This window comes from Rattus norvegicus, chromosome 12, assembly GCF_021556685.1.
Source record: "Rattus norvegicus strain SHRSP/BbbUtx chromosome 12, alternate assembly SHRSP_T2T, whole genome shotgun sequence".
Lineage (NCBI taxonomy): Eukaryota > Metazoa > Chordata > Mammalia > Rodentia > Muridae > Rattus > Rattus norvegicus.
Window position 1 is genome coordinate 47,314,893 of NC_141545.1, and position 288,358 is coordinate 47,603,250.

Below are 288,358 nucleotides of genomic sequence, written 5' to 3' on the forward strand. Positions count from 1 at the left end.
GAAATAGCTTCAGATGCCAAGTCTTCAGTTGTTTAAAGTACTCCCAGGATGACTGACAAAGAGGATAGTTGAAACTGGTTTCAGCCCAGCCCTAGCCTAAGCTTTTATTGTATTTAAGGGTCTAGGAGTGTTCAAGCTGAACTCGTGGCAAGGGAGGAGAAGAGGAGTTCTCACAGACCTGACAGCGTCTATCTCCAGCCCCAAGGGGTGGTGACAGGATAGGTACCACTCACTGATGCCTAGTGGTGGGCAGCTTTGAGGAGTGCTTGGAAAGGTTGATTTGTGCCTCTACAAACTGGAGAGGACTGTAGATTGGAAGTCACACTCCAGATGGAGAAACCAGGAACACACAGCTGGCTGAGGTAGGTTACCATCAACAAAGGCTGGTGTTCTCTGTGTAAGAGAAGAAGAGGTTCAGGAGAGGGGGGGGGGAGGGAGAGGGAGCATAAACAAGAAAGCCAAGCTAGAGGTATGTAAGATGATTTGCCTAACCTTCTGGAGGGGTAATGAAAACCCATGGACATGGGTTATGAAGAACCAGATGCATCGTGGGTAGATACAGTGAGAGGACATGGGTTATTGGCAGGAACACTTGTATAACAGGAACAGGGTACTGGACACAATGCCGAGCTCTGAAGATATGGAAAGAGGGAGAGAGAGGGGTGCAGAGAGGTGCTCTAGTACCAGTGAATTCCAGCTGGGACATTTATGCACCCCAATGCAATAGCAGGTGTGTTCTCCCTGCAATGACCAGGGACGTTGAAAGATACAGCCACATTCTGTTTGGGAGTGTGGATATCTGTGCGGGTTTGAAAAGTCCCAGAGGACTAAGCCACTACCTAAAGACTATACATGGACTGACCCTGGACTCTGACCTCATAGGTAGCAATGAATATCCTAGTAAGAGCACCAGTGGAAGGGGAAGCCCTTGGTCATGCTAAGACTGAACCCCCAGTGAACGTGATTGTTGGGGGGGAGGGCGGCAATGGGGGAAGGATGGGGAAGGGAACACCCATAAAGAAGGGGAGGGGGAGGGGTTAGGGGGATGTTAGCCCGGAAACCGAGAAAGGGAATAACACTCGAAATGTAAATAAGAAATACTCAAGTTAATAAAAAAATTAATAAAAAAAAGTCCCAGAGGAAAGCCTTCTCTAACATGCAAAAGGCAGCATCCACATGCCAACTTGAGTAGTCCTGAAGGTGAGGTGACCCACCCCACCCCTGTACCCAAAAAGGTTTTTATCATGTTTTCCAGACAGAGAAGGCATGGACATTCCCAAACATTCTCCAAGAGAGAGTAACAGACAGCCTGTAGCCCCCAGACCCCAAAGTCTCAGTGAACAGAGACACTGCCTCTCTCCCCATGCCTTTCTAAGTGCCCTCGACAGCATGGAGGAAATCTAAGGGTAAGCATCACTTGGGAGGAGCAAGACTCTGGCCACATCCACTCCCGCTGCAGTTTCTGAGCAAGTGAACACTGGAGTCGCTTCCGCCATTCTGAGGGCAGGACACGGTCTCCATTCAACAGCGGTTCTGCTGCGACACACAGGCACATCTGCATCAGCCGCCTAGAGCTGTGGAAAGACGCCTGTGATCAGCTAAAGAGAAAGAAGATTCACTTTGCCTCATGGTTTTAGAGCATTCATGCCCAGGCTTGACTGGCGCCATCGCTCTGTGGATCTGTTCAGGGCATAGACCACAGGACTGTTCACCTGTGGTAGCCAGGGAGCAGAAAACCGTAGTCCAAGATTAAGAGATCCCCTAGAAAACCACATTTCCACTACTGATGTCCTCCAAGCAGACCCATCCAGTAACAGTCTGTTCACCTATGAACCAACCACTGATGGGTCTGTTGATGAAGTTGGAGGCTAGAGCCCACATACCCAGTTGCCTCTCAAATGCTCATAAACTGGCAGGAGAGCCTTAACCCACGAGCCTTTCAGGGACATTTTTAGATTAAAACCATGATAGATGTCAAAGACATTTTTCTCACTAACACACAAGCGAGAGAAACCAAACCTTCCGACATTCACTTCGAGTCAGGAAGGACCCATCTGTTGGTTGTCCAGGATCTCTGTGGGTGGGAACAAAAGTAGCCGGTGCCACATATAAATTATTCAGAGAATGTGTAGTGCATGGACAGCGCCTGAAAGGCGGTGGGCAAATGCCAGGCTTTGCTTTGAACCGCTAGTCCAGAGGAATGAACACTAAAGTAGAATTTCAGAGGTAAATCCCAAAGGGGTCACGTGGTCCTCTCAGCGCGGGACAACGCCCAGCTCGGGGTGTGCGTGAAAGGCCAGGGGCAAGGAGGCAGCATCTTTGTCCTCAGACGAGAGGCTGCTGGGGACCGTCATCTCTAGGAAGGCCACATTTGCTGCCTTCAACTTGCTCGTTCAGGGTGGATGGCGATGGGCGAAGCGCCCCTGTTCCTCATTCTTCCTCAAGCTAAACCTCAGGGATGGGCGGAGAAGCCAGTGGGGCTGAGCACAGAGACTTTCTGCGGCTGCGCCAGCCTCGAAACACAGAGTTGTTCACCCGGGCTTAGGCCTCTGCCACGTTGCTGTCGTGGGTAGAATCACGTCACTGTCCCACAGCATTCGGGTGAGGGAGACTACACCCGGAGATCCCAGATGGATGCTGAGGAACTAAAGAGAGCTATCTAAGACACAGCGATGTCTACCCACAGACCTGTGTCTGTGCCTCCTCTCCTGAGTGGAGAGCACTGGGCGCGCACTGTTCTCTTGTGTCTGACCCACAGTTCAGTGGGAAGGTCCACGAGGGCAGAGCTTGCGCCTCCACTTCTATTTGGGTCTGGAGGAACGAGGCCAGGAACCCAAGGCTCTGATAAAGGGTGCGAGCTTCCCATTCCCACGCATTAGAATCTCAGCTCTGCCTTTTAGCAGCTTGTGGTGTGACATCAGGAAGGCCACCTTGCATCTCTGCAGTTTGGTTTCCTCATTTAAAATATGGAGCAAAAACGACCTGTATCTGGGTTTGGGTGAAGCAGAGCTAGAGTTTAACGCAATGACTACTAGAATGACTGTCCTCTGGGGGAAATGCGATGATCATAATCGCTACCACCATCACTACCACCATATCATTAACACCACCACCACCACCACCACCACTAACCATCACCATCACATCACCAGCATCACCAACATCTTCACCTTCACCATCACCATCATCATCACATCACCATCGCCATCCCACCACCATCATCATCGTCGTCGCCTTCATCATCACGCCCCTTCTTGGCATTGTCTCATTTCGTTGAGGTTGTATTCCAACAGTCTTGGTTCTCGCAGAGGACTTGCTGAGATGTGCCTATGTCATTTATCAACTGAAGACAGTTCTGGGATACAAAGCCAGAGTTATGCCATGTAGACCCTGTCAGACCTGGAAAAAGTGTGCCTTATCATCGTCATCGTCGTCGTCATCATCATCATCGATTCTTTCCTGTCCTCCCTGTCTCGTGCTCCCGGTGGGTCCTCTCACACGCAGCACTTGAAATGTATACCTAAAACCAAATATAACATCCGGGTCTCCAGCAGGGCAGGCGCAATGTCTTCCCAATTCCCACAAATGTCTGAGGCAGTGGCCGCACCCTTGGTTTCAAGCCAGTCTCCTCCAGATTGGTGTTCATCTCAGCCTGTCAGATGGAGATCTGTAAAGTGGGTCTGTAGACCCGTGTGTGTGCGGCTCTCTTCATCCATACGGCTGCTCTGGAGACCAAAGCAAAGCAGGGGCCTCGGTTCGACCACAGTTACCTGTGTGACCCCTGTTAGAGCAGCAGAGGGAACCTGTGACCCAATCCATGGCATGGACCCGGTCAGATGTCTGACCCTGTGTAACTGCGTTCAACATGATGTTCTCATTAGTGTAGATGGAGCAGCGGGGGCGGGGCCACCTCTATGTAAACGCAGGGGGCCGCGCAGCTGCAAGAGCATCTCCTGCAGGAGGACCTAATGGAAGGCTGCCTGAGAGACCAAGGATTGATGGCCCAGACAATGCCAGCCAATCAGGAACTGCTCTTTAGAAGCGATGCTTTCTTGGGACCAATGGGGCACGGGTGGAGAGTATGAAAGGCGGTTGCAGCAGTGTTCAGAAGAGCTTGCTACAGTGTTTCTCACCTGCTCCAGGAGTCTGTGTTGCTGACTCTGCACCACCTCACTCCCAACCCCCAAGGACAAGTAGGGTCAGGCGGGCAAGTAGTCCAGGGCACAGCTAACACAAGAGAAGCCTTTGGAGTGGGGGTGGGGTGGGGCGTGGCTAGGAGGAAATAGTCAAGGAGTACAGAGGGGAAGAGGGACTACAAGGTGTCTGCAACCCCCTCCCGACCCCGGGCATCAGAGAATGAGGGGATCAGGAGAAGAGAGGCCACGTTCTTGTCTGCCTTCAACAAATGACTGCCTGAAGGCTGCAGCTTTTCTATCAAGAAGTCTCCAAAGAAGGAGAGGTGAGAGGGGATCCTGGTGACAGCTGCCACTCACCAAGCAAGCACTGTGGTAGGTGTGCGATGTCAGTCACCTGTCAGTCACCGTTTAATCCTCACAGGGGCCTAAGCGGTCGGCCTTGTTCTTCCACAGAGCTAAGAATGGAACCCAGAGAAGGTACCTCTTGCTCCATTATGTATCCCTCCTCCCCGCCCCCAGTTAACCATCACCATCTCTTAGACCATCTCAGGCACAAAGGGGCTCAAACCCAGAACACAGGAAGAAGAGCGTCTCCGATGAGAAGCAGTTGCAGACAGAGCATAGAGCCAGAATCAGGAAGCTCCGAAAATCTAAAAGAGCGCTCAGAACACGGAGGAACCAAGGTACACCTGAACTTTGCCCCAAGAAAAACTTCCCCTTAATCTCATCTTCTTTTCAATCTGGTTGTCATAGCAACACTAGAGCCTGGGAGGTGAAGGAGCAAGTTCTGTGCTCGCCCAAGGATTCTGTGAACTGGTGCATCCACACACATGTACACGCTCACAGGCACACACGTATACACACACACTCACAAAAACACACAGGCACACTCATATATGCAGCACATTCATATATAATACACACATGTACATATACACAACCACTCACAGACACACCCAGGCATATACATAGATACAAGTATGCACATTCACACATATATACACACTCATGGACACATACATAGGGACACACATTTATACATGTGAGTTCATGTATACAACACGTACATGCACATACACACTCATGGAAACACACATATACACACATGCACAGACACAGATCTATATATTCATGCATATACTCCCCAACACATACACACACTTGGACACACACACACACACACACACACACACACACACACACACATGCAGACAACTCAAGGAAACATGGTAGCATGTTAGCAGTGTGACTCCTTAATCTCATGCCCAAGTTTGTTTTCCCAGCATATGAAGATGTGTTATTTGTGACACTAAGACTGGAAAACACACCCCACCACACCCCACACACTGTACATCATGCTGGAAAGGGAAGAAGTTATTGAGGAGGGGTCTTCTACATGCACCTAATCCCTAATTTTAAAAAAGGGACCAAGAAGGTGGAAGAACTTTTATGGGAAATCACAAAGGAAAGAAACAGCAGATGACAGAATACAGCAAGCATGGGGACAGAAGGGGTTAACTACGGGATGAAAGAAGGGACAAGAAAGAACATGTCGGAGGCCTGCACGGACAGCAGTGGGAATGGAGAGGCATGTGAACATGGAATGGAGACAAACAAGGAAAAAAATGTGTGCAAATGTCATTTAAAACATCCCGTTACTCTGTATGCAACCAAACATTAGTTTTAGAACGTAGTTTTAGAACACACACATCACTCTTATGTGCATTTTCTAACTTGGAGTAAAGAAAGAGCCAAAATGGGGTCTCATTCCGTAATCCGGACTCGCCTAGGACTCCCATGTCTCCTGCCTGAGCCTTCCAAGATCCGAGTTACAGGCATGAGTCACCATGCCTGACTATCTTATAACATTCCGTGGAAAGAAAAGCAAGCCATGGAGACACGAAGCAGAGAAATGAGTAATGTCTCTGGTCCTCTGTTTCATCACAAATGAAACGGAGATTGGAACGGCTCTCTGTACCGTGTGCTGTGCTGTAAGGATTAGGAATAACATATCCGGGGGCTGGGTAATAAGTCAGCCCCCAAACCCGTGTGAAACCCAGGTATGATGGTGGCAGGTCCTCAGTTTCAGCACACGGGGTGTACAGACAGGACAGTCCCTGCAGCTTGCCGGCAGCCGGTCTGTTCTGTAAGCCCCTCACTCATGGGACAGCATGTAATTTTTTTAACTAGGCTGTCAGTTAGCAAGCCTCAGCAGCCTCCAGTCGCTGCCCTCCTCAGAGATGGGATTGCACACCACAGCTTGTTGCATGGGTGCTGGGATCTAAACGCATGTCCTCAGGATTGTACAGGAAGCTCGCCCACTGAGCCACCTCTCCAGCAGCCTAGACGTCTATTTTTAGTTCAGATTTCCCTGAGACCCCATCTGAAGAAGGAATTAGACACTTAATGTCTGTCCTCTCTGGTCTCTGTGTGACGTGTGTCCATCCCAATCACCCCCACAAGACACATGTGCCTCCGCCCCACACACACACCACATATACATATGCACACAAACTAAACAAAAGAGAAAGAAGGTGGGAGGGGTAAAGAAAGAAGGGGGGCTTAGATAAATGTCCAGGGACCTCGTGAACAGCTGTGCAGTTAGTGTGCCGCACGCAGGCGTCACCCTGACAAAGTAAGGGATTAAAAACCCTGCTTGCATCTGCACACCAAGCCACAGACCGCAGCCCCAGATACATCTTTCAGAAAGAGCGATGGGGTTTTCAATTTTGCATGAAGGTATCCCACAGCAGTGTCAAGCAGAATCCATAGCTTCTGGGGACCTCTGCAGAGCCTAGGAAGTAAAGTGCTCCGGTTTTTCAAGATGTAAAAACAGGCTCCACAGGGATAGAGCACACAACCAACCATAGAGCCAGGATGTGAGCCCTGGTCCGCCTGACTGGAAACCCTGCCTTTGGTTAATAGCCTGCTCGCCCATCTGTGGGATGACCGAGGCTCACCGAGCTCATAGTAATGTGGAAGGTGAGACAAACAGATTCCTTGTGCCTCTCATCCCTGAAAGCCCAGTGAGCCTCATGGGGGCAGAGAGCCCAACTTCAGAAAACCAAGCAAAGACAAAACAACACACACACACACACACACACACACACACACACACACACACACACACAAACCCTGTGTTTGCAAACAGCTTGAGAGCCACGGCGTTTCACTTAAAAAGGTAATTTCTTGCTTGGGAGTGTGAGGAATTAGATCCAATCTGTTTTGATTTCTTCCCAATTTAGGACACGCTTTTGTGACCAATTTGAAGCCACTCCAGCCTCCTTCTGTCTGGGGGATGTGTTAGCTTGGTTTATGTCTCTGTTCATAAAGGAAGCCTAAATCACCCCACGGGAAGAACAGCCCGGAAGATGTCCGCAGCAGGCGTGGAGCTTGCCGAGGCTGCCTCTTCCTGGGGAGTATTGCTCACGGGGAGAATAATAACCACTGTTTCCTGGACACTGACTGCGGCAGACCTGGTGCTGGAGACATCCATAGCTGCTGTCCTGGAGGGAAGCGGGTGAAGGGCTGTCTCGGTCAGGGTTTCTGTTGCTGTGGTGAAACACCATGACCAAAGAGCGGGTTGGGAGGAAAGGGTTAATTCAGTTTACACTTCCACAGCACAGTTTATCACCATAGGAACTGAGGACTGGAACTCAAGCAGGGCAGGAACCTGGAGGCAGGAGCTGAGGCAGAGGCCATGGAAGGATGTTTCTTACTGGCTTGCTTCCCCTGGCTTGCTCAGCCTGCTTTCTTATAGAACCCAGGACCTCCAGCCCAGGATGGCTCCACCCACAATGGGCTGGCTCCACCCACAATGGGCTGGATCCTCCTCCATTGATCACTAATTGAGAAAATGCCTTACAACTGGATCTCATGGAGGCATTTCCTCAAGGGAAGCTCCTTTCTCTGTAGTAATTCCAGCTTGTGTCAAGTGGACACAAAACCAGCCAGTACAGAGTGTATTTTAGGTGCTAACCACTGGAACACTTGGGAAGACTCCTGCACTACACGGTTCCTAGTAAAAGCAGAAAAGGGAAAGGTGGGGAGATGACTTGGTCAGTGAAGTGCTGTCACACAGGTGTGAGAAGCTATTTAATCCCCAGCATGAGCACCTATGTAGGAAACCAGGCATGGTGGTGATGTACATGTGTAAGCCCAGCACTGGGGAGGTAGACAGTTGGATCCCTGGGGCTCACTTCCAGCCAGTTTGGCTGAAGTTCATGTTCAGTGAGAGACCCTGTCTCACACAATAAGGTGTCTGGTGCCTGAGGAGCAACATCTGAGGTTGACCTGTGGTCTCCACATGCACACACATGCATATCTCTCTCACACACACACACACACACACACACACACACACACACATGCATATGTCTGTCTGACTCTCCTCTCTCTCTCATGCATATGTCTGTATGACTCTCACACACATACACACACATGAATATATCTGTCTGACTCTCCTCTCTCTCTCATGCATATGTCTGTATGACCCTCACACACACATACACACAGATGAATATGTCTGCCTGACTCTCTCTCATGCATATATCTGTTCTGTCTGACTCTCTCACACACGCATGCATATGTCTGTCTGCCTGTCTGTCTCTCCCTCTCCCTCACAGGAAGTGTAAGCCAAATAAACCTTTTCCTCCCCAACTTGCTTCTTGGTCGTGTTTGGGTCGTGATGTTTGTGCAGGAACAGAAACCCTGATTAAGACAAAAAGGGTGAGCTTATTCATCAGCAAGTTTCAGAGGCTGAAAACATCCTAGGCCTAGATAAGACCTTGCAGAGACTGGAAGCTTCCAGGACTAGGTTAGCAGATGGAGGCAGAAAGCCTTGGAAATGACAATTACATCAGGTGGATAAGATTTCCTGTAACAGGAGGGTATAGTCCAGAGATGATGCATAGCTTTAGATCTGTTTCCACATACACAGAGCCTCTCCAGTTATCATGCACCCCAGATCCCTGATGGGGCGTTCCCCAGAACCAATGAACCCACACGGTACACTGTGGTCAGCTGTGCTTACAGGCCACAGTAGGGTTTGCCACTTTGATAGGACTTGTCAGCTTCATCGTTTGTGGACTGCTAGATTTCCTACAAATCCCTAAACCTCTCTGGGGACCCCCTGTCTCACCATATGTGCAATTCAGGTAGCCGTAACTACAATGTGAGCTTCCTGCAAACCCTATTTTTAATTATGTGTACATGTGAGTGCAGGTATCGAGAGGTCAGAAGAGGGCTTCAGGGAACCCAGAATTGGAGTTATAGGTGACAACTGTGACAACCAGACGGGTTGCTGGGAACGGAACTCCAACCTTTTTGCTTTAGCACTAAGCACTGGTATCCAGTCCTCTGAAAGACCAGTATGCACACTTAATGGCTGAGCCATATCCTCAGCCCTGGATTCTTGCAAGCTTTTAAAACAGTTGGTGGCTGGAGAGACAGCTCAGCAGTTAAGAGACCTTCCTGAGGCCGGGAGTTCAGTTCCTAGCACCCACGTCAAGCAGGTTACATAGCCTGTCCTGCAGCTCAGAGGGATCTGGCGCCCTCTTCTGGCTTTCATTAACACCTGCACTCACATGTGCACACACCCACACACAGACACACAGACATAAAAATTTAAAAAGACCTTTTACAAAACACTCATGTGGGGCTGGAGAGATGGCTCAGCGGTTAAGAGCACTGACTGCTTTTCCAGAGGTCCTGAGTTCAATTCCCAGCAACCACATGGTGGCTCACAACCATCTGTGAGGGGATCTGATGTCTTCTTCTGATGTGTCTGAAGACAGCGACGGTGTACTCATATACATTAAAAATAAATACTCTTTTTTAAAAGCACTCATGTGTGATTGCCCCCAGCGTAATCAGGTCCTGTAGGAAGTACTGGGCATGTGCAAGCTTCTGTTGTTTTTATTTGTGTGCACGAACCACTTTGTATAACATCTCCTCGGAAGTGAGGGTTGCATGGCCAGCGGCAGACCTGCCATATCCCCAACAACCAAAACCATGGTTGAAGGAACACGGTGAGTGAGTGTTCCCTGAATTTCTCCAGGGAATCCTTGATGAGGTCCTCCTGAAACCAGTCATCGATTCTGTTTCTTACCGTGTCCCAGGAAGACCTCACACAGCCTAGGAGGCCCCACTTGGCACTCATTGACCACAGTAATGACGATGTATTTCCTTCCTTTTGCCACTTGATCCTCGGCTGCCCATGGAGGAACAGGTTACCCTCCCCTGCCCTTTTCTTCTGACTGGGACTCACCCAGAACAGAACCAATGAGGGAACTCATTCATCTCTCCACTCCCCACCCCTTTAATTACGAACAGCGCTGAGAGTTGAACAATACCAAACAAAAGACAGATTTACTTACCCCCGGGACATAAATAAGATTATCAGAAATAAGCATTCAGAGGCCCTTCGCTCCTGGGAGAATTTTAATTCACTGACCCCTGCTTTTACAGAAATCGTAGGCCTTTCCACACCATTATTGGGTCTCCAGGCATTTTCCCTGCCTGAGTTATTTGTAGACACACATTCACCAGCCGGCCCCCCTCGCTCACACAGGCCAATTATAAACCTCTCCACTGAGGCTTTAAATGGGGCTCTTTTGTAAACAAGAAAGGAAACCCGAAAGAAATTCTCCAGTCCTAGTGAAGTTTTCCTACTGGGGGCTTCCCGGAACAACTGGGGAGCTACTGAGGCAGGGGTTGGAGCGGGTAGAATTGCATTGATTAATTAGAACAAATTGGGATGCTAAACACCCACCCGCCACACTGACGTTACTCCAAAAAGAAGTATATTGTAAGTGGAAGGGCTGCTGTCGATGTGAACTTCAAGCTCGTCTCCACGTAGATGAGACTTCACCCTAGCTAGCATCAGTTTCCCCTGGTGCTTCGCACCTGGTTTTCCCAGCGTGTAGGCTTCTCCCTGAGAGCATCAGTAGTCTCCCAGCTGGCTTCCCACTTACAAGTTCCTAAAGTCTTATTGGCTCAGCATTGGTCACGTGCCCAAACCTAGGCCAATCATTGTGAAGGATGGATGAAATGTACCCATTGGCTACACAGAAGTCACATGTGAAATCATGTGCTGGAGGCGGGGTGGAGCGAGTCCTACCTGTACCATAGGGACTGAGGGTGCCATGGGTGAGTATCTTAAAGGAAAAACGGGTTCTGTTCCCAGAGAAGAGAGACCCTTTTGAAAGACAAAACAGTAGTTTCCAGCACGGCAGGACAGTACAAAACTTAGTCCTAGTACTTAGAAGGCTGAGGCAGGAGGATTATGAGCCGAGGCCTGTTGTGCCAAGGTCCATGAAGCCCTCAGACTGTGACCACACCCTCCCTGCCGTAGTCCATGAAATCCTCAAACTGTGAACCAAAATAAACTCATCCTTGAGTTGCCTTTGTCAGTTGCTTGTCATAGCAGCAGAAAAGAGACCAAGACGGTGTTCCTATAGGACGCGCCACACACAGCCTTCCAGAGGCGGTCCAAAAACCAGCTCTTAGTATCTCAATGGTCATAGTAACTCAGTATGTGACCTTACCTAAAAAGATAACCTAGAAGTCTTCACAGAGGGAATCCAGTTAAGAGGGGGGAAGTATTATTTTTTGTCAGTTTGACACGAGCTATAGGCCCATCTGGGGAGAGGGAACCGCATGCCTCTGTCAGAGTAAGTATGTTGGGGTATTCTCATGGTTGATGATTGACGTGGGAGAGCCCAGCCCACTATGGGTGTCCCACCCCCGGGCAGGTGCTCCTGAGTTGTATTTAAAAAAAAAAATAAACTGAGTAAGCACTGAAGAGCAAGCCAACAAACAGCGCTCCTCCACGGCCTCTGCCTCCGCGTCTCTGTCTTGATTTTAAATCCGGCCAAGGAGATGTCAGGAAATTCCTCTTGGAGACTTCTTGCCAGGAGGAAAGAGAGTGGCTGAGAGGTACAGCCATGACAGCAACTGTCCAGATTTTAAACGAGAGCACTATGCTTAGCTTTATGGCTAACAGGTCTGGCCCTTGAGTTGCCCAGATAATTGGTTAAACGTTGTTTCTGGGTGTGTACGTAGGGAGTGTACAGAAGAGACTGAGGTGAACTTATGATCCAAAGAGAGTGCCTGCCAGACAAACATGACGGGTCTCATCTGCTGAAGGCCTGGGTTATTCCCCCCCCTTCTCTCTTTTATATTTTCTCTCCCCTTCCACCATCTCACCTTCTCTCCCTCCTCCCTCCTTCCTCCCTCCTCCCCTTCTTCATTCTTCCTCCTCCCCGCACACTCAGCCTCACATATAAACATTATCAGCCCTTCCTGCTTTTAAGTTTTGACTTAGCAAAACACTTAGAGTTTTTTCCTCTCTAATTTTTTTTTAAATGCTAGGGTATTGGCTGCCTTACAACAGTGCTGACAGGTGAGACCTTGGGGAGGAGATTAAGGCAGAATGGTGAATCCTCCTTCAGCCCCTCCCTTGCCTTTCCACCTTCCACCATGTGAAGGTTCAACATGAAGACCCTTGCCAGGGCTGGCACCATGATAGAATTCTTCAAACCCACCAGGACTGTAAGCAATGCCTTCCTCTGTGTTATAAATTATTCAGCATCAGGGTTTTCGGCTACAGTAGCACCAGATGGACCAAAACAGAGTCATAAAGGACCTGTGGTTATCAGTTCTTCTGGGTCTAAGCTCAGCTTGACAACCAAGTAAGCCAATCCACACCATACACAGACATGTATGTGTACATGTATGTACACACACTCACAAAACATACAATCATACACACATATATAATCATATACATACATGTACACACATATGTAAACACAATCATACACACACATATAATCATACACATTACATATATACATGTACACACATATACACAATCATCACATATATGCATGCACACACATATAATCATATACATACATACCTACACGCACACACATATGCACAATCATACACATACATGCATATACACATATAATCTACACATGCATACATACATGCACGCACACACACACACACACACACACACACACACGAGTTGGTCTATTTCTCTGACATACACCCTGGCTGATGTACAAGGCCATGAAGCAGCAAAGTCTTCCTGTTAGTAGGATTGGATCCTCTGAATAGACAGGGAATTTCCACTACCAGTTGCCCTGGAACAAGGCCAGACACTGTGGGTTCACAGAGGCCTTAGACTGGGTAATGGCAGGTTCATAGGAGCTCTAAAGCAAGACAGATGCTATCATGGTAGGGAAGCTCCACAGGAAGCCACACAGTGGGATCCAGCGACAGCTGGGCGTAGCTTTGGCATCTGCTTGCTTTCAACTCTCCTGTAACTTTCAGCCACTCGGGCATAGAGGACTCAGCCACCTTTTGGCTGCTGTCATGGGAGCCTGGGTAAGGCTCCATCCTGAGCGGTGAGGAGGGGTGAAGAGGCAGCCTGGCCAGAGCCCCAGCAGCTGGAGTAGATGGAGAGAAGGGGAGGCAGAGAGCACGAGAGAGTGGAGTCTGGTGGGAAACACGAGGCAGTGGCCCAGGGAACAGAGGCTGGCTGAGGTGACAGCTAAGATGAATCTGTGAAGCACACTGTGGTCCCCAGTGAGGTGAACCCCACTTCACGGAGAAAAGTGAAAGGGGAAAGCAGGAACCAGAGGGAGGAAGGGAAACAGGGAGATGGGTTTCTAGAGACTGGGGTGGGAGCTGGAACCTCACAAAGACTGCCTTGAAGTGCACGGCACCGTGGAAGGACAAAGTCTGGGGCTGACTCATAAATAAGTAAATAAAATGAATAAGTAAAATAAAAATTAAAATTGCATGCTTAGAGGTACCAGACTGAAAGTTTCTGCGGCTGCTTTAACTTCCGCATCGCGGCTGTACTGAGACCGGGAGACTCGTTTAATGTTATAGATGAGGTGTTATCCGCTCAGCGTTTAAATGCATTGCTTAAGATCCTGCAGCTAGGAGCTGGAAGAACCAAAAGTTAAACTTGGTTCATCGAGACTTAAAAAAGTAAGCGTGTGAGCCTTTAACGGGTGTTCTGCAGAACACCAGACCCCGAAAGGTCTCTCCTGCAAAGGGGGAAGGCAGCTAGGAAGATGACTCCATGATTAGAGTTATTCTACACAGTCAGGAGGACCAGAGTTTGGACCCAGCAAGTATGTGACAAGCTGTCCATCCGAGGAAGGCACAGCCCAGAGGAGGGCAGAAGCAGGAAGGTCCCAGGGAGGGCTGGCTTCCAGGTTGTTTGAGAAAATGTTAGCTCCAGGTTCAGGGGGGGAAGACTTTGCCTCGAAGAAGTGGTCAGAGGTGGTGATGGAGCATACCCAGTGCCCTCTTCTGGTCTCAAACCCACGTGCACACACATGTACATACCAATAAGTAAATAAATCCGTGTGAAAGGGTGGGAGGGAAGGTTTGATCCGTTAGAACATGTCACGTATTGTCACCCACTTAGAAGGTCCCAGCACAGATCAGCCAGCTGTGAGAGGCCCATGATTCAGCTCGAGAACAAGGCAGTCTGTTGTAGTTAGTGATAGATTTCCCCTAGACGAGGGCACAGTGCCCGGGTGTTTGAGCAGACACTCGTCAGAACACTACTGTGAGGTATGTCTTTAGGTAAGACTGACAAATCTGTAGGCCTTGCTTGCATAGGGCAGGTCCACCTCCCACACTATACTGAACCTAGAACTCACTGATTGGCCAGGCAATCAGCTAAGACCTCAGGCTGAACGGCTCCTACGTAAATATGGGGGAGATGGTTCTCAAGGGTAACTGGTCATTAGGCAATAGATAGCTGGTACAGGACATACATACATGCATACATACATACATGCATGCATGCATGCATACATACATACATGTATCCTATGGAAATTCAAGCATCTGATTAATTGGATGAGCTCCCTCTGATGATCTGAAGACCTCCCCAGATTTCAAAGGCAATGCCAGCTCTCCTCTGTGCCACCAGGCTCTAACCCTCCCTGCAGACTTTAGATTTTGCAGCTCCTGTGGTTCAACAAACCACTCCCATGAATTAAATCTGCCCATGCACAGTCAGACTCAAAACCCACAAGGGATCAGTTCAGAGACCTTTTATGGATACCAAGATCTATGATGCTCAAGTCCCTGTGTGCAATAGGGCATCGCATAGCCACACACTATCTTGTCACACCCTCTGGGGGCACTTTTATGCCATCTGTAGAATCCTGGGAATGCTGTGTAAATGGTTGTTCTACTGTATGTGTCATTTAGGGAATAGCAGCAAGAGAAAATGACTGTTCATGCCAGTATAGACAGATATGGAAGGCCGACTGTATCTACAATTACAACATATCCACACGGACACATATTATGACTCTAGGCAGGGTTTCTCACTGAACCAAAACTGGCTGATTGGCTAGGCAATCAGCTAAGATCTCAGGGTGAACTGCTTATACAAAACTGTGGAGGGGGAGCGGTTCTCAAGGGTAATTAGTCATTAGGCAATAGATGGATAGGTAAGGAGATACACACACACATACATACATACATACATACATATATGCATACATACATACATGCATACATGTATATTCTATGCACTGCATATCCTAGGGAAATTTCAAGCACCTGATTAATTCTCTGAAGAAGACAACCTAAACTCAGATGTAAGCACAAATCAAATAAATAAAGAATTTAAAAATTAAACTAAGGGGGCTGGAGAGATGGTTCAGTGGTTAAGAGCACTGACTGCTCTTCCAGAGGTCCTGAGCTCAATTCTCAGCAACCACATGGTGGCTCACAACCATCTGTAATGGGGTCCAATGCCCTCTTCTGGTGTGTCTGAAGACAGCTACAGTGTTCTTATATATAATAAATAAATATTTATGGGTGTTCCCCTCCCCATCCTCCCCCCATTGCCGCCCTCCCCCAAAAAATGTGTAGAAAAAATATAGAGCAATACAATTTTCTTAATTCATAGTAAAAGTTAAGCTCTATCATTTTCAAGAAAATGGATACTACTGAAAACAATCGTTAAATTAACCACATCTTAGAAAAATTAATATAAAATTTCACTCATTTTTTAATTCTGGATTACATAAAATAGTGTGTAAACATATGACATGAAAGTAGAAGGGAAACTGTCTAGAAGGAAAATAAACTACCTGGGTGGTTAAGCATAAGAAAAGTTTAGACAGAGGAGTGGTGATATACCTTATACAATTGCATGCAGCTGTAATTGTATAGGCAATTTGATAAAATACATACACACACAAGAAAAAAATAAAAAAATAAATAAATATTTTTAAAAAATTAAACTAAAAAGTAAGATGAAGAGTGGTTGTGGAAGACACCCAGTGTTGACCTCTGACCTGTGATGCATGAGCACACACATGTACACACACTCATGCAAGCACACATACACATCACACACATGTACACACATCCATGCAGACACACACAGTACACACATGTACACACACCTCCATACACACACATAGCACACACATGTACACACACCCATGCAAACACACATAAACACACAGCACAAACATGTACATACACCCATGAGGATACACACACAGCACACACATGTACACACACATGTACACACACATTCAGACACATACAACATACACATGTACATACACACATACAGATACACACATGTACCCACATGTGTACACATATCCATGCAGACACACATAGCATACACATATACATACACACATGTATTATACACACCCATGTAGACATACACATATGTATGTATACACACCCATGTAGAGACATACACAAGCACACATGTACCCAGACATATACATGCCTATGCAGACGCATACAAATACAGATGTACACACATGTACTCACATCCATGCAGACACACACAGCATACACATATACATACATACATGCAGACATACATATATGTATGTATACACACCCATGCAGAAACACACATAAACACACATGTACACACACCCATGCAGACATACCCACACAAACACACACACACCATCAAATTCTTTGCTGGGGTCTTGTAGCCTGTAGTTTAGATTGAGACAGGATGTTTATGGACTATATTCACCTGCCTGATATTCACGGTATCAGAGATTTCACCCCGGGGGCTTCTGGTGACTTCAGTTGAGGCTTTGTCACTTACCTGTCCTTAAGGTGATAACTGAGAAAATAGAACCAGAGGCAAAATGACACAGCCTTAGAAATCATGGACTGTCATTTGTACCATAACTGTTGGTCCGGATTCAAGGTAGTGGAGACTTCCAGCGCACCAGAAACCGCCTTAGAGGCTGCAGACACATGACATCTGCCAGAACCTCAGAATGTGACTTGCTGCTTTCCCTCAAACTGTAAGTTCTGTGTTGATTTAATAAGATAATATTCTGGGTTGGGGATTTAGCTCAGCGGTAGAGCGCTTGCCTAGGAAGCGCAAGGCCCTGGGTTCGGTCCCCAGCTCCGAAAAAAAGAACCAAAAAAAAAAAAAAAAAAGAATGCATGCATTTAGGGGCTGGAGAGATGGCTCAGCGGTTAAGAGCACCGACTGCTCTTCCAGAGGTCCTGAGTTCAAATCCCAGCAACCACATGGTGGCTCACAACCACCTGTAAAGAGATCCAATGCCCTCTTCTGGTGTGTCTAAGACAGCTACAGTGTATTCATATATAATAAATAAATAAATCTTTAAAAAAAAATACCAATCCAATTCTTCAAAGAGTTAGACAGAACAATTTGCAAATTCATCTGGAATAACAAAAAACCCAGGATAGCTAAAGCTATCCTCAACAATAAGAGGACTTCAGGGGGAATCACTATCCCTGAACTCAAGCAGTATTACAGAGCAATAGTGATAAAAAAACTGCATGGTATTGGTACAGAGACAGACAGATAGACCAATGGAATAGAATTGAAGACCCAGAAATGAACCCACACACCTATGGTCACTTGATTTTTGACAAAGGAGCCAAAACCATCCAATGGAAAAAAGATAGCATTTTCAGCAAATGGTGCTGGTTCAACTGGAGGGCAACATGTAGAAGAATGCAGATCGATCCATGCTTATCACCCTGTACAAAGCTTAAGTCCAAGTGGATCAAGGACCTCCACATCAAACCAGACACACTCAAACTAATAGAAGAAAAACTAGGGAAGCATCTGGAACACATGGGCACTGGAAAAAATTTCCTGAACAAAACACCAATGGCTTATGCTCTAAGATCAAGAATCGACAAATGGGATCTCATAAAACTGCAAAGCTTCTGTAAGGCAAAGGACACTGTGGTTAGGACAAAACGGCAACCAACAGATTGGGAAAAGATCTTTACCAATCCTATAACAGATAGAGGCCTTATATCCAAAATATACAAAGAACTCAAGAAGTTAGACCGCAGGGAAACAAATAACCCTATTAAAAAATGGGGTTCAGAGCTAAACAAAGAATTCACAGCTGAGGAATGCCGAATGGCTGAGAAACACCTAAAGAAATGTTCAACATCTTTAGTCATAAGGGAAATGCAAATCAAAACAACCCTGAGATTTCACCTCACACCAGTGAGAATGGCTAAGATCAAAAACTCAGGTGACAGCAGATGCTGGCGAGGATGTGGAGAAAGAGGAACACTCCTCCATTGTTGGTGGGATTGCAGACTGGTAAAACCATTCTGGAAATCAGTCTGGAGGTTCCTCAGAAAATTGGACATTGAACTGCCTGAGGATCCAGCCATACCTCTCTTGGGCATATACCCAAAAGATGCCTCAACATATAAAAGAGACACGTGCTCCACTATGTTCATCGCAGCCTTATTTATAATAGCCAGAAACTGGAAAGAACCCAGATGCCCTTCAACAGAGGAATGGATACAGAAAATGTGGTACATCTACACAATGGAATATTACTCAGCTATCAAAAACAACGAGTTTATGAAATTCGTAGGCAAATGGTTGGAACTGGAAAATATCATCCTGAGTGAGCTAACCCACTCACAGAAAGACATACATGGTATGCACTCATTGATAAGTGGCTATTAGCCCAAATGCTTGAATTACCCTAGATCCCTAGAACAAACGAAACTCAAGACGGATGATCAAAATGTGAATGCTTCACTCCTTCTTTAAATGAGGAAAAAGAATACCCTTGGCAGGGAAGGGAGAGGCAAAGATTAAAACAGAGACTGAAGGAACACCCATTCAGAGCCTGCCCCACAGGTGGCCCATACATATACAGCCACCCAATTAGACAAGATGGATGAAGCAAAGAAGTGCAGACCGACAGGAGCCGGATGTAGATCGCTCCTGAGAGACACAGCCAGAATACAGCAAATACAGAGGCGAATGCCAGCAGCAAACCACTGAACTGAGAATAGGTCCCCCGTTGAAGGAATCAGAGAAAGAACTGGAAGAGCTTGAAGGTGCTCGAGACCCCAAAAGTACAACAATGTCAAGCAACCAGAGCTTCCAGGGACTAAGCCACTACCTAAAGACTATACATGGACTGACCCTGGACTCTGTCCCCATAGGTAGCAATGAATATCCTAGTAAGAGCACCAGTGGAAGGGGAAGCCCTGGGTCCTGCTAAGACTGAACCCCCAGTGAACTAGACTATGCGGGGAGGGTGGCAATGGGGGGAGGTTTGGGAGGGGAACACCCATAAGGAAGGGGAGGGGGGAGGGTGATGTTTGTCCGGAAACCGGGAAAGGGAATAACACTTGAAATGTATATAAGAAATACTCAAGTTAATAAAAAAAAAAAAAAAAAAAAAAAAAAAAAAAAAAAAAAAACTGTAGAGACATCCAGCAAAAAAAAAAAAAAAAAAAAAAAAAAAAGATAATATTCACAAAGCCACAACAAATAGAGAACTAATAGTAGACTCCAAGGCCCTTCCCAGTGGTCTGTCTCTCCCATCCATGGTTCCTTCTTGTTCTTCAGACACCATCCTGTGGCTCCTTCTTTGGTTAACCCGAGCATTCTTCCAGACCCCTGAGTTTCTGGGCCTCTAAAAGAACAGAGAAAATGGCATGGAATGGATCTTCCTGTGAGCTCCTTCCCCTGGTTCCTCACAGAGTCCTCAGTCGGTCTTAGGGACTGGACAAAGAAGCATAAGGTCAGGTGCTGGGGCACGAGACATAGAGAGGTTTCCAGTTCATGTAGAAGAAACAGGAAGGGAGGGAGCTCGAGTGATGTAGAGGAAACATGGCTGAGCTGTGGACAGAGACTCTTTAGTCCTGACTGTAGTAAAAATTCAGCCGAATGACATTGAGGAAGCCTCTGAACCTCTCTGGGCCTCAGTTTCTCTATTTATATCCCAGACACCTTTAAAGACACTTTCTTCTTAAGACTTGACAAAATTAATAGATACCTTGTAATGGTTTGTATATGCTCAGCCCAAAGAGTGGCATGATTAGAAGGTGTGGCCTTGTTGGAGTAGGTGTGGCCCTGTTGGAGGAGGTGTGGCCCTGTTAGAGGAGGTGTGGCCCTGTTGGAGGAGGTGCGGCCCTGTTGGAGGAGGTGTGGCCCTGTTGGAGGAGGTGTGGCTTTGTTGGAGGAGGTGTGGCTTTGTTGGAATAGATATGTCATTGTGGGTATGGGCTCTAAGACCCTCATTCTGGCTGTATTTTCCAAGCAACCTTCAGATGAAGATGTACAGCTCTCAGCTGTACATGCCGGCCTGGATGCTGCCATGTTCCCACCTTGGTGATAATGGACTGAACCTCTGAACCTGTAAGCCAGCCCCCGTTAAGTGTTTTCCTTATAAGAGTTGTCTTGGTCATGGTGTCTGTTCACAGCGGAAAAACCCTAACTAAGACACACCTTTTAGACAATTTGTAAAAATTCTGATGCCTGGCTGCAGCCTCTGCAAGTGGTAAAGTGTGTTGCTGGTTTGTTCTTGGTTCCATTTAGACATCATCCTGTGACCTGATCTACACCAGTCAGGCAGACTCCTCCTTTGTTTTAATATCCACACACAGTATTCGTGTGCAATGGCCACGTGTTGAACCAGCTGCCCACCTCTGACTCTCCTCATGCCGAAGCAATCTGGGGAGAAATCACACTTTCTTGTCACTTTCTGTCCAAAAGGAAGTGCATGTGACCCCATCACTGGCTCCAAGGGTACACAGATGATCCTAGTCTTGACCAATTCAGAGCAATCCACCATTTCCCTGGCCACAGTGATCAGATCAAAGATGGTCGTAGGATCCAGGAAATCAGATGAGGGTTTGTTCAGGATCTTTGTGGGGGAGGGAAGCTACTGAGTGTAGTCACTTGAGAGCAAACCCAAACCAGAGAAAAGAGATATGAAGAGATGCCCAGGTCTGGATGGTATCATTAAAGGCCCAGGATCTAACACAGAATACACTGTGCCTAGGGTATTCAATTTCATAAGCACACAAATATTCCTGGCTTAATTTTACCTTATTCCAATTTCAGTCGGATTTATATTATTTGTTGAGAAGGAAACCTGGCTAAATTTAAACCTTCCTGAAATGGGAGTTGAGTTTACAACACAGAAAGTCAAGGCATGAACGCGGCGTGCACTGTCCTTGTTTCTAAAGCTTCCTGTAGGTTTCGTTCCCTCCAGGTCTGCCCACAACCCTGCTCCCTTCCGCTTCAGTATTCTCGGTCCCGCACAGCTGCCTATTCCTGTGTAGAGTGGCTCGACCACTCCCTGTCAGCTCCAACCTTCTCATAATCATTTATGACGGTATTTCCGTAAAAGTAAAACCCCTTTCCTGAGGGGAAATTACGTTCCAGCTGCCGAGAAAATAAAAATTTCACTCCTCGGTGTATAAAATGAGGAGGCTGGGCAAGCCCTTCACTGCGGTGCCATGCAATTTAAAAGCCGTGGCGTGCAAAAATATCGGAGCGCTATTAAAACCGTGGCATAGGAGAATGCCTTTCAAAATGCACTCCATAACCCATTAGAAGGGTCCTGGAAACAATTTACTGGGTCATAACCAATATTTTTTAAAAATGAAAGGGAACAAACTGGAAAATAATAGGGTGCATCGTACACAGTGGAGGCGACCCTGGGCTCAGGAAACTTCAATTATAAACATACATGCACTCAGTTCGGATCCACCTTTCACTGTGTGTCCTGGTATGAAAACATTGAAAGCCGGTGGTAAAAACAAGCGTGCAGCGAAGGGGACGTTTTCAGAAAGTTAGAGGCAATTTTAATTTTTGCTTAAAACGTAAGCGAAACATTCATTCACTTAGTTCGAAAGATATTAGACTTCCGAAGACCTAGGGAAAATACTCGCAATAAATAGGCCCAACAAGCACCAGTAGTAATCGTTCATTTTCTGTTGTTAAAGCAAAATACCCGTGGATGGGTACTTTGTAAAGGAAAGAGGTTTGTTGGGCTCGCAGAAATGGAAGCAGAAAGTCCAAACAGAATTAGGCCCTCTCTGGTGAGGGTCCTCCGTGGCGCTATAGCATCATGACGGATGAAAACGCCCGGAATACGGCCAGAGGGAGAGGCTGTGTGGCCAGACAGGAAGCTCGAAGAGATGCAATGGTGGGGCTCACTCTCCTCTAACAGCTTGCACTGGAAGAGACAAATTTGGAGTCTTAAGAGCTGCCGGGGGTGGGGGGGGTGGGGGGGTGGGGGGGTCGGGGGGTGGGGGGGTGTTGGGGATTTAGCTCAGCGGTAGAGCGCTTGCCTAGGAAGCGCAAGGCCCTGCCCTGGGTTCGGTCCCCAGCTCCGAAAAAAAGAACAAAAAAAAAAAAAAAAAAAAAAAAAGAGCTGCCCGGATGGATCTCTTCTGAGTGCAGCAGTGCCAATGGCCTAGCTGCCTCCCACTAGGTTTCTCCTCATAAGGCCCCTCCACCCTAACACCTCCACATGGAAGGCCCAGCCTCCAACTCCTGCAGACTCGTGTTACGAACCACATGCGGGGCAACTATGTTCCTTTATGAGGCAACTATGTTGCTTTATTTGACGTATTGCTTATTAACTCTTTTGCATCTGCTACTCCCATGGTAAACGAGCGTAGATGGAAGAGGGAAGATAATCTAATGTTTTCTGCCCTCTTCAAATAACGTGAATTACTTTCAACAGTTCCATGCATGTGTACGTAGTTTATCTCGCTCGCCCTTGCCTCCAGATGCCCCTTCCCACTCCTCCTCGACACCCTCTGACACCTCCCACATTCCAGTTTTCTCCCTTTTACATTTATAGCCCTCCAGTGATTGTTTACTGCTTGAATATTGGCCGCTCTTGTTGGCTTGATCTTGTACTAGCCACAGATGCAGGAAGTGCATGAGTGGGTTGGCTGTGTCTTGTCCGGAAACAGCATTTCGCAGTACTCCTCGCCATCCTTCTTTCCACCTGCTCTGAGCCTTGTGGGGAGAGTTTACATAGAGGGTATACCATTCAAGGCTGAAGGTTTATAGAGATGTCTCATCTGTAGTGGATTGAGTGTGCCTAGCCCAGGGGGTGGTGCTATTTGGAGGTGTGGCCTCGTTGGAGTGGGTGTGGCCTCGTTGGAGTGGGTGTGGCCTTGCTGGAATGGGTGTGGCCTTGTCGGAGGAGGTGTGATCTTGCTGGAGTAGGTGTGGCCTTGTTGGAGGAGGTGTGTCACTGTGGGTGTGGGCTTTAAGACCCTCAACCTGCCTGGAAGCCAGTTTTCCACAAGCAGCCTTCAGATGAAGATGTAGAACTCTCAGCTCCTCCTGCACCATGCCTGCCTGGATGCTGCCATGCTCCTGCCTTGATGATAATGACCTGAACCTCTGAACCTGTAAACCAGCCCCAATTGAATGTTGGCTATGAGTTGCCTTGGTCATGGCGTCTGTTCACAGCAGTAAAAGCCTAACTAAGATACATCTAAGGCTGAAGGGTTTATATAGGTGCCCCATTTAAGGCAGCATGCTCAATAGTCATATTTTCTCAGTTCCTGGGCTAATTATGAATCTCTTTATCAACTGATGCCCTTTGTGGAGAGATGTTTCTCTGCCCAAGGTTGGGAATTACAGTAATCCACAGGTATAAACACAAACATTTAGGAAAGAGTTCTACATGGCCATTTAGCAAACACCAGTAGTAAATTTCCTAATAGATCTAGGCTTTTGAATAGGTTTACACTACTAAACGTGAACCCCTCCTGTGAAACAGGCCTCACGTCCAATTAAAAAGCCTTTGGTTCCCCCACAACAGCCATGCCACTAATGGGACAGTGGACATGTCTTGCATGACAGGTCCACACTGTAGCATGCAGGGTCCAGCACTGGGTGAGTCCATCAATGACCCTTCCCCTCCAGCACCTTAGATAGCCCCTTTCAACATGATGAAACCTAGCCAGCAGGGAGGAACTCTCTGGATCCCTTCCAGATTGATTTTTCTACATCCTGGAACTAAAACGTGTGTGGTGACTTCAGCAGTAGGGTCTCACCCTCTAGCCCCACTGATCAACAAGAGCATTGGAAATAGCCTGCGTCTCTTTCTGGGCGGTTCCCTAACCAGTAACTCATAGGGAGGTATCCCATGCCTGTCACCCAAGGAGAAATACTTTATTAAGCCGGTGGATCTGTCCGTTGGGAGGAAGACGCCTACAAACAAAACTTGAATAAAATGGAGTTATGAGGAAGAATGGCAGGGCGAGGATGGGGCGGTCTGGCAGGACGGGCAAGTCTTTCTCATCTTTCGTCTCGCCGTGCTCACTTCCTTCCTACAGCTGCTGTCTGTGTGTCAGGGTACAGCTGTTTGTATTCCAGACATCACAGCCTTCAACATCTGCTCCAAAGGGGCGTAATCTGTTGAGGAAGAAGCGTCACTGGAGCTGAGGGAAACAGTGACAGTTCCCACCAAAGGTGCCGGAAGTCGGATGATGAAGGGTCAAAAGGTAGGGGTGTGTCTCAGAGACTGTCCTTGGATCTGATGCAACGGTGGTGGCATCGGACAAAACCAATAGACAGGGGAACAGGGAAAAGATAAAAATTTGAAAAAGATACTGATGGGGGGGGGGGGCGCGGAATCAGACTTTTCCGTCAAGCGCATCTGGAAAAAAAAAAAATGCCTGCAAAGGAGACAAACCCAGGGATGCATAGACACACCGTGGGTTCGAAAATCTAGGCTCTGAGAAAGGAACTATAAGAAAAGTAGGGAGAGATGAAGGACAGGAGGGGACTTGAACTCCTATCTCTAGCTTGTGTGTCTCCCCTCCCCCCAGAACAGTGGCGAGAAGAACTAACAGTCTAGCCTCATCTCGGTGCTGATGGATCCAGCAGCCTCCCCAGGGGTGCTCAGCCCTCCAGGGAATCTCTTTTGTATCCAGAAGCCATTTGTTTTTCTTTTCAGAGGATAACTTGTTTCCCCCCCTTGGCTTCTGCGTGCTACACGGAGGACAGAATTGAAACGTGCTTCCGGTGCTGTGTTATAAAAATCAAGCAAGCAGCTGGATGAGAAAGCTACGAAGCAGTAAAGACGACAGCCGAGAGTGTCAAGTTATCTGCATTCTAGACGTCTTCCTCGTGTCCTCAGAGTCACCTGTCACCTCCGGGGCACTAACGAGCTCCCGCGTTGTGTGCTGCCTTCCTTTGGAGAGACTCAACAAACCTCTATTCATCCCAGATGGGCAGAGATGGTAGAGTCGTGTTCTAAATACCCGAGTCACCTCGTAGAGCAATTCCCTTTGAATTGGAACATCCCCTCCCTGTAGACGTGGGAATGAGACTCGGGAGGTAAACAAACGTCACGCATCTGAGAAGACTGAGGTGTACAAGACTCCCATGGGTCCTTCCCCAGGGTTCCTGAAGCTGTAAACAGCTGCTGGGGGGGGAAGAAGCTCGAGCAGCCAACGAAGGCGCAGGAGGAAAGAAACCTCCTACAGAGAGACAGAGTGCGCCACCAGGGCTGCAGCTTTCGTGAGTCATCACCAGCGGCGAGCTGAGCTTTTGTGCCTGTGGTAATCTGTGCCTGTGGTATTTTGTGCCTGTGGTATTCTGTGCCTGGCTTTCCGGTAATACCACTGCTTCTGTTTCCGAAGTAACCCCTCACCCATATTCCTGCTAGTAACTCAACTCAGCTCGTGAAGCTAGACGTTGGAGTAATCGGAAATTTGTTCTGCCTTGAAGTCCCTGTCTAGGTTGAGTAGGCATGTGTGTGTGTCGCGTCTCCCCGAGGAAGTTTCACATAACAATCGCTGAAGAATCCCACCTCGGTATGAGAGAGTGAGAGATAACCCCCTCCTAATGAAAAGAGGAGGTATATATAGGTATGTGTGTGTGCGTGTATGCATATATTTATATATGTGTGTAGATAGATTGATTGATTGATCGATCGATAGATATAGATAGATCGATCCTAGCACCCCTAAAGATCACATGCTGCTGGATCAGATCACACGCAGCAGATCTAAGGATCCTCCCTGGTTCCCTCTACAAAGGAATGCTACAGGCAATATACTGTGAGGATATCTTAAGGATAATCCCGCTGTCTCAGGTTGCTTTGCATTACGGTTAAACACCACGACCAAAAGCAACGTGGCAAAGACAGTGTTTATTCAGCTTACAGTTGTACTCCATCATGAAGGAAATTCAGGGCAGGAACTCAATGCAGGAACCTGGAGGCGGGAGCTGATGCAGAGGCCATGGAGAGGTGCTGCTTACCGGCTTCCTCCTCATGGCTTGTTCAGCCTGCTCTCTTACACCACCCAGGACCACCACCCAGGACCGCCTGGTGGGATGGCACCGCCCCCAGTGGGCTGGGCCCTTTCTCATCAACCACCAATCATGACAGTGCTTCACTGGCCTGCCTACAGGCTGATCTGATGGGCACATTTCATCAAACGAGGTTCTCTCTTCTCAGATGATTAGCTTGTGTCAAATCGACAAAAAAACTAACCAACATACAGTCACAGATTCCCAGATGGTGATGGCCGTGTCGTGAACAGAGGGCAACATTCCGCAGCGTATGTGCAATGCCTTCTAAGTGTGTTCGGCCCTGGCAGGAGAAAGACGAGCAGGGAGAGTCTAGGTGTACATCCCCTGCCATCCTTCCCCGCAATGGAACCTCAGACTGAGTCTCTCTACAGTAGATCACTGCTTTCCTTTCAGCATGATCGTTCTTCTTCAAGTAATAGTGTCTACCTTCTCCTCTTGTCCCGAATCTCATAGGAATAGTCTGAAGTATTGCTGATTCTATTCCTTGGATACTTCCTGATTCACTCTACCACTATATAACCACGTGTTTGTATTTGTGTGTGTGTGTGCACACGCACACGTGCGCATTGTTTATGTGTGTACATATGTGTATGTGCACATGTGTGTGGTGTATGTGCATGTGTGTATACATATGTGTATATATATGTTACACATACATGTATATGTGTGGTGTATGTGCACATGTGTGTATGCCTGTGTATACATGTGTATATGTATGTGTGCATGCATGTATATCTGTGTACATACATGTACATGTGTGTACATGTGTATTGTGTGTATACATGTGTATGTGTGTATACATATGCCTGTACCTGTGCACATATGTGTGTATATATGTGTGTATATGTGTACATATGTGTATGTGATTGTGTGTGTATATGTGTGTATATTTGCACGTATGTGTGTGTATGTGTATACATTTGTGTATAAGTGGTGGTACGTGTGTGCATTGCAGATGTATAGGTGTGCTCATCCATGCACATGAGTGTGAAAACCCATCAGTCTATATCGGGTGTCTTCCTCTATTGGTCTCCATCTTTTTTCTTTTTTCTTTTCTTTTCTTTTCTTTTCTTTTCTTTTTGACACAGGGCCTTCCATTGAAGCTGGAGTTCACTGTTTCAGCTAGGCTCCCTAGCTGGCCCGTGAGCTCCTGGGGTCTTCCTGTCTCTATCCTTCTAATACCAGGATTACCATGGCATGTCGCCATGCCTGGCCTTTTATGTGCGTAGGTATGATGATCTGAGTTGGGGTCTTCATACTTGGATGTCAAGCATTTCACCCACTGAGGGATCTACCCAGTGCCTATGTCATTTTATTCAGGAGAGGCATGTAGTAACAAAGATCGTGCCTTGCTTTGCACAACTATTTCCTCAGCTGCTACCCAATCCATTGTCTCCCCTTCACTCTGCTCTAAGATCCATGACAGAGACCCCTGTGTGCAGGGTTGTGGGCTCCCATGTCCTGTGGAATTATAGCTGGGCTCAGACGCTTGGAGGCTGATTTCTCCTTGAGGAGGAAGTTAGGAAGAAAGTGCACCTGGAGCCTCCATCTTTCCTGCTCCTCCTTCCAGGTCGGGAAGGTTGGCTGATTTCACCATCTGGCCTCAATCTTACTGCGTCGCTTTCTTCTATAAAGTCTCATTCAGCTAATTTTTCCCTCCCTCCTTTCCCTTCAGGTCTGGGGTTACAATCTGAAAGGACTTCTGGATCTTGTCTCAGCCACATAAACAACACCATCTCATTCATATTTTGGAAGCTGAGTAGGATCCCATTGCAAGAATGTCACACAATGTGCTGGCCTAATTCCACAGTAATACATATGTAGCTTGAAGCATACTCACCCACAATCTACTCTGTACCGGGTATCTATCTACATAGTGTCTCTCCCATCCCTCCATCATCACAACCAGACTCTGAGGCAGTTGCTGCTATTACATCCATTTCTGAGAAGAGACCACAGGGAGATGATGAGGTGCAGAGAGATAAGGATCAGGCCCAAGGTTGTGTAGGAAGTAAATGTGGGTACAGCAATTCGAATCCAGCTCTGCTTCGCTCCAAATCTCAAGGTATATTGGGTCTGGGGAGAATCTAAGGATCAGCCCTTGGTAACAAAGGCTGAAATGTTTTACATTGTAACTTTAACATATCCAAAAATAAAAAGGTTGCCTACTGTGGTATACTCAAGTGTAACTTTTGCACAGAAAAAGACACAAACAATAATGTATAGTGTTTAACATTTGAACAGTTGGCATGCCCAGGCAACTGCTGGTTGGCTGGAGAGGTAGAATATCGCCAGCAGGGTAAGTTCCCTGGCCTCCTCCACTCACCATCCCCTGCTCTTACCCAAGAACATTCTCTCTTCATCTTTCCTTACATCTTTTGCAATGTTGTATTATTGAATCTGCCTCTTGTGAATGTTAATGGTTGCATTGTGTATTTACAGACCTTCTGGCTATGAGTTTTCCCCTGAAAAAAACATTTAAAAAAATCAAACAATATTATGAAACAAAGGTTTTTAAAACATGAGTTTGTAAAAGACCATGACCTCCAAGGGCCTGGAGACGAATTCTCAAAAGACTCAAAAAGAGAGCCCAGCTCATGTGGAATGCAGAGTTTCTTGAATGCAGGGGAGAAATGGATGTGTTGACCCCTGGGGTGGCATGATATGGACCCACAGAGGCAAAGGCGTCCAGAATTCCCAGAGAGAGTGCTAACAAAACTAGAGCCTCACCACAAAAGAACTCAGATATCTCTCAAAGGTTCCCCCAATGGCCTGCCAAAACTTCTGCATGTATGTGAGTCATTTTAGAAACCACCAGATATAAGGAGCAACATCTGAACGTCACTTCACAGAGAGACAATAATGGCATCAAAGAGGACTAATTAGGCTGGAAAAGCTCATTGGTTGTAGAACAACGAATAGAGTTCCCAGAAAGTTTTTGGGTTTTTTTGTTTTGTCTTGTTTGGTTTGGTCTTTTCAAACTGACTCCAACAGGTTGGAAAGTAAGCCCAGGAAAAGCTTAGATTCAACTACATCCCAGAACAAAGCCCATGAGCATCCACCAGAACACAAAATTACCCAGCATCCAGGAAGATAAAGGTGATCATGTTTGATAGCCCGTGGAAAATTATCATACGTGCAAAAGAACGTGGGGAAATATGACCCAAAATAATATGGAAACAAATGCATGGAAAGTGACTCATAAATTATAATTATTCACAAGTAAAGGCATAAAGCAGTTAGGGAAGATTAAACACGTTATTCAGCGATGCAGAGGATGGGGCAGGGGAAGGCTCAAATTGAACCAGAAAGGTAAAAACTACTCTGGATGAGATTAGCAGGCAGTGAAGGAGGTTAGACTTCAATGATAGGGAACTAGGGCAGCTTCTCAGATATATTTGTCTCCTCAGTCTTTTTTTTTTTTTTTTAAATGTATGTGAGTGCACTGTAGCTGTCCTCAGACACACCAGAAGAGGGTGTTGGATCCCATGACAGATGGTTGTGAGCCACCATGTGGGTTTACTGAGAATTGAACTCAGGACCTCTGGAAAAGCAGTCAGTGCTCTTAACCACTGAGCCATCTCTCCAGCCCTGTCACCTCTGCTGTTAAGTCTTCCTTTAGATTCATTTTATTGTTTGTTTATTTATTTATGTGTCTGTGTCCATGTATGTGAACCTGTGTGTGGGTACCCTCGGAGACCAGAAGATATCAGAAAGCCCAAAGCTGGAGTTTGAGGCAGTAAGTGTCAGCCTCCCAGTGTGGGTGCTGGGAGCTGACCTCAGGTTTCTCAACAAAAGCAGCAAGCGCTCGAGACTGCTGAGCTAATTCTCCGGCTCTGAGAGTCTTCCTTGGATGACTCTAATGTCTCAGCCTCTTTGTGGTTGTTTTTGCCGTTTCTGTTTTCCTTTTGGTTTTTCTGTTAACCTGCACCTATGTCCTGGCTGATCATAGTTTAATTTAATACGTAGGGAAACATTTTTTCCTCAAATCTTGAGTACTTGCAATTTCTGAACTCAACTACAGGCAAAAGACCATTGGCAAGTCAAGGATGAAATTGGTTTAACTCTGTGTTGCTGTATTTTTCCGTTTCTCATAACTCTCAGGGCATACTTTATAAGTGGATTCTAACAGGAAAGAAGAAAACTAGAAAGTAAAGGGGACAAGGAGGGAAAGGGAGTACAAATTTCCCAAAATCAAAGGACTTGGGAACTAATAATAATGGTTGAAACTTATTTTGTAACTATTTTCTACTATATTTTATACCCAGCTGTTCTGGTTAGCTCCAGTTTCAACTAGTCACAGCCTAGAGTCACCCGAGAAGAGAGTGTCAGAAAAGTGATTGTCAGGTCCAATTAGCCTGACTTTGAGGCATTGTCTGGAGTGTCAACTCATGCAGGAGGATTAAGCCCACTGTGGGCAGCATCAGCCCTAGGCAAGTGGTTCTGTCTATGAAAGAAAGCTAGCGATGCAGCAAGCCAGCAAGTTCCATGTTATCATAGTTTCTGCTTCCCTGCTCCTGCTTGAGTTCCTGCCCTCACTTCCCCCCACAATGAACTCTGACCTGGATGTGTCAGTCAGAAGGAACTGTGACCTAGAGGTATAAGTTGGAATGAACTGTGACCTGGATGTGTCAGTCAGAACGAACTGTGACCTAGATGTGTCAGTCAGACAAGCCTCTTTCCTCTTTTAAGCTGCTTTTCGTTGGGCTATTTTATCACAGCAACAGAACATATAACTGGAACACCAGCATATATATGTGCATATTTTAATCTGATAGATAGGATAGATGAGGACAGAATAAATACATAGGCAGATAGTTGTGCCATTTAACCTCACAGTGACTCTATCACCTTGATAGGCACAGGTTGGTAAGAGTCTCATGGTTGAACCTCACACAATGCTGACAGCTTGAATGGGAAGGAGATCATAGGGCAAGACAGGGAGCCAAAGAGCTACTCAGAGATCAGGTCTCAAACACAACTCAGGGGGAAGGGGGGGTCCTAAGAGGAATGAACACCTTACTATTCGGAGGGCAGCACCAATGACTAAGGGACCTCCCCTGGACCTCACCTCCTAAAGTCCCTCACTTCCTGCCACCTCAACTATTCCACACCCAGGGCATTTCCAGCCTGTGAACTCTTGGAGGAGAAACCCTAGCAGAGTGCTAACCCCTGATGCTGACATCTGACCCTGATGTCACGTGACACTGCTGTCACAAGGTTGGGGGGGTCCAGGCTTGAGTAATAAACTCTCTTTTGACCCCCGCTTACCCCCACACACAAAATCCTGAATGAAGTAGGATGGAGAAGGTTCCCCCATTGAAAGTCGCTACGATTTATTTAGAGAATGCTCCTCAACCCTATAGGTTCACGTTAAACACTGGTTACCAGCTATATGTGGCAGTAGGGCAGACTTCAGCAAGGTGGGATATTTGGAGGAAGATGATCATGAGAAATATGCCCTTGGAGTGGGTGTCTTCTCCCTGCCCCTTTCTGTCTTCCTCTCTGCTTCCTGCCTGCTCCATGGCATGCAGCCCCATCCTCCACATGTTCTATCCAAGTGCATAAAGCCATTGCCATGGTGATGCTCTACCCAAGTGCATGGGGCCAAGCCATGGTGATACTCTACCCAAGTGCATGAAACCATTACCATGGTGATTTCCATCCTTCTTGTAAGTTATTGCTAAACCACCTGGAACACTCATTCATTCATTCATTCATTCATTCATTCATTCAAAAGAAAAAAACAGTGATGTCTCACATTTGATTTTAAGTCACGGACTCCAGAAAGCTTCAGTCTTCTCCATGATCCTAAACCTCCAGTGAGGCCCTACTATGTGCAGCCTTCAGGAAACAGCATGCTGAGTGCTTTTTTGGCTCGAGGTAGAGAGAATCGAATGCACTGCCAAGATGGACAGGTGTGTTGTTTCTAGGATGTTCTGCGATAAATAACTATAAACTGTGGCTATTGTTGATTGTCTTGTCTCTGGAACTAGAAGTCCAGAACCAAGGCTTCGGAAAGACGAAGCCCCAGTCCTCCCTGTAGGACAGAAGGGAGCGTCTTTCCTTGCTCCATCTCAGCCATGAGCGTGCACTGACAAATTAGACGTGCTAGAAAGCAGGAAGGAAACAAACTGTCGTTCAGCTTTCTCCTCTTCTGTACCAAGATCCGAGTTGCCGCCCCTTTTGTTTGGAGAACAGGGTGGAAATGAGGTAGCACCAGCGAGCACCCAAGGGGCAAGGGAGCCCTCTGTAATCCTCCTTTAATCTAGTGAAGTTCCTGGATTCGTGGAAGTGGTCCCAATAGACATTAGCCACTGGTATTTATCCTGGAGGCCCTACATCAACAGATTGCCAGCTACCAGGTGTCAAGGGAGACCCAAGTTTTATTCTTGCCTTGGGCCCCATAATTTGTAATTCCAGTGCTGACATTTCAGTAAAAAAACACCCAGAGGGAGCTCCCAGTGGCACTAGACACAACGCAGTAAGGCATATTGGCGGTTCAACCCACCGAAACGATGACTTTTTTTCATTCGGTTTTTAATGCCAAACATATGTATTAGTCACGGACATCCAAGTGTTTGCCAGCTCTTGAGATTTCAATTCAGCTAACCCAGCTGGTGTCTGACACATTCTGAAATTTTTATTCTATTTGATACATCTATTTTTAATCCCCCGGACGCCTTTCCCTTTTGACGAATGGGAGGGAAGAAGATACCTGCCACTCCTCGCCCTTCGGTTCATATTTTGCATACATCAAAAGGAAGTTTAAGAATTAAACAGCCACCCCCATCACAGTCGTCAAATATTTCACTGTGAGGAGATGCGCTCAACTCTCTGGAAACCTGTTGGTCTCCCGGCGTTCAAGGCATGTGTGGAAAGGACTTCCTTCAAGTATCAGTGAGACACCCACGATGCAAAGGAGACTAGGGGGACAATTGATCAAAGGTTGGAGGAATCTCATGGCTCAGCGGTTAAGAGCACAGACCGCTCTTCCAGAGGTCCTGAGTTCAATTCCCAGCAACCACATGGTGACTCACAATCATCTGTAATGGTATCCAACACCCTCTTCTGGTGTGTCTGAAGACAGGGACAGCGTACTCATAGGCATAAAATAAATAAATAAACATTAAAAAAGAAAAGAGTGAGTGAGAGGAGACATATCAGGTGCCCAGACAGTGAGCTAAGGTTTGATGTCCAGGGTTGATGAAACTCTTGACTCTGTGACTCTACCATCAACACTGACCCAGTCAGTGTTTCTCAGGAGCTGAGAGACGGATTTGGAATTGTTTAGTTTATCTGAGAGGTCATCCAGAAAGTACCAGTAGGGGGGAAGGCAGCAGAATGAGAAAAGAGAATCAGTCTCTGGGTACCTCCATTGGTGAACAGGGGCTCTAGTAACTGAGGGGAAGAAGGTGGGCCCAGTAGCTCCCTTTGGTCCTTGCCTTGAAACTACTCTTAGTGGGTGCTCAATTCTTGCTCTCATAGTGGTGAGTATGTAAAAGTATACACTAATAATGTTATCACCAGTGCCATTTGTTGAGAGCTTTCGGTGCCACTTCTAGGAATTTGGCATTTGTCACTGGGCTTGGACTAGGAAGTAGGCTCAGATAATAATATCAGAAACAGTGACCATTGGGACTTTGTTTACCACTCTGCTGAATGACTACCTTGTGTGATCTCTTTGCTTTCTACTTATTCTCTTGTTTGATCCTTTCGCTTACTACTTTGCTTGATTACTTTGCCTTTGATCTAAGAACTGAACATGGGTTTTGGATGTACCTAGAATGATATAAAAGCAGGCAGGAATAAAGCTGCTTCCACCTCAGCGATGTCTGGAGTCATGTTATAATTTTAATTTTGTCTAATTGTTTTTCTTCCTTTCCAATCCTCACTCCCTCCTGTGAGACCCTGTTGACTGACTAAGCTGGCTCGGTCAGTCATAAGAAATGTGGACACAGACATGCCATGGAAGACTGTGTGAAGACGTACAAGAAAAGTGGTGGCCATTTTGCAAGTCAAGAGAGAGAGTCTTAAGAAGGAACAGAGTCTCTTGACTTCAGAGCTTAGTCTCTTCCAGTGACAAGGAAACAGGTCTCTTCTGTCTAGTCACCTGGTATGTAGCACCGTGTGTGGCATCCCTGGCTGACTAACATATTCACTTTCAACATCGGGTCATGTTCTACTCGAACTCTTGAAAAAGCTGGGTGTAAAGCAGGATCATGATGAAACGCAAGAGGCACAAAAGTCAATGTGACACAGAACTCGAAGTTGATGGAGTCCAGTCTGATGTCAGGGCTTGGTGAGTTAGGTGGTGTATATTATGTATACTAATGTCCCCTTGGTAAGAGACTGTACCCATTTAAGAGTCAAATACAAACATTATTTTTTAAAATAATTTTTATGTACCCCCATGCACACACAATGGCTAACCATATTATTTTTTAAAAAATACTAATTTATGTGGACCTACCTCTTTAATCAATGGGACTCTCAAGATATTACTTTTGTCTTAGAGGTCATAAAATGAATAAAAGAAATAAAATCGCAAGAAGAACTACTAGGAAGCAGAGATCGCCATTTCCCAAGGAAGTGCGGGTGTCTGGCACATTGGAAGCAAACATTTCTGCTTAGGGGCTGGGCGTGTGAGAAGACTCGGTACCGATTATGTCCGCTTCCAAACCATCATCTCCTGTTGTCTTCTATGGGAGCTCAGAGTACCCGGGAATATTCTTTCCGGGGCCACAGTATCCAGTCATAACCAACCATCGCACCATCCAAAAGAAGCTGGCCTCGGAGAGTTTTGGAATCATCTTTTAAAGTCGTGGCTGACAACAGAGACCAAGACTACATGGCATCATCGGAGCCCAATTCTCCCACCAAAGCAAACACGGAATATCCAAACACACCAGAAAAGCAAGATCTTGTTTCAAAATCATATTTGATCATGATGCTGGAGGACTTCAAGAAAGACATAAAGAACTCCCTTAGAGAACAAGTAGAAGCCTACAGAGAGGAATCGCAAAAATCCCTGAAAGAATTCCAGGAAAACACAACCAAACAGTTGAAGGAATTAAAAATGGAAATAGAAGCAATCAAGAAAGAACACATGGAAACAACCCTGGACATAGAAAATCAAAAGAAAAGACAAGGAGCTGTAGATACAAGCTTCACCAACAGAATACAAGAGATGGAAGAGAGAATCTCGGGAGCAGAAGATTCCATAGAAATCATTGACTCAACTGTCAAAGATAATGTAAAGCAGAAAAAGCTACTGGTCCAAAACATACAGGAAATCCAGGACTCAATGAGAAGATCAAACCTAAGGATAATAGGTATAGAAGAGAGTGAAGACTCCCAGCTCAAAGGACCAGTAAATATCTTCAACAAAATCATAGAAGAAAACTTCCCTTACCTAAAAAAAGAGATACCCATAAGCATACAAGAAGCCTACAGAACTCCAAATAGATTGGACCAGAAGAGAAACACCTCCCGTCACATAATAGTCAAAACACCAAACACACAAAATAAAGAAAGAATATTAAAAGCAGTAAGGGAAAAAGGTCAAGTAACATATAAAGGCAGACCTATCAGAATCACACCAGACTTTTCGCCAGAAACTATGAAGGCCAGAAGATCCTGGACAGATGTCATACAGACCCTAAGAGAACACAAATGCCAGCCCAGGTTACTGTATCCTGCAAAACTCTCAATTAACATAGATGGAGAAACCAAGATATTCCATGACAAAACCAAATTTACACAATATCTTTCTACAAATCCAGCACTACAAAGGATAATAAAGGGTAAAGCCCAACATAAGGAGGCAAGCTACACCCTAGAAGAAGCAAGAAACTAATCATCTTGGCAACAAAACAAAGAGAAGAAAAGCACACAAACATAACCTCACATCCAAATATGAATATAACAGGAAGCAATAATCACTATTCCTTAATATCTCTCAACATCAATGGCCTCAACTCCCCAATAAAAAGACATAGATTAACAAACTGGATACGCAATGAGGACCCTGCATTCTGCTGCCTACAGGAAACACACCTCAGAGACAAAGACAGATACTACCTCAGAGTGAAAGGCTGGAAAACAACTTTCCAAGCAAATGGTCAGAAGAAGCAAGCTGGAGTAGCCATTCTAATATCAAATAAAATCAATTTTCAATTAAAAGTCATCAAAAAAGATAAGGAAGGACACTTCATATTCATCAAAGGAAAAATCCACCAAGATGAACTCTCAATCCTCATCTTCGGTTGGTTTATACACATGTGTGCAATTTCTAGGCTTGAAAGTAAAATGATGCTATCTGGTGCTGGATAGAGGAGCCTTATTTTTTATTATGGCAGCTCGTTATTTTTGTAACATAGTGATTTGGTTGAACACAATAAAGTACAGTAGTAACTGAAAAAAAAAAATAAAGTCGTGGCTGAACTACCGGCTCTTAAGTATTGGGTTGCATTGGTCAAGACGTCCTCAGAACTGTTCCTCAGAGAGGCTCCGCCCACTCACCATTCCTTCCGCCCTCAAAATATCGTCTCCCTCCCTTGTGTTTGTTTATGCTTCAGGTCGTATTAGCTTGTCTCCATTTGTATTACAGAATGCCTGAGGCCACATGACTTATGAAGGAAAAAGGTTTACCTGGCTGACGGTTCTGGAGGCCGGAAGTCCAGACAGCACAGCGCTGGCTCTAGGGAGGGTCCGCCAGCTGAATTACATCGGGGCAGAGGGCATCATGGTGGAGAACACCAGAGCGAGAAAGATCACATGCAGAGACAGGACGGTAGAGAAATGGGGAGAGGCCAGCTTTGTTCTTTCGTAATAACTCTCTCATTGAACAGAAGCATCCCAGAACTGCATTAAATCCTTCCTGGGGAGGCACTCTCTAAAGACCCAATTACTACCCAGTAGACCTGCTCCTTAAAGCCCCACCTCCTCTACATCACCACACTGAGAACCAAGCTCCCCAAACAGGAAATGTTGGGAGACACACTTAAAATATATCAACACAATTATTGTACACATGGCACCTACTCTGAAATGTTCTTATTCATTAAAATAAAATATAAAATGAATTTCTATATTGTGTGTGTGTCCTTGTCTCTCTTCTTTGTCTCTGTGTGTATCTCTCTGTCTCTGTCTCTGTGTGTATTTCTGTCTGTCTGTCTGCCTGTCTCTCTCTCTCTTTCTCTCTCTCTCTCTCTCTCCCCCTCCCTCCCTCTCTCCCCCATCCCCCTGTGTGTACCCTCCAGATAAGTAGATTCAGAGGCACTCCAAAGATCAGAGAGCTTCTCCCCCCTTAAGTAGTTGATCCCCGAATGAACAGATTGTGCTTTGGTTCATATGGTTATAAAATAAGAGTAGGTAACATTTGCCAAGTGTTTATTACATGCCAGCCCGTGGACTAGATGTTTTCTGGACATTATATCATTCCACGGGTGTACAATTTCCACCCTATAAGGAGAAAATTAAGGCTCTAGGAGAAATTATTTAGGTAGTGTTGCACAGCTGGTAATTGTGGGGTGGGATTTAAACACTGGTTTAATTCGTGAACCACATGCCCATGAAGAAGCCAAATAACATTTGCTTGAAAGCGTCAAACACTGGGGAGCTCGCCCATTGCTTTAAGCTGTATAACCCTTGACCAGAGAATCGAGATGTTGCCAGCCATCTGGGACCAGAGCTCTGTGCACCTGTCCTGTCCTTTATTCTCAGTGACAGGAATAAAATGGCCTAACTGTGAGTGCCCATGACTTTCACAGGTGTGGTAAAAGCTGAAGCTGGGAGAAGGGGGAAAAGGTCTTATGATCAAGTGCACAACCAGGATTTGAACACAGGTCTTCTTGTTCCAAAACTCTTATTTGCCAGTTCTCACATGAGTCACACAGGTAAGTAATGTCAGAGACCCCCCCCCCCCCCGTGCTGGCTGCACTCAGCACTTCCTTTGTGCTGGACCCTGGGGTGTCCTGTGGGACTGGCCCCTTCAATTGTCAGCCTCAATGCAAACAATTATTATTACTGAGGCTGTTCAGTGAACAAGCTGCCTTGGGGGCAGAGACTAAGCCATTTTCACATCACTCTCCACCAGTACCCACGTCACTGAATCAACTAAGTGCCCCTCAGCATGGTCTCAAGGCTGGAGCAATGACTCCATGGTAAAGAGTGCCTACTGCTCTTTTAGTGGGCCCAGGTTTGGTTACCAGGGCCCACATAGGGGAGCTCACAAGTTCCTGCAACTCCAGCTCCAGGGGAGATCTGACGCCCTCTTCTGGCCTCCATGAGTATTGCACTCGTGTACACACACACACACACACACACACACACACACACACACAATCAGCACAGGCACATATAATCTTCAGAGCAAGCATCTGCACTCACAATAGAGGTTTTATTTCACCATGAAATTACTAAGTTTCAAGGAATCTGGATAGAAACGAAAACCATAATGTTAGGTGAAAGAAGGCAGACTCAAAAAGACAAGAATTGTGTGTTTTCTTTTATATTTCGGAATCCAGGGGGAGAAAGTGCAGGAGTGTGGGAGGGAGGGGAGGGAGGCATAAGGAGGAGTGGATTGTTTGAATGACATTACACACAGACATGGAAGTGCCTAGTGGAACCCAGGGCGCTCACCCAATCGCTAGTAAACAAGATGTTACGTTTGTGTGTAGATCTTAAACCGAGTACAAACCATCTTCCTGTTCCTCCAGATCATGCAGAGCTCGCTGGCTCCATCTCACCCCAGACCCACAAGGCCCCATAAACATGTTCTTCCTCTGTTTGGCCAGGCTGAACAGTTCCTATGCTGCCTGGCTTTCTCAGGCCCAGCCCGGTCCTCTAAACAGGGCTTTGTTTATCTGTAGCCTTCAGAAAACACTCCTGTGGTTGCTGAATGCTACCCACAGAGAAAGCAGGCAGACTCAGACTTCCTGTGGAGAGGAAGGTCAGATTCAGTCTGCAGACAATGGAAACAAAATAACAGTCGGAGTGAGACAGTGTCAATGCTGCAGAGAGGGAGAGCCAATCTGCAGTGGGAGGGAGCCCGAAGGAAGAGGGACCTACGGTGGGACCATAACCCTCACAGCTCAAGGTTTGGGGATGAAACATAAACGGGTTGAGGCAGAATAAAATACAGCCAAGGGGAAGGCATATGAATCAAAATATATGGGTTAAATTGCTGCAGCCTGGCACGGAGCAGGTGATCAATAAATATTATCAATAAATATTAACATCTGCTCTGCTGTGGGCCCAGAGCAAGGAGACCGCCTGATTCTTCCTAGAGTCAGGACCTACCCGCACCTCTGCACCTGGGCTACCGACATGTTATTTCTTCAATCCTTAGTAGCCAGTGGTAATCCTGCAGCCCCCATTTTAAAGACCCGGAAGCCCCAAACTCACAAAGTTAGGTTTCTTTTTTTCTTTTTTTTGGTTCTTTTTTTCGGAGCTGGGGACCGAACCCAGGGCCTTGCGCTCAAAGTTAGGTTTCTTACCTCGGTGGGAAAAACCTTGGGTTTTAGAATCAAGTCATTTTGGGACTGGAATGTCAGGCAGTTCAGTGATGTTGTATTGTGAAACGCACAAACAGCACATCGTATCTTGTAGGCTCCCGGATCAACGTCACGCCCACACGCGTGTACTTATACTCGTAAATACACATAAATGGGCATGTGCATAAAGCTGTATCTGTATGTGGGCTTTGACGGGCCTGTAGGGGCTTTTTCAGGAGGGAAGAATAGGCACCTATGGCTGATAATTGCAGAGCCCGCGGCACACATGGGAGGGTTTAATATAAAACCTGAGAAAAGGCTCTTGGAGACCAGCAACAGGTGAAACCGACTTTGAGAGGAAGAAACCTTATAGGCGAGTAGAGAGAGAAGACTGGAGTCCTCCAGCCTGAGCAGAAAAAGTTAAACACCTCCTCAACTGTGGCTCTCTGGCCAGCCACCAGCTCAGAGCCCCTTTCCAGCAACCAAGAACAGTTGGGGCCTAGGTCTCCACCAATCCCGGCCGCGGAGGAAGCGAAGGCGTTCCTTGGCGTCCGGTTGCCAGGTAACCGAGCGAGCGTGCCCTACCTGGCAGTTTTAAGCCCCAAGGCCGAGCCCCATGGTGGGGCCCGCCTTAGTCCCTGGTCTCGCTGGCCGAGGGTGGGACTTTTTTCTGTAGAGTTTTATTTTTTTTTCAATTTACATTTTATTTTGCGTATAGGAGAAACATATCTCCTCCTTTAAAATAGGGAAGACTTATAAAACTGATTTTGTGCGAGTTAAATAGTCTCAGGTTTGCCTGCTCGGGCCTAGTCGGACTTCTTTACCCAGATGCTCAGCTTTAAAACAAGTCCTCGGAGAGAAACCTCTTTGCAGTCCCTGAACTTGGGACTTGGGGACCTGGTAGAACTTTCTGGACTGTTTCACACCAGTGAGTGTTGAAGGCAAGATTCTGGGAAAAGCAACAAAAAGCCTTTCAGTGGAGGTACCGGCTTAAAGACTGAAGTTATTTTTTTCCTCAAGATGACCAAAGCGCCAGCCACCAAAAAGTTACAAAGAGTCCCCAGCAAGGCCATTTGGCTCTTTTCTGGCTCAGATCAGCTGACCCAGGTAAGCTACTATCTCTCTGCAAAACAAGAGCAATGGATTAGGTGCAGGCTCGCCCGGGAGAGGGGGGGGTGGGGGGGTGGATATGTACGAGGGCCTAGGTATAATTAACTTGTCCAGACATCCCTGTTGCTCTCAATGGTTGGCTTCGCACAGCGAATGAAAACATGGATCAGAGCTGCAAGCTGGGCCTATCCCATTAGGCAGTAATTCCAAACTGATGGACTAAATTGATAGAGACACTGTAGAAAGTCGGGGAGAAATGAAGATGAATTGTAGACTAGAATCACAGAACTTAGTTCCAGAGATCCACTGGGCTGGAGACACGAGCCCTTCCTATCACTTTGTGGAGGTTGGGGGCAAGGGTGTCCCATTTTGGGGGCGGGGACGGGGTTGCAGGGTAGGCTGGCTGTTTGCAAGCTGTCAGGCAAGTTTCTCCAGATCTCTGAGCCTCTCTTTCTCCCCCATGAGACCGAGATGGGCCAAAATAGTAGAAAGAGTAAGAGACTCAAATATGGAGACTATCATTGCGGCTGTGTATAAGTGGGTGTGAGGCACGTGATTATGTCCTTGGTACCGACTGGGGTCAAGGGTTTCTAGATGCAAATGTCTTAACTGGTGTAGATGATGGTTTAAGTACATTTAACATTGATGTCTTTGAAGTCTTACTCTGCCATGGTTAGCCAAGGGAGGGAGTGGGGGATACCAGCTGCTCTACCCCCAGGGATTCAGTAAAAGCTCATGGGGAAACTTTCAAGCTCGCCACTTTATACATGGCCCAGAATGTTCCAAGCGTCTTTAGCTTTTTAAGATTTTGTTGTTTTTGTGTTGTGCTTATGAATCTTTCTTTGCCTGCATGCTTAGATGTGCACTGTATGCGTACCTCATACCCGTGGAGAGCGCTGGATCCCCTGGGATTGGAGTTAAGGATGATTGTGAGCTGCCCTGTGTGTGTGTTCACAGAATGGAACCCTAGTCCCCTGGGGGGAAAAAATAGCAAGTGCTTTTAACCTCTGAGCCATCTCTCCGATCCCTAGACTGCTCCTCTTAAAATAGTTGTACATTGTTGGTTCACTCCTCCTCACTCTGCCCACTGGGGATGGTCCCTCTCCAGCATTCAGCCTCGGGCCTCTCCTGTCATCTCTAAATATTCCACTGAGTGGGTCTGCCCCAGAGCATCCCCTCTGGGACCAAACTTCCTGGCAGAGCAGGACCAGAGGGAGAGCGAGGCCTGAGTTGGTTGTGACCCAGAGCAGGTACAGAGGGCGTGTCTGGGCAGACTCCCCAGAAGTGTTCTCTGACTGTAGGAAGTGGGTCTGAAGAAAATGACCGCTCAGTCTGAAGTATTCCGCAAAGGTAAATAGCTTTACTTTTTCCAAAGAGTTTCGAGCTGTGCTTAAGGGCCTTATGAGACTCTGCACATTCTAGAAGGGTGGTGACCTTGGCTCCTGGTTCCTGGAGTTGCTGCCTTGCTGTCATCAACCCAAAGATAGAAAAGAACACCTTAAACTTGGCCAGATTCCCCCCCCCCAAAATACTCTGGGGGAAACCTCCTCCCACCTCAGTAATACAAACGTGAGTAGATTCTCCAACAACCCGCATGGATTTCAGCCCCACCCTAAGGGTCACCTCAGGCCAATCTGTTCCTCTCCATCCCTCCCTCTGCAATTTTTTTTTTTTGAAATACGTGTGCCACTTCTAAGTCTGCACTTACTGTTCTCAGGGTGCATGGCCTGGGGTGAGGTCTCTGAGTATGTGAGTATTCACAGGATTCACGGAAAGGAAATCCTGACCTACCATCTGTACCTGGGCTCTGGTAGAACTCGGGTAGCAGGCTTGAGCAGCAAGCCCCTCTACCCTACAGAGCCATCTCGCCGGTCCCCATTTCTTTAGAAAAAGTAGAACCTTCCAAGCTTCTGTTTTTTGATGGGTTTGGATTTTATTCGTTTATGTATTCATTCATTCATTCATTCATTCATCTTGCATCACTATGAAAGCAAGCTCCACCAGTTAGTGAGGTGACAGGATGAGCTGCTGCTCTCAGAGATTATGAAATGCAGAACATGGTGTGCCTCTCACTATAGATGAAGTTCCGTTGAAAGGCTCCCACCCTGACACCACTGCTTATGGAAGGGATGGGTTTGTGGGGGTAATGTCAGCGCCAGGATGGTGATATCTCATCTCATTAATGACTGGAGGGTTAAGGTCTTATCCATGGGGACTCTGGAGCCTGCAGAGCCCTGAGGTCTGGTCCTCTCCTAAGAACTGAGCAGGCAAACAGAGGGAATGAGGATCCAGGCAGGACTCTTGATACTAAGCAGACCTGAAGAGGCACTGGCCCCAGCTCACCCTGCACGAAGAGTGCCTATACCCCAAGAGGGAGGGGCAAGGCAGTTCAGAACCCCTCTCTCCCACCTGAGGGACCCCAGCTAGCAGGAGGACAGGCTCTGCTGTGGTTCTCCTCTCCCAACAGACAGGAGGAACTGTGGTAAAGGGCAGGTAGGAGCCAGGTGAGCCCCTCTAATCAAGGACGCCACACCCCTGCACAGAATCTCTGATTACCCTGAAAAAGCAGTAAATTACCTAATGACCATTTGTGATTTAATGCTGGGGGTTGGTGGGGTGGGGGAGGGAGGCAGCCCTTGTGTGCCAGGCAAGATGTAGGCTAGGAAAATAGCAGGGAGCCTTTTCTCTCTCCAAGGGGACCTATGGTGACTGAACAAAGCAATTGCAATTTCCCGGCTTGGTTTGTTTTTCTTTCTTCCTTCCTCCCTCCCTCCGTCCCTCCCACCCCTCTTTATCTCTCTTTCTTCATGGCCTAATGCTCCGGCCTGGTACCATCCACCATAGTGAACCTTCACCGTGTCTAATTGCCGACCCTGTGACAGCAACTCCTCTCGGTGATCAATCAGGAGGCAGGGAGGAGCTGGTCCAATTCCTCCTGATGAGGGATAGGCAAGCTCTGCAGTGGACTAGAATTAGGCTGCTTTTTGTCCCTCCTCAAAGCAGCTGTGCAGGAGGGGGAGGGGGCGGCTGTGGGAGGAAGGAGAGAGACAGAGCAGAAAGTCTTCCTCCTGCAGTGTAAGCTGTAGGGGGTGGGGGGTCACTCTGCCTTTGAAGTCCATCCCCCTTCAGACCTGTCCAGAGTGCGAATCTGTGATCCGGGTTGAATGGAATTGGGGTCCATGAGGGTGGGCATCTTAAAAAGTTAGACAGATACCTGAGAGGTGCTGTGACGTCTCAGGCCTGTAGGCTGTGCTCTCTCTCTTCTCTGGCTGGCCACGAATGCCACCACCAGTCTGACGCTCTACCCACCACCAGCGCAAGGTCTAGAAGCTCACAGTAGAGTGCGCCCCATGGAGAGCAAGGCCAGATTCCAGCTCCGGGAGAGGCAGAGAGTGCAGGTCTGGGCCCGTTTCCATTTTGCATGGGAGCTAAGACACCTTTGAGGAGTTCACCCTGGTGGCAGAAATTCTGACTCAGTTTGAACCTTTAGGTTGTAGGGAAGGGAACAGCCATGGAGGATGGCTCAGGCTTGTGATTCCAACTACTTGGAAAGCTCTGACTGGAGAGATCATGAATTTGAGACCAGCCTGGGCTGTAAAACCAGACTCTGTCTCAAAATAATTACTTTAATTAATTAGTTAATTAAAAAGAGGGTGCCCATGAGCATAGTTCAGGTCCCTTGGATTTAGCCCTGGGCCTGGTCCCATCGCTCACATTGAAGTCCCGTGGAGAGCCACACGTTATCCAGAAAAATCAAAGGAAACCACCATGTATTGATTAGGACCACTGCAGGCTACAAGCACAAAAAAAAAAAAAAAACCAAAACAAACAAAAAAAAAAAAAACCAAAAAAAAAAAAAAAAAAAACCACCAGGGTGACATAAACGACATAAACATGAATTTGCTTCTCTCATGGTAAGGAGTCTGGAGGCGGGCAGTTTCTGTATCAATTCAATAGCTCTGGAATGCCACAACCTCTTCCGCTGGTTACAAAATGACTACCCCAACTCCAGGTCTCAAAGCCAAGAGCCCTGTGTGTCCCTTGGATGAAACAAGTCAAGAAACATCCCGGCTTACCTCCGCCCTCTGTCTCATTTGCTGGGATAGTGTTGCCATTTTTTTTTTCTCAGTGTAAGAGTGACTAGGACGATTTCTCTAACCCTGATGCAGAAAGCCAGGCAGGAGGCAGATGGTTGTGTTGGAGATGGCGTTGGGTTGACAGATCATTAGTGACTGATACAAATGAGCTCATAAAACCTCCAACACCAGGACTCACTCCTTAGACACGCGCCGACGGGTGGATCTGAAAAAGAAAGGCATCCTTGTCCTAGCCTACTGGTTCTCAGCCTTCCTGCACTATGGCCCCTTTAATGCAGCTCCTCATGTTGTGGTGACCCCCACCCATAACATTGTTTTATTGCTACTTATTAACAGTTTTGCTACTGTGATGAGTTGTAATGTAAATGGTTTTAGAGACAGAGGTTTGTCAAGGGGGACTCGATGCACGGGTTGAAAATCCGTATCCCAGCCACACACCAGTGACTGCATTTGCCCACAGTGGTACCTAGGAAAGCCATATGAGGGCCTAGGGTGACCTTCAGCCTTGGTTGTCACAGCAGGTGTGAGCACACTTCCAGGGGATGAAGTGTGTGTGTGTGTGTGTGTGTGTGTGTGTGTGTATGTGTGTGTGTGTGTACGCGCTCGTGTGCATGTACATGCATGGGCTTCTCTCTGCTTCCTGGCCACCATGATGTGATCTGAGAACACGCCCTCCCTGCCATAAGCCACACTAAAGCTTCCTTTTCCAAGTCATCTCCAGCAGACACTACAGGGCAGGGAGACTGAGAAACAAGTGCAGCGGGGAGGAATAGCGTCTCCCTGTGGAGCAACTACCCACCTAGCTGACCTGGAACCCAAGTGCACACCAGACATGGTGAATGCTGGGTCATCAGGGACAGTGCAGGGACTGTTTAATCAGGCCATGGCATGGTTGTAGGACACACCATCTTTTTTTTTTTCTTTCTTTTTTTGGAGCTGGGCCCACTGAGCTAAATCCCCAACCCCAGGACACACCATCTTGACCTTCCTATGACTGCACATTCTCCACACCTCAGGCGGCACCACTGAATCCAAATGTTTCAATGAACCCACACAGGATTTCAGCATTGAGGGGCATTTACCATTTATGTAAAAATCCTACAGAACCGATTATACCTTTCTCAGACTGAACAAACCAACATAGTTTACCCCCTCTGAGACCTTTCTAAATTCAAACCCATCGTCGCTGGCGATGGGGTTACCTTCTATCATGAGACAGTGCCATTTTCCTGTTCTGAGTTCCTATGTTCAAACCCCACCGGGGACATCTTCTGGGGGAGAGGGGAAGCTACAGATCTCAAATGTTTCTGCCCAAACTGGGATGTATGCTGTCGAAAGTTTATGTAAGAACTTGAAAGCCATCCATGTCTAGTGACCTGCAGGTGGCCTGAGGCTTCTCAAAGACCATGGAGCTGGGATGGTTTGTGAGGCAAGTACAACAAATGTTTCCTATGCTGTAGCTCAGGGGCAAGAAGGATCCCACACTCCTGTTGGAGAGAATCCTCATAAGTGACTATCAATCAAAGAGGTTTGGTAATGCCACCAGGACCCCATTCACAATCCAAACCCACACACTCCCGACACAAAGTGACAGATGACAGTGTCTGCACCAAACCTGCACACACCCACTTGAATGGCTGCTATAACTTCACGGGACTTTACACATACCTGACCCAACCCAATGCAACCTCTGTGGGCACCACTGCCACGCTGGGCTGCATTGTTCAGGGACCATTACGTCCTCAGTAGAAACGGAGATGTTTCAAATGTTTCTGGAACTCCACAGTTGGGGGAATACATAGATGCAGAAGCCATAGCGTCCAAGAGCTGACTACATAAAGAAGCGTGTATCCTGATTTTTTCAAATTTATTTTTTGAGATTATAATTTAATTACAGCATTTCTCCCTTTCCCTCCCTTTCCTCATCCATATGGTAAGCCCTTCATGCTCTCCTTCAAGTTCATGGCCTCTTGTTATTTTCTACATATATATATATATACATGTGTACATATATACATATATGTATGTACACGTGTACGTGTGTATGTACACATGTGTGCATGTATATATGTATATACACGTGTGTGCATGTATATGTGTGTGTACATGTATACATACATATATACATATGTAAATATACATATATACAACAATTAGTAGAAAAATATATGTGTATTTGTATATATCTAAATACCCCTCCAGCTCCTATAATGCTACCTGAATTATGTTATGGGGCTGACAGTTTGGCCCTGGAGCACCAATTGGTGTGTCCTCCCCAGGAGGGGCCACCTCTCCCACTCCCAACCTTCCTTGGTTGCCTGTAGTTCTTTGTGCAGGGTTGAGGCCTCGCGCGCTTCCCTCCATCCGTTCTGCACATCCTTTGGAGCCCTCCTTGTTCCGTTCACGTTTCGGCGGCCATGTTGGTGACACCCAGTGGGCGTGGCTCCTGATGTTACCAGGAAACAGGATCCCACAGCAAACTCCCAGATCCTCTGGTTCTTACAGTCTTTCCGCACCCTCTTCTGCAATGATCCCTCCCCTCCCCAAGCCTTAGGTGCTGGGGTGTTTTGCAGGTGTCATATCCACCGAGACCGGGCTCTGTAACTCTGCGTTTCGATTGGTTGTGGTTTTCTGTAGTGGCCTCCATCTGTTGCAAAGAGAAGTTTCCGTGATGAGGGGTGAGGTCTACACTTCTCTGTGGGCGTGAGGATTGACGTTCATGGACGGTTGCTAGGGATGATGCTGAACTAATAAACTGGTTGCGGATTCTTCTCCAACAACCAACCATGAATTTGCCAGCACTGGGTAGTCAGCCAGGTTTCTAGCACCAGGCTTAGCCTCCCTCCTGTTGAATGGTTCTTAACTTCAGCTAAAGAGCTGTTGGCCGCTGCCGAGGTACATGTGCCACTACTGCAGCCATGCCACAATGCCTCACTGGTCACTGGTGTGGCCCAGAGGTGTCATAGCTGGGTCGGACTCCTGGCTGCCTTCCTCCTTTGAAAGCTTGCACGGTGCCTTCAGGGAGGGAGATTTGAGTGACCTGAACCTTGAACATTGGATAGACACAGACTGGGTACTGTGAGACATCAGGACAAAGCAAATACTAATTTCGTAGTACACGGGAGGCAATCAGGGGCATCCATTATTGCTATGTTCCAAGGAACAAGGTCCTTTATGGTTCTCTGCCTCATGGTCTCTTCTCCATAGAAGTGGCTCTCTTCCTCATCTTCCTCCTCCTTCCTCCACCCATAAACCCATGTGCATATATGTGTGAATACACACACATAATCCAAAAACAACCAGTTGTGCAGGAGGAGTAGCATCAGGGGGAGCAGCAGCCGCCTTCTTCAGAGTGCCTCCTGCCCCTTCGGTGCTCTGAAATGTATTCCCTCTTCAGAATCCCCCAAACTGCTGCTGATGGCCAAAATCACCCCCCTCCTAGAGTACCAGACAGTCACAGTCAGTAGCCATGGACAAACTGAAGCAATTTCCACATCATGGATTAAAACACAAATTCACATAACATAACTGGGTTGTTAAAAAAAAAAACCCGAAACTCTCACTACTACATAAATACAAATGCACATGCATACAGAGAGACAGTCATCACACACACACACACACACACACACACACACACACATAGATGCACACAAACACACACATACACATACAACACAAACACATACACACAAACACACATATATACACGCAAACATACACATACACATGTATATACATATATATACACATGCACACACATACACACACACACATATACTTATATACACACACACATACACACAGAGTCAGTCTCTCTCTCCCTCCCTCCCTCCTTCCCTCCCTTCCTCCTTCCCTTCAGGATGAGGGTCTAGCTTTGGTTGAAGCAGACCCCTCTCTCCAGGAGCTGCTTGGTTCACAAACAGCATCCATTAATATCAAAACCAAACCAATTCCGCTTGAGACAGAAAGAGGAGCCACAGGAACCCAGGAAGGAAACGAGTCAGAGCTACCTCTCAACACCATCACCAGAAGCCACCAAGCCCATGCCTTTCCATGTCCTGATGCTCCCAAAAGTCCACATGGTGGCGGAACAGCCCAGCCCTTTGCCTGGAAGGGCGAGCCCTGGCTCCCAGCTCTCCTGCTTGCCTGTCTGGATGACTCTGGGGGACCCGTGTGAACTCCTTCATCTTCACCTAAGCAGAGGGTCTGACCTGGACCTTCCTGGCCCCTGTTGCGGTGTCCTGACTGGGGAAAGCAGTGTAACGAGCTCCGACCTATTGGGCACCACTACCCCTCAGTCCCATGGAGCAGATGAGATCATGACTTCTGTGCAGAGATGAGGAACCTGAGCCCTAGAGTGGGCTCCTGCTCGCTCCTGCTCTAGCTACATCTCAGGGTGCTTTGACATAAATAGCCAGACAGCAGCAGCTTACGAGAGGACTGGTGACTGGTTTATTTCAGGTCACAGTTACAGGGTGGAAGGTGGAGGGTGGGTTAGAGACGCCATGATGACTGGAGCTCGAGGAGGCTGTTCACACTGGACCCTTAACCACAAAGTGGACAGTGATCCATTCTAGGGGTCATATCATTCTCTTGTCTAGTCGCCCAGGACCCCAGCCTGGGGACTGGTGCCGCCCACACTTGCCCGAGAGTCTTCCCACCTCGGATATCACCCCTCACAGATGTGCCCAGGGGTTTACCTCCTAGGTAATCCTTCATTCCAGCACACTGACAGTATTTCTCATAAGCACATGATGCAGTCGAGGTCTCAATCCCAAACCAAATAACTTCGGAGAACCTGCATTGCTGAGAGGAGCCTCGCGAGCTGTGGTAACACCAGAGCAGGAGGCGAGCCCACTCTCAGAGAGGCATCTGTTGGAGCAAGTTCCCAAGGAGTATATTCAGAAACGTCTCTGACAGGAAAAGGAGAATGCCAAGCTTAGCTTCAGGCACCGTGCATGAGAATCTGACTGTGCCCGTGACCACGGACAAGGACATTTGCATTTTCTTGAGATCCCGCTAAAATATGCTGTCAGGCTTCTGGCACGGGGAAGGAAGCAAGAAAACAAGCAGTCAACTTCCCAAACAGAGCCCTCTTGGTGCATGCCGTTTCTAATTAGAGCTTGTTCCTAAGAAAGGCCTGTTTTGATTCCAGGTCAATACACTGCCAAGGCCTGCTAGCTAAAGGAACGGAGCCGATCAGCCCAGCTAATGAGGGATGAGGAAGAGGAGGCCGAGTGGGGAGGCAGAGAGGCTGATCATTTAACAGCTTAATTGGGTTGGATAATCTAGGTATATCCAGTTAAATGAATTCCTTCTGAATCTAAGCTCTGACCTATAGGGTTTTTGTTTGTTTAAAAAAAATAAGCACTCAGCTTTGTAAATTTGATCACTTTTTCTCCCTGATACCTGGCCACGTGGCTTAGAGAACAGAACATTCAGAAAGTGCCCATGCACAGGGCAGAAGCCCCTGAGAGTCTGTCTGGGGTAACCTTCCACATCTGCATGCATATCCTCAGGCAGTTGTAGATCCCACCTGAGCAGGGACCCACGACATCCCATCCACCTGTCCCAGTCTACGCTGGCTGTTCCACAGGGATAGCAAACTGGCGAGTGGCAGGCTTCTCTAGAGGAACAGAACCAATTAGAATGTATGTGTATGCCAAGATGTACGCCAAGATGGTTGATAGCCATATTTATGTGCATGTGTGCCTGTACACATGTATGTGCATACACACGTGCGTGCAGGAACCCTTAGAGACCAGAAGAGGGCATTGAAGCCCCCTGGGAGTCACAGGCAGCTGTGAGCTGCCCAATGTGGGTACTGGGAACTGAGACCAGGCCCCCTCCAAGAGCAGTAAGCACTCTTAACAGCTGAGTCAACTCTTGGGGCCCAGGATGCACACCATAAAAGGATTTGTTACATAACAGGGTCTGGAGAGCCCAGAATGGCTAGCTGCACTCTGGAATGGGGAACACCCAGATCAGTCCCCTGCCTCAACAGTACTGATCTATCTATCCACGAAGGTCCGGAAGCTCCCTGTGGGGTAGAGGGGGCAGCTGTGGTATCCCTTCCATGTTAAAAGGCCAAAGAAACTGGAGCAAGATGCTCTCTAAGGAGAGGTATGTCCCTACTAGCAGGCAGGGGTCACTGTTGATTCTTTGGACGTCATTTGGAGGTGGGAAGAGTGGCCAGGATACTAGAGATGAAACCCAGGGCCTCATGTACATGAAGCAGACTCTACCCTACTCAGATTGCCCACTGTGAAGAAAGGTCTTCCCTCCTCACTCGCCCCTTCCTGGAAACACTCAACAGAAACCCCCCAGAGGTGTGGTGCGTCTCCCAGTCAGGACTAACCATCACCACCCCCATGGGCAAGTGACTCCCTGTGCCTCAGTCTCCTCCTCTCCCCCATTTGACTGGTTTGTTGGAAGGACTGTCAACGTCATGCTCAGAAATGTCCCTGGTGTACAGGAAGCGCTCACTGGGGGTAATCACCTCTCCCTCTCTTGCTGTGGAGGGATCAAAGCCAGTGGCCCACAAATACCAGGAATTAGAATGTTTAGACACTGACATTTCCAGAGACACGGCTCTCCAGCTGTTTGTTTCATATGCATGCAGGAGAAGGCGCCAAGAGGGTGATGCAGCCAGCAATGTTCCCTTCCCGAGAGCCCTTGAAGCAAATGCCCAAAAGGTAATTAGCACAGGGTTGTCACCTACGTCCCTCTTGCTTATTAGCAGAACTTGTCTGCTAATCAAGATGCTCTCAGATATTTTTAGACCTTTTAAAGGAGGTGTCTCAAGGCTCAGGGAAGGCATCAGGGAACCTGGGAGAACATGAACCCGGCGTCCTCACCATGGGATGGATGGAGGACCATGTGAGTTGGGGGCCAGCCCACAGAGTCTGTGGGAGCAGGCACAGGCAACCTTGATCCTTCCTTATATTTTTTAGTGTTTTATTAGCATATGTTAAATATACATCATAATGGGCCTCCTTGGGCTTTACTCATACGTGTGCCTGATGTATCTCAGCCATGTTCATCCCTGTCACCCTCTCTTGTTAGACCCCCTTCCTCTTGTTAAACTGCCTGTGGGATGCCTGAGTGTAGCCCAGCGAGCTGCGCATGACTGTCCTGGGACGGAGCCCATCATCACCCTGGGATGGGGAATCAGTCATCAGGTCCCACCCCACGGGGAGGACATAGACAGTTAATCACTGATGTAGATGGCAGAGACATTTTCCCCGGTGTAGCCATCAATAAGTCATACATTCCCATAGAAAAGCTCTCTGCCGAGAGGAGGCACGCTAGTACGCTCTCACTGACACACTGCTGAAGTGCCTCGACCAAACGGCTTCCACTCTTCATCCCCCAGAAGACTCTCTGGCCTGCCCCGGCGTATAGGCTCTCTAGGGAGGCACTGCCCACCGAGCCCCCAGCTGCAAGCCCCCCCCAATATGGTCCTTCATTCTGTAGTCTCAGCCCAGCATTGCAGAAGCTGGTGCAGAGGCAATCGCTTCTCAAATCCCTCCCTCCCTGCCCACTCTGCTTACCTCCTCATGGTAGCCAAGGAGTGAGCTCGGAGACTCCCACGAAGCTGTCTGTCTGTCTGTCTAGGTCTGTCTTGCTGTGCTTGGGCCTGCCACCTGTGGCACCTGACACTAGTCTGCAGCAACGCCTGTCCTTTTCCTTCCTGTGCACCAGGGCATCACAGCATCATACCACGGGAGCAGCAGACATTGCCTCAGGTCTCAGGACAACCCTATGAGGACGGCAATGTCGCTTCCATTTTGTAGGCAGGAAAACGGTCTCAGAAGAAAAAAGGGGGGGGGACTTGAATGGAGGCTGTGGTGGTTTGAATGAGAATGGCTGGCCCCCATTGGCTCATATAGTTGGACGCTTGGTCATCCGGGAGTGGCACTACTTGAGAAGGATTAGGATATATGGCCTTGGGTTGGGGATTTAGCTCAGTGGTAGAGCGCTTGCCTAGGAAGCGCGAGGCCCTGGGTTCGGTCCCCAGCTCCGAAAAAAAGGACCAAAAAAAAAAAAAAGATATATGGCCTTGCTGGAGGAAGCGTGTGTCATTGGGGGTGTGGCCTTGCTGGAGGAAGCGTGTGTCATTGGGGGTGTGGCCTTGCTGGAGGAAGGGTGTGTCATTGGGGGTGTGGCCTTGCTGGAGGAAGGGTGTGTCATTGGGGGTGTGGCCTTGCTGGAGGAAGGGTGTGTCATTGGGGGTGTGGCCTTGCTGGAGGAAGGGTGTGTCATTGGGGGTGTGGCCTTGCTGGAGGAAATGTGTGTCATTGGGGGTGTGGCCTTGCTGGAGGAAGGGTGTGTCATTGGGGGTGTGGCCTTGCTGGAGGAAATGTGTGTCATTGGGGGTGTGGCCTTGCTGGAGGAAGCGTGTGTCATTAGGGGTGGGCTTTGATGGTTCAAAAGTTCAAGCCAGGCCCAGTGGCTCTCTCTTCCTGCTGCCAGTGGATCCAGATGTACAACTCTCAGCTACTTCTCTTGCACTCACTCTGCCTGTGTGCTGCCATGTTCCCCAATCCTGCCACCATGATGACAATGGATTAAACCTCTGACACTGTTAGTCAGCCCCAGTTAAACACTGCCATTTATTAAGAGCTGCCTTGACCGTGGTGTCCCTTCACATCAATAGAACAGTGGCTAAGACAGAGGCCCACTGTTCAGGGAGAGATCAACCCTCAAAACCTGGTCTGTCCACCCTCAAAGGTCCACATGCCCCACCCCCACCCTTCCCCCACTCTCTAGATGCTCACTGGCAGTCCCTGGGACAGAAGCTTGGCTTCATTGTTTTGTTGAGTTTCTCCAAACTCAGCTTCCAACTTTGCTCTCCCAGCTTGTGTCACCCCCGTGAGAAGTGACAGGCATATGTAGAGAAACCACCCTGACCACAGAACTCTTAACCATGAGAGGCCAGGCTGTGGCTACTCACAGACTGCCCTCCTCCTTCCTTTTTGGATGTCATCTGGCCCTTGTCTGCTTAGGAAGAATAACAGCCTCTTCTGGGGCTTAAGAGGGCAGGAGTTAAATGACAGGCAGCAGGGGTCTGGATGGAGGGGATGCTGGGCTGAGGCCAAGTGCCACCTAAGCAGGCAGCCCTGAGTCCAAGGAAGGGGAAAGCGTTGCTTCTGAGAAAGCAAAGAGCTGTGTTTATTTCCCGGGAGTGAGGACTGAGCCTTCGATCTTAAATCAATCTCTCTCTCTCTCTCTCTCTCTCTCTCTCTCTCTCTCTCTCTCTCTCTGCCTCCCTCCTTCTCTCCCTCCCTCCCATCTCTATCTCTCCGTCTTCCTCCCTCCCCTCCCTTCCGTCCCCCTCTTCCTTTCTCTCCCATGTCATTGTAACAATGAAGACCAATACATAAAGTACCCTTTTTCTTCTTTTAGCTTAATTAGCTTAATTAATTGTTTCAACAATCTCACAGGTTTAAAAGGAGGAAAGACAGAGAAGCCAAGCTGGCCGTTTGGACAAAGGAACAAGTGTTCCAGACCCACTGCTAAGCACCCCACCCTACCCCGTCTCTCAGTTCTGTGAATACCTTTCCATCCGCCCGGGACTGTGGTGGGCATCTGTCTGTAACTGAGTACCTTGGGTAAACAGATCACTAGGCAAGATTGAGAGGCGTGTGTCACAATGATGAAGGACAGGGCCATAAGCCCAGTGGTCCTGGGGAAGAACCTGACCTCTGGGCTCCTAGGCATCAGTAGCCCTTTGCTGAAGGTTGCCTGTCTGCTTTTTACCAAGGAGAACGGAGATTTCCTTCAGAGTACCACACAGAATGCAGGGCTTCCCACAGTGCTGCCTGCTGAGGATGGGGGTTGTTCTGATAAAGAACTTGGTTACAAGGCTGGAAGCAGACCAGGCAGTGTTGCTGCAGATAATTTCTTGATTTTATCCAGCCTGGTTCCAGCGGAGCATAGCACTGACTTTGGGGTTGGGGATGGGAGTGGGTGCCACAGGCCAAGAGGATTCAAGCAGAGGTGGGATGGGGTGCAAGCTCACCCAGGGGCCTTGCGCTTCTCCTCAAAGTCAGGAAGACCCCCCCCCCGCCCCGGCACTGGCTCTGTGCTCAGATAGGTGCAAAATGGAAGCTGACAGGGACCGGAAGAAAGAATCCTCTCCCGGGTTGTGAAAGCAGGGCAGTCATTCTAAACAGACCAGTCATTCCGATTGGCTTTCCCCAGTTCTTCGAAGGGCCGATGCTGGGGAATGTGCATTTTATTGTGGCCAAAACCCTGGCAGAATCAGCTTAAAGGTAGAGAGAGATTTCTGCTCACAGTTTCAGAGAGATTTCCTCCACCGCAGCAGGGAGGGCGTGGTGGAAAGACAAACCAGAGGGTACCCTCAGAACTGGGTCTGTGGAACCACCTATGCCCACCCACAGGACGGGCTCCACCTCTGAAAGGCTCCACTGTTCTTAAAGCAGATGGGGTGGGGCTGTTAAGCACCCCAAACAGGAGCTGAGCCAGTGGGTGACAGTCAATCCCAACGCTACCAGAAAGCCAGAACGCAACCTTCAATGGCATCTGGCCCACTTCCTGTTTAACACAGGTGAAAGGAAGGGCCCTGTTTGGCACAGCAGGAGTCCTACCTGTGGAGTCTCCCAGATGAATAATCTCAGAATCTCAGTGTTCTTATCTGCAAAATGGGGCTAGAGTTAGTCCCTACTTGAGGTAGCCTTGGGTAACTAGGATATCCTGGTCCTGCTGAGTCTCCAGGGTGGGCACCCAGACTAAGTGTTGGTACTTATGTGTGTTCTGAGCTCCTAAGTATTTTGCTGGGTCCAGAGGCAAGATAGATCAGCAAGTTCTTTTCTTTCTCTTTCTTTCTTCCTTCCTTCCTTCCTTCCTTCCTTCCTTCCTTCCTTCCTTTCACTGTCTTTTCTGAGACAGTCTCACTGTGTAGCCTTGGCTGTCCTGGAACTTACTATAGAGACCAGGCTGGCCTTGAACTCAAATGAATCTGCCTGCCTCTGCCTCTGCCTCCTGAGTACCCAGAACTAAAGGTGCGTGTTACCACACCCACTGCAAGATCCGTTGAAGAAGCGATCTCTGACTCTCTCATGAACTTTCTTTCTCTCTCTCTCTAACCCTTTGGCCTGCTTGAGTCATGGCCCTCAGCGCACACCGCCTGCCTTAGAGCAGACAGAGGCTGCCTTAATGACACCTGTCCCACAGTCATCTCTCGGTCGCTCTGCATTACTTTTACGTTGTTGTAATCAAACACTCGACAGAAACAGTTTAGGGGACGAAAGGTTTGACTACGGAACATGCTGCTGATGGCTCGTTTGTTCACCCGTTGAAAGGCCTTGCATGGAGGAAGGATGGGTGGTCTGGCATCTGGCTTCTCAGAAGATTCACCCCTAGTCACCCCAGGTAGATGCTTCTGGTCATCCACAGTGGCCCTACCTCAGGTGCAGACCCATACCCCAGCACAGACCACCTGCTATCAGTGGCTGTGGCAGATGCAGTTTGGAGGGGAAGAGCCCATTTTAGCTTGCAGCCTCGCATAGTGTAGCATTTGCAGGAGCAGAGGGTGACAGCGGGAGTAGGAGGTGCTTACATCTGCCAGCCAATCATGAAGCAGAGAGGTCATCAGCCAGAACCCTGACCTGCTGGAACCCACCAGCCCTGCCTGCTCGGCTAATCAGCCCTGTGTCCCACAAGCGCAGTGTTGAGACAATCCTTCACTCTTTGTGCATGACTTAAAAAGTTTTTCCTTTGCTGTAAGGGGCATTTTCACTGGCTTTTGTCAGACTATAGTGAGCAGGGCTTTTTTTGTACGGTGTTTCTGTAAAAGTGCCATTTGGTTTTGTGCATTTGTTTTATAGTTCCTAAATACTCGTTGTTCTGGAATTTTCTCTCCTTTGCGCTTCTGCCTCCACATCTCTCCAGCAACTTTGAAATTACAAGCCTTTGCTATTTATCTTCCTCCCCATCTGTCTTGTGAGGAAAATAAGCCACACCCCTCACCCTCCTTTCTCAGAAAGCTCAGTGCTCAGCTGCCAGGACTTTCAGTGCCCGTTTCCTCACCCCAAGCTTCCCTGGTCCTTCTTACCTGTGTGTTCTATTAATCTGTTCTGTAGGGAGTGGGGGCAGTGTACATGTTTGTGTGTATGTGAATGTGTATGATGTGTATGTGTGAGTGTGTGTATGTGTGAGTGTGTGTATGTGTGAGTGTGTGTATGTGTGAGTATATGTGTGAGTGTGTTTATGTGTGTATGAGTATGTATATGTGTGTGTGTGTGTACATGTGTGCATGTGTGCATCTGTGTGCTTGGATGTGCACAGGTGCACGTACATGTGTAGGGGCCAGAAGTTAGCATCAGGTGTCTCTCCCTAGAACTTGCCACCTTTTTAAATTTTTGTGGGGAGCATGGGATCTCTCACTTGATGCAAGACTTCCAGTTTGTAGGGACCTTGACTGACTGGCAAGCCCAGAGGATCGCCCCATCTCTGCCCCGTCTCCACCCCATCACTCTAAGGTTATAGACCTGTGCTGCCTTGCCCAGGTTTTAAATGGCCGATGGGGATCTGAACTCAGGTCTTTATGCCTGTGCAGCCAGCATTTTACCCTGGGCCATCTCCCCAGCCCCAGTCTGCTCATTTGTAACCATCTTTTCAAACTATAAGTTCCACCACAATGTGCACACATATGTGGAATACCATACACATGCCTGGGTTCTGTGCCTTGATAAGGTATGGCAAAATACATGTGCCCGTGTAACTGCCACCCAACCCAATACTTGTAAACATAGAGGTCCCCTCCGTCTCCCACCCCAGCCAAACAACATCCACACTGTATGTCTGTAGGCCCATTTCTTCCAGTCATGTGATGGTTAGGGTTCATGCTCTTCTGTGGCTGCCTCTCTCATCCCACATGTGTTTGAATCTCACCCACATGACCAAGCATGTCAGACTGTGCTTGCTTTTATTTCTGAATTGTACTTGGGGATGCGAACATACCAGACTTTCTCCATTCACCTGCTGATTGAGCTGGAGCCCCTCCTCATGCCTTTCCTTTTTAAAATCTAAAAAAACAAACAAACAAAAAAGCTCTGAGCCATTTATTGGCACATCTTATGCAGGACGCTCACACCAGCGGGCAGAGCGGGATCTCAACCCTGATGTAAGCCAGAAGCCCAGAGGCAGAGGCTCCTGTCGGATAAGCCATTCCAAGCAGGGTGAGCGTGACAGAAAGAGCAGGCACAGGCTGCCTCTGGGAGACTCCAACCAGTGCTTCCAGAAGGACGGGCTCTGGAGGAAGCCTGGAGAAGAGGATCTGGGATGACCGGAAGAGAATGAGGTGAAGATTAAGGCATGCCCCAGGGTGTGCAGAAAGCTCTGTAGGAGTGGGAAACACACAGCACCTGACACTTCACCGCATGTCCACATGGAGGCGGCCATTGTGACAGGCAGATCTTAAGCCTATCACATCCCTGCAAGCTCAGAACAACTGTGTGCACTGCACTAAGCTTCATTTGATAATCGAGGAGTCAGACTCAGGAAGACGAGGGGACACATCTCCCTCAGACGGTGCCATGGGAGGTCATAGCAGGACCCAAACCTCCTGAGGACAATCCTGATTAAGCTGACTGGGGCTGGGCCGAGCGCTGGTGGGATTGTGGTAGCATAGAGGCAGAGTGACCTGCCTTGACCCATAATCTAACCGCCAAATGTACAAAGACAGCATTTGCTGGATTAGCCAGGAACCGCCAAGAAAACACTCCAGCAGAACTTCTGTCTGCCCTCACTTGCAGTTCAGTCATCAGAAGCAGAAATAAAGAGGCTCATCGCTTCCTGGCACTAACCAGGCTGCTCCCTACATCTGTAGCAGTAGCTTTTGGGGGTTTGGGTTTTGTTCCCTTTTGCTTTTGTTCTTGTTCATGGTCAAAGGCAAGGGTTCAAAGAAGGTGGGATCAAAGGACCGGGGAAATGGCTCAACCATTAACAAGCCTTAGGAACTGAGTTCAGGTCCCTGCACAGGCTCAGAATCTAGGCGCTGGGGAGGCAGAGACTGGAAGCTCCCTGGGGCTCACACATAGCCAGTTTAGTCAAGTCAAACAGCCCTCCTGTCCCAATGAGAGACCCTGCTTAAAGGAAGAAGTGGATGGCTATTGAGGAATGGCACCCAAGGGTTTGACTCTGGCCTGCACACAGGTGTGCACGTGTACACACACACACACACACACACACACACACACACACAAGCACTCACAGGAATGCACATGTGACTCCATGCAGTGTGCAGCTGGGATTCCTTCTCCTCACATGTTCCAGGAAACTGAGAGATGGCAGGAAGTGGGTGGTACCAAGTCAACAGCCCCACAGTCCTCTCCCCCGTCTTGCTCCAGCGAGGCTCAGATCACTGAGGCCCCGCAGCCCTCATGGGCATCCCCAGCCGCGTCAGTGTGCCAGTGTGCTTCCTGCTGCTGCGATGAACACTGGCCCAAAGTAACCAAGGGAGGGGATATCTCCATCACAGGAGGAGCGAGGGGAGGGGCTCGAGGTGGACAGCAGCAGGAAGTGAAGTGGGGGACTGGCGTGCCCCCTAGGTCTCCATCTTCCTGCTTTCATACATACCCTAGGAGGACCAGCTGCCCAGGGGCGGCACCACCTATGATAGACTGGACCCTTAGGCATCAGTACTTGCCCACTGGCCAATCTGATGTCGGCATCCTCTCAACTGAGGTGCCCCCTTTCCCAGGTGACTCCCAGGTTTGTGTCAACTTGACAAAAAAATAAATAAAATAACCAAGGACCTATATTCAGACTCGTGAGCCTGGCACAGGGTAGTGCTCGAGTGAAACTGTAGCATACACCTTCAGACTTTAAACCTTGGGCCTGCAACCCTGAAAATGCACCTGAAATTGAGTCTGTCCCTGTTAGCCAGGGAAGATGGCATCGGCCGCCTTGACTTTGAACTCCAGCAGAGCTAGCAGAGCCCAGTCCCTCCTGCCCCCTTTCAGCACGGGGGAGTTTTTCACATAATTACCAGGAGCTTATGAATGTCCAAACCTTGGGTTTCCATGGCGACTCCCCCATGTAAGGAACACGGCCCCAGGTAAAGAAGCCGAGCGTGGATTCCCTGCCATCTTACTTTTAATGCCTCAGATTTAATTGGCACTAATCACGCCCCCCCACTACCTGTGCCTCTCTCTTTCCTTCCGACCTCTCTTCCTCTTTGCTTCCTCTCATCCCAGAAAGATACTCTCTCAGAAGAACTAGGTGATGGGCTGCGGTAGCCCTCACACTAGGGTCCCTGGCAGCCTGGCCTGGAGGCTGCAGAGCGAGCACACCAGAGAGAAGACCCAGCCTGGCAGACTGGCATGTGATGAAAGCTACAAGCCTGACCTTATATGGGGCACTCTTCGCCCAGGCTGAGGGCTGAGAAGTCACCATATTTGGAGAGAAAGGACTTGAGGTAGAGACTTTCAGATTTACAAGGCAAGAAGGGCTGAGTTGTCTCCTGGCGAGTCCCCTGTTCCCGAGAAAGGTGAAAACTGCCAGCAAAGGTTTGGCAGCTGGAGTTGGGGCGGGGAGGGGGGAGGTTGTCTTCTAGTTCTGTTGCATTGAAAACACATACATACACATGCTCTCACAACATGTACTCACTCTCTCACACATATGTTCTCTGTCATACAGACTCACGCAATACACATGTAGTCATACACACTCACACTTGCTCACATAAGTTAAACATGCACACATGCTCTCTTGCACACACATGTTCACACATGCACACATGTTCATATACATGCTCACACACAAGATCACATATGCTCACATAAGCACACAGTATTCTCTCTAACAACATGTACTCACATTCTCTCACACATATGTGCTCCCTGTCATATACACTTGCTCACACACATGCTCACATACACATGCTCACACATGCTCCCTTACACATGCTTACCCATACACACATATGTTCACACACATGCTCACACGCTCATACACGCTCATACACATACATGCTCTCTCATAACATAACTCCATATACACTCTCACACATATATGCTTTCTCTCTCTCTCTCACACACACACACACACACACGCATGCACGCACACGCACACATGCACACTCACAGACCCCAGCACTCTTACACACATTCACACACTGGCCTTATTAAATGCTCACCTCATTTCTTACATCCACAGAGTAGGAGAGGCCCTAAGGCTGCAGGAACATAAAACTAGACCAACCCTTGTAAGCTGCCTCAAGTAAGTCACCCTTTCCAGACAAAGGCTGACAAGAGGTGTTAAGACCACAGGGGAGTGGGGTGGAAAGATAGCTCAGTGGTTAGCAGCACTTGTTCTTGTAGAGAGCCTGATGAAGTTCCCCGCACCCACATGGCAGCTCTCAAGCATCTGTAAGTCCAGTTCTGAGGGTGTGGTGCTCTCTTCTGACCTCGGTGGTGCGTATGGTGTATACAGGCTCATAACGGGCAGGCACTCACAAGACCACGGACACATTTCTCACCACTGTGCAGCCACAAACAGGTTACTCTGCCTCTCTGAGCCTTAGCATTCCCATCCATAAACCAAGAACAATGACAGAACACACCTTATAGGGTTGTTACAAAGATAAATGGAGCAATTGGGGACTGATTGGTGTTGTCTGCTGAGCCTGGCTTCCAGCACAGTGGTGGCACAGAGCAAGTACTACAAGTGGTTGTTGAATGAATAAGTGTGATTAAAGGGGAGTTCGGACATGTGTCAAGGGCATCAGGAAGTATGTGGGTCACCTAGAACCCAGTTTCTGAGCAAGAAGTTCAGATTTAAATGTCTTTAAGACTCAGGAAACACTGAATGAGCAAAGTCATTGAGGGGACAAGGACTCACATGTCCTGCTACCCCCAGGTGAGCTTGAAGCCCAGCTGGGAAAAGTAGCCATTTGACCCACTTCAACCTGCTGGAACCTGTCAGATATCCAGTACAGGCCCCTACTTCACCCTTGCTCTTAGATCATCACAAATAATACAATCAATTTTTCAAGTCCAATGCCTCTCCAAGCCACAGACTCCATAATGAGTTAAGGAAAGCATCTCAAATAAAATCCCCACACTGTTGTTAAATTCCTGGCCAAGTCTCCCAATGCCCATGATGCACCAGGCACCAGGGACAGAGGTTCAGGCTGTCACCATAATGAATTGCCTTGTTCACTCAGGCTTGGGCGAGGGCACGGAACACCACGTTTGCTTGAGAGAAGATGTACCTCACAGAGGTGACACCGCATACCTCATTTACAAGGCAACGATCCCCAAACGCACGTCACAGTTGGATGGCTGACAAAGAGTCCTTCTGTGGCTCCTTCAGACTATTCCGCAGGGTCGGTGGGGGCTCATCTCCTGCCTCAGCAGCCTCAGGCTCGCAGGGCGGCATGCACACATAAGTCAGAGCAACTGCAGCCTATAAGCACCAGGGACTTCTGTGAAAACCATTCTCTCTCAAAGTCTGGTTTGGGACATGCAAGTAGTTCCGTCCCTCTGAACCTTGAAACCCCTGGTTCTCAGCCACCAGACCTACTGGCTCTCCCTACAAGATTCTAGTTTTTGAGATGTAGACCCTCACCCTTGTTCATGGACAGCCATTGCGTCAGACTAGTTTCTTTCCATGTGGGAATAAGGTACTAAAAACAGTTCACACACACAAAACTGTGGAGGGCCTCTAGATGTTTTCTGCGCCTGTTGCTTGTGTGCAGAGGGTTTAAATGGTGGAGCCCCCTGAGCGTTTGCTTCTGGGGCCTAAATCTCAAACTTTGCTTCCAACCTGTTTCCAGAGCTAAGCTAGGGGAATGATTCACTGGACAGCCATGAGAGGGAGGGGTGGGTGGGTGGAGCATGGAAGGATGGAGGAAGGGAAGAAGGGAGGGGTAAGTAAGGGGAGTATAGACAGACAGGCTGCTCATCCACCCACATGTCAGCCATAGCAATTGTCCTTAAGATCAGAGCTGATTAGAATTCCAGGTTTACCAGGTTGTTGGTCCTCCTGAGCCTGAGGATTTCCCCACCTGGATCTCAGAAGCATTCCTAGCAATCATTCAGAGTCTGTGAGAAAAAAAAAAAAACAAAACAAAACAAAAACAAACAAACAAAACAAAAAAACAAAAAAACTCCACACGGACCGAGATCCTGAGCAGCTGAGCACTCCAGCCAGAGGGTCTATCCTTCCTTGAGGGTCTATCCTTCCTCGAGGGCCTATCCTTCCTCAAGGAGTAAGTTTCTGTGGAGAGAGGCCATGGTGTTGGAAGTGTTGGTGCATGCCCATAACTCCAGTCGTCAGGGAGCTGAGGCAGGAGGATTACGAGTTTATGGTCAACAGAAGGTTAGTGCTAGTGGAATGGCTCAGTCATTAAAATGTTTGCTTTGCAAAGCCTGAATGCTGATTCTCTGGCACCCAGTTAAAAGCTAGGTATGGTGGCATGTGCCAGTTAAACCAGCGCTGAGGAGGTAGAGACAGGCAGAATGCTTCAGGCTTGCTGGCCAGCAAGTTTAAACCAACAAGCTCCCAGTTCAGAGAAGGGGCTACGGGGGCCAGGGGCAGGGGGCTGCTTCAGAAAATACAGCTGTGTGTCTCCGAGTAAGTTCTTTAGGCCCTCTGAGCATCCTTTTTTTTTTTTTTTTTTTTTTTCTTTTTTTCGGAGCTGGGGACCGAACCCAGGGCCTTGCGCTTGCTAGGCAAGCGCTTTACCACTGAGCTAAATCCCCAACCCGAGCATCCTTTTCCTCAACTGAAGGTGTGACTTTTTACCTACTCAGTGCCACTTGCCACAGCTGAGATACTTCCCAAAGCAGCCTGGTTCCCAGAACAGTGTGGGGGGACTTTCTCTCGGTGATAGACAACGATGGTGCATTCGAAACCCCGCTGGTGAAATTTTAAACTCCAGTTCTACCATCAAAAACCTGAGCAAGTGGGGTGTGTATATCACCCCCTCTAAGGTTGGGGCCACAGGCTGAAGAGAGAGAGGGAAGAAAGTTAAAAACTGGGACCGGGGAAGAGTGTGGTGGAACTGTCGACAGGCACCCGTGAGCTCAGGAGCTGGGCACACAGGCACCTGTGACAAAACTGATCTACTTCCTGTCATGGAAGTGAGGGACGAGGCTCGTGAGGTCCACCCTGTCCCTGTGAGGGTCTCTAGGCAGCTAATGGTTGCCAGAGGGAGAGAGATTTTGTTCTGTGGTTGCCAGTGCTCCTGTAAACAACCCTTCACCCATACCCAACCCCAGTTAAACTCTTAGGGTCACACACACACACACACACACACACACACACACACACACACACAACATAACCTAATAATTATTTATAAAACTGTATAAAGCATTCTCAGTTCAGTCCAGTTAAATAAGGTACAGCTTCATCCCGGCTGTTCTCTCTCATTAACAACAACACCACAAATTGGTGTGGCCCATTTCTAAGCATCCAGATGTTTGCACAGGACCCTGGACACCTTGGTGACTGGCCGCCTGAACCACACTCAATTTCTTGTCCAGACAGGTTTTAGTGTAAGCTCACTGAGCTCGTAATGTCCCTTGAACCTGCTCCACCTCCTTCTCCTTCTCCGAAGCGGTAACACTTTCTGTGGCAAAGAGAATTTCACTCCAGATAGGAAGCCAGCTCGCACACACCTACAATCCCAGTGCTAGAGAGAGGGAGACAGGGAGCCTTGGGCCTTGCCCTCCAGACAGCATAGGCAAACTGCTGCATTCTGGATTCAGCGAAAAACCCTTTCTTAAAAAAATAAGGTAGGGGCAATTGTGGAAGACACCTGGCATGTACACCTCCATGCCTCCAGGTGTGCAAACACACACACACATACACACATACACATACACACACATACACACACATACACACACACATACACACACATACACACACATACACACATACACACACACATACACACATACACACACATACACACACACATACACACACACATACACACACATACATACACATACACACACACATACACACACATACACACACATACACACACATACACACACATACACACACATACACACATACACATACACACACATACACACACATACACACACACATACACACACATACACACACATACACACACATACACACATACACACACACATACACACATACACACACACACACACACATACACAAACACATACACACATACATACACACACATACACACACATACACACACATACACACACATACACACATACATACACACCTCACATAAATAATAACAAGATAGATATGGTTATATTGACCACCTAGCAAGGTCCCCTCGTTACCCCCGCTTTGATTCACAACAAGAGAGCCTGGAAGCAAACCCAGGGCAATTCAGCCCCAAAGCCTGTCCATTTTATCTCCGCCCATTTTCTCCCATGCTAGCGGGCTCCTGGGTTTATCGCCAGGAAGCATAATGAAGAGTCTGCCACACGCCAGCACTGTCCAAAGGCCTCCACTAATCTTACACCAAGCCTGTGTGGGAATTGTCATCCGTCCTGTCCTTCAGACACGCCCTGTGGCTCAGAACCATCCCATAACAGGTGATTAGGCCAATCAGCCTCCAAGAGGCTGGTTTATGCTCTTATTCAACATGGCGCCCACCTCCCAGGACAAAGCCCACCTTTACTCCCACTCCAATAAGTTGACAAGAGAATTGCTGGAATTGATTTCGTCTACCTATGTCCTCAAGACACAACACTAGATCACATGACATGCCAAGCCTTCTGCTCAGGTCAAAGCTCAACATAGGTTTGTAATAAGTACCCCTGCTGGACATGCACTGGGCGCCAAAACCATGCATGGGACCCTGGCTCTGCACACACCAGACAGGCCACAGACCCAAGAGGTTGGTGACAATAGCCCAGAGCCAACACATGGGGGTGGGTATGGGACCAGGGAGCAGGGTTACCTTAGGACCACCAGTTCCCTACTTTTCTAGAACACCTCCCACATAACTCCGCCTGGCTCAGGTGTACTGGACAGGGGCCCATCCCTGTATTGAGGAGAAGAATGGAAAAAGGATACCCATATATACAATGAGGGCTCGCTCATGCCAGACCTTCGCTAGCATGCTAAAAATATCTGACGCAGATGGCCACAGGCCAACATCACAGCCCTATATAAAATGACCCCACCGGGGGTGTCCTACAAGTCAGTCACGATCAAGCTTAAGTGAGGAGATACAAAATGAAAAAAGCATTGTGGTCCACAGGGAGTACCCCCAAATGCTCTGTCACAGGTACCCAGGAGGTGTGAGTAGGGCTGGGCTGGGTTGAAGAATAGCCAGGAGCTATTGGCCCAGAGTGGCAGGGTGGTTTCAAGTCTTACTTACCACTTAGGATCTGCACACAGTGTGGCAGGCTTATAGTGGGACCTCAGAAATCATATTCAGAGAGTTTTCTGGTAAGCATGTGGAATAAACTGTGCAAACAGCCCCGATGGCTGGAGATTGACCCACCACAGCCAGGCACAGAGACTCGTGCCCGCTGCCTTGTGGAGCCGGTCGAAGCTTGCAGGGTGATGGTTATTCTCAACCAACCCAGAGACTGGTATCTCGACTTTGAAGTTGGGCAGGCTCCTCTGGAGCAGATTGAAAAGTGAAGGTTTTGTCTCAAGTGATTGGCAACATGTACGAGGAGGGACGTCAACATTTCCACCTCTGAAATGGGCCCAGAGAGAACACGGTCCAGGGCCAGGAATGCCGGCGACCTAGGCCACTCCCTCGAGAATATCCATCCTCTAGAGACAGCTAGAGAGCTCAGAGCTTTCTAGAGATGTTTCATGTATTCCATCTCGATCTACAGATGCCAGTTTTATGCTCTGAAGAGAATAACCAGGGCTGTTGGGACAAACCAGTGCAGGAAATGGCTCCCACTGGCTCCTGAGAACCCAGTACAGCCATCCAGGTGGTACAGCCAGAGCAACCATGGAGAGACCAGGGGGGATTGGCAATCACTGTGAACTGGGCTTTCTCCTCCTCTTCTTCCTCTTCTTCCTCCTCTTCCTCTTCTTCCTCCTCTTCCCCCTCCTTCCTCCTCTTCTTCCTTCCCCTCCCCCTCCTCCCACCTTCTGCCTCCCACCTCTTTCTACCCTCCTCCCTCCTCTTCCTTCCTCCTTCCTTCTTTCTTCCTCCTCCTCTCCCTCCTCCTCCTCCTCCTCCTCCTCTTTTCTAGAAATCAGGTCATTAAACATTTACTAGCAATCATTGATTAACTCTTGGCAATAAAGTAAATCAAAAACCCAAGAAATGACAAGGAGGTCTTCCCTTGCGCAATCTAAAAATCTAAAATGGTTGTCGTGCTCTCAGATGGGAGTGGGGTCCCAGTACAGTTGATAGCTGCAGGCAATAGGCGTTTCAGGGTTACCCAGATTGACAACATGAGTCTCACAACTGATAAAGAACGCACTTTATCTTAAATTCCCTCCTGTCCCTTTCATGACGTAAAGCAGGGCACCTCTGCATGTGTTGAGTTGGATCTTCAGTTCCTCTTGCTCCCGTCTCTCTAACAGTGCACCAGAGGCCTTGAGCTCAGAGCCCGTGCAGACCAGGGCCTGGCTGTGAGCGAAGGGCACTGTTGGTCTCTTACGGTTACATCGTCTTTTATACCTACCTGTTCCTGCCCACAGTGGTTTTCTTCATAACCATACAGCATTGGCATTTCTCCTCCTCCTACCAGTCCTTAAAAACACTTAATAGTGTATGCTCAACGTACAAAGAGATAGGTTTCACAATGATGTAAAGTACACTCAACGTTTGGGCTGTGCTCAATCCCGGATCCCCTCTCCTGCTCTCTGTCCTTACCCCTGCTTGTCCTCTCTCATCCTAAAGAGCCCTCTTTATTTTCAGAGCAGTTCCTGTAAGTCATGTGTGCCCCTGTGTGCTGAGTATAGGCGTGTGCGTGCAGGAGCCCATGGTGGCCAGGAGAGGGCATCACATCCTCTGGACCTGGAATCACAGGCAGTTGTGGGCGGCCTGAAATGGGTGTTCTCCAACCACTTCTCTAACTTCTCTAGTCTCCTCAACTGTTAAAACAGTCCTCTTGTTTCATGAGGTGCATGGTGTGTGTGTGTGTGTGTGTGTGTGTGTGTGTGTGTGTGTGTGAGAGAGAGAGAGAGAGAGAGAGAGAGAGAGACAGACAGACAGACAGACAGACAGACACAGACAGAGAAAGATGCAATTCTGTTTTTCTGAGTCTGAGGATGGCACTGCGCAGTTGCGTCTTATTTTCCTGAAAATGATGAGATTTTGTTCTTTATGGTCTTAAATGAATCCACTTAAAGACAAACACAAAGCAATTAGTCACAGAAGGTAACGCAAGGCATGAGGAAGATCCCAAGGGCCGTTTGTGACTGATCAGCATGCGAGGAACACAGATGCGCCCTGGATCAAACAGACTTGGTCTGATTACACCCAGCAATGAGAGGCCACCCTTCCCCATTACTGCAATCAGCAAAGCTTCCCTTTCAAGTCAAAAGGACCTCTTTGTTTCCTCCGACCCACCTTCTCCATTTTTAAATAAAGCACACATCCTATTATAGTTCCACTGTTGGACTGAAAATATCCGGTCCTAAAGTCTTCTGTTTCTCTCAAGACCCCCATTCTCTGTCTTGAGCATCTGGCATTCATGAGGAACAGAGCCATAGTGGTCTTGAAGGACGGGCTCTTGTCCTGTTGACACCTCTCCTCGGGGAGTTGCCCTCATCATGCAGAAGGAGGAGGAGCTCGGAGGCAGCAAGCCAAACCAGCATGGCAATTTACTTCTTGGTGTCCCACATGAAAAATGCCCACCTAGCTCCCCACCTCAGGACAATCAGCACCAAAACCCACAGAGCTTGTATGTCTGATGTCCAGACTCAATAGTAGTTGATTTTACAGCTACCAGCCCTTGTGACTGTCCCTGCACCGGGCACCAAGACAAGAGCTTCCCGTGTGTGCTGGCTGTTTTTTGTCAAGGTATCACCTAAGAAGGAGCCTCAGTGGAGGAATTTTCCCCTCACATCGGCCTATGGCTATGTCTGTGGGCATCTTCTTGATTGAGTGCTTGATACGGATTAGTCCCATCCACTGAGGGTGCATCCTGCTCCATGCAGACGGTCCTGGTTATATAAGACAGAAAACCAAGCAAGCCCTCTGTAGCAAGCCAGTAAGCACTGTTCCTCTGAACTCCTGGCTTCAGTTCCTTCCTGCCTCCAGGTTCCTATTTGAGTTCTGTCCTTGGCTCCTCTCGATGACAGAGTGTAATCCGTAACCTGTCAGATGAGAGTTAAACCCCTTCTCTTCCCATGTTGCTTCTTGCCATGGTGTCTTATCACAGATGCAGAGAGAGCAACCAGCATAACATGTGTCCTCAAAGCCCCACCTGCACCCCATCCTAAAGAGAAGACCACAGGGGGAGGGGAAGAAGAACCTAGACCCCCAAGTCAGAACCCATGACAAGGACCTCTCATTCCAAACCTTCAGCTCCTCCAGGGGAAGGTTGATGCAGGTGGCAGGGAAGATGTCCTGACTCTCGGGGCCTCAGATAATTGGACCAGAGAGAAAGATCTGATGCCAGCTGACCAAAATCCAAGAATGTGGACTTTGGGTCTTAGAAGATTGACAGAGATAAAGAGAGTACGGGGCCCAATAAGTCTGCAGATCAGAGCTTGTATAAGAAAAAGGGGGGGCCAGGGAAGAAGAAAAATGCAAGATGCAGTGCTCAGAAGACAGCAGACTTAGCTGAGGTTTCCCACCATTGGATTCCATGAAGCATCCATTTCTTTGCAAACCTTAATGGGGTAAATACACCTCCTTTCCAATAGACCACAGAGTCCCCCAAAACAGAAGTCTGGAAAGCCCACAAGGCATCAGAGATGGGCAAGCATCGCAAAGATGGTGAAGGGATGTGGGGCGTCCGAGGGTCTGCCCCACCGCTTTAGAGACACTGTGCAGGTAGAGGAGGGGAGTGGCCGGGGAGGGGGCTGGGCTCAGGGTGAAGGATGATTCCATCTCGAGTTCAGCAGCCACTTAAGAAGTTACCACAACGCAGGCCTCCCCTCTTCCCACAGCATCACCACCAATAAAAGCAGCAAGGTGACAGGCTTCAGAATCCTGCACATCAACTTCATTTTTCGTCCCTCTGTCGACTGCAATGTGAGACAGCTTGAGGAGAAATTAATACTCGGAGTCAGTGTCAGCCCAGCTGACAGCAGATCAAGGCTGAGAGACAAATTGCTCATTACAGTTCAGGGAGCCAGAGCCGGGGAAGAGAGCATCGCAGTCCCTTGTAAGCTCCAAGCAGCTCCCACCAGTGACTGCACAGAGAATCCGCCCTGGCCTCTGCTTGCCTGCAAGCTTGTAGGGGCTGGTTCTACCAGAACAGCCTGTTCCTGTCTCCTCCTCAGGAGCCTGTTGTTGACTACCTCTGCCACCATGTCACTACTGTGATACCTAATGTCCCGGAAAGGCTGTGTATGTGTCACCTGTCACCTGCTTATTCTGGGTCTTGGTGGTGACCGTCTGTGAAAGCAGGACTGACAGGCAGAGGGTCCCCTAGAATGCAGAGAAATCAAATAGGGACGTGCACACACACACGCACGCACACACACACAGATATATATGCACACACTCACATATACTCATAAACATATCCATACTCACACACATACACATACATACACTCACACATACATACACATACTCACACTCACACACATACACATATACATACTCAAACACACATACACACAAACACATACATACATATACTCACACACTCATACACTTACACACTCACACACACATACATATTTGTAAACACACACTCACTCACACACACACACACACCCTGTTGCTTCTTTCCTGAGTTCTCCGTCATTCTCCAGTTTCCTCTCTACCTCATGATACCTCACCTAGGCAATGGTGCAGTGAGAGGTGTCACATTTTGTGATTTGAGCCCCTGACCCAAACATCAAGTGGACACACACACTCACGCACACACACATACACACTCACACATACACACTCACACATATACATACACACATGCACAGTCACACATATACACACTCACACATGCACACTCACACATACACACTCACACATATACACACTCACACATGCACACTCACACATACACACTCACACATATACACACTCACACACTCACACACACACACACACACACACACACACACACACACTGCTAATCCATGTATGTGTCCTGACTCCTTAGGCCAGAGCCAGTCCTTTTCTGATTTGCATGAAAGTGCTTGTTTGGTTTACAATACAAGCTCCAGTGGGATCGGAGGAGGTTCTAGGAGAATTCCATCTGCCCCTCCACCACCCCTTGCCATCCATCCCCCTGCTCAGCACCTCCGAGGGATGGGAATTTAAAGCCCCGCCCACTTGTTCTTCTGATTCCAGCTGGATTCAGTCAACAGGGAACACCACAGTGAAGTAAAAGGGTGGAAGAGAGAGAGAGAGAGAGAGACAGACAGACAGACAGACAGACAGACAGACAGACAGACAGACAGAAGAATTCCATATGCCTTGCCCACACCTTTGCAAACAATCGCCAGATCTGGTCTCCTCGAATCCCCATCTTGGGCCTGTTCTTGTTCAGTGTTGGTCTCCTCACAGGAAGCCTAGCAAGTGTAGCCACTAGTGCTGAACTCGTGAATGAATGAATGAATGAATGAATGAATGAGCGGGTGGATGGATGGATGGATGATGGGTGGATGGGTGGATGCATGGATGGATGGATGGATGATGGGTGGATGGATGCATGGATGGATGGATGGGTGGGTGGATGGGTGGATGGATGGATGGATGGATGGGTGGGTGGGTGGATGGATGGATGGATGGATAGATGCATGGATGGATGGATGGATGGATGGATAGATGCATGGATGGATGGATGGGTGGGTGGGTGGATGGATGGATGGATGGATGGATGGATGGATGGATGGATAGATGCATGGATGGATGGGTGGGTGGGTGGATGGATGGATGGGTGGATGGATGGGTGGGTGGATGGATGGGTGGGTGGATGGATGGGTGGATGGATGGATGATGGATGGATGGATGGATGGGTAGATGGGTAGATGAATGGATAGGTGGGTGGATGGATGGATGGATGGATGGGTGGGTGGATGGATGGGTGGGTGGATGGATGGGTGGGTGGATGGATGGATGGATGATGGATAGATGCATGGATGCATGGATGGATGCATGGATGGATGAATCGTTCGAAGGGACAGGCCCTGTGCTATGCTTCTTCCAGCAGTCCCACAACTGGGCTGTAGGACATCCACCCAGACCATTGACCCTCCCACCTCATCTCCCAGCTCTCAGCAAACTCCCAATTTCTCCCTTCTCTACCACCCTCTTCAGACTACAATTAGATGCTGTCTGAAGAATTGCCGCTTCCGTCTCTCACCAAGAAGGGAGCAGCCATTCTGAATTTGGGGGTAGTGGTGGTGGGGTATATTTTCCCTGCCTCCTTGTTTTCTTTTCACCCATCTGCCAGACATGGTCTCCTAAATCAGTACAAGTGATGCTCTCCCAGCCCGGATAATTCCACTTTGCAAGTGCACAGAGCACTGGTGGGCTCCGGGAGCTGTTTACCTGGGGGCCCTCATTCAGCTGCATCCAAGGAGCGCCTTCGAGGCAGCATCCGAGGGCTGCTGTGCGTGATGACCAAGTGGCAGCATTCCAGACCCAGAGACAGTGAGGCATGCTCCCTCTGGGGTGTTACAGGAATGACACTGTCAGAGCAAACGGTGATTTAATGGCCACACGACAGGAGCTCTGAAACAAATGGTACCCAACCCAGAAAAAAATGGAGGAGACGGGAGGAATGCAATTACACCACAGTCCATGCCCGCTGCTGTCGTTGCCTGTCAGGCATCTCACAGAAGCCTCTCTCCTCAGGAAGGTCAAGCCCGTATGGTGCCAAGTCTTTGAGGGAAAAGAATCAGTGGTTGATATTCCTCTGGAGAATTCTCCAGACTTCTGTGCAAGAGGCACCCACCCACCTCTCCTGCCCTCTGTCCCCTCCTTCCCCTCCCTCCCTCCCTCCCTCCCTCCTGCCCTCCCTCCTCCTCCCTCTCCTTTTCTCCTCCTCTCTCCCATTTTTTTTTTGACATGAGTCTGATAGAATTTTAACTGGCTCTGCAATGTGAGGCTAAGGGAACTAAGTGTCCAACACTCCCTCCATCAGGGCTGGTTGGTGGGAATACAGGCACATGCCACCAGGTGGCGTGTTACGTCATGCTGGGCAACTGCGCGACTGAGTGCACACTAGGCAAGCATTTTTACCAACTAGCTTTATCCTGGTCCAACTCCTCCCACTGTTTTGAGCATTTTGTGATTTTATTAGTGTGTATCGGTGTACTTTCCTGTGCACAGTGACTAAGTGACAGGTCCCCTAAGGTACTCACTAATTCACATTCATGACATTCCCCCCTTGTCCCCATCCACCCCCTCCAGTTGCTTCCCTTTTCTGAAATAAAAAAAAAAAAAAATAGACCTGCCCTGCATGGTTTGAACAAACCTTCCAACATTTGTTGTATTTTCAGTAATGAGCAGGTGGAAACTTGCTCTGCCTTTTTGGGGGACAGAATTCATAAATTCATCCATTTTCTGTCCAGAAAATAAAGCGCTACTTAAGAACAAAGAACAAAAGTTCTAAGCGTTTCTGTCTGTCTCCCCACAGGAAGTACATTTATGTGTGTAGGTGTATGCATGTGTATGTGTGTGTGTATATACATGCATGTGTATGTATGCCTGTGTATGCACGTGTGTGCATGTACATGTGTATGTGTGTGTCTGTGTGTGTGATATAGCTCCTCAGCACCTTTATTATAAAGGTAAGCATGCATGGGTGCATGGGTGCATGGGTGCATGGGTGCACAGGTGCATGGATGCACAGGGGCATGGGTGCCCAGGAGGTGCAGACCTCCACATGTCTTGTTTTTAGAACTGATTTCTTCTAAAACTAGGGAGGTGGTTCAGTGGGTAAAGTGTTTGTTGAGAAAACACCAGCCCCTGAGTTTGGACCCTCAGCATCCACAAAAGAGTCGAGCTCAGTGGTGCTTGCCTCTGACCCCAGTGCTGGCCATGGCAGGGCAGAGATGGGAGGTTCTCTGGGGCTCTCTGGCCAGCCAGCCTGACTGAAATGACACGTTTCAGGTCCCGTGAGAGACTCTGCCCTTAATAAATAAAGTAGGGGGTGATAGAAGTAACTCAAAGTTGACCTCTGACCTCTGTCCAGATGTGCACGGCACGTGTGACTGTTCAGGCAGGCGCATGCACGTGCACTCACACACGTATACACACACACTTACTCTCTCTCTTCAATAACAGAAATATGCTACATGCATTTATGTTCGAAAGATTTTAAATCTTAAGAATGTGCCTCAGGACTTTCCATGTTGGACCCAGTGTATAGCTACTTTTACTACTCAGTCAATCATGGTGGTCCAGACTCGGGAGGCTGAAGCTGGAGGAGCACAGGCTTCAGGCCATTATGGTCATGTATGGAGATCCCATCTCAAAAGAAACACAAGGGCTGAAGATACGGCTCAGCAGCCCTGGTAGCTCTTGCACAGGACCCGTGTTCAGTTTTCAGCATCAACACCAACACCTATAACTCCAGCTCCAGGGATCTGGTGTCCACTTGTGGCCTCTAGGGGCAGCTGTACCACACACACACACACACACACACACACACACACACATGCACACGCACACACACGCACACACACGCACACGCACACACACACACACGCACACGCACACACACACCCCTACCTAAATGAAGAATTAGAAATAAAAGAAAAAGACATTTAACCAGAGGAGTCCCCTCCCATCTCTTGTGCTGTCCCAGTGACTAACAGACCGGGGGGTCTTGATGTGTTTGTCATGGGTTTGAGTTTTCCCTTGTAAGAGCGACTGCGTCATACCTTTGTGTCTCGTTGGTGTTTTTAAAAGTTCTGTCTTGAAAACGTACAATCAGGAGAGGCTTAAGAAGATTCTTAAGAGTAAACAATCTTCTCTTGAGTCATCTCTTGGCTTTCACTCTGATCCTCTCACGTCCCGTAACTACGCAGGAAGCAAACACAAACACCCTTCGCTCGAAGGGTCGTGGTGACCCAGTTTTCAGACTCCATTCCCAGCTCCTTGCCAGATGTTCAAACTCGACAAAGGAAAGTCGTGTGAAACACCACAATGCCCAAGCAGCCTGGGGTCCAGCTCTCTCTCAATTGTGTGTGTGTGTGTGTGTGTGTGTGTGTGTGTGTGTGTGTGTGTGTACCAACTGCAAGATGGCTAATTGGGTGAAGGCCCAAATTCAAGCCCCAGGACCCACACTGTAAATAAGTACATGTTAATAAATTATTTAAGAGGCTGGAAAGATAGCTCAATGGTTGAGTCTTGCTGCTCCTGCAGAGGACCTGGGTTGGGTCCCCAGCACCCACATGAGGCAGCCCACAACCACCTGGAACTCCAGTTCCAGGGGAGCCAGCGCCCTCTTCTGCCCACTTCAGGCACCTACACTCGTATGGTGTGCATGCATACAGGCAGGCTCACATGCATACGCAAACGTTTCAAAACTCTTTAAACAAAACAGCTGAATGAACATGTGGATGAGCGAATGAACCGATAGACTCATCGGGGAAGCCAGCAACCACTCTCCAGGCATACAAACACCCACTGAAATCCTGTGATAGTCTCTAGCACGAACTGTCTAGAAATCTTGTCAAAATGCATGAACTGTCTGGAAATCTTGTCAAAATGCAAGTTCTGGCCCTGAAGCCAGACTGGGATTAGACTCAATGCTTCTGACGGGTGCTATCAGGCAATGCTTGACACCCTGGCCACTGAGCCACACCTATACCCTGACCACTGAGCCACACCCACACCCTGGCCACTGAGCCACACCCACACCCTGACCACTGAGCCACACCCACACCCTGGCCACTGAGCCACACCCATACCCTGGCCACTGGGCCACACCCACACCCTGACCACTGGGCCACACCCACACCCTGACCACGGGCCACACCCACACCCTGACCACTGAGCCACACCCACACCCTGACCACTGAGCCACACCCTGACCACTGAGCCACACCCACACCCTGACCACTGAGCCACACCCACCGAGGATATGGGTGGTCTCAACAGCTAGTGTTGGCTGGTAGATTTCTTTGCAGTGTGCTTACCCTTTGGACTTTCATCCACATTTGTTTCCATAAAGCTGCTCAAAGCAGCCATGCCTCCAGCTGAGCAGCCATAACCCCTCTACATCTCCTGGAGTTTAATCTCAGGGCGACCAGGCATGCCTTGTTAAATCCTGGCCGATTCGTTTTCCTGACAGGGCCAGGGCTCTTAACCATTTGCTTCACCGAGGTACCCAGCCCCACGTGGTTTGACTTTTCAAAGCCCGTGGAGGGAAGATGTTAGGTCACCAACAGGTTCAGGAAGCATCAGGAAATGCACTGTCACTTGGGTGTCTCAGCAGCTACCCTCAGCATCTCTAAGCCACTTGAGACTTAGCCGAAATACACACATGCAGATAGACAGCTACAGGGAATGTGTAGACGAATCTGTAAAACAGAACATTGGGAACCACAGAAAGATCACACGTCTCGATACATATATGCACATCGATGTGCTGTGTGCATAGACGTCTGTGAAAATGCCCCGTCTGAGTCTCATTTCCTTTCTTAAATGCCATCGACATCTTGGTGCTTTGGAGCCTTACAAAGGCAGATGGTAAGAGCTTCCAAAGGAACCATGGATTCATTTGGCTCCCAGACAGAGAACCGGTACCGTAGGTGTGGACGGAATGTGCAGGTTTGAGCCCCAGCCTCAGAAGGCAGTGACTCAGAATGCCGCCCACTGGGTGAACTTGAGCAGGGTCCCTAAACGCCACAGCCTCAGTCCCTGCTTTTGTTCTAGATGGTGGTAGTGAAAATCCAAGGTGAAAATGATTATTTGTTTTACTTGTTTATTTGTTGGGGGGGGGGGTCGGTTTGGTTTGGTTTGGTTTGGTTTGGTTGTTTGGTGTTAGCTTTTTTTAAAAGACAGGATCCCACATAGCCTAGGCTGCCCTCAAGCCCCTGATCCTCCTGCTTCTGCCTCCCAGACAAGAGGCTCACCGGCATGATTGTTGATAGCAGCATAGCATCCACAAAGGGCAGGCTTGAAGGGCCAGCACACGCGGGTCAGCAAACAGGACCCACTGTTAATGCTGCTGCCCTTGTCACTGTTGACACCTACAGAGAAAGGGAGGAGAGTTCCTGTGTCTTATACAAGTGTCTATTTGGAAAGGGAGTGTATGCCGTGGTGCATATGTGGAGATCAAAGACAACTTGCAGAAGACTGTTTTCTCCTTCCGCCATGTGGATTCTGGGCATCGAACTCAGGTCTTCCAGCTTAGCCGCAAGCTCCTTTATCTGCTGAGCCATCTCACTGTCCAGCTAAAAGATTTTTTTTCTTTTTTCCTCTTCTTGCATATGTACCCGTGTGCACGTGTGTGCGCGCGCGTGTGTGCCCATGTGTGTACCTATGTATGCAAGTGTGTGTGTATGTATGTGTATGTGTGTGCGTGTGTGTGCCCGTGTGTCCGTGTGTGTGCCAATGTATGCAAGTGTGTGTGTGTGCATTGTGTGTGCATTGTGTGTGCATGTGTGTGTGCGTGTGTGTGCGCGTGTGTGTGTGTGTGTGTGGTGTGTGTAGGGCTGAGGAGTGATGTCGAGCATCATCCCAGTCACAATTCCATCTTATTCAACAAGGCAGGGTCTCCCAGTCAAACTCCGAGCTCTCCGATATGGATGGTTTGTTAAACAGCTTGCTCTGGAGATTCCCATCTCCTGCTTCTGATGCTGGAAAAACACACAGGCTGCTATGCCCCACACAGGTGCCACGCCCACACAGGCTGCCACGCCCCACACAGGTGCCACGCCCCACGCAGGTGCCACGCCCACACAGGCGCCACGCCCTCACAGGCTGCCACGCCCACACAGGCGCCACGTCCCACACAGGCGCCACGCCCCACAAGACTGCCACGCCCACACAGGCGCCACGCCCTCACAGGCTGCCACGCCCATACAGGTGCCACGCCCACACGGCGCCACGCCCACACAGGCTGCCACGCCCCACACAGGTGCCACGCCCCACACAGGCGCCACGCCCCACACAGATGCCACGCCTCACAAGACTGCCACGCCCACACAGGCGCCACGCCCTCACAGGCTGCCACGCCCATACAGGTGCCACGCCCACACAGGCTGCTATGCCCCACACAGGTGCCACGCCCACACAGGTTGCTATGCCCCAACAGCCTGAGGTTTTTTTTTTTAATCAAATATGGTTTTAAACAATTACACATACACATACATACAGTATAAACACCACTCTCACCCCTAACCTCCCTTCTACCCGCCACTCCCCTACTGCTCCCCACAGATGTTTCATGTTCAGGACTATGCATTTGGAGTTGTGACCCACTGAGACTAACCAGAGCTGCCCGTGTGACCACAGGTTTGGAGCTTTCTGTTGGTGCCTGGTGTGTTCAGCCGTGGGCACACAGGTAAAAGCAGCAGGAGGATTTCTGTGTATAGGTTGAGAGAGATTTTCTATGTTAAGTCAGTAAAGGCCCCATGCCTTCGTTCTGAGTCCTGCAAAATTGCTGGCCTGGGGTTGCCACCTTCCGGTTGCCATGTGTGTTGTTGAAAGACCCCAGCTTAGCAGCAGTAACGCCATTTTGCAAGGCTGTACTTAAGATAACTGGTTCAGGGAAAGGTTAGAACACTGAGTACACAGCAGCTGCCAAGCAAGAGATGTTTGGTTGAAGGCCTGGCAACAGGACGACTGCGGTTGAGCACCTGACAATAAGAAAAGCCCCGGGAGAGGTCCCACACCCTGGTGGGGGGGCCGAGTCAGTTGTTATGTTTCAAGAAGGTAGCTAGGAAACTTGCCCCCGGGCTAAACCCTTGCCATATTAGAATCCACCAATTATATCCCTGTAACCATGCATCTGCTTCTGTATGCTTGCTTCTGCTCCCCAAAATCCTATAAAAGCCCATCCTTGGTTCCGTGGGGCGCGCCAGTCCCCTGAGTGACTGAAGCGCCCGCAGGTGCCTGTGCCTGTGTATCCCGACAATAAACCAAATCCTCTTGCTGATTGCATCCTGTGGTGTCTCGGTCTGGTCATTGAGTTGGAGGGTCTCCATCCCGAGGGAAAGTTCTCCCTGAGAGCTTTTCATTGTGTGTATGTGCGTGTGCACGAATGTGCAGCGGGGGCCTGCCTCCCACCAGTGCCATGCTGGGTGAGCGTGTGAATGCTCCGGGTCCCTGTGCACTCCATTCCTTCAGTCCTGTGCAGTTCTCTGCACCAAGGGCAGAGGCCAAGACTCAGGACAGAACCCTACCAGTGTTACCATCCCCAAACCCTGCAACTGTGAGAAGCATAAACCCTCTCAGAGACCAAAAGAAGGCTTTGTCCTAGCACACAGTATCCAAAGAGTATGTTAAAGGACAGAAACGGACTTCTCAAAGCAGTCGGAGGACAGGGGACATTGTTGTTTTCTGGTCATGTCTACCCCACACTTTTTTTAATTAATCATTTTATTTGTTTATATTTCAAATGATATCTCCCTTCCCACTTACCCCTCCACAAGCCCCCCCACCCCTTACACCCTCTTCCACCCACTCCCGCCTCAGGTCTCTAGCTTCCCCTACACTGGGGCATGGAACCTCCACAGGACTACGGGCCTCCTCTCCTTTCGATGTCAGACAAGGCCATCCTCGGCTACATATGTATCTGGAGCCATGAATCCCTCCATGAATACTCGTCGGTTGGTGGTTTAGTCCCTGGGAGCTCCAAGTGGTCCAGTTAGTTGATATGGTTCCTCTTATGGGGTTGCAAAGCCCTTCAGCTCCTTCAGTCCTTCCCATTGCTCTTTCATTGGCGTCCCTGGGCTCAGTCCGATGGTTGGCTGTGAGTATCTGCATCTGCATTGGCCAGGGGCTGGTAGGTCCTCTCAGGGGACAGCTATGCCCGGCTCCTGTCAACAAGCACTTCTTGGCATCAGCAGTATTGTTGGGGTTTGGTGTCTGCAAATGGGATGGATTCCTAGGTGGGGTGGTCTCTGGATGACCTTTCTTTTAGTCTCTGTTCTATTTTTGTCCCTCTTTCCTTTGGACAGGAACATTTCAGGGTTAAAATTTTTGAGATGGGTGGGTGGCCCCCATCGCTCATTTGGAGACCATGCCTATCTACTGGAAGTGGTCTCTATAGGGTCTTTCTCCACTTTGTTGTAAATTTTGGCTAAAATCATCCCTGTTGGGTCCTGGGAGCCTCTTGTTCCCCTGGCATCTAGAACTTTCTGGTGGCTACCCTAGTTCCCCATCCCCCACTGCTACACACCTCTGTTCAATTTCCTGACCCTCCCCATGTACTTCTCTCTTATCCCTTCCAATACCTGATCCTGCCCCTCCTTTTCTCTCTCCTTCCCAGGTCCTTCCCTCCCGCTACCTCCTGTCATCATTTAGTTCCCCTTCTGTGTAGGACTGAAGCATACATTCTTGGGTCTTCCTTCTTAAGCTTCATATGATTTGTGGGTTGTATCATGGGTGTTCTGAACTTTTGGGCTAATATGCACTTATCAGTGAGTGCATACCATGTGTGTTCTTTTGTGACTGGGTTATCTCACTCAGTATGATATTTTCTAGTTCCATCCATTTGCCTGCAAATTTCATGAAGTCGTTGTTTTGATACTGAGTAGTACTCCATTGTGTAGATGTATCACATTTTCTGTATCCATTCCTCTGTTGAGGGCATCTGGGTTCTTTCCAGCTTCTGGCTATTATAAATAAGGATACTATGAAGATAGTGGAGCACGTGTCCTTGTTATATGTTGGGGCATCTTTTGGGTATATGCCCAGGAGAGGTATAGCTGGGTCCTCAGGTAGTACTAGGTCCAATTTTTTGAGGAATCTCCAGAGTGGTTGTACCCACTTGTAATCCCACCAACAATGGAGGAGTGTTCCTCTTTTTCCACATTCTCACCAGCGTCTGTTGTCACCTGCATTTTTAGCCAGTCTGATTGCTATGAGATGGAATCTCAAGGTCGTTTTGATTTGCATTTCCCTTATGACTAAAGATGTTGAACATTTCTTTAAGTGCTTCTCAGCCATTTGAGATTTCTCAGTTGAGAATTCTTTGTTTAGCTTTATACCCCATTTCTAATAGGGTTAATTGGTTCTCTGGAGTCTAACTTCTTGAGTTCTTTGTATATTTTGGATATTAGCCCTCTATCTCATGTAGGGTTGGTAAAGATCTTTTCCCAATTTGTGGGTTGCCGTTTTGTCCTAATGAAAATGTCCTTTGCCTTACAGATCCTCCTTGATTTTATGAGGTCCCATTTGTCGATTGCTGATCGTAGAGCATAAGTCATTGGTGTTCAGGAACTTTTTCCCTATGCCCATTTGTTCCAGGCTCTTCCCCACTTTTTCTTCTGTTATTTTGAGTGTATCTGGTTTTATGTGGAGGGCCTTGATCCACTTGGACTTGAACTTTGTACAAGGAGATAAGAATGGATCAATCTGCATTCTTCTACATGCTGACCACCAGTTGAACCAGCACCATTTATTGAACATGACGTCTTTTTCTCACTGGATGGTTTTGGCTCGTTTGTCAAAGATCAAGTGACCATAGCTGTGTGGGTTCATTTCTGGGTCTCCAATTCTACCCCATTGATCTACCTGCCTCTCTCTGTACCAATACCATACAGTTTTTATCACTATTGCTCTGTAATACTGCTTGAGGTCAGGGATGGTGATTCCCCCGGAAGTCCTTTTATTGTTGAGGATAGTTTTCACTATCCTGGGTTTTTTGTTATTCCAAATGAATTTGAGAATTGCTATTTCTAACTCTATGAAGAATTGAGCTGGAATTTTGATGGGGATTGCATTGAATCTATAGATTGCTTTCAGCAAGGTAGCCATTTTTACTATATTAATCCTGCCAGTCCATGAGCATGGGAGATCTTTCCATCTTCTGAGGTCTTCTTCAGCTTCTTTCTTTAGGAATTTGAAGTTCTTGTCATGCAGATCTTTCACTTGCTTGGTTAGAGTCACACCAAGATATTTTATATTATTTGTGACTATTATGAAGAGCGTCGTTTCCCTAGGAAGGCTACTGACTTGCTAATTTTATATCCAGCCACTTTGCTGAAGTTGTTTGTCAGCTGTAGGAGCTCTCTGGTGTGATTTTTGGGGTTGGTTATGAATACTATTGTATCACCTGCAAGTAGTGATATCTTAACTTCTTCCTTTCCAATTTGTATCTCTTTGATCTCCTTTTTCATCTCTAGTTGCTCGGGCTAGAATTTCGGATACTATATTGAATAGATGGGAGAAAGTGGTCAACCTTGTCTTGTCCCTGATTTTAGTGGAATTGCTTCAAATTTCTCTCCATTTAGTTTTATGTTGGCTGTTGGTTTGCTGTATATTGCTTTTATTATGCTTAGGTATGGACTTTGAATTCCTGATCTCACCAATACTTTAACACAAAGGGGTGTTGTATTTTGTCGAAGGCTTTTTTTGGCATCTAATGAGATGATCATGTGGCTTTTCCCTTGAGTTTATTTACATATTCTATTACCTTGGTGGATTTTTCATATACTGAACCATCCCCGCATCCCTGGGATGAAGCCTACTTGATTATAGTGAATGATCATATTGATGTGTTCTTGGATTTTGTTTATGAGGATTTTATTGAGTATTTTTGTGTTGATATTCATAAGGGAATTTGGCCTGAAGTTCTTTGTTGGGTCTTTGTGTGGTTTAGGTAAGTGTAATTGTAGCTTCATAGAAGGAATTGGGTAGTGTTCCTTCTGTTTCTATTTTGTGGAATAGTTTGGAGAGTATTGGTATTAGGTCTTCTATGAAGGTCTGATAGAATTCTGAACTAAAACCATCTGACCCTGGGCTTTTCCTCCTTAGGGGTTAAGGGACTGTTTAGATGGTTTGCCTGGTCTTGATTTAGCTTTAGTATCTGATATCTGTCTAGAAAATCCTCCATTTCATCTAGATTTTTCAGTTCTGTTGAGTGTAGGCTTTTGTAATAAGATCTGATGAATTTTTTAAAAATTTCCTCAGTTTCTGTTATGTCTCCCTTTTCATTTCTGATTTTGTTAATTTGGATACTGTCTCTGTGACCTCTGGTTAGTCTTGTTGATTTTCTCGAAGAACCAGCTCCTGGTTTTGTTGATTCTTTGTATTGTTCTCTTCGTTCCTACTTGGTTGATTTCATCCCCGAGTTTGATTATTTCCTGCTGTCTACTCCTCCTGGGTGTATTTGCCTCATTTTGTTCTAGAGATTTCAGATGTGCTGTCAAGCTGCTGGTGTATGCTCTCTCCAGTTTCTTTATGAAGGCCCTCAGAGTTATGAGTTTTCCTCTTAGCGCTGCTTTCATTGTGTCCCACAAGTTTGGGTATGCTGTGCCTCCACTTTCATTAAATTCTAGAAAGTCTTTAATTTCTTTCTTTATTTCTTCCCTGACCAAGTTATTGAGTAAAGAATTGTTCAGCTTCCATGTGTATGTGGACTTTCTGTTGTTTTTGGTTTTTTGGTTTTTGGGGTTTTTTTTTGTTACTGAAGACCAGCCTTAGTCTGTGGTGGTCCAATACTTGGGACTAATTCAGCGTTCTTGTATCTGTTGAGGCCTGTTTTGTGTCCAATTATATGGTCAATTTTGGAGAAGGTACAATAAGGTGCTGAGAAGAAGATATATTCTTTCATTTTAGGGTGAAATGTTCTGTAGATATCTGTTAAGTCCATTTGGTTCATAGCTTATGTTGGTTTCACTGTGTCTCTGTTTAGTTTCTGTTTCCATGATCTGTCCATTGGTGAGAGTGGGGTGTTGGAGTCTCCCACTATTATTGTGTGAGGTACAATGTGAGCTTTGAGCATCAGTAATGTTTCTTTTACAATGCTCCCCATTCTTTGATGAGCAGAAGAGGCAGCTGCTTACAGGAGTCCTGCTTGTGTGAGAGCATCCTCTGACGAGACTATCCACAGCTTTGCAATATACAGCAGCTCAGTCTGCTTTGCCTTAAATGAGCAAAGGACCCTTACCCAGGATCAAGCCTGGTAGTGCAGCTCATACTAGGGTATATCCTCTGCCCTGTGCATGTGGATGAATGAGGAAGTTGAGGGGGGAGGGTGCGTATTCGTGGAGACCAGGGTACCACATCCAGGAAGCTGTACATCCCGTTTCCTTGAGTTGGGGTCCTCTCACTTATCCCAGAGCTCACCGATTAGGCAAGGCTAGCTAGCCAGTGAGTGCCAGCAATCTCTACATGCCCAACACTGGGATGACAAGAGCCTACCAACACAGTTAACATTTTTTTGTTGTTGTTCTTTTTGAGAGTTTCAAATTCAAGATCCCATGTTTGAAGGCAAGCACTCTACTGACTAAGCTGTCATCACAGCCCTCGTGAGGACACACTTTGTGTGCATGAGGACCTGGCTTCACTCCAAAACAGCACAAAAATTAAAAACAGCATCGATGTGGTGTGTGACAGACTCTTTTACACACACACACACACACACACACACACACACACACACACACACACACCTACCTACTCACATCAGAAAGGGAACACACGGCAGACCAAAGTAATGAGCACCTTGGGTCCAACTTGGTGAGCCACTGAGTTTTATTGGGGTTACTAACAGGAATATGGGTGAGGAGTTACTTACAGGAGCAGGGCTGCATCTCCAAAACAGCCCACCCCGACATGAGTGGCAAACCCCCAAAAGTCAGTTGTGGAGCTCTCTGCACACCTTGTACACAACTCAGCGAGTCTGAGAAGTCAGACTCATCCCCACCACCCTCAGCCCCACCTTCAGCCCCACCCACCCTCAGCCCCACCCTCAGCCCCACCCTCAGCCCCACCCTCAGCCCCACCCTCAGCCCCACCCTCAGCCCCACCCTCAGCCCCACCCTCATCCCATCCCACACTAATCCCCTCCATCCTTATCTCCACCCAACTCCCATACTCACCCCACCCTCAGCCCCACCATCCTCAACCCCGCCCCACCATTTTCCCTTACTTTCATCCCCACCCACAGCCCCACTCTTATCTCCACCCCACCCTCAGCCCCACCCCCAACCCATCAGCAGTTGTCAGCTCCTTCTGCACAGCTAGGAAGGGCCTTCCAGAACCTCTCATGAGTTTCCACTCTCCCAGACACTTGACATTTCATTTACCCCAGGGTCTCCTGAGCCTCCTTCCCACTCCCAGAGGGGAACATTTCAATCCAAAGGAAGCTGCTGTTCAACAGGGAGGGCCTTTAACTTGGAGGATTGTAGCCCGGATCAATTGAGAGCCTCCATTTTGGCGTCGCACCCAACAAAAGGTGCATGGTGCACGTCCAGGAAACCAGGCTGCCACGGTTCGTTTCCACAGCTCGAGCCTGGTGCATACCAATGCTCACTGAACACCTACGGGGTGGAGTCAGGAGCCCACGTGCGCTCCCATGTTCAGTTACAGCACAGGGACCAGAGCAATGCTTTTCCTCTGTGGGGCGAGGGGGCGGGGCTTTAAACTCTGCCCTCTAAACCAAGCCAAGTGCAACACCCCAAGCCCAGACCTAGAGTTTGCAAGGTACAAATGCTACACGTAAGGGTTCCCAGGAGCTCAGGGCACATTTTGCAGGTCATTAAATCTCTAGCTAGACAAACTCAATCTTGTGCACTCGTTAAAATGAGATGTGGGCCATTTCGGAAAAGAGGTTCCTACTGCTGCTGTAAAGACAGCTCAGAAGGGAGATGGAGAAAGGGGAGGGGGAGGAGGGAGGCACAGACGGTAGCGTGAAGAGTTCTTCCAGCAATGTCTCCCTTCATCCCTCCCAAAGCTTTTTACTCTGCCTGGGAACACTGTGTATTTTTCCTGCATCTCCACTTATACGCCAGATGTCCAACACTGGGCATCCCAGAGGCCTGCACCTTCAGTAAGCTGTGAGTTTATGTTGCATAACTATAGCCACCATAAACAACCCTTAGGATGTACAGTTAGTGCACACCAACTCAGCAAGTCATGGGGAGCCGTGTGCAAATGGAATTTCTCTCCACTGACTTAGAAAGAACCTCCACAGGGACACACCGTTCCTACAACTAGACAGGCTTCAGGAGGAAGAGAACTGCCAGTAGGCTGAGCTTCCCGCTCCTGTGTGACATTCTCAGCAGAGCAGGCATCGAGGAAGCTTGAATGCGTTTGATGGAGCTCACCTCAGCCACAGTCAGGTGATCTTCTGTGGCTCAACAGGGCTACACCAAAGCCATTAAAGAGCACTTTTTGAAAGCAAGTGTACACGTGTGCTTGCTACACCCACACCCACATGCACACACACATACACACACACATACACACACACATACACACACATACACCCACATACACACACACATACACACACACTCACACACACACATACACACACACTCACACACACACATACACACACACTCACACACACACATACACACACACATACACACACACTCACACACACATACACACACACTCACACACACACATACACACACACATACACACACTCACACACACATTCACACACACTCACACACACATACACACACATACACACACATACACACATACACACACATATACACACATACACATACACACACACATACACACACGCACACGCACACGCACACACACACATACACACACATACACACACACGCACACGCACACGCACACACACACACACACACACTGTTAAACACATGTTCCTTCAGTTCTTTCTTCAATAACTTCATTCTTCATGCCATCTGTATTCTCAAATCCTAAGATCCCTCACCAGTGGAGGTTCTTAATCCACCCTGTGAATGGTTGATGAACTAATCATACCCCTACTAGACTGTAAAGTATGAAAAAAACTGTTAGCCGATAGCTTGCTATGTGTCAGGCAGGCTACGTACAGCAGGTATAATTGTCACAGCCACACCATAAGGCAGATAGGACTCGGCATCTTCACCAGTATAGACACACACACACACACACACACACACACACACACATACACATACACATACACACATACACATACACACATACACACACATACACACACATACACACAGACACATACACACATACACACACACATACACACACACACACACACACACACACACACACACCATTAAGATTCAGAGAGACCAAAGGGCACACCAAAGGATCAAGGGAAAAGAGTCAAGTGTTCAAAACCAAAATCTGTTCAGAGCTAAAGTCTGTGCTCAATTCCCATCTGTGTTGCCCATCCCTTTAAGCCCAAACTATTTCCTGCAGTTCCTTTTAACTTCCATGGAGCAAATCCTTGGTAATTTCGTGCCACTTGGGATTGCATGATTATCATACAGGGGTCTTTCTCTGGTTCCTGTTAACTTTGGGGTCTCTAACTACTCCCGAGCATCCTCTCAAATCTCAGCTGTGCCTTCCAGTTCCTCCCAGAACGGGGGATGTGGTGATATAAGGAAGAGTGGACCCCAAAAGCTCATGTTTGAATACTTGGTCTACACTTGGTGGAACTGTTTGGGAAGGTTAAGAGGTGTGGCCGTGATGGAGGAGGTGTGCCACTGGGGATGAGTTTTGAGGTTTCAAAGCCAATGCTATTTGTAGTCTCTCTCCTTCTCCTCCATTTCTCCTCTTTTCCTCCTGGTCACGTCTCAAAACGTAAGTTCTCATGTACTGATCCAGCACCATCATGTCTCAAAACGTAAGTTCTCATGTACTGATCCAGCACCATGCCTGCCTCCCGGCTGCCATACTTCCCACCATGATGACCATGGGTCTGAAACTGTAAGCAAGCCCCAGTGAACTCTCTCTTCTGTGAGTTGCCTTGGTCGTATTGTCTCTTCACAGCCACAAAAGTCACTACCACAGGAGGTCTCACAGGAGTACAGAAAGCCGTAGTTCTCATGGGTGACAGAGGTATGGCATGAATAGCCGCATGGCTGATGGCTGTCCCCGAGGCATGGAAGTTGAGCATCTATCTCAGTAGATGAACCAGCCACCCCCAGCCGCCACATCTCCCATTCTATAATTTACCTCACCGCCATTTTCCTTTCACACGCCACAGTCATTCAGCTCCTAAAAGCATGTGCTGACCCCTTTAAAAAAAAAAATCAAGGCAAGTTCTGATCCCAGCAACTCACACCTGAAACATTCACCATGCAGTGACCGAACTTGGTCTCCCAAGAAGAGAGGCTTGGCCGGTTGCTGTGGGAGAAAGAACTAAAGGCATGGGAGGTTTCCTGGTGGTGGTTTTAAGTTGAGTGTTGAAGGGTGAGTAGAAGCTTTTTCCAGTGAGAGAGAGAGAGGGAGTAGATGGCAAAGAAAGAGAGAGCTATCACCCACAGGGAACCTAATGTGCTTCCAGGAGCTCAGCATGTTTGAAAATGACCCAGCAGAAGTCAGGACAGTGTGGGGATTTGGGAGGGGGGAGTAACAGATACTCCGCTGAGACTTCCTTCCGGGGCCAGCAGGGAGCCACTGAAGGGTTTTTAAGTGAGCTTAGTAAGGCCCATGCTGTGGAAAGATGACTCATTTTCTGTGGCTACAATGGCCGATCATCTACAATGAGGTCATTTCAAGCAACAGAAATTTTGTCTGTGACGGTTAAAGGCAGTGGTGCTAAGCCAGAGAGTCAGCAGGAGCCATTCTCTGTTGGAGGGAGACATAGCTACTCCTCTGCCTTCCTCCCAGCTTCAGCTTCTGGTGGCTCCACAGCCCCAGGTGCTGCTTGGCCCCACTGACTGCTTCCCTGTCCAAAAGGCTCGCTCACTGCCCACTGCATCGTCATCTTGCTTTGGTAGGGATTCCAGACTTGCCCTGATCCCCACTGCACTCATCTGCAGAGACCTGATTTCCGGATCAGGTCACTCTGATAATTAATCCTCATAGTCCGCTTGCCCAGGTTTGGGAATCACCACCAAAGCATAGCACCACGGCCGAGCATTTCCAGAGAGAACCCAGTCAGGTGGGAAGACTTGGGGACCTGGACTGAATAAAAATGAAAGGTGGGGCTGGGGGGCGGGGCCTGAGTACCAGCACCCATCTCTCTGCTTTCTCACTGCCAGCTGCCCCACGTGCTTGCCACCGTGATGGACTGTACCCCGCCCCTGACACACACACACCACCTGTCAGATAGAGTAAAATCTTCCTTCTTTCCCTGCTTTGTCAACAAGAAATGAGACATTCCACCCCACTCCTCCACAGTTGTGGGTGTGGGCATATGAATACCGAGGGGGACCTCCCTATTCAACACACGGCAGGCTGAAGAGACCAGGGTGTTGAGGGAACAGGGGAGACCAGCCTGGGAAGCCAGCCCTGTGCAGAAGGAAGGAATCATGGATGTTGCAGGAGAGTGTGGCACCCTACTGAGGACTTATCCTCGAGAAGAGGAAACTGGTAACCCAGGAAGGGGGTTAGAAGGGATTTTGGTCCCGACACTTGCTTTCCCATTTTCCGATGAGCATAGCCACAGAAAATGTTGTCCACCGAGGTAACCAGTACCTGACAAAACCAGCCTGCCCGCCTCAAGGATCCTTTTGAGTCTTAAACTTGTTGTAATGCATACTGACCTTTTCTAGGGAGGCTTCATTTAGGACGGGCCTTCCGGATCTGAGGGGCCCATTAGCAGAGCTCATAATTGTCTTAACAGCCAGCATTTATTAAGCACACACTAAATGCCAGGTGCCGTGCAAGGCGCCTCAAATTCATTATCTCCAATTCTGCCCGCACCTCCAAAGAGAAAGGAAGGATTGCTAATACCTGTTCTTCACGGATGAGAGAATTATAACCCGTGCAGGGTCACAGAAGGGTGAAGCTGAACTGGGACCCAGGGCTATGAGAGGCCAAAGGAAGCTCCCGAAGGAGAGAGCATGGGGTTAGGGAGGTGGCTGAGCCATTAAAGATCGTGGGACCTGACCTTGGATTCCCCAGCACCTAGCTCGAGAAGCCAGGTGTGGAAGAGGATGTGTGCCATCTCATCTCTGGGTAGATGGAGACAGGGGCTCCCTGGGGGCTCGCCAGCCAGCCTGCCTATCTTGCCAAATCCATGACTTCCTGCTTCGGTGACAGACTCCAGCTTCTCTTCTTTAATATTTGCATCACTAAAGTTACACCTCACGGGGAAATCTGAAATCGGGAGCAAAGAGCAGAACCAAGAGGGATTCTGTCCTCCCATCCTACCAGTGGGACTTCCTCTTCCTGTGTAGATGCCACAGAGTTCCCACTCAGCCAGCAGGCTCCCCGGTGTGGGTAGAACTGGAGGCTGCCGCTCCATGTAATCTGGGGAGGAGATGACACTGGTGCTTCATAGGCACTGCCTGAGCCACACTACATGCCAAGCCTCTGCGTGTGTTGAGCATTGCCAGTAAACATATGCACTCCACCTTCAAGGCTGAATAGCGCCTCCTCCCACCCCCATCTTACTATAAAGTAGCCCAGACAGCAGGGGGCGGTGTGACTCTCGGATGTCCTGATTAACAGAGAAAATGGTATCTTTAGAACATAACCAGGAAAGAAAACTAAAGGCCAACGGTCACTTAGCTGATAACCCAAGTAAGTCTGTCATTGTGGTGTCAAATGTCCTTCTGGGTAGTGACACTGCCTATTAAGCCTTCTTTTCCAATCCCCGTTGCGACTCTCCTCCTATCAGACCCTAAGTCTATGAGTTCAAATCCACCTGATCTCCAGGGACTTAAACATCCGGTCCATCCTTTCCTGTGTCCCTCCATCTATCTCTCCACCCATACATTTGTTCATCCCTCTGTCTGTCCATCCTCTCCTCAGCTCACACATCCATCCATCTGTCCATCCAACTACTCATGTCTCTACCCATTTGCCCATCCTACCACATGTTCAGCATTTCCTGTTCCCACCCTCCTTCCTATCTGTCCATCCAGCCTTCCTTCTGTTTATCCATCCTTCCACTCATTCATCTGGTTGTCCATCTGTTCCCCGTCCTTTCCTCTGTCTAGCCATAAATCCATCCGTCCACCCATTCAGCGTTTAGTTAGTAGTTGTTTGCGTGAGACACCAGGTCTTTTGGGTCCAGACTCTGTCTTTGAGAACCCGTCCTAAGATTGAACTCAAGTTAACTGACAGGCCAGTACCCAGCACCAGTGTCTAGTTACCCCCCCAACAAGACCTTCGTCTGGTGCCTGTTTCCAGGTTTTTCCCCCAACAAATCTGCACCTCTGGGTTCCAAACCCACCTCCGACACTTCACTTCCTAACAACCACCATCATGAAAACACAGGAGCTGAGCTTATGGCTTGGCTCCCGGCACCAGCCAACCATGTTAAAGGCCATAATGGCCCCCCAATCGGATGTGTTCCAGGCAGGATGCCCCCTTCCTGCCTCTATAAATGCCAGGGCTTTCCATTCTCCTGCATCAGAGAAGGCAGTGGCCCAAGCTCAAGCTTTTAAATAAAGACCCCAGTGCGACTGCATGGAGTCGGCTCCTTGGCGGTCCCTTGGGGTTCATGAATGCTTCCTGGCACAACACATGATGGGGTCTTAGCCTTGCGGGAGCTCAAATGCTCCCCAAATCTTAGAATCTCCTTCCATACCCCTTCCTTAGGACTGAGATCATCTGAAGGTGCCCAGACCCCCTGCCTGGGGGCTTCTAAACACCGAGTCCTCTTACACTTGACTCAAATCGATTTGCATTCCTCTGGAAGGTTGGGACTCCTTTCCCTTAAACCTGAGTAAAGCAGTTCAAGGTCCTCAGTAATGGGGATTATATAACTACCCCGCCACCACACGTCTCTGTTTATAGATCATCAAAGTGCGCAGCACATTATAAAACCTCTAATTAATCCTCATAAAGCTGTGGTGTCAGGAGCGGAGGGCACATAATAACCCTGCCTCACCGACGGGCCCCACAGCCCCACAGCCGCTGTAACTCCACGCCCAGCCTGAGGTCCTGTGGCAGTTCACGTGTGCTTCTCCTCTTCACTAACCCCACACCTTACTAAGGACAGCGATTTCATTACCCACCACACCCCTCCCCATAACCCAGGCCTGGCGTCCTGTGGCTGTCAGTCGGCTGAGTCTCCACCATGGCCCTGTGAAGCCATTTCTATTCCACACATGCGGGAACTGGAGCCCACAGCGCTGACTCACTCCTGTGCCGAAGACCCTGGGCAGTGAGCACACATCTGTGACATTCCCACCCCCTCTCAGATTCTTCGTGCCTACTGGCTGGCACGGGGGCAAGTGAGGTGCTGTGTGATCTTGTCTCCAGCTGTGTGTCCTTGGGAGCACTGTGCCGAAGAAGCAGAGAGTGCAGACTGCATCTCCAGGGCCCGGGTTGGGTTGACTTGGCCCTGCCCTGCAGGTTGTCTCCCAGATGTCAGTCCACAAAGTCCTGTGTTCGTGGAAGTAGAGGCAGGGCCTTTGGGGAACCATGAGAACTGGGTGACATTCCAAGTGTGTGACTTCTGGGAGGTCATTAGTTGCAGGGGGAGGAGGGAAGAGAAGGGAGGTGGAGGGGGAGGAGGGAGGAGGGGGAAGGAAGGGGACGGAGGAGGATGGAGAAGGGATGAAAAGGGAGAAGAAGGAAGAGGAAAGAGGAGGAGAGAGTAGGGTAAAGGAGGACAGAGGAGGAGGAGAAGAGGGAGGAGGAGGAAAATGAGGGAGGAGAATGGAGGAGGATAGAGGAGAAGGAGGGAGCAGGAGAAGAAGGAGGGGGAGGAGAAAAAAGAGGAGGGAGGAGGTGGCCACAGCGGACATCTGGCTGTCCCCCAGGAGAGGTCCCAAGCCACCCTTGCTCACCCCTCACTGCTCTCCCCTCCCCAACCCTGTTTGTGTGCTACGTCTGGAGCGGCTCCTCCAGCTCTGGCACACCTCTGCACAGGCTGAGGGCACACATCTTCTTCCCTTACTTACCTGTCTTCTGTTTCAGTCGACCAATGGAAACGGCACATATCTGTAGGGTGGTGTATGTTCCGTTGCTGTATGGCTCCAACCGCGCAGGGACTAATAATTAACAGATCCCCAGTCTCACATGCTCATCACCACCAGCCCCCCCTCCAGAGCCTGCTTAGACCGGAAGTCACTCCCTAGAATCCCGGCCACCCTCCCTCCTGCAGCAGCCTGCCTTGTCCACCTTCCATGAGTCCCTGTGAGGCGGCTTTAAGGAAGCGTTGTGTTGGGAGGGGGTGTGGTTGTGGGGTTTGGGTTGTTTTATTGGGGTCTCATTATACCTTGGCGGGGTTGAAGCTCACTATGTAGACCAGGCTGGCCACAAATTTGTAGCAATCCTCCTGCCTCTGCCTGCTGTGTTCTGGTATTGTAGCTGTCAGCCACCGCACCCAGCCAGAAGTCTTGTTATTGTTTTCTCTTTTGTTTGTTTGTTTGGCTGGTTGATTTTGTTGTTGTTGTTGTGTTAGTGGTGGTGTTTTTGCTTTTTGTTTATGAGTTGAATCCAGTGTCTTGAACAGTGAGTTTGATTTACCGAGTCCCAGGGTTTGGAGAGCACAGATGAGGATGCAGACTGAGGAAAGAAAACAAGGAGATTGGCCACTCATCAAGAGCCTCCAGCAGTATGAAGGTGCATGAGGTTAGACAAAGGAGTCAGCCTTGAATCAGCCCCAGATAGGACCTTAACCCAGAGCCCAAACCTAGAGAGAGCTAAGAAGTGTGCCCAGCAAGGCTCCTCTGAGCCCAGAAGCTCACCGCCCCTCCCTCTAGGTACATCCAAGATATGGCTAAAGACATCTTGACAGCTCAGTCTAGACGCCTCCTACTTCTGGGGCGGGGGGGGGCTGGGGCTTGCTCACCCCTCCCTAATTTGCATGGCAGACCTGCCTCTGTCCCCTATCTGCCCCAAGGAGGCATGAAAATGAGCGTCCAAATCATCAAAGGCACTGAGCCCACCTCTTTGACTGTGTCTTGATGAATTGTGCAGGTCACAGCTGGGAGCCTCTGCAGCCCCACCCTGCCCACCCTGAAGGGTGAATGCTGAGGGAGGAAAGGAAGAGGCTTTGCTTTTCAAACAAGTCGGAACCCCAGTTAGTTCCCGGGCAGCCTGATGCTCATTGGTGGCTACCATGGCTTCTCATCTGGCGTCGTTATTGATTTGGTCAGAAGTAATTAAGGAGATAATTCTTACTCAATTACGTTTCCCTGGATTTCCTGAGGTTGCTAACTCTGCTCCCTGGCTGTATTTCCCTTTCCAAATTAATTTCGTCTTGACTCTGAAATGCAGACGGATATGCCGGCGCTCTCCACGCTTGTTGAGTTTTGAGGTGACAAAGAGGGGCTCTGTATTTTAATTCCAATCGGTATTCTCAAACCCCTTTGTTTGTTTGTTTGTTTTAGAAAATTAATATACAGCATAAAGAGTTTGAACAACACTACAGAAAATGGACTGGAGAATAGAACCCCTCTCTCTTACGCCCACCCCACCCCCACCCCCCACTCCACCCCCCAACCCACCCCCACCTTTCATACCTTCACCCAGAGCAGCCTGTTTGGAACTTCCCGAGTGTCATGGGTTTGAATGTGAAAAAATTGTCCTGGCAGGTTCGTGTTCTGAAGATTTCTTTTTCCTCAGCTAACAGAGCTGTTTGGTTTTGGGGGAGGGGGTGAAAACCTCACAGCCTGGTGTGGAAGTCTAGGGATGCAAGACTGAGTCTATTTCCCCACCAGTTAAATAATCAAAAGGCAGGACAGAGTTTGAAGATCAAGCAGAGTTGGAGTTTATTCAAAGCAAAGAATCAGACCCCAAAAGACAGGAGGGACCCAGAGCTGGAACCTGCCTTCCTCTCTGAAGCTGCTGGGAATATTGGGTGAGGGGAATTCAGCCCATAGCAGGGTGTGCGGTGGAGAGGCTTAGCCATGGGGGCGGGGGTGAATCAGCCATAGCAAAGCATATCTTTTCAATCCCACCCCCAAGCCCCAGTTGTCCAGCCTGATCAGGTCACAGTTTGTACCAGACATGCTCCTGGAAGAGCCCACCTCACCTTCAGAAAAGCATTCTCCAGCACTGGGGAAGAATCAGAAAACAAATTACACTCTCTACCCTCTGGCCATGCCAATTAAAATGCACTCCTAGAGCTCCCTGCTTGACTGGAGAAACCATCTCCCTCACACTGCTCGTCGGTGGGGTGGGGACGAGTGGGCAAACAGGTCCCTGGGGCGAGCTTTGAAGGTTACCGCTGACCCCTAGTTCCCACTCTGCTCTTTGCAACCTGGTCTGCTGTGAGGTAAACAGCCCCCTGCCACAGGCTGCCACTGTGACAGACTGAAACCATAGGCCAAAGTGGCTTTCCCCTAACCTGTCTGTCAGGAAGTCCATCAGAGATGCATGGAGCAGTCAGTAGGCACGTGATCCCAAATCCTACCTGCACGTCTCAGCTTGAGTGCCCTGTTCTGAGAGACAAGTTCAAGCTCCTTTGTGTCCCCACACCACCTCCTGTCCCCTCAAAGGCAATGCTGCCCTTAGCTCCCCAGTGGATTCTATCATGTTTCAAAAGTTTTATTTTTATCTTGTGTGTATCCGTGTTTTGCCTGAGTATATGTATAAGCGCTGTGTGCCTGCAGTACCTAAGGAGACCAGAAGAGGGCATCTGCTCCCCTGAAACTGGAGTTAGAGACTTGTGAGCTGCCGTGGGGATGCTGGGAACGGAATCCAGGTCCTCTACAAGAACTGCCAGTGTTCTTAGCCAAGTCATCTCTCCAGTCTTGAGACCTATAATTTAAAAAGAAACCATGTTGCACACAAACATTCCCTTCTCCACCCACCATAAAGAGAGCATTGTTGGCCCCTTACCTTATGGAGGGCTTCTTACAGGCCCTCTGTGTACCCAGTGCTACCTCGTCATTGCCAGGTAAATGGCTTTCCAACTCTGTTCCACACCTGTGCCTTGGGTCCCCACGCTTTTGCCTCTGAGTTGAGTCCAAAAGTTAAAAAACCAGCAAATCAATGATCACATCCATCCACTAACTCACCAAACAACTGCCAGGAAACCACTCAGAGCTTGGCATCATGCCCGAGACCAAAGATGCTGTTGACAAGGTCACATTCTGCATACACCGTGTTGCACAAGACCAGAGGAGAGCAGGGAGACCCCATTTACAGCTTGAAAAAAAGGAACCACTTAAACCTGTGGTTTTAGGCATTGTGTTTAAAATATGAATGCAAGAGAGAAGAGCTAAACGGAATACAGTGAGGAGATTTTAAATCAGAGCTGTTTGCTTTTCCTTTTACCTCACAAGCATAAGCAGGGTCCATAGGCTGCAGCTCAGAGGGACAGGAAGCAGCGAAGCAGCTTACTGGGGGCTAAGCTCTTCCTTGTGGAGCTGGGGGTGGGGGGTTGCTGAGCTGCTGCTGGATTCCGTGTGTGCCCAGCCCCTTCGTGTAAAGCTTTTGTTCCCGTTGCTGTCCAGAACACACCAGCTCAAAATACAGCTTTGAGAACATCTGGGAACAAACATCTGGTCACTGTGAAAGGCCAGTCCTAAGATGCTAGCAACGCCAGCAACACCAGCACAGAACAGCACACAAGGGACGCCTGGAGCCATGGAAGGGAACATTCTGACTTGGGTTTGTCATGCCCGACAAAGACTCGGGCATGGAGCATGGCAAACCTAGACGCTGTGTGACCAAGTGCACTGAGAAATTAAATCAAGATGCAAAATCCAGCATGCATACCAATAAAGTCTCAACAACAAAATCCAGCATGCATACCAATAAAGTCTCAACAACAAAATTCAGCATGTATACCAATAAAGTCTCAACAACACAAACATCCTGATAAGAACGGGATGCGTGGGTAAACAGAACTTGTGTACGCCACTCGGGGGAGCTACTGTGGGAGTCAGGGTGGAGGCTCCTCACAAACCTAAGGCCAGAAGCACCACAGTCTCCAGTGCCTAATGTCTCGATATTCCATCCGGAGGAATGAACTCACCGCGCCACAAGGATGCCTTAGTACACCCTCTCGGAGGCATGGCTCCCAACGGCCAAGACACGGACTCAATAAGAGAGTACATTCGGGTCATCTGGAGGGAGAGGCCAGCACCTGAGAATACTGCGTTAAGTGAAATAAGCCAAAGGCAGAAGGACTAATCACAGTGGCTGGGGAGAAGGCCCTTGGGGCAAGAGTGCTTGCTGCACACCCGTCACACCCCGAGTTCAAATCCCCAGCACCCGTGCAGAAAGTTGGACAGTGCACCACACATACCTTTAACCCCGGCACTGCGTAGGAGTAGAGACCAGAGGATCCCTGAGCCTCGATGGCCACCTGGTTCATGACAGACCCTGCTTCTCGGAACAAGAGCATGTCATGCACATGTAAGACACATAACAAATCCGCCTTCAGGGTCACATAAAGCAAAATGTAATGACCTGATGGAAGATTATAGAACATTGAGGAAGTAAGGGGCTACACGCCAGGGACTCCCCATGGAGACCTCTGGCCCTGCTAGGAGCATGGGTTCAGGTAAAGGGGCGAGAACTCAGTCAAGGATGGGGGACGGCTTCTGCTTCCACTGCTGGTGCTTCTCTTTTCTGCCGCTTCCACTTCAGTTGCTCAGGCAAGGCTGAGCCAGGGAGAGACTGCTAACCAGTCAGGGGTGCTTCTGGCAGTGATTTCAGGAGAGCAGATCTCTTCCCCAAGAGGCGGTGCTACAGCTCTTATAACAGAAGTTCTCAGACAGTGGAGTAATTCCTGCACACGCCTTTACTCCTGAATAGGATTCTTACACACAGTTTTGGAAGGGTCAGTGTCTGACAGCAGGTGCTTCCTATCGGTTTGGTCTGAGAGCTTGGGAAGACCTCATCTACATATCCAGGGGTGTGGTCCTGTTTCAATGACTGATCTGTCTTGAGCCTACATGACCTGTGGTCACGCCCTCAGAGTGCCTCAATCCCTGGTAGAGGGACTTGGGGCATTGCCCTCTGTGACTGATCTGCCTCAAACCTTTCTACAAGAGTCTGTGGGGGCTGCAGGTACAGGAAAAGGTCCTGATCTCCTGGGAGATTGGGAATTTGCCTGCAGCCCCTTTTAGGGTCCCTGGGGATTCTACCTATCTCGACCTTTCACAATCTGCCACCCTACAAAGGAAGGGGATTTTGCAAGAGAGAAGAGAGCAAGTGAGGGTAGAAGCCAGGGTAGGCATGAGCAAGACATCATGCTTACAAGTGTGAGAGAGCCACGGTGAATCACATAAGTCTGTACCAGTAACACGTGTTCTAATTACAGTTAGGCGCTGTCGCCTGTCCCCTGTGGTAGGCCGGGCGTGGAACCACATTGCTAGTAAGGTCTGTCCAGGCTGGCACACACCTTGAATAGCATTGGGACCGCTATGGTCCGGAAAGTTCTTTTAAAGCCGTGATTAGACCCTGAAGAGAAATTAAATGAGTTTATATAACCCTGAGCTCTACCTGTTTCCCTGGGAGGGCTAGCCCCCATGGCTGCGTTTCTGTGATGTATTGCTGTGTCTTAGATTGCTCCAGAAGTGGGCTGCTTAAGACAACAAACATTCATCACCTCCAGCTGTGGAAGCCGGGAGTCCAGGTGTGGCTCAGCGGCTGTGGTAGCCTGGGAGTCCAGGTGTGGCTCAGCGGCTGTGGTAGCCTGGGAGTCCAGGTGTGGCTCAGCGGCTGTGGTAGCCTGGGAGTCCAGGTGTGGCTCAGTGGCTGTGGTAGCCTGGGAGTCCAGGTGTGGCTCAGCGGCTGTGGTAGCCTGGGAGTCCAGGTGTGGCTCAGCGGCTGTGGTAGCCTGGGAGTCCAGGTGTGGCTCAGCGGCAGTCCTCTGGCTTGGGGGACTCCACTGCAACCAAGATGGCCCCAGGCTCTGTGCGTGGAAAGGTGCCTGCTCCTGCGCACATCCAAATGGCTATGGGCAGAAGGCAGCTGCTCACTGGCTTCAGCAGAGATTTCAATTCCTTGTTACGCAGGTCTCTTTCAAAGGAGAGCCTCACAGGCAGGAAGCTGGATTCGCCAGGAGCAAGGGCCAATGGCCAAGGTGGAAGCCACATTCCCTCTGCCACCCAATCTCAGAAGCGACCGTTTCTGTCATTTTCTATATATTCCAAGGAAGTGACTGGAGATCAGCCCACCTCCCAGGGGAGAGGGTTCCACAGAGGTGGGAATAGGGGTTTCTGGAGCCATCTGAGAAACTGCATACTGTAAACAGATATAGGAAAAAATGAAACCTGGGCTGGTGTGTGTGTGTGTGTGTGTGTGTGTGTGTGTCTGTCTGTCTGTCTGTCTGCCTGCCTGCCTTCCTCTGTGTCTATGTATATAGAGGCTAGAGGTAAATGTTTGTTATCTCCCTCAATCATTTCCTACATTATTTCTTTGAGGCAGAGGCTCTCCCTCACTCTGGAGCTCACTGATTTAGGTAGGCTGACCATGGAGCCCCAGGTACCCCCTGCCGTCTTCACCTCTCAAGTGCTGGTGTTGCAGGCGTGTGCTGCACCCGTGTGCATGAGTGTGTGTACATGTGTGTGTGCATGTGTGCTACATGTATGTGTGCATTTATGTAAACTGTCTAGAAGGATCCACAGAACTTGGCAACTCCGGTCATCTCCAGGGAAGAATGTGAACAGCTCCCTGACAAGATGGGAGTGACTTGTTTTTAGCTTCCTCCCCTCTGTGTGTTTTGAGGCCACTTAGAAAAAACTATGTTGTTTGTTTTTTAATGAATTGGACTTCACTGCTGTACCCTCAGTCCTTGGCTGGGCTCCTCGCTCCTACGTTGATTTTGTTAGTTTGACCTCCCATGGCCTCCTCGCAGCATCGCCAGCTTCAGGCACATTCTGTCTTATGTTAGGTTATCAGAAGAACCCACGCACGCCCCACCTTCACCCCAGCCTCCAATCATAGGCTTATTCCAAGCCCTGGCTGCCCGCATCCTCCATCTAAATTGCCTACAGGGGAGGAGAAGTGACACCTTTCTCTCACCATCTCCATGCGTGGCCTGTAGCAAGGGAAGACCAACAGGAGAAAGACACAGCTTTTTCCCTGACTCTGGATTCTTCCAAATGATGGCTGAAGACCCAGGGGGAGTTGTGTGTTTCTATGCTAGATCTGATGGAAGAAACAGGTCAGGGGAGCAGGGGCAGGGGGGGATGACTGGAGAGAAAGAATGGCAGATGCTAAGAAATAGTGTTAAGGATTCAGCTAGGACTTCTCAGATCTCTCTCTCTCTCTCTCTCTCTCTCTCTCTCTCTCTGTGTGTGTGTGTAAGAGAGAGAGAGATCTGAGATCTCTTACACACATACACACACAGAGGGAGAGGGAAAGAGAGAGAGAGAGAGAGAGAGAGAGAGAGAGAGAGAGAGAGAGAGAACTCTTATCACATGAGGGAGGACCTTGCTAGAGCACGTGGAGGCACCTTTTCTGGATTTTATGGCTTGGAGATCAGAGTTCTAACTTCCATGGCCTACTTCAGGGAAGGGACAGGGAAGGATAAACTGCTGGCCTTGAGTTTGGTTTGAGCTCTGTGAGCTGTGTGTGGTGTCTGCGTGGCACCATCATGAGCTGTGTGTGGTGTCCGTGTGGCACCATCATGAGCTGTGTGTGGTGTCCGTGTGGCACCATCATGAACTGTGTGTGGTGTGTGTGTGGCACCATCATGAGCTGTGTGTGGTGTCTGTGTGGCACCATCATGAACTGTGTGTGGTGTGTGTGTGGCACCATCATGAGCTGTGTGTGGTGTCCGTGTGGCACCATCATGAACTGTGTGTGGTGTCCGTGTGGCACCATCATGAGCTGTGTGTGGTGTCCGTGTGGCACCATCATGAGCTGTGTGTGGTGTCCGTGTGGCACCATCATGAGCTGTGTGTGGTGTCTGTGTGGCACCATCATGAACTGTGTGTGGTGTGTGTGTGGCACCATCATGAGCTGTGTGTGGTGTCCGTGTGGCACCATCATGAGCTGTGTGTGGTGTCCGTGTGGCACCATCATGAGCTGTGTGTGGTGTGTGTGTGGCACCATCATGAGCTGTGTGTGGTGTCCGTGTGGCACCATCATGAGCTGTGTGTGGTGTCCGTGTGGCACCATCATGAACTGTGTGTGGTGTCCGTGTGGCACCATCATGAGCTGTGTGTGGTGTCTGTGTGGCACCATCATGAGCTGTGTGTGGTGTGTGTGTGGCACCATCATGAGCTGTGTGTGGTGTCCGTGTGGCACCATCATGAACTGTGTGTGGTGTCCGTGTGGCACCATCATGAGCTGTGTGTGGTGTCCGTGTGGCACCATCATGAGCTGTGTGTGGTGTGTGTGTGGCACCATCATGAGCTGTGTGTGGTGTCCGTGTGGCACCATCATGAGCTGTGTGTGGTGTCCGTGTGGCACCATCATGAGCTGTGTGTGGTGTGTGTGTGGCACCATCATGAGCTGTGTGTGGTGTCTGTGTGGCACCATCATGAGCTGTGTGTGGTGTCCGTGTGGCACCATCATGAGCTGTGTGTGGTGTCTGTGTGGCACCATCATGAGCTGTGTGTGGTGTCCGTGTGGCACCATCATGAACTGTGTGTGGTGTCTGTGTGGCACCATCATGAGCTGTGTGTGGTGTGTGTGTGGCACCATCATGAGCTGTGTGTGGTGTCTGTGTGGCACCATCATGAGCTGTGTGTGGTGTCCGTGTGGCACCATCATGAGCTGTGTGTGGTGTGTGTGTGGCACCATCATGAGCTGTGTGTGGTGTGTGTGTGGCACCATCATGAGCTGTGTGTGGTGTCCGTGTGGCACCATCATGAGCTGTGTGTGGTGTCCGTGTGGCACCATCATGAGCTGTGTGTGGTGTGTGTGTGGCACCATCATGAGCTGTGTGTGGTGTGTGTGTGGCACCATCATGAGCTGTGTGTGGTGTCCGTGTGGCACCATCATGAGCTGTGTGTGGTGTGTGTGTGGCACCATCATGAGCTGTGTGTGGTGTGTGTGTGGCACCATCATGAGCTGTGTGTGGTGTCCGTGTGGCACCATCATGAGCTGTGTGTGGTGTGTGTGTGGCACCATCGTGAGCTGTGTGTGGTGTGTGTGTGGTGTCCACGTGGCACCACCCCACTGAGGGAGAGACACCTACAGACACTAACACTGCTCAGCTCAGATTACAGCTTCCCGAGACCCCCGATGCCTGCGTCACAGCTGAGAACCCACACAGGATTCTCAATCGTGTGGCTGTAATCTCAGCATTCCATAGGCAGAGGAAGGATTGATTGCAGCCTAAACCCTGCAGCAGCAGCAGCAGACCAGGGCTATCCTCGGCCACCTCTGTGTCTCCTGAGGTCTGTGTAAACTGGCATCCTGAGGCACCCTAGACATCCCACCCCGGCAGCCCTACGGTCACCCCGAGACTCATGCTGACGGTCAGGAGAGTCATGCTCTAACCACCTCCAGCCAGCTCTTTCGTCCTTGGTTTCTTCTATTTCACCAGTGGCTTAGGCTCAGCTCCAGTGTGGATGACTACAAGCTCTCCATAGGAAAGTCACGGCTGAACAGAGGCTGGGCTAGCTCCTGGCTGAGGCAACTCAAGGATGGAAGGTGTTCTTTGGGCTCACAGTTTGAGGATGATCAGGCTGGCTATCATGTATCCTCCAGTGTGCTGGTTCCTCCAGGGGCTGTGGCAGACATTGCTAATCAATTACAGAAAATCTCCAGTGAGGCTGGACCTTGGGGTGCTCCAGCCAGTCTTTATGGCTGGCAGGAACCACCATATTTCTTCAGAATCTTGCTGCATTCCCTGACACATGGAATTTAAGTGCTATCGCAGAACATATTTTCCTTAAGCTCAACCAGGGTTATGAAGGACAGCCCTGAGCCCCTCACAGAGACTTGGGTTGGTTGGCAGCATCTGACAACTGTACTACGGATCCCTCATAGCTAGTCTTAACCCCTAAGCCGTCTTTCTGGCCCAGAGCTGGTCTTTTGGAAGGCCATGTGAGATGAGAGCATGGTTTGTTATCTTTTTAAACTGGCTCCTAGCAGTGGGCACGCCAGCTTAGTCCCTGGTTGGTGGGGGCTTGCGGCCGATTTCCATTTCAATCAAGCGCAAGCTGAGAGAGGCAGAGGCCAGTAGATCAAAAGAAACTGGAATTTGATAGAAAGCCATGGCTTCTAGCGCCACCTAGCGGTACATCTCCACATCGCCACCCTTGCCGACCTGGAGGCCCGTGATATTAACCCTGCTGTCAGAAAGAAGTTTGTTTGAAAACATTCTCGTGCTCTCTCGAACCCCTTTTGTTTTTTAACTCGTGGTGCGTGATTCAGTGGGTAAAAGCTACAAGTGCTCGTGACATAGTGGCAGGAATCTTTGCTTGGTAGGCCTGGTTAAGCTTCCTGTGTCAAGCCTAGAGTCGAGTTTCTCATGGTGTCGGATGAAGACCCGGCAGGTGCTGCTTTGGAACCCTGATAGCGTGCAGAGACAAGGAACAGGAGCACAGAGGCGGGAGGGCCCTGTGTGTTGTCTAAGGCTGTCAGTGATGGCGACTGACGCCGGGCAGCGGTAGAGGGAAGACAGCTTGAGGAAATCTTTAGGGAAGAAAGACACACACTAGAGGCAGCTGTAGGGAGCAGGAAACCACACAGGCAACAGTTCCACAAGGGTTTGGCCACATCCAGTACAGAAGGTCGCAGATTACTGGCCCCTGTGTCAGAGAAGGGTAACCAGAGCAGGAGGCTGCGAGTCACCCCGCCTCTGGGTCCCGTGGTTCCCTTTTGGCAAGATAGGAGTAAGTATGCCCGTAAGGACTTCTTGGGAGGTAAAACAAAGGATGTTCCACAGACACACAGAAGGTCTGTACATCAAGGGCACACGGAACATGTCTGTCCCGGCATGGCCAGAGAGATCCCGTGGCATCTGCAGACCTTACCGAATTAGCGGTACCATGTCCCCTTCATAATTAATAAGCACATAATGACCACAGTCTCTCTACTCAGTCTGAAATGGAGGGAGGGGAGCTCAGAACCCAGGCAGCAGGGCCTTCCCTTTCCTCCCCAGGTTTGTGGTCCTTCACCACCCTGAAAACTTCCCTGTGTTCTTAACGGGAACTCCCTTATAGCTCCCCCACCACACACTGAGAAGACAGCCCCCTGTCCCTCTGTCACTTCTCTCTCCTTCGATGTCCAGACCCAACTTCGTGTCCCCTGGGTTCATAAGAAGGCATGGGAAGAGGAGGACCACCAGCCCTTGGCAAAGAGGCTCTCGGTGAACTCAACAGAACACTGCATACTTTATTTAAAGTCTGTGCTGTGGCCAAGGCCCCCCACTGTGTGTCCTGGGTACCCGTGTCATATCTTCTCGTGGCTCTGATAGTTGGTTTTTGATTGTTTGTTTCTTGTCAACTCGATAAGAACCTAGACCCTGCCTAGGAAGAGGAAAAGGCCTCTACAAGATTAGCCTGTAGGCTTGACTAGGGGAACATTTTCTTGATTGATTAATGATTGATTTACAGAGTCCTTGCCCATTGTGGCCCTGAGTTCTGTAAGAAAGCAGGCTGAGCAAGCCAGTAAGCAGCACTCCATCATGGCCTCTGTATCAGCTCCTGCCTCCAGGTTCCTGCCCTGACCTCCCTCAGTGATGAACAGTGATGTGGAAGTGTAATCTGAATAAGTCCATTCTTCCCCAACAGCAACAGAAACCCAAAGACAATGATCTACATACATACATACATACACCCATTCTCCCAGAAGGAAACTGCCAGGCCCCACCATAAAGCCACCACCAAACGCTTACCTGTTAGCTGCATGATGTCACTGTTCATGATGCTTGCGGAGGAATGCCCTTTGGATAATGGGTCGCAAAGAGGTGAATGTTTCTACTGGGATTAACAGGAGCTCTGTTGAACAGATGGGGAAACTGAGGCTCTGGAAGTGAATGTGGCTCACTTAGCATCAGTCTGCTCTAAGTAACAGAGCCTCCTGCTGATGGCAAAGCCCTTTTCTCTCCAATGGAGTCACTTCCACAGGCAGCTGTCCCTAGGGGCCACATACTCTCCCTCCCTCCCTCCCTCCCTCCCTCCCTCCCTCCCTCCCCCCCTCCTCCTCCTCCTCCTCCTCCTCCTCCTCCTCCTCCTCACACTCACCAGCCTTCCAGCCGTGTCCATCACGGGACATCACAAGGCATCTTTCACAGTCCTCGTCTACACACCTCACACCATTGGTGGGACGCTTTCAACACCTGCTGAAGGAGAGAGATGCAGGCAGAAGCAATGCTATTGCCCGTATCCAAGAGCAACTGGAGAACCAGAGGCCCCAAAGGCCAACAACACACCCAAGGAGAGCAGGCACAGAGAGCCAAAGTGAACTGCACCAAAGGTATCAGGAATACACTCTTCCATGCGTAGTCATCTGGGAGTTGTGTCTGCTGGGTAAAGAGACCCAGTGTCAATGTTAATTTGGGCTATAAAGCAAGAAGGACCCTGGTCGGATGCATCAGATCTCATGGAAGAGGCGGAGCCTATAAAGACGCAGAACTTTCAGTGGTTTCCAGAGAAGGGCAGGACGCGTAAGAGGGTTACAGATAGCCTAGAATTGTGGTTCTGGAATGTTTCACAAAGGTTCGTGTGTTTCAGCACTATTTGACACTACTGGGAAACTAGAGAGCCTTGAAGGGGCAAGGACTCCCTAAGAAGTCTTGAGGGCTTTGGGGGTGCCTCTTAAGGGGACTGTGGGACCCAGGTGTACCCCTCGCATTCTCTTTTATGTAGCCTTCATGGACTCCACCATAATGTACCACCCACCTCCCTCAGCCTCAAAGTCATGGGCCAGTCCGTCACAACCTCATGGGGTCAGACAGAATAAACCTTTTCTCTTTATAAGTTGACCGTGTAGGGTATCTGTCATAGTGGTGGAAAACTGACTGCCACAACGGCTTTTGGTGAAGATTTTCAGAGGAAGTGACAGGAAAGATCCGGACTCTGGGTGTATCACAAAGCTATAGGAAATACCAGGGACGCTGTCATAGGACCAAAAGATAAGAACTATCTACAGTTACAGTCTGTGGCAAACTACTTAAATCAAAGCAAGAACCAGCCCTCTAGTCCAAAAGGACACTTAGGCCTTGCTAACCCAGTCTTAGCTAGGACCCAAATATTAAACCCCCACCACAACCCCCAAACCAGCTATCTCCTCTGGGCTATCATTTCTTGAATCCCGTATGGGGAGCACATCATTAAAAACTACATTTCCCAGGATCCCTAGCTTCAAACAATTGAAAGTTCCAGCAGGAAACCAGAGTGGTAGAAGAGAGGATCCAGGGTTTCCCTGTCTCTCTCAGAAGACCTGGACTTGTCTTCCCATGCCAGGCAGGCCAACTCCATGGCTTCTTCAGCCCCTTTCCCCTAGTCCTGCCTGATGGCTGACCCAGGCACCTTCCTTGGGCTAACATCCGGGGTCTCCTTTTGCTGCTCCTGCTTGACCTTCCAGGTCTTCCAACAGTTCTGTAACTGCTCTGCAAAGTTCTACTCTCCTTCCAGAACTACATGGCATGCGTCTTGCTTCCTCTCGAGAGCCGGCCTGATGCCATACATAAAAAACGGCCCGCCCGCATTATTCCAGGAGCTCAGACAACTCAATTCAAATCGACATTAAACATTTATATTTCCATGCGTCGAGAGAATTAGTCCAAAAAATTGCCCTGCAAACATGAAAGACACCATTATTTAATTAGAATTAATATATGTAAATTACAGAAAATTAGGAAAAGGAACAACCTGAGTCAAAATGATTGTTTAATTAACTGATAATTCCGACACCCTGATATGACGTCTCCATTGTTGATTTATTGTGTTTACTTCCATATCACTCTATCATGACATGGATTCTTTGCCAGCAGTTCTTTTTTTTTAAAAGAAAAGTCATCTGTACGAGATGATAGAAAATTGCGAGAAATTTCTAGACACAGGAAGCATGAGGACTCTGCATAATCTAATTTCTTTACACATATGCTGCATTTCCACGTAAAGGTAGATTCTGCTGCCGCTCTTTCACACCAGTAAACAAATGTCCAAGCAAACGGAACGTTAGCCACAGAACCAAACCACCTCCACCATCCAGGCCAACCGCAGCTTAGCCCCACAATGCCGGTTTGCTGGGCGTGGAGGGTTTGGCAGGAAGACTCAACCGCTGTGGTAGACATCCTTGTGGGGGAGCCACACAATGGGGACCACACTTGGGAAATGCAGTGTCCGGTCACGCCGTCACTGGACGAGCTCACACAAACCTAGGTGGTCCAGCCCGCCGCCCACCTGTGATTCAATCCATCAGAAAAGAGAGACAAGACCACCCAAGGCTGCCGCCCACACAACACAGCAGCCTGGCTCAGAGCAAATGAGGTATACAAAATAAGAGAACTGCACTCTCAACACCATAAAAACTAAGGACATCAAACACTGGAGCCAATAACACAGAGGGCCAGGACCACAGGCAAGCGCCCCATGCCCGCGTCGTTAACGTCCACCATAGTCTTTAATCTTATTTTTATTCTTTTGTGTATGCATGGTAAATACACCCAGGTAATGGTATGTGTGTGTGTGTGTGTGTGTGTGTGTGTGTGTGTGTGTGTGTGTGTATTCCTGTTTGCACCTGTGTAGTCACTTGTGTATTGGGAGCACACACACATGGGTGTGTGCGCATGTGGCAGCCCCAAGGCTGATGCTCCATGGGGCCTCCGCCTTATTCAATAAGACAGGGCCTCTCAGTCAGTCAAACCCAGAGCTCACTGAATATGGCTGACCTTGCCAGACAGCTTGCTCTGGTGATCCCGCACCTCCACCCTCCCTAGGCTGGAAATAAAGGTGGGTCACCGTGCCTATCTGACTATTATGTGGGTTCTGAGGGATCTGAACTCAGGTCCTAAGCTTGCACAGCAAGCCCTCGAACCACTGAGCCAGCCCCTAGTGCAGTCTTACATAGTGGCAGACCTCGTGTGTGCAGGCTCCAGCATCCCTGCGATGTCACCGTGTGGCTCCACTGCGGTCTCATTTGCTGCTCTTGACGGTATGGCTGCTGTTCCTGCAGCTGCCAGGCAAGCGCTCCGCCACAGAGCTACAACCCAGCCCGTGGCCACCTCACGGTGGCCATCCATGCTGCCCCGTGGGCTGGGACAGCATTTCTGAGGTTGTTCACACATATGCTACCTGATCTCTGTAAGAGTTTTAAAAGAAGTGATTTTGGAGCCCCCGGGGGTGGTGACTGCACCTGGGAGGTGGATACAAGAGAGTCTCGAGCTTGAGAGATGCAAGACTTCCCTTTAAAAGGGTAATTCTGTGATGCTTGGTGAGCTCATTCTGTTCATAGCAAACAAAACTCACGTGTGCCTCGAGAACCAGGACTCCCTCTTCCACCTGATCATCACTGCTGGCTTGTGACTGTCATGGGAAAAACAGTGGGAGTGGTTTCCTGAGGACCTGCTCCGAGGCCAACCGAGTTGCACAGCCAAAAGGCATATCTTGTCCCCTAGGTGTTTCAGGCTGATGACAGGGTCGTAAATCCTCTAACAGCAATACAGACGCTCTCCAGTGTGGTGACATAGAGCCCCGATACACAGGCATTTTCCTTTGTCACCCACGGAAATAATACAGGGCCAGATGGATGACTCTGCACGTGGCTAAGAGTGTTGTTTCTCTCCCACAGAACCCAGATTCAGCCGGCATCCACACCGCTTGGCTCACAACTCCTCCTGTAACTAACTCTAGAAGACCCAACACCCACTTCTTTCTGGCCTCCGTGGGCACCCACACTCACCTGCACAGATTGACACATGTGCACATAATTTAAGAATAAAGTAAAAATTTGAAGATATACTTGAAAGTTGGACACCATTATGGTTTGGTTCCTAGGGTCCCCCACACTCTGAAGGTTTACCTGTCAGAGCTGGGTTGACGGCTCACTGAGGTAAGCACTTAGCTTGCAGGCATGAGGACCGTGTTGGATCCCAGAACCTAAACAAAATACACACCACACACACACACACACACACACACACACCATATACATGCATACACATCATATATATTCACAAACACTCACACAGGCTACACACATCAGACACAAATACACATCCACAGACACATAAACACATCACACACAAACACACAGACATACATACTACACACACATGCACACACATAGAGACAACACACATACATACCACACACATCACACATACATACATAAACATCATAGTCACACAGTCATACACACATACAAACACACAGACATATATACCACATATACACATGCATGTACATAGATATATACAGAGACACATATACACACACATCACACACTGCATATACATGCTACCCACACTGCATACACACACACCACACACACAGTATATATATGTATATGTATGTGCGGTGTCATGGGTTAGTATGTCCCACCTGCATGCAGTGCCGGTAGAGACCAGAAGAGGGCACGCAACCACTGAGCGGTCGCTCCAGCACCCATGTGGCCATTTGTTTTTTAAAGCTTTTCTCGGAAGAGAGGGGAGGGAGGGGGAAAAAAAGCTTTTCTCTGTGTTGATGTTGTAGCTAACTCACACCTATGATATCCAAGCCACATCAGCTAAGAAAAAAAAAATACCCCACCACAGTCACAGCCATAGCCAGAGAGAATACTCTATAACAAGGGGCCCTGTCCTTCCCTATCTTTGAAAAGTATAATTTTATTTTTCTAAAACTGAAACCAAAAATCACATTATAATCAGTGCATCCTAACATAGCCTCCCCATTCATATATGCAAAATATCCCCCTATTTCAATAAAGGTATTTGTATCACTGTGTTGGACATTCGTCACTTTTCATGGCTATATACTATTCCTTCCACGGTCCAGATGCATCAAGATTGTTTAGTCTGTCTTCTCTTGTATCATAGGCAGGCATTTGTCCTCACAAGCAACTGAGCGGTCTTGCCAGGGAGCCTCAGCATCCCTGTCAGGGATATTCTCTTGCAGGATGCTTACCCACAGATGTTGGGTCTAAGGGCATGAACAGTCCTTCTGAAAGGTTTTCACCATGTGTTTCCCACAAGCTTTAGAAGAAGGCCATCCTGCTATACCACACACACACCCCAACCCTGGCACAGATCCAAAGCAAGACAGGGCCAAACAGCAACACCCCAGAGCCTCCCAAACCATGAACTGGAGCAGATCTTCACTCTGTGTCAATCGATTCTCGCCAGGTATGGGGGACTCTGTTAACCCAGCTTCACCTGTACTAATGTCCCCTTCCCTCTCCTCTCCTGTCTTCAGGCCTCAGACAAGACGGTGAAGAGCACCAAGTCTATGGACAAGGAGATAGTAAACCTCAAAAAGGATCTCATCCGAAGCCGGTGAGTGAGCCCTTGTGAGGGGATGACTCGTGAGCCGCAGACAATGCCAGTCGGGCTGGGGACAGGGGCAGGGGCAATTCTCTCCATAGACCTCCATTGGAAGATTTAGCATGAAACACACATGAGGCGGCATGCCAGGGAAAGAACACTGGGGATCAGAGCGTCCCTTAGACGCTTTCCCTCCAGGCCTCTGTCCAGTGCCACAGAATGATGGGCGAGAGCCTTTGTCAAGGATGAGAGCTAGGACAGGAGGATGGGTAACAGGGTTAAGCAAGGGGCCAAGATACAACCCCGAGAGCAATAGGCCCTCTCCGTGTGAGAGGTGGCCTGTCTACTCCCCTGGGGCCTGGCCATGATGTAACCTCTAAGTTGTGCCAAATCCATACTAGAGAGGGGACAGATGGAAGTGATTTCAATAAGGTTTTGTTTAACCCAAAATACTTAATATTGTTTGAATCGTATTCTTCCACCCTGATTAACCCTCTGAAGAAGAAACCCTTCATAGTCATGGCCACAGGCTGACCCAATTCAGACACTTCTTTGTTGAGACCCTCTTCCCGGGCCTCAATACACAGTGTTAGGTCGACAGTTGAAACTCTGTGTGCAGCATTACTCCCCGGTCAGGGCCCTGGGGCATTCATTTCTCTCTGCTCATGGCTGCGGATGTCATGTGATCAGCTACTTCAAACCCTTGCCTTGACTTCCCCAAAGGATGGTCTATGTCCTGGATGGAGGTGTAAACCAGAGAAACCCTTTTCTCCCCCAAGTTGCTTTTGATGAGTACTTCACTGCAGCCACAGAGCAAACTAGAACCTTCTACAAGAGAGACAGGGAAGAGCAATGAACAGCTTAGAGTCCATGGTTCCCAGCAGAATCACACATGCTTCATGCACTAACATGCACCAGCCAGATTTCCAGTGTCTCCTCACCCCTCCTGGCCATGCCTGGGAGGAAGTTCCAGTCCCAAAGCCCCACATGACTTTGTTTGTAACAAGAGCCACTAAACGGTAGCTGAGGGTAAATACAGTCAAATGTCTGGGTCCTTATAAGGAAAGGGAGAACGGTCAGAAACCCACGCACACAAGAGGCTTCGTGACACATCACAGCTTGCATAAGAAATGTTCAGGGTGGTCCCCAGTGGGTGGCGTCATTTCAGGGGTCGATGGGACCTCTAGAAGGCAGAGCCTCCCTGGAGAAGGCAGGGCATCAGGATCCAGCCTTGAGGTTCGTCCACCACACGTCCTGTTCTCTCTGAGTCCTGACAGCCAGGCTGGGCCTGTGCGTCTGCAGCCCCACCTCCCCCACCATGAACGACTGCATTCCTACTGCAGTGTCAGCCTCAATAAACCCTTCCCCTCCTAAGCTGGTTTTAGGTGAGGCATCCCATCACAGCCACAGAAAAACAATGAATACAAAGAGCGTTGAAGCAAATGCCCTCCCAGCTCTGAGTCTACTTGACGCCATATTACCCCGTCAGCCATGATGACATATTTATGGGATGGAAATCGGGAAGTGAATCAGGGCTTCTCTGCCTCCTTCCCTGCCCACGGCACCACTCACTGGCACACCTCTGAGGTAAACCTCGAGGAAGACACAGGGCTGGAGATGCCACCAGCTCAGGAGGCTGGGGAGGCCCCATGGACAGGAGATGCGGTGGCTTTCTGACATCCTTCAGGTGGCTGAGGGAGTCTGTCATTGGTCCCACTTCCCAGAGATCCGGAATAAGCTAGAATTTAACATCCTCATTGTACAGACAGGATCAGCCTGCCTGCCTGACAATGAACGTAAAAAGGACAGGAAGGCAGGGACACACAGACGGGCCACAAGCACGAAACTGAGACACAGCATGGAGATTCTCCACACAGCCACGATGGCAGGAGCCTGCTGACAGCTAAGGAATTCCCCCTTCAGAAGGAATCGCTCTGGCTTCCAGGGAAGGCTGCCCTGTAGAAAGTTAGAACACGGGAGTGCACACACAGAGGAACACACATGCACATCACACAGGAGTCCATCCATAGTACTAAGTGAGGTGAATTGTTCGCAGAAGAGACGCCGTCTCTTTCAATCCGTATCACCTCCCTCCAATGTCGCACTCCCCTGGATTTTTATCTAATGCTCCAGTCTTTTATAATTCAGTCACACCATCCCTGACTCCATGGCCAATTTAACATGATGCCAAAACAGAATAACCCAAATGCCTTCTCCTCGCCCGTTCCTCCAGATGTTTGGTGTGGAGGAGCAACCTGCGTTGCCAAGGTGCAGGCTCTCTGCTAGCACAGGTGACACGTGGAGCCTCCTTGTGGGCCCGACTCTTGAGCCATCCCGGGAACGATGGTGCATTTTCCTGCACTGACACTCGTTTGATGCATGAGCCTTGGAGAAAGCAAACATGCCCATTACAGAGACCTTCACCCGAAGCCATGATCTAACCAGAAGGCAGCTCAGGCACCTGTAAATGGTGTAAATGGTGTTGGGTTCCCAGCCCCGCTGCCCCATGGGAGACCCAGAGGGCAGAGAACACACACATATTTAGGAGATCTCACATGCTGTCTTTCCAAATGGCATTTGGTACACAGCAGAAGCAAGGCAGTTAGAAATAGCTAAGCCTAAGGTAGGTTTGAGACCAAATATATACACACATATACATTATACATATGCACCCACATATAATACAATATATGTATATATGTATAGTATATGTATGCATGTTACATATACATATATATGTATATACACACACACACATATATATACGTATACACACACACACACACACACACACAAGTATGTATGTATATAGTTGAGGGTAAATACTTCTGTGCTGTGGGTTGGGTCAAGGATCCTCCAGGGCCCATGTGCTCTTGGTGTCCTGTGTTGTGCTTTCTGGAATAGTGGAACCTTACAGAGGTGGGGACTGCACAGAGATACTCGGGTTGTTAGAGGTTTAGAACTGTGTCCTCGAAGGGCGTTTGGGACCCTGGACTCTTCCTCCTGCCCCTTTTTAGTGTCCTTGTTCATAAACTGAATAGTCCTGCTCACACTGTAGATCCATGTGACCGTGACCAGTCACCTCACGCAGCTGCTGCCCATTGTGTCAAGGTGGGCGTGCCAGCAGCTGTGCCAGGAGGTGGGGGGAGGGGACAGCGGGAGGGAGGGAGGCTGCTCCACCTCCAGCTCCATCCCTTCCTCCTTCCTGTTCAGTTCCAGACTCCGCCCCATGCAGTGGGAACAGCACCACCCACTGTGAAAGAAGTGTCCCCCTCAGTTAAACCGCCTCACAGACAAGGCCATCCTAAGTCCAGGCCATCCGACCATGAAAATGAACTCTCATGCTCTGAGTTCATTCGTTATTTTAAATACTGAGCATGAGGTCCCGCCGGGTGTACCGCAAGCAGTGACCTCTGTGCTAGAGATAAAGCAGATGCACAGACCTCGAGGTTAACGGGATGAAGTCACTCGTCAGCCAGCAAACAGAGCCTGAGGGCTGGAGATAAACAAACCAAGGTGGTGTGCCTAGCCTAGGAGATGGAGGGGAGGGGTGTGTGTGTGTGTGTGTGTGAGTGCATGTATGTGTGTGTATGTGAATGTGTGTCTCTGTGTGTCTGCATGTCTCCGTGACTGTGATTGTGTGTGTGTGTGCGTGCATGCGTGTGTGTGTGTGTGTAAGGTTTGTAATAATTTATACAGAGAGGTCCTAGGCCTGAAGCCTGAAGGAGAGAGCGAGTCGTTCACATGAAGGGGAGCAGCTGGGGTATTTCGGAGCATGGGTTGAGGGGGCGATGAAGTCAGGACATGCTGGGCACGCTGCAGTGTCAGAGAGGCCTGTGTGGAGCCGCAGGGTGAGATAGGCTGAGAGAGAGGAGAGATGGAGCAGAAATGTCAGTAAGCCTTGGGGGCCATACAGAAACAACCGGGAAAGCCGAGGGAGGGTTCTGAGCAAGAAGGGGTGGCCCAACTTTAACAAAACAATTACACCGCTCATGGTGATGCTTGAGAGGAAGAGGACAGACTCCCAGTCAAAGCCACCATACTGGGTGACAGTTTGGATGTGGGAGCCAAAGAGAAAGGCAGTACCTGTGTGCCTGAAGACCTATCTGTCTGTTACGATGTAGAGGCTCTGAGCCTGTCATGTCCGTGTTGTGGTCCCAAGCAAGGATTCATGGGATGGATTTTCTTATTCACCCTGATGACATAGTTAACACTAAGGAAGAAGATTAACATGCTAGTAAAATGATACACATATGCATACATACCAAACACACACCATATATATAATACACACAACATATATACCATACACACACCATATACACACAAGCATATACATACCATACACACACCACATATACACTGTACATACCATAAACACATACACCATATGCACAATACACACACCATAAACACATACACCATATACATAATACACATAAAATATACACAACACACACACCATATACACAATACACACACCATATGCACAATATACACACCATAAACACACCATTCACACTTACCATATATACAATACACATATCATATATACATACTATAAATACACAATGCACAGGCATACATATGCACATACAATTCACCATACACACATACATGCACATGTACATACATGCACACCATACATGTGTGTACCATACCCATATATGCACACACATGTATATGCAGATACAGACCATACACACCATAGATATTATACACATATATACATGTCATATACAGACATGTCATACACTCATGATACACACAGACACACCACACGATACAAACACAACATACACACACATCACAGACACACAGGTACACCCACACAATGGGTTCTTGATTGCCTGCACTTTGGGATTTCTCCTCTTTTATTACCTGGGTCCTCAGCCAAGAGGAGCTGGCCACATGAAGGGAGCCCTAGCTCTGATCTGATCCACTCTGGAAACGCCATCACATATAAACCCAAAGGTGTGATTTACTCATGTCCCAGGCACCCCTCAGTCCTGTCAGCAACCAAGATTCACCAGCACAATCTGTTTGACAGAACTGTGAGCCCATGGTTAGCCTGGTACCCTAGTTTCATTCTGTTGTCATGACGACATGTTCTGTCCAACAGAGCTTGGGAAGTGTCTTAGTTAGGGTTCCATGCTGTGAACAGACCATGACCGAGGCAACTCTTATAAAGGACAACATTTAATTGGGGCTGGCTTACAGGGTCAGAGGTTCTGTCCACTATCATTATGGTGGGAAGTATGCACTGTCCAGGCAAGCAGGCATGGCACTGGAGGAACTGAGAGTTCTTTCAACCTCTTGTTCCTAAGAGCACTAGAAGACTGGCTTCCAGGAAGCTAGAAGGGAGGTCTCAAAGCCTAAGCCCACAGTGCCACACTCCCTCCAATACGGCCACACCTCCTCCAACAAGGCCACACCTCCTCCAACTAGGTCACACCCACTCTAACAGGGCCACACCTACTAATAGTTCCATGCCCTAGGCAAGCACATTAAAACCACCGCAGGAGGGGAGAGTTTATCCGGCTCAGACCTCCAGGTCCCAGTACATCATTGCAGGAAATGAGAACTCCAGGGAGGAGCCATAGAACGCCCCTGCTTGTTCCCCCGTGAGTTCATGATTTCTCTTCTTTCTAATAATAAATAAAATAAATAATAAATTAGCTTTCTCTTCTTGCTAATAGTAATAATTAAATTTTTATGCAAACCAGGACTGCCTACTTAGGGATGGCGTCACCCACGGTGGGCTGGCCCTCATACCTCAATTAGCAATCAAGGCAACCTCTCACAGATAGGCCCACAGGCCAAGTGAGCTAGGCTATCCCTCCATCAAGGCTTTCCTCTCAGATAACTCTGTGTGTGTCAGGTTGGCAGTTAATGCAAACTGGATCACCTCTGATCTCCCTGGACTCCCTCGTGTGTCTGTAATTAGTGGAGGATTGGGTGGGTGGCTTTGCTGACCATGTTCAGAGGTCATGTAGATACAGGCAGGCCAAGGATGGCCTTGGTCAGATCACTGTGTGTCAGCCCGGGGTTTTCAGCTTGCACTCCAGTTCCCAAATAATGACTTGGAGACATAATCTTTATTTAAAAATGCCTAGGTCATAAGTTAGGTTTGTTCCCACCAGCTCGTAACTTACTTATTCTGTTTATACTATTTTATGTCTGTCACGTGGCTAGCTACCTCTCCTCAGGTGGACTTCCTCTGAGTCCAGGTGGTGAATCTCCCCACACTTGACTCTTTCCCAGAGTTCCTCTCCCTGCTGGATGTCCCACCTTCTAAGCCTGCCTCAGCTCACTGGCCATCAGAGTTTCACTGACAGTGATCCTTCCACACTGTGCCCTAGAGTTGTCTGTACAACTATGCTCTCTCATTCTCAAGGTTAACCTGGGCTCCTAGTGGTAAGGGAGGTCCTGAGAAAGACCCCGAGATTTGTTTTGTGGAAGTGGCAAAAACATCACTTTTTGCGATATCCTGTAGACAAAGCAAGCCCCAGCCTAGCCCAGATTAACAGGGAATAGTGACTGCACTCACCATGGGCAGTATCAGCAGAGGCTCACTGCAAAAGACTGGAAAAAAACCTTTTTTCTATCTATTGCAACTACACGCCTGACCCCCAAGAAGGCTTTGGAGCCGTGAACTAAGACCCAAGGATGATTGCACACATCAGTCTCGCCTGGGGAAGGTACAACAGAAAATGTGTCAACGATCAGGCAGCTAGCAGTGGGACAGGAAGGGGCCAGGCTATTAAATAAATAAAAGTGAGGAGGGGGAGGGGTGGGACGGGGTGGAGAGGGCAGAGGTACCATGGTGAAGCTGAAAGAGAACGCTTACTGCAGTGAGCAGACACCCAACACAGAGAAGAAACAGAGAGATGAATTAGGAAGAATTAGAGGGCAAAGAACACACAGAAGAGAAGAGGGAGGGGAGGGGGGGAGGGGCTGGGGAGGAGAGGCCAGTCCTTGCACCGTGGCAATGCTCAGCCAAGAGACCACACCCCCAGGGGCCACCTTCTAGAACCCTGCCCCCACCCTTTCTGAACTTTGCCACTTGGATTTCCATGAGGCTGCCACGGCCTTGGTTCCCTGTACGTGTGCTCTTAGAACACATCCTCCTTAGGAGGTCAGCTCACCTGAATGAAATGGTTTCCTACCTCATAAAGTCAAGAGGAAACGTGGCCCTTTTAGCATCCCAGCCGTTTCTCGGGCTATTTTATAAGTATAAGTTAATAGTGTTTGATAATGTTATTGATGTTCACTCGGGAGAGTATTATTTGTGTCTGGATCCATAGGTAGAGTGAGGTGACTCTCCCTTGCTCGAGCTCGTGAGTGTGTGTGTGTGTGTGTGTGTGTGTGTGTGTGTGTGTGTGTGTGCGCATGCGCGCGCGCGTGCATGTACTGTATATGCACATTTGTGAGTGGACACACCCAAACGCAGAGGCTAAAGGAAGGTGCCTGGTGTCCTGCTCTGCTGTTCCTCCCAGCCTTATTCTCCTGTGACAGGTTTTCTCAATGAACCCTCAGGGGTGTCCCTGTCTCTGCCTCCCATCCCCTGAGTCCCATGTGGGCCAAAGAGTCAACCCCGTCTTCATTTTACTCACTGGTTGATCTCTCCAACTGACCCACCTCCCCACCCCCACTCCCCAAATACGATATAAAATTCATCATCCAACTGAAAAAAAATTAAGCACCGATTACAGATGTGTGGCACACACACCCTTACCTCGAGCCCATGACAGACATCACTAATGGATCACGATGCTGTTTTCCTTTGAGCACAGACTTGGTTTCCAGCCATTCGCCACAGATGACATCACAGCACAGGTTTTAATTTAACATCTGTACCTAAACTGTGGCATCTACAATAACATCTTAGTGATTTGAATTGGGGTTTGGATGAGACTGGATCGCAGTCAGTGAATTTAAACAATTGGAAAATTATCGGCAGACTCGGGCATCTGCTTAGTGCTGCCTCTAGCTTCTGCATCCTACCATCCAACGCCTGGGACATAGCCCGTCCATCCGCAGCCCCCTTCCTCTGTTTCTTCTGCAACACTTGGGGTCTTATCTCAAAGCCCCAGAACTGTTTAAGACCCTGGATCTGTATACTGGTTGGTGTATGCGCTGGCCGTGGGCCTAGTTAAAATTTCTGGATCGTACCCCAAAAAAAGATGTCTGTCAATCACATCTCCCCCATGCTCCGAAGCCAGCAAAGTTGCTATTAATGAGTCCCTCGTACGTTCTGTGAGGACAAACATTTGGCCCACATTCTTGACTTGGAATTAATAAACCTGGCCACACACCCATGCTGGGGGAAACAGGCTCAAGCTAGTTCTTACCATCCTTGTTGTGCGACCCAGGCACCCTGCCTATTCCTCCTCTGTCTCTGTGTGTCCGTGTATCTGATGCCTCCAGTCAACCAGAGTCTGGGGTAAACTCCCCGCTCTTCCCCGCTATGCTCTTGGCTGAGAGTGAACATCTGTTTTTGTTCCTTTCCCAAGGCTAAGCCACCCTCACAGCATCTGCCATTTCAAACAGGCCGTGGCCAGAGGCACGTGTGCCTAAAACCCAAACACCAAAATCTCTGGAACCCTCGCATAAAGATTCCTATGGAAACTTTTGCATAAAGATTTGTAGGAAAAGCCGTTTCCATGTCATTCTTTCCCAGAGAAGGAGCAGTGTGGGTGGCCATTTTTAGGCTCGGAGGGTTCATTTGGTGTAGCAGAAAGTGAGCTGGCTTGGGAACTGGGTTCAAATCCTGCCACTGCTAGCCACTGGGGGTGGGGGGAGGTGAATCGACCTGATTCCCTGGATTGATCATCAAAGGAAGAATATGGAAGGCAGGTAAAGCCTGAGATTTACAGGAACGGGTATGGAGCAGCTAAAGGAAGCTTTGAGGTTTTTATGCTGAGCTTCCTGAGAACATGAAAGTATCCCCAGATTCAAAAAAAATAAAAAATAAAAAAACAACCCCACTGCGGGACCGTGGAAGGCACCCTGATTCCCGGTTGAGCAAAAGCTTGAAACCCCAGGGACCCTGAAAGGGACAGTAGACGTTTCACCGGATTCCTGGCAAGCCAGACCCTGTCACAAGCCACAGCACTCCATAGATTTGTGGCCATCAGCCACACCCAAGCCCCTCCACAGGTAGATGACATGACCACAGGTTGCATGGGCTCAAACAGAGGTCTCCATTATAATGAGTAACTAAAGGCCTGGAGGATGGATTAGCCAATGAATTTCTCTTCCCATACACTCCTCCCCCCCAAAAAAAACGGTATTTAATCTCAGGCCCACCCTGAGAAGTGGGCCCCTCCTGGCCAGGTGGGGGCATGGAGTAAGCATCGTCGACTTCCTGCATCCTGCCTCCCCAAGCGGCCATGACTTGTGGTGCGGGACCCCAACTAACCCTTCACTCCACCAGCTTAGAAACAAAGAGCAGTCTCTCTCCAATCTGCAATATGAACTTGGATCAGCCAGTCCACTTCTCTGATGTCCCCAGATCGAACCAGTGCCATCCCTCAGGGACTTCTGCAAAGGACAGGGCAAAAACCCAGCAAATCACCTGCTCCTCTTGGTCCTCCAAAGCTCTGGACGCCGGGAAGCCAGGAGGCCAGAGCCTGTGGTTCGACCCCTTTCTGGTCATCTGCAATGTGTCAGTCCACCCTTGTCTTCTCCCGGGCCAGGCAAAGACCTCCTCCTCCTCCTCACCAAAGATGGGGTCCCTCATGCTGCAGAACATAAGCACAAATGTCTTTCTCTTCGATAGACACACACACATACACACAAACACTTACACAAAACACATGTACATGATCACACACATGCTTGCACATGCACACACACAATGCTGAGGTAACCTTGGTCCCTGAACTTCCTACTAGGATTTTAGGGAAATGGGGTGGGGCTACCCAAAACTTAAAGAAGGGAAGCATACCAATGTGTGATTGAGCTCCTTTCCACTCCTCCTTTACCACAGGACTTTCCAGATCTGCTAGAATCAGCAGAGAAATCTGGAGATAAAATACTGACGATCTTAAATCTTCCGACATTTTCATCAGTATTATAATCTCATTTCTCTTTGGTCTCCAACTTAACACAAGGGACTTAAATAGACATATTTCACTCTGGCTATGTAAGAAAACAGGTCACAGGCTAGGACGATGCCTTTGTGTAAAGGCCTGTGACCTAGGCCTGGTCCCCAGGACCCACACGGCAAAAAGAGAGAACTGATTCCAGAAAGTTGTCCTCGCACCTCCACACACAGTGTTCCCCAACACGGGAATAGATAAATGAATGAATAAACACCATAAGGAAACAGATCATCTTGCCCAGAGTGTCCCCGTGTAGTTGAGCAGAGCTCCCACCCTACGAAATACACTGAGGAAGCAGGTTCTGTAGCTGAGGATGTTTGAGAAGCACTACCAACGCCGCCCCTGTCTAAGATGCCTAGGGCCCATCTGAGGGTTGCTTACTTGCTTTGTGGTACCGAGGTGTCAATCTCAGGACCCTCTATGCTAAGTAACTACCTCCAGATGACATCCCCAGCCTTTTCTTTCTTATTGGCAGATAGGGTTTCACTAAGTCACCTAGTCTGGCCCTGAACCTGCCACCCTCCGGCCTCAGACTCTGGAGTAGGTGGGATCACAGGCGAGCGTCTCCGTGTCCAGACAGCAGCATCTTAAAGCAACTGAGACATCCTGCAGTAGAAGAGTCTCTGCACGCGTCTGGACATCCCAGGGAGCTGAACTTAAGCTCCAGTTCTAGTGCCTGGGGAGGAACTCAGCCACGAGCCTTCAGCAGCCTCGATGGCGTGTCCGTCCAGTGGTCCATCTGGTGCCTCACACAGGAGGGAGCCACAGACCATGTACCACATCACAACCTCCAATCCAGCCATGCCTTCTGCTTCTGGTGCCCACCTGCAGAGCTCCCATCAGCCTGCCTAGCACAGGAGGGAGGACCATGGGGCACGTAGCACTCACCATGTGGTCCTCCATGGGGCAAACAGAACTTGATGTACAGCGCCGATGTCTCAGGTACAACACCATCCGTGTGGTGAGAGAGCAGGAAAGAGGTGGATACAGCTGCCTCCCATGGGCCAGTGTAGGGCTCTGTACACTTCTAGGCTACACACCCATCACTGTTTGGATGGCGGCTGCTCTGGCTCTAAACCCCCATTTCTGAGTACAGTTCCCACAGCAACTGCTGCAGCAGGGGTGCTTACTGGGAAATGTTCCCAGGGGAGGGTCTGTAAGGGGTGCTCATTAGGTAGTGCCCCCAAGAGCAGGGTCTGTAAGGGGTGTTCATTGGGAGGTGCTCCCAGGAGCAGGGTCTGTAAGGGGTGTTAATTAGGAAGTGCTCCCAGGGGAGGGTCTGTAAGGGGTGCTCATTAGGAAGTACCCCCAAGAGCAGGGTCTATAATGGGTGCTCATTGGGATGTGCTCCCAGGGGAGGGTCTATAAGGGGTGCTCATTGGGAAGTGCTCCTGGGAGGGGATCTATAAGGCAGTATGAGGGACACACTGAGCTGAGAAGCAATTTGGGGTACTTCAGGTGACCTCACAGGTTTCTCCAGAGCTGATGGCTCACAAATGCCTTGACCTCAAGCAAGACAACCAGGCCTTTATACCCCGTGGACCAGTTCTGACACGGAAGCTTCCCAGGAAGAGGTTTGAGGTGGCTCTGTGTTTCTGAGGGAAAGCGTAACTCACAAGCATGGGAAGAAATGACGTAGACACCTCGCTGCGGCCTTCCAAAACATACTCCCACAGAGAGCCAACCACGAGTCCTCTCACCTGGACTTTATAAAGTGAAACTAACTGTCCCCTTGGCCCTCAGTGTGGCCCTTGTTCCATCTCTGTTGTGACTCAGGCATTCACCCGCGACACTTGTGGGACACTCATTCTCCAGGGTTGTCCTCCATGCAAACGCAGTAGCATCTCTCTGCACATACAGACACCCCCATGGAGAAGTGAAGCCATGGGCTCACCCACTTGGGTTGTGCTTGGCATTAGCAGATAATGTGTTTCCCAAGCCCAGGTTTTTAAGATTGTTTCATGTAGGTGGCATGCATGCCACGGTGCACATGTGAAGGTCAGAGGACAGCTTTTGGGAGTCGGCACTCTCAGTCCACCATGTGGGTCCTGGGGATCGAACTCAGATTGCAGAGCTTGGCTGCAAACTCTTGTACCCACTGAGCCATATCACAAGCCCTCGGTGGGTTACTCCAAAGACCTGTTTGGACTATATAAACAGGAGGAAAGTTAACCGGGGTGTCTAAGAGTGCGGCGTGCAGTAACTCTCTGTGCAAACACAGAGATGTGGGTATCTTCATTAAAAGGAGTGTTCCGAATACACCGTTAGTAATGTGACTTTAATTTAGAAAATTATGTTAATAACATACATTATTTAAACAAACATCACATGTGGTTTTATTTTCTAAACTTTTTAGTATAAAGGCATTATCTATAAAGACAAACAAGAAAACACAGCAAACTCACATGGAGATGTCAGTCATATAAATAAACCCAGGGTGCTTCATTTATCCAAACCCACACATAGCCTTACCGTGACGCTCTGGGCTCAGCATTTCCTGCAATGGCCGCACGTCCATCACCTTACCACGTCTAAAACAAAATCCCCGCCATCCATCGCCTTGTTTGTTCTTTAAAATAAAGCTTATCTTGGCTCATGGTCTCAGACTCTCAATCCAAGGTCTTTTGTCCCCACTGCTTTGGAGCCTGGGAGAGCATGTGGTGGGGGATACTGCTCCCTGCAAAGCAGGAAGGGGGGTGGAGTGCATCCCTTAAGGACACGCCCCTGGAACTCTCCCTGGACAGCATTCCCATGGCATTGCCCTGGGAACTCAGCCTTAAAGTGTGATGGACACTGGGTATTTCAATCTGCAGCCACCACCATCTCCAGCTGCTTGATCAGTCCAGTCACAGCCCCCACCTCCACCCTGCTCGTCTTTGCCAACCCGGGCGATCTTCAAATATCCCTATTCCTCAGTCTCCTCTGTAATATTAACTGCCCTTTCCAGGTCAGCTACTATTCCACTTAGAAGCAAACTGAGGGCAGGGGGCTAGGCATGGCTCAGTCAGTAAAGTACAAGCTGCACAAAAGTACCTAAGTTCAAATCTCTCACCCATAAAAAGCCAGGCACAGCAGCACACAGCTGAGACCTCAGCACAACGCTCGGACATCTATATGCCAGGCACACACATTTCCATTCATTTAATCTGCATCCTTCCTGCAGGTCAGGTTTTATTATTGTTCCCATTTTATGGATGAAGACAGTGATGCCCAGAGCAATTGGGTGACCTGCCCACATTCAACCAACCAGTAAGTGGGTATGTAGAGCCAGGAGTCAGGCTGGCTCTAAGACTGTGGGCTTACACTGCCTGGCAATCGCACACAGTGATTGCAGTCAGTACTTCTGATCACTGCAGCCCATGCCTCTGCCACAGGGATCTATACATCCTCCAACCAAGACTTCCTTCTTGTTTTCCCAGTGGCCCTGAGCTGTCTCATCCCTGTCTGGTTGGAAAATGAGGAGCCGTAGCACAGAGCACACAGCTCAGGGTCCCCGGGTGCTGTGTCTTGTAGGACAATAGGCAGGCGCTCTGAGGACATCGATTTTATGACGCCAGCCAGCACTCAGAAGATGGTTAGAGCCTCCGCAGCACCTGCCGGATCTTGTCGTCATCGTTAACATTTTTGTTGCTATTACTTTGATCCAGTAGTATTACTGTTCCCAGAGATGATGGCTTGAATCAATGGGGTGGTAACCAGAGTATTTCCTGCCTCCTTACCCATGAGCCCACCATGCGGAGGAAAACACGGATCTGTAACCTAAGGGCCACTTCTTTCATAGCACAAACCACAAATACCAGTTCCCAGCTCTTTTATTTTTCCAGACAGCCCTATGAACCGTTCAAAGGATAACCAGTGTCTCCCCCTAGGAACTCCGTCTTCCCCTCCCGACTTTCCAATAAACACAATGCTGGTGCTCATGGGCAAACAATGCTGGTGCTACGCCGACATTGCTTCTCCCGGCCACAAGGTGTCACTGTAGAGAACACGCCACCTTGATCTTAAAGACCACTCTGGTCCTGCTTGGCCAACATCTTAATGGTCCATACCACCATAACTCTTAAAATCCAACGGTTACATACTTCCCTCCAAGACATTCAGGCAACCTGCATAAGGAAGGCAGCCTCAAGGATTTCCAGAAGGCTCGGCCCTGAGGTTTTCTGGCTTCGTTTTGCTGAAAAACTTGTACCGAGAGCACAGTTTCTCCCTTTCTTGAGGTGCCCACAAAGATCCCTAGCCCTGGATTAAGAGGACCCTTAGAAACTGCCATGAATTTGATTTTCCCCAAATTTTTCATGAAAACAAGAACAAAGCCAGAACGCTCAGAGAAGCATTTTTTTCCTGCTCTGTGTGTGTGTGTGTGTATGTGTGTGTGTGTATGTGTGTGTGTGTGTGTGTGTGTGTGTGTTTAAAGAAAAAAAGAAAACCAAAACAAACAAAATGAAAACACAAGCCAGAAAAGCCAGACAGTCCAAGTAGCCTGGAGACTGGTGATTCCTCCGGGTCCCCAAAGCTGTACCAGAGCCAAGCCTGAGAGCCGGAAATTCTGACTGCCAGGCTCAGGGGTCCAATTTACAGGAAGTGCACAGACAGCCCTGCAGCACACCCGACTGTCGTGGTTCGCTGCCAAAATAGCCTCGTAGTGAATGGGTGCGACGAAAAGAAACCAACTAGAAGGCGACTTACACAATAGTCTTCAAATAAGAAAGGCTTCCACAGGAGTATGTGAAACAAAGCCACATCGTAGCTATAAGTCGAGAAATCTGAATCTTCATCTTTGTCCCAAGACAGCAAATGTGCGCTTGCTGCCAAGCAGCCCTGGACCCATGAGCTCCGCTCGAAGGCTTTACCATCCCCTAAGCCCGAGGTCAGGGCAGGCGGGAAAGCAAGTGTGCTGGAATATCAGTCACAATGCCTGCTCCAACGTAAATGTCACCACAGGGCGAACAAAGCAGTGCCCCGGGCCCACAGTGCTGCACAGGTGAGCAGTGCTTTCCCGGAAGTTACAGAAAGACAAGAACAAGAGCTTACAAAGTCGGGGAATAAGGGTGTTCACCAGATACAGCTTTAGAGGGGACCTGGGAGATGGCCCAGTCTGCAGGTGGAAGTCCCAGCCACACAAACAAGAGGGCCTGGGTTCGGATCCCCAGAATTCCATGTTTGAAAGTAAAAATCAGAGCTGGGCACAGTGCTGCGTGCTTGTAACGTACAACTGCATCCAGGTTCATTGAGAGACTCCATACCAACAAACAGAGGGCCTGCCAGATGGGTGGAGGCACCTGCTGGCAGGAACCTGATGATCCCCAGGAGCCTCATGGTCAAAGGAGAGAACCTACTCCTACACGCTGTCTTCCCATCTCTACATATGGTCTATGGCACCCAGATGCAGGCAAACATACACACACACACACACACACACACACACACACACACACACAGTGCATGCATGCACGTGCACACAAACAGGCAAGTATATACATACAGGCATGTGCACACTTATATGCATACACACATACACAAGCACATTTACACATACACACATGCGAGCACACATACTTGTGCACACACACACATACACACGTATACAAGCACATGCACACATAGGCACACGCTTACGCACATGCATGTGTGTACACATGAGCATACACACCCTCATGCATATACACACTCACACATAGGCATGTACACACATGTACACATAAATACACAAACACATGCATACACAGGCATATACTTACACATATATGCATATACACACATGTGCACTGCGCACACATACACAGGTATCTGCACACACATATACACACACATACAGGCATGTACAAACATACACACAGGCACACACTTACATACACATGCATACACATGCATGCACACACAAACTGAACTGCAAACTGAAGAAGACACTCAATACTGATGACTAATGTCTGGCTTCCACACACATGTGAATCCACACACATACCCCAAGCACACACCAAAAAAGGCATGAGCATACATGTACACAGGTACAGGTCTGGCTCACTTTTACCTTTACCTCGATGCACCTGTAAGTTTTTCTTTTTCTTTTTTTTTTTTCCTTTTGGAATATTTAGAACTAGTTAATAATAGGCAGTGGCTGGAAAATGGGGGGCACCATGAAGTGGGAGACACACCCTAGGCCTTCTCAGGCTCCCAGGGAAAGGCCAGGTGACTTGACTACATTCCTGCACCATGCCAGAGCCCGAGGTAGCACTCGATAGGTGACCATCACCAAGGGAAGGGACAAGAAGTTGATGCTCCATCATCCAAGTCAGACAATTAAGGGACAGCAACCAGCAGGCTCTGGGTGACTAGGAAGAGCTAGCCTTGGTCCTGAAAAGAGGTGTAGCGTAGCCTAGGGTCCCTGGAATTCAGCTGTGGCAAGGACAAAGAGTGACAGGCAAAGTCAGGTTGTTGTGAGTTAAGTAGAGGAAGCCATTGGCTACACCCTTCTCAATCCCATCATGCCCCAGGCCTTCCCACCTCTCCCTCTATGATCAGTACTTAGAGAAAAGCCACCGCAGATCTGTAAGGACATGGATGCCTCCAGACAGCAGTCACACTGTCAGCCAGGAAGAACCCAGGCCAGTGGTCTCTGTGTCTTGTTCTGCTGTCTGTCCCGAAATTATAAACCAGCGATGCTTCAGAAATTGTCTGTATGCCCTGGGGAAAGCCACTCTCTTCCTGTTTAATGCATTTTTAAGTGCCCACCCTGGTGGGTCCTGGGAGAGCCATCCCTCCCATTTAGTCATTAAGCCCTTGTAGCACACCAGGAAAGGGTGGCCATTGTGGGGTGGGGTTTGCATCCGTATGCGTGTGGCTCACATGCAGCGCTAATCTGCTTCCACACACCGCACAGCTTTTCTCCCCACCAGCGGCCGGGACCTGACTGGAAGCTGACGATTAGCGGGATGTGCCGGGGTGAAGAAAGATTCTAAATTGAAGACCGCCAAATTCATAGAAGGGGAGAGATAGAGGGTAGCTGCCAGGGGCCAGGAGCCCAAGAGGATGCTAATGAAGGGGTCTATGTCTCAGCCTGGGCAGCCTGGCCTTGTCCTGTTTTGCAATATGGTGGTCCAGATCCTATGCTGTACTGAACACTTGAACAGTTAGATCCTAACTGTCCTCATCATCAAAGGGAGGGTGGGGTGCGAGATGAAGGGCGCACTAATGATCTTGGCGATGGGGATTATTCTGACTGTACAAATCATGAGTCATGAAGTTGCTGGTCTTAAATATATAAATATATAACAGGAGGAGGAGGTGGAAGAGGAGAGGGGGAAGAAAGGGGAGTTCAGGAAAGGAAGAGGAATGGGGCGAGGAGGAGCAAGAGGCTCTGGGATTCAGACAGGCAGAGTCAAAACCTCTGCATTGCCACCTTCCCGTCGTGAGAGGCTGGGCAAGTGGCTTCACTTCTGCAGTCTCCGAAATGACAGTTTCTGTATGACGAGCTCATTGTGGAAATCAAATGGATTAACACAAAAGGCATGAGTCCTGCGGATTAACGTGCCCCATCAGCGATGGCTCCCATCAGCGGTGGTTCCCATCAGGAGCATCTTGGGAGCCGGAGCCCTCCACCTTGGCCTCTGACCTCTGACCTCCAGGACACACAGCTTCATCAACACCCGCCTCCCAAAGCCAGCCCCTCTGCTTCTAAATGTGATGAGTTGTGATGGGTGGTAAAACCGACAAGAGCAGAGGTGGGGAGGGAGGGTGAGCCAGGAAGAGGTGCATCATGCTCGCTAACAAGGCAGGCCTGGTGATGTTCCATCTCCAATGAGGTTCAGAACTTCTAATGGCAGTTGCTTAGAAACCAGAGCCACGGTGGGGCTTCAGCTGCCTTCCAGCAGTCACCCTAATTGGGATGTGTACAGCACTGCTTGTTGACGCGCAGCCGGTTTTTTTCCTCCTTCAGAGGAGGCTCGGTCTTCTTGTACAAATGCTGACTCACAGTAATTAAAGAGTTACTGAACCAAGGCATCTGTTAACCTGATGGAGAGGGGAGGGAAAGGGAGGAGAGAGTGCAGCCATGGTGAGATCCTCCTCCAACAAGACAACCATCTAAAGTTTCTGCCACTAAAATCATTATGGAGTGTTTTCAGGGATGATGGTGTCTTTGTGGACTCTGTGTCTGTCTGTCTGTCTGTCTGTCTGTATCTGTGTATTATGTGTGTGTGTGTGTGTGTGTGTGTGTGTGTGTGTGTGTACATACACCCATGTGCTCAATGAGGTCACAAAGCTTTAAACACCCATGAGATCCTGTAGTCAAAGCATGACCCAGCGCCATGCACGCACACTGTGTGACCTGATGTTAAAGCCTGGATCTGCCTTCCCTTTGGGGGCTTGGGCACCACCACATGTACTCATGTAGCATGAGGGAGTCGGTCAGAGACTGCATCATTGCATAGAGAAGTAACTTCCCCTGAGCGGTGTGCAGAGGGCCACTCCATTTGATCATTTCTCCCAGTGACTGAAAAATTATGTATAAGTATACATTTGTTTATATGTTGATGTATTTGTTTTTATATCTTATATATTTGTGTGTATATGTAAATGTGACTCTGCACACAAACACCTATGTGTGTGCACACAGCCATTCATCTCCACACAGTTTTCAACATTCTGCACAAACAGTTCTACTGCCTGGTCCATCCAAAGCGAATGGGGACACACCCAGACATGCCCTCATTACCTGCCAGGCAAAGCGAGCGTAGGTCTAATTGGTATTATAAATTCAAGAACTCCAAGCAGCCTCCCCTGCCATTCAGCAGTGTCCTGAGGAGCACACCCCACATGCCTGCCGATCACCACCCCAGCTTCCGGTACACAGAGGAGTTTAGAAAGTTCCTGAGGCACCCATTTAGTGCTGGGTTGGAAGGAGGGAGCCTGTGGCCACACAAGCCAGCCAGCAGTTCACAAGTGCAGCTCACCCTACCTGGGTGACTTCCGGAGAGCCTGGGGGTGGGGCTTGTGCCTAAGCCAGGTCTGAGGGATGAGGACATTCAGAAGAGCATCCTAGGTGGTACCAGCAGAGCCCTAGTACAGAGTGGTGGGGCTGCGTATTGGCTGCACTTGGTAGTGCTAGGATAGTCAGAGGCAATGAAGAGGTTAAAAGGAGGGGGCAAGCCTGGTACCCGAGGGTCCCAGTGGGGTGGTCTGCAGTCTGTAAGGCAGCAAAGCACACTGGTCACCTCTCTAGCTGCTGTGACAAAGACACCTGACAGTGGGAAGGGATAGAGATCTGTGGTGACTCAGTTTCAGAGGCAACGAAGCCCATCGTGGTGGGATGGCACATGGTGAGAAGGTGAGGGAAAGGGTCACATGGCTATTGGATGGTCACCCTCCGCCCGTAGACCAGGGAGACACATGAGTGCTTACACTCACGCACGATTCCTCCTTTGCCTCTTTTTACTCAATCCTGGGTCCCAGAAGTTAAGCCTCTCTGGAATCAGCTTCACTCGCACGCGCGCGCACACACACACACACACACACACCACACACACACACACACACACACATACACACACACCACACACACACCACACACACACACATACACACACACCACACACACACCACACACACACACACACATACACACACACCACACACACACACCACACACACACATACACACACACACATACACACACACACACCACACACACACCACATACACATACACACACACCACACACACACCACACACACACGCACGCACGCACGCACGCACGCACGGAACTGTCTCCCAGGAGATTCCAAACCCAGTCCCAGGAAGACCAGACAGGGGGCAGAAGAGAGGGGCTGGGTCTGTTAGGAGGGAGGGTCTGTCCAAGGGAGAGGTTGTTACACAGAAGCCCGGATTAGGTGCTTTGGGGACAGACCCGAGATGGATCCAGCCAGCATGAGAGAAGGAAGTCACAGAAGCAACTGGAAAGCCACACAGTGTGTTTGTCACAGCACGCTGGGAGGTAACACTGTAAGACAGAAAGACAAAATACCAGGATTACTGAATAAAGGCCAAAGACCACTGTGGTTTCTCTGTTGCCATTTTAAGGCAGCCTGGGTTGTCTCTAGAAGAAGGCACAGGACACTGGAAACCCATGGACACTCCACTCCCTCACAGTGGTCCGGGTTCTGTCTCTAACTTTCCATGGGACACTTCTGTTGTGGTATATAGAAAAGGTGGAACGATGGGTTTCTGTGCGTACCCAGGCGTCACTCTCTCGATAGTTTCCAGCTCTGGCAGGCCATAGGAACCAGCGCTAATTTATCTCAGCGGCTCCACGCTGCCCCCAAGTACTCTCTGAAAGCTGTTCTTGCCACGCTGCTTTCCCTTCGCTCGCAGGTCCCTTGGTGGGTTGTACCAAGCCAGGCATGCACATCCCAATCCCGTGGCAGGCTTGGAGCATCCCAACACCACACACTCTCTTGAACTCAATGAAGTCATCACATGAAAGAACACACCACACAATAACCTCTGATCCAATTAATAAGAGATAATTGCCCGTCTAGACAGCACAAAATCCTGTACACACCCATCCCTTAGAAATATTCCTATCAACCTGTAACTATCCTCAGAGAAGAATCTTAACATCTGCCGCCGTGTTCTCCCCGCTCCTTCTCCTCACTCGGGCTCCTCCTTTCTAAAACTTTCCTCCCGCCATCCTTCCTTCTCGTCCAGTGACAGGCCTTGTTCTATCCTGTACCTGCCTTCCTGCATAAAGACGTCGACCTACACAATTCTCCCTGCACTTCTGAAAACCAGGGTCTTTCTCAGACTCAGTCCAGCTTCTGAGTTGGGTCAGGAGCAGCAATCCCCAGTGTTAAGCCAGGGGTGCCTGGAAAGGAGGGGATGGGAAAGAGAGGGAGAGGAAGGGGAGAGAAGAGAAGGGAGGGCTCCAGGCCCAGACACCATCTACCCGAGGTGAGCAGTTTTTGAAGGGAAAGCTCAGTCAGTGTCGGTTTTCACCTGTTCTCTGAGTTGTGCAAAGTACCTGGTAAGCAGTGTCTACTAAAGACACCTGGGAGGGAGGAGTAGAGGGAGGACGGAAGGGATGAATGCATTCAGCGCCGGGCAGGATGCGTGCAGATGCCAGGCCATTTGATCATGTTTACTTAGTGAAGGATTTGTAAAAATGGGGAAGATTTATGCGCCCTGCAGAGAAAGCAGGGTGTCTCGGGTGAACCAGTGAATCATGAGAAGCATGGCCAGAGGTGCTGGCCTCTCATTACAGCAACAGATAGTAACAGAGCTGTCGATACGCAGCCCTGGACTACAGCCGAACGAGAACTGAAAGAGGCCATCAGCGGGAGCTCAAACTGCATTGGGTCTGATCCTTCTGTTCTGTTTTCTCCACTTCAGGAACTGGTTGCTTTATTCACTGATGATGGATAATAGTGTGAGATCCCCACTGTGTGCAAAACAAAGGAGTCCGGCAACATGTCTGCCTCTAGGGTCCCTACTATGTGCCAAACAATGGTGGGGTGGGGGGAGTCCAACATGTGTCTGCCTCTAGGATCCCTACTATGTGCCAAACAAGGGTGCGGGGGGTGTCCAGCATGTGTCTGCCTCTAGGGTCCCTACTATGTGCCAAACAATGGTGGGATGGGGGGAGTCCAACATGTGTCTGCCTCTAGGATCCCTACTATGTGCCAAACAAGGGTGCGGGGGTTGTCCAGCATGTGTCTGCCTCTAGGGTTCCTTATGCACTGAATGGGGAGGGGGTAGTGGAGGGGGCAGTCCAGCTTGTATCTGAATCCAAGGATCAGATTTCCAGAGACCTGGGTGCTGTTTCTCGTGGACATTCAAATGTTTGCATCTTATCACACACAAACACACACACACATGCACACACACATATGTGCACACACACACACGAACACATGCACACACATGCACGCACACACACACACACACACACACACACACACACATGCACAGTGTTCCCCTCCTGCACAGGTGAGCAGACTTGCTGCGGACCTGTTGACTAGCAATAATGTGACTGGGTGGCAAGGACCAATCCCTCCTCTTCCCAAAGCTGCCTGAAAATTGAGCTGAGCATTCTGCACCGGGTCCACTTGGGATTTTGTTGTTGTTATTGGTTTTGAGTTTAAATCCTCCAGACAAGGTGCCTTACCCTCATTTCTCCTTGTTTACAAGTCAGATAAGATAGCCTGGTCTTGGGGCTGGGGATATAGCTCAGTTGATACTTGCCTCCTGTGTGTAAGGTCCCAGGTCCTAGCCTCAGTACTGGAAAAACAAAACGAGCAAAACCAAGATAACCTGGTCTTGCAAGATCACCAAAAGAAACCAGCTCAGCCTTGGGGCCCAGACAGGTGCGACACCACCCCAGCTGAGCCTCCTGCTGCAGTGTCTCCTTCCTGTGAAGTGAGACCTCACACGCCCACTGCTGCTCCAGCTGCCTTAGAGGCTGTTCTGAGAAACAGAGAGCTGGTAGCCTTTTCCTCACAGCTACTTCTGTACCACAGATACTCACAGCCGCAGGGGGTGGAGGTGATGGTGATGATGATGTTGGTGGTTGTGATGGTGATATTGATGGTGGTGGTAATGATATTGATGGTGGTGGTGATATTGATGATGGTGATATTGGTGGTGGTGATGATGGTGGTGATGGTGGTGGTGGTGGTGGTGGTGGTGGTGGTGGTGGTGGTGGTGGTGGTGGTGGTGATGGTGGTAGTGGTCGATGGTAGAGCAGTGCTGCTGCTGGTGGTGCTGGGTTCACCAGCGGTGTAAGTCGCACTGCTGAGGTGATGGCGTACAGATGCTAATGGGCGTGGTTCTACATCTCCAGTTGACAGAGCAGAGTGGCCGGCTCTGTTTCTATCACACATCCAGTTGTTAGCAGTTAGAATTAGAGCCCGGCCGCCCTGCCTTACCCTCCCCTGAGTATATGCTGCCTCTGCACACCCTTAGGGCTCAGCTGAGGTTCATGGGAGCTGGGGACCGCCCAGGGGTGAATGTGGGTTTTTGAGCTGTCAGAAAGCAGGGACAGAGGCTCCAATCCCCCCTCCTTTCGCTCTTGGGGGCTTTTGTTTTGGGAAGATTTGCTTTTGTTTTGAGTTTGTATGGGGATGGTGGAGTATGTGGGGTGTTTGGTGTGTGTATGTGTGTGTATTTGGTTTGTGTGTGTATGTGTGCCACAACTGTATGGGTACCTGTGGAGGTCAGAAGAGGGTGTCAGGTTCTCCACAGCTGGGGACCAGAGATGGGAGCTGAAAATTGAACCTGGTTCTCCTGCAAGAACAGCCAGTACTCTTAACCACTGAGAATCTCTCCAGCCTCTAAACTGCAGTTTTTATCTGGCTTTATTTAAAGGACATCTACAGAAACTTTTCTGATTTAAAGAGTACAAACAACACCGTCATTGGCCTCTTACACGGCACCCCCGTTCTGCCAGGAAAATTTCATCATTTTGACAGTTCTATGTGTGCATTGGGACCACAGTCACCCCCATTAGTCTTTAATCCCTGGATTCCTCCTCCCCAAGTAGCCACCATCCTTCTTTCTTTCTTGTTATGTGGATGCATGTATGTATGTATGTATGTATGTATGTATATATATATATATAGTGTGTGTGTGTGCATGTATACATATGTATTTATATGTATGTGTATATACATGTGTGCCCACATGTATGTGTATGTGTGTTTATGTATGTGTGTATGTGTATATGTATATATGTGTATGTGTGCAGATGTGTTATATATGAATATATGTATGTGTATAAGTATGTGTAAGTGTATATATGTATGTGTATGTATATGTATGTGTGCAGATTATTATATGTGTATATGTGTATATTTATGTGTATGTGTGATATATTATGTGCATATATGTACATGTGTGCATTGTATAAGTATGTGTACAGTGCATATATGTATGTGTATGTGGGTGTGTATATATGTATATGTGTATGTGTATGTGTATGTGTGTGTATGCATGAATGCATGCAGGTAGACACGTTTGTGTGTTCACAGTGCAGGGGTGTGTCAGATCCATAAGGCAGCATCATTGGACTCCTCTATCCTCCAGCTCCCCCTTCTTCCGCAGTGCTCCCCCTTCTCCCCCAGTGCTCCCTGGGCCTTGGATGTCTACACCACCACACTGAAGGCCCAAATACACACTCAGATATGATGCATGGCTGGCCACCAACATAAATAGAACTCTGGGTCTGACAGATTCCCTGACCTATGAACTCGTCTGCTCAGGGCAAACCAATAGGGCTTGACTGACATTCACTGGTCAACAGGGCCCCTGTGTGACTCCACCAGGCACCTGTCTGAGCTCTGTAGGCCCTGCCCTCCCACCCAGCCTTTCCCCAGTCCTCTCTTCACTTATTTTCTTCAGTGACAATCAGAGATAGCGATTAAATTAAAACCCAGAAAAGAAAACCCACTTAAAATAATTAGAAGGCACACGCGTGCAGCTCCTCCTCCAGCAGCATGGAGGTTAACTCCCCAGCCCTTTAGTTTAATAAATTTCATTACTGCTCAAGAGCCAGGCACTCATTCCCACCAACGCTGTGCACGGCAGATTCACCGGACCTTTGTGAATTGCTTCATAATGCAATTCACCAAATCCCGAAATAATTGCGGTCTAATTAGACTGTTCTTGCCATCACTCCTAGAAGACAAGCACCTAAGCTTGCCACTTAAAACAAGCACTGCTTCCCAGAAGCCTCATGGGGTCTTCAGCCAAACCAACACCCCAGCTGTGTGCAAGTCAGGGGAGTCAGAACAGCGCCGAGGGCACCAGTGATTGTGTTGGTGATAAATGGTGATGATAAAGAGAAACCAGAGCCGATGCCAGAAACCATCCCTCTGATGCGCTGGCACCCGCTTCTCACATATGACCAGCAACATCCTAGGACGGTGTGTTGACTGAATACTTGACCAAAATAGCTTAGAGGGTGTGTGTGTGTGTGTGTGTGTGTGTGTGTGTGTGTGTGTGTGTGTATAAATGTGCACGAGTGCATGCATGGATGCATGTGCTTGTGTGTGTGACTTGTAGGGTATTCCATGTACGTGCCCATCCATGATGAGGGCAGGAGTCAACCTTGGATGTCTTCCTTGGTCTCCAGCACCTAATTCTTTGTGATACAGGGTCTCTCACTGAACCCAGGGCTCACCAATTTGAATAGAGGGACTGAGCAGCAAGCCCCACAGGGATCCCACCTGTCTCTGCTTCCTCAGAGCTGGGGTTAAAGAGGTGCTTCACGGGCTTTTTACATGTCAGCCAGGGATCTGAACTCAGGTCCTCTTGCTTGTGTGGTAAACAGTTGGCTGTCATGTCCCCAGCTGGGGAAATACACTTAGTCTCTTGGCCTCAGAGGGCGATGCCTGTGGTTCTTGGCCTTGTGTCCTCAGGCAGAACACCATAGCTGCAGGGGTGGGGATGGGATGTTCTAGAGCCTGTCCCTCACTACTTGGCTGACATGAAGAGAGAGATGGGGGCTCTCTCTTGAAAGACTTTCCCAGTGACACACTTCTTTCAGCTAGCTCCCATCTCCCAAGTTTCCAAACCCTACCGAAATAGCTCAGACGTTGTAGGCTAAGCATTCCTTTGTGAGCCTGAGGCAGGGGCTGGGGGATTGGGGGCTGCAATTCTCATCCAAACTATAACAGGTCGGTAGCCATTAGTCCAGTGGATCTCAACCCTGTGACCCTTTCACAGAGGCCATATATCCAATATTTACATTATGATTCAGAACAGTAGCAAAATTACAGATACAAAGTAGCAAGGGAAATAATTTTATGGTTGGGGGCCACCACAATGTAAGAACTATATTAAAGGGTTGGAGTGTCCAGAGGGTTGAGAACTGCTGCTTTAACTAAGGAAGATGCACCTCAAAGGAGTGAGATACGAGTCACCCACGGTCACAGATACTGGATGGCAAGGGAATGACTGTGTGCAAAGCCACCACCACTTCCTTGTGCCTGTCTGCCGAGTCAGGCTGCCAGGATTTCAAGTCAGACTCCACTGGGCACTGACTTGAAGCTTCGTCTACTCAACCCCTCTGAGTTTTTGTTTCCTTATGAGCAGAACACGGATAACAGATGCATGACGGGGCACTGGGAGAGTTCACTGAGGTGATCACAGTGCCCAGATCAGGGTCTCACTTGTGCCTTCCTAAGGCATCCCCTACCACTGCTGCAGAAGGTGCCTGTTTATATCCAACAGCAGTCACCTTCCTGCAATAAGACCCCAGTCCCTAAAGGCTTGGGTCCTCCAGGTCTCACCCATCAACTGCTTGTTAAAAACTCTCCCAGATCTAACTCTCACTGCAGAGGTCCTGTGCTTCTGAGACTCTGTGTCTCTTTCCTTAGCCCAAGATGCTGGAGTTCAATGTTAGAATTGTGGCCATTTGGGGAAGAAAAAAGAAGTTGCTTGGGACTGTATTCTATAACAGAGTAGCAGAACCCCTGAAGTCGCCTGACTGAAACAAATGAAAAGTTACAGCCCTCAAGCCAGGTACACAGCTCATACCTGTAATTCCAGCACTTAAGGAAGCCAGCCTGGGTTACATAGTGAGACTGTGTCAAACAAACAAACAAACAAACAAACAAAAGCCAACAGACAATACAAAATCAATCACATTCCTTCCCGGGTGTGGGACACATGCCTGTAATCTGAGTCTTTGGGACACTATGAAGTTGAAGGATCACCAGTAATTGTAACACATAAAAGTTTGCCTTCTGGAGGAAGACAATCCAGTAACTACAGGGTGGTACGTTGGTCACCAGTATCTGGTTTCCTGCTCTGTTGTTAACATGCTACTCAAATGCATTTCAGCTGCAAGGATTCTCCCAGTAGCAAAATTGTTGGGCCTTGCCAGAGGCTACGTTGTTACATCCAACCTTCGAACAATAGAAAGAAAAGAGAATTCACACCATACAACCACACCAAAATCCATCAAAGAATTTCCCCAGGAGCCTCCCCAAGCACTACTTGTATCTCACTAGCCGGTTCAATCTAAAAGGTAGCCAGAAAATGGAGGACTGTTATTGGTGGTTTCTTTTCCCTCCCTTCCTTCCTTCCTTCCTTCCTTCCTTCCTTCCTTCCTTCCTTCCTGTCTGGGCACACCAAAGCCCAAGATCACTAAGGAAGCTGGGGGACAGGCATTAGGAACCAGGGATAAAGGTGGGGGAGACAGACAAGTGTCTTTGCAGACTCCGTCCTTTATGAAGCCCACAGCTTGGGCTGGAGAGATGGCTCAGAGGTTAAGGGCACTGGCTGCTCTTCAAAGGGCCCTGGGTTCAACTTCTAGCCCCAAATGGTGACTCCCAGTCATCTGTAACTCCAATTCCAAGGTGGGTCTGATGCCCTATCTTGTTTTCCCAAATGCCAAGCAAGCACTCGTGCGGTACACAGACAGAAGTACATGCAGGCAACACACACACACACACACACACACACACACACACACACACACACACACAAACTTTAAACTTTTTTATTAAAAATAAAACCAAATGACCCCACAGCTTGGGAAGAAGGGCCAACTAACAAATGGGCCACTGCCATCCAATATGACATGTGCTGGGCTGGAGAGGATGCTAAGCCAAGACCAGCCAAGTGAAGATGGAGGTGTGGTGTGTGTGTGTGTGTGTGTGTGTGTGTGTGTGTGTGTGTGTGTGTAAGAGAGAGAGAGAGACAGAGAGAGACAGAGTCAGAGAGACAGAGACAGAAAGACAGAGACAGAGGGAAAGACAGACAGATGGACAGAGACAGAGAGAGGCAAAGAGACAGACAAGGAGAGACAGACACACACACAAAGAGACAGAGGAAGAGACAGAGACAGAGGGAGAGACAGACGAGGAGAGACAGAGGGAGAGACAAGGAGAGACACACACATAGAGACAGACAAGGAGAGAGAGGAGAGAGAGAAAGAGAAAGAGAAACAGAGAGAGAGAAGAGAGGAGAGGAGGGGAAGGGAAGGGGAGGGGAGTGGAGGGGAGGGGAGGAGAGAAGAGGGAAGAGGAGCACATCATCTAGTTGCCAGGGAGAGGAAGATGCCGCAGACAGCATGTGGTTAGAGGCTAAGTTCTGGAGGGCTGCCCAGAAGAGGAAAGGATGTGACATTGTCCTGCCACTGGGCAAACTGGAGCTTGTTGGACACAGTAGCTTTAGAACGAGAACGAGCTTGTGCCAAGCATGGGGCACACACTCGGAATCCCAGCACTTGGGTGGCCAGGAAGATGAACTGTGAGTTTGAGGTCAACCTGAGGTACATAGTGACCCTGTCTCAAAAGGGGAAAAGCAACAAACAAACAAACAAATGAACAAACAAACAAAAAAGAGCCCTAAGCCCCATGGAGAGCAGACCAGGAAGAGAAGGAACACTTCAGACTTCAAGCAAGTGAGACTTCAAATGAAGTCCCTCCCTCCCTCCCTCCCTCCCTCCCTTCCTCTGCCCCTCTGCACCACTGTTAACTCTATACCAAAACCTTTTTATAAATAAATTCAGCTTTTCTTCCGAACTGACTACCCTGAAATTCTTTTCTACAGCAAAGTGGAGACAGACACCCAGCATTGCCTGAGTGGAGACCTCAGGCAGCAGCACGGAAGCCACCACAGCCCCCGCCCACATGGTCCCTGCCACTGGCATCTCCAACTGAGCGAGTCTGAGCCCCACCCCCCACCAAGAACCAGCCTTTCTGCAACCCCTTCACCCACAGCCCGCTATCCACACGCAGGGTTCTGCCCATCATTCAGAGTAACTCAGGAAGCAGGGCCATCTTGAATGTGGGGTCTGAGAGGTGAAGTCCTGAGGCTGGGGATCCCCCACCCTCACCCCACGGTTGGGTGTGACAGTCATCAAGTGACCCACATCCACTTTCCTCTAGTAAGTGGTTTGCGATCTGCACTCAGATCAGTCAATTCGCCGTTCACACAGTATGCCACCTTCGTCACCCTTTGTGTGTGTGTACTCGACCTCTGTCTGGGAAATCTTGTCCTCGCAAGAGGGGAAAATCCTTGCTCATTAGCATTCGGAAGAGAGAGCTTCAAACTCAGCACCAACAAAGATGTCAGCTTGGGAGGGGCTCAGTACACACCCTCCTTTTGTCTGAAAGGCAGTTCAAACTCTATTGTGATTCCCTTTGAATGAGGTTCAATTACTGTAATAAATATATCCCAAATTTCATCTCAACCGCATTTGCATTTTAATGAATGGGTCTCACCTTCTTGTCAATTTGGCAGCCAGACTAGATTTATTAAGTTACTGCATAAACAGAGCATTCTAGCGCAGGGAGTTTAAATGCAAAATAAATGCTGTGCTGTGTCGGGACCAGAGCCGCACTATTAACTTGCCTGTCCAGCTTGTCTGAATGGGCGAGAGACGGAGGATGGTGTTTTCCATCCTGTCCACTCTTGCTCGCGCGCCCTGCCCTCCTGAGAAATCAGTACCGCGTGGGCTGACGAAGCAAGGCGTGAGCACACGGGAAGTATGCTGTTGTGCCTGGTATTCTTTGAAAACGGTAGAATTTGTTAAGTGACATTTTCCCATGTAGGCAATAACCCCACTCCAGGAGCAGGGCACCCCTGAAATCCAGTTGTCTGTCCATCAGAACATCATCCAGCCTCCCCGCCGAAGCACTCTTGTCTTTAGAGGGCCATATCTCTTGTAGATAGAGACAGAAAATGTGAGTGAAAACCGGTGGGGCACAGAGCCATACACCATTACACCATTAACAGTTGGGTTCTTTCCTTTTGAGGTACATCTGGGCTGTCCATCCTCAGTGACATGGCAGCAGTTATTCCTCCTCCCTCCTTAATGGAGGTTGAAAACACACACACACACACACATACACACACACACACACACACACACGGTCTCATCTCACGCCGCCTCTCAACTCTCCAGTCTGCAACTTCTTTCAAGAACCACGGGCACGCATGTTGGGAGCTGCCCAGTTCTGGGTCCCTTTCAGTCCCGGGAGGCCTTTGTGTGACATGACTTAAGTCAGACACACACACACACACACACACACACACACACACACAATCACATCACACCACCTCCATGCAGAATCTAAAGGGAAATGTGGGGTGACAGGGTGTGGTAGGGGGCATTACAGGGAGCAAGGAGGGAGGGGAAACCCTTGGAGGTGTGTAAAAAGGCACACATCTGCGAGTCCAGAGATTTAACAGGCAGGATAATGACTGTAGCCAACTTACAAGAGCAAAGACATTCCACAGCAGGAAACAGAAGTCAGTGTTCCTAGAGGCTGGAGCGGATTACACACAGAGTACCCTCAGAGGGTGGGGCCCATAAAGAACTTCCGAAATGACCTGATGGCCAGCGTGTGTCAAAACCTTACTTTAAAACTCAAGCAAAGAAAGCAGTGTCTATTGCTTTCTGGAGAGTTCTGTGGTAAGAAGCAACAGAAGGAAGCTAGACCAGGATGCCAGTGGGCTCATTGTTCACCCAGACAGGTATCCAAAGTTCAAGATGGCTGTCCTGTTGCTGTGAGGAGATGCTGGACAGAGATCAGATAATGGGAACTTCAGTATAGTTCCTTGTCTGGGAATGTTCTAGTCTATAGTGGCCGGGAGGTCTCGGTGAATCGACTTGGTTCCTGGCTGTGGAAGTGTGTGGCACAGGCTGGTCCCATCACAGCTGATCAGGAAGCAGGGTTGTGTTTAACCCTCAAAGACCCATTTCTAGTGACCGAGAGCTAGCCCAGCTCGCCTCACAAGGTCTCAACCTCCCCAAATAGCTCCACCAGCTAGACAGGGATCACGCATTCAAAACATCCAAGGGAAACATTGGAGATTTGAACCATAACAAGAAGGTCTGCCCAAGTCACACTTTCAAATTAATATGCATAAGCGTGCCTCTTACTGCCGTGCCCTGCTGCCATGACGAAACGCTGGGACCAAAGCCACCTAAGGGAGAGAGGACTGATTTCAGCTCAGGGCTTCAGTTGTAGCCCATCATGGCAGGGACATTAACCAAGACCGGAGCTCAGCTGGACACTTCACAGGAAGAAGACAGTTTGACTCCATGAGTCATGCATGCTGGTCCTGAGCTAGCCTCCTCCACTTTATACATCGTACAGGACACAGCCCATGGACTGATCTCACCTGCCATCAACATGGTCTTCTCACATGGGTAACACAATCAAGATAATGCCCCCCAAGCATGCCCATGGGCCATCTGCCATGTCTCTACAATGTCAAGCTGGAGTCTAACACTAAGCACCACATTTACTATTCATAGTCCTTGAGGGAAGCTGGAGGGGAGCGTGTCAGGTAGAGCAGACCGGGCACAGAGCAGCAAACATGGCATGTCCTAAACTATGCAGGAGCTAAGCATGCTGATGACGCAAACTAGGAAGCAGAATGCCAGTTACCACAGGCCGTGAAGGTGAAAGGGAAGATGGAGAAAGGCTGACTCATGAACACAAGCCTACTGTGGGACTTCGGGTAGTCTATACCACTGATGGTTACAGGTGATTGACAGCCATGAACTGAGTACCAGGAAACAGCTAAGAGAGGGGGCTGGAATGTTCCCAGCACAAAAACCAACCAGCATCAGGGTGATGGTCATGCCACTTACCCTAAATGGCCATTAGGTGTTGGGAGAGAGCTCAGCAGGTCAGATTGCTTGTTGTCCAAGCATGTGGGCCTGAGTTAAAATCCCGGAACCCACCTCAGAAGTCAGGATAGTCTCCCGCCTGTGATGCTGTGGGTGGGCGGAGACAGGCAGATCGCTTGGGCTTCCTGGTTACCAGCCAAGCTCCAGGATCAGTGAGCAAATCCGTACCAAGAAAGTAAGATGAAGCGTGGTAGAGCAGGTCACCTGACATCCTCCTCTGGCCTCTGCACACAGGCACAGCACAGATGCATACACTGCAAATACACATGTGCATACACTACAAACACGTGTACAAATACAAGCATGCATGTGCATACTCTACACACATTCATGCATACATGAAGACATGCATACACACAATGTGCACACATTGAACACATTCATGCATGCATGTGTACATGTGCACACATGCATATGCATAAACTGCAAACACATGCACACATAGGCACACATACATGAAGACACTTGTATACACACAATGTGCACATTGCACATATGCATGCATACACGTGCGTACACATGTGCACACACACAATGCACATACATACATATATACACAAATAACACTTCCCCCCAAAAGTAACAAAGCAAAAATCCCATGTGAACCTGTCCCCTCCTCTGCCTTCACAGCACACTCGTTCCTCCACCCTAGCTAAGCCACACAGCGTCCTCTCATTTGCACAGCAAGCAATCCTCTCACCGGCTTGCAATGGACTCCCAGACTTCCATACAGAGAACCTATGTCCTTTAAAACTGAAGCACCTACCCCATGCAACAGTGAGGAAGTTGTGCCTAGCAGAGGAACCTGCATTGTATAACGTGCCTCATGCCCCTGCCTCTGCTCCCTGGCACTGATCACCTCCCTCCACATCAATTTCATATCAGCTAGGGGAGTTTTACACCCATGAAGCCATGAGCAAAAGAACCCCCTTGAGTGGATTAAAACCAAAAGCTGCGCCCATCCTACCAACAGCCTAGTAATCAGAACCCCGCAGTAATGAGGAGGAAGGTGTGGGGAGCAAGCAGGGACTGTGCAAGATAAAGTCAAACACCTTTCAAATGGGCTTCTGCTGTATCTGGGAACACCTCCGAGCTCTTTCCGTGGTCCCCACCATCTGAAGTTCCAGGAATAGGCTGGTATGTCTAGCCTCAGGGCTGGACTCTTCCCTCACCCTTCCAGAAGGTACAGCAGCTGGGATTCTAGCCTTTCGTGCCTCCTTCTCTCCTACAAGGCCATGAGCACCAAAGTCCCCCGTGTCCCGTCCACAGCCGTATCCCCAATAGTCACCGTACAAGGTTGCTTATCAAGAATGTGAAGAACAAATTAAATTAAATTTCAGACCCCAAACGTGTATATAGAGGAAATGTGGTTTGCTGTGTTGCCTGACAATACCTCAAGCAGAGAGGAGGACAAACAGACAGGTGGACAGACAGATGCACACACTCATGCATTCCTTCTTCCTCTGCAGCTCATTGCTATCAGACCCTACCTCGGGGTAAAGATGGGGAAGAGAAGGGAGGCGTGGCTGTGAGGGCACGGGCTCTCCTCCCAGCCTGCCAGCATCAGGGCTGATCAAGGATCCACAGTTGAGTTGGCAGAGAAAGTCAAGTCCCAACACGGGTCACTTGGTACTGCAGGCATCTGCACCTGACAACTCAGATGCCTAAGCCGAGCTCGTAGATGCATGTGAGCAAATGGAAGAGAGGGAAGCCTTAGCCAGACCCTGGACTCGGTGTGCCACCAGCTGTGTCATGGATGATCATGAACAAGTCCTTCTGATGCCCTGGCACTGTCCGGCTCTTCCTGTGTGTTAAAATCTCTAATCCTGTGGGCTGTGAATTGTGTGGCACACATGTGCATGTGTGTGTGGTTAGTACTCTGTCTGTGAGGTTGGCTGGTACTCTGTGTGTGTGTGTGTGTGTGTGTGTGTGTGTGTGTGGTTGGTACTGTGTGTATGTGGTTGGTACCGTGTGTGTGTGTATATGTGTGTGTGTGGTTAGTACTCTTTGTGTGTTTTTGTGATTGGTACTGTGCATATATATGTGTGTATACGCATGCGTGTGTGTGTGTGCAGTTGGAACTCTGTGTGTTTGGGTGTTGGTACTCTGTGTGTGAGGTTGGTTGGTACTCTGTGTGTGTGTGTGTGTGTGTGTGTGTGTGTGTGTGTGTGTGATTAGTACCATGTATGTGTGTGTGTATGTGTGTGTGTTTTTTGTGATTGGTATTATGTGTGTGTGTGTGTGCATGTGTGTGTTTGGAACTCTGTTGGGGCATTGGTACCATGTGTGTATATGTGTACGATTGGTACTGTGGTGTGTGCACACTTGCATGCTAGTGTGTATGCCTGTGAGTTCCATTCCTGTGGCGGCCTGAGGTCTTCTTTGGTCACTCTTCATCTGTATTTTTTGAGGCAGGTCTCTCATGTGGATCAGCTTGACTGGCTAGCCAGCAGGCTTCAGGGACGTGTCTGTCTTGCCAACCCCAGGAGCATGTACCACCTCTGGTCTTTCTGCATGGCTTCTGGGGTCCTGAACTCAGGTCTGCACACTTGAGTACAGGCACTCTACCTCCCTGGCCTGGGCTCGCAATCTTTGTCTCCTCACAACATCCTTTAGCAGGCCCGGGCCTGGGAGGTAGAGTGCCTGTACCATACTCCACGCACCAAGTCAGAGGCATAACTTGTCTTTCCAGGGGTTGAAATGACCTGTCCTGGGTCTTCAGTAAATGACAGATGCAGAAACAGAAGCTGGGGCCTGTCTGTCTGTCTGGAAATGCAAGAGGAAAGAGAATGTTCATTACCTCAGAAACAGCCTGCGGAAGGAAAGCTTTAGTACAGCTCACAGATTCAGTCCATCATGGCAGGGATGGCTAGACAGGGTGCAGCTTAGTCGCTGGTGCTGGGAGCAGGGGACAGAAGCCCCCTTACATCTCAGCTGACCAGGAGGAGGCAGTGGTTCGAACCAAAACCAAAGGCCCTCTGCCGTGGCCCTCTTCTTCTAGCTCCTCCCTCATCTCGGAATCCCCATAGCCTCCCAGAGTCACACCGGCACCTGGAGCCAAGCACTCAGAGGAGTAGCCGGTGGGGACATGTCACGCTCTGTCTATAAGGATCCTATTCTGTGTGGTCTTTGTGGTGCCATTTGATTGATCCAAAGACAGCAGGTTACTGTCCTAATATATTTAAGAATTTATCTTTGAAATTTCCTCCTCCCCACTCATCTCTTTCTCTCCCCTCCCCCCATCCGGCTCTTCCTCTAGCTTCCTGATCCAGTGTGTGAAGATAGGCCGTGGCTACTTCACCATGCTGCAAGAGGAAACTGCCTTTAAAAAGCATCAGCAGCATCTCAAGAAGCTGCAGGAAGAAGAGTTAAACAAGTTCCAGCCAGCCAAGAAGTACTCGGACATCCAATGCAGAGACACTCTGCTGACGTGAGTGCGCAGCGGCCTCAGGAGACACCGGGCGACTCCCCTACCCCAGGCTGGCACTCAACACTTTCCTCAGCCTAGCCCAGCCCTCCTGGCTGTCCCCACTGACTTCAGGTGCAGAATCTGGTGCTGCACACGCCCACTCTCCTTTCTGATGGGAGCAAGAGGGACAAAGGAAATCCTGCTGGTTCCCATATGCATCTTTCTCCCCGTCTTTTCCGCATCTTCTCCTACCCTGAGTCCTCCCCAAATCCTCTTCCAACCAGAGCTCTTCAGTGCTCCTTCCTCCTGGCTTTTCCTAGCTTTCAGCCAACCAAGGGCCATACCGTTTAGCCCCCACCCCCACCCCAGCCCCAGTCCTCAGAGCGCACGCCTGTGCTAGCTCATTTTACCTCACATCAGTGCATCTGTCCGCCAGCTGCAACCCATAGTTTGACACACTGCTGCGGGTCCAGAAAAAGGCCCGACTTCTGAGTAAAGGCATTTCTCTGCCAGGGAGCCTCTCAGCTGGGAGAGGACGCTCCACAGACTAGTTCTTTCTGAGATGCTCACACAGACAAAAACACAGAGAGGAACCATAGCACCAGGCATAGCAGTAGGGGTGAGGGTTTGCTCTTCAGTAGTCCTACAAAACAGGAATCTATTAGCCGCATTGGAGAGACGTAGAAACAGGGACTACAGTGTCCCCTGCTTTCCCCAACCCTGTTAGTTAGAAGCATCCCCGGTCGTAAACTCTACTAACAAAACCTATGAGCTTCAGCAGTCATCACAAAACAAAGTCCAAGGAGACTCAGCCTTGTGAAGACAGACCACAGCACACAAGGGTGAACAGAGATGGCTAAAGCAGACAGGAGAGACTTACAACAGAGACCTGCCGCAGCGATAACCAGTTAGCAGGTCTCACCCTAGCAACCCGTACAGTCGCCTGGAGTACATGTTGGTAATCTCAGCTACCAGAAAGCTACCCTGACAAATGTGTGTATGTATGTGTACATACATATATACATACACACAGACTCCAACCAATACATGTGTATACACACACATACATATACACATATACAGACCTCAACCTATATGTGTGCATACACATATGTATGTATGTGCATATATATGTATGTGTGTATGTGTATAGTATGTAGGTATGTGTATATATATACATATATACCCCCCAATCAATATATATGTGTGTGTATACACATATTTATACATATACACAGATCTCAACATATATATAGTGTATATATATATATACAGACAGACATATATGTGGGGGGTATATATATACATTTATATATATACATAGACTCCAAGAAATATATATGTATGTGTACATATACATACACACATATATGTGCATTTACAAACAGGCCCCCCAACCAATATAAATATAAATAAATATATATATGTGTGTGTGTATGTGTGTGTTATGTATGTATGTGTACATATGCATACACACATATATGTGTACACATATATGTGTACACACATATATATGTATACACACATGCACACACATAAAACAAGTATCACCTGGAGCGATTTTTAAGCCACCAGTGTCCAGACTACATCCAAGCCAGCTATAACAGGTTCTGTCAGGATATAGGTGGGGAAGTTACATATTCACAGCATTTTTTTTTTTTTTTTGGAGCCAGGGCCTTGCTAGGCAAGCGCTCTACCACTGAGCTAAATCCTCAACCCCACACACAGCATTTTTTTAAGTTTCCCTCAGTGATTCCAACGTGAAGCTACAGTTGAGCAAATTTCCCCTCCATCACTACTCAAATCTTGTCATCAGGGCGTTAATTTAAAGAGAGACGGATATGCACATCTTATATAGATGGGAGTTCCTGTGGGCAGATTCCTACCACGTGTGACCTCTGTGTGGCTTACTTCACTTAACACTGTAAGTTTTGTGCCCACTGTAAGTGAGCAGCAGCCAGGGGTCGGTCAGAGGACAGCAGGGCCCAACATTCAGGTGACAGTCAGACATCATGGAGGCCGAGACAGTTCCACCTACCTCTCACTGTGGAAATGCTGTAGTGTCCCAGCCTCCACTGAGCCTTCTCCTTAGTGCAGGCCCTGGGCTGTCATTTCTGTCCTCCTTGCCCTCTGAAGCCATTGGAGAGTGACTGACAAGCGTCCTCCGGTGAAAGCACCATTCATGCTGACTAGAGACTGATGAGGGCTCAGTGGCTTCTCTGCAATGTCAATGGCCACTTAGCAGCCTACGTTTCCCTCTTTAATTTTTCTTTTTCTTGTTTTCCATTTTGTCTAGCATTTTTTATCACTTTCATCCAGAAGGTTGTTCACTCACTCATCATTTATGAATCATTTATTCATTCTGAGATGAGAGAACAATATTTATGATTTACAGTCCCTCATCGACACTTCTACCGGGAGCCACCCCCACGTGAGAACTTCTAAATGACCTTGACACACTCAGCACAGAGTAGAGCAGGACAAAAATGACCAGGAAGCAGGCCACATGGAGTGACTTTGTTGGCACAGTGGTGAGCACAGCCGCCTTCCAGAAGCAGGCTGAGAGCAACCAAGAGGAGACTGAGGGAGCCCTCCTCGTGAGGAAAGGGAGCCAGAAGGCAGACGTCCAGGAGTTTTTGCCTCGTGGCATGAGATATGACCAGAAGATTTTCGAAAAACATGAACAGTTGCTTTATCAGGTCTTAGACCAAGTTCAAAGTAAACAGCAGAGTAGAAAGAGAATCTCTTGATCTCTGCTCTTCCCTGACTGAGAGAAAATACCATGACAAGAGCAAATGACAAGAGACTTTCTGGTTTGGTTTGGTTTAAAATTCCACAGGGATTCATTCCATCACAATGAGAAAATATGGAGGCAGGACCAGAAGGCTGCCTGGTCACACAGCACCTGCACTCAGGAAGTAAGGGGGTGAGCAGGAAGCGGATCTGGTCTCTGAAGGCTCTAGGCCCACCTGTAATGCCCTAGTTCCTCTGGCAAACCTTCTCCTCCTCCTCTTCCTCCTCTTCCTCCTCCTCTTCCTCCTCTTCCTCCTCCTCCTCCTCTTCCTCCTCCTCCTTCTCCTCCTCTTCCTCCTCCTCCTCCTCCTCTTCCTCCTCCTCCTTCTCCTCCTCTTCCTCCTCCTCCTCTTCCTCCTCCTCCTCCTCTCCCTCCTCCTCCTCTTCCTCCTCCTCCTTCTCCTCCTCCTCCTCTTCCTCCCCCTCCTCCTCCTCTCCCCTCCTCCTCCTCTCCCCCTCCTCCTCCTCTCCCCCTCCTCCTCCCCCCCTCCTTCTCCTCTCCCCCCTCCTTTTCCTCTTCCTCCTCCTCCTCTCCCCCCTCCTTCTCCTCTCCCCCTCCTTTTCCTCTTCCTCCTCCTCCTCTCCCCCCTCCTTTTCCTCCTCCTCCTTCTCCTCCTCCTCATTCTCCTCCCCCCTCCTCCTCTCCTCCTCCTCCTCTTCCTCCTCCTCCTCTTCTTCCTCATCCTCCTCTTCCTCCTCCTCTTCCTCCTCCTCCTCTTCCTCCTCCTCCTCCTCATTCTCCTCCTCCTCATTCTCCTCCCCCCCTCCTCCTCTCCCCCTCCTCCTCTTCCTCTTCCTCCCCCTCCTCCTCTTCTCCCCCTCCTCTTCCTTTTCCTCTTCCTCCTCCTCCTCTTCCTCCTCTTCCTCCTCTCCCCCTCCTCCTCCTCTTCCTCCTCTTCCTCCTCCCCCTCCTCCTCCTCTTCTTCCTTCTCTTCCTCCTCCTCCTCATTCTCCTCCTTCTCCAACAACAACAACAACAACAACAGCCATCCCCAAACAGCACCACCAGCTGGAGGCCAAGTGTTCAGACATGTGGGCCTGTGGGGATCCTTCACAGTCAAACTACCACAATCCAAGGACTCCTTATTACACACCTAACAGTGATGTATTGAACGATGTGGTCTCGCAGAGCCATGAACTCCACCATATCTATCCCTTTCAGTTGAAATAAACAATCTAGAAGGAAAATAAAAACAAAACAAAATACCGACAGAAAGTGATCATAATGCTGACAGATCGTGGCGAGTGATGCCAAGATGTACACCGATAACACAGCAGAATCCGTCCGTCAGGAAGCCCCAGTGTCGACCGCATATGATTAGGGTGGTACTGTGTTTTCTTTCTTAAAAGTGCCCTCATTTAGTTGTCACATGCAGGCTGTGTGTGTCCATAGTTCAGACAGTACGACATGTCAGTAGGCTCCTACAATCTGCAGTGGTTCGGTTGGGTTCGTTGCTAGGCCTCTCACCTCAAGCACATTTCGTAGAAAAGAGTCAGAGTCTGCTCCATCCACGCCATGGAAGCCTGCAGCCCACAGTCATCAACCAGTGCTGCTACTGAGGAAGGTTAAACATCATCCTCCCCAGAGGAGCGAGCCAGCCGCAGCCTTACCCCAGCAGAGAGAGGACTAAAGTTCTTCCTCCTTTTGGCAGAAACTGTCGTCTAATGAAGCAGCCACCTGTGGCGGTGTGAACAGGTATGGCCCTTTCGGACTCATGTGTTTGAATGCTTGGCCCCAAGGCAGTGGCACCGTTAGGAGGTGTGGCCTTGTTGGAGGAAGCGTGTCACTTTGGGGGTGGGCTTTGAGGTCTCCTATGCTCAAGCCCCATCCAGTGTGGAACACAGTCTCCTTCTGATGCCTGTGGATCAAAATGTAGAACTCTCAGCTCCTTCTCCAACAACACATTTGTGCTGCGTGCTACCACGCTTCTCGCCGTGATGATAATGGACTCAATTCTGAAAGTGTAAGCCAGCTCAGTTAAGCGTTTTCCTTTATAAGAGCTGCCTTAGTCAGGGTGTCTCTTCACCACAATGGAAACCCTAACTAAGACAGAAGTTGGTACCAGGGTATTGCTAGGGTATTGCTGTGATAGGCCAGACCATGTTTTTGTTTGAAGGAACATGGAGTGGAAAGCAGCTTTAAGAGGGGCTCAACGGACCATCATAATAGGAATACGGAACACATTGGTGCTGAGGGCGAGCTGAACTCTGCAGGCTCAAGAGGTTTCAGGGGAGAATTTTAGTATGTTGCCTAGAGATTGTTCTTGTGGTATTTTGGTAAAGACTGTGGCTGCTTTTTGCCCTTGTCTGAAGAGTCTGCCTGAGGCTAAGGTGAAGAGATTTAGATTAATTGCGTTGACAAAGGAAATCTCAAAATAGCCTAGCAAAGACTTTGTCCTGTGCAGCATTTTGATGAAATGTAGCAAGTTTAGAAATGGAAAATACAAAAATGTGTGGTTCAAGGATTAAAGGGGAATGGAGTTAAATCCTGTGTTCAAGGACATTAAAGGGATTAAGGGAGTAGCAACCTCAGGGCAAGATCCCACCCAGCTAAGCTCCCATCTTATGGAAAGGAATCAGGTCCAGATGTGGCAACTGAGGATGCTTTCACTAACGACATTGGGAAAACCAACAGACATCCCAGCACTCGGGAGACAAAGGCAGGCAGATCTCTGAAATCAAGGCCAGCCTGGTCTGCAGAGCAAGTTCCAGGACAGCCAAGCTTAACCTGTGGAGAAAACCATGAAAAGCAGAAAGCTGGTGAAGATGTAATCGAGCAAGGCAGCCATGTTCCAGCCCCAGCAAGCAGCAGAGCTTGGCAGCTTGGGCCACATAGTTAGGACTTTAAAATCAAGGATGGAATTTCCTCCTTTGACAAAGGAAAGCTACTGAGGCCAGAAACGCGGCATGGTGTTCCTGCATGGAGCCCTAGAGAGGTCATGTGTAAAAGGGGTTCTGCAGCTGAGGAGAGCTGTGGGGCCCGGGCACGTGGCAGAGGTGTGTCTGCATGAAGGCCCAGAGACGCCATCGTGTGACGCTGTGAAGGTGGACCCTGTATTGCTTTGGAAGCCCTACGACGCTAGAGAGGCCAGAGCCATAGGCTGTCCCCTGAGGAAGGCCGCTAACGGGGAGAGGAACCAGCCCAAGAGAACGAAGTGGGCTGCAGTCAACAAAGCTGAAAGGAGTTGGAGATCTGAAGAGCATTTTGACGTCACACAAGGAAGATCCAGAGTTTGCCCACCTGGTTTTCGACTTCGCTTTGGTCCAGCATTTCCTCACTATGTTCCCGTCCCTGAGTTTTGTAACGTATATCCTGTGATGTGGAAATACATGATCTGCTTCTTGACTTTGATTTTATGGGGTATTACAGTTAAGAGATCACATAAATCTCAGCAGAGGCTATGACACCGTTGAGCCTGCGGTAGACCGTGGGGCTGTGAAGTTGGACTAAATGTATTTGTATTATGTTATGGCTGTGAGCCTGTGGAAGCCGGGGAGTGTGATGTGAATAGGTGGGGCCCCCACAGACTCGTGTGTTTGAGTGCTTGGCCACAGCAAGTGGCACTATTAGAAGGTTTGGCCTTGTTGGAGTGTGTGTGGCCTTGGCAAAGTAGGTGTGACTTTGTCAGAGAAGTGTGTCACTGTGGGGAAGGCTTCGAGGTCTCCTACGCTTAAGCTCTACTCAGAGGAGAACAGTTTCCTCCTGATGCCTGCAGATCAAGATGTAGAACCCTCAGCTCCTCCTGCACCATGACTGTCTGCGTGTCCTACCTTGATGATAATGGACTGAACCTCTAAAACTGTAATCCACCCCCAATCAAATGTTGCTTTATAAATTGGCATAAGAGACTGTCCACAGCAGGGTGGCGTCATGGTCAAGAGCACAGTTAAGACTTGGAGTTGAGTCCTGACTCCACCTGCACAACTGAGCCTCCATTTACTTCACCCGCGTGGGTGACACCAAATACTCCTGCTTGCTATGAAGATTACATGAAGTGAAGCTTTAGCACAGATCACAGCTTGAAGAACACGCTCAGTGGCTGCCAGCGACTATAATACAACAAGTGATTTTGACCTCTCTGGACTTCCTTTAGCTAAACTCCTTATATTTTTTGGCATAAAAATCTTATTTTCCGTGGAGTCATCTCATATCAAAAAGCCTGCCTTCTACAAATATGGTTCTAATGTAGAGGTCTCAAGGATGCAAGTGTTCTTTTATAAATGCTTACTAACCAAGCTCACACATACACACATACACATACATACATACACACACTCACACACATACATACATACAAATTCATATGGACAGATACATACATACACACACTCATACACATATATACAGACACATATATACACATATACATACACAGACACATACATATATATGCACATATATATACACACATACATATACACAGACAAATACATACACACACATACATACCTATATATACATACACATACTACACCTATACATACATACACATACATATACCAATACACATACATATACACAACCATACACACACTCATACACATACAGACACATATACACACATACATACATACATAGAAATACATATAAACACACATACATACACACATACATACACATTCATACACATACATACAGACACATATACACACATACACATACATACATAGAAACACATATATACATATATGTACACTCACATACATATACATATATACACACATATACATACACACACAGACATACAGACATATATACACACATATGCATTCACGCACATAAACACACACACCTCAGGATCTAAGTGGTTACAGGCAAAGGCTTTAAGCCTGACAAACAAGGCAAAGAAGGGGAAAATCAAGCATGAACCACAGATTCTCGCCTGCAAGCCATCCTCCCCACTATGCTCAGTGACCTCGTTTTTTCAGCCACAGCTACAGATTCAGGCAAAAAGAGGTGGTCGGAGAATGGAACTTGTCATATTATTGGAGTCAAGAGAAGGCATCGAACCAGGGATAAGGAGTGTGAGGGCTGGGCTAACTTCTTTATGCTCTGGGAGTCACGGAAGTGTAGCCCTGTTTAGTAGGGCAGCACAGCAATGTATTTGCCAGTGAGGTTTTTTGTCCCTAGTTTGTTTGTTTTCCAGCTCCAGTGTCAAATAAGAGTCAATGCCCATGGAAACCGGGGCACCTAGATTCCGGGGCTATCTTTTAATTAGCTCTCTGACCCCAGGATTGTCCTCAGATTCCCCAGAGGATGGTGCCTGGTGCTCACATGCCAGCATGACCTCACAAGAAGCTAGGCTAGTCTTTTCAGAAGAGAAACTGCTCCCAACAGAACCCTCTCAAGGGCACCCTTTTCCCAGCGAAAGACAGAAGTCTGGGCAGAAGCTCACAGGCCCAGACAGCCTTGCTTGTGGCTTGCTGCTCCTGCCTCCTCCTTCCCCTCTGACCACATGCCCCACCCCCACCCCTGGCAGCTGCTTCCCAGTACCAGCCCATCCCCCCTCTATTTGTCTGGTTAGTCCCATTGGGCCTTCAGACTCCAGCTCATAATTCCTGTCCATCCGGTTCATCACTGCAGCTGTGGAGCGCCCACTCCAAAACGTACTAACTCAAGGCAACAAACACAACCTTCCCAGATCTGTGACAGAAGGGAGGGTGGTCATCCCTCCAGCCAGAGTGGGTCACAGTACATGGCTCCCTCACTTCCTCAAGGAAGTCCTGGTGCCTCCCTTGCCCTGTGGCACAGTCTTCGTAGGCTGAGGGACTCCTCATAGAGTAGATGCTGTACAGCGTCCCATGAGGCCAGGGGGAGAGGCTGCTCACTCTTGAATCCTGGTGCGATATCACTTTTGTCAAATTCTATTGAGTCAACCGACCCCAGAGGCAAGATCCAAGGATGGGAAAGTATGGGGACCCACCTCTCATTTGTGCTTTGTAACTGTCATGACTCCCTCAGGGATCCCAGCCAGCGTTAGGCTGTAAACTCTGCGCATTCTCCCTACACACACGTAGCCAACACCATGTGCTTGGTTGTACCCACACCCCACCCCCACGCTCACAAGACTCTAAGTCTCGGGAGGGGAAGAGGTGGGTCAGCCTCCTTCCTTGCTACATCTGCTGCCCCTGCACAGAGGTGTTCAGTCGCCACTGCTAGAAGTCAGTGAACCAGGAGCCCATGAGTGATCCTGTAAGGAAAATACTTAAATGGGGCTCCTGGGTAATCAGAGCTTCAAGGGAAGGGGGAGTGAGGAACCAGGGGTGCTGAAGCCTGGGGTACACGACCACAGAGAAGCAGGCAGTGACTCCCAAGCCTGGGGCACAAGACCCCAGCAAAGCAGGCAGTGACTCTCAATCCCCAGCTGCTACTGATACTCAGTGGAGATGTAGCCTGGAGTGACCACCCTTTTTAAGGTCTTAAGAACCAAATACTTACAAGAAGTGTCTAAAATATAAAACATGGGTAGTGTGTGTGTGTGTGTGTGTGTGTGTGTGTGTGTGTGTGTGTGTGTGTGTGTGTGTGTGAGAGAGAGAGAGAGAGAGAGAGAGAGAGAGACTGATTAAAACATGCCTGCAGGCCAAGTTCAGTTATAAAAGAAACCGCCTATGATGCAGGAATATTGGAAAGAAAGCCATTTTCTGTAGCTGGCATAACCCGCTCTGTGAGAGACACAGGGCAAAAGCCCACTGAAATGTGGTCTCAAAAATATCCTTTGTAGAGTGGAGTCAGAAAGCATGCGAGTCGGTCTTGGTTACCAACCTGACTGAATTGAAAAACCTACGAGGTGTGTAGTGCCCACCTCTGCCTGTGTCTGGGGGAGGGTTCACAGAGAGGACCCACTAATAAAGCGAGATTCGTCCTGCATGTGAGCCACAATCCCACAGGCTGGGAGCCTGACTGAGCAAGTTACCACATTTTCTTTCCCTTTCCCCATCCCCCTTTACCTTCCCCTCCCCCTCTCCCCTCTCCCCCTCCCTCTTTCCCTCCCTCTCCTCCTGGAGGAGTCATTCCAAAAACCTGGTGTCTCTGAAACAAGGAATTTACCTTCTTGTTTATTTTCTTGTCTCCTCTGGTGGGATGAGCCTTGCTTTTTTTTTTTTTTTTAATGTGTCGTGTTCACCGACTACCTCTAGGATTCTTACTTGGCATGCTGTCATGACTGCCAGGCACACACACTGCAGGTGTCCAGTACCCAGTGTCAAGCCCTGACATAGATGAGCCCCAACACTGCTTCCCCCAACTCACTCTGCTCCCCCCTTCTGCTCTCCCCTCAGCACCTACGAATACGAAAAGATGAAGAAGTTGGAGGCCGGCATCATCATCCGCCCGTTCACACCCATCCACAACTGTATCATGGCGCCCTCCCTGCCTGAGTCTCACGTGTAAGTAGACCCCACCTCCACTTCCATAGCCTTGCTGGGTCAGAAACGGAACGAAGCTGAAATGACCCGGAGAGCTAGCCCATCAGGAACTCCTAAGTTGCTCCTTTGTCCCCTTAAAAGGGACAAGAGTCCTGGAGTCAGCAAAACTGGCTCACAAAAAAAGAAAAATAACAGAGAATAGACAGAGTAGATGTGGTAGGTTAGATCCCAGCAGCAAATATGCTGGGGCCAGAGTCATTCCTTACCAAGCCAGACACTCAAACGTCAAATAATTTGCAAAGATAAACTCTCTCTTCTTGAACTCTCAATGCCGAGCTTGTACCCCCCCCACCAAAGAAAAAGTCTCAGCTGAGGTTCAGGGGTCACGACCCCACACCCACAGCGCCGTCCAAGACTCAGAGAGCTATTTCCCACAAGCCTCTGTGGTCCCATGCCTAAAGGGATGGCATGACCTCCTCCTCCTCATCCCATGGTACTCAGAGACCAACCAACCTTCCAGAGAGCGTGCTTGCTTTCTGAAACCTTGGCACGTGGTTCCTCTCATGTCTGCTCCGAGAGCCACAGGTCCGTAGCTCTTCACCAGGAAAGGTTCAGGCACAGACAAAAGCTCACCGCAGCACTGCTGCTGTCTGGAGACTGAGAGCCCCAAGTCTTGAAGGGCTCTCCTGTGCCCCGTGGGATATTTAAAAGCAGCATCCTGGGCCTCTGCCCAGAAGATGTCAACAGCACCCCTCTGCCCACAAGCCACAACCAGTGCGGATGTCTACAGACAGGCACACAGGTCCCCTCACTCCAAAACTGCACGTGCCCTCCAACCTCACTGCTGAAAACCTCTGCCTTGGCCTTTGCAGTAATAACTGCCACTCTGTAGATACCATATGCACTCAGCAACCCCCTCCCCATAGCCCTACCATGTAGGTGTCTCCTTGTCCCTCTCTGCAGAAGAGGAAGCAGAGGCTCGAAGATGTGGACCCAACTATTCTTGGTCACAGAGCACACAGGGCATGTCGCCCTCTCAGGCCTTTAGCCAAGTCAATCTGATATCACAGCCCAAATTCTCCTCATAGACACTGTAGAAAGCAGATCCCAAGGACTTGCCTCTGGGGAGTTCATGACAAATTTTGAAAGCCAATACTCTTGTATACAAAGAGTTACTGTCTTAGTTAGGGTTTTACTGCTGTAGACAGACCCCATGACCAAGGCAAGCTTATAAGGACCCATTTAATTGGGGCTGGCTTACAGGTTCAGAGGTTCAGTCCATTATCATCAAGGCAGGAACATGGCAGCATCCAGGCCAGCATGATACAGGAGGAGCTGAGAGTTCTACATCTTCATCTGAAGGCTGCTAGGGGAAGACTGACTTCCAGGCAGCTAGGATGAGGGTCTTAAAGTCCAAGCCCACAGTGACACGCCTCCTGCAATAAGACCACACCCACTCCAACAGGGCCACACCTCCCAATAGTGCCACTCCCTGGGCCCACATACACAAACTACCACAGTAACCCAGAAGTGAAATCACAGGTCAGGTCTAGATATTAGACATTATTAAAAGAGAATTAATAATTCATGGGTAGAAGATACAGACAACCACTACAAACTCTATCACCACCGGCACCACCACCATCATCACCATCACCGTTTTCCCTCACCACCGCCAGCAGCAGCACACACTGAACATGTCCTCATCCCTTATTGATAGCCAAAGCTAATCTCACCATATCACACCAGCCTCTGCCCACCTTTGATGAACATCCTCTGGGCCTCTTGGTAGAACTGCTCATCAGGAGCGGGCGTTCCACTGGCAGCCCAAGCTGGACGCCCTTAAAGCATGCCCTTAGGAAAACAGGCCCCGAGGTTCCTCACGGCATCTCCTGGAAGCATCCACACGCCTCCCTGCCATCCCCGTGGATAAGGCTCCTGGAAGCGTGAGGGTCACGTAGCTCTGGGCATGGGAAGAGAAGGGTCCTGTTTCCCACCCATACGATCTGAATGAGGCTTGACCACGAGGTTAAGTGTAGTGAGCAGAAACTGTTTTCCTCCATGCCAGATGGGGAAAGTGAACCCTGCCAGGGGTCTCCCAACAGGAATCATCACTCCCTGGCTCTCAGCTCAGGTGGATTAGACAGGCTGTCATTATGACTGTCAACCCACGGTGGGTGTTAGAGAAATGTGTTTACTGTTACTCCGAGATGTAGCTAGGACAGGTCTGGGGTGTCGCAGATCGCACGATCCCTCTCGAAACTACTTTACCGTCATAGTCTGAAAGAGACAAGGCCGGGCTGTATTGTCTGTGTCCCAATAAGGCTTCCCTTACAGAAACAAGTCACGCACACACTCATTGGCTGTAGCTTGCTAACCCTCTCCAAAGACTAAAGATGGCCGCTTCTTTTCCTTGGCTAGTGATAGGTTCTGGCCACGCTGAACAGCTGGAGTGTTGATGTATTGCTCAACTCGGGATGACTTAGAACCCTCCCAAGTCTGCAGACTGCTGGGCAAACCCACCTTGGCTGCATGTCTGTGTACGGGTGTGTGTGTTGGGGTGTATATGTGTGTGTATGTGTGTGTGTGTGTGTGTGTGTATGGGTGTGGGTGTACATGTATGTCTGTATGTATGTATCTGGCTAGGCCTGCCTTCTTGCTTGTATCCAGCTGATGGGTAAACCGGAGGTTGTCTGGTCCACACAGGGCCAGGGTTTGGTTTGGTTTGGTTGGTCGATTAGGAAGACAGCAGTATCTCTCAACATCTAGTGGGCTGACACGGGCTCGCTCACACTGTACCTAAGAAAAATTCTAAGAACAAGGGCCTGGGTACCCAAGGCTTCCTGAGGCAAAGGCTCACAGGAGGCTCGGTGGCCCCCCAGCAGCCTCTTGCCATTCCATGGACCGAGTTGGTCGAAAGAGCAGAACAGATACAGGGAGTGAGGGAAAGACCCAAACTCCAGATAAGACGAAGTAGCAAAGTCAAAGAATCAAAATGAAGAGGGAGGGAGAGTTGGGCATTTTAAAGATTTGTTTTTACTAGTTTTAAACTATGAGCATGTGTGCATCTGGTTTGTGGGAGGTGTGCATGCGTGTGTCTATGGGTGTATGGGGGCTATGTGTCTGTGTATATGAGTGTATATGTGTATGGGCATATGTGGGGGTATACGTGTGTATGCAGGTGTGTGTATGGGTATATGGATGTGTGAGTATATGTGTGTACATGGGGGGTGATGTGAGTGTGTGTATGTGTATAATATGTATGTATAAAGGTATACATGTGGGTGTGGGTGTCATGTATGTGTCTGTATGTGTGTGTGTATGGGTGTATGTGTCTGTTTGTGTATGCATATAGGTATGTATGTATAAAGGTATATGTGTGGTGGTGTATGTATGTGGGTATGGGTGTCACCTGTATGTATGTATGTATGTGCGTGCATGTGTGAGGGGGTGCATATCTGTGTGTATGGGTGTATGTGACTTTCTATGTATGTATAGGTGTATGTGTGTTAGGGTATAAATATGTGTGTTAGGGGGTATGTTTGGGTGTGGGTGTACCTGTGTGTGTATGTATGTATCTGTATGGTTATGTATGGACATCTCTCTCTCTCTCTCTCTCTCTCTCTCTCTCTCTCTCTCTGTGTGTGTGTGTGTGTGTGTGTGTGTGTGTGTGTGTGTGGCCCTCAGAGCTCAGAAGAGGGAAGCAGATCCCCTGGAGCTGGAGTTACAGGAAGTTGCAAGCCTCATGTGGTTGCTGGAAACTGAACTCAGTTCTCTGAAGAGCAGCCAGTGCTCTCAAGTGCTGGGCTGTCTCCTGGGAACAGGAACATCTTTACCATCAGTTATATCCACCATTTTCCTTCCCAATGTGAAGAATGCTTGAAGACAAGAAGCAACTTAAGGGGCTAGACCAGTAAAGGCACCCACTGCTGTGCCCAGTGACCTGAGTTTGAACCCACAAGGTAGGAGAGAACTGATTCTTACGGTCTGTCCCTCCGACCCCAACAAGTGCAGCATGACACATCCCCTCCCCACAACGCACACTCATTAACAATTATAAACAGACGACAGGCAAAGAAGCAAGTGAGAGAAGAGATTATTCTGGCTGGAATTTGAGGGATACAGCCCAGCCTGGAAGGAAGGCACAGCAGTGGGTGCAACAGGCAGCCTCCTGATACCTGAGCTGATCACAAAGCAAGAAACTCAGGCTAAACCAAGCCCAGTTCCAGCTCACAGAGCCTGCTCCCAGAGCCCTAACTCTGACATGTAGTGATCACGTGAGGCACAGGGTTCACAACCTCCCCTGAGGGCACCAACACAAAGGCAGAGCCTTGGGCACATTTCACAGTCCAGCCACAGTGTTAGTCTCTGTCCTTTCTTAAGCCCTCAGCCACTGCATCAGCCAGTGTAGATCAGAGCCTGGCTAGGCCCTCAACCCCAGTGTGATTGATCCCAAAGCCAACCAATAATCCTGAATCAGCCGAGTGGGGATCGATTCCATCACCTGGGGGTGTGGGAGATTTGGCTTCTACTTTTCAAAACGGGAGGGGCTATCTAGAGCACTGAGACACAGCTTCCTACCGTATCCTCTCAGTGAAAGCACGTCCGCACCCCATGTCCTGATCCGCCATTGAGCATGGGCCGGGACAACATTGTATACATGGACTGGCGGCCAGCGAGAGGAAAGGCCTGTCTGCCTGCCCCACCCCCACCCCCAGACTTACACAGAAATTGTACCGGTGAGTGGTGCTCACCAAGGTTCTGAGCCTGGGCACTGCAGACGGGAGCCTTGTACAAGCCCCTGTGGAGAGGCTACCGACTGTGCCTTGCATTCAAGCAGATAGGTGCTTTCTCTTTAAATCTGAGGTTTTTGTTCTGTGACTAGGAGAGAAAAGACAAACTGCCACCAGGCTCACTTCTGGGTTTTGTCATTAACTTTTTTTTCAGTCTGTTCCCTGCACATTAGGGGAATGAAGGTCAGGTTTGACACTTGTCACAAGCTAGAGCAAGTGGTCTAGACCCAGCAGACGAAGGCATTTCCTGATGAGAGAGGCAGGCTCCACCCCACGGCAGGAGACCAGCATCATCGGGTTTTTGTACAGCAGGGATTCAGGAGGCTGGACTCAGATTCCAGCTCTAACGTTTGCTGGCCTTTTGACCTTCGATGAGTTTCCGGGTCCTTTATGCCTCAGTTTTTTCATTGGGAAAATAGGGATGCTGGTGGAACCCTCCTCCCAGATTCACAAGGATGAGAGTAGCCCATGGTTAGTGAACGAGTAGCCCTGTGCTCCCGGGGTACTCATAGCTACTATTGGGGCTGGGTTGTCACCACACATCAGTGGCCCTGATGAACATGTGTGAGATGCGCACCCCAAGCTATCAGCTCCAAAGCAGCGAGTCCCACTGTCTTCATGCGGTAAGCAGCGAGTCCCACCATCTCCGTGCGGTAAGCAGCTGTACACAGGCTGAATGCTGGCCAAGACTGTGACTTGCAGGTCCTTGAGAGCAAGGACAGAAAATAAACAAGTGGCTGCGATAAACAGGGACCTGGGGTGTAGAGACTCAGGGGAAACATAGGGATATCCTTGGCTAGTGCCTAATCCAAACCCAGAGAGATCAAGGTAGGCTTCCCAATGACCTTAAAGAAATGGGGTTTACTGTCTCAGAGTTCTGGGAAAGGTGCTGCCAGGGTCGGTCCCATCTTGACTGCACACAGCAGTCCTCTCTCTGCTTCCTCACAGTGACCTTTGCTGTGAGTGCCCTACTCTTCCATGCAGAACCTTTATGTGTCCACATCCCCCCTTTCTACTAAGACTGGATTAGAGCCCTCCAAAATGGCTTCCTTATAAAGAGGTGCCTCTTCAAAGGCCGTATCACCAAATACATTGGAGGTACTGGGGTTATAGTTTTAACATACAAATTTCAAGGTCCACAATTAAGCCCATGTGTCTAAGTTAGGGTTTTACTGCTGTGAACAGACACCATGACCAAGGCAAGTCTTATAAAGGACAACATTTAATTGGGCCTGGCTTACAGGTTCAGAGGTTCAGTCCATTATCATCAAAGGCAGGAGCATGGCAGCATCCAGGCAGGCATGGTGCAGGAGCTGAGAGTTCTACATCTTCATCTGAAGGCTGCTAGTGGAAGACTGGCTTCCAGGCAGCTAGGGTTAGGATCTTAAAGCTCCCTCCCACAGTGACACATCTACTCCAACAAGGCCACACCCACTCCAACAAGGCCACGCCTCCTGATAGTGCCACTCCCTGGGCCAAGCATATCCAAACCATGATAGGCGGTTTCGGGTTGGGGAGTTTGGAGATGTTAAACAAGGGCAGAGTGGGTCCATTTTGACTCATTCTGGGCAGTTTCATAAATCACTTAGGATGTAAGAGAGAATGGATGTGCGTGATCCTAGGTATGAGGAAGAAAGGAAGGGGGAGGGAAGAAGAGGGAGGGAAGGAAGGGAGGGAGGGAATGAATGAGTCTGACATTCAGAGGCCCCATGTCTCCAGTACCACCCCCCCCACAACCAAGCAGACTCCATCCATCCACCACTACACACCATTTACCCCCACCCCCACCCCCACTACACACATCCCATAGCCGAAACCTGCAGGGGCCCCTGTCCCAGCCTCTCACAACTTGTTAGTGTTACAATTAGAAAGTAGCATGGTGCTTAAGGCCCAGTAACAGGCATATTGACTTCATTGCCTAAATGCTGGACACAGAGCTACCAAGCTGCGTTGTCCCCTGCAATGGCACCCAAGACAAAACAAAGGAGAGGTGAGTCACACTTAGTAAATTACTAGAAGAATCTTGTTCTTTATCCAGATGGATGTGTGTATCGAAGACACACACATACACACGCACACACACACACACATACACACACACACATACTCACACATGCACGCGCGCGTGCACACACACACACACACACACACACACACAGAGTAGAGAGGAAGAGTGGAGGGCTCCCTAGTTTTCCTTGGATGTAACAGTTAATGCCCTAGCAAGAGAGGCTGAGGGTGGGGAGAGGTGGGACAGCTCTGTTCCCTATTAGAGGACCAGAAAGATGGCTCTCAGAATACCCTGGGACAGCTCCCCACAGGGTATGAGGTGAGATCTTCCTGGAAACTGAAGCCATCCTTTCCTGGGCCTGGGAGAACTGGACCTAGGAACCCCTGGGAGCAGCGGTCTGGGCAAGATGCAGTTTCAGGAAAGAGCCGTCAGGAAGCTGGGTAATTGAAGGCTCTTTTCCATTAGTGAAGGATGAGAACTCCTGGGGGAGGAAGCATATTCCAGGACTACACCTTGGTTCCAAGAAAACCACAGGCATTGGGTTAACCCTTTCCTGACCTCACTAACAGAGTGCCCACTACACACTGACTCCATTGGTACCCAGTCAGCTCCCTAAGGCCACCGTCTGTGGGCCAGGTCACTCCCTGGTTCAAACTCTCACTGGTGTTAGCTGTGTGACCTCTCAGAGCCTCAGGTCTCCCGCCAGATGCTGCACCCTGTCGTGATGTCATAAGCATCAAATCGAAATTCAAACACCATCTCTGCTCACAACTGAGTCACGTGACCTTGAGCAACACTGGCTCTACCTCTCTGAGCCTCAGTTTCCCCCTTGTCTAAAATACAGGTAATAATCCATGCCCCGCCAGGTTATTGGGAACCTTAAATAATGTGGAGAAAGTACAACAGTCGATATATAGTCCACTGTTGATAGTACGGGGTCCCCAGTGATCACAACTGCCAATCAGACGTACTGTTAAGCAGTGTGTTTTCTTTCATTGTTGAATGATGTGCCCGGTGTACTTTTCTTCAATCGCCAGCTACACTTCAGTCCTTCTAATACTGCTTCCCATTTCCAGGCTTTCTTACACCCTCAGGCTATTTACTGTGTTTCTAAAAAATCAGAATAATTATCAGACATCAGTGTAATATTAATCGTCTTCAAATTCTCATTTTTATCTGCCTGGGTCATGACCTCTAGCTAGGAGAGACTCCACCCACAACACTCAAATTCAGAGGAACTGGAACAGGATTCTCACGCTTTCAGTCTTGCTAGCTCGGTGGCATGGTCGTCTGACCTCCTTAAGCCCCTTGACCTCCAGTGTCCTCATATGCACAGTGGGACCAATGGGCATGTCGCACACAATGGGTACAAACCACTTACCTGTTTGCCAGCACACCCACTGAAGCCAGAGCAGCTGCAGTCTCTGTGAATGGTGTTCTAAAAAGGTACTCCTCTGTCTCCACAGGGATCCCCTCTTCCGCCAGCTATGTGCTCTCCACTGGCTTCTAGAGGCCCTGACTATCGACCACACCCACCACACCATGAGGCCTGTGATTGCCTGTTGGAACCCCAAGTAAGCCCAGCAGCCCTGCACCCAGCTACAACCTGGCACTCGCCCTGGTGGTGGTAAGGGGCGGGGACCTTATCCTTCCCTCCCTCCCTTCGGTTTGTTTGATGGGTGGTCTGCCTTAGGAGTTGATGCTGTCTGAGGGTGTAAATCCAGGTGAGTTGGAGCCAGCTCCTCTCCTCTCCCGAGAGCCCACTCTACACACGTCTTTACAAGCATCCCTGCCTGGTGCCGTATCGCAACATGATAGAGCTCAGTGGGACCATTTACACCACAGAAATGGGCAAGCTATACCAGCATGCTGTGGACCCACAGCTTTCTCTCTGGGCCTCCTCATGCTCTCACTGTGTCTCCTCAGCATTGTTCCCGGTCACTCCTTCACCTTAGCCACCTCCCATGTCCTTTCGCTGTTCCTTCTCCCCTCATTCTCAGTTTTTTCTCCTTTAGTCCAAGGGAATTTTGTTTACTTGCTTACTTGCTGGCTTGGGTTGGTTCATTGGTTGGTTGGTGGGAGGATAAATTGGGTTGGTTTATTGGTTCATTGGTGAGTGAGTTGGCTGGTTGGGTTGGTTTGTTGATTGGTTGGTGGGTAAGTTGGTTGGTTCATCAGTTGGATGCGGGTAAATTAGTTGATTGGATTGGTTCATTGGTTGTGGTTGGTGGGTAAGTTGGTTGGCTGGGTTGGTTCATTGGTTTGGTGGCGGTTAAGTTGCCTGGTTGGGTTGGTTCATTGGTAAGTAAGTTGGTTGGTTGGGTTGGTTTGTTGTCTGGTTGGTGGGTAAGTTGGTTGGTTGGGTTGATTCATTGGTTGGTTGGTGGGTGAATTGGTTGGATGAGTTGGTTCATTGCTCGTTTGGTTGGTATATACTTGGGATGGTTTGTTGGTTTATTGGTTTATTAGTGGATGAGTTGGCTGGTTAAATTGGTTCATTAGTTGGTTGGTTAAGTTTGTTGGTTAGGTTGGTTCATTGGTTGGATGGTTGGTAAGTTAGTTGGTTGGGCTGGTTTATTGGTTCATTGCTGTATAAGTTGGTTAGTTGGATTGGTTCATTGGTTGGTTGGTTGGTGGGTTTGTTAGTTAATTGGATAATGTTTGGCTGGCTAGTTTAATTTTGCTCATTGGAGATATATATAGATATAGATATAGATATAGATATAGATATAGATATAGATATAGATATAGATATCTTAGACCTCTGGAAAAACTGGGTACACCCAGATGGAAACTCCAGAGAATCTTGACTAAGTCTTGAAAATGTAAGCCATGTCACTGCCAGAGGGATGACCCATACAAGAGCTTTGAGGTCACGGTTTCAGGAGCTGTAGAGACAGTTTTCAGCCTATAGGCAGTTTTCAGCTTATAGAGATGCTATCTTTGGGAGTCCCAGATATTAGACAGAGTGAAACAACAGCAACGACTTGAGGAACTGGGTGAGCACAGTGAAGACTCACACTGAGAGAGGCTGGCTCTCCATCTCCTCCCTTGTTAGCTTTCCTCACCTGCAGCCCCAGTGCACTGACACTGAGCCCTTCTCACAGCCCCACCTCTCGAGTGAATCCAACTCTCCCACTCTTCCAAAATTGCAAGTCTTAATTAAATCCTTCCTCCCAAGGACACTGACCACCTCAAGTCCCTCAAGTCCCATCCCCACCTCATAAGTTGTCCTTGTCCCAGGACTGTGACAAAATATGTGACAGAAACAATAAGGAAGAAAAGTTTGCTTCACTCAGCATCTAAGGTCTAAGTCCATCCTCACAGGAGGGCCTGGTAGAGCAGCCAACCTCATGGCTGGCAGGAGGCAGAGCTGAGATATAACAGGAAATGACCAAAAGGCAAGACACATGTCCCCAAGGTCCTGCCCCCCCCAAACTACCTCCTCCAGCCAGGCTCCACCTTCCACAGTTCTCTACACAATGCTACTGTCTCTCTGTAGTCGAGTTTGAACCCAGGGCTGGGGAGATGGCTTGTTGGTTAAGAATGCAGCTGCTCTTCCAGCCATCCAGGGTTTGGTTAGCAGCATCCACATGGCAGCTCATAAAAAGTCTGTGCCTCAAGACCAAGGGATCTGATGCCCTCTTCTGGCCTCCTCTTGTGTTAGCTGCATATGGTGCGTGTACGCAACGCATTCAAAAATTTGAATCCATCAAATAATGAAAGTCTTCATGTTCTGGAGACATCCCCACAGATACACCAAGTGGGTATAAAGTATTGATCTCCTAGGAAACTCCCAGTCCCCTCATGTTGGCGATCAATATTTATCAACCCAAGAACTGGTATAAACTCATCTCAAACACAGCCATGAGCATAAACCAGTCACCTACCCCAAAGCTAGTAATTCCAATGGGCTTTGTGTCTGAAATAAGTTTTGGTGTCTGGGAAGCACTCTCCCCTCCCACTGCTTTCTCCTAACCATGTCATCCCAGTCATTTCAAAATGTCTGTGTAGTTTCCAGAGTTTGCATAAGTACTGTGACCTTAACAATAACTTCCCAGGGGGCTGGAGAGATGGCTCAGTGGTTAAGAGCGCCGACTGCTCTTCCAGAGGTCATGAGTTCAATTCCCAGCAACCACATGGTGGTTCACAACCATCTGTAATGGGATCCGATGCCCTCCTCTGGTGTATCTGAAGACAGCTACAGTGTACTTGTATATGATAAATAAATAAATCTTTAAAAAAAAACAATAACTTCCCAGGGATGGGGCGATGGTCCTCCGTGTAAGGTACTTTCTGTATAAGCAAAGACCTAAGTTCAGATCCCCACAGTTGACTAAAAATCCAGGCATGTAGCCCCAGCTTGTTCATGCTTGTGACCCCAGCACTGAGGAGCAGATAGGTAGATTCCAGGACTAGCTGGCCATCCTGCCAAGACGAAATGGTGAGCTCCAAGTGCAGGATGATAGCAGTGGAGGAAGACGTCCACTGTTAGCCTCTGACCTCTGCATGCACCAACAGAGTTACATGTACCCCACACATGCCTACACATGCACATACACACAGGCATACATCACACACACCAAAAATCAATTCATTAAAAAAATACATTCATGAATCATCTATCTTCCTTTCAAATAAAACTGCCCAAGCTTAAGTTAATATGGTGTTCTCTTGCAAAAACTTGCCCCAAACCCCACATTGTAAATATATAAGGTGTGAAGGTTTTGCCACCATGTTGGAAATCCCTGCCTTGTGTGCAAACCCCTCCGTAAGGGTGTAAGGTGCTGTGTCCCACATCTTTGTGGCACATCCCTCTTGTGAATACGCACACAAGTACAGCATCATCCTCAGCAACGTGTGGTCATCTTTCCACAGCACTGCATGCTTAACGCAGAAAAGAATTCCCTGCAGGGAATTCTCCCGAGTAGATGAAGAAGCAGATCAAGTCTCTATGGACAGATACTGGCACTGCTCCCAAATTCTCCACATTAAAACCCATGCTTCACAGAAAGCCAGGTGCATCTCATTCATGGCCAATCGCAAAGGTTTCTTGGGGCTGGGTTCTGGGAATCACAACTTTAGGCCAAAGCAACATGGAGGTTTGTTTCCCACACTTGATTGCTTGTACTGTCTAAAGACACAAGCCTCTGAGCCCAAAGATACCCAACATCACTTCGCCCCTCAGCACATCACCTGCCCCAATAATTTTCTTTTGACACATGGACACCCCTTCTTCCACAAGGAAGGAAGCTGATCATGGAGGACTTGCGTCGGAATGATATGACAGTCAACCTGCACTGCCTTTGATTGCTCTCAGAAATGTGCTCAGGACAGGGGCACGAGTTGTCACCATCAATAAAAAGAAGTAAGGTCGGGCTGGGGATTTAGCTCAGTGGTAGAGCGCTTACCTAGGAAGCGCAAGGCCCTGGGTTCGGTCCCCAGCTCCGAAAAAAAGAACCAAAAAAAAAAAAAAAAAGAAGTAAGGTCACACTCAGAGGAGCCAGTATTTTAGCAGCATGCATCAGGGCAGAATCCACCAAAGATCTAAACATGTCTGGCTCTCTATAGACAGAACCAGGACCAGACCTGGGCACCAGAGGGAGATGACATCTGAAGGATCTGCCTGGCTTTGTCATCTGTGGACCCTTCCCTCTATGTAGGAAGTTTCAAGCTCAGAGCGGGAGACATGATTGCAGAGCTTTAAGTTACCTGTTCCCGGGACTGGAGAGATGGCTCAGCGGTTAGGAGCACTGACTGCTCTTCCAGAGGTCCTGAGTTCAATTCCCAGCAACCACATGGTGGCTCACAACCATCTGTAATGGGATTTGGCGCCCTCTTCAGGTGTGTCTGAAGACAGTGACAGTGTACTCATATACATTAAATAAATCTTTAAAAAACCAGAGCTCAGAGACCCATGATTTGAAAACCTCACCATGGCCGTTTCAAGATGGTGAATGTGGTGTGGTGTGGTTGAACTTGGAGTTGAGAGAGGCTGTGATATTCTTGTCAACTTGACTACTTCTGGAATTAACCTCAAAACTGGAGGGTCACTTCTATAAGGGACGTTTGCTTAATTTAAAGTAGGAAAATGTACTTCCTAGCCTGGATCTGTGAAGGAGGAAGCCAGCTTTAACCCAGATGTGGCCTGGGAAGCACATACCCCTCTGCCATGCCGTTGCTGTCAGCCTACACAAGGACACACAAGAAGGAAGCGTTTGCCCACTGCCTGCTTGCCCTTGCTCTCACTGGCAAGTCCAGCTCTTCATCGGCATGAGAGCCTGCTTCTTCAGGGTCCTGGTGCACACTGAAGACCAGCCGAGACATACAGCCTCATGGACTGAACTACTAGACTCTTCAACTTTCCGTTCATAGGCCGCCATTGTCAGATTAGCTGGACCACAGCCTGTCAGTCATCCTAATAAATCCCCTTTCTATATATCTAGAGAGAGGTTAACTTTGTAAGTCATGTTACTCTAGAGAACCCTGACTAACACAAAAGCAACATGCTTCAGCTCTTAATAGCCAGGGGAAACCATACAATCTGGCCCCAGCAACCACCATATAGATATGTTATTATTGTTGTTAATTATAGGGTTAAATTCTCTGGGAAGTACCTAAAAACATTTTAGTTACCCGGAAAACAGGACGCCTCCTCCTGGATGCTTACTCTGACTCTGGAAGGTCACGTGACAACGACCACAACTCATCACTCGAACTTCCCAACCTTGAGGGTGTGTTCCTAAAACCCAGGTGGACTTGAATGACTGCAGCCAAGGGTTTTGGCGTAATTGGTCCAGCATCCCCAACTCATTGCCATAGTTGAGAGAGAAGGACCTCAAGTTCAAGAACTCTCCTGGGCAATTTAGCATGAATACATCTCAAAACCAACGAAAAAGGGCCCTTGAGGTATACATCTTAGCCAGTTGATCACGTGCAAAGGCCCTAGCTGAGACCCCCAGTACTGAAGGAAGAGGTGGGAAGTTTAGGGCCAACACCTAGGTGAGTCCACACCTGCCACATGCTAACTGTGCGATCTTAGCAAGTCGGTTAAGGCCCCTGGGCTGTTTCATCACCTATCCCAGAGGAGTTATTCTTAAGATGAGGCAAGTCCACGTCTAATGTACTGACTAGTCTTACACCAGCTTTACACACAAGCTAGAGTTATCTAAAAGAAGGAACCTTCATTAAGAAAATACCCCCATAAGATGCAGCTGTAAGGCATTTTCTGAATTGGTGATTGATGGGAGGGCCCAGTCCACTGTGGGCGGGGCCATCCCTGGGCTGGTGCTCCTGGGTTCTATAAGAAAGCAGGCTGAGCGAGTCATGGGGAGCAAGCCAATAAGCAGCACCCTCCATGGCCTCTGCACCAGCTCCTGCCTCCAGGTTCCTGCCCTGTGTGAGTTCCTGTCCTGACTTCCCTCAGTGATGAACAGGGATATGGAAGTATAACCTGAATAAACCCTTTCCTCCCCAACTTGATGTTTGGTCATGATGTTTCTACACAGAAAAAGAATCCCCCTAAGAGATCTAGGAACACAGTGAACATTCTTTCTGTGACAGACTTTGAAGATAAAAATCTCTAATTAAAGCACAGTTGGAGCCAAGCCCATCAGCATCTCAGACACCTCAAGCTAGGAAAGAATTAGCATTGGAGGAGAATTCTACCACCAACAGATGAGATCCATGGTGACCGGACAGACACACAGACAGATATACAGATGCGGGGGGGGGATGGCTACACCGGTCCTCACCAGTGATGGCAAGTCCCATGGAACAGAGGGAGAAGGCAGCCACTGATCTACCGTGCAGGAAGAACATGGCACACGCACAATTAAGCCTTGTTACCTCAGGCTGTCCCAGAAAAAATGGTGTAAGCTTTGTCAGAAAACCAGCTGGGTGGGAGATTGGCTTTCATAAGCTAGTGGTCACATATATGCTGCTTGCTTTGTACTCTGTGGAAAACCCCATGACTGGAAAGTTTCTCAAGCTATGGGCGGGGCTAAGAATCTGCATTCTATCTAGCTCCCAGCAATCTAACTGTTATTAAGAGTCCAGACACTCAGTGCTAGTGACCCCTCGTCCCCAGGTAGGGCCTCCTCCTAAAGGTTCCTAAAGCCAAACAGCACCACCAGGTGGGGACAGGCTTCCAGAACATGATCCCGCAGGCTCCAATTCAACCTTAAACATACAGCAAGTTTTCTCTTATAAAATAGTTTCAGGAGCTGGAGAGATGGCTCGGGAGTTAAGAGCACTGGCTGCTCGTGAGTTCAATTCCCAGCAACCACATGGTGGCTCACAACCATCTGTAATGGGATCCGGTGCCCTCTTCTGGTGTGTCAGAGACAGTGTGCTCATACGTAAATAAATCTTTAAAAGAATTTCTGCAGGTGCAATTTTGCAACTAAATGCATGCCGTCTGACTTAACAGAAGACACACCCGTCCATATCCAGACCCTCCCTGCCTCGGAGGTTATCAATAACTAAACAGACTCAACATCCTTCCAAGTCTAAGTCGCTTCACCACTGTGAAAGACACAGCAGCATTCTGAGCAGCGCACCTGAGCAGCGGCTTCCTAATGTAACTGTTTTTATATTTAAACGGGGCTCTCTTCTCGCGTGGGTCTGCTCCCAACCACCGCTGGGAACATCACAGCAAAAGAAGCCCCCCCCCACTACCCACTGGAGCTCCTGTCCCAAGGAAGGGGCTGGATGATGCAAACCACAGAAAACTCGCAAAGGCCCAGGTGATGGCGAGGTGGAGAGGTAACCCAGAAGCCAAGAGTGCTTGTTGGTCCTGCAGAGGAGCAAAGTTTGGATCCCAGCACCCACCTACGACACTCTCCCCTGACCTCTCTGTGAGTCGCACAGACATGCGTGCAGGTAAAAACACTCATAAAATCATGAGGAACGATGGGTGCTCTGGCTGTGATGGGGTACAGGCTTGTTTCTCAGTTTGATCATCGAGGAAAACTCTCCTAGGATGGGCTTCCTGGAGAAATATCTGACTCACACACGCTCTCCTCTCCCAAGCCAATGCAACAATATCAGTTCCCACTGTGGTTCTCAAGCCAACGTCTCAGGAAAGAACACAGCAGGATCATCTGGTCACTTTATTTCTGAAGAAGCAGGACAGGGCTACCCAGCCTGAAACAGCCCAAGAGCTTGGACCACTGGACCCTCCCTGGTGTGTGTAATCTGCACCTCTTCCTCCTGCCTCCTCTTCCCCAAGCGTATCCTAACCTAACCCAGGAGATTCTCATCTTGAGAAGAGGGCGCTTCACCCAGAGTTAGAGGCGGGGGACTGAGAGAGAGCAAAGCATTGGAGAAAATTGCTCTGATTGCCCCGACAGATAGACATCGTCAAGTGACCTCCGAGAGCAAAATATGCTCAAAGGACGCAGCTTAAAGAGCTGAGCCTCTGCCGAATGCTCTCTTCCCTTGATTTCTGGGAAACAGGCGCCCCCAGACCGTGTCAGCAGGGGGAAATTATGGTCTGAAAATCACAGCTCTCTCCCCTTGAGAGCTGGCCACCCCACCTCGCTTTCCACTACTGTCAGCTCCCTCCGAGAAGAAAGGCTGTTATCCTTGCTAATAGCCAAGCTGAATTCGCCCGTTTGAGAGCCATTTTCTCTTCACATCCACTGCAATCTCATGGCCCAGCTAATATCCCCAGCCCCATCTTACAGATGGAGACCCTGGGGCTGGGGAAGCTAAGCAGCCCTGTGCAAAACCACGCTCGCGTAAAAAGTACTGGGTCAGGCAGACTCCAGCCCGACAACAGGTTCTGACATGCAGACAGCCGCCTGAGATCCCCAGTCAGTAAGCCGGTCAGATGTGACAACTGAACAACCATCACTTCCTCTTCCCGGCCACTGAAGCTGGCTTCTGGGTCTGCTTCTGTATCCAACACCAGCCATCACTCGCTATAGCCATGAGGGAGAGGTCTTGCCTAACCCAAGTCCCTACTCTCAGCCAAGCAGAACATGGAATCTGGCTAGCAGACCATTTGCCCAAGGAGGTCACTCTATGCTCATATATGTTTTAAACAAAGTAAGTCACAGAGAGACAAAGGACTTCGGGGACACAGGTGAGGGTAGTGGGTTCCATTTGGCGAACAGAGCTAGTAAAGAAGGTTCCCCAACTGGCTTTCGGCCTCATCAGCAAGATGAGCAGTGAACTTCCCCGCTCCAGCTGTGTTTGATCTCTCCTCCCCGCCCACTGATCTTCCTTTTGGGTTTATTTGCTACTGAGAGCGAAACATCAGAGAGCCCAAGCTTGTCTAACCTGGCCTCTCCTTTATCAATGGCTTTGCAGAGGCGGTGCCGAGGGCTGCAGCAGGTCTGCAGGGATCCGGCTGCTTCTCTAGTTCATTTAGCCTGCCGCTTGAAGTTGCAATAGACTTCAGGTCGCCTCGGAAGTCGTCGGCATTAGCGGAAGGCTTCTATCTCCCCGACTGGACCTGAATATTTAAGATTTCGAAAGCTTGGCTGGGCCCAGATTTAATTTTGAAAGGGAAAGGGTGTTGCTTTTGAACTTCAAGAAGGAGCTGGCAGCTCAGCGGGGGCTGCCTTAGCAAAGAAGAAAGCCAGAAGCCCTGGCTCATGAAAGACACCGTGGAACACCAAGGCCGCCTATTGGTTAGCTTGCAACCAGGCTTCAGAAGGGCCGCTGCTTAAACGCTGCATAAGGCTGGAGAGGGGCTCCCTCCTCCAGTTGGGTTTTAAACATTCCCTAATTTGATTACTCGAGGGAAAAGCAAGCAGAACGGACTCAAATGAGCTTCTCTGTTCATTATTCAGAACTCTTTACTGTGTTACTCAAATATAAAGTCTTACAAAAGGCTTGGAGGCATATCCTGCCCCCACCTCAGCCCCGTTCCCATTCTGAAATGTGTTCTTATATCATGGTTCTGACCTCCTAGACATCCAACAGATCCTGCCTCTGGGGCAAAAGAGCCCCTCTCCTTATTGGTGACAGCCTGTGGATCTGCTACTCATAAGAAGCCAGCCTTAAGTTCAGTTCATCTGACTATTCTCCTCCCCTGTGTCTGAATACTTTGATCCGCAGCCATCCTGCGGGCAGACTCTGACAAGCCTGGACACTGAATGACATCCCCCAACCCCAGCCATCAAAGTCGCTCTGATCACTTCATCCCCTCAAATCCCTGCTCCATACAGGCTGAGAGCCAGCCAAGTACATCACGGGTCTCCTGCACCCAAAACTATCCCGCAGAGAAAACAGGGCTTTAAAGGAATGGTTGAATGGATGATGAGATGTATGAATGAGTAGGAATGTGGATGGATGGATGGGCGTGTGAAGAGGTACGTGTAGGTGAGTGGGAGGCTGGATGGGTGTGTGGTTAGGTGGGTGGGTGGATGGATAATGGATAGATGGATAATGGATGGATGGGTGGGTGGCTGGGTGGGTGGATGGATGAGTGGATGGATGGATGGATGGATGGGTGGATGGATGGATGGATGGGTGGATGGATGGATGGATGGATGGGTGGGTGGATGGATGGATGGATGGATGGATAGATGGATGGATGGGTGGATGGATGGGTCGGTGGATGGGTGGATGGATGGATGGATGGATGGATGGGTGGATGGATGGATGGGTGGATGGATGGATGGATGGATGGATGGGTGGATGGATGGATGGATGGGTGGATGGATGGGTCGGTGGATGGGTGGATGGATGGGTGGGTGGCTGGGTGGGTGGATGGATGAGTGGATGGATGAGTGGATGGATGGATGGATGGATGGATGGATGGATGGATGGATGGATGGATGGGATGGATGGAAACATAGGTAGACAGTAAGTAGATGGATGGATAAGATAGATAATGAAAGAATAGGATAGAAAATTTGATAAGCCAATTGATTGTTTGTACGGGTAGTTAGATCATACAGTGAGATTACCCACTTGTGAACCAGTGAAGACTCAAGGTCCCATAACCATTAAATTCAGAATCTAAAGGCTCCCCTGATCTCAGCTTTTTCAGAACTCCTTTGGTCATGAAATCAGACCCAAATCCAAAATGAACCAAACTGAAGCTTAACGTGGAACTCCAATTTTAGAGTCTTAAATATCCACATACTATATTCAACACGTTAGTGTGTTTCACTATAAGAGCCTTCCCCGAATCCATTGGAAGGGTTATAGTTATACGGGTACGTGCAGCGTATCCCACTGAAGAGCCCCACTATAGTAAATTCGATGACATGGCTGTAAGGGAGCAATCACCCACAGAGCCCTTCGGGGATTTAGTCTCTTATCCAGAAAGTTCCCACCTGGGGAGGGCATGGTGTTGTAAGGCCTGAAACTCATTCTCAGGGAGGAGGAGGGCATTGTAATAATAATGATGATGGTGATGATAATAATAATAATAATTCAAGATCATGGTATAAGAGAGGCACAGAGCCCTGGGGCAAGGATCCCTGCGTCTGGTCTTCTCCTTGGCTGCATAGGGGGTGATAATGAATCTGGCTTACTGAGATAGTGACGATAGTGACGGAGATGACCCCGTGAGTGCCCGGGAGCATCTGACATGGAGCCTCTCACATAACTACTCACCAGTAAACCTCAGACCAGGGGCTTCATCTTGTAGCTCACCACACCCCTGCCTACTCTCCCCGCCCCCACCCCCCCATCCCCAGCTGTGCTGTGCTGTGCTGTGCTCCTGACATTGCTGCCCATGATCAACACACAAGGCACAGCCAGAAATAAGCTCACCTCCAGGTCCAGCCCTGGCATAACTGCAGTCAGACCCTGGACTCCATGATGTCCAAGTCCAGAACACAAATAGATACAGAATCCATGCAAATGTATCCCGTCTTCCTCAGTCCTCACTTCGGAAATGGTGGTCCCTCTCAGCCTTCAGTTTGTTCCCTTCAAAAGACCCATCTATGGAGAACTGCCCCACACACACTTCAAAAGCAGCAGGGGAGAAAACCATCCCAGAGACCAGCCACTAGTCAGCCCAAATCTATGTTTCCATAGGGGACAGGTGAGGGGCGGGGCCTTGTACTAAACCAAGACTCTGCAAATTGAAACTCATTCAGCTATTCCTCACACAGGGACCCCGGTGGCAGCAAGAGCACGATAAAGAAGATTAACAAGGACAAGTCCATGGGGCAGAGGTGGGATCACTTCGTCACGGCACCCAAGGTAACCAGAGTCCACACTCATATGAGAGCCCAGGCCTCAGGCAGGGGGAGAAGTGGGCGTCCCACAGTCTCTGAAGGGAAAGGCTTATTTATGTCTGTCTGTCTGGCTGGCTGGCTGGGTGGCTGTCCGGGTGGCTGTCTGTGAGACTGTCTTGGTGTCTGACTAGGTGTCTGACTAGGTGGCTGTGTAGGTGTCTGTCTGGGATGCTATCTAGCTGTCTGTCTAGGTGGCTGTCTGGATGGCTGTCTGGGTGGCTGTCTGAGTGGTTCTCCAAGCAAAGGAAATACCACATGCCAACGGTTGTTGGGGTCTTTTTGGTTTTGGTGTTGTTGTTTGGTTGGTTTGTTGGTTTTGTTGCTGTTGATAAATTTTAATTAAAATGGTTATCGGGGATTGTAGGAAAAATGACATTTGCCCAGACACACTGGAAGAAGAAAGGAAAGGGGAGGAGGGGTTCGATTGGCATCTGCTGCTTAGTTGAGATATCAAGAAGGAAACAAATTCATTTTATTCTTTCCTTTAACCAATAGGCTCTCTCTCCATCTCTGTCTCTCTCTGTGTATGTCTCTCTGTCTCTCCTTTCTCTGTCTCTCTTCCTCTGTCTCTGTCTCTCTGTCTCTCTGTCTCTCTTTGTCTCTCTTTGTCTCTGTCTTTCCCTCCCTCTCTCCCTCACCCCTCACTCCCCACTCCCCACTCCCCAGACAGTCTTCCAGGCCACACGCGTCTTCACTGTCAAGAGGTATTTCGAGGCCTGTTATCCTCAACCCAAAGTTCTGCCTTTCCCCCAAAGCTCATGAATCCCTCTACTCAACAAGCACAGGTGAAGCCACTATCAGCTGGGGTGCACAGCTGTGCAGCTGAGGTGCACACAGACCATGCCCCCTCACCCTCAGAACCAAACCAGCACCCACCTCCACCTACCCCATGCCAGTGAGCTCAGGGAAAGGATAAGTGCACTTTAAAGTGTGAAGACGGAAGCAGGCGAGATGGCTCAGAGGTAAGGGGGGCTTGCAGCCAAGGCTGATGTCCTGAGTTCGATCTCCAGATCCAGACCCAGCATGTTAGGAGGAGAGAGTACACACATACACACACACACATACACACACACACATACACACACACACACACACGCACACACATTGCTCCATGCTGCTCTTAATGTCCTCCAGGATACCATTCTTACGCAGTGATGGGAGTAGTAGCTGAAGCTCAGAGAGGCTGAGCGACGTGCATGGGGTCGCAGAGCTGGACCTTGGGCCTGTGTGTTCAACCTGGGGGTCTTCAGAGTCACGGTCCCCACTACAGGACCGTTTTACCACATCCTGCTCTTTTTGTCAGCACCCTCACAGACCCAAAAAGCAAGAGCCCATGTTTCCTCACACAAAGTTGCTATGGAGACACAGTGTACATCTATCTCTAGAGATACACAAAGCAGGAGAAACCATGAGCCTCAGTGGGGGAAAACGTGTCCTTCCAGAATGTTCGGTAAATGCTACTGTGGAATTCTTACAAGCAAATCTCCAGCAGACCCTGACAGTAGTGCAGTCCACGCCAGGGGTGGCAGAACACTGGAGCAGCCACTCTAGCTCCATCTACTTTGTGACCTTGGATGAACCCTTTCTTCTCACCTGACCTCAGTTTATCCCTCTGTAAAATGAAGATCTCGAAAGAGACCACAGCCAACAGTCCCCCAGTGGGTCTTTGGAAGGCACAGACATCATCAGTAGCATGCAGCATTCCTGGAGAGGGGAAATCTTGTCAATGGAAAAAAAAACAAAAAAAAAACAAAAAAACAAAACTCCTGTTGCCTAGAACACAGCAGGGAGTGGTGAGGTCGGTAGCAAAATGAAGCATGTGGAAAGGGTAGACTTGGGGAATCCCTATTACCCCCGTGCAAACGGGAGCCCAGGGCTCAAACATATAGGTTTTTCTCCAAGTTTATAATTAAAAACAAAAAGAAAAAGAGTGGCTAAACATGTCTCCCAGTGGGCATCCAACCCCTGCTTCTCAGAAAAGCATAAGGATTCACTCAAGGAAAGCTTCCCCTGTTACAGAAAAGGAAAAGAGAAAGATAGGGGGGAAAGCCAGGCCCTCCTGAGGCGGCAGAACATGGCAGCCGAGTCACATCACTGCTGAGCAAACTTAAATCAGGGAGAGTCGACAAAGGGCAAGGGTGGGCAGCACACTGGAGCGACCACACCTCTCCCAACAGTTTATCCCTGTCCCCCCACGGCTCTCAACAAATCAGAAGCGTCAGCCCTCCTCTAGGTCCCCAACTCCCCGCCCCGCTGGGGCAGCTAATTGAATGTCGATTAATGGACAACTTTAGGAACACAGATGAAATCCCAGCTCAGGGGAGGACTGCAGGCACAAAGGTCCTTTTGTGGCCACCTCGGTCCATTCCCCATTGTTTTATAAATGGGGAAACTGAGGCAGGGTGTTCTAGCCCCGCGGTGGGGAGTTCAAGGCTCCTTGCCAGACCCTTGATTGCCCCCAGAGACACGGGCCGTTAAGCCTTCAACAATGGCGTTGGTCTAAAGACTGTTCTCCAGTGCCAAGTGGCAGCTGAAGCAGGAAGGGGTGACCTCTACGTGCACAGGCGGCCCCTGAGCTCTGACATCCTCTCTCACCGGGTGGCAGGAGCTGTAGAGCTTCCTGTCAGGCTGACAACCACCCCACCCCACCCCCTCTCCAAGCTACAAAATCAGGGCAAGGGAAGCCTCCTGGCTGACGTAAGGTCTCACTGTTGATTGACTTTTCCCTCCCTCACTGTCCTCTCTGTGCGCTGCCTCTGAGAACTGCATAAACCAACCCAAACTCCAGCCCCCTCCGCCACCCCCCGCCCACCCACCCACCCACCCACACCCACACCCACACCCACCCATCCCATGCTGAAGCCTTTTTGTGCAAAATTTTGCCAAAAAAACAAAACAAACAAAGAAAAACCCCAAAAAATAAAACCTTGGGTAAGGGAACAAAGCAAAGAAAGAAATCTGAGGTAAGGAATCACCCCTCTCCTCCTTCCCCCCATCTTCTCCCTCTCCCTGTGCTTCTAGAGCAGAGAAGTTCTGCCTATAGTCAAGGCCCTGCAAGGCAGCTGAGCAAAGTATGACTAACACACTTGCACATCAACAGCAGTCAGTTCCAGCAGCAAACCTAGCATCATGGTGATAAATCTCAGTACAGCCTACAGGACCCTAGCTGTAGGGTCCCCACCGCCCCACCCCCCAGGACCTTAGAGGTTATGAGTTTCCTATAAAGAGGCTGTCAACCCAAGTCTCTCGAGCACTCTGATCTTAAAAGCTCTCAAGGGAAATTATTTCTGGGGCTGAGGAGATGGCTCAGTGAGTTGGAAGGCTTGCTGCACAGGCATAGAGGCTCAAGTTCAAATCCCCACCACCTCCATCAAAAGCCTGGCAGGTCAATGTGTGTGCTGTGTGCTTGTGACCCCAGCTCCACTGGGAGAGTGGTGGAGATTTCTGGCTGTCAGTGAGAGACTGTCTCTCAGGATTATTAGTAAGAAACAAGGGCACTTCCCGTGTCTTCTGATGGGCTTGGTTGCTTCAGGTCCAGCAGGCGCCCATGGTGTTCAGAAGGAGGCCAGGGAGGAATTAGCATCATTTGACCCTCACCTCAACCTCTGCAGCAACTCAAAATACCACTTTCTCCTCCCTTCCCTACTTCCTTCTTTACTTCCTCACTCCTTCCCTCCCTCCCTTCCTTCCTCCTCCCTTCCTTCTCCCCCTTCTGCCCCTCAACCTTCCTTCTCTCCCTTGCCCTTGTTCCCATCCCTATGGCTTCCTTTCCCTCCCTCCTCCCCCTTCCCATCTTCCTTCATCCTTTCTCACATCCTTCTTTCTTCTCTCTTTCCTTCAGACCAAGAAATTCAAAGCCCCTGCCATCCGCAGCTTAGCCACCCGCAAACCCAGCAGGCGAGGCTCCGCCCTCAGCCTGACTCGGACCAGTGGGGGCTCTTCTCCCCAGAGCAGCATGATGTCAGTGAACCCCAGCTCTGACGAGCCCACCGGCAGCAAAGACATCGAAGACAACGAGTCATCCTCCACTAAGCCGGAAGAGGAAGTTCTCCACTTCAGTAAGTCCCGCCTAAGAGCCGATGGAGGTTTGCCTTGATAACCCCAGGTTCTCGAGCCCCTCCTGCCCCACCTCTGATTCCTTTCAGCAGAGACACGGGGGTCAAAGGTCTCCATCATCTGGCTGTTTCAAAGCCTTTGGGTCCCTTCCCCTGACTCCCATCTCTGAGCCCAATGACCCATAAAGGCTGAAAATATCCCCTGTAAGTCATGCACCACTGTGAGCCATTTCCCCACGGCGATGCAGCCACAATCACCACTTAGCCCTATAACACATTAAAAATATTCTATTTACCTCAGTTTCTATAGAACACTTCACGAAGATAGAAGTTTTGACCAAGATATTTCTATCTTATTTCATTCTGCATTCTTCAAATCCAGTACCAGTTTCTATGCAGATTTACAGATGTGCCGTTTTTGCTTGTTTTAGAGGTGTGTGTGTGTGTGTGTGTGTGTGTGACAACACATGTTTATATAACCCAAGATGTCCTGCGACTCACAATCCACCTGCCTCAGTTTGCTGCTACCACCCCCCCACTTCAAAGCACCATACATTTTAACCATGCATGGTTAAATGTATGAGCCAATAAGTTTGTGACGTTGACAGAGTATACATCTGTGTATCTGTTGTCCCAGTCCAACTTTAAAACATTCCCAATCAACCCAGCAGAAGACATGGCCCACCATTGTCCCTCTCCCTCCCAAGACCGAACCTGAAGGGCCACAAATCTACTTTTTGCATAGCCTTTCTCTTATCAGCCACCTTTATAGCAGTTCACAAGGCAATTGTAGACTTCCTAGGAACCTCCTGAAAGCTATGGGTCTTCTTTTAAGAAAGAAATCTAAAACCACAAATGGGTCTATTTCACAAATCATGTCAAATATTCATCCCCAGAGTTCCCTGCATGGAGCAAATATAACAAGACATGGAGCAGGGACTCTGTGGGCAAGCACAAGGACTGGAGTTCAAATCCCCAGAACCACAAAGAAAAACAAAAGCCAGATGTGGAACCCAAGTGTCCATAATCCCAGCATTCCCACAGAGAAATGGGAGGCCAGGGCAAGAATTCCCAGGAGCTTATGAGCCACTGAGTCTCATATACACAGTAGAAAAATGACAGAGCTCCTGTTACAAGATGACATCTGACGGCTGAGCTGGGGCCAGCCCAGGAAGAACTGGCAAGGACTGGGTGTTGTTTAGATCCAAAGAGGTCAGAATGAACATAGAGTTTGGGTTGGGCCAGAGTAATCAGAACCAAAACCAAGCCAAACTCCAGAAGTGCAAGAAGGAGTCAGGACAAGTCAACAAGGGCCCAAGGAGGAGTCAGCACAAGTCAATGGGGGGCCCATGAAGGAGTCAGCACAAGTCAATGGGGGGCCCATGGAGGAGTCAGCACAAGTCAATGGGGGGCCCATGGAGGAGTCAGCACAAGTCAATGGGGGCCCATGGAGGAGTCAGGACAAGTCAATGGGGGGGGGCCAAGGGAGACTTGGAGCTCTCAAAGCTGCTCTCTGGGCAGATGCACTTCTCGAGACAGAGAGGGAGCAAGACAATGATTCTTCAGAATCAGTCTGTATGTGCTGAGCATCCATGATAAGGGAGGAATGAGGGATAGTACATTTAAGAAGGAAAACTGGGGTGGGAAACAAGAAAGCCATAAAGAACAGGATGACTTAGATCTCTAGTACTCAGAGGCCTGTGATAATGCTGACCTAGAGAACAGGCTCCGTCTTCTCCACAGCTTGGAGAGGTGACAGCTCAAACCAGGATGGTCCACAGAAGCCTTTCTCACCTCTCACCACGGTGCTGAGACATGAAGAGATGACACTGGGAAGGGGATCAAGGCTTGACAGTTTGTAACACTCTGCTCCTCGCCCTGCCCCCACTCGCTGATTTTTCTCCACATTGATCCGGATTGTTAAATACTGGACACAGTGACTTCCGAACCCCTACTCCCAGCCGAGCATCTTTCAGTCATACCCATGGCCTACAAGACAACTTATTCAGGATGCTGATAACTGGCATCCTGCTGGTTCAGACCTTCAGCAGCCCAGCTGACCTTCCTTTGTTCAGGAATAACATTCTATGTCATTTCCCTGTATACACACACACACACACACACACACACACACACACACACACACACACCTGGGGCTGATAGATATTCCCTTGATCTTCAAGCCCCAGTTCCGGTGCATCTAACCTCTCTGGACCCAATCAGGTCTTCTCTCTTCGAGTCCGTTGATACTTTTATTGAAGACTTCATTTTACTTTACTCTTTCCATCTCACGGTGTCAAAGAGGTACTTCTTTTGGTTGACACAGAGGCCTGGACCAAAAAAAAACAAAAACAAAAACAAAAACAAACAAACAAAACACCCAGTGACTTAAAAAAGATCAAAGTTTACATTTTCCTACAGACTAAAGAAGGCTAAGCGAGGGTGGATAAAAATGACTCTCAAACTTGTCACCACAGATCCACTTTACTCTGTTTCTTCAGTTGACCAACACCAATTTCACCTCATGGTCCAGAATGGCCATCAGATCTCTAACTGTCATACCCGTGTCCTAGGTCTGAGGCAGAAGGCAGTAGACAAAGTGTAAAAGTGCCCACACCCAAGTGTGGTGAGCACCCTTCTCAGCAGCTCTGCTCCACACTTCTAAAACCTCAAAGCGGTAAATAGATGGGCAGTCAAAGGTACTTGACACCAAGCCTGATTGCCTGAGTCGGATTCCTGGGACCCAGAGGGTTGAAGGAGAGGGTTGGCGGATTCCAAGATTTCCCTCTGACCTCCACACATATACACACGGGAGGGAGGGAAGGAGGGAGGGAGGGAGGAGCAATGAAGGAGGGAGAATAAAACCTCATCACCTAGATTTCTCAGTCATAGGACTACACCTAACTGCAAAGGATGCAGGGAAAAATGAACTGGAAAAAAATTTCCCCTTCCAGATGGAAAAGAGAGAGAGAGAGAGAGAGAGAGAGAGAGAGAGAGAGAGAGAGAGAAGAGAGAGAGAGAGAGAGAGAGAGAGGGAAAAGAGAGAGAGAGGGAAAAGAGAGAGAGGAAAAAGAGAGAGAGAGAGAGAGAGAGGGAAAAGAGAGAGAGAGAGAGAGAGAGAGAGAGAGAGAGAGAGAGGTATTAAAGAACTTTGAAGGGGAAGGGAGAGCAGACCCCTGCAGGTCTGGCTGTACTGCTTCATGCCTTCATCCTAGTGTACACTAAATGGTGCAGCCACTGCTGAGAAAGATTTCCACCAGGGTCTGTCTCGAGGGGGTGGGGGAGGGGAGCCTCCTTTAGCCCCTCCCCTCTCTCCTTTCGTTTGCATCTTCAGCCCCACCCCATTTGCTGCAGCCTTGACAAAGGCATATTAGATCCTCACCTTTGAAAACCTGCTCAACTGAACAGGTTGATGATGCTGAACTCCTGATTCCCACCCAGAGCAGCATGCCTTCTGGGGAGGTCTAACTTCCAGGCCAGCTGCACGATGAAGCTTATGAAGATCCCTGGGGACAGAGGGCTGTGACCTCTCCACTGACTGACCCCTCCCCCAAAGCCCGACCCATTCTTCCTGCTAGGACTGTGGGGAGATGTGAATCCAGTACCATCCAGTGCTTTCCCTCAAAGGGGACCATAAAATAAATATAAATAAATATATGTGCATGTATGTTAATATATTAACATATATTGATTAGTAATATATATTGGTATTGATATATTACATATAATATATAAATATACATCTATAGGTATAGATATATAAAAAGACCTTCCACTCAATGAGGCCGGCCATGTAATGTTTGTTCTAAAGCAAACCCAAGAACACCATCTTACCACTCTCCCTTCAAATGCTCAAATTTCATTAATTTCTCCTTGTCTCCTTCTTGGTTCCCAAAATTATTTGAAAACTATTTCAGAAGTTTCCCCTTCTGTCAGTGTCTCTACACATGTGTGCTTCCTCCTCCCCTTGGGTCAAGGCCGCCCTCCTCTCTCTCTGTTCTTAAATCTGGAAATTCTGGACCATCCCCAAGTGATGCTTCAGCACCTTGGACAGCTATATGGTCCAGGACAAGGTGTTTCCCAGAGAGAGGTTTGTTATCAAGCAAGGAGTGGAAAAGAGGGGGGTGGGGATGGGGGATCTGCAAATGTGTGACCCTGTAAAACACTGTTGTTCACTTACACCCAGCCTTCATCTTTTGTGAAACACAGGGCTTTCTCTGTATCTCATTTTCTAACTTTATTTAGAGCGTCTGTGGCTTCCTAGGGAGGCCAGTACGCGAGGTTTAACACAATAATAATTTATTGCCTCAAAGTTGTGGGGACCTGGCTTCCAAAATCATGGGGGTCAATGAAGAGGTGCTTCTCCTTTCTTTTGCTAGCCTTCTCTAGCTGGCAGATGCTGGGAAGGCTGACATCCCTCACCACACGCCTCTATCCCTGATACGGCATGGCCATGCTCACCTCAATGTGTCCTCCAACTCCTCCTCCTCCTCCTCTTCCAAGGACACCAGTCACACCAGCATAAGAGCCTACCACATTACACTCCAGTGTGACCTCATCCTTACCGATCACAATTACCATAACTGCTTCCAATCAACATCCTTTTCTGAAGTCCCGGAGATTAGGAATTCAGCGTATCTTTTGAGAGGCAAGACTCAACTCGAAGGAGACAGGCATCAAAAAGCATTTGCAAAGTATATAGGACAGAACGTGCTAAGCGGAAAGTCAAGGTTGCTTCTAAGACACCTGAGAAAACTCCTGGAGGAAGGGGGGATTTGTCAAGATGCAGGAGTTTCACTTGCATCAGCACTTCCAGGAGCATGGCCAGGGAAAGCATCACACACGTGGAGGCTCCCACCTCACAGCTGCAAGGCCTGGGGTTAGCAAAAAGGAAGGGGCTGGAACAAGCCCTGTAAGACCTGTGCACCCCACCTCCTAGCAGCTCATCCGGAATGGACTCAACACTGATGAAGTTTGCCCCTTGGAGACCTGTGCCAGCACTCTCAAAGCACCATGAACCAGAGACTAAAACTCTATCACCTGAAACCTTGTCAGCTGACAGGGGTGTTGCAGGCCAGAAATCACAAGTCTGCCTGAAACTCAGCCAGTGTGTGGCAGATGAGGACAGTACGGTCACTTTCAGAGGAATTAGGGTCTCTGGATGTTTATGCAAAAGCTTGGTTTTGAAAAGGCCGGCACTCTCCTCAAATCACACGAAGTGGCAATTGTGATCTGGACTCAGGCTGCAAATCACCAGTTTGGAAAATAATCAGTCCAAGTCCCCAAACAAGATTTCCTGTCAGAACCGGCTGGCCAGCAGGTCTCCTCAGTCAGTGAGCTCTAGCTTCAGAAACAGACTCCCAGCTCAACAACATGAAGTGGAGATGGAACACAGCCAATTTTGACCTCTGACCTCATGTATTACACACATGTGCATGTCCACCTACACATATACACATGAAAAATTACTTTTAAAGATCTTCCAAGGCTTCTTTAGTCAGGTAGAGCACAGTTGCCAGGAGAAGAAGAGAAAGTCACGGGATGGTTTTAAGTCAAGGAGTGGTGGTCGGATGGTGTACTGGCTGGTTTTGCACGTCAACATGACACAAGCTGGAGTTATCACAGAGAAAGGATCCTCCCTCGAAGAAATGCCTCCATGAGCTCCAGCTGTAAGGCATTTTCTCAGTAGTGATCGATGGGGGAGGGCCCAGCCCGTTGTAGGTGGTGCCATCCTTGGCTGGTGGTCCTGGGTTCTATAAGAAAGCAGGCTAAGCAAGCCATGGGGAAGCAAGCCAGTAAGCAGCACCCTCCATGGCCTCTGCATCAGCTCCTGCCTCCAGGTTCCTGTCCTGTATGAGTTCCTGCCCTGACTTCCTTTGGTGATGAACAGCAATGGGGAAGTGTGAGCTGAATTAACCCTTTCCTCCCTGAGTTGCTTCTTGGTCATGATGTTTTATACAGGAATGGAAAACCTGACTAAGACAGGTAACTTGCCAGCCCCTAAGAGCTGCCCCTTCTAGTGCCCATTAGGATCCCTGTCTGGGCTCTTGACTCCCACAGGCAGAGGCATCCCCAGGCCAGGCATGGGATCCACACACCATCCTGTCTCAGGTCAAAGGTAACCTCTCCTGTTCCCAATCAGGCTTACAGAAGCTCCTGGAGATGGTCCGGGAAGACGCCCGAAGAACCATCCTGATGGAGACCGAGATGCAAAAGAAAGCCCCCAGGTATGAAGTCTTAATTCCTCGGGCAGTTAAAGGGTGGCCACCACAATAGCAGTCACCATAGCACAAACCCTGAGCTGTGTGCTGTGTGCTTGTGTATGTGTACAACTGCCCAAGACTCCTGCAACAACCCCTCGAGGAGGGAGGTACATCACAAATAAAAAGAGCAGGGGTCAGAGAGGCTAAAACTGACAGACACGCTGGTGAACAGTGAGGTGACGCAAACTGCTTACATCTAGATGGTCCCATCTTCCCGGGGTGCTGTTGTTACCCACTGTCCTCAGGAGTATTTATGAGTATGTGTAAACTCCACTCAAAGAGAGCCTGAAAACCCAAGCATTAAAAATGTAGGGGTTTTTACATAAAACAACGTTGCTTTCGTTGTTGGCCAGAGATGCTTTCTCCACATCAGGCAGCAGTCAATGCAGAAGCTCAGAACCGGTCAAAGTGCCAAGGACAGACCACTGTTGAGTGCTGGGCATGGGCACTGAGTCCACACAGGGCTCAGAGAACATTGCAGAAGACAGGGCAGAGAGAATGTAGGACCTGGAGGGTTTGGCAGGGCGCCTTGGATTGCTGTCTCCTGGATACTACACGGCTGCTGCACTCTTAAACTTACTGCTGTCATGGCAACATGCATACAGTCTGAGAAAGAGCCAGGCATCAAGGTCAGTCAATATTCCAATGGGCAGCAGTGATTCAGTGGGTTCCTCAGGAAATGGGGGGTGGGGAGTTGGGGGGCACAGAGGTTAGAAGAGACATATTGAGGGGTGTTTAGTAGGGGAGTTGGGAAAAGGGAGCTGGAATGAATATGATAAGGATACATTGTGTACAGGCATGGAGTTGTCAAAATTAAATAAAAGACGAACAAAAAAATTCAGATAGCTACAGATAGCTCACGGGTAGAGAGCAAAGCTTTGGGCTGCATCCCCAGAACTTCAGAAGTCAGAGACATATAAACATAAGATAAGCGTGGTGGCATCTACTCAGGAGATGAAGCAGGAAGATTGTGAGTTTGGGGCTAGCCTGGGCTACACAGCAAGGCCCTGGCTCAAAAAAAGGGGATGGGGGTGGGGTACCAATCTTGTCAGGGGGGGGATAGTCATGAGAATCCGTTTCTTCTTTCTTTGGGATAAAGTCGGGGCAAAGGCCTACCTGACATACAGAATGAGAGGACAAATATGCGGACAGCCATATGCAATCGTGGTTAGGGACCACAGCACCATCAGGGAATGGAGACAGAGATGCAATGGGATAGAGAAAAGCACAGGCATCTTTGGACACTCCGAGCAGCTCTGAACTTGAACCCGAGGTGTCCATCTTTCTAGTGAAAAGCCTCACCCACAAACCTGCGGCCTCTAAATATGCTCCAGAGGAAATGCTGGCTGTGGAGTCAGAGTCCCCTCCCCAAGTGTGGCTCCCTCTGAGAAAGCAAATTACTTACAGAAAACAAACGAAGCAAAGAAGAGGTTCATCATCAGCCTGGGCCTACCGGGATGCCAGCTATGACTTACCGTTTTTATGGCTGTAATTACACTCCACCCAACATTTTCAAATACATCACACCCCACCTCTGCCTGCTACAAGATGAATCTTGTCTGCCACAGCCTCAGTTCAAACCCACCGCCTAAGGTGGCTCAACATGGAGCCTCCCCCCACCCCCAAAGATAGTGCAGATCCATAAGGCACTCACCCAGTCAGCATTAGGGATGGACAAAGGAAGGTGACAAATGTCCACTTGGAGAGAGACCGCCCTTTTTGTAAAGGCTTCTAAGTCACGTTGGTATGGATCCAAAACCTAGTGCTGGAGAAAGAGTGTCTCTGTCCTCCTTAAACAAATGTCCTCTCATCTGTAAAATGAGACTGTGGAGCCCCTCGGTATGTGGAGCCCCTCGGTATGTGGAGCCCCTCGGTATGTGGAGCCCCTCGGTATGTGGTGCCCCTCGGTATGTGGTGCCCCTCTGTATTGGTGCTTAGAATCTAACAGACTAGGAAACATGTCTCCATCCCATCATTCAATTTCTGTGTGATATCAGGCATGCTGTTTCTCTGGAGTCTTGTTGCAGTTCTATAAAATGAATCCCCTTAGCCACCTGTCCAAAATGGCCGAAGTGAGATTAGTAAGTCATACTGTGCTTGTAAAGCACTGTGTGTGTGCTGGAAATTATGTCTGTCTCAATGAGTCTCTAGAGCATCTGGGAGATGATGCATTTATTAACATGCCAGCTTCTTCCTAACATAGAGTTAGTAATCAATAGATGCAGGGCGGGGGAGGGCAGTCAGTACTCTTATTCCTTATATAGGACCCACAAATCTTTGCAGCACAGTCCTGATACAGGTATATTCGCTGTGACCATTGCCACGTGCTCCAGTCTGCTTTCTATCACTGTGATGAAACACTGATTTAAACCAACTTGGGAAAGAAAGGGTTAACTCCAGCCTGCAGCTCCCAGGTCACACAGCCCAACACTGAGGGAAGTCAGAGCAGGAACCTGGAGGCAGAAACTGAAGCAGAGGCCATGGAAGAATGTGGCTCAGGGTGGCTTGCTTGGCTTTGCCTTCTTATACTACCCAGGACCATCTACGTAAGGGATGGTACCACCCACAGTGGGCTTGGCTCTCCCACATCAGTCAGTGATCAACTCCATTCTTTTCAAACATGCCTGCAGGCCAATCTTATGGAGGCATTTTCTCTTTTGAGGCTCACTTTTCCCAAATGCTCAAAATTCTGTCAAGCTGACAAAACCAAAACAAAAACCTACCCAGCACAGCTCACCTCACAGATGTGAGACATCCATGATGACTCCCATATGGATCATAAAGCACATGACCCTGGAGAAATCTTTCACATGGACTCTGAATTCAATTAGACAATAACCATAGCTACAGAGAAACTGTAGAGATCGCCCTTCCTCGTTAATTCTGTCTCAGAAAAATGAAATCTCACCAATTCAGTAAAGCATCAGATATTGAAGCCTCTATGAGACTAATGGGGACAGGAAAGACCTTAGGTCCCCTCATTTCACACAGCACATCAGCTCACACTGAGGTCAGCTGACAGGTTGAGAGGTTCACAGAGACCTCTCTAAAAGACCAGCCCCATCCAACCCCAGCAGCCTGAAGGCCATAGGAAAATAGCTTCTGTGTCAAATGTTCTGATGGTTCTTCATGACTGGGGACCAGAATGGTGCCCAGCATCTAGACATCCTCTCAGACCCCCCAAGGCAGAACCTCCAAAGCAGCGCTGGTTTCTAGCAAGCCCTTCAAGTAGGCTCTATCTCCAAGTCTTGGCAATTTGACTGTGTGTATAGGATTCCATGGGGGAATGTAGTTCTGGGCTTGTGTGTGGATGCTGATGTGAGGGGGTATAGTTCTACGAGCATTGAGATTCTACAGGTATGAAATTACAGATACATGTGGAATTCTTGGTGTGGGTGGAACTCTAGGTGAGTGTGTGATTCTGGGTGACTGTGGAATTCTGAATGAGTATGTGATTCCAGGTGAGTATGTGTTTCTAGGTAAATGTAGAATTTTAGGTGAGTATGTGATTCTAGTTAAGTGTGGAATTCTATGTGTGCTTTGCAAATGCCCCATCTGTCCATACATGTGTATATAATTCCTGTAGTGTATGTAAAATTCTAGGTACATTTTTAATTCTAAAACTGTGTATATAATTGTGGTGTGTGTGTGTGTGTGTGAGTGTGTGTGGTGTGTGTGAGTGTGCGTATATGTGAGTGTGTGTATGTGAGTGTGTGTGTGAGAGTGTGTGTGCAAGTGTGTGTGTGAGTGTGTGGTGTGTGTGTATGAGTGTGAGAGTATTGTGTCTGTGTGAGTGTGTGGTGTGTGTGTATGAGTGTGAGAGTATTGTGTCTGTGTGAGTGTGTGTGTGAGTGTGTGTGTGAGTGTGTGCGTGTGAGTGTGTGTGAGTGTGTGTGTATGAGTGTGTGTGCGTGAGTATGTGTGAGAGTGTGTGTGTATGTGTGAGTGTGTGTGTGTGTGTGTATGTGTGAGTATGTGTGTGTGTGTGTAAGTTGACTGTGAGTTCCTGACTTAGGTGCAGTTCTATAGTACTATGCATGTGGTTCTGGGGTTCTGCAATTCTCTAAAGGGGGCAGATCACCCTGGTGTGTTTGTGTGTGTGACTCTAGGGAAGCCAGGGAGTCTAAACGCAGTTTCTGAGTAAGACTCTGCCCAGCAAATCTCTGGGCACGTGGCCCAGAATCTGTGTCCTCAGCAAACCCCCTGAGTATGCCCTCCACTGTGCCTCCCCTGCTCTGCTCCCCTCAGGGAGGAGGCATCTGGTCCCACCAATGGCATTTGCTGCTACAGGATGCCTGGCATCTCACACTTTGTTAAAGGACTCCTCTTGCTTTTCAGCATCCTGTCTTTAGTCAAGCAAGTCAAGAGTGACTATGGGTGGAAGGACTGGCAGACCACACACAAGTCCAGGTAGGAAATTCTGAAGCCTACAGCAGCTAGGGTGGGAGCGGGGGTGGGAACAGAGGTAGAGAAGGGGGGGAACAGAGGCAGAGAAGCTGGTCCTGTCCGAGGACGACCACACCGATACCCAGGGAGAAGGGCTGGGAGGGGAGCCTTTCCCTTCTTTTGACATCACTGAAAACAAGCTCCTTCTGCCCCGGGGCTGACTGAGCATCCAGACACTTCTCCAGACATTCCATGGCACGGTTTGCATTGAACTCTCCCATGCATGAAGAGACACAGCTCAGAGAGCACATCTTAAAATGAAATTTCATCCTGCCTGCCTGAGATCTGCAGTATGAACCTGTGGGGCACATACAGGCCTGGAGGACCTTCCTCTGAGTGAACTCTACCTCTTGCCTTGCCCAGAGTAGTCTGTCACGTGACATGGAGTCTGTTCGCTGATTGGAACCTTCCTAGGTCCCCTCTGTGGGTAAGGAGCTGCACTAGGCCTGGAAGCTTAAATAAGCAGAAGACACAAATACATCATGGACTCACACCTCTGACTGGAACGTCCTTGTGCTCTGGGCCCTTAGACAGCACAAGGAAGGCCACAGAGGCCTCTCAGAAGGATGTGATAAGTGCACAGGGTAGATTAGGATGCTGAAGGCATCGAGGGTGATACAGGTTGCTGAATTACTTTGCATCCCAATTTGGAGCATTCTCTGAGCTCCCTCAGCCCTGAATTATAGAGTAAGCTTTCACAGTGGGTCTAACAAGCACTGATTTTGGATTAGCACTGAGCATGAATGGTCCTGGAGACCGCCTCTCAAAACTGTCATGAGATATCCAAATGTCCGTCATTTCCTCCTCAGTGAAAGACTGGGTAAAATAGACCTGAAGTTTTCCCTCACTGTCCTGTTTTATAAAAAAGAGAGGTAAAAACCAGGAATATGTTTGATGGAGGTGTGGTATGGTGCAGGAGAGGAGGTGCCTATGGGGGCCCATGCTGAGGCATCCCTTCCCCCACACAATGGGTATAGTATAGAATAGAGTTTATTTAGGGAACGGGAGGGAGTAGAGACAGAGAGAGAGAAAGAGAGACAGAGACAGACAGAGACAGAGACAGACAGAGAGACAGAGAGAGAGGAGTAGAGGTCAGCCATGAGCATGTGGAGAGAGTGGGGGATGGGAAAGGAGAGAGAAGGGACAGAGAGGGTAAGAAGGTAAGAGAGCAGGAGAGAGAGGAGGGGGCAAGCAGCCCCTTTTACAGTGAGTCAGGCACACCTGGCTGTCGCCAGGTAACTGGGAGGCGGAGCCTAGAGGAATGCTAGTCTGCCCCCATGGATCCCTGAATTCAATCCATAATTGAGAATCGAGAAGGAATGTAACAGGCAGGCCTCGAATAGCCCCACGATTGGAGCCGTAGCCATGGAAAGTATTCTGGAAAAGTGGAGGGAGGAGGGGAGCCTGTTGGCCACCAAGGTCATAACCTCCACTGAGCTTAGTATGTAAGCTGAGACCTGCAGAACAGGGACAAGCCACCCCCAACTATGAGAAGGGAAAATGGGGGGATGGGGAACAGCACACACAAAGGGCCTGAGGTGGGAGGAAACTTGGGGGCACTAAGCAAAACCTCCATGAGGACCAAGGCAGGGGAGGAGACTGAGGTGGGCAAGAGGCCTCTGTGGCTCATGTGCTTCTCAGCAGCTGGTGACCCCCACCCCTCACCTCCCACCCCCACCCCTCACCTCCCACCCCCACCCCTCACCTCCCACCCCCACCCCTCACCTCCCACCCCACCCCTCACCTCCCACCCCCACCCCTCACCTCCCATCCCCACCCCTCATCTCCCATCCCCACCCCTCACCTCCCATCCCCACCCCTCACCTCCCACTGTTTTTCCATCAAGAGTCTACAGGAAAAAGCCCGAAGCAACATGGTCTCCCCATGAATCTTCTGCACGGGTCAGGGCAGCTTTGGAATCTGATAACAATCTCCCCCGTTTGTCTTATATTACTAGTGGGGGGCCCTGCATCCTGTCCAGGTGGGATAAAACTTTTCTCATCACCTAAAACGTCAAAAACTTCTCAGTCCAAACCCAGAAGCTTCTAGAAAGAGCAGCAAGTGCCAGGGTCTTTTCTTTAGAAAGGACTCTGAGAGATGGCAGATCCACCTCCCAAAAGTCCCCCAAGCCATGAGACCAGAAAGGATGTAAGCCACCATCATGGGAGGGTAAGACAGCCTTACCCCCCAAACCTCACAGAGATCCACCATGATGGGAGGGTAAGACAGCCTTACCACCTGACCTCACAGAGGTCCACCATCACAGGAGGGTACACGCCCTTACCCTCCAAACCTCACAGAGAAGCCATCACCATAGAGGGTAAGAGTGCATTACCCCTAAAACCTCACAGAAAAGCCACCACCATAGAGGGTAAGATGACATTATCCCCCCCAAACCTCACAGAGAAGCCATCACCATAGAGGGTAAGATGGTCTCACCCCCACCCCCAACCTCACAGAGAAGCCACCATCATAGAGAGTAAGATGGCCTCACCCCCTGCCCCCAACCTCACAGAGAAGCCACCATCATAGAGGGTAAGAGGGCATTACCCCCAAATCTCACAGAGAAGCCACCACCATAGAGGGTAAGATGGCATTACCCCCCAAACCTCACAGAGAAGCCATCACCATAGAGGGCCTCACCCCTGCCTCCAACCTCACAGAGAAGCCACCACCATAGAGAGTAAGATGGCATTACCCCCGATCTCTCTGATAAAGTGGCCAAGTTCACTATTCAGTTATTTGGAAGAAACCAGGGGAGACAGGAAGGTAATCAAGTACTAAGAAAACAAATGTCACTCAGTGTGCCAGGTGGGGTTGACACAGCCCTTCGACCCCAATATTCAAGAGGTAGAGGGAGCAGGGTGTCTGCGAGTTCAAGTCTAGCCTGGTCTACACAGGGAGTTCCAAGCGAGCCAGAACTAAGTGGTGAGACTTTGTCTCAAAAGCAAAAATGACGCTCGGGGATAAAGAAACAGCTCCGTTGGTAAAAAGTGCTTGTCTGAGTCTCTAGGACCTACATTAAAAAGCAAGGTGCATACACACGAATGCACGGCACCTGCCCCGATATTCAAGTGTCCTGAGAGAAAGGCAGCAGGGGGAGGTGGGTCTGACCTGGAGAATGGGAGCAGGCCCAGCAAGAGTCCCAGAGTAGAACTCTAATCACTCCACACCTAGAAAGAGTCAAAGGCTGTATTAGAATGACTTAAGGCTGTGGTCTGGCTGGTCCAACACCAGCCATCCGTCTTCCTAAGGAAAGGCCACGAATTCAGTAGTCGTTCAGTCTACAAGGTTGGAAGTCTCTGCTTGCCTTCAGTCTATGTTGGAATCCCGAGGAAGTGGGTTCTAATTGCAGTGAGGGAATGCCCCTGCAGCAGGATAGATGAACTTGCCAGAAAGGAAAAGCAGGCTTCCTTCTTCCTGATCCATTCCCCTCTAGGTAGCACGTCACCAGGAGGTGTGGCCACCAGGAGGTGTGGCCACCAGGAGGTGTGGCCACCAGGAGGTGTGGCCACCAGGAGGTGTGGCCACCAGGAGGTGTGGCCACCAGGAGGTGTGGCCACCAGGAGGTGTGGCCACCAGGAGGTGTGGCCACCAGGAGGTGTGGTGTAGGTTTAAGGTGGGCGTTCCCACCTCAAATGAACCAATCAAGTTAAAGCCCTCACAGGAGTGCCCAGCTGCTCCAGTTTTAGCTCATTCCAGGCGTGGTCAAGTTGGCAACCTGGATTAGCCATCCCAGGGACCGGACTTAAAGAAAGTGTCTCCGTGAATGAACTCAGTCTGGAGGGAAGAATATCAAAGGCAGCATAGGGGGAGCGGAGTCTCGGCCGCCCCTTTACCAGCATGCACCTGTGAAGAGATGCACGGCATCTTGACACCATGCTGAGGCAAAAGATCAAAGTTGAGGAGTCTGAGGGTGCAGGACTCACTATGGACTGTTAGACAAAACAACAGCCGTAGAGATGGTGGAAAGGGGGCGAGAAGGACATCCCAGGCAGAAAGCGTGACAGGCGCAAGGTCCAATACTGGAGGTGGAGCACACCAAGTCCTGGTGCCCAGATTAAGAGTCTGCGCCTAAATTCTGGGGAACTAGCACATGTCTCCTATGGAAACAAGTAGAAACTGCCTCCTTGGTGTTTCAGTGAGCGGTCCAGCACTACGAGTGGAGAAAGCCACATCCAGGTGACCCAGAAGAAGTCAAAGGGGTAAGGAGGGTGGGGAAGTGGATGACGCGGGCCGTGGTAACTGCATCCTCTGTCTCCTGGGACTATGGGCATATCTCAGTGCAGAACAGATTCCCTGAAGCCATAGACAGGAGAGAGGAACAGGAGTCTCCCAGACCAGACAGTGGACAGCACTGTAGAAAGTGATGTACGATCCCCCAGCAGCACACGGGCCATGTCCTATGTCTGTGGCCTTGTATAGTCCCCAGGTCTCCTGCCTCGGGGGAGCACGGTCTCATTTTACACAGCAATGGGCAGAGAGTGGGCCACATGCAATGCCCCACCCAGGCCACACAGCTGAGATGGGGTAGAGATGGGTTGAGCTCCCTGCCCTTGCCTTTGCTGGGCTCCACTGGAATCTGCCTCACTGTGGACTCACGTATACGGCCTGGGCTCCACCCGCTCTCCCAGCCTCCTAAAGGAAGCTCTCTGTGAAACCAAAGAGCGTGGTTGGACACCAGCAGTTCCCACTTCGGGGCACCTGGAGCTCAGAGAGGCCAATGGGACCCGTGAAGCTACGAAGAGTCTCCACAGAGCCCGTTCCCTACTCGTTCTCTTGTCAGCAGCCGAGCTAACCGGGACATCATCTATTGCAAGACAGGGATCTGTAACACCATGCGAGCCAAGTTTTACAGCGTAGCCCAGGAGGCTGGCTTCTGCCTGCAGGACAAGATGGAAATCCTCAAGAAGTAAGAACCCACATATGTCCAGTTCACTAAGGGTGTGCACCTGGAACCTACTGAATGCTCAACATGTGTTCAGTGCCCAGGGCTTAGCGTAACAGCAGAGAGAGACTTCCCGCCACCCTCGGGGAGCTGCCTCTGCCTCTGGGAAAACAAAAATGAAATCTCTGCATCTACAGAGATACAAGTTAGAATCCTCCCGGGTGGGAGAAACAGCAAAGGAGAAGGGGGAGGGGAGGGGCAGCAGAGGGTGGGGCGGAAAGAGAGGAGGAGGAGGAGCAGGAAGAGGTAGATGGGGAGAGAAGCAGGAGACAAAGTGAGGGAAGGAGCCAGAAGCAGAAACAGGGATCCTGAGTCAGACTGGGTTTCGCAGGAGGTCCTCTAAGGAGGTGGCTTTAGGACGCTCATGACAGAAGCAGAGGAACCCAGAAGAGAAAAAAATGGGGAGAGAATCATCCCAGGTGGCAGGGAAACCACATTCAAACCCTCAAAGCAGGAAGGTTCCTGGGGACACAGTCACTGAAGGCTGCCAGTGAGGTTCAACCTTAAGAGGCCACTGGGCCCTTCTCCTTACTACAACCCATCTCTTAACTAAGGCGACCGCGTGTCCTGGGAGCTCACCCATCTCATCGGAGCTCCCAGGTGACCCTTCACCCTCCCTTCCTGCTCACAGCTCGCTGTCTGGAGAGAGAGAGATGGGTACCTAAGAATCTAGCACACAGGGCAGGGAGGGCCTGTGTTGGGGGAGAGCAGGGGCCTGAGGGAACACTGAATGCTGATCCCCTCCTGACCTGGGAAAGTCATCTGAACATCTTTCTGAAGGAAACGTTCTCAGGTTAGTGAAGGGCAGTGATGGCCATTTTTAGGGTACCATGTTAGGCAGTTCCATGGTGTTCCAAAGTTCTTAAACTTTGCCGTTCTGCACCATTTATGCTGCAAAGCAACCCCACAGGTGAGGGGCTTTATTTAGACCCCTACAGACACCTCAGCAAGCACATTCAGAGAAGTCTCTTGCACCAAGGGCCCTGTACTGAAAAGCAGTCAAGTAGGATCCAGACCTAGAGACTCCAGCTAGGAAATTGGGAAAGGAAGGAACTCCCACCAAAAAGCAAATTCCCAAAGCGCAGAAGAGGAACCCCCAGGTGACAGCTGTGGCTAGCTCTAGAGGGGATCAGAGAGCTACAGAGACCAGATCATAAAAGCTTCACTGGCCTACCAGCAGAGGTCACACTTTGTCCCAAAGACTCCGACCACAGGAGAGAGGCATGAAACTCTAAGCATGATGATGCCACTGGAAAGGGTAGGAAATGGATCATCTGGGACCTTGAGGAATATTCTAAAATGCCAAGTGTGGGTGCTGGGGGTGGGGGACATCGGCCATGAACATACTTGTGGCATGAATCGCCTTTGGAGAGAGGGCATGTGTGCAAATGATAAGACTAGGGGAGAGAAGAATCAACACCAGTTAAGCACATACTGTGTGTCTGGCAGTACACTCAGTGCCCCACACACAGAATTTAACCATCATCTCTTAGAGGCAGCAAAAATCATTTCAGAGCATTGAAAAGAGCTATTGCTGGGCAAGCATGCATAGCATTTACAATGTAACAACAGCCCTGTGGGAGGAGAGGTAGATCCACGGCCTCGGAAGACACCCCCGGGGGAAGGTGGCTGAAGGAGGGGGATCTGTGTGTCTGATTGCTCTCCCACTCTTGCACATGACCTCACAGGCGCCAAGAGGAACGAGGCCTCCAGAAGTTCCACTCCTTTATTGTCACCTCGAACTTCCAGAAGGACATAGCAAAGATGAGGCACCAGGTCTCGATGGTGAAGGGAGATGCGGAGGAGATGGCCGACCACTGGTAAGATCCTGAGGACCAGACAACATGGTCCCTGAGGCTTGGGTCACGGTCAATCCCAGCATTCTTTAGTAGCCTAAAAGCATCACCTCCCAGCTACCACTGGCCACCAGTCAGGTCCCCTAGATCAAGGCACGATCAGTTTGGTCCAGACTTAGAAACAAGGAGAGTTCACTTGACAACACACACACACATGCACACACACACACACATACACACACACGCACACACACGTGCATGCACACACACATACACACACACTGAAGAGCAATACCAAACCTGTCCATCAAAGCAATGTCTGCAGAGTCTGAGTTCTGTGAAGTTATCAGTGCATAAAACTACAAAATAATTAAGTCTCTCAGGGGTGCAGTTGCAGACAGACGTACCCTAGGAACACTGTACCTCAGTGCACGGAAGAACAGGCAGCCACAGAGTGAGTGCTGGCAGGACAACAGCACTAAGCAGTTCAGAATAACGGGAAGGGAGAATGCTGCCTCTTCTCACCAGAGAAGTGATGGGTGCTTGGAGGACGTACCGAGCATCCAGATTGGGACATTCCACATGCGACACAAGTTCTGATGTTTGCTGGGCGTGGCCCCACACTGCTTTAATCCAGCACCCAGGCTGCAGGGGGAAGTGGAACTCTATGATCCCAAGGCCCATCTGGTCTACACCATAAGTTCCAGGCTACCCAAGGCTACATAGTGACACTCTGTCTTAAAAAGACAAAGAAGCAAAACAGAAAGTCCCGACATGTCTCACACTTGCCCTAGATATATGTCAGTGATACGTAGATTAAAATAAGATTAAAAAGTAATTTTTAAAGGAAATGGTAACCAGCTGGACGAAATCACTGTGAGCCGAGGGACAGATGGATGGCAGAGGCTATCCTGAGAAAATTTAATGTTACGTTTGTCCCCCAAATCCTGGTAGATACACACGAAACCCCTATTTCACAAAGAACCTGAGACTCAAAGGAGTCCATTCGCTTGTCCCAGGCCACACTTGTTTGCATGTGGTGAGCACAGGACGTGAGCCTCTGCCTACCCCCAAACTGCACATCTGCTTGCCATATCAAATCTGAGTCTGACGCATTGGGAGTCTGATGTACGAGGTCGTGACCCCGTTCTGAGTAAAATAAGATCTAAGAAAAACAGGAGTACAGCGGGGAGGTGGACCTAGAATCCCTCCCATATTCTTACTGATGTGGATCAGGAACTCGCCAGGGCAACCCTGAGCCAGCCGTAGGAGAGATGGAGGAACTACCCACAATGCCTCACTCCTCCAGAGCTTCTCTGATGAGCTGAGGCTATCCCCAAAGATACACGAGCTCCCAAAGGTACCTCATGGGGAGGGTGCGGGAAGGATTAGTTCATAACCCTCCCTGTCTGGGAGGAAAGGGTTAGAAACTAACTCACATGGAGATACTAGAGTGGAGAATTACTGCTGAGCTTCCAACCGCGGAGCCCTTCTAACGACAGAGCTGTTGGTCTGGTTGTGGGGAACAAGGGCTCACCATAGCGCGGTTAAAACCAAGTCCCATGAAGCACGGCCGGCCAACAAAGGGCGCTCAGCTGGGCCCCTCACTCGTCAGTCATTTCTTTGCTCTTTCGGATACTAACCACTGAGCACCTATGGGGTGTTAGACGCAGTTGGCTCGGCACCGTGTGCTGAGTAACTAGGGCAGAGCTCACCACCACAGCAGGAATTCATGCTGCACAGAGACGCAGGAACAAACATACAAATGCATTCTGTAAGTACAAAAACGAGAATCCAAGAAGGTTGGGTGGGCAAAGTTCTCCCTCGAAGCCTTCTACCGTGGCCCATGCGCGATGGAGGAGGGCACTTTTCATCTTCGTCGTCATGAATTACATAATAAACTCTCATTGAATTATTACTGCATGGGGGAGGGGGTAGAGAAAGTTGGGGCCACATTCAGACTCAACTTTGTGGATTCTCTTCTCGCCTTCCACCTTTCTGTGGGTTCTGGGGATCAAACTCAGGTTGTCAGGCATGGGTGGCAAACACTCCGTAAGAACCCGGCATTCATCGCTCATCCCAAGTAAGCCCCGACCACATTGAAAGTGTGCTCTTAGAGCCAAGGTAGGTTAGCAGCAGGTTGGACAGAGATGGGTTAGAACCCACCTGTCCCACTTCCTCAACAATGCATCCCAGTGGAGACCAAAAAAAAAAAAAAAAAGCACATGCTATAACGTCTGTCATCACCATCTCCATCACCACCAACCCCGCCTCCAGATGTGTCCATGTGCACCCCGTCATGATTAACAGTCAGAAAAGAATCCTAAATGCCCTCCCCTCGCCCCGTTTTGGCTTCCAGATTTCTACACGCTCTCCTTTATAGAAAGCTATGTTACAAGCGCACCCTTTAAGACATGCCCTTTTCTCGTTAGCCGTGAAACAGAAGCAAGCCCTGGCTCTCCCCACCCAAAGTAAACACTTGCCTCATGTGTGACCCTACAAAAACTGGGTTTGGGCAACAGGTCCCCCAGGTAGAGCCTCATGCTGCCTCTATAACAGCCCAAGGGGAGTAGAAAAGAAAAAAAGAAAATGAAGGTGGACCAAGGGCAGCCCCCATCCTGAGCTCCCTAAGGCTCAGCCCCCTCCTGGGCTACCTAACTGCCTCTCTCTCCTTGGGCTTGAAGGTACTTTGATCTGCTGTCCAAACTCCCAGAGGATCTGAAGAGCTTCCGGCCGGCCAAAAAGATCCTAACAAAGCTGCAGAAGTTTGGTGAGAACCTGGACCTCAGGATCCGGCCCCACGTCCTCCTGAAGGTGCTCCAGGACCTACGGATCTGGGAGCTGTGCTCCCCAGACATTGCAGTGGCCATTGAGGTAATGAGCACCCCCATCCCCACAGCACCTCAGGTGTTCTTGCAGTAGACCCAATCATCCCAGAACCCAAAGATCCTGCCCTCTGGAAGCTCTTATTCTAAACGGGCAGGAGCACAACATTAGAGTCTACATAGGTGGTACTCCCTGGAGATGGGGAGCCTTGGGAAATCTGTAAGTAGGACGATTGTTGAAATGAGTACCTCAAAGCATGCTACTGATTGTCTGAATGTGGTGGGTTCATGGGCCAGCACTGTGGCCCTCACTGGGTGCTTCTGGGAAATGTGAGGCCTCAGGCACCAGACCAAATTTGCAAACACAGAATTGACATGTGAATGAGGTCCCAGGCATGCTGGGTACATGGTGATGCAGGTGTGTTGGATGGAGAGTGATACAGGTGTGTTGGATGCACTGTGATACAGGTGTGTTGGGTGCAGGGTGATGCAGGTGTGTTGGATGCACGGTGATGCAGGTGTGTTGGGTGCACAGTAATGCATCCTGGTTTAAAGTAAACCAAGGAGGACCTAGCCAACAACGGCATCTGAGAAAAGTAAGATTTGATCATGGACTTGAACATCAAGAAACCAGAATCACAGAGAGAAGACCCAAGACACGGTGACAAGAATACAGCCCATGTGAAGGCCCTGAGCAAGACATGGACTGACGTGTTGGGAAAACACATGGCAAGTCAGTGGGTGTGTCAGAAAGTGACCAAGGAGGTGACGTGTCAGCCTGAGGAGACCTGTGAAGGTCGTGAGAGACTCAAGACTCAAGGGTGATGAGAAACAGTCACCATTACCACCATCCCTGAAGACTTGGGACATCAACAACAGAAGGATGCCAAAGGAAGGTTAAAGGTGCTTTTGGAGACAGAGGTGGTGGTCCAGGCCCATGCTCCCAGCTGCTCTAGAGGTGGAGACAGAAGGGTCACAAGGCCAGTGCCTGCCTGGGCTACCCTGACAGAGCGCTTGCAAATCACATACAAGGCCCTAACTTCTAAAAAACGCTTAGGGCACGTTTGCTTTCAAAGGTTACGTATTCTAAGGTTTATTTATTTTGATCCTGTGCATGTGAGTGAGTGTCTACATGAACATATGTGTACCACGTGCAATGCCCAGTGCTCTTGTGGTCAGAAAAGGCAATCAGAGCCCCTGGGACATGTTCTCTGGGGGCTACAATCTGCCATGTGGGCTCTGGGAACCGAGTTCAGGTCTTCTAAGAGCAGCAAGCGGTCTCAACAACAGAGCCAACATTCCAGCCCAGCGTTTCTCAACCTGTGGGTCACAAGCCCTTTGGGCCTCAAATGACCCTTTCCCAGAGGTCACCTAAGACCATCGGGAAACACAGACATTCACATTATGATTCGTAACAGTAGCAGAAGTACAAGTATGAAGTAGAAACCAAAGTGATGTTGCGGTTGACAGTCACCACAGCATGAAGACCTATATTACAGGGTCACAGCGTTAAGAAGGTTTAGAATCACTGGCCTAGCCCTCATTTTTCCTTTAAATTATGTGTGTTGGAGGGGTGCACATGAGTGCAGGTATCCACAGAGGCCAAAAGAAGGCATCAGATCCCCACTGGAGCCTGAGTTACAGGCAGCTATGAGCCTCCTAATGTGGGTGCTGGGAACCAAACTCTGGTCCTCTCTAAAAACAGCAGACACGCTGAGCCCCCTGATTTATCTCTCTCCATCCCATGCCTCCTTAATTTTAACAGGTTGTATTTGAAAAGGGGGTTCAACACCTCCAGAAAAAGAAGCCAATCACACAGGAGTCTCCTAAGAGTAGACAGGTTTAAGGAGGCACCAGGCCTTCCACAGGATGACCTGGGCGGGTGTGTACAGAGTAAGGTCAAGAGTGGTGGAGGAGGGGCTGGAGAGATGGCTCAGCGGTTAAGAGCACTGACTGCTCTTCCAGAGGACCCGAGTTCAATTCCCAGCAACCACACGGTGGCTCACAACCATCTGTAATAGGATCTGATGCCCTCTTCTGGTGTGTCTGAAGATAGCGACAGTGTACTCAAATACATGAAATAAATAAGTCTTATAAAAAACAAAAACAAAGTGGTGGAGGAGGTGGCCCTGGGGACCAGTTCACATGCCCAGACTCTGCTCCATTCACTGAAGCACCCCCAGGGACACCTCTGACAGACTAGACAGAACTAATTTTAGAACAGAACTAACTGTTCATCTCCCCACTTGCTACTTGTGGATTCAGTTATTGGGGTGCATGGAAGAGTGTTTCTCTTCAAGTAGTAAAGAGAAGAAAGCTATGTGAGCCCCCTCTTCCCTAAAGATGAGCTCCCAGGATAGGAACTGACACCTAGCATGTTCCTGTGGAGGAGAAGAGTGTCAGGACCTTGTGACAGCAAGGGCACACGTGAAAGACTGGGTTTGCGTGTCACAAGCCTTTTCCTGGGACACAGTCAGGCCTGTTCTTGAGAGACTAACACTCATCCACACAAGAGCAAAATAAACAAATCTGAAAAGAACTGCCGAACCAGAACAAAGACTTTCAGGACAAATGGCTTTATAAAAGCTACTCATGCCATTTACAGAGAAGTGGACGCAACTTAGCATTGTTACATTAACCTTTGAAAGCCAGACTACCGAATTTCTCTATGTAGAACCTAGGTTTTACATAAACGTATGCACAGGCGCGCACACACAACATGAAAATTTAAGGGGACTAATGGGAGTGGGCAAAGGAGAGGGTAATTGGCAGGAGACATGGTCAGTGAACGTCTTCTTGAGCTGTTTCTTTATAAAATGAATATTTCCCAATGAAATGTTAAGACATCAAGAAGCAAAAAGAGGAAAAATGTATCTAGCTGGGTTTTCTTGCTCCCCTCAAATTTTCTTGGACAAATGGCAACAAGATGAGCTTAGAATTAGCTTAAAGTCAAAGCAAGAAACTGGAGCCCTTTCCACAAATAACCAGTGTGGCCTGAAGTGCAGGTCAGTGCAGAATAACTGAGGTTTTAGCCCTTGAGTTCTGCGTTACACAAGGCTCAGACACATCCTTATGCTTCAAGACAGGAACCACTATGATCAACACATTTTTTTCCCCCAGTGAGACATGTTTGGTTTTCCAATACCATAAAAACCTATGCCTTCATACCCAATGAGCTCTTGGAAAGCATCATCTACATGAAGCTTGTTACAGAAGTGTTCCCTGGCAAAGACGATGTCGGCTGGGAGCAGGTCAGAGAAATATGCTGGATGAGCCTGGCCCATAGCTCCATAGCCCCAAACTCCAGAGCTCCAAACTCCATAGCCCCAAATTCCATAGCTCAAAACTCCATAGCCCCAAATTCCATAGCTCAAAACTCCATAGCCCCAAATTCCATAGCTCAAAACTCAGCCCCTTCACTCTGCTTTCAAAGCATTGGTCTGTTGGCAAAAGGCAAACGCATTAGTCAGAGTTCTCTACAATAACGTATAGAATGAATATGTATACACAGAAAGGATTCATTAGAATGCCTTGGGTGCTGTGGTCCTGCTAATACCAACAATGGCCATCTACCGATGGAAGGTGCAAGAGTCCAGTCACTGTTCAGCCCACAAGGCTGGATGTCTGAGTGGACTTCAAAGAAGCAGGCTCCGGTGCCAGGGAAGGAACGGACTTGCCACCAAAAGTGAGAGCAAGCTGGCAAAGAGAGGGGCTTCCTTCTTTCATTTCCTCTGTGTAGGCTGCCAGCAGAAGGTGTGGCCTAAATCAAAGGTGTGTCTTCCCACCTCAAAAGATCCAGATCAAGAGTGGCTTTTCCCAGGGTTGGGGATTTAGCTCAGTGGCCCTTTAGCGCAAGGCCCTGGGTTCGGTCCCCAGCTCCGAAAAAAAAGGAAAAAAAAAAAAAAAAAAAGAGTGGCTTTTCCCACAGTTTAATTAAGAAAAATTCCCTCACACGGATAAACCACCGTTTAGTCGATTTCAGAGGTAGTCAAGTTGACAACCAAGAATAGACACCACAACAAACCTGAGTGGTTTTTCTCTCTTTTGGGGGGATTTATTTTTGTTTTATGTGTACAAGGTTTGCCTATGTATACTAGGAGCACCACAGCGTGTTTGATGCTTGCCAAAGCCAGAAGAGGTCACCAGATCCCCCGGGATGTCCCCGTGTCATGGCTCAGACCAGCAGCCCAACAAAGAGCAGCCATGACGGGTGTTGGTTCAGTTTGGCTTTGGGACCTTCTTTAGAGACTCTTTTAGTCCAGCCACAGAGACGGCCATCACCGGTTGTCTTACCCTGTCCACTTTTCGGCCGGAGTCACAACTCAGTTGAGAAATGGGTATTGCTGGGCACAATAAGAGAAATTGACAATTCAAACAACAGCTTTCTTGATTCTTGTAAACTGGATCGGCCTCAGTGGTGACTCAAAACTAGCCATCGTCCCTCTGAACCGCCTTACCCTGGACATTCATTAGCCCCTGGAGCAAACACATCGCCTCTGCTGAATTCCAGAGATGTCGCCGCAGCTGAGGTTGCCGGCTGCTCTTGCTGGGGGGAGGGGGACTGGGTTCAGTCCCCTGCCCCATATGGTCATTCTTGACCACCCGTCACTCCAGTTTCAGGGAATCTGCTGTCCTTTTCCAGCCTACACACACACACACTCACTCACACATACAAAATGAAAAGTAATTTTTTTAAAAAAATAACTCAGATTTGTCCTCTAACCAACATAAGTTTCCACAGTATAAAATAAACACCAAGGCAATAAGTCATTGCCACACATGTAAATCAAGAGACATGCATTTGAAACCATGTGTAACACAGCCATGTTTACTTAAGTATGTATTCCAATGTCAAAGGACACATTTCAGCCATGCAAAAAATCTCAGTTACTTTTGCACCAACCTAAGTATGAGTGTCTGAGTCGTGGGGGGCAGGAGAGGGGCATCCTGGACTTCCTCTGGGATGTGAAGGAGAGGTCGGGGCGGCGGTCTAGTCTAGCTTTCCAAGCAGACTCTGAGAGTAACTCTGTTTGCCCCACAGTTTGTGAGAGAACACATCATTCACATGCCGCAGGAGGATTACGTCAACTGGCTGCAGAGCAGGGTCAACATGCCCATCCGGCACCGCCCCATCCTGACATAGAGGGGCCGGTCCCCGTGGAGGAGGGCAAGCCAACGCCATGTCCCTAAGCCCAGCCTGTGCCATAGCCTCCTCTCCTCTCTCACGGACGCACGGCATGGAGCAGTGAGATGGGTTGAAGACACTTTTAACATTAAAGTTGTTGGAGAGGGTGGTCCCAGGTGGCCCTCCCCTCCCTCACCACGTTCCCTGTCTCCGCTCACTGTTCAAAGCCGACTCTGCCTTCTCTCCCAGACTCCATCACCATCCCCCTTCCCCGAAAACCCTGGATAATAAAACTAAGCTGGATGTCTGACATCTGCCCAAGGAGAGTTCAAGGCATGGCATTCGGATGCAGCAGTCAGATCTTAATAGAACAAGTGATCAACTCGTGAGCTTTTGCAGATCCAGCAACCCAGTGCTGGGTGCTTTGCCTGCAGAAAATAATTCTATTAGCAAATAACGTTCCTGAGGACACACAAATAATGTTCCCATCCCATGCCACTGGAGCAAGAGTGTTGTTTTCAACATCACATACACTGCTTTGGTAGACAGACAGATGAATAGATGAATGGGAAAAGAGACGGATGCATAGGCAGATGTGTAGGTGGGTGGGAGGCCGGATAAATGGATGGGTAGAGAGATGGATAAAGGGATGGGTGGATAGCTGAATGAATGAATGAATGAATGAATGAATGAATGAGGAGATGGATGAGTGGACAGGTGGATGGATGGACAACTGTGATGCACATAAAGAACTGGCATATATATATGCACACGTGTACATGCATGCTGTGCATGGGCACACGTGGAAGGCAGAGGTTGACATCATGATGTCTTCTGATAAAGTGAGAAGAGAGAGGGGGCCCTGGGGACAGGCAGACAGACTCACAGATAAGCCACTTGCTCACAACGCACCATTTACTGATTGGCAGTTCCCTTCTGCACAGTGTAGAAAAGCCAACGTGAACTACCCGATTCCGTCTCCACAGCCCCTACACAACGGCTCTTCCTGTTCTGCAAACGATGGGACACAGAAGCTCTAAAGAACTCTTGTATTCTTTAAATTACTTTTGCTTACATAAGGTTGTGTATGGATTGGGTGCACATGTTTGTGTGTGTGTGTGTGTGTGTGTGTGTGTGCATGTGTGAGCATGCGCACATGTACATGCACGTATGTATGCATGCATATGTGTGTGCATGCATGAGTATGTATACATGTGTGTACATGTGTGTACATGTGTGAGTGTGTGTGTACACACAGGCCAGAGGTGAACATTGAGTGTCCCTCCATCACTCTTGTCTTTTTCGTGTGCTGCTATGATAAAGCCACTCCCCTGCCAGGGATGGTAGTGGACACCTTTAATTCCAGGCCAGCCAGAGCTATACAGTGAGATCCAGTCTCCAAAAAGACAAAAAACCTAATAATAAATAAATCACTGGCAAAAAGCAACTTGGAGAGGAAAGGGATTCATTCGGTTTACAGGGAACGATCCATCATCGTGAAGAAGTCAAGGCATTAACTCCAGGCAGAAACGGACACACACGCCATGGAGGAACACTGCCCCACTGGCTTGCTCTTCAGGAATTGCTCAGCAAACTTTCTGCTTGCTATAGCAAGCCGGGAACCGCCTGCCTGGCGATGGTACCCCTCACAGTGGACCGGGCATGATCAAGACAGTGCTCCGCAGACAGGCCCGTGAGTGTGGTGAGAGATTCCTCAGCTCAGCCCCCCCCCCTTCAGGGAGTGTCCAGGTTTCTGCCAAGTTAGCAAACACTGAAACATACTTCACATTTCATATTTTGAGACAGGGTCTCGCACCAAAGCTGCAGTTTGTAGATTCAGCTAGCAGGCTTCTAAGATCTCCTGTTTCTGCCTCCCAATGCCAGAATCCTAGGCACCTGCGTCCCCTCCCTGGCTTTCTGACACGAGTGCAGAGGATCTGGACTCAGACCCTCACGCTTGAGTAGCACTGACTGAGCCATCTCCCCAGACCCTAATCGTATTTGGAACTGATTAATAATTACATAGAAAGCATCAACACTGTGCACACTGCACCAGGTGATCTTTTATGTGTGCATTGTACTGGGTTCAGTGTGGGTAAACATAACTCACTCCTCAGATGATTTAACATGTATAATAAAAATTGTCCCGAAGCCTTCCCTGTTGTCTTTTGTTTTTAAGATTTATTTTATGTATATGACTACACTGTCAATGTCTTCAGACACACCAGGAGAGGGCATCGGATCCCATCACAGATGCTTGTGACCCACCATGTGGTTGCTGGGAATTGAACTCAGGACCTCTGGAAGAGCAGTCAGCGCTCCTAATCGCTGAGCCATCCCTCCAGCCCCGACTCCCGCCCTCACCCCTGTTGTCTTTTTAAACAAGCTGCAGCATCTGTAGCTACAGCTGTCCCCAGTGTGTCACAGGCACCCTAGAACTTATTGTCATCATCCAGCTGTGGCTCGGAACCCTTTGGTCAACCTTGCCCAACTGTGGGCTCCTCCACTGCTACCCCCTGTGCCCAGGTTCTCACTGTTGCTATACAAGGAGGTCACGAAAGTTGCCATGTCTTGAGACGTGTGCCCAAGAAATGGCTTTTGTGGACACACTGTGACGCCCAATGCTTGAAGTCTGGTCTCCCTGGTGTTCACAGCATCTCTCTGAAGGAAGGGGGGTGTTACTTTACTACAATCCCCATTTCTGTAATTAAGCACATGGAAGACAGACACAGAAGATCTGTGGCAGAGCAGAGAGTCTAGAATGAGGTCTGTCTAGGATGGGAAATAGCCTGAAATCACAAGACTTTCTGCTTCCTCCATGCCAGGACCCTTCTCGGTCGATTGCTTGGAATTACAGCGCCATCTAGTGGCGACTGTTAGTACCACTTTCACCATGCCCTGGAGCGAAATGTAACTGTCGTGCCAAAAAGGAAGGCAGAGACTGTTAACAACAGTAACAAGACCTAAGAGCTCAGACAAGGAACACGGTTTGTTACTGAAACATGACCGGGAGTGAGCAGCAGCAAAACACACACACACACACTCACACACACACACACACACACACCACCACCACCACCACCACCATCATCATCATCATCTCCCATCTCTTGGGCTTCAAGAGACGCAAGGAAAGAGATTTTTGGAGTGAACAGTTTCATTAGAATCCAAGAGAGCAGCAACAATATATCTGGTCCCTAAAGTCACCATCCCGGGAGACTTCCCAAGCTGTCTAAGCAGCTGCTAAGAGGGCCTCTAAAATTGTATCTTCCCTAGAGAAACGTTCTGGTAGATATTGGTGGGATTTTCTGCTTATACATACAGTTCTTTTGTTGTTTGGTTTCGAAACCCAGTGTCATGGGAGCAGATCTTGGACTCACTTATGTATCTGAGGCTGACTCTGAACTCCTGATTCTCCTGCCTCTGCTCCCCAAACAATGGGATCACAGGGGTGTGTGTGTGTGTTTGTGTGTGTGTGTGTGTGTGTGTGTGTCACTATGCCCAGTTACATAGCCGTATTTTTAAAACAAAATCCTATAAAAGCAAACCACAGGTCATATTTAGGCTAAGAAGTCAGAGTTTTGGGGGTCTCCTGCTTGACGGTAAGTTTAAAGAAGACGAGTTTTCTATTCTTGGAGGCGACAAGAAGAGAAAGGGCCAAGTGATCCAGTACTAAAACTTGTGTTTTCTGAGAGGAAAATACTGAAGCAGTAGAGGAATGACCTGCTAGAGAATAAAGTTATTGTTAATGAAAAAAAAAAAAGAGCTCGCTGGGAAGGCTGATGAAGGGTGATGATGTCAGCGTCTATTTAAATATTTAGAAAATGGCATTGGTTATCATGGGAAGAGAGCACATGCATGGGAGCTGGGTGGGGACTTCATATGGAGTAAACAAGGTAACATGCATCCCCTCCAGTGCTCAGACCTCTCAGTGAGAGCAGCAGCCACACTGTACCCAGTAGCTTGGGGCCTTCCCAGAGATGGGATGGTGATGTATGAGAGAGCCCGCTGGATGCCAGGCACTGCAATAAATCAGTGGTTCTCAGCCTTCCTATCCCTGCCACCCTTTAATACAGTTCCTCATGTTGTGGTGACCTCCCTCCCCCAAGCATAAAATTAATTTCAGCGCTACTTCGTTACTGCATGTACTTCGGGTGCAAAGTAATTTCTGTGTTTTGCCACTTTTTAATGAATTGTGATGTAAATATCTAATATGCAGGATATCTGATAGTGGCCCCTGCAAAAGGGTCACTTGACCCCTAAAAGGGATCACACCCACAGGTTTAAAAAAAATATCACGGGGTTAGGAGGGGGTGGGGGACCTACCAATGCAAGCGCCTTCATGAGACAGAGACATCTTCAGCCCCAAAGTCTCCAAGAATCCAGACATAGATGTGATAAGGGAGAACTGGCTGTGAGAAATTTATAATACTGGTTTTAAGGTGTTGGGGACCAGCAGGATGGATAGAGGGGCTTGCTGCCAAGACTGAGGGCCTGAGTTCAATTCCCAGGATCTGTACATGGTAAAAGAGAACTGACTTTCAAACATTGGTCTCTAGACTCTGTGGACATATGCACACAGCGCACACGCGCGCACACACACACACACACACACATGCTAAATAAAAATGTAATCTTATTTTTATGTATTTAGGTTATGTATAAAGGGAGCAGCTGTAGAAAGAAAGTAAAAATTGTACACAATGAATGGACAAATTCTGGAGGTAGCAATTGGGAGAGGGACCTACAAGACAGAGGGCTGAGATGACGTGGGTGGGAGGCAGGCGAGTCCCGGCGGTTTATACAGCATATGAACATGGGAGACATAGAAAGCATACTTCATGCTGTGTGAGAGATGGCAGTGGCATAAAGGGCACCCCCCACCCCCTTGCAAGAACCTGACAAGAACTACACTGTGCTGCTTCTCTGTGGTAAAAATCCAGCTGCCAGCAGCACTCCATTCCCTGCACGGCCTCGAAGGGCAGCACATCTGTCAGAGCTGGAGACCACTAAAGAGGCCACGAGGACCCCATGTGCACTCGTCACATGTTAGAGATGGCAACAGTGAGAGCAGGGACAGGGAATGGGATGTGCACATCCCCAGTCTCGCATGTCGAGGATGGCTCATCAGTCACTGTCCTCACGTGCATGCATTATTGTCTGACTAGCTAATGGCATCCTAGTCCCACCATCACTGCCTCTGAGATCATAAAGAATGATCATGGAGCCAAAGTCACAGGCTTCCAGCCTGGAGACGAGAAAAGACACTTCTGGCCTCTGCAACCTGATTTTTTTTTTTTGAGAATTTCATACATGTGTACTGGGTTTATACTATTTCTACCCATCTCCTGTCCCCCTCCAACACCTTCTGTGGCCCCCACTCACTCTCAAATTCATGATCTCCTATAGATAGATAACACATAGATACATAGATAGGAGGGAGAGATACATACATACATACATACATACATACATACATACAAGATACATATATACATACATACACACATAGATACATAAATAGGAAAGATAGACACATAGGAGACAGACAGATACATAGATACATACAAGATACGTATTTACACACATATACACATAAATACATAGATAGGAAGGAGAGATACATACATACAAGATACATATATACACACATAGATACATAGATAGGAGGGAGAGACACATACAAGATACATATATACATACACACACATAGATGCATAGATAGGAAAGATAGACACATAGTAGACAGATACATAGATGCATACATACATACATGCACACATACATACATGCATACATAGTTATAGATATATCTCCTGTCAAGTCAAGTTGGCATTGCCTATAGAATTGTATCTAAGGACAAAATAACCTCTCCCCATCAGGGTTCATCTTCCCTTGAGAAAACTGATTCTTCCTCTCCCTGTAGCAGTTGATCACCTATAGCCCTTTCCCCCGGGCCAGCCTTGTGAAATTTCCCCCCATCCATGTCGGCTTGCTGGTCGTGCTGGTCTTGTGCAGGTGAGCACATTGTTGAGATTTTCTTTTTCTTCTTTTTGAGATTTATTTATTTATAAGTAAACTATAGCTGTCTTCAGACACACCAGAAGAGGGCATCAGATCCCATGTGGTTGCTGGGATTTGAACTCAGGACCTCTGGAAAAGCAGTCAGCACTCTTAACCACTGAGCCATCCCTCCAGCCCTGTTGAGATTTTCTGTGTACCGCTTTAGTGATAGGAACAATATTAGGCTCGCAGATGAAGGACCCCGCACCCCATATTCCACAAATGAAGAAACCGAGACATGCAGAGTAAACTTTTTCAAGACCGCGGGCTTAGGGGGAGAGGCAAGTGGGAAGAAGACGTGGGAAGCCTCCACCGGAATTTACTCCCCATGCCTCAGTTCCTTCACATGTGAAATACGGAGCACAGGATGCTGTCAGCCTGGCCTAGACGCTCCTTCATCTAGGACGCCTTCTCTGGAGGGTGCTTCTGGGTATTTGTAATGCACACCCCTTCCTTTCCTTCCAAATCTTTCTGCTCTGTGGGCCTAATATTGTTCCTATCACAAAAAAAATACATACATACATACATACATACATACATACATACATACATACATACTAAAAAAAGAGAAAGCCCAGCTATGTAATTGGAAGGTTAGAACTTCTAGCCATCAAATAGTCATGCATTGTGTCCTGTAAGGAGGGACGCTCCAAAGGCCAAGTTCAATCATAGAACCATGAATTCAGTCAAGCACGTCCATCCAGGCAGAGAACCAGTCTATTCATGCTGATGATGACGATGAGGGTGGTGGTGATGATGGTGATAGTGATTACTATAAGAACAATAAATTATGACATAGGTGCCATACTTCATGGAGTGTTGAGTTGTTCTAAGAAATGTTTTTGGGACCTGGGGGTTACTTGATGGAATCCTGAAATTGTACTCAGTTGGGCAAAAGTGTAGCCTAGGGACCGTGCTGCTGCCGCAGGTCCCAAAGGCAGTCCTGTGAAATGCATCCTGGTCACTTAGCAAGACAATGGGATGGCAATGGAGAAAGCTATTATTCAAAGGATGGAGTAGTCGAGCCCCTGGCAAGAACACCAAGCCAAAGGTAAAAACAGTTTGCCTGCCCAACACTTCTCCTTTAGGTCTTATTTACTCAGAGTTCTCTGAAGGAACAGATCTGATAACATGAGAATATATTTAAGGGGGATCTAAGGGAGCCTGGATAGTCCAACAATAGCTGACTCACAGTGATAGCAACAGGATAGATGGGCATGCCAGCAAGAGTGAAAGCAAGCAGGCAAAATGCAGAGCTTCCTTTTTCTGTCTCCCTGTTACCCACCCCCCACCCCCGGGCACCGCCCATACACAGGATGAGTTTCACTTCAGATAATCTTACCAGGACAATCCCTCCAAAAAGTGCACAGCAGCTGTGTTACAGTTAATTCCGGATCCAGTCAAACTAACAAGCAAGGCTAGCCATCACAAGCCTCAATCCTTTCACCCCTACAGGTGGCTGCTGCTTCTGCTTCTGCTTCCTCTTCCTCTTGCTCCTCCTCCTCTTCCTGCTCCTCCTCCTCCCCTTCCTTCTCCTCCTTCTTTTCCCCTCCTCCTCCCTTTCCTTCTCCTCCTTCTTTTCCCCTCCTCCTCCCCTTCCTTCTCCTCCTTCTTTTCTCCTCCTCCTCCTCCTCCTCTTCCTCCTCCTCCTTCAATGTGGATCAGGGTATGTTTCAATCTCAGAGATAGGTGTGGTCATGTGATCCAGACCCGTTCAGTCCAAGTACTGCATTACTTTGGTCACAGCAAGTGCTTCTGAGATGTCACTCAAAGGAACAGTACAAGTCGGTCCCTGAACATCTGATGAATCTAGAAAGCTGACCATTCTCTCTTCTGCTACTACTGGCCATAGAGCAAGCCAAACATGGTGACCTACTCTCCGGAAGTAGACACAGGAGAATATGTAATTCAAGAGGAGCCTAGGCTACAGAGCGCGACCCCGTGTCTCAGTAAGACTGTCCCAGGGTTGCGGGGAGCTACCACGCAGCAATACCATTAAAAAAAAAAAAAAGCCAAGAAATGCTCAAGCCTGGGCTGCCCCCTTTAAACACCCTTGAACTAATCAGTTACAGAAACTAGCACACCCTTTTCTGCTTAAACCAGATCCAATTTGTTTTTCTTTACTCCCAACAAAAAGATGCCCAGAGTGCAATAGGAGAAGCGGGGAGGGAGGAAGGGGAGGAGGGGTAGGAGTAAGAGGAGGGAGGGAGGGAGGGAGGGAGGGAGGGAGGGAGGGAGGAGGAGGAGGAGGAGGAGGAGGAGGAGGAGGAGGAGGAGGAGGAGGAGGAGGAGAAGAAGAAGAAGAAGAAGAAGAAGAAGAAGAAGAAGAAGAAGAAGAAGAAGAAGAAGAAGAAGAAGAAGAAGAAGAGGAGGAGGAAGGAGAAGAAGAAGAAGAAGAAGAAGGAGAAGGAGAAGGAGAAGGAGAAGGAGAAGGAGAAGAAGAAGAAGAAGAAGAAGAAGAAGAAGAAGAAGAAGAAGAAGAAGAAGAAGAAGAAGAAGAAGAAGAAGAAGAAGAAGTAGTAGTAGTAGTAGTAGTAGTAGTAGTAGTAGTAGTAGTAGTAGTAGTGGTAGTAGTAGTAGTAGTGGTAGTAGTAGTGTGTATGAGGGAGCATAGCTGAATCCTAGGACACAAGCTCTTCCACCTGAGGCAGCAGAGGAAACTCCATCATTAGATCACTCAAGTGAAGCTGAAAGAAAATTCCCCAGTTAATCCCACCACATCGATCACGACAGAAAGGGAAAGGGGAATGGGATGGTTTATGGCTTGCTTTTGCAGCAGATTCAAAGGTGCCAATTTGTGTTTAAAAGGGAAGGAAACCCACGTAAGGTAGGGGTTGCTGTCGACTTGTGCTTCAGCCACTGTGCAGAGAGGTGATTCGGTGTATGAGTTTCCTAGCTGAATGGTCTCCAGAGAGGAGGAGAAGCCCAGGACTGCCCATTAGGGAGCAGAAGCTATCAGAGCGGCGTTCACGGCTATCTCAGTGAGATGGCATGTTAAGCTTTCCCAGCTTAGATAGGAACCCACTCCGCATTAGGCACCTTTCCCTGCCACAACAAAATGCCTGGCAAAGGAAGGAAGGAAGGTTTGAGAGGGTACAGTCCCTCACAGTGGCAAAGGCAATGGTGCTGGGAGTCTGACAGCTGGTCACACTGCTTCCACAGTCAGGAAACAGAGTAGACAGTAAGTGGAACTGGCAATCAAACATCAAGATCTGTCCCCAGTATTGCACTTCCCGCAGCAAGGTTCAGCCCTGTCATGGTCGCACAATCTTCCAAAACAGCGCCATCTTCTGGAGACCAGGTGTTCAAACACATGAGCCTGTAGGGGACACATTCAGACTCTGCACTCCGGTGTCCCCTGTTGGCTCTGCAGTCTGGCGCCCCCTTTTGGTTGTACTTAGAATAGCACCACTTGGCTGGTACTGATAGAATCAGAAAACCCAAGGGTGGATCTGTATGCCACACTATGGGGATAGCGAGGCGATCTCCTTCTCATCCTCACTCCAGGATGTGGGTCTTACTCCCCGCCATCCCTCTCAGATCCCTGCCCCATTTATCCCAAAGCAAGAAGTGTCCCTATGAAATCAGCACTGTACCCCCTGTATTGCAGCAGCGTGGCCAGATGGGGATTCCTTGCTTGCCCTTCACTTGATGGTAGCAGCGGCGGCGGCATTCTAATTACACTCTTCCTTTGTCTCCTCCTGGGCGCTCTAACTTATCTTCCAACAGAAGTCATGTTGCCAAGGAAAACAGTGTGCGTGACACTGGATACTCCCCAGCAACAGCCAATCGGCTGCAATCTCTCCTTACCCCAGGCTGCTAACATTCCTTGTTCCTGGTGATAGAGAGACAATATCTCCCTTCTGCAGACGCAACTGTTGCCAGATCTGGTATTACTACCTATCCTGCTTACTCCTCACACGAGATACAGTAAGATAGGCCACTGATCCGAGGCTCAATATACCCCAGCCCAGTGAGACAGGCAGAGAGACCTACAGACAGACAGATATATAGAAAGAGACAGACTCATTTATGCACCACATTCCCACAGATCTCGGGTTCTAACAAGGTTTGCACTTGGATCAGACAGCCCGACTCAAATCATAGCTGTGGTATTTAACATCTGTGTGACCCTGAGAGAGTCACCGTAACTGGCTGGGATGCAGGAGTTTCCACACCTGTGCGACGTGGGTGGCGAATACCTTGTTAAAGGCTCTCTCTGTGAGGATGAAAATATTCTTGTGCATGACCTCACAGTTGAATCACTCAGGGAGCTTTAAAAACTCCCTCAAGTCCAGAGATTCTGATTCTCAGAGGTGGCAAGTGTCCTCTGAGCATGGAGAATGGCTCGAACTGCTCCGGGGAGCCTAACGCCCAGTGAGGTTTGCAAACCACCTAGCAAGGAGGAAACAGCTCAGAACAAGCAACATCTGGCATCTGGTAACCACAGTGTAAGCATTTGCTATTCTTATACTCTTAAGAATACCCTGAAATCATCACAGCATTTAAAAACGCACGACCCAGACCTACTGGGTGCCACCACACGCTGTGGCAGAGCCAAGACTTATTCCGAGGGAGCTTCCAGAGCATCCACTGAACACGTCAACATGCCCTCTCCAGTGAGTCCGGTGGGCCAAGTGCAGACCAACTTCAGACCTGGCAGCCCCCTTAGCTTTCAACTTCTTGACGCTTCGGTCGGTGAAATAATATAGCCCATTTCTCCCAAGCACTTAATTCCAACAGGGTTTCAGTATTTGGCAAGAGAGAAGCCCAATTCAATTAAGACTTAAAGAGGCACACTGAGAGCCTTGCAGCAGGAGTAGTGGGAAGGGAGCCAAAGGGACAAACCCATCCATGTCTCAGACCTCACTGTGGAGATGCTCAATGGGAAGTAACTAAAAATGGGGAGGAACCTTCAGAACCCAACAGTCATCTACCAGACAGATATATATATATATATATATATATATATATATATATATATATATATATATATATATATATATATAGAGAGAGAGAGAGAGAGAGAGAGATAGGTTGGACAGGGACACCAAGCAAAAAGACACATAAATGGCCTTTCTCCTTTCAACTCTGCTGACAGAAGTGAACCCATCGCTTCTTATGTCACATAAGCATTGACTCAAGGAGTATTTTATTGTCAAGCTACTGGTTTGTCCCAATCAAAATGGCTGAGATAGGTAGATAGATAGATAGATAGATAGATAGATAGATAGATAGATAGACAGACAGACACATGATATATATAGAGATAGATAGATAGATGATTGATAGATAGATAGACAGATGATAGATAGATAGACAGACAGACAGATGATAGATAGATAGATAGATAGATAGATAGATAGATAGATAGATAGAGATGGCCAATGTACAAATGAGCGAGAGAAAACATTGATCCTGTAAAGTCAGTCAGGATGTAAACTATTTTAAGCCGTTTCAGAAAACAGTGTGGATGTTCCTCAAGAAACTAAAAATCATCACATATATGAAGTTCAAACTCTAAGACCAGAAGAAAAGGAGAGTGGTGAGAACCAGAAGGTAGAAAAGGAGACATAGGCAGATGAAACATGGTTTACTCACTGGCATAGACCAACAGGGAGGCTGGCACGCGCGCACACACACACACACACACACACACACACACACACACAGAGACACACACACACAGATACACACACAAGCTGGCACACACACACACACATGCACACACACAGACAAACACAGACACACAGACACAGATACACACACAAGCTGGGCACAGACACAGAGAGAGAGACAGAGACAGAGACAGAGACAGACAGATGACAGATAGACAGTCAGACAGACAACAGTCAGACAGACAGACAAGCTGGCACACAAGCTGTAAATATGAAGGCACCCACCTCTGACCTCAAGACCGTATTATATAAAACCCATCCAGCAGTGGGATTTGGACAGAAGCAGCTATCTAACAAACTCATCACTCCCTGCTCTGGGACTCCCTGGACATCTGGTACTAACCTTCAGGTTCTCACTATGGTGTCGGCCATGTTTTAGCAGACTGGGTAGGTATTCATACCAGCGCCATGCTGTCTAGGCCTAAATGGACCTTTCGCTTCCTCCAGTGTGATCCACCAATCACAATGCCCGAGACATATCCAAATGAAACACCACCTGTATGTCAAAGCCACATCTGCGGCTTTGTGCTTACTGCAGTGGGGTCTGCCAGTAGCCAAGGTATGGCATCATTCTGCATCCATCAATAGATGAATAGCTCAAGAAGAGGTGATCAATACGCGATAGAAGATGATCCATCCATAAAGGTTGATCTTATCGAGTCAGAAACATGTATGAGCCGGGCATGGAAGGACAAAACCTGCTGGGATCCTGCTCATCTATGGAACCTAGAAATACCATCAGAGAAGCTCAAAGAAGAACGGTGGTTATAGCGGCTGAGAAGCAAGCGGAGAGGAGAGGTAGGAGATGCAGGTCAATAAACACAAATGCAGGTGGATGGGACAACCTGATGTTCTGTTGCACATGGCTGTAGTTAGCCATGAGACACCTGTTACAGATTACATCTCCAACCTAAGAACTCAGGAAGCAGAGGCAGGAGGATCAGGAATTTAAGACCATCCTTAGCTGAATAGTGAATTCAAGGCTAGCCTGGGCTATCTGAGATGCTGCTTCAAATAATTAAAAATGAGGACTGAGGAGATAGCTCAGTTGGTAAAATGTTTTCTCTGCCAACAGTGGGCCTTTCCCCTTCCCCTCCCCCTCCCCCTCCTATCCCAGAAGCCACAGTTTCAAAACAAACAAAAACCACTTGGCATGGAGGCATGTGTTTATAATCCCAGTACTGGAGAGGTAGAGCCACAAGGATTCTTGTGGCTTGCTAGCCCACTAGTTCAGCCTTCTTGGTGAGTTCCAGGCCAGTGAGACACTTGCTGCAGGAAAGAAAAAGAAAAAAAGATGGGTGGAGGGACTGGAACAGTGTGACTAAGAACACTGTTGCTCTCAAAGAGGACCAGAGTTCAGACCTCAGAACTCACTTCAGGTGGCTCACAAGCACCTGTGACTTCTGCTCTCTGGCCTCTGTAGGTGTGGCTACCCACGTGCCTGTAACCTCCGTACTGTGGGAACATGGGAAGATCACAGCAGGTAGGGGGGATTTCTGGTCATAAGCCTAGCTCCAGCCTCAGTGAGAAACCCTGGTATAAAGACACAGGGGGAAAGTGACAGAGTGACATCCTTCCCCCTGTGCCTTCCACATATGCATACAGACATACATGGACACACATAGAAACACACTGACACACACAGAAACACATGGACACATATGGGCACACATGGACATACACATACATGAACACACATACACAGACACACATGGATATACACAAACACATTCAGGCATACACGGGTACTCACAGGCACACACTGACACACATGGACACACATGGGCACACATGAACACACATGTATACACACTGACACACATGGACACATATAGGCAAATATGGACACACACAGACACACATGGGTACCCAGGCACACACGGGCATATATACATAGACATAGACATATATGGACACACATGGATAGACACAGACATACATGAACACACATGGACACAAATGGGCACACATGGACACACATGGACAGACACAACCATAGACACACATGGACATACAGCAATACACATGGACACACACATAAAGAGCACACACAGGCACACATGGATATACAGAGATACACATGGGCACACATGAACACACATGACATACATGTACATACATGTACATACACAGATACACAAAGACATACATGGACACACACACACACATAGACACAAATACACACAGACATACATGTACATACATGTTCATACACAGATACACAAAGACATACATGGACACACACACACACATAGACACAAATACACACAGACATACATGTACATACATGTTCATACACAGATACACAAAGACATACATGGACACACACAGACACACATAGACATAAATACACACAGACATACATGGACACACAACACGGACACAATCAGAGACACACACAGACACAGACACAGACACAGATGGACACACCCATGGTTGCATGGGTGCTGGGAACCAATACATGCTTCTTAACTGCAGACCTGCCTCCCCATTCTAGTAAAACAACAAAGTACCGCTCACGCACGGACGCGACTCATCGCAGCCTGGGTGATGAATGGTTCTGAATCCATAAAATCAATGATGCAGATGAATAAATCATGAGACAAAAAGCTGCTCACACTACAGTAAGTGAAAAAAAATAAGGTTTCAGCAGGAGTCGCATAGCACAATCCCTCCTTAAGACAGATGGCGCACAATTACATCAGGGTGGGAAGGGGACCACGTGACCGAGAAGAGGACCTTGGAAATGGCCTACCCAAGACGTGAGGAATGGCTGCGTCTCACCAAACTCACCTCCCATTAAGTCACTCACGAGCTCTATTGCATTTTCTGTCATCAGTGACATCATCTGAGAACACCTGACTCATCTGATAAAGGATCCAGAAGAAAGATCTGCACTGGATTCTCCGTGTTCCTGAGACCCACCACCGAGCAGGAGACAATTCATAGATGCTAATGGCATGGAGTCGAATGGCTGTTTCACTGGGAAGGTATAACTATTTGTTTCCTTATCGACCCATCCAGACAGACAGACAGACAGAGACAGACAAACAGAGACAGACAGACAGAGAGAGACAGACAGACCAACAGAGATAGGTACTCCCCTTCCCCAAGGCAGGGTTTCTCTATGTAGCCTGAAACCGCCTGTATAGACCAGGCTGGCCTCAAATTCACAGAGCTCTCTGCCTGCTACATCCTCCTGAGTGCTGGGATTAAAGGTGTGCACCACTTCCACTGCCACCACCAACTGGTTCCTTGTCAATAATGTTGTGTGTCCATGCATGTATGAGTTCTGTCACAAGCAAAAAAAAAAAAAAATAGCAAGCAAGAGAGATAAACAGTGATTATTGCCGCCAGCACCGCCTCCACCAACACTAATGGGGTTTTTGGTTGTTCCTTCTGTTCCCCAGCAAGCCTCAAGGTCACAAGACACCGTCAGAAACCACCAGTAAGGGGTTGGGGATTTGGCTCAGTGGTAGAGCCCTTGCCTAGCAAGTGCAAGGCCCTGGGTTCGGTCCCCAGCTCCAAAAGAAAAAAGAAAAAAAAAAACCACCAGTAAAAACTCAAAGAGCTGTCCTCCCTCAGTGTTGCCTTCCTCCAGCTCTCTGTGCTTCCACAGCCAGAAATGATGGCTGACACTGACGTGCTTGTTGACGTCCTCACAGACTCAAGCTCCCAGAGAAACCTGCCCACCCCTCCAGCCGCACCTGGGAGACTTTCCCAGAGACGTCATTAATCGGTATCTGTGGTGGTCTTCTGCCTTCATTTCCTCCTCGCCCCAGTCCTGAGAACTACGGGTGTCATCGTCAAACATCACGGGTGGCTAACACCAGAGAAAGACACCAGGCTGTGGCTGCAGAAAAGCAGACTGAGGCCAAGTAGCATCCTCAGAAAGCCACCTGCAACCTGGGCGTCAGCACCAAGCTCTAAAGCCCAGCTCCAAACCAAAGGACGAATCACCCTGGAGTCGGAGCCTCACCCTCTGAGGCTACTCAGGCAAAAAGTACCAGTGATTTTCAGTCATTCAAGATCCTGCCAGGAGTTAGCACAGAGTTGACTACATAGTAAACACATTTCTGTTCATAATGAGGTACGTAGAGAAAAGTGTGGGTATGAGACACATAAAGTCATACAGATTTTTTTTTTTTTTGGTTCTTTTTTTCAGAGCTGGGGACCGAACCCAGGGCCTTGCACTTGCTAGGCAAGCACTCTACCACTGAGCTAAATCCCCAACTCCAGTCATACAGATTATTAATCTCTATAATGGATAGGGACATATAAAAGCCAGGTAATTTGTAGGTGCCCTTCGTGTGCTGTTTTGTGATATAAAACTGGGCTCTGATATTTCACCCCACCTTGTAGGCTGAAGGAGGAACAGCCAATACATTCCCATAATGGTGGTGCCAATAAATGTTCACCAGGGAGTGCAAACAGGTTTTTGAATCAACAAAGCATTGCTCGGCTTTGGGTTCCTTACAGGGGATCTGAGGAGGAAGGAGGTGAGGAGTTGCATTTGGTTCTGGGAGAACCATTTTTAGGCGGCTTTGAATTAAGCAAAAAGGGAGAAAATTCCAGTCTGGAAGAGTTTCCACTGAGAGAGAAATGTGGGTCTCTAGAAGAAACCTCGAAGGCTGGGAAACGGCACCTACTGCTCTCCAAGGTTTGTTCCCAACCCTGTGTCACCCAACTCACAACCACTTGTACCTCCAGTTGCAGGGCATTAGATGCCCTCTTCTGAACCCTGCAGGCACGTGCACACGTGCGCACGTACACCCACACACACACACTTGCGCACCCAAACTTATACAAACACACACACACACACACACACTTGTGCACACAAACTTATACAAACATACACAACACACACATACACACACACTTGTGCACACAGACTTAAACATACACACACTTGTGCACACAAACAAACATATACACACACACATACGCACACACATACACGCACAAAGGAAAAAAGACAAAGAGACAAATGAAGAAACAATATAGCTCCCTGTATTTACAGCTAACCCACCCTAAACACGCCCAATCTTGTCTCATCCCAGAAGCTAAGCAGCATCAGGCCTGTTTAGTGCTTGAATGGGAGACTATGTCTGTGTGACTAAAGATTCTCCTCTCTCTGGAACAAACTAACACTCTGAAGGGAGGAGAGGGGTTCAAAGACACAGGAAGCTGGTTAACACAGTCCTACAGCACAGATGTAGAAAAAGATGGACCCTACTTCAGGGTGCCCATGGAGTGTGACATATGACCTCTGACATATGTCAAGTATAAAATGAAGGATATATACTTTCCAAATCTGTTCACGTGTTTGCCATTGGGCGTCCAGTGGATGTCTGGATTCTAAGATAACCAGCTAAGCCTGGTAAACAAGGAACCCCAAAGAATTCCTCAGGGAGCCCACCCATGGCCCCAGTCACATGAGGATGGCCTGGTTGAAGACTGAAAATCTTGGAAGAGATCTCACACACTGGTGACACAATCACTGTGGCCATGCTGGAGAGGCCCATACGCCTGGGTCGCAAGGGAGGAACAAATATCAAAACTCTGTACCCAGAAAAGCAATGGTGAACAAAACAGACATGAGTTTGTGTGCACAAGTGTGTGTGTGTTTAAGTCTGTGTGCACAAGTGTGTGTGTATGTGTGTGTGTTTGTATAAGTTTGGGTGCACAAGTGTGTGTGTGTGTGTGTGTGTGTGTGTGTGTGTGTGTGTGTGTGTCTGGGGAGGGAGAGATTGCTCAATGGTTAAGAGCACTGGCTGCTCTTGCAGAAGACCTGGGTTTGATTCCCAGCACCCACGTGGCAGCTCAGAACCATCTCTAACTCCAGTTCCAGAGGAGTACGGTTCTCTTCTGCCCTCCAAGGGTCGCGCATGTGCACGGTGCACAGACATACATGCAGGCAACATACGTACTCACAGAATAAAAATAAATAAATCATTTTTAAAAAAATTAAAGACGGACACAATCTAAAACAGACACAACAAATATTCGTGATACTTGTGGGACTCGACGGATGTAAAAGCCTGGCGGGCATTTTGGCAAGTTCCTCCTGTAAGGAAGATAAAGAATTGAGAGTTTGCAAGTCATTTTGTCTCTGTCACAACCACTTGAGTCAATCATTTTAGGGTGAAATAATTAATAAGAATAAGAATAGACATTGTGTGTTCCAGTAGAGCCTTATTTAACATTTGCATTTCATACATTTCCACGGCTACTTAAAAATGCAAAAACAATTCTCGGTTCACACAGGTCATAGGAAAACATGCGAGGACCAGATTTAGATCATGAGGTGTAGTCTGGCCCCTCTGGCTAAAAGTTAAGCCCAAAACATAAATAGCAATTAAAAATAGCACATGATCTTGAGCGTTGCTCAGTATCTGGCGTTAGGCTAAGTGTATTTTTCTCTGATAACATTACATGTGTGATTCAGCTCTCTAATGCATTCGTCTCCAGTGAGAGAAAAGTAAGGGGCACTTGGCTACTTTTCCCAGAACCGACTGTAACTAAGGGTGTGGTTACCCTCGTGAACACCGTCCATTACATCTGTCTCCTTTAAAAGAAAATGCTAAGCCATCCAGAGATGGCTCTGTCAGTAAGACGTGCAAACAGGAGGGTCTGCGTTTGATCCAGAACACTTAGAGCTAGACATGGTGACACAGGTTGTAACCCCAATCCTGGGGGCCAAAGGCAGACAGACCCCAACGTATTTGTTAAGTTCCAGATCAGAGAGAGACTCTGTCTCAAAAAGTTGAACAGTGCCTGAAGAACTATACTGGAGATTACCTTCTTTTTTTAAAAAAAAAAGATGTATTTATTGTATATAAGTACACTGTCACTGTCTTTAGACACACCAGAAGAGAGCATCAGATCCCATTACAGATGGTTATGAGCCACCATGTGGTTGCTGGGATTTGAACTCAGGACCTCGGGAAGAGCAATCAGTGCTCTTAACTGCTGAGCCATCTCTCCAGCCCTGGAGATTACCTTCTGGTGCCTATATACATTTGTGTGTGCACACATATATGAACACACACACACACAACACAATAGTAGTAATATTTATAACAATGATTAACGTTTTTAAAAGCTTCCCTGGCCACCTTGCCTCAAACTCACCCAATACAGAGTAAGAAGGAATTATCTAATCCTAGCTTGCCACTTGAAAAGAGGAAGACCGTCAGAGGGCGTTTTTAAAAATGCACTCAAAACAAAACCAACAGCCCAAAGCCTCTCTTGACCCCACTGACTGCCCCTTCCCCTGGCCTCCAAAGACTTCAGGTCACAAATCGGCAAAAGGAATCATGGGAAACCAGGAGGGCATTCTTCTCAATGAGGCAACACGTGGCCAAGAGAAGAGGCAAGTTTAACAGGCTTCTGGGCAAAGCGCATGGTGCTATTTATTGATGGGGAATGTAAGGGCTCTTTGGGGACCTCTGAAGAGTTTGGCAAGCCCCATTCCCAATAGCTTCTCTGTATTGAGAGGACTTGTGGGGCTCTGAAAGCCAAGCTGCTGAAATGTCAGCTCCCGAGAAACCTACCGGAGAAGTAGCCCAATGTATTATCCATACAAGTACGGGGAATCCGGAGAGCTACCATTCATCTGGGAGATGCCCTTACCCTGCATTATAGCTTAGATCTAGAATGTTCCCTCAAAGGTTCAGAGAACCCTTCATCCCCAGATGGTGGTGATATTGTACGTGGAACCTTGTTGGATGATATAATCAATGAGGTAGGTATGTGTCGAAATGATTTATTGGTGCCCCGCCCCTTTCTCTCCACCCCTCGTCCTTCTGCCCCGTCTGTCATGAGGTAAGCTGATATGCTAGGCCAGGCACACCCCCACCATGTTATCACACAACCAGAAACAAAGGGTAAGTCAAGACAAACCTTCCCTCCTTTAACTTGATGGCCTCGGGCATTTTGTTACAACAACAGAAAGCTATGGAGCACACTCTAGGAGAAAGTCAAGGCAGTCAGCACAGGGCTGTGACTTCTGCTTTGAAGTCACTGTAATTGGCTCTTGGTGGGTAGTCTCTCTCTCTCCTAGCTCGGTAAGTGTGTTTGGCTGTAGTAGCCTGTTCCTGAGACTAAGGAGGAGGAAATGGGTATTTCTCCCCTATTCCCTCCCTCACTCTTTCCCTCCCCCCATCCTTCTCTCTGTATGTGGGTCCTACAGAGGCCAGAAGGAAGAGCCATATCTCCAGGAAGTATAGTTACAGGTCACTGTGAGCCACTCAATTCGAGTTCCAGGAACAGAACCCAGGAACCTCTGCAAGAGCAGAAAACAAAAACAAAAACAAAAAAACAACAACAAAAAAACCACACTACTGAACCATCTCTCCAGCTCTCAGAACTGATACTTTAAAATGTTTTGATTGATGATTCTATGCATATAATGTGTTTTGATCAAATCCACCCTCCGTTCTCTCCTCTATGATCCCCCATCTCCTTTTCTTAACCGACCATGTCTACTTGGTACTGAATGCATGTTTATGACTGGAGCGTATCTACTGGAGCGTAGGTTCCCTCTGAAGGGCCTCACCCCTGAAGAAAACTGACTCTCCTTCCTTAGAAGCCAGCAGCTGCTTGCACTTCTCAGCTAAGGGTTGGGGCTTTACAGCCCACTCCCCAAACCCCATTCCCCCACTCCTACACCCATCCCTGCCCATGACCGCATTTTGGATGACTTGATTTCATGAAGGACACGTTTCAACATGCTTGGGTAACAATTGTGTAGCTCCATCTTCTTGTGGGACGGACTCCAGGCGAACAGAGGTGGCGGGGTCAGCCTCTGACTCCGTTGCCTGCCTTTGAGATCCTTTTCTCCTACTGGGTTACCTCAGTCTCACCTCAATAGGCGAGGAGGTGCCTAGTTTTACCACAACTTGACATGCCAAGGCTGGTCGATGTCCACGGGAGGCCTGCCCTTTTCTGAAGAGAAACAGAGGGGCAATGGATGGGGTGGGAGGACTGGGAAGAGAGGAGGGAGAGGAAACTACAATCCGGATGTAAAATAAATGAATGAATGAGTGAATGAGTAAATGAATGAATGAATGAGTGAATGAGTAAATGAATGAATTAGTGAATGAGTAAATGAATGAATGAGTGAATTAATGAATGAATGAGTAAATGAATGAATGAATGAGTAAATGAATGAATGAGTGAATGAATGAATGAATGAATGAATGAATGAGTAAATGAATGAGTGGATGAGTGAGTGAATGAATGAATAAACAAGCAAGCTTGGTTTAGGGAGTTCAGCTAACCATGTAAAATAAATAAGTTTATAAAAGCATTATATACATATATATATATATATATTACAAATAACACAAGTATCTTAAAGGCAGCCAGCAAGAAAATACAGATCATTTATAAAGAAATAGTCAATAAACAGACAGTGCTATCTTGCCAGAAACCCTGAAAGCCCGTTCCGAGTGAAATGGTATTTATAAAATATGAAGCAAAAAAAAAAAAGAATGCCCGTCATGCTGGTATTGTGTGCTCAGAAAAACCATCTTTCAGAAATATGAGCTACAGGAGGCATTTCCAAAAAGGCAGACACCGGAATCATTACTACCAGCAGATCTCTCTAAAACAGCTCCAAGGAGAGATTTAAAAATATATATAAAGAAAGAAAAATGATGTCACAAAGTTGGAAATATAAGAGCAGTATCAAAGATATTAGTAAAGCAGTAACTAGGAACAGGCTCTACCTATACAATAAGGTTTTATTCCCGGGCAATAAAACTAGACTTAAAATATTGGTGGGTAAAAACCACTTTCGAGGAAGACAGTGGAACACACCTGTGGTTTCCGCATAGAGAGGCTGAGGCAGGGGGACTGGGAATTCAGCCGGACTCTGACTCCTCCGAACAGCTCTAGGTTCAGGTGCATGGCCGCACTCTGTGGCTGCCGCCGCAACGATGGACTGCATTCCTGAAAACTGTCAAGAACGCTTTTGTCTCCTGTTTGGAAAGGGTTTATTTTTCACTTGACCCAAGGCTTGGAGGGGGCTGGTGGGCAGTTACAAGGCTGCCTAGTTAGTGTAGAGAGGCAGGCGAAGGTCCTGAGGCAAGTTCGCCCGGTGCCAGGCAGGGTGTGGAGGGAGCACCTAGCTGTAGTTAAGATCTTACAGTCCTGACGAGCTGCATAAGAGACGCACAATCCAGCTATTTTCATTACGAGCCGTAAGCCTAGATTGGGCAGATCTAGGGCTGCTCTAACTCCTCCCCCAGCTATGAGATCCCTTTTTACTTGCTGTTTCTCCCAGCCGTGTGGTCCTGGTCCAGAGCGGCTTCCTTCACCTTCCGTCTTCCTCTACCTGCTACTCCCCTCAACTTCCAGCCCCACCTTTCTCTCTGCACTGCCCAATCACAGACTCTAGCCTTTCACTGACCAGCTAAATTGGGGAGAAGGTTCACATGGCACCACGTGAGTAAGCGACCAGGATTTAGCATTCAAATACAAGCAGCATCAGAAAAACCCACTGTACCTTGTCATGTGTGAGGGTGCTGAAGAAGAAAGCTAGCCCAGCCCGCGGAGGTTGGTCAGGTGGTCCTCTATCCCGTGATTACATCACATCCCCCTTCCGATTCCTCCCTCTACACTTTCCCATATATGCCCTGTCTTGCTTGTTCTGTTTCAGTTCATGGCCCCTTGTTTCTTTCATTCCTGGTGTGTGTGTGTGTGTGTGTGTGTGTGTGTGTGTGTGTGTGTGTGTGTCTGGGTCTGGGTCTGTGTGTCTGTGTGTTTATGTGTCTGTGCCTGTGTGTTTGTGTATTTACGTGTATTTACGTGTGTCTGTCTAGATGTGTGTCTCTGTCTGTGTGTCTGTGTGTGTGTCTGTATGTGTCTCTGTGTGTTTCTCTCTGTGTCTGTGTCTGTGTCTATGTGTCTCTGTGTGTGTATGCATGTGTGTGTCTGTGTATGTGTGTGTCTCTCCGTGTGTGTGTGTGTGTGTGTGTGTGTGTGTGTGTGTATCTTCTTGATGCTCTTCACCTCCTCATCCAAAACACCCTGGTTCTCCAGGAAGTCACCGAGATGTGGGCCCATGTAGGCAGAAACTATCAAACGAAGATCTGAACCCTAAGAGATGAAAGTACAACCCCAGAACACAAGCTTGGGTTGACAGAACTGGAAAATTTGTGACTTGCAGGGTCCTCCCAGGCAGGTTCTCAGGGCCAGTGTGCAGGAGTGGTCCTTGAGTGGTATAGGATATGGACCACCCCATCCAGCACAACATCTGGGCCCCAAGACTGCTGTCTGGCCAAAGTCAAAGAACCTGCTTGAGACTCTACACTCTGGAGATGCCCCAGCCCCGGACAGGGTGGGCTACCACCCACCTTCCCCCAGAAGTGCTCATTCTCATCTGCCGGCAGTAAGCATCATTAGGAAAAGTGAAACAAAACAAACGAGAAAAAAACCTATGGAAAGAAAAATGCTTTCATCTAATAGGGAAAAAATATGGGGGAGACACAGCAAATGCTAAACAAATAGAAAGATTGAAACAGAAATTGATCCAAATAGATAGGCAATAAAATGTGTAAATTGGGGCTGGGAAGATGGCTCAGTGGCTAAGAACACTTCCTACTCTTCCAGGGGGACCCAGTTTCAATTCCCAATACCCACATGACAGCTCACTAAAGTCTGTGACTCTGGTTCCAGGGGATCTGACGCCCTCTTCTGGCCTCTACAGGAACTACACACACAGAGTGCACAGATAACTGCAGACAAAATACCCATATACATAAAATAAAAATAAATCTTTTTAAAGTAGATAGAGTATTTAACCAGTAAAAGATAGGTGATGTAAGTGGCTATAACCTGCTCTAAAATAACCTGGTGGTAGCTAAAACGAGATAGAAAGATGGTTCATTGGTTAAGGATCCTGGTTGTTCTTCTATGAGATGCAAGTTCAGTTTCGAGCACTCACATAGTGGCTCACAACCATGTGTAACTCCAGTTCCAGGAGATCCAATGCCCTCTCTAGCTTCCTTGGACACTGCGCACACATGGTGCACAGACACACATTCAGGCAAAACACCTACCACACAGCAAAAATAAAAATACACATATCTTATGTGTCTTTAAAAATGAACTTTTAAGTAATGAGGATGAGGAACAAGAGACAGAGAAAGATTGAGACAAAAGCGGTACCCAATCACAATAGAGCCAAGATTCTATTATCTCACCAAACAGATTTCAAAACAAACACACAAAAGATGCTATCTATGTTTGCTAGAACTATAAGGGAACAACAATATTTAATGATAAAGCATTTAGTTCATCAAAAACCTTTAGCTGTTATAACCTATAAGATGCCAATGAAATAATGTTGAAATCTCAGGACAAAAATCGAGGTAGCAAGGGGAGAAACTGAGGTGCCCATTAGCATGGTGGAGGGTTTCAGCCCCCACTTCAGACTGACGGAGTCTTTGAACAACACAACTTAAAAGCTTGATTTAATGGGTGGGGTATACAGAAGCCAGTTCCTAACAATTAGATTCCTCTCAATTACACATGAAACATTTATTTTAAAAATTGACCACATTCCAGGCAGTAAAGTATATCCTGACAATTTTCAAAGAATCAATACCATATAGATGGCAGCCTCAGATCAGAATGCAATTATGTTGATAACGATGAAGAAACCAGAAGGAATAAACATGTAAGAACCCATCTCTGTTTAATTCACAAGCCAAAGGAAAATAAGAATGGATATTTCAAAAGACTATTGAAAATGAGAAGAAAATGCTCTAGCTTGAATTTTATGAGAAGAAATCAATGTTGTATTTTGAGCAAAATGTATACTCTTAAACTTGTGCTTTAAAAAAAACAATAGCGGTATGATAAAAATACATTGTATACCTGCATGAAATGATACTGCATTTTTTTAAAAGACTAAATGTTACTGAAATGAGCCCCCAGCTTGAAAGTTAGAAGTGCAATGGAGTAGCTCCAGGAAGAGAGGAAATAACCAAAAGGACACAAAGTAACAGGAAACATGATTATATGAGACATGGAAACACAATTATAAGGGAAACATTTATAAAAAAAAAAAAGCCACAGATTGGGTCTATGAGAAGAACTTATACTGTCTACAGTCACCTAGAAAAATTCATCTGTAATAAAGGGAGAACATCACAAATACATATACCTACAACGACCTACAGGAGAGAGTTTTCCAAAATAGTAGAATAACATTCAACATTACGCCAATGAAAAAGCTACTTTAAGTAATATAAAATTACATATTGTGCCAAAATTGGCTCTGAAAGAAATAGAAAATGTAGATAGTCAGATAATAATCCAAGAAAGTTAGAAATTACTTCCTCAAAGGAAAAAAGAAGACCCTAAAGAGAATTACAGGCAACTTACACCAAACTTTTGAGAGAAAAGATGATTTGGTTTTCTACAAACTCTTCCAAAGAATGGAACAAGAGGAAACATATCCCAGATATCACTGATTCCAAAACCAGACAAAATAACAAAAGGGGTCTTTGTAGTATGGGATGCTATGGTGGAATCCTGCTTTGTTGCCCAGGATAGCCCCCAAGATCTTCACCCTCCCTTCTCAGCCTCCAGGGCAGCTGGATTCTAAACATGCAACTTCATACCTGCCTAACTTTTCAAGTTTACACTCTAGGCTTACTAGAGATTAGATGTATTTTTTCCTTGTGACATTTCCAGCCAACTATGGGTTTAACAGAACATGACTCCACCGGTCAGAAGCCAACAAGTGTTTGTATATATTAAACACCCAGAACAACTGCAGAATAGCTAGACTGAACAGATTTTAAAATGCAGAAAGTAAAATAAATATGGAACCTTGAAGTGTATCCAAGCACCCCACCAGAGAGCAACCCAAAAGAGAAATAGAGAAAACAAACAAAAAGTACCAGACTTAAGTTCTAGCATAGCAATAATTACCTTAAAAATAGATTTTCCAAACATATTAATTATGAAAGGTGGTTAACTAAGAAAGAGTCAGCTTCATACTGCTTACAAGGAACTCCAAACTCAAGACATAAATAACTTGGTACTTACAGAATATAAAATATACATGATAAAAAAAGTTTTGATTTTTGTATATATTTATTTTATTTTATTTCTATGGGTGTTTGGCCTCCTTGTATGTGTGTGTACCATGCATACGCCAGCGTCCAGACAGGCATGGTGCAGAAGGAGCTACAGGCTGCTAGCAGAATACTCACTTCCAGGCAGCTAGGAGGAAGGCGTTAAAGCTTATACCCACAGGGCCACACCTACTCCAACAGGGCCACACCTACTGCAACAGGGCCACACCTACTCCAACAAAGCCACACCTACTGCAACAAGGCCACACCTACTGCAACAAAGCCACACCTACTCCAACAGGGCCACACCTACTCCAACAGAGCCACAACTACTGCAACAAGGCTACACCTACTATAACAAAGCCACACCTCTTAATAGTGCCACTCTCTGGCCCAAGTGTATTCAATCCACCACACTTCCCATTTCTTTCACAGGCAAGAAGACCAAGGTTCTTAGAGAATAGGTATTAAGGTTTGTTCTGTTGCTGTGTATTGCGATACTAAGTGTGGGGCCCCCAAGACCTGGTTGCCCCAGAGAGTCTGCATGCAGACCCAAGAGATGCTATGTGACCTTGTCCCAAATTATTTTTGATTGGTAAAGATGTCGACAGACATCACTGGCAGAAGAGACATAGGTGGGGTTTAGGGTTCTGGGGCTTGAGGGTCAGGAGGAGAACTATGAGGGAGAAAAGAAGGTGAGGAGAGAAGAGAAAATCGCCATCAGTTGGGAGTCATGGCCCTAAGATCTGGCCAAGTGGGGCCAAGAGCAGCCTAGATGAAACATAGTAAGTAATAACTAGGGGCTATCGATAGGAAAGTAGATTCGTATAGCATTGAGGGTAGATATTTGCCCAGCTCTTGTGCTGATTAAGGATTATTGAAAATATAAAGGTCGTGTGTGTCTTTTATCTGGGAACTAAATGGTCAAAAGTTGGGTAGAAACCCTGGATTGGGAATAAAAATTGCTACAATGAACATTACTTGTTCAAGCAGGGTTTCACCTCATCCACTTGCGGGCCCTGCCCCTGTGGGCAGCCTGTTCCAGGTAACTTTATCCCTCCTGTGACTTACAGGATACCTAAGCCAGTTGTTAGAACCCTGGGGATCTCAGAGTCCTCGGGTTCCTTTACCAGCAGCACCCAAAGCCTTTTGGGCTCAGATGCAGGTGGATTCCATCTGTGACTCCAGGGAGGCTCTTAATAACCAGAGATGCCAAGACTTGAGCACGAGGCATGAAGTGCACCCACCCATTGCTTAGAAAAGTTTCCCCAGGGAACTCCAGGGAGGATCCAGAGGGATGAGTATCTCACACAGCTATGCCCGCTGCAGGAAAACTCCAGGGGCTGATAACACTTCCCTTTGAGCCTAATGGTTGAAAATCCCACTCTCCTTCGCCTACATTCCTGCTTTCACCAAACTTATTCTGCCTGGAGATGCAGTCACCAGTGCCTGGGGTGGGGCATCCTTACAGCTGGTGATGCCACGCCCTTTCTGGAACTGTCATGACTTATTTTTGGTTTTAGAGGAAAAAAAAAAACAAGTACAGTGAGAGATGGGTGGTACAAACCTGCCCTCGATGCACTCCAGAATTGAGGCTGAGATCCGGAGTTCAAGGCCAGCCCAGGACACATACTGAACTCCAAGACAGCTTGGGACACATAAACAGACTCTATCTCAGGGAGGGAGGAGGAGGGAGGAGGAGGGGGAAGAGGAAGAGGGGGAGGAGGAGGAGGGGGAGGAGGAGGAGGAGGAGGGGGAAGAGGAGGAGGAGGGGGAAGAGGAGGAGGAGGGGGAAGAGGAGGAGGGGGAAGAGGAGGGGGAGAGAAGGGGGAGAAGGAAGGAAGGAAGAAGACAGCATTTTAGAGTAAATTGATAAGATAGAAAAATGTATGCATTGATCCTCATTACGCTCACTTTAGAGAAATGAGAACAGTCAGATGGATGGACAGAAGACAGTATGTGAACTGGGGAAGAGGAGGCCACTTATAGAAACAGAAAGAAAACAGGAAAGGTCAAATATGGTTCTGCTGACCATAGTGCTGACTTGAGGGGAAAAAAAAAAAAACAAACCACTTTTTGATGATACTCAAATGGACAACAGAAGCTCTTCCTGTAAGTGAGAGTTTGCTGCACTTTCATTGGCCAAAAAAGAAGCAAGAAAGTTTAAATCCTTAATGCACGAAATTCCCTAGGAGCGCCTGAAGAGCATCTTCCCTGGATCTCGATAGAAAGCTCACTTTATCGTGTATAATTGAATACATTTAGGATGTCTTGACAACCCTTCCTGCTTTCGTGGAGCCTTCACTGGCTAATGTGTTACTCCCTTGTGGAGCTCTCCCCAGCAATTAAAAGAGCTAATTCTGAGTCTCAGCCCATCGGAGCCTCTGTGGACTGCAGCAGCACGTTTGAGAGTTACTCCGGCTCCGTTTCCTCAGGTAGCCCTCCCTCCTTCTGTAGGTAAGGCTCAGTAATTTTCATGCACACCCCCAAAAAATGGTTGCTTTTATCCAGCTGGTTTCCAGTTTGCTGAGTGAAGGAAGAGAGGATACTTTGTGTGTGGTCTCCTGACCTCTCAAGAACAATTTAACTCTGAGAGATTCCTGCTGGAAGCCCATCTTCCCTCCCTGTACTAAAGCTAACTTGGTTTATAAATGGACTGTAACGTTCTTTTACATTATAACCGGGACACACAGTGTGTCCAAAAGCAGGGAGGGAGCTATCTCATTAGGCTTAGTGAAGAGTCAGTCTATTCCTAGTCCACAGACCAGGGGCACCTGGGATGCTCTGGAAGCTCAAAACGCTGGGGTGACTGTGCCTCCCAGGGGACATCAGTCATGTTTGGTTGCAGTTTGAGATGCTCCTGGCAAGTGGTGGGCAGTGCTGTTGCCCTGAGTTCTCCAAAACACAGAATACCCCACAAGCAGAGAACAGCCCTAAAATTAACAGAGCCAAGTCAGAAGAAGCCCCGATGGAGAGGACGGTTAGTGGCAAACTAGTGGGTGGAGACTGGGGAGAGAGAGGAAGACATTTTTTTTTAAGCTAGAAAGAGCAGGGGCGAGAAACTGCTCAGTAAGCATGCACGCATGATTACCTGAATTCTGTCCCTGTAACCCATGTATGAAAGATGGCCGTGGTACAAGACATCTGTCATCCTGTCCTCCTGTGGAGGGGTGGTAGGCAGAGACATGAGAATTACCTAGAAATTCCTGTGCCAGCTGGTGTGGATGGGACACACAGCTCTGCAGAAACAATGGGGACCCTGCCTCAACAAAGTGGAAGACCCAACTCCTAAAAGTTGACCTCTGACTGCCACACATGCATTGTAGCATACAGGTAGACACATGCATATACACATGTACTTACATGGGCACACACATTCACACGTGCACATACAACAAATGTACGCCCTACAACATGAACACACTACATACACGTGCACATACTTACGCACACATGCATAGACAAGAGGGTTCCTGGGACTTCTGGGACCCCCAACTTTGAGTTACTTTACCTTGATGTATTTCAGAAACAAGGAGAGTGGGCATAGGAGGTAAACGCCCCACTTTAACTTTGAAACACTGGAACAGCTCCCTCAAGCTTAGTAAGTGCCAGGTACCATTCTCCATCCCAGCTCACACTGTGACCATTCTCCATCCCGGCTCACACTGTGACCATTCTCCATCCCGGGTCACACTGTGACCATTCTCCATCCCGGGTCACACTGTTACCATTCTCCATCCCGGGTCACACTGTGACCATTCTCCATCCCGGGTCACACTGTGACCATTCTCCATCCCAGCTCACACTGTGACCATTCTCCATCCCGGGTCACACTGTGACCATTCTCCATCCCGGGTCACACTGTGACCATTCTCCATCCCAGGTCACACTGTGACCATTCTCCATCCCGGGTCACACTGTGACCATTCTCCATCCCGGCTCACACTGTGACCATTCTCCATCCCGGGTCACACTGTGACCATTCTCCATCCCGGGTCACACTGTGACCATTCTCCATCCCGGGTCACACTGTGACCATTCTCCATCCCGGCTCACACTGTGACCATTCTCCATCCCAGGTTACACTGTGACCATTCTCCATCCCGGGTCACACTGTGACCATTCTCCATCCCAGCTCACACTGTGACCATTCTCCATCCCGGCTCACACTGTGACCATTCTCCATCCCGGCTCACACTGTGACCATTCTCCATCCCGGGTCACACTGTGACCATTCTCCATCCCAGCTCACACTGTGACCATTCTCCATCCCGGGTCACACTGTTACCATTCTCCATCCCAGGTCACACTGTGACCATTCTCCATCCCGGGTCACACTGTGACCATTCTCCATCCCAGCTCACACTGTGACCATTCTCCATCCCGGGTCACACTGTTACCATTCTCCATCCCAGGTCACACTGTGACCATTCTCCATCCCGGGTTACACTGTGACCATTCTCCATCCCAGCTCACACTGTGACCATTCTCCATCCCAGCTCACACTTTTACCATTCTCCATCCCAGGTCACACTGTGACCATTCTCCATCCCAGTTTACACTGTGACCATTCTCCATCCCAGGTTACACTGTGACCATTCTCCATCCCAGGTCACACTGTGACCATTCTCCATGCCGGGTAACCCTGTGACCATTCTCCATCCCAGGTCACACTGTGACCATTCTCCATCCCAGCTCACACTGTGACCATTCTCCATCCCGGGTCACACTGTGACCATTCTCCATCCCAGCTCACACTGTGACCATTCTCCATCCCGGGTCACACTGTGACCATTCTCCATCCCAGCTCACACTGTGACCATTCTCCATCCCGGGTCACACTGTGACCATTCTCCATCCGGGTCACACTGTGACCATTCTCCATCCCAGCTCACACTGTGACCATTCTCCATCCCAGCTCACACTGTGACCATTCTCCATCCCAGGTCACACTGTGACCATTCTCCATCCCGGGTCACACTGTGACCATTCTCCATCCCGGGTCACACTGTGACCATTCTCCATCCCAGGTCACACTGTGACCATTCTCCATCCCAGCTCACACTGTGACCATTCTCCATCCCGGGTCACACTGTTACCATTCTCCATCCCGGGTCACACTGTTACCATTCTCCATTCCGGGAATGGTACCAGCCACAGTGGGCTGGCCCCTCCTAAGTCAATTAGAGTCTTATTCACTGTTCTATGGCCTTGAAGAGACACTGTGGCCATGGAAACTCTTATTTTTTAGAAAAGCATTTAATCGAGGCTGGCTCACAGTTTCAGAGGTTTAATCTATTATCATCATGGCAAGGAGCATGGGGTGCATGTGTTGCTAGAACTGTAACTGAGAGCTACATCCTGATCCACAGGCACAGAGATGGGGGGGGGAGGGACGGGGGAAGGAGAGAGTCTCCCTGGGCTTGGCATAGGTTGTTAAAATCTTAAATCTACCCCCAAGGATGTATCTCCTCCAACTAGGCCATGCCACCTAATCCTTCTAATCCTTTCAAATGCCGCCACTGCCATTTAAATATATGAGCCTATGGGGGCCATTCTTATTCAAACTAAGTCAAGAGAAATGTCCCACAGATGTGCCCGCAGACCAAACTCACTGAGGTGATTCCTTAACTGAGGCTCCCTCTTCCTGAGTGTGCCAAGTTGATGACTGAAGCTACGACAAGTTGTCAGTCCACTAAACCTCCCCAAATATCTGCTGTATGCCAGGCGTGGTTTAGGCTCTTAGTGTACAGCAATGACCAAGCAGATAAAAGCTCAGACTTTGGGAAGCGTTTTAAAGTGATGTGTTCGGGGCTGGGGATTTAGCTCAGTGGTAGAGCGCTTACCTAGGAAGCACAAGGCCCTGGGTTCGGTCCCCAGCTCCGAAAAAAAGAACCAAAAAATAAAATAAAATAAAATAAAAAATAAAAATAAAGTGATGTGTTCATTTTGAAATAATTTCGTTCACTTTTTTTTTTTTTTAGAAAGGGACTCGCTTACCTCCAAAATATATCTTATTTTATTATGATATGCATCCCTAGCTCCTGACATGGCTCAAGGTATTTGCAGTGTTTTTAAACAACTCAAAGAAGAGGTGACTCCTTACTTCCTTGGGTTGGCTCCCTGCTCAGTAGCAGACTCCAGACAATGGCCAAGTTAAGGCAAACTTTCCCAAGGAGTTGGAGTTTGATCTATAGTCTCAGGCTAATCACTGGGAACCAGTGACAAGAGACGAAGTCATCTGGTGAGGTCCCTAGCACTGTCTGCTTAACCACCGGTTAAACAATCTGTCTGCTGTCCTGGGATCTGCTTGTCTCTCTCTCTTAGAGCTCGCGAAATAAATTTTCCTTTCAATAAGTTTCCCAATGTCAGGTTTAATCACACTCCAGATCTGACAGCTGATTAATGCAACTAATTAGCACAAAAGAACATTAATTAACCCATCTCCAAATATAGTTTAAAAACACTTCAATGATATTCTGATGTTCTTGGAATAAAACCCAGACCACACCAGGACTGGAAAAACATGACTTAAAGCAGCCACACTCATCTGTCCTGCTTTATCTTTCGATGGTCTTCCTGGCTGTCACTGACTACCTACCAGAGCTTGATGGTAAGACCCTGTTGCTGAAGGAAGCACACATTCTAGTTGTAAGTTAGAGAGAGATCAAGTTGGTGCTAGCCAAGAACATCCTTCGTGAGAGCCAGCTTTCAGATTACCAGAAAGTACCAGGGTGGGGGGAAATATCAACAGTCAGCTATGCAATAGTGTTATGAATGTTACAGAGATAGCAAACCACTCCCTAATTGGATTTCAGGCTCACTCCATAAGAAGGCATATGTCGGATACTATAAATCTGGCCAGCAGCCTGTGGTTGAGGAGTTCACAGGTCCCAAGGATAACCCACAATTATTATTCCCCTAAATTAACCGTATCAAATTGTCCTCTAAATTGTGACCCCTCTACCCACAGATTAATGTAGATCTCGGATCTCATCAAAGAGGTTGCTTTGCACAATAGGTAGTGGTTAACACAGAAACTCACAATTCAAAGTGCAGGGAATCAAGTATCTGTGGAGTGCTGGACCACAGGTGGGAGATCCATATGACCCTTCCAAGGCTCACAGACCATCAGAGCAGAGGGGGAAGAAACATTTTAAGAGCCAGAGATCAGGAAAGACTAGACTGCAGCAGTGCCTTCTGGATGTGACTGAACCTCTGCAGTCATGTGGTTGCCTGCACAAGATCAAGCTAGTCACCAAACTTCATGGAGGAAAAGGGGACTCATGAGCCCCTGTCCTTAGACGTTATTAACAACGGGCAGCAGTAGTTAGTAAAAGCATATTTTAAAAACCCCAGTACAGGGTTTCTTCCCACCTTTGACCATTTATGTTCCCAGAGGAAAGATACACACAGTCTTATATTTTTAAATATGCCTTAGGCAGTGCAATACCCGGCAGCTACCTACCCTCCATGCTGTTAGAATCTACTTTCCTACCAATAACTCCAAGTTACTACTTATTAACTTTTTTTTCTTTTTTTTCTTTTTTTTCAGAACTGGGGACCGAACCCAGGGCCTTGTGCTTGCTAGGCAAGCGCTCTACCGCTGAGCTAAATCCCCAACTCCTTACTTATTAACTTCTATATTCCATCTGGGCTGCTCTTAACTCCACTTGGCCAGCCCGCATGGCTGAGTTTTAATGGCCCAGCTATCACCTTGTGCCTCTCTCCTCCTCTCTCCTGCACATTCTTCCTCTTCTATGGTGGTTCCCCCCTCTCCTTTCTCTTCCTTAGGTCTCTAGCCCAGAAACCTAAACCTTGCCTATGGCTCTTCTCCCCAACTATTGCCTATTGGCATATTTGTTTATCAATCAGAACTAACCAGGAGCAGGGTTCCTCAGTGTCTTGTGTTTGGACTCTCATCTTTGGGGTAAACATTTTGAGGGGGACCCACATTATCATTAGAATGTAAGCAGCATTGGGCCAACCCACTATAGGCAGCTTCTGGGAGAGAAAGTCAGATCTCTTCAAGAGTGTGGTCCCCAGTAGGTCAACTACATGCTGGCAGATAGCACCATCCCCATGACTACAAGGGCAACACAGATTGAAGTCAGTGGGTTCTTTAAAGAAGACACAAAGGGAGATGGGGAGGAGCTTGCAAGAGTTGTCAGGATAAGTAGACTGAATATGGTCAAAATACATTGAATGAAATTCTCAAAGATTAATAAAATGGGGGCTCAAGAGACGGCTCAGGGGTTAAGAGCACTGACTGCTCTTCCAGAGGTCCTGAGTTCAATTTCCAGCAACCACACGGTGGCTTACCACCATATGTAATGAGATCTGGCGCCCTCTTCTGGTGTGCCTGAAGACAGCAACAGTGTACTCATATATAATAAATAAATTAATCTTTTAAAAAAGATTAACAAAATATGTACAAGGAGGCAGAAAGATTATAAGAGCCAGAGGTGGTAGATGGCTTTAAGGAGATCGTGTTCCCTGGATAAAACAGAGCAGATACACATATGAACTCAAAGATTCTGACACCATGCACAAAACCTACAAAGCTGAAGGCAGACAAAATCTTAGCCTAGAGTAGGGCACTAGGTATGAAGTCCCACCCCTTGCCTATGGGATGTTGGCATTTGATTGATGGAGGACTTTTCATTTCCTTCAATGAAGTGACAGCTCATACATTGACCACACTCCAGGGCAGGCCTCATGCCTATGAATAGTAACACAATCTGGAATCCATCATCTGTTATTAAATAGGAAGGAAAAGAAGGAGGAGGAGGAGGAGGAGGAGGAGGAGGAGGAGGAGGAAGAGGAGGAGGAAAAGAAGAAAAGGAGGAGGAGGAAGAAGAAGAGGAGGAGGAGGAAGAAAAGAAGAAAAGGAGGAGGAAGAAGAGGAGGAGGAGGAAAAGGAGGAGGAGGAGAAAGAATATAAAGTTGGGTGGAAAAGGATGTGGAAGAAGTTAGGAAAATTTGGAAGTCTCAAAAAATGGATAAGAACATTATAAAAACATCTTTTATGAGACAAACCTTTATTTACAAAATAGGCCATAGTTTGCAGGCCTTTATTGTAGGGCATTAATGGTGATTATTCTGGAGCAGAGAGAAGAGTGGAAACAGGCAGAGAATAGCTAAGTCAATTGGTGTGTTTCTCTAACTGCTGTATATAAAGCACTTGCTCTAGTTTGTACAGTAAGTGTCTCCCAAAGACCCATGCAGGATGTGTGGGCAATCTGGCTATGACAGCTGTCCCTCCACTGATTGCCAGGGTTGATGTGGCTCATCTGGCTGGCCAGGCAGGTGTCCCCTCCCTCTCCCACCACTCTACGTGCATCCCCTCCCAAAGCTGACTGCTTGGTTGAAGAGGACGACTTACCCCAGTATCCAAGCCAGCTCAGTCAGTCAACAGGGTCTTGAGGGATGGAGTGGGGATTAAAGAAAGAAAAGACAATTAGATAGTATTATAGTATGACCCCAGCAAGTGCTAAGGTGGGTTTCCTTTTTCTTCAGTCTGCTTTTACACCACTCTAGGTACATGCAGAGAGTAGGGTCAGTTCTAGGTCAAAGACAAAGTAGTCAAGGAACAAACAAGGCATAAACAAACATCCCATGGTATTCAGGGACTCATCGAGATGATCGAGCTTTTGAACCTACTTTCTTGTCCTAGCCCAATATCAAATTCTTGCCAATATCCTTGAAATGACACCAAGCTCTCTCCACACCCGGAATAGAGAAGGACCGTTCTTGGGTCAAGGGTAAATGAGTGCTGTGCTCCCCTGCTAGAATATCCAAGCAAGCTCTCAAGGTCCAAAGGCCCATGCATTGTGGTTTGGTCCTCAGTGTGGCATTATGGAGAGATGGCAAAACCCGTAAGAGGTGAAGCCTCATGGGAGATGTTCAGGAAGATGAAGATATGCAATCAAAGAGGATTGTGTTGTCCAGTCTCCTCCCCCTCCCCCTCCTTCTCTTCCTCCCTCCCTCTCCCCTCCCCCTCCCCTCCCCCTCCTCCCCCTCCCCCTCCTCCTCCCTTTCGCATCCATTCCCATGAGATGAGTGGGTTTGCTTCACCACACATTCCCATGACTCAATAGATCCATTCCCTCGGCAAGGTGCCCTTGGCTATATAATAAAACTAGTTTATAGACCGATTATCTTGGGTATTTGTTACTGAGACAGAAATCTCTCAGCTTTCTCTCTGTTGCTGTGATAAGCCACTCCAACCAAGAGCAACTTAGGAAAAGGTTTGTTTCATCTTACGCATCCACGTCACACTCCACAACTGAGAAAAGTCCTCACAGGAACCCAACAGCAGGCTGCTTGCTATTCTGTACAACATTACCAGGGAAATCACAACCAGAACAAGAGCCATGGAAGGTCCTGCTTGCTGGCTTGCTCTCAGACATACGCTCAGCTAGCCAAGGGAATGGTGCCGCCCACAGTGGGCTGTATCCTCCCACATAAATTAATAATTAAAACAATCCCCCATAGATATGCATATAGGCAAATCTGATCTTGGTAATTACACAATTAAGACTTCTTTCTTAGGCAACTCTAGGCTGTGTCAAGATGACAGTAGGATACCAGGATATAGTACTCCTTTCTATCCATACTGCACTATCTTATCTTATACCCTATATCATACATTATAAGTATCTTGTCTGTCTAAAAGCATAGGAATCATGAGTCTCTTCCTCTTTACTATGACTGTCGCCCAAAACAATACCTGGTCAAGGTAATCAAATAAATACCTTTAGATGAGTAAGTAATTAATATAATAACATAGTGACAAAGATCCAGAAGAGCTGGTCACCTTGGGTTATATGCATCAAGTAATGTGCCCCAAATGCAGAAACCAAATGTCCCCTCCCTGAGTCACCCTTAAGTACAATTCTCGTTGATTCCATTTCTCTCCTCCAAATGCCTCCTCTGCATCAAGCTCACCCATCCCTTACCCTCAAGCGTCCACTATCCATTACTGCAGGTTGTAATTCCCCACACGACTCACAGCCTAAAAGGCTGTAAGTGGTTTGAAGTGCAAATGTTCCTTTTTTTTTTTTTTTTAAATAACTGTTTCCTGGGACCTCTCCCCTATCTTCCCAGTGTGGTCAGCCTGAGAACCCTGCTCTGATGTTTCACCCAGAGAAGCCAAGGCAGGGTCCTGGGTAGGGTAGTTAGGAAAGAAGGGTAAGGAAAGGGAGGAGGTGAGTCTCTGAAATTCCCCCTACCCTCACTTCTAACACAGACGGGAGCACTCTCTGACTCCTAACACAGATGGGAGCACTCTCCGACTCCTAACACAGATGGGAGCACTCTCCGACTCCTAACACAGATGGGAGCACTCTCCGACTCCTAACACAGATGGGAGCACTCTCCAACTTCTAACACAGATGGGAGCACTCTCCGACTCCTAACACAGATGGGAGCACTCTCTAACTCCTAACACAGATGGGAGCACTCTCTGACTCCTAACACAGATGGGAGCACTCTCTAACTTCTAACACAGACGGGAGCACTCTCCGACTCCTAACACAGATGGGAGCACTCTCCGACTCCTAACACAGATGGGAGCACTCTCCGACTCCTAACACAGATGGGAGCACTCTCCGACTCCTAACACAGATGGGAGCACTCTCCGACTCCTAACACAGATGGGAGCACTCTCCGACTCCTAACACAGATGGGAGCACTCTCCAACTTCTAACACAGATGGGAGCACTCTCCGACTCCTAACACAGATGGGAGCACTCTCTAACTCCTAACACAGATGGGAGCACTCTCTGACTCCTAACACAGATGGGAGCACTCTCTGATTCCTAACACAGATGGGAGCACTCTCTGACTCCTAACACAGACGGGAGCACTCTCCGACTCCTAACACAGATGGGAGCACTCTCCGACTCCTAACACAGATGGGAGCACTCTCCGACTCCTAACACAGATGGGAGCACTCTCCGACTTCTAACACAGATGGGAGCACTCTCCGACTCCTAACACAGATGGGAGCACTCTCCGACTCCTAACACAGATGGGAGCACTCTCCAACTTCTAACACAGATGGGAGCACTCTCCGACTCCTAACACAGATGGGAGCACTCTCTAACTCCTAACACAGATGGGAGCACTCTCTGACTCCTAACACAGATGGGAGCACTCTCTGATTCCTAACACAGATGGGAGCACTCTCTAACTCCTAACACAGACGGGAGCACTCTCCGACTCCTAACACAGACGGGAGCACTCTCCGACTCCTAACACAGATGGGAGCACTCTCCGACTCCTAACACAGATGGGAGCACTCTCCGACTCCTAACACAGATGGGAGCACTCTCCGACTCCTAACACAGATGGGAGCACTCTCTAACTCCTAACACAGATGGGAGCACTCTCCGACTCCTAACACAGATGGGAGCACTCTCCGACTCCTAACACAGATGGGAGCACTCTCCGACTCCTAACACAGATGGGAGCACTCTCCAACTTCTAACACAGATGGGAGCACTCTCCGACTCCTAACACAGATGGGAGCACTCTCTAACTCCTAACACAGATGGGAGCACTCTCTGACTCCTAACACAGATGGGAGCACTCTCTGATTCCTAACACAGATGGGAGCACTCTCTAACTCCTAACACAGACGGGAGCACTCTCCGACTCCTAACACAGACGGGAGCACTCTCCGACTCCTAACACAGATGGGAGCACTCTCCGACTCCTAACACAGATGGGAGCACTCTCCGACTCCTAACACAGATGGGAGCACTCTCCGACTCCTAACACAGATGGGAGCACTCTCTAACTCCTAACACAGATGGGAGCACTCTCCGACTCCTAACACAGATGGGAGCACTCTCCGACTCCTAACACAGATGGGAGCACTCTCCGACTCCTAACACAGATGGGAGCACTCTCCGACTCCTAACACAGATGGGAGCACTCTCCGACTCCTAACACAGATGGGAGCACTCTCCGACTCCTAACACAGATGGGAGCACTCTCCGACTCCTAACACAGATGGGAGCACTCTCCAACTTCTAACACAGATGGGAGCACTCTCCGACTCCTAACACAGATGGGAGCACTCTCTGACTCCTAACACAGATGGGAGCACTCTCTGACTCCTAACACAGATGGGAGCACTCTCTGACTCCTAACACAGATGGGAGCACTCTCTAACTTCTAACACAGATGGGAGCACTCTCTAACTCCTAACACAGATGGGAGCACTCTCTGACTCCTAACACAGATGGGAGCACTCTCTGATTCCTAACACAGATGGGAGCACTCTCCGACTCCTAACACAGATGGGAGCACTCTCCGACTCCTAACACAGATGGGCGCACTCTCCGACTCCTAACACAGATGGGCGCACTCTCCGACTCCTAACACAGATGGGAGCACTCTCCGACTCCTAACACAGATGGGCGCACTCTCCGACTCCTAACACAGATGGGCGCACTCTCCGACTCCTAACACAGATGGGAGCACTCTCCGACTCCTAACACAGACGGGAGCACTCTCCGACTCCTAACACAGATGGGAGCACTCTCCGACTCCTAACACAGATGGGCGCACTCTCCGACTCCTAACACAGATGGGCGCACTCTCCGACTCCTAACACAGATGGGAGCACTCTCCGACTCCTAACACAGATGGGAGCACTCTCCAACTTCTAACACAGATGGGAGCGTTCTCCAACCTTGTTCCCCATGAAAGAAACAGTCAAATCACAATAAAATAGCAAGGTCATTAAAAATGACTAAGCAGAGAATTGTGAGAGATTGGCACTGGGTTATAAAGATTCAAGACAAAGACTAGTGTGTATGCTTCTATTGCAAGGGAGCAAGAAAACGTGCCTAGAAGGGTGATGGGGAATGTAGGGGCAGCTATGGCCGGTGTCTTATAGCATGAGTGATTTCTGCCTGTCCAGTTCTCCCACCAGAACAAGCATCTTAGCCCTAGCCCCAACCCTGCAACTTCCCCTTACCTCTGGGACCTTACCTAAGTCTTCCTCCCTGGGACTCTGATGCTCCATCTTTAAGAGGGACACTCACCATCTACCTCACAGAAGCTGCAGTGGGAACCCAAATGAATGCACCCACAGACCACACTGTGCACACAGTTGGTACTCAGTAAACGTCAGGTCATTCACAAGTATTGAGCCAGCACCGAGAGTTTGAGCAACCCCTCAGTGCTGTTCCATTGGACTTCTTGTGATAATGGGCTCATCCTGAGTGTCAGAGTGTGGTCCATGGCGTAGGGGTTTTATACCATCCGATCAGCGAGAAGAGCAACGAGATGGACAGGCACTTTGTTGTTTAACACAGCGGAGGGCCAACGAAGGAAGAAGTATGGTCTGAGCGTTCGCAGGTTTGGTTTTTATACTCCACTGTCGTCCTGAACCGATTCCACTAAAATGCTCGGTTGAAGAAATCACATCGGGAAGCCTCTTCGCCTTCAGAGTCCTTTTCTCTCAATGCTGCTTTGTTTCCCCCTCATGAAAAGTTGTTGGAAACTGGAAAGGTATTCTAATAATATTAGCCAAAAAGGCACTGTTCTCTTGCAGAAAGCCCCTGAGACCACGGCAGTTACTTTACCACGACTAAAGCCTGGTGCTTGAGCTAATGTGAAATTTGGCAACAAAAACGTTTGACCTCTTAGACTATTTCCTAAAGATCTGGACTCTCGCATTTCGTAGCTCAGCAGATTCCTGGGGCTCGGACTATTGCTCGCGTGCTCTCTCTCTCTCTCTCTCTCTCTCTCTCGCTCTCTCTCTCTCTCTCTTTCCCTCCTTCCCTCCCTCCCTCCCTCCCTCCCTCCTTTTCTTCTTCCTCCCTCTCTCTCCCTCTGTCCCTCCATCCACCTCTCCCTCCATCCTTCCTCTTCCCCTTTCCTCCTCGCCCCCACTCAACAGCGCGCACAGAGTCTCCACGTTCTTGGTCTCTGGCGTCCTAGTCACGTCTTCTGCCTGAAACTCCGACTCCCGCTACACACCCACAATTTCAGTACCAACCAGTTGCATATCGGGGTCCTCCTAGTGTGGAACCATGACGTCCGGCCTCTGAATTCTTCTCTTTTCATCTCATCCCAAGCACCTCCCTCCTTTCCTCTGCTGAACCAACGGTCGTTTTGTTTATCCTAGAGGTTTTCTGCGCACATCTTACTATGGCTTCCCAGCCGACCAGTCTGTGCTTTCCTCGCCCTTATAAAAGCATCCAGGTTCCAGCCAGCAATCCCTGCCCAAGCTCATGCAAGCCATCCTGACAAAACAAGGGTGGGAAGGAAATAGACACGGGAGAGGAGGAGGACCGTAGGGAGGAAGGTGATTCAGAGAGGACAGCGTGTGAGAGGTGATTAGGGGTAAATAGATGGAAATGCATTGTATATATGTGAGAAACTGTCAATAAATAAATGTAAGTTAAGGGCTCTTGCCGATCTTTCAAGTTCAGTTGCCAGTACCAGTCTCAGATGGCTCACAACAGCCGGCGACTTCAGCTCCAGGAGATCCAACCCATGGGCCCCTGCACGCATGCGCAGTGCACGCATGCGCACAGATACACAAAGGCACATAATAAAGAATAAAAAAAATTTTTTTAATGTTTTAAAAGATTGACATCTGTCCTGTAGGATCACGAGCCACAAAGCAATTACTACAAACGCAGATGCGCGGGTACTAATGACGCTCACTGCATGGACTGGCTGGTTTTGTGTGTCAACTTGACACAAGCTGGAGTTATCACAGAGAAAGGAGTCTCCATTGAGGAAATGCCTCCATGAGATGCAGCTATAGGCATTTTCTCAATCAGTGATCCATGGGGGGAGGACCCAGCCCATTGTGGGTGGGGCCATCCCTGGGCTAGAAGTCTTGGGTTCTATAAGAAAGCAGGTTAAGCAAGCGAGGAGAAGCAATCCAGTAAGCAGCATCCTTCTACTGCTTCTGCGTTAGCTCCTGCCTCCAGGTTCCTGCGCTGTGTGAGTTCCTGCCCTCACTTCCTTTAGTGATGAACAGCCATGTGGAAGTGTAAGCTGAAGAAACCCTTTCCTCCCCAGCTTGCTTCTTGACCATGAAGTTCAGTGCAGGAATAGGAACCCTGACTGACACCCTGCAGTTTTTCAAAATGGCAACAATGACAACAATATTAAATACTAAAACAACCCAGCCCTGGTGACCTGGTGGCAACAATAATAACCCAGGTGGCCGGTGGGAAATCACGGGACAAGGACAACACCCCCAAAGGGTGTGAGTAGTCAGGTTATACTGAGTGAGGAAAGGGAGAAGGGGAGTGCAAATCCCATTCTAGTGAAGAAGAAAAAATGCAAGCTAGCAGGGGACAGACTGTGGTGTCCCCAGGGGTCTGTGGCAGTCACTGTCTATGGCAGTCACTGCTGGGCCATACTCTTCTTTCTTCTGCAGCTCTTTCTGTCCCTGGTTGTCTAGAATGAATCCATTTCACATCTAAATGGGGTGGCCTCTGACTCTCTTCCCTGACCTTGAATCTTCTGCCTCCTACCTGGACTCCCTGGTTGGGTCTTAGTGGAAGAGGGTGGGCCTAGTCCTGCTGGGACTAAATGTCCCAGGGCAGGGTGGTACATAAGCGGGGGTGGGGGGTAACTCTCCTTTCTCTGAGAAGGGGAGGGGGCAATGGGAGGAGGGATCTGTAAGGGTGGGAGTGGGCTGTGATGGGGATATAAACTGAATAAAAATAAATTATTGAGAAGAAAAAAATCTCAAGACAAAGATCGGGAAGATGTTTTGTTCCACTGGGATCCAGGCTTTTCTCTCCTCCATCTGCTGGGAAGCTGCTTTCTCCCCATGAATGGCTCCTTAAGAGGGGAGGTGGTAGGACATCTCTAAGCTATCAGCCAGTAGGGTTCATCCAAGAGCACCAAGCTGAGCTCTCAGAAGAAAATTAGCAGCGAGGAAATTAGACCTGGAAAGCCCAGCTGAGTGGTCTAATGTGTATCCCTCAAGAATCCGCACTGTATACATTATATTTTCTGGTGTGAGTCACTTGCTTCTCAATTTCGTTTTAAATGTTTCAAGTCATTACAGTTTCACTGCTACACTTTCCACCAGCCAACGAGCTCTTAATCCACCCTCCCTAAGAAGAGGAGAGCAGTACCACCAAGCTTCAAACATGCCCATCAAATGCTGGAGAAAATACCTTAACCCTTCTTACAACCCCTACACCCTACATGAGACTTCTTACCTAAGTTATCCTAGATTTTCACATTTGTGAAATGGACATCTAACCGTCTACCTAATGGAAGGCTCAGGGACAGGAGCTGGGGAGAGGTTCCAGCAGTTAGGAGCACTTGCTGCTCTGGTAGAGGACACCAGTTCTGTTCCCAGCACTCACATGGGACAGCTCACATCCACCTGTAGCTCCAGTTCCACCCCCAACCCCTGCAAGGGATCCAACACCTCCTCTGTGTCGTACACACACAGGTATCCATACATGCACATAGGCAGACAAACACACACACACACACACACACACACACACATACACACACACATAAATCTTTTTTCAAGCTGTAGGGATTCAATGAGTTGGTGGTATAAAGAATTCGTTGTGTGCATACAGGAATCACTCATTCGATGTTTGATAAATCTGGTAAACTAGACAGTTGCCTGGGAGAGGCAACAACCTCTTTGTTTCTTTGTATTTCCCTAGCTGGTGCTAGTGGGTTAGATCTGATGGCGGATTGGTGAGCTTGAAAAGTAAAATTCCACTTGTCATCTAAACCTTGAGTTTGGTCGCACCAGGAAATTAACCACCCTCAGATCACAGAATGGGTACCATGGAGTCTTCCCACTGTTCTTCAAAGCCAGGACCAGGACACCAACTGTAGCAAAGAAAGACAGAGGACAGGCTGAAGAGTCCTGTTTGAGGCAGAATCGATAGGGTTTGATGAATAGCCCTCGGAGAGGCTGAAAGAGAAGAATGGAGTCTCCAAGCACCTGACTTGGATGATTAAATACACTCGGATTCACTCAATGAATTATCTACTGTGTGCTTGCTATGGTCTGGGTGCTGTCCTGGGTGCAAGAGAATCAAGGTCCACCAAAGAGGAAGAAAGAACAAGGTCTGCTCTGTGGAACTTCCTTTCTAGCTGGAGAGACCAACATAACAGTCAAGGAAAGGAGGAAAGAAAGTATCCAATTGCGACAACTTAGATGAAGGAAGTAAACAAAGTTAATGAAGTGGAGAGTAACAAGAGAGAGTGTGTGTAGGATAAGATAGTCCCCTCTGAAGAGGGAGTCCATGAGGGTCTGAAGGAGACGGAGCCATGGAGCCCAGGGTGGGGTGGGGCACCAGGCCGGGAGAGACTATAGGGTAGGAAAGGAGCTGTGTTTGATGAGGAGGAAAAGTCGATGCAGCTGAAATATGGGAAAAGAGGAATGGACTAACCTGGGAGAGGCTGGGGAAATAAACAGAAACAGTTGAGGTTGAGCCTTGAGAAGCAGGTTCTGAGGCAGATCTCGAGGGAGGGAAATCTCCAGACTGAAGATCCAAGGCTAAGACCTAAAAATCCAGAGGTGGTGTTAGGATTGGAGAGAGTGCCTCATTTATAGCAGAGAGTTTTCAGAAATACTAATTTCTCAGGCACCCAAAATATAGATTTCTAGATACGGAACTGCCTCAGACTGGAGATCCGTTTTTCAATGCTCTTTGGTTCACTCCATCAGGGCTGTTTCTTCTCTCTCTCTCTCTCTCTCTCTCTCTCTCTCTCTCTCTCACTCACTCACTCACACACACACACACACACACGCAAGCATAAAACTAAATGCTGGACATGCACATAAAACAGCACACCATAAGTGAGCATTGTGACCCTCACACATAAAATAGCTATGTTAATAAAACGTCACCAAACAGTGACTGGACCTACTGCTGGTAAGACCTGACTAAACTGACAGATAAAGCAAGGCTGTCTGAGAAGAATATTCTAGGCAAAGGGAACAGCCATGATAAAAGCCACATGGAAGGCTGGGTGTGCTAGTACACATATAATCCCAGCACATGGGATGTTGAGGCAGAAGGATTGCTGCACATAGGGGGCCATTCTAGGGTGTGTGTGTGTGTGTGTGTGTGTGTGTGTCTTTATATACATATATATCTATAGATAGATAGATTGATTGATTGATTGATTGATTAATAGAACATAGGAAGACTGAATTCAATCTTTTGGTTTACCCAAATTCAGTTAACCAAGCAAAATAGAGAAGAGAAGATGAAGAAGAAAGGACCATTTTATCTAAGTGTTCATCCAGCAAGCTTGCACTGGGTGCTGTCCCTCATACTAATACAAGGAGTCAAAAAATATGATTTCTCTGTCTCTGTCTCTGTCTCTGTCTCTGTCTCTCTCTCTGTCTCTCTCTCTCTCTGTCTCTCTGTCTCTCTCTCTCTCTCTCTCTCTCTCTCTCTCTCTCTCAATAAACAGGTAATCACACCCAAATAGGTATGACCCCATGCCACCATGCTGTAAGCAAGAGCATCCTAGACAAAGACGTTCACATTCTGAGAAAGCTACCACAATGAATGATTAATACCTTTGAGGATGGTGATGTAATTGCTTTGGAAACAAGGTGTGTTGGGGTTATTATTATTTTTATGGTCCTACCAAGCTCTGAATATCTGGATTTCAGAGGAAATATCTGTAGCAGTGAATCCTGGGTCTGAGAGGCGGTCTAATCACTTCTATTCTAAGAAAGCAGAATCCTGAAAATTGGTAACATTTATTGAGCACATATTGAGCCTGGTTCAATGTTCAATCAAATGACTTCCTTGCTATTTCCAGGGGAGGCAGGGAGCATGACCCCGCCTTTTTCAAATGCAGAAATTGGGTTAGGTGATGGGGACTTTCTTTCCTACAACCAAGCTCCATCTGGGCAGAGTGATTTTCTTAGGGATAGTTTTCATCCTAACATTCGCTGCTTTCTTTGCCCTAGGGCCAAAGTGAATCCTTCTCTCTTTTTACCCCATCTGTCTGTCCAGGATGTTTGTACCAGCCAAAACCACCTGGGAGTCTTCCTCTGGGCCACGAAGTAGAGAGATTTCAGTCTCCTGTGTCTCCTGGGAGGCGAAAGAAGTGGAATATAAAATGTTTTATCAGCTGGATGGGAGAATCTCATTCCTTCTAATGATTTACATTCGGTGATATTTTAAAAGGTGAGATAGTCCTTTGCAGACTTAAAACTTAAAAGGTCTTGCTCCCTCCTTCCCTGAACTCTTACTTGCAAACTTCTCAGTGTGAGTGGGTTCATGCATCCACAGAAGGGTCTCTACCTGCGAGGGAACTCAGCGTGTCAGCCGCTCCTCGGCCTCCCAGGGTGACCGGCTCCCTCCCCCTCCCCCACTTGCTTTCTCCCTCCCTCCCTCTTATGGGGAGGCTCCTGGCTCTTGGCCTAAGTCCCTGAGCCCAGCCGCGTGCAGGCAGAGGACTGACCTACGCAGTAAGAGTGAAGTCTCATCTCCCTTGAGCCCGGAGCTGCAAGCTTTTCAGAGCCTCTCTGCTCGCCATGAACCGACAGCCAGAGCCCCAAGCTGCGCGAACGGTGCGCTCCTCGTCCCTCCCGGTGTCACCGACTTCGCCCATGTCTCAGTATGCTTCCCGCTCAGACTCTAAGGGAGCTCTGGACAGTAGCAGCCCAGAAGTCAATACAGAAGATGACAAGACCGAGGAGGACATGCCTGCGCCCAGTAACTATCTGTGGCTCTCCATTGTTTCATGTTTCTGCCCAGCGTACCCGATCAACATCGTGGCCTTAGTCTTCTCTATCATGGTGAGTTGGGTTGGGACCAAAGGCAACTGCAAAGGGCGGTGCTGCCTTTCCACGCTTTTCCCAGGACCGTCAGCGCTAACCAAGCCTTCCCCAGACCCAACTTTGCGCTTCTCTGCTCCGACGCTCCCACCTCCAAGTTCATTGGACGCTCGGCTTCTCCTACTCCCACTGCTTTCCTAGAACTTCAACACTCTCGCCCTGACAAGCCACAGTGCACCCCCATGCTCTGAGCCTGCAGGTTCTGTGTCCTGCTGCATCCCACGAGTGGCCACACTGGGTGCCCCTGCCCTCCAGTGCCCAAAGCTGCCTCTATGTTTGCAAGTTCTTTCTGTACAGTGAACTGGGCACTTCCTCTCCGAGCCCCTCAGGAGATTCCCACAGCTCCTCCCTGAGCTTGCCCAACCCTCCACCCCCGACCCAGCATGTTTTCCCTAGGGTCAAAGTTCCTTCCTGTTTCTTGCTACACCCAGCAACCCCTACCTTGGCTCTCTTTGGCGCCAGCCCTCCAGCTCTCTGCGGGCTACCACCCAGGACACCACCATAGGACTTTCTTGATTGTACCCTGTGCTCTTCTCAAAAGGGAAAGGCCTGCTTGCTCTCTCCCTCAGTTTGTCCTAATCTGTCCCCATTTTGCTGCACTCAGACCTTGTCTGACTTTCCCAGGAACCTCTCTACCATTCGTTCCTACCCCAGAGTCTCCGGCCAGTGCATTTGATGATTCCTCTATAGAGCCATGTATGCCCTGGGGCTCAGCTCTGCCACCTTCTTCAATGCTCCCAGCAACCAGCTCCTCCCTTATTGACTGGAGCAGCTGGTCCTGCCATGGTGGCAGAGTGAAACTCACCCAGACACTGCCCTGGGACAACCCCGGCCGTTGCAGAAGTTGTGTGTTCCCTCCCCCAAGGCTCTCCTGCAGCTAACTAATACAACTTCCACCGAAGAGAGGTCTCCTTCAAGTGGGCTAAGGTTCCAAAGCCTGCAGGTATGCCCCCCCCCACTGGCAAAGCCTCTCCTGGGTACAGCAAAGATTCCGTTGGCACCCACTCACTGCCTTTCCCCAAACCTGGCTGTCTGCACCAGCATGCAAGTGTGCAGCGCACGGTTCAAATCCCAGTCTTACCACGTGCAAGCCCTATGGCGTCCAGAAATCAGTGCAGATCTCTGTACCTTGGTTTTCTTTGTACAATGGGAATTGTTGTGGCCATATTTCTGGGAGATTGTAAGTATTAATTTGATAAATGTGGTGTGCCTAGAATGATGCCAAGTATTGCAGCAGCAGCAGGAGGAGGAGCAGTAGCAGCAGCAGCAGCCGCCGCAAATAATTTTTTGTTCAAGTGTCACTTCGCGAGACCTGTTTAAAAGTTTAAAACCAAAGCCCTTCCCAAACTGTAGGTACTGGTCCCTATAGTGCAAAGCACTTCAAAGACGTTTACGTTTTTATTTGGGGGAGCACCAACAGCCCAGGAGTGGGAGTCAGAGGACGACTCTGTAGAGTGACTTCCCTGTCATCTTCCACCTTTCTGCTCGGTCACCAGGCTTGCACAGCAGGTGCTTCCGCTGGCTGGGCCACCTCATTTTTGCTTTTTAATATGTCCGTTATCTCGGTCCCCTCCTTAACACAGCCTGCAGGCTCTCTGAGGGCAGGGTTATTTGTCTGTTTACTAGTAGGCCCTGCGGAAGCAGCCACAAGAGAATCTGACGCGTAGATAATCTCAGGAAATACTCCAAAATGAGCGCATGCATGAAGGCAGGGTTGATGGCTTCACCCGTCCAGTTTGCTCCTGTTTCAAAGTCCCGGAAGCGGAAGTTCTATCGCACCAGTTTCTGTAAGATCAACCAGCAGACTCCGGCACCTCCTTCCTCCCCGAGTATCGGATCCCGGGTCTGTTTTTATTTTCAGAGAGTCTAGAGGAGTTGTGGGCTGCCAGACTCTCCCAGCGGCAGAGTCTCAAGCTGGCACTGATGCCCGCATTCCATTCCCGCTTATTCATGAAGCAGCTAATTTGCCCTTCCCCAACGCTGCTTAGGAAAAAGCAGTACGGAAGGCTTTCCCCCTCCCTGGTCCCAAATCAGCCACCACTCCAGCTTGTAGTGGCTGGGGTATCCTGGGGGACAGGGCTTCTCTACCTAATCCCTTCATCCCCCAAGCTTTTCTCAATGGCTTTACAGCATGACCCCGGCTGACTGTCAGACACAAAACGCTTTGGGAAACTTCTGAGATTTTTTGTTTTTGTTTGTTTTAAAAAGTTTTGGTTGCTCTTCTGAAGAGAGAGCAGGGGAGGGGTGTTGGGGTGCCCTGCTGTTGTTTGCTTCAGTTTGGGGTTTTAACTTCATTTTAGTCTTATCATTTGTTTGTGTGGGTGTGGGGGGTTCCTGTGTGTGGGTGCGCATGTGGGTGTATGGGTGCGTGTTGGGAGGGGGTACATGTGTATAGGGGGGTACAAGTGGAAGAGCTCCTGCCCCCACTTGTATATAGAGGTCAGAAGACAACACTGCCGAGCTGCTTCCTCCATCTGCCTTTACGTGGGTTCTGGGGATTGAACTCCGGTCTTCCGGCTTATGCAGTAACAGCTTCACCCACTGAGCCAGCTCCATTTTGTTGTTTTGTTTGTTTGTTTTGGGGCTCGGAGTTTGTTGGTAGCTGTGCTGGTCGTAGTGTTTTGAGGCAGAGTTTCACGTTCTAGCCCAGGCTAGTTTTGAACTTACAACCCTCCAGCCTTGACCTCGTGAGTTGCTGGGTTTACGGGTCAGAGGCATTGTACCTGGTGTGTGTACATTAACAAAATAAGTCAGGCCAATCATGTTAAGCCTGCGGTATTACCCCACGTGTGCAGCAAGCATTACACAGATGGGTAGATGTGGCATCTGGAGATATCGTATTTCATGTATGGAAACAAGCAGAATACCAACACAATTGAAGGCAAAATTGTAAACAGCATCTCCCAAACACTTGCTGTTGCTCCTCTGAAAAGTACAGGAAGCCGTGGAAGCCGCTTCTCTTTCCAGTGGGAGCTTGACACATTTCGATACAATGATTCCAAAGGGTGGAGAGGAAGAAATGCAGGGGACTGGTGAGAGTCCTGAGTATGTGAGTTGTTGAAAAGGGACAGGAATTTCATTTATTCCAAGGCCAAAGGCGCATATCTAGCGACATCATGCCTTCTGGCTGGTATGACATCATAAGAGTACAGAGAGTAAAGTAGACCCCAGATGGACTGGCTTGAATAGATCCGCTCTCATGAATTCTCATCTTTGATCTTATGACTGGATTCATCCACTCATGAGGGTAACGCCCCGGTCACCTTCTAAAAGCACAGCCTCCTGATAACTGGTAATGGGGACTGAATTTGAACATGGGAGTTGATGAGACACTGTATTCAAACCGTAACAGCAATTGTCCAATCCTGTTCCAGATGCACAAGGTTTAGGGCTGTGTTCCAGTCTCACTCGTCTATAAATGTGTGACAATTCAGCTATAGGTCTGGGGATCTCGGCTAGGAGCTACACGGTCCCCATAAAAATATTCGGGACTGTTGGGGAGCATCTCTAAGGGCCATGGTGATTTGGAGATGTAGAGCATTGATAAAAAGAACCCAAATGCAAACGCCCAGCAATGCTGTAAGGCTTTCTCCCCCTGAACTGACTTATCCCAGGCTCCAATAGCGTCCTACTCATTTGCTTTCTGTTTCTGTGATAAAAACGTTCTGACCCAAGACAACGTGGGAAGAAAAGGCTTATTTCAGCTTGTAATTCACGATCCTCCCCCTCCTCTAAAAACAGAGCCGTTCAAGTCTGTCACAGCTTCATCTCTGTTGCTGTGATAAAACACCCTGATCCAAAAGGATTATTTGGCTTTGATTTCCAGGTCATCATCTATCATTGAGTGGGGTCAGGGCAGAAACTCAAGGTAGGAACCCAAAGGCAGGGCCCATGGAGGAGTGCTGTCTGATGGCTCTCCCTGGCTCATGCTATGGGAACTTTCCTACAGGGCCTAAGACCTGCCTAGGGATGATGACACCTACAAAGTGCTGGGCCCTCCTACATCGAATAACAACCAAGACACTTCCCCACAGACACACCCACAGGCCAAATGGATCTGGGTACTTCCCCAGTTGAGACTCCCTCATGTGATTCTAGGCCATGCCAAGTTGACCACAAGTAATAACAGGGATACATTGTAATAAATAATATGCCCTATAGCAGAAGTTGACATACACATATCTATATGCTGCAAATAACAACCAGTTCCCAAAATGGTTAATGAAAAAGAAAGTGAGCAATGTCAAAACAATCAGTGCCTGTGTTATAAAGCTATGCCCGAGGAGCGCCCTACAGTGTAGAACTGCGTGTTGGAGTAGGTAGTTGAGGATAAAACTACACTGAAAACACACAGAAGAGCGTCCAAGCTGTGGGGATGTGTGTTCTTCCTACACCCATGTGGAACCAGGGAGTCCTGGGTTAATGACACAACACCCCGCAGGTAAGACACAGACAATAACGGTGCTGCGGAAGGGCTTAGCATCCCACCATCATGTGGCAGGAGCATGGAAATTCTCAGTCCGATGAAAAAGGGATTTGTAACCTGTATTCATCTTGGAGGGTTTTTGCTGTGTGATTCTTCATGGGGTGACAAGAACAGATGTCTGTTTTCCGCAGACAGGGCACCAGTGACAGACAAAAGAGATAATTCCATCCAGGGGTAGCTTGGTGAGTCATTGAGTTTATTTGGGGTTACATACAGGAGTAAAGGAAGGAGTTATTTATGGGAGTAAGGGAGGAGTTACTCACAGGAGAAGAGGGAGGACTTACAGGAGCAAGGGGAGGACTTACAGTAAGGGAAGGAGTTACAAGAGTAAGGGAGGAGCTACTCACAGGAGTAAGGGAAGAGTTACTCACAGGAGTAAGGGGAGGACTTACAGGAGTAAAGTGAGGACTTACAGGAGTAAAGTGAGGACTTACAGGAGTAGGGGAGGACTTACTCATAGGAGTAAGGAGAGGAGTTACTCATAGGAGTAAGGGAGGAGTTACTCACAGGAGTAAGGAGAGGACTTACTCACAGGAGTAAAGGGAGGATTTACAGGAGTAAGAAGAGGACTTATTTACAGGAGTAGGGGAGGACTCTCTCACAGGAGTAAAGAGGGGAGTTACTCACAGGAGTAAGGGGAGGAGTTACTTACAGGAATAAGGGGAGGAGTTACAGAAGCAAAGGTAGGATTTACAGGAGTAAGGGGAGGATTTACAGGAGTAAGGGGAGGGTTTACAGGAGTAAGGAAGGACTCTCTCACAGGAGTAAAGGGAGGAGTTACTCACAGGAGTAAGGGGAGGAGTTACTTAGAGGAATAAAGGAGGACTTACAGGAGTAGGGATGACTCAAAGGTAGCTGCATCACTGAAAATCCCTGATTCTCCCTCCTCCCTCAAGGAGAAAATGTTTCAATTGGGAAAAAGAATCAGTACCTACCAGATATACCCCAAGAATTCCCCTCTAAAAGGAGGTACTGCTAACCTGCACTAACCCAGGCTAACACACACTAACCCGTGCTAACCCGTGCTAACCTGCACTAACCCACACTGCGTTTCCACATGAACTTGAATACAGCGCCTTCCTCAATGCAGGTGCAGCCGTGCACCAGGGCACACAGCTTGGCAAACAGAGCACAGGCTGGTTCTCAGGTTTCACTCTACAGCCTCCATTTTATTTCCGCCCAACCCAGTGGAAAGGAGCCCCAAACTTCCTCAGCCCTGGAGAAAGAATGCTTGCCAAGTCAACAAATATTTCTATGGTAGACCTTCCCCAGGCACCAGAAGCTTCCTTTGTTTCAGCTCGAGAAGGCCAGCAAGGTCTCTCTGTGTCTGTAGATCAGGAAGCCATGAGGTCCTCATTGGTGCTATAAGGAGAATTTGGCGTCTGACTCAGAAGGCTGGAGGTGTGTCTACACTAAGCCTCCAGCCTTCCTGACATCCTGAGGCATTAAGTTCTACAGCTGATCTAAATGGCCACTGCAGTCACGGACACAGAACAGTCTGTGGCTTCTGACGGGAGGGTTTGCAAGCGTCTTTCACCAGAACCCCTCTCTCAAACCTCCAGAGCCTCTCTGCAGACTCCTGTGAGGTTCGAGCAGTGCTGCTGGCTGTTTATGGCTCCATCTAAGTATCTCAGCCTTTCTCGAGCTTGGGGTTTTTTAACCCTGTGAGATTCGAGGCTGTAATGGCACTTAGTCAAAGTGTACTTGTGGAGATTAAAAGATAAACATTTAAACATTTCCATTTACTACCCAGAATGCAAGCAGAAGGCAGTACCATGCTGTTCGTGATGCTGGTGACAGTATTGACTATTGTGATGGTGCTGGTCAGGATCGTGGTCAGGATGGTGGTGATGGTGGTGATGGTGGTGGTGGTGGTGGTGATGATGGTGGTGGTGGTGGTGGTGATGATAGTGGTGATGGTGGTGATGGTGATGGTGGTGATGATGATGGTGGTGGTGATGGTGGTGATGATGATGGTGATGATGGTGGTGATGATGGTGATGATGATGGTGGTGATGATGGTGGTGATGGTGGTGATGATGGTGATGATGGTGGTGGTGGTGGTGGTGTCTATAGACCAGAGACGTAAGGTATTACCTTTCCCAATAGAAATTTCTCTGTTGGGGCTGGGGATTTAGCTCAGTGGTAGAGCGCTTACCTAGGAAGCGCAAGGCTCTGGGTTCGGTCCCCAGCTCCGAAAAAAAGAACCAAAAAAAAAAAAAAAAAAAAAAAAAGAAAGAAATTTCTCTGTTTTGCTTTGTGACCAGCAAATCTGATATTAATGACAGCAGTGACATGCCTCCTGAATAAATATTTCCTGCAGCCTAAAGGTAAATGTTAAAGCAAACATACACTCATGAGAGAGGAAGACTTCATCTCCATGCAAAATGATGAACATTCTTGTTTTTCTTCCTTTGATGTGAACCCGCTTCAAATGCTGGTAGAGGAAAGCCATCAGTGCCCAAGACAAAGTGAGAATGCAGGGAACCGAGAGATACAGGGATGGTTTAGCACCGACTGACTGTATGCATTGTGCGACCTTGAGACCTAAATCCTACAGAGTGGCCAAGGAGAAAAAAGTCAAATTTCCCTGTAAAACCCTAAGAAAGAGTCAGAAACTAGAAGTGTTGACAAATATATTGCCTTTGAAGGCAATTTTTTAAATGGTAGGGCTGAAGACAGGAGGAGTCTTTGAAAGTACGTTCCAGAAGTGGATAGGGAGCTAGAGAGAGGGCTCAGTGGTTGCTTTTGCGAGGGCAGTAGCTCAATTTTCAGAACCCATGTGGCCGTTCACGACTCCCTACAAATCCAGTTCCAGATTATCTGACACCTCGTTTGGATTCCAAAGGTGCCAGGCACTCCCCTGGGGCATAGATGAACATGCAGGCAAAAGTTTCATACATGTAAAAATATAAGCAAATCTTTCAGAAAGGGGGAGGGAGCCAGAAGATATAATGGAACCATTACCACTCCTATGATGCCAGGCAACTACGTCCTCAGTAACTGTCAGAAAAAGGATTTGCTTCCCAGTAGCATTAAGCAGAACATGTCCAGACACAGGTCAGTGCAGAGAGTAGAGTCAGGGAGCCACCTGAAAATGAGACTAATGGGAACTCGCTGTGTTCAACAGGAGGCTCTTACTCCCACTTCACTGATCAAGGGATCAATTAAACTGATCTAGAAACTTCCTTACAGACCTGCCAAGGGTTCTATCTCATCGGTCAATCCTGAATACTATCAGGATTGACAATCCATAGATATCATCATAGGAGTCCCCCAGAGAAATGATGGCCCCCACATCCAGTCATGCCACCGGCTGCCCAGCCATTGGTAAGCTTCACTGATCAAGGGATCTGGCAACCAGGGGGGAGACAGGGGAACGTCTCTCCAAGTTCAAAAACTAAAGTGTGGAATTGTGTTACGAACTGATCTTAGTTACTATAACCAATACCTTACGAGCATAATCTATGGAAAGAGGGGCTTATTGTGGCTCCCAGTTGGAAGACACATCGCTCATGGAGGAGAAGCTAGGATGGGAAGGACCACACTGTGGCTACAGCCAGGAAGCAAAGAGCAGCCAAAGCCCAACCCTCAGCTTGCTCTTGTTTAAATGCAGTGCAGGACCCCAGCCCATGAGGAAACGCTGCCTACTGTTAGGGTTAGTCTTCCGGTCTCTGCAGCTGGTCTTTGCTACTTTGTGGATCTTCTTCCCACCCTTTACCCCACCCCAGTTTCATCCCCTAACACTAGACACTAGGTAGGAGAGAAAGGAGAGAGAGAGAGAGAGAGAGAGAGAGAGAGAGAGAGAGACAGAGACAGAGACAGAGACAGAGACACAGAGAGAGACAGAGACAGAGAGACAGAGACAGAGAGAGAGCTGAGTCTACTTTCTTTCTTCTTGTTTCTTCTTTAAGCATAAATACTATCAAACCACAACCAGCCCTCCCCCCCAGGATAACCAAAAACCCACCCTGCCTATTGGGCGGTCTAGTATTTATATACTCTCTAAAAAGTTCCCAGAATTCCAAATATCACACAATCATGGAATCTTGATAGAATCTGGCAAAACCCTGCCTCTGCTAGAGCACGAGGCAAATCATAGTCTGCAGGTGCTGTGAAGCAGCCCCACATCTCCATTGTGGTAAAATGAACACAATCTTACAATATTTCTGTGTTTTTTAAAGAAGCCAAAAATTCCAGAATTCTCATGATACCTCTCAATTAAACTGATCTAGAAACTTCCTTACAGATATTCCCAAAGGTTCTGTCTCCTTGATCAATCCTGGATGCTATGAGGGTTGACGATCAATAGTTACCATCATAGGAGTCCCCAAGAAAAATGATGGCCACCACATCCAGTCATGCCACTGACTGCCCAGCCATTGATAAGCTTCATCCTCACGACGCTCCACTATAGAGAGGACCTAAAGCAGTTGGATCCATCCTGGCAGACAATAGGGCAGGAGCCACTGGGAGTTTGAGAGGAGAAATGGAGGGCTGTTTAACAATATGGAGATTCCATCCTGAAAATGGCTAAAATTCTGAAAATCTAGATAGACAGGGTGACAGACACCCTCAACAAAGTGGATGTGGCCAGTGCCCCTGAACTGTGTACTTAAAAAGGAGGTTAAATGGTTTTATAACTGTATGCATTTTGTCATGATGAGAGAGAGAGAGAGAGAGAGAGAGAGAGAGAGAGAGAGAAGAAATAACCCCCTCCATAAAAAGTACAGAAAAATCAAGATGAGACATTAAAATATGAGAATAGTCCCCAGAAATCTAGCAGTCCAGGAAAAGTTCCAGAAAAAAAATAAAAAGAAAATACAAGAGAATAAATGATCAAGTAAATACTGTAGGAAAGATTCCCAGAACTGAACACGTGAACTTCCAAGTTAAAAGCATCCCTCAGTATGATAGAATGATAGAAACAAAACATTCACAGATGTGCCATCTGCTGTAATCTCAAATGCTCTACTCTCCTGCAAACCACCAAAGAGAAGAAATAAGCCACTTAAGGATTCACAAGGACTTCAGAATTCCTGCCAATCATGCTGAAAGCATAATAATAAAACTAATAACAATAGCACAATAATGAACTGAATGACCTGAGAACCTGGAGGAGAACTATCCTCAACTTCATTCCAAGGCTATTCCAAAATAATTATTAGAGAAAGAGGATAAAGACATTTTCAGACATTTAAGATATCAAAAATACTGCCTGCCATACACCTTGTCTCAGGAAGTCATGATAAGAGGTCCCCGGCCTCCTCAAAGAGAATGAATGAAGAGGAGAGAAAATAACATTGCTGTGCTCTGAGTCTGACTTGTCCCCTATACTGGCACAGTGTGAGCCTTTGTTCCCCAGCTGATGGTGAACTTTAGGAAAGACATGGTACTTTCTGAGGTCAAGGCAATAGGTCATTGGGCATGGGCCTTCATAGGTTATAGGGACTCCTGGCTCCTGTTTTCCTGGTCTGCCATGGTGTGAACAACATCCACTACATACCCCGCCGCCATGAACAGAGCTTCACTTTCCTACCACGCTGGGCTGAACCTCTGAGAGACTGAGCCAAAATAAATCTCTCCTCCCTTGAGGCATTTCTAACAGGCACTGTGGTCAAAGCAATGAGGAAATAACTAGTATACATGGAATCCAGAAAAAAAATCCAATGTAGAAAGGAAACAAAGAGAGATACTACTGGAATCAAGAAAACTGGCTGTATAAACCAATAGAAGACACCATTGATAATGGATGCTTGGACCAAAGCCATTCACAGGAAGCCACAGACCTGCCCTGAGCTTGACCATACCCTCTCAGGATGACAAGATTTGGGGTCAGAAAGAAAATAAATATCCAAAGACAATGAGACAATGAGAACTGCATGTTCTTCCCATTTGGCCCAGAATCTACCAAACCAGGCTCTGCTTATCCATGAAAACTGCATTTCAGATGAATAGCAGTTCAGTTGCCTGGTCCACATGGCAACTTCCAGGACAGCCAAGGATAAGTAGAGAGACCCTGTCTCAAACACACACACACATACGCGCGCACGCACACACACACACACACACACTATGGACACCTGCCAGGCATGGCAGCACATGCCTTTAATCCTTTGCTGCCAGCACTAGGGAGGCAGAGGCAAGCAGATCTCTGTGAGTTCAAGGCCAGCCTGGTCTGCACAGTGAGTTCTAGTACACCTGGGGCTATATAATGAGACCCTGTCTCCAAAAAAAAGATTAGAAAGGAAGGAAGGAAGGAAGGAAGGAAGGAAGGAAAGAAAAGAAAAGAAAAGAAAAGAAGAGAGAAACCTAAAAAAATAAAGATAAAAAAGACCATGATTGGGCTGGAGAGATGGCTCAGTGGTTAAGAGCACCCGACTACTGGGGTTGGGGATTTAGCTCAGTGGTAGAGCACTTGCCTAGGAAGCGCAAGGCCCTGGGTTCGGTCCCCAGCTCCGAAAAAAAGAACCAAAAAAAAAAAAGCACCCGACTGCTCTTCCAGAGGTCCTGAGTTCAATTCCCAGCAACCACATGGTGGCTCACAACCATCTGTAAAGAGATCCGATGCCCTCTTCTGGTGTATCTGAAGACAGCTACAGTGTACTTATATATAATAAATGAATAAATCTTTAAAAAAAAAAAAGACCATGATCATCGTGACTATATCTGTGTCTGAAGTCTGAGGCTCTGAGAAACACATAGGTGGTTCTGGAGGATAAAGACCTTGTCTGAAGTCTGCCATCATTTGAGAGCTTTCCTCTAAACACACACTGACTACACACACTGACTTTATATAGCACTGTTCATTGTCCAAGCAGCTCCTGCCTCGTCATTGTTTCTAAAGTTTGATCACTGTGTGGGAGAGGATCAGTAGACATTGTACACAGGAACCTAGAATTGAGTTACTCTGGCAGTCCTTTTGGTCTGAGATCATCAGAGGTATGGAATACATACATTTCAAGATGGAGATCCATGTGTCTCTTCCGAAGAACACATGTTTTTAAGTCTTGTTTGGATTTACTGATGAAATGCTAAAAGAGGTGGGTTTGCCATAATTTACATAGACATTGATATACACATACTATGATGTAATATGTGTGTTTATATGTAATATATATGTGTACGTGTGATTGGGTGGTTGTTGAAGTTAGGTTATAGGGTCATGAAAATGCATTCTGTTATATGGCCAATGTCTTTATACCTTTGGGAGTACATGTAATAGAAGGAAAGGAAGGAGGATGGATGGACAAAGGTATTTAAAAAAAGGAAGACTGAGACTTCCTTCCAAGGGTATTAAACACTGTCCAGATGTTGAGCAAAATAAGACACTAAACAAGTCACAGGTAAGGTGGGGTCGGCCATTCATTTGTTAACAAGCAAGCCATTTCTGTCTTACCCCTCTGACCGTGGCACTGGAGGATGCTTCCAAATACTCATGAAGAGAGGGCCAGGGCAGAGTCACATCATTCAACACCGAATCTCAGACTCCAGGACCTGTTAGGCCATGCGTGGTGCTGCCCTTTCAATGCCCAGTTGGAAAATCACCTCCTCTCTGCCTTTTCCCCCTCTCTCTGTGCCCTACAAGGGGAGCTCACCTTTCCAATACCTTCTCTCTTTATATCACATATCCTATATGAACCGAGAGGAAAGTCTCTAAAGTTCCTTTTTACGAAACTGTTCTTTGAAAAGTCTGAGGTCGCTGTTCTTCTAAGTGTTGTTCTTTGGGTGGTCTGCCATCTTCTATTGGCATGGTCCTCATTAATGATGCTCTTTTACAACTTACAGTGTTTTGTTTTGGGAATCATTTTCCTAGCCATGTCATTTTACTTTGTATGCATGAAATGCTTAAACAGACTCAGAAAAGTGACTAACTAGGGGGCAAAACCCAAGCAACTGTCCTTGAGCTTGCTACTCAGTCATTTGATACATTGTAACAGGGTAGATGTCCCTCACTCCACCTCCACTCCCACCCCTGCTTGTGTGATCTTGACTGGTCACTTGAAACATTGTAACTGGATAGATGGTCTCTGCTTTTCACTCTATCACTTGAAACATTGTAACGACTCAGTCACTTAAAACATTGTAATGGGTCTCTGCTTTCTACTCAGTCACTCGAAACATTGTAGCAGGGTAGATGTTCCCCACCTCCACCCCCCCCCAGCCCCCCCTTGCATGTGCTCTTTACTCAGTCACTTGAAACATTGTAACAGGGTAGATGGTCTCTGCTTCCCACTCAACCACTTGAAACATTGTAACGGGGTACATAGTCAAGTATGCACAGCCCTTTGCCAGGAACCTGGCCCTGAAAGCGGTCTCTTTTAATAGACTTGCTTTGTCAATATGGGGGCATTATCTATTACTTTCCATCAAACCTGGCCCAATTCCTCCCTGACATTTGGCTTTAATGATAGGCAAAAGGACAATTCTCATCTGTCCTTGAAGGTATTTATGGACCAAAAAAGACCAAGAGCCTAAGAACAAGACAGATGAGCATGAATGGGCTCGTGTACTAAGAGGAAGCACACCTTGCCCACTGGAAGCCCAGTCTCGAGAGTTCCCAGGAATACTTCCCAAGAAAGAAACCCAGGAGCAAGCAAAATCTAAAAGAGAAACTCCCAAATGATCTGAAAATCCAGGCGTCGTTACTGAGAATATCCACTAAGTGCCCGCACGCATCAAGCTGTTTTGATGGAAGTTAGCTGTCTGGGAGTTTGGAGTCTAAAATGCTGATCTACACAGAGTTCGTGCATCAGGTCCAAAGGACTCAGGCCATGAGCAGATGTTAATGTAACTTTACAGGTACGCTAAGAGGGGAGGGGGAGGGGAGGGGGAGAGGGAGAAAGACAGCAGGAAACAGGAAGACAGATGCCAAGAGAAAACGCCACTCCTCCCCAACCATATGTGTAGAAAATAAAGGGGAGGGGATGCCAGTGTCTTTGGAAAAGAGGAGAGTCAGTGTAAACAAAAGAGAGCACACTACCATATTAAGACTTCAGTGTTGCAACTCACAAGATCAAAGGGCTGGAGAGATGGCTCAGAGGGTACCACCCTTAGGGTCAAGCCAGACAGTCAAGAACCAATATCCAAGTGACATTAGCACACAGGGTGTGGCAGGTGTGAACCCCATCCACTACACACACTTAATTAAGCATAGGTTTTATTTTTAAAGGTCAAAATATTCGTATATTAAAAATAGCCAATAGGGGGGTTGGGGATTTAGCTCAGTGGTAGAGTGCTTGCCTAGCAAGCGCAAGGCCCTGGGTTTGATCCCCAGCTCCAAAGAAAAAGAAAAAAAATAGCCAATAGGAAATATTAACTAACCCTTGATTGGGGTGATGGTACCCTGGATACAGCACTTGCTGAGTAAGCATATAGACACAGAGTTTATATTCTCAGAAGCCATGCAGAAGTTAGGCAAGCATGGTGGCCACCTCCACTCCCAGTCCTTAAGAGATTCTCTCGAGCAAGTTGGCTAACTACACTAGCCCAGCAGGGAGCTCTGGATTCCATGGAGAGATCCTGCCTCCATAAAGACATAAAATACAGTCCAGGGAAGATGTCTGATGTCACCTTCAAGTCTCCACATATATGTATACAAGTGAGCATGCGTACCTGCATGCACACACGCACCCATACTTGTGAACACACTGACAGACATGTCCAAACACCACACGTACACACACACACACATGCTTTTATACTCAAAGCAGATTTAGGACATGTGACAGATCTATATGGAGAAAATGCTGCTAAGGGATGAAAATTGAACATTTTTATAATTTTGTAACTTGATAATGAAAAGCTACGGCTTGGCTAGACATTCAGCCAGCATTATCAGTGGGTCATAGCTCAGGCCAATAAGCTTGGAAGCACAGTGCTTAGCATAGTAACTGCTTAATGAATTTTTTTGTCTCCTTCTTAGAAGTGTGGAATGGTTTTAATAATAGTTTCATTAATTCTTTGATAGTTTAATATAATGTATATAATCCTATTCAATCCCCACCCCCATCTCCTCCTAGACCTACCCTACCCATCCTAGTGATTATCATGGCCATCGTCTCCTCCTCCTCCCCCTCATTCCTCTTCCTTCTCCTCTTTTTCCTCCTTCTCCCCTTTTTCTTCCTCTTCCTCCTCCTCCTCTTCTTCTACCTCCCCTTTCTCTTCCTCCTCCTCTCCCTCTTCCTCCTCTTTCTCCTACTCTTCCACAACCTCCCTTTCCCTTCCTCCTTCTCTTCCTCTTCCTCCTCCTCTTCCTTTCCTTCTTCTTCCTCTTCCTCCTTCTCTTCCTCCTCCTCTCCCCTTTCTCTTCCTCCTCTTCTTCCTCCTTTTCCTCTTCCTTCTCATCCTCCTCTTCTTTCTCCTCCTCCTCCTCTTTTTCTTCTAAACCCCATTAAGTCCAATTTGTGTTGCCCAACTGTCTTGAGAACAGGACCTGTTCGGGAGTGTGGTCACCCCACCACAGGTCACATTAAAGAAAACCAACTCCCCCTCTCCCTGTAACTTCCAAGTGCCAACGGCTCCTCAGCTAGAGGTGGGATTCATGCCCTCCACTGTCCATGCTAGGATTGTGTCTGGCTTGAGTTTGCCCAGGCTTTGCGCCTGCTGTCATAATCACTGTAGGTTCTTATGTGCAGCTGCCCTTTTTGCATAGAAAACCATTTCCTCGAAGCTATCCATCACCTCCGGCTCTTAGATCCTTCTGCCCGCTCTTGGGGAAGAACCTGAAGTGCTGAGGACGGGTGTTCTATGTACATCAATTTAAGGCTAAGCACTCCACAGCCTGTTACTCTGAGCACTCGCCAGTCATCCTTCAGTTGCCATTCCCTGTGAACAGAAGCTTCTCTGCAGAGGGTCTCTGGGTGTAGCAACACATCCTCAAGAGTCCATTTAGTAGAACAATCATGTTCAGTTTTCCCCTAGGGTCTGTGGCCTCTCTAGTCACAGGCTCTTGACCCCTTTAATGGGGTCAGACATGCGTTCCATTTTAGATCCGACAGGCCTTAGACTGAATTGCAAAGTGGATGTGGATCTCGATGCCAGTAGAGAAATTCAGCTCAAGTGTAAAACACCTAATGTGTGGCACGGGGCATAACACAACAGGAGTTTACATGGTAAGCTTAGTGTGACGGATCGAGTAGGAAAGCAGTCAGAATATAAGACTGTATGAGGGGTTGGGGATTTAGCTCAGTGGTAGAGTGCTTACCTAGGAAGCGCAAGGCCCTGGGTTCGGTCCCCAGCTCTGAAAAAAAGAACCAAAAAAAAAAAAAAAAAAAGACTGTATGAACAGTGAGACCCCACGTAGTTTATCAGTGTCCACATGCCTTCTCTCTGCCCTCGTATGCCCTAACATGGAGAGAGTAAAAGATTCCCCAAGGCCTACTGGCTCAGTGCCGAGGAAACAAGATCCTTCCAGAGAGTGACCAGCAGTGTAAGGAAAAGGAACAAGAAGACTCAGTGGAGGCAGGTGGTAGAGAGGGAATTTTACTTTAGAAAGGGCGGTTGGACAAATGCTAGATGGTAAGATGAGACCCAGGGGGGTAGACATAAGCTACACATTTGGAAGGTAAACATTTCATGTCATCTACAGCATCACAGAAAGAGTTTGTCCTCTTCAGGAAGGAACCCTAGCATAGAAAGGGCCATGGGGAGCTGGGTCTTCAGCCACCTGGAGGAGTGTCCTCAAAAGAGTTTTGAACAGACCTTCCTTTTGTCTGTCCTCAGGTATAACCTGCTCAGATACCCAGCACCAGTTCACAATCTGCTCTTTCCCCACCCCTCTTTGCAAACTGGACCGGTTACCCTGAGCTAGTTTGCTCCCCGTGGAAGCAGGTTCTATTTTTGTCTGCGTGCTGGTTATCCCGTGTGTTAATGAGCTGTGATTTAGATGGGGCTTTGGTTAAACCAACAATAGCTGCATTCAGACAGCTCTTGTCTTCCACTGCCAACCCAGCTCCCTGTAAAGCCCCTGTCTTCTTGGGTGGTGTTCTCGTTTGCTTTAACTTTGATGCAGCCTAGAGTCACCTGAGAAAGGAATCCCCACTGAGGGATTATCTGGATCAGATTGGCCTGTGAGCATGTCTATGAGGGATTGTCTGGATCGTTAATCAATGTGGAAAGGCACAGTGTGGGTGGCACCATTCCCTAGGAAGGCAGTCCTGGGCTATATAGAGCAAGCCAGCAAGCAGTATTCCTCAATGGTTTTTGCTTCGGCTTCCTGACTTGACTTCACTTGATAATAGACCACAAACAGTAAGCTTTAAACGGAGACAAATCGGGGTTGGGGATTTAGCTCAGTGGTAGAGCGCTTGCCTAGCAAGCGCAAGGCCCTGGGTTCAGTCCCCAGCTCCGAAAAAAAAAAAATAAAGGAAAAAAATAAATAAACGGAGACAAATCCTTTCTCCGCCTAAGTTGCTTTTCGTCATGGTGTTTGATACAGCAACAGAATCAAACTAGAAAGGGAGTGTTTCTCAGGGGCTCCCACAAAAGTCTTAATCTGCTGATCTGCTGATGCTGGTCTGGCTGTAGCTTCCAATGGGCACCTGAGGTAGGCATTGTGCCCACAGACTGTTTCTGAGCCCTGCCACCATCTCCTAACAGGCACTACCAACTTCTCTACCAACTTCTCTATCAACTTCTCTGGAACTCACTAGTCAATCCCTGGGGACTTTCAAGAAGCCAACCTCCTGACACCGAACATCTTTCCTTCTGCTGTCTGATAACACGCAGTGATGTGGGTTTAGCTGAAAGACCATCACCACTGATTCCAGTGAACTTTCGTGTTCTACAAAGAAACCTTTCCCCAAACAAGTGTGTGTGACTCAGACCTAACCCAGCACTGGGGAGGCTGAGGCAGGAGGATCCTGAGTTTGAGACCAACCTGGACTATAGAGTGAGTCTTTGTGTAGGAGAGACAAAGACAGAGACAGAGAGACAGAGAAAGAGAGAGGAAAATAAAATAAAATATGAATATGGAAAAAATATTAGATATTTAAGAAATTCCATTTTCTTAGCCAGACATGGTGGTGCATGCCTGTAATCATATACAGCACTTAGATGTCTAAGGTAAGAGGCTTGCTACACTTTCAAGGCCAGCCTTGGCTACATAGAAAGACCCTGTTTCAAATTAAAACACAGACACACACACACACACACACACACACACACACCAAAACAAAAAAACCACTTCTGGATATGCTACACTCATGAACATAGCAGCCATAGGTGCTTATATAAGATGTGCACACAATCAAGCCAGTCAGAATTCTGGCTTGCACAGGAGTGGGAGTGGGTAGTCACAAGGTCCTACCCATGGCTGAGAGCTGTTGGCACTGAGGGCATAAGAACCCATTTTCTTCAATGGTGTGGGCTCTCCTAGGTTGCCTAAGCTTCTGCGAATGGCTCAACACCCTGTGTATATAGGCACAGTAACTGGACCCAGTGGGTCATAAGGGAGAACATTGAGGACACGAGGTTGGAGGAGGCATCGTAGAATTGTATGCATAGATACGTGATGAGATTCTCAAAGGATAGAAACATAAAATAAGGTGAAGGGAAGGAGAAGATCCCAGGTCTGTTATCACTCACTCCCTAACCCCACCAGGCTAAACCAACATGTGCTCTGTCCGGTTACGTTGTATCTGTTCTGGACAATCTCTGTAAGATTGAACCTTACAGTCTAGATCATTCTCATCCCGCTTGTCCCTTTGCGTGCTGTTTCTCAGGTTCCACTTACACTGTCCAGCATGCAGACTCCCTTCTTTTAAAAGCTAAACAACATCCTAGACCAGAGATTTTTCCCTCTGCCATTCGTTGATGGACAGTTGGATTTAATCCACTTGGGGCCAATTATGGTTTGGATCTAAGATGTCCTCTGGCAACGTGTGTTTGAGCACCTGCTTCCTACCTGGTGGCACCACTCAGAGATGTCGAGAGACCTTTGGGATGGGAGGTTTGGCCTTCAGAGATGGGATACCAGCTCTTTTGGTTATAGTCCAGGTCTACTTCAGGTGAGCTCTGTTTCCTGATCAACTAAAATGTGACAGACTGAGCTGCAGCCAAAAGCAGAACCCCAGCCACTATGGACCTCAGCACGATGAGCCTTACCCTCCACACCATGAGCCAAAATAAATTCTGCCTCAAGTGTGTGTCACAGGGACACATGAGGAGCCCACACAGTGCCCTAGCAGGTAATGCTGTTACAGACTTCAAGCGTAAGTCCTGTGTGAGCATATATTTCAGTCTCCCTGGGGGCATATCTACAAGCATCACTGTTGAGCTGGGTGGTGATCTGACCTGAGGATCTCACAGACTGCTGGCATGGCAGCTCCGTCACTTCATGCTCCCACCCGTCCTTAGTGAGGCTCCAGCTTCTCTCAACTGTCTTTCCCACTGCCAGTCAGTGGGCTCTCCCCAGGCTTTTGCTAATGACCACGATCTTGGGCACTTCCTTATTCCCTTATTTTTATTAGCCATTTGCCTTCTTTGAAGAAACGTCCATTGAGATCTTCGGTCCACTTTTCGCCTGGGTTATTTCTGTTATTTAGTAACTAGAGCTCTTTATATATGCTGGTTTTAAGCACACATTGTTACCAAATGTATCGGTACCATTTCCCTCACCCCCAACCTCCATCTTGTAAGTGATCTGGTATTTCTTCTCTCTCTGCTTTGTGCTCCTTGGAGGTCTGGTTAAACACCGAGAAGTTTTAGGGAAAGTGTTCCTCTTACTGTTTTGTTTATATACTTCCCCCCTCCTTCCTTTGCTCCCTCCTTCCCTCAGTTACTTTCCCCCAACAGGAACACTCTGCTGATGATAGACTCTAAGGTGTTGAGGCTTTGAACACAACCCTAGACTCTGGGTCCTAGCTTAGCCCCTTATCTTAGCTTGCCTGGGCCTGGATATCCTCACCCACACGGGTGTGTTGATGCCAACCTTTCCGTGTGTTTCCAGTATCAAATGAGACAGACCCTGGCTCCTTACTTCTCATCACAGCTTCACAACCGACCCATGCTGCAGGTGCTTCCCCCATCGGATGAGGGAGGAAACTCACCGTGATTACAGGATCTTCCTCTCCTCTGAGCTTAGCCGATACCTCTGAGCTTAGAGGTCCACATAAATTATGTCTAACGTCATCGTCAAGTGGGACTTTGTCTAATTCCCATACACAAACACCAACTCCGGTGTTGGGTGGGGAGAGTCTGCATTCCAGAGAAAGTTAACGATAGCTCGGGCTTAAGAAGGAAAGATGAAGCAACCAGTGAATCCCTCCCTGGTGCCGGGCTCTCTTCACAGCCCTGCCTTACTTCCTTCTGAGCAATTCTTTTGCTGGAAATGTCTGCCTTTAGTGTGGCAACTTGAAATTTGTTCTTGGTGTTTTACCCAGGCTTGTTCTGAAGTCTTGGAATTAAGAAATCTTCCTGCCTCTGTCCCCAGAAAGGCTGGGACTGCAGGCACATGGCACTGTACCCTGCTACCATTTTCGATGTATCTTGGTTCAACTCTTCAGAGGCAGGGACATCGTCCACCTTATTCATCCTGATCACCTATTACACTGATTAGTAAATGGCTGTGGCTTGATAAGTTTTGAATGAATGACTAAAGAACATAACTTATAATGTCTCTGTGGTCTAGGGAATGACCAGTAGACAAGCAGTCTGCCTTCCTAGTGGCTGGAAGTAGTTTGCTATTGGTAGGACGCCACTGGCAGAGGAGACATCGAGAACTTTCAGGGAACGGCTTCATGGAATATACTAAAAATCCGTGAAGTGGATGCCCACTTGAAGAATTCACACAGAAGTTAGACAGCTTACTCAGAATTCCAAGGGTAAAGCTCTGGGGTGTGGCTCAGATGTAGAGCACTTGCCTTTCATGGTCCAGGCACCCAGTCTGACCCCAGAGCCAGCAAGAACAACAACAAAAATAATGATATCCCAGGTGTGGTGGCATACTTCTATAATCCCATCACTGGGGCGCTGGAGGCAAAAGGAGGAGGAGCTCATGGTAATCCCGGGCTACAAAGCAAGGCCGAGGCCAATCTGAGATGCAGATTGTATCAAAAACAAAAATAAAAACCAAGAGAGGGGACTAGAGAGACAGTCAAGAATGCTTGGCAGCTCTTACAGAGGACCCAAATTCAGTTTCCAGCACCCACATCAGGTGGTGTACAACAGCCGTAACTCCAGCTCCCGGGAATCTGACCCCCTCAGGCCTCTGAAGGCACCTGTACTTGTGTGGTGAACATAAACTCATGCAGGTACACATATGATTGATAAATACATACATACACACAGATAGATACATAGATACATATATAGGTACAGAGATACATACATATATATACATAGATACAGATAGATACATAGATACAAAGACACATAGAAGATACATAGATACATAGATGGATAGATACATAAATACATACATAGATATATAGATACATAAATAGATACATAGATACATATATAAACACATAGATACATAGACACATAGAAGATACATAGATAGATAGAGGATAGAAATATACATAGATACATACATAATACATGCATACGTAGATACATAAATAGATGATAAAAAGAGATAGATAGATGATAGAAACATACATACATAGGTGATACATAGATATATACATACATAGATACATAGATGATAGATAGATAGATAGATAGATAGATAGATAGATAGATAGATAGATAGATAGATAGATAGATAAATAGATAGACAGACAGACAAATGATAGATAGACAGATCCTTTAAAATTACCCAAACTCCAAGGACTTGGGATACTGTTCAGCAGCAGAGCACTTACACACACTACACAAGAACAACTCCTGACCCCACCCCACCCCCAAAAGAAGACAATATTTGGGCAGCAGATAGAGCTCAGGAAGGCTGGTTTGGCCCCCTTTCTGTTCAGTCTCCATAGCACAGTACCTTTCATTGTTAGAACCACAGTCTGGGCCTCCAAGCCAGTGGCATGTTAGAGCCATAGTCTCTCTCTATGCAGTCTCTAGCCTTTGGTCTCAGAGAGGAGCCTCCAATTTCCAAATCATTTTCAGCAGTAAAACAGTCACTACACGTGTATGAGGTCCTAAGTTCAGTTCCCACCCAATAAATACATAAATAGATAATGAACCAACAGAGCCATAGCACAGACAAATAACCCTCATCGTTGAGAAACCCAGCATGCAAATGAAGCCCTGTCCGTAGGACCCTCAAGCACGGTCACACAAAGCAGAGAGATCGCCTGATCATCCAGTGCCCACCCCTTCCTCCTTTCCCTCCCTCCATCTTCCTCCTACATCCTTGATTCTCAAGACCAGAGCCCATTCTTTGGGTCTCATTCAGCCTGGCTATTTTCCTCAGACAGTCCCATCTTAACGTAGGCCCTCTGGCCCTTGGCAGTAGGATCTGTCTGACTGGATTCTTCTGTAGAAGAATAAAAGCATCAGATAATGAACAAACTGAGGTAACTCAACTCTTCAGGACCACAGCGACAGAGTCTCGTCTGTGGACTCCAACAGGGATTCCTCCCGCCCACCTACAACCATCAGCTGCCCAGACAGGAAGAACTCAGGGTAAACAGGGTCATCAGGTCATTTCCCAACAGGGCACATCAGTGGACTGGAAAGTGGAAACTGGCCATCTGAATCTTTTTTTTTCTTTTGACTAGAAATAAACGTGAGAGGGAAGGCTATGTCATACCTTCCACCAGACCCTTGACAAGTACAGCAAGGTGTGTTGGCACCCCATAGTGCTCACAGCCAACTGGCAAGAACAAGGTGCTCAGAAGTCAAAGGCAACAGGGTAAATGACAGGCAGGAAAGGCAGGAACCCAGGGTTGAGTTAGCCTAGAGCCAGGAGTCCTCCTTAAGGTGGGCTAGCCTGAGGCAACGAACCTGTGAACAAAGACTAGAAGAATCAGACTCCAGGATAGCAGAGGGTCCCAAGCAGAGGAATTAGCTCTAAAGCAGAATGCAGGAGAGGAGGCTGTAGTTGGACAGGAGAAAGGCTCCACAAGAGGCGAGGGAGGAGACAGGAATGGCGGGCAAAGCCTTTAATCTCAGCACTCGGGAGGCAGAGGCATACATAAGACCAGTTCTGGCGGATCCAATGCCCTCTTATGACCTCCCTGGCCACCAGGCACACATGTAGTACACATACATACATGCAGACAAAACACTTATACGCATAGAAAGAAATGGGTTTTTAAGAAGCAAGGGGGTCACACCTAGCAGGGAGGAGCCTTGGAGAGCTGAGGAGTCTCCATGATTGGTCAAAGTATTGAAAGAATATGGTTGCTGAACATTCAGCCGTAAGTGGGGCATCTGCACCACCCTTCCCAGGATCAGGATGCAGAGAGAGAGAAAGGGCAGCAACAATATAAGAACCAGGGGAAATGGGTGAGGAGAAGCTTGCAGGGCTGACCTCCGGACATAGCAGATCTCTGTGCTCTTGAACTCATGGCCACTGAGATTCACAATCCTGGGACTGCCTGCACAGAGCTGAGCCATCAATACAGTGTCTCGGAAGTGGGAGAGATTCTGGGGCCCCACGCCTCCCTGAGGATTAACTCGAAGTTAATGGTGGATAGTGGGGAAGATAAATTGTCTTCAGTGGTATAGCCACTGGCAAGGTGCTTATGTCCCCGTAAGCAAACCCTCATCCATGTTCCTGTGAACAATCTGAGGAAACTCAGTAGGTCACATACACACATGCACACACACACACACACACACACACACACACACACACACGCTTGAATGTGCATGCACACATGCACACATACATGCGCACATATATGCACATATGTGCACATGAGTACACATGTGTGCACACACATACATACAAATGCACATGACAGGAAAGCAGAAGCAAAGAGAGGCTATTTAGAAAGAGGCAGGTAAATGTAAGGGAGACAAGTATAATGGGAAATAAATATGATGGGAAGGCATTATGACTATGTATAAAAACATCAGAGTTAAGCCCATAATTATATATAATTAATACATATTTAAAATATGTATTCCAAGCTAGGACTGGCGGCATAGGCTGTTAATCTCAGCTACTTTGAGAGCTGACCCAGGAAGATGGCAAGTTCAAGGACAGGTCGGGCTATAAAGGAAGTTCAAAGGCAGACCAGACAACCTAGTGAGACCATGTCCCCCTACTAACCCTCCCACATCCCCCTCCCCTCTTCTTCCCCTCCCCTCCTCTCCCCCTTCACTCCTCTCCCCTCCTCTCCCCTTTCTCACCTCCCTCCTCTCCCCCTCACTTCTCTCCTCCCCCTCCTCCCTCCCCTTCCTCCCTCCTCCCATTACTCCCACCCCTCCCCCTCCTCCTTCTCCCCCCTACTCCCACCCGTTCTTCTTTCATCTTTGTCAACCAACGAGGGCTGAAGCCGTCCACCATCCCTGAGATGCCGTCCTGAGCACCTTGCCTGAACCGGCTCCCTAAAACCAGAATCCCCAGGCTTTAGACCACAAACAGCCTCTTTGTGCCTTTCCGTCATTTTGTGTTGCGGTGAGGAGTTTGTTTGAGGACGAATATGGAAATTTCACAGCAGTGAAGGACCAAGAGAACAGACAAATTGTCAGCGTGGTAAGATTAGTGTGGGGCCTGCTCTCTTTTCTTGACCAGCAGGCAACACTCTCCTAAGTGAGAGTCAAGTCTGCGTCCATTCCCCTTCCATTCTGTGGTAGCCGCGATGACGGTCTGACCAACGATCTGTCTTTTGCTTAAGTTTGAAGCCCCCGCCACAGGTCATGTTACCTACATCTCTGAGCCTTGGCCTTCTGATGTGCACAGTGGGTTAAAATAGGGTGGTTGTTTTTTAACCCCCACGAAGTGCCTTGCACGGTGCCTGGCACAGTACTAAGCATAAACAGTTAGCCATGTGGATATTACTATGAGCATGCCTCGCCTCTCTCACATTTCCGCCATATTGAGTTTCCAGGGCGTCCTATGACAGATCTTCCCCACCTCTGTCCTGGTTGTCCTCACAGCCAGGACCCCTCCTCCCTCTTGCTTTCTACATGTCGGACTCCGTCTACGTCCCTGCCTGACGGAGCTTCTTCTCCCTCCATCTTTCCTGATTTAATAATATTCTATAATCCTCTCGGTTATTAGCACACTTATTTATTCTGTCCCCACCAGAACGGAAGCCACATGAGGGCCAGAGCAGCGAAGGCGATGTTTAGTGAAAAGTTACTGGATGAGTGAATGAGTGAATGAATGAATGAATAAGTGAGTGAATGAATGAATGAGTGAATGAATGGATGAATGAGTGAGTGAATGAATGAGTGAATGAATGAGTGAATAAATGAATGGGTGAATGAATGAATGAGTAATGAATGAATGCCCAACGAAGACAGTGGTTGTTAATTTGCCACTCCTCAAAATGACTTTGGAAGCTTCCAAAAACACATACTGAACATCTAAGTGGGATGACTGGCACCTTGACAGGTGCCCAGCACCGTGGCGGCAGGAGGCAAGGTAGTGCCAGGGAGATGTTAGTGACCTCCCCCCCAAAAAAGACAGACAGGAGCTGATGTAAATTAGAATAGGGCCTTTTGATTCAAGCTAGCCTGGGCCCCTCCAACACAGGAGATTTCTCTCTAAACTACGGATTCCCCCATTTCACAAATGACTCACTCTTTCCTCCACCTGAGCCGAGAAGCCTAAAAAGTATTCGCAAGCCACTCTAAATTAAACAGTCACTCGAGTCTCGTCCATCCCACAGACCGTGTTCAAAGGCAGGCCTGCAGTGTCCCCCAGTGTTGTACCTCCCTCTGGGAGACCAGTGCAGCTTTACCAGAGTACAGAATGAAAGTGTTTCCGTCACACACTTTGTCAGACGGCATGAACTCCCCCCCTGCCTTTCCCCTTTTCTCTAGGATCCTACAAGCAAAAACGTAGTTGTCACCATATGCAGGTCTTGGTCAGGTGCTGTGAGAAACCCCATGCCATGCCCAGGCATCATAAATATCAGTGTAAAGATAGTGGTTGGGGAGGCAAAGAGGAGGATCTATACCATCTAACCTGGGCTACTTACTTAACTCCAGGACAGTGAGAGACCCTATATCAGCCCCTTATACACATACGTGCACACATTAAATAAATAAATAAATAAATAAATAAATAAATAAATAAATAAATAAATAAATACCAGAGAGCCATGCATGGTGGTAGATACTTTTCATCCCAGCCCTCAGGAGACAGAGATAGGAGGATCAGGAGTTCAAGGCCAGCCTGGGTAACACAGGAAGCCCTTGTAATAAATAAGTCTTCATCAAGAATGCAGGGATAGCACAACATTAATGGGGCGTGGGGGGAGTCTGTCGCTGCAGCTCAGTCTCTTGAATCATGATGGAAACAGAACACGGAGCTATGACAGAGATAGAAGTATCAGCTTAGAAGGCTGTCTACCCTAGAGGGGGCAGGAGCCAGGAAGTCATAGTTTTGAAACAAAGGAAAAAATTAAAATAACCAAACACCACCTATGTCTACATACACACAGAGAGGGGGGGAGACAGACAGACAGACAGACAGACAGACAGACAGACAGAGGAACAGAGAGAGATTGGAGGGGTAAGATAAGAATACCATGAGCCCCTTCCCTCCCAGTTCTACCTCTTGAAGTTTCCACCACCAAGCCTGAAGCCCACTGGGGAACATTCCCAGAACTATAGCAGGAGCCAAACATTTAAAAAGGGGGTTGGGGCAATGAGAAAGAAAAAGCAGAAAAGAAGGGAAAGAAGAAAAAAGGAGGGAGGGGAGAGGGAAAAGGTCCGATTGGATTTACTTAGAAAGAAATGCCACCAAGTCTAAGCTCAAAAGGTCCAACCAACTAGCCAAATGAGAAACACAAGACTAGTGTCTAGAGGAAATACCAATGGCCCATCTGCCACATCTACCAGGATTTACAGCAGTCTGTTCATAGCAAGAACAAAACATCCCCTCTGCAGTATGTGCTGTGCTCCCTCTGCAGCCGGTGCTCCCTCTGTGGCCTGTGCTGTACTCCCACTGTAGCCTATGCTCCCTCTGCAGTCAGCACTCCCTTGCAGCCAGTGCTCCCTCTGTGGCCTGTGCTGTGCTCCCACTGTAGCCTATGCTCCCTCTGCAGTCAGCGCTCCTTCTGCAGCCTGTGCTGTGCCACCGACCTTGCCAGAGGGAGGATGAAGCTGTCTTAACAAAGATTCTAGGAAATGTGCAAGGCATTCACGTGTGAAGGACCAGGATTAGACATGCAGACCGATTACTCCAGCTTTATCTCGGGGTGCAAATTTCCTTCTCCCAACATCTATCTAAGCGTGGTTAGTCATCAAGGAAGCAGGAGGAGTGACGGGATTATTTCCACAGGATTTGTGGGTGAAGCATCTAGAAGACATACCAAGCTGCTTAACACTGAGAAAGAAGATTGAGTGATGTTTCCTGTTCTGTTTGTTTCTGCAGTGTTCAAGTGATCGACATGTATCCAAATTGCTTTCGTAATTTTTTTAAAGAATAAGATAATTTAAACTGGGCCAGTGAGGTGGCTCAGCGGGTAAAAGCGATTATCCCAAGCTTTTTCAATGACCTGAGTTCAATCCCCCACCACCGCCATAGCAGAAGCCCCTTAGTCTGGAATCTTGAAACTCTTTAGTCTTCTGCCCTGATCCCGCCCCAATAGTACGTTTACCTGGCAGACTTACCAGGGAGAGCCCTTCTCCAAGAGGCAGGAGGGGAAACAAAGCGAGAGCTCTCTATATACAGAGCAGAGAATCCTCCTTGGCACTGAAGGAGGTTGTTTCAACTGTTTAAGCCAACGGCAGCCTCCTTTGGAAACTCTCTCATGAGCCTTGGAGAGAGGGTGGTACCCAAGGAGGGTCACTGGCAGGATGTCAGGCTGGCTGAAGGTGTAGAAGGATGTATCCATCCATAGCTTGTACTCAAATCCCTTAGCTGGGTGGTCATTGTGGCTTTGCTGACCTTCCCTCAAACAAGCCAAGAAGCCTAGAATACCCCCGTCTCTCCGCTGAGCCCCTATCTCTCTCCTGATTTCCCCATCTCTCCCCTGAGCCCACAGTCGAAACCCTGACGACACGTGTGCCTTTCAGTGTGGCCCGGGCTGGTTGTCCTCCCGACTTATTTGGTCACTGCTAGTGAAGAACAGAAGATTTCTCTGTCTAGACAGTCAAGAGTTAATCCTGTTTGAGGGTCTCAGTATTTCTCCTCTTCTTACTCAAGTCATCAGGACAAACGGCTGATCTCTAAGTTGTTTTCCAAAGACACACAAAAGAATGATAATTTGTCTGTCCGGGGTGGGTAGTCTGAATCTTCCTAACTCTAAGTTAGATTACAATGTCCGTATTTGGACACCTAGTGATCCTAGCAGTGTCTTTGACTGGGAAGAGTCTAAAACACCTGTCTGAACTTGGGTCCTTGTGATCACGGAGATGGACAGAGGTAGAGGCACCCTGTCACCCTCAAAGATACCAGAGGAGGTGGGGGTAGCAGCTGATTCACAGGAAAAGTGGTGTCCAATTCACTTGTTAATTCCTTGAACCCTCCATGTGAAGCTCCCAATCCTCACACAGGGACAATGGGCCTTGAAATGGTTGGTTCCTTCTGGGCCTATCCCAACTACTCAAATAGAATCTGACCTCTGAGATGAGGTAGATCTCAAATAGCCCTGAGTGGACCTGGAGCTGGCTGGTGTCAAGGACTTAGCCTGAAGAACTGATCCTAGGCCTCTCTGCCTCTGTTGCCCCAGTCTTGCGTGGTTCTGGAGGATCAAACCTCAGGGCCTTTGTTGAGTTGAACTAGCCTTCTACCCACTGAGCTACATCCTTGACGGAGTGGAAAAGGAGGCTTGGCTCACCAATTACTCTTAGCATGCCTGAGAAGCCAAGCCATGAGTGACACAGAAAAGGACCCCCCCACGCCCACCCCCGAATACTGGGGGATTAAGGAAAGAGGAACAAGGCTCCATGGGTAGCCTTTCTCCTTGTTGCAACATTTTAACAGTCTGAGAAGCTACATCTGGAGTTACCGGTTAAAAGAGATCTTGGCTTGGGCATAGAGATAAATGAGTAATCGAGCCAAAGTTCTTAGTGTGTGAATGACTGGATGTTTTCCGTAAATAACCAAACAGCAGATAGCTTGGGCTTGACCAACTGCTGTAACCTTTGTCCCAAGTCCCTAACGATGTCACGGTAGCACGAAAGCAGCCACAAGCAAACAAATGAAGTTCGTCTCTGATCCAAATGCGTTTTATAAAACCAGGTGGCCACCAGGGGTGTGGGGCATACTTTGCAATGACTGCCCTAATGGTTGATACTGCCATGTCCTTTCATTGTGTATATAGGTATCTGCAGGGCTAGATGTGCAGCCTTGCTGTGCTCCCTCTGCAGCATGTGCTGTGCTCCGCTGTAGCCTGTGCTGTGCGCTTGCTTGGCACGTGAGGTTGTGGGAACTGAGGTATTAGGCAGAATGAGAGAAGCAAGCCACACCACTCACGTGGTCTCTCTGTGGGTGACAGAGACAAAAAGCGGTCCTTGGGGGTGGGGGTGGGGGTGGGGATGGGAGTGGAAGTAGGAAATACAGAAGCCTTGGACTGAAGGCATCCTGAGGAGAGATGATTGCCATGTCTTCTCCACAGAGATGAATAGACACCAATGGCTCCTTAAGAGCTGTTCCAGCAAGATGGCCGAGAAGGTGCATGCCTTCCCTTATGAGTTGCCTGTGGTCACCGGCTCTTTCTTTGTGTCCCCCAGGCTCAGAACAGCTACAATGACGGAGACTATGAAGGAGCCAGGAGGCTGGGGCGGAATGCCAAGTGGGTGGCTGTGGCTTCCATCATCATCGGCCTGGTCATCATTGGCGTTTCCTGTGCGGTGCACTTCTCCAGGAAGTAAGTAGGGGCTCCAAGCTGTAAAGACTCCCCACCACCCCCAGTGCCTGCAGGGATCTGTTAGGTTAGGTTAAGATAGGCTTTGAGAATTTAAAAAAAAAAAAAAAGGAGGGTCTTTGTGTTTTCTTGTTACACAGACCATGCAGGGCATACTCAAGGTCTCTCTCCCATACAGGCATTCCGAGACTCAGACTATCAGCGACTCAGCTGTCTTATAGCCGTTCTATCTAGAGAAGAAGAGATGGGTTCAGCTTGACACGACTGTACCCATCTTGAGTCATGACTGACATGTTTACCCGCAGAATGACCCTAGTCAGTTTTTCCCGCTTAGTTTCCCCTTAAATGACACGTACCCAAAATCGTTAAAGTAGAATATGGGAGATGACGATCAGACTCAAGGGCTCAAGGGTCACATCTGACCTTTCAATACCGCCTGAAGAGGAACTAGGGAATTTCCAACAAGGATGGAGTCGCCTCCCCCTTCGTTCTGACCCAAGCAGTAGGCATCCGACTGTTCTTGTGTTGCCTGGAACCAAGATCACCTCAGCAAGTCCTACCAGTAAAGTGTAGTGGGCAGCCTTCGACCTGGCACATCAGGGTCCGTCCTCACACACTGGGACCGGATTGCTCTGGTGCAGTAGTAAATATTCTGGCCTCTCTCACCACCTCTGTCACAAATACTGAGCTCTGTCATGGGGGACACAGCTGCAGCCGTAGAGGGCGTGGGAACAATCTCCGAGGCTACGTCCCAGTAAAACCTTATTCACAGAGCAGGTGTTTCTCTCTGGAGGCTATGGCTTCCCAACCTTCATTGCTAGAACAGGAAGTGACACCCGGCTAAGGCAGGGAGTGGGGAAGATCAGAGAACCTACAAGATTCCCCACCGCCTGAGCAAATCCCACGCAGACTCATAATTAAATTACATCCTGCCTGACTTCACACTGCTCACCGAATTCTTAGTTCAAGGGTTGAAGAGCCATGAGCTCTCCTCTCCTCTCTCTAGAGTTGAACGTATTTTTTTCTGACTTCTCTAATGAGCTACAATGAGCTTCCACTGTAGAATCACTTTCTGACAGAGTTTGGACAAAGGAAAAGGATACACAGTACATAGCCATAGCCATAGCCATAGCCATAGCCCAGAAATGAGAAGTTTAAACCCACAGTGTGGAGAACCCTATAGATTTTCTTGCTGGGCAATTAATGCTTCCTTCATACTGGACCAAGCCCTCTGCCCCTGAGGCTGAGAGCACCAACCTTGTTTTTGGTGGAGGAGGGAGGAGGTCAGATCCTTAATCTGGATAGATCAGCCACCCCAGCCTTGGCAACTGAGAGGACAGTGATGTCACAGGGGATCAGCTTCCTGTGGCATAAGCCAGATCCACGAGCGATGAGGACCAGGTGGACATGGGAGCCCATGTCATAAGAGAAAGTGTCCCAAGGAGGAAACAGGTGACAGTGTCCAAGGAAGGGAAAAGGAACCCTGAAAGAGCAAAGGGAATTCAGAACTCGTTTAGATGACACTGGCGTCATCAAGCTCAGTGAAATGCAATGACGTCGGTCTGGGATGGAGAAAGATGAGAATCCTGGAGAGGAGATGTGAACATGCCTGACTTCATTCCTAAAGAAGACACTGTGTGCATGTGTGTGCCTGTGTGTGCATGGGTGTGCCTGTGTGTGCATGGGTGTGTATGCCTACATGAGTGCATATGAATGTGTGTGCATGTGTGTGCCTGTGTGTGCATGGGTGTGTATGCCTGCATGAGTGCATATGAATGTGTGTGCATGTGTGTGCCTGTGTGTGCATGGGTGTGTATGTGTGCATGAGTGCATATGAACGTGTGTGCATGTGTGTGCCTGTGTGTGTATGGGTGTGTATGCCTGCATGAGTGCATATGAATGTGTGTGCATGTGTGTATGCATACATGAGTGTGTGTGCATGTACGTGTGTGGGCACTTTGTGTTCCTGTGTTCCTGTGTTCATGTGTGTATGTGTGCATGTATATGTATGTTGTATATGTATGTTGTGTATGTATGTGTGTGGATGCATATATAGGTATGTGTGTGGGTATGTGGGTATGTGTAGGTTTATGTGTGTGCAGGTGTGTGTGCAGGCACATGTGTGTCTGTGTGCACCTGTATATGTGTGGGGGTACATATGTGTACACACGTGTGCATTGTGTGTGCATGCATGTGTTTATGTGTGTACATGTGTGTGTGTGTGTGTGTTTAAAGGACTGTGAAGCATTAGTAATAGTACAGGCTTGGTACTAGACTACATGGGCCTAGGCTCTCACCTCAAACCAATCGTTTAACTTTCTCAGCCCTTAGTTCCCCCAGCTGTGGTTCACATTAAGGAGGTGACAGAGAACATGTACAGTTTAGTGGCTTCTTAATGCATTGGAAATGCAGGCCCCTTGCTGAAGTTATTATCACTCTTGCTGTGGGTGTGGCAAGGGGGACCTGGGTTGTGAAGAGGCCACTGAAGAGGGTTCAGGGGTGTGTTTTCATGAGCCAAGCTCAAAGAGCAGTGTTCCAGGGGAAGGAACAAGCCAGTCCAGGCTTCATTTCTAAGGAAAACACAAAGTGCCCAAATCAGACTGAGAGCTAGGTGGATTATAGTCACAGCAGTGTGAGACTCACAATGTTGCTGGCACACACGGATCCTGTCACACGCCAGGTGACACTCAGAGCTCTCACATGGCAAGCTTGCCTAACCACTCCACACAACTCAAGAGGAAATACCATGTGACAGAGGAGGAGGAGGCTGAGGCTCAGAGAGGCAAGGTAATGTGCCTAAAACTTTTATAGACGGCTGGCAGAAAAGATAGGATTTAACTGCAGCTCTTCATTCTGGGTTTGTGTTTACACGCACATGCTTTCATGTGTGTGTGTGTGTGTGTGTGTGTGTGTGTGTGTGTGTGCATGTCTTATGTATGTATATGTGTGTGCGGCTGGATTCACCTCTGCAGGTCCCTTACAAGTCAGGGGTTGATAGTACTGAACCCAGACGGACGTCTCAGCCCTCAGCCCTGGGGTGACCGACTTGCACTGCCACATCTGGCTCTTATGCTAGTGCTAGAGACCTGAAATCATCCTTACCCAGCAAGCACTGAGCTGTGTCCCTGCATCAGCACGAGGATCTTTAACTACAACCTCCTCCTACCTGTCTGTCAAGGTCTCCTTTTCTGATATGCCCAGTGACAGGGATAAAGTGTTCTTGCTTTACTAAGGTCAACTCCAGCGCTCATTAATGGGGGTGACAGTACCGTGAGGTTTGTGAGTCATGGCTGAAGCTCACAGGTGTCCAGGGTCAGCCAGGGAACATTCACAAATGTATTAAAGAGAGCAGCCATCCCTCCAGATGTTGGTCCCAGTTTTAAAAGGTATTCGCAACCTGATTTGCATGTTGACAACCATACTGTTTAAAGCCGAAACAAGGGTCAAAACCCAAGCATAAAATAGTAGGCACACCTGCAGATTGGAACCTGTCTGCTTGGCATTCTGAGGTAAACATTTAGCTTTCAAACATAAGATCTTCAGGGTCACTGAGACCACTCTGCGGTGAAGAGCGCTTCCCGCTCTTAGCCAGGAACTGAGTTTGGTCCTAGGACCCAGGAGGAATAGCTCACAACTGCCTGTAACTCCAGCTCCAGGAGCATCTGGCACCTCCTGGCATCTACTGACACTTGATATCTAATACACATTTGCACACGCAAACACACATTTGCACGCACATACACACATGTGCGCGTATGCGCGTGCGAGCATGCACACACACACACACACACTTTATTAAAAAGGAGTTTGTCCGGGTTGGGGATTTAGCTCAGTGGCAGAGTGCTTGCCTAGGAAGCGCAAGGCCCTGGGTTCGGTCCCCAGCTCCGAAAAAAAGAACCAAAAAAAAAAAAAAAGGAGTTTGTCCCTAAGATATCACCCAAGTTGTTTTTTGGGGTGTGGGGGGGTGACCAAGAGACCCAGAAGTTATGGCATAAGAACATCCACTACGGGGCTGGGGATTTAGCTTAGTGGTAGAGCGCTTACCTAGGAAGCGCAAGGCCCTGGGTTCGGTCCCCAGCTCCGAAAAAAAAGAACCAAAAAAAAAAAAGAACATCCACTACTCATAATACAAATGACAAAGTATTGGTGTGTGCAGACTTATGGTTGAGGCGTTCCTAGTACAAAAATAAACTATGAATTGGAGGCCACCTCTCCATTCTGTCTTCCTCGAGGTTGTGTCTCACAGTGGTTAGAGCGTGGCTTTAGATGTCAATTTTTACCAGGATTCAAGTCCCTGTTCAGACCTGGCCTGGTGAGGTCCACCTTTAATCCCGGCAGTCAGACTGCTGAAGAAAGCGTAGCTCTCTGAGATCAAGGACAACCTGTACTCCGTATCGAGTTCCTGAACTGCATAGTGAGATCTTGTCTCAAAATAAAACCTAGAGCTAACACACAGGCCATCTGGAACTTGCCGTTACGTTCTCCGACTCCTTTATCCCTATCTGCAGAATAAGCTAGAATTACCTTCCTATCTATACATTCAGATCCCTTTTAGGTACACTTCCCTCCAAGATCTCAAAGGAAACAAAAGAGGGTTTCCAGAGTTAGAATCCCACGGAGAAAATTAAATGATTTATAGCACTTTGCAGGAGTGAAGGCCAGTCTAGGCTATGTCCTAAGATCCGGCCACAGATAAATTAATATTTTTACATTTTGTTCTTTGTATATGAGACAGAAAAGAGGGAGGGAGGGAGGGAGAGAGCCCATAGCCCATAGAAATCAATTGCTTCTTCCAGTAAGCAGAATAGCAGAGGCAATTTCTTTATAATCCTTTGAAATAAAATATCCCGGCCCCTCTGTGCAGGAATTAAGTTGCATTGTGGGAACTCTTAAAGCACAGGTCCCCAAATTTTGGACCGCCTAAGAATCACCTGGGAAGGTTTAAAGATATCGTCATCCAACAAACGTTTAGAGGGTTCCAACTGGATACATCAGATGTGAGCCTGAGTCTACAATGTTTCAGCTCTGAACTCTTTCCCCATCCCAGTGTTTAATGAAGCCCCGTGGCTTCCTTCTCCCTCCGGAAGTCCAGGGCTCAGCAAGGGCAGCCCTTAGCAGAGCGGTCAGTTTTCCTTTACCTCAGCAAGCTCGCTGTCCTAGTTTGCTCTAAGGCAATGCCAAGGAAGGACTAGGGTTACGGGCTAGCATGTGTCCCCACAGCAGGCTCCGTTGTGACAACCCGGAAGTTGGAAAGGACTTCATGGAAGGGCGGGGAGATCTGACTACGGGGAACATCAAGGCTGGGTGAGACAAAAAGTCATGAATGTGTGAACTTTCTGAGTCTAATTCAGAATGCCTCTCTAAAGAAAAGAAACTGTTTTTTTTTGTTTTTGTTTTTTGTTTTGTTGTTGTTGTTGTTTTTTTTTTGGTTCTTTTTTTCGGAGCTGGGGACCGAACCCAGGGCCTTGCGCTTCCTAGGTAAGCGCTCTACCACTGAGCTAAATCCCCAGCCCCGGGAACTGTTTTTAAGAACTGTATTTGTCTTTAAAAAAACAAACAAGCAAAGCAAAAATAAAATAAAATAAAATAAAATAAAATAAAATAAAATAAAATAAAATAACAAAACCAAGTGATCCAGGCGTGGTGACACACATCTTTCATCCCAGCACTCAGGAGGCAGAGATGGGAGGATCTCTGAGTTCAAGACCAACCTGGTCTCTATGTAGACAGAGGCTCCAGGACAATCAGGACTAATAGAGACCCTGTCTCAAAACAAAACAGACAAACACAAACAAACAAAACAAGGGTGAGCCGGAGAGATGGCTCAGTGGTTAAGCACACTGGCTGTTCATTTGGAGGACCTGGGTTCAATTCCCAGCACCCACATCAGGTGGCTCACTACTGTTTGTAACTCCAGTCACTGGGGATCTGAGGCCCTCCTCTGGTCTCCAAGGGCACCAAACATGCATGCAAGACAGACAGACAGACAGATAAGTAGATATAAAGGCTAAGAGCATTTGCTGCTCTTCCAGAGGACTGAGTCCAGTTCCCAACACCCACATCGAACAGGCCTGCGGTCACCTATAACTCCAGCTGCAGGAGACCCGATGCTCTCTTCTGGCCTCAGAGAGCACTAAATTCACATGCAAATACACATGCATCCATAAATAAAAATAATAAAGTAAATATTTAAAAAATAAAACAAACAAAAGAAATGGTCTTTGTAGCTAGCAGGGTGGTGTGCCTAAAACCCCAGCACAGACAGGTAGAGAGAAAGAAAGCAACGAGACTGTGAGCCTAAGGCTATCCTCGGCTACATAGCAAGTTCAAGACCAGCCTGGGCTATGTGAGTTTCTACCTCAAAAAGTATTAATCTCAAAAAGAGAATTTTTAATTAATATAGCTCAGTGATAAAGTACCAGGTTGGTGTGAGCAAGAACCAAGGTTTGGTCCCTGGCACTGAAAAATATTATAGTAGTAGCAGCAGCAGTAATAGTAGTAGTAGTAGTAGTAATAGTAGTAGTAGTAGCAGCAGCAGTAATAGTAGTAATAGTAGTAGAAGTAGTAGTAATAGTAGCAGTAGTAGTAGTAGTA

General features: G+C 48.4%; 2 protein-coding genes and 2 long non-coding RNA genes across 8 annotated transcripts in view; 2 read left to right on the forward strand and 2 right to left on the reverse strand.

Moving 5' to 3' along the window:
* The first annotated feature begins 40,879 nt into the window (after nucleotides 1-40,879).
* Ccdc60 (coiled-coil domain containing 60) lies at nucleotides 40,880-206,024 on the forward strand. Of its 2 annotated transcripts, none has more exon segments than NM_001439835.1 (14): nucleotides 40,880-41,396; nucleotides 110,858-110,937; nucleotides 145,938-146,108; nucleotides 156,159-156,266; nucleotides 164,513-164,620; nucleotides 176,129-176,219; nucleotides 180,096-180,312; nucleotides 186,452-186,536; nucleotides 190,911-190,982; nucleotides 195,161-195,223; nucleotides 195,805-195,930; nucleotides 197,655-197,786; nucleotides 200,447-200,636; nucleotides 205,629-206,024. In NM_001439835.1, coding segments are annotated over 14 exon segments (1,632 nt in total). In that variant the 5' UTR covers nucleotides 40,880-41,309; the 3' UTR covers nucleotides 205,731-206,024.
* LOC148002350 (uncharacterized) lies at nucleotides 43,074-59,971 on the reverse strand. Of its 2 annotated transcripts, XR_015634865.1 has the most exons (5): nucleotides 59,739-59,971; nucleotides 58,487-58,551; nucleotides 45,476-45,701; nucleotides 44,614-44,852; nucleotides 43,074-44,426 (listed from the first exon to the last, which is right to left on the reverse strand). It is a non-coding gene; the product is annotated as an uncharacterized LOC148002350 (long non-coding RNA). The 2 variants fall into 2 exon arrangements; XR_015634864.1 differs by lacking the exons at nucleotides 58,487-58,551; nucleotides 59,739-59,971 and adding an exon at nucleotides 50,200-50,593.
* A 17,372-nt stretch (nucleotides 206,025-223,396) lies between the features above and the next one.
* LOC148002351 (uncharacterized) lies at nucleotides 223,397-227,803 on the reverse strand. The gene is made up of 3 exons (XR_015634866.1): nucleotides 227,732-227,803; nucleotides 227,282-227,420; nucleotides 223,397-226,405 (listed from the first exon to the last, which is right to left on the reverse strand). It is a non-coding gene; the product is annotated as an uncharacterized LOC148002351 (long non-coding RNA).
* Nucleotides 227,804-252,001: 24,198 nt separating this feature from the next.
* Tmem233 (transmembrane protein 233) overlaps nucleotides 252,002-288,358 on the forward strand; it is a 50,382-nt gene continuing 14,025 nt past the window's right edge. For 2 of the 3 annotated variants that reach the window (XM_087579323.1, XM_087579322.1), the window contains exons 1-2: nucleotides 252,002-252,349; nucleotides 281,631-281,767. In XM_087579323.1, coding sequence (XP_087435449.1) covers nucleotides 252,086-252,349; nucleotides 281,631-281,767 — 401 coding nt within the window. In that variant the 5' untranslated portion in view covers nucleotides 252,002-252,085. 3 annotated transcript variants of the gene reach the window in all.